This window comes from Bactrocera tryoni, chromosome 1, assembly GCF_016617805.1.
Source record: "Bactrocera tryoni isolate S06 chromosome 1, CSIRO_BtryS06_freeze2, whole genome shotgun sequence".
NCBI classification, from domain to species: Eukaryota; Metazoa; Arthropoda; class Insecta; order Diptera; family Tephritidae; genus Bactrocera; species Bactrocera tryoni.
The window spans coordinates 78,956,736-79,245,093 of NC_052499.1; the positions used below are offsets into that span (position 1 = coordinate 78,956,736).

At 36.7% G+C, this 288,358-nt stretch overlaps 21 protein-coding genes, 1 non-coding gene and 1 pseudogene across 38 annotated transcripts; 11 read left to right on the top strand and 12 right to left on the bottom strand.

Moving 5' to 3' along the window:
- Nucleotides 1-7,474: 7,474 nt before the first annotated feature.
- Nucleotides 7,475-8,389, top strand: LOC120777324 (von Willebrand factor D and EGF domain-containing protein-like). Its single transcript, XM_040108568.1, has one exon. The coding sequence runs from the start codon at nucleotides 7,541-7,543 to the stop codon at nucleotides 8,294-8,296; it is 756 nt and encodes a 251-aa protein (XP_039964502.1). The 5' UTR covers nucleotides 7,475-7,540; the 3' UTR covers nucleotides 8,297-8,389.
- A 5,290-nt stretch (nucleotides 8,390-13,679) lies between these two features.
- LOC120766592 (von Willebrand factor D and EGF domain-containing protein-like) lies at nucleotides 13,680-16,520 on the top strand. The gene has a single exon (XM_040092196.1). The coding sequence runs from the start codon at nucleotides 13,730-13,732 to the stop codon at nucleotides 15,545-15,547; it is 1,818 nt and encodes a 605-aa protein (XP_039948130.1). The 5' UTR covers nucleotides 13,680-13,729; the 3' UTR covers nucleotides 15,548-16,520.
- Nucleotides 16,521-50,342: 33,822 nt separating this feature from the next.
- LOC120777206 (nicotinamide/nicotinic acid mononucleotide adenylyltransferase 1-like) lies at nucleotides 50,343-51,434 on the bottom strand. The gene is made up of 5 exons (XM_040108420.1): nucleotides 51,300-51,434; nucleotides 51,051-51,208; nucleotides 50,743-50,982; nucleotides 50,572-50,673; nucleotides 50,343-50,498 (listed from the first exon to the last, which is right to left on the bottom strand). The coding sequence occupies exons 1-5, from the start codon at nucleotides 51,385-51,387 to the stop codon at nucleotides 50,343-50,345; spliced, it is 744 nt and encodes a 247-aa protein (XP_039964354.1). The 5' UTR covers nucleotides 51,388-51,434.
- Nucleotides 51,435-55,400: 3,966 nt separating this feature from the next.
- LOC120777291 lies at nucleotides 55,401-60,302 on the bottom strand (annotated as a pseudogene).
- An 8,515-nt stretch (nucleotides 60,303-68,817) lies between these two features.
- On the bottom strand, nucleotides 68,818-69,723 carry LOC120777360 (nicotinamide/nicotinic acid mononucleotide adenylyltransferase 2-like). The gene is given in 5 exon segments (XM_040108672.1): nucleotides 68,818-68,940; nucleotides 69,010-69,145; nucleotides 69,198-69,440; nucleotides 69,488-69,542; nucleotides 69,636-69,723. Coding segments are annotated over 5 exon segments (645 nt in total).
- A 4,658-nt stretch (nucleotides 69,724-74,381) lies between these two features.
- On the bottom strand, nucleotides 74,382-78,981 carry LOC120774052 (amino acid transporter AVT3C). The gene is made up of 6 exons (XM_040103359.1): nucleotides 78,465-78,981; nucleotides 76,675-76,920; nucleotides 76,418-76,527; nucleotides 76,201-76,341; nucleotides 74,989-75,195; nucleotides 74,382-74,925 (listed from the first exon to the last, which is right to left on the bottom strand). Exons 1-6 carry the CDS (start codon nucleotides 78,836-78,838, stop codon nucleotides 74,399-74,401), a joined length of 1,605 nt encoding a protein of 534 aa, XP_039959293.1. The 5' UTR covers nucleotides 78,839-78,981; the 3' UTR covers nucleotides 74,382-74,398.
- A 3,240-nt stretch (nucleotides 78,982-82,221) lies between these two features.
- Nucleotides 82,222-86,373, bottom strand: LOC120774062 (nicotinamide/nicotinic acid mononucleotide adenylyltransferase 3-like). 10 transcript variants are annotated; one of them, XM_040103390.1, is made up of 8 exons: nucleotides 86,335-86,373; nucleotides 86,035-86,173; nucleotides 85,786-85,943; nucleotides 85,478-85,717; nucleotides 85,307-85,408; nucleotides 85,083-85,234; nucleotides 82,625-83,009; nucleotides 82,222-82,551 (listed from the first exon to the last, which is right to left on the bottom strand). In XM_040103390.1, the coding sequence occupies exons 2-8, from the start codon at nucleotides 86,147-86,149 to the stop codon at nucleotides 82,510-82,512; spliced, it is 1,194 nt and encodes a 397-aa protein (XP_039959324.1). In that variant the 5' UTR covers nucleotides 86,150-86,173; nucleotides 86,335-86,373; the 3' UTR covers nucleotides 82,222-82,509. The 10 variants fall into 10 exon arrangements, 7 of the variants coding, with proteins under 7 accessions (XP_039959324.1, XP_039959314.1, XP_039959333.1 ...); XM_040103380.1 differs by having other exon boundaries at nucleotides 86,035-86,244; nucleotides 86,335-86,352; XM_040103399.1 differs by lacking the exon at nucleotides 86,335-86,373 and having other exon boundaries at nucleotides 82,625-82,814; nucleotides 86,035-86,251.
- A 564-nt stretch (nucleotides 86,374-86,937) lies between these two features.
- Nucleotides 86,938-94,963, top strand: LOC120771711 (protein phosphatase Slingshot). Its single transcript, XM_040099863.1, has 8 exons — nucleotides 86,938-87,047; nucleotides 88,988-89,031; nucleotides 89,098-89,290; nucleotides 89,357-89,832; nucleotides 89,898-89,963; nucleotides 90,035-90,229; nucleotides 90,299-90,568; nucleotides 90,647-94,963. The coding sequence occupies exons 1-8, from the start codon at nucleotides 86,979-86,981 to the stop codon at nucleotides 93,906-93,908; spliced, it is 4,575 nt and encodes a 1,524-aa protein (XP_039955797.1). The 5' UTR covers nucleotides 86,938-86,978; the 3' UTR covers nucleotides 93,909-94,963.
- An 876-nt stretch (nucleotides 94,964-95,839) lies between these two features.
- Nucleotides 95,840-100,124, top strand: LOC120767075 (oxysterol-binding protein 1). 2 transcript variants are annotated; one of them, XM_040092938.1, is made up of 3 exons: nucleotides 95,840-95,990; nucleotides 96,223-97,933; nucleotides 98,510-100,124. In XM_040092938.1, exons 2-3 carry the CDS (start codon nucleotides 96,290-96,292, stop codon nucleotides 99,257-99,259), a joined length of 2,394 nt encoding a protein of 797 aa, XP_039948872.1. In that variant the 5' UTR covers nucleotides 95,840-95,990; nucleotides 96,223-96,289; the 3' UTR covers nucleotides 99,260-100,124. The 2 variants fall into 2 exon arrangements, with proteins under 2 accessions (XP_039948872.1, XP_039948871.1); XM_040092937.1 differs by having other exon boundaries at nucleotides 95,840-97,933.
- A 1,059-nt stretch (nucleotides 100,125-101,183) lies between these two features.
- On the bottom strand, nucleotides 101,184-104,018 carry LOC120767076 (probable cytosolic oligopeptidase A). The gene is made up of 3 exons (XM_040092939.1): nucleotides 103,819-104,018; nucleotides 102,910-103,751; nucleotides 101,184-102,801 (listed from the first exon to the last, which is right to left on the bottom strand). The coding sequence occupies exons 1-3, from the start codon at nucleotides 103,905-103,907 to the stop codon at nucleotides 101,558-101,560; spliced, it is 2,175 nt and encodes a 724-aa protein (XP_039948873.1). The 5' UTR covers nucleotides 103,908-104,018; the 3' UTR covers nucleotides 101,184-101,557.
- A 292-nt stretch (nucleotides 104,019-104,310) lies between these two features.
- On the top strand, nucleotides 104,311-105,787 carry LOC120766409 (3-oxoacyl-[acyl-carrier-protein] synthase, mitochondrial). The gene has a single exon (XM_040091860.1). The coding sequence runs from the start codon at nucleotides 104,428-104,430 to the stop codon at nucleotides 105,784-105,786; it is 1,359 nt and encodes a 452-aa protein (XP_039947794.1). The 5' UTR covers nucleotides 104,311-104,427; the 3' UTR covers nucleotide 105,787.
- Nucleotides 105,788-110,168: 4,381 nt separating this feature from the next.
- On the bottom strand, nucleotides 110,169-120,104 carry LOC120774378 (metastasis-associated protein MTA1). Of its 2 annotated transcripts, XM_040103979.1 has the most exons (13): nucleotides 119,908-120,104; nucleotides 117,986-118,147; nucleotides 114,107-114,214; nucleotides 113,417-113,646; nucleotides 112,970-113,290; nucleotides 112,715-112,903; nucleotides 112,322-112,597; nucleotides 112,058-112,257; nucleotides 111,742-111,992; nucleotides 111,125-111,673; nucleotides 110,923-111,050; nucleotides 110,742-110,857; nucleotides 110,169-110,664 (listed from the first exon to the last, which is right to left on the bottom strand). In XM_040103979.1, exons 1-13 carry the CDS (start codon nucleotides 119,933-119,935, stop codon nucleotides 110,496-110,498), a joined length of 2,727 nt encoding a protein of 908 aa, XP_039959913.1. In that variant the 5' UTR covers nucleotides 119,936-120,104; the 3' UTR covers nucleotides 110,169-110,495. The 2 variants fall into 2 exon arrangements, with proteins under 2 accessions (XP_039959913.1, XP_039959922.1); XM_040103988.1 differs by lacking the exon at nucleotides 114,107-114,214.
- Nucleotides 120,105-120,688: 584 nt separating this feature from the next.
- LOC120766900 (protein transport protein Sec23A) lies at nucleotides 120,689-124,094 on the top strand. 2 transcript variants are annotated; one of them, XM_040092650.1, is made up of 6 exons: nucleotides 120,689-121,090; nucleotides 121,170-122,428; nucleotides 122,498-122,651; nucleotides 122,719-123,267; nucleotides 123,497-123,517; nucleotides 123,766-124,094. In XM_040092650.1, exons 1-6 carry the CDS (start codon nucleotides 120,812-120,814, stop codon nucleotides 123,853-123,855), a joined length of 2,352 nt encoding a protein of 783 aa, XP_039948584.1. In that variant the 5' UTR covers nucleotides 120,689-120,811; the 3' UTR covers nucleotides 123,856-124,094. The 2 variants fall into 2 exon arrangements, with proteins under 2 accessions (XP_039948584.1, XP_039948585.1); XM_040092651.1 differs by lacking the exon at nucleotides 123,497-123,517.
- Nucleotides 124,095-124,473: 379 nt separating this feature from the next.
- Nucleotides 124,474-126,189, bottom strand: LOC120766903 (calcineurin B homologous protein 1). Its single transcript, XM_040092654.1, has 3 exons — nucleotides 126,013-126,189; nucleotides 125,108-125,371; nucleotides 124,474-125,036 (listed from the first exon to the last, which is right to left on the bottom strand). Exons 1-3 carry the CDS (start codon nucleotides 126,077-126,079, stop codon nucleotides 124,798-124,800), a joined length of 570 nt encoding a protein of 189 aa, XP_039948588.1. The 5' UTR covers nucleotides 126,080-126,189; the 3' UTR covers nucleotides 124,474-124,797.
- A 288-nt stretch (nucleotides 126,190-126,477) lies between these two features.
- LOC120766902 (mediator of RNA polymerase II transcription subunit 27) lies at nucleotides 126,478-127,883 on the top strand. The gene is made up of 5 exons (XM_040092653.1): nucleotides 126,478-126,792; nucleotides 126,853-127,122; nucleotides 127,184-127,271; nucleotides 127,336-127,551; nucleotides 127,617-127,883. The coding sequence occupies exons 1-5, from the start codon at nucleotides 126,623-126,625 to the stop codon at nucleotides 127,752-127,754; spliced, it is 882 nt and encodes a 293-aa protein (XP_039948587.1). The 5' UTR covers nucleotides 126,478-126,622; the 3' UTR covers nucleotides 127,755-127,883.
- LOC120766901 (gametogenetin-binding protein 2-like) lies at nucleotides 127,801-132,120 on the bottom strand. Its single transcript, XM_040092652.1, is given in 6 exon segments — nucleotides 127,801-128,001; nucleotides 128,004-128,178; nucleotides 128,394-129,468; nucleotides 129,626-129,801; nucleotides 129,904-130,470; nucleotides 131,696-132,120. Coding segments are annotated over 6 exon segments (2,136 nt in total). The 5' UTR covers nucleotides 131,798-132,120; the 3' UTR covers nucleotides 127,801-127,960.
- Nucleotides 132,121-132,710: 590 nt separating this feature from the next.
- Nucleotides 132,711-137,379, top strand: LOC120777148 (DNA damage-binding protein 1). Its single transcript, XM_040108296.1, has 13 exons — nucleotides 132,711-132,908; nucleotides 133,189-133,337; nucleotides 133,398-133,660; nucleotides 133,729-133,934; nucleotides 134,000-134,082; nucleotides 134,139-134,292; nucleotides 134,355-134,610; nucleotides 134,667-134,898; nucleotides 134,961-135,312; nucleotides 135,377-136,381; nucleotides 136,447-136,636; nucleotides 136,696-137,092; nucleotides 137,149-137,379. The coding sequence occupies exons 1-13, from the start codon at nucleotides 132,848-132,850 to the stop codon at nucleotides 137,227-137,229; spliced, it is 3,429 nt and encodes a 1,142-aa protein (XP_039964230.1). The 5' UTR covers nucleotides 132,711-132,847; the 3' UTR covers nucleotides 137,230-137,379.
- Nucleotides 137,380-139,654: 2,275 nt separating this feature from the next.
- On the top strand, nucleotides 139,655-193,322 carry LOC120766388 (protein single-minded). 5 transcript variants are annotated; one of them, XR_005704595.1, is made up of 10 exons: nucleotides 179,010-179,097; nucleotides 179,252-179,446; nucleotides 184,234-184,400; nucleotides 185,525-185,626; nucleotides 185,752-185,949; nucleotides 186,034-186,233; nucleotides 189,154-189,260; nucleotides 189,516-189,663; nucleotides 191,604-193,097; nucleotides 193,158-193,322. XR_005704595.1 is itself a non-coding variant. In XM_040091828.1 (9 exons), the coding sequence occupies exons 2-9, from the start codon at nucleotides 179,272-179,274 to the stop codon at nucleotides 192,907-192,909; spliced, it is 2,403 nt and encodes an 800-aa protein (XP_039947762.1). In that variant the 5' UTR covers nucleotides 139,655-139,879; nucleotides 179,252-179,271; the 3' UTR covers nucleotides 192,910-193,322. The 5 variants fall into 5 exon arrangements, 4 of the variants coding, with proteins under 4 accessions (XP_039947762.1, XP_039947763.1, XP_039947760.1 ...); XM_040091828.1 differs by lacking the exon at nucleotides 179,010-179,097 and adding an exon at nucleotides 139,655-139,879 and having other exon boundaries at nucleotides 191,604-193,322; XM_040091829.1 differs by lacking the exon at nucleotides 179,010-179,097 and adding an exon at nucleotides 153,979-154,228 and having other exon boundaries at nucleotides 191,604-193,322.
- Nucleotides 193,323-196,150: 2,828 nt separating this feature from the next.
- On the top strand, nucleotides 196,151-197,065 carry LOC120773869. The gene is made up of 3 exons (XM_040103026.1): nucleotides 196,151-196,222; nucleotides 196,449-196,539; nucleotides 196,657-197,065. Exons 2-3 carry the CDS (start codon nucleotides 196,462-196,464, stop codon nucleotides 196,975-196,977), a joined length of 399 nt encoding a protein of 132 aa, XP_039958960.1. The 5' UTR covers nucleotides 196,151-196,222; nucleotides 196,449-196,461; the 3' UTR covers nucleotides 196,978-197,065.
- Nucleotides 197,066-197,079: 14 nt separating this feature from the next.
- Nucleotides 197,080-205,008, bottom strand: LOC120773861 (ionotropic receptor 93a). Its single transcript, XM_040103017.1, has 14 exons — nucleotides 204,451-205,008; nucleotides 204,225-204,377; nucleotides 201,339-201,475; nucleotides 201,168-201,276; nucleotides 200,553-201,094; nucleotides 200,378-200,486; nucleotides 200,136-200,281; nucleotides 198,696-198,878; nucleotides 198,573-198,641; nucleotides 198,360-198,515; nucleotides 198,140-198,290; nucleotides 197,850-198,070; nucleotides 197,371-197,791; nucleotides 197,080-197,312 (listed from the first exon to the last, which is right to left on the bottom strand). The coding sequence occupies exons 1-14, from the start codon at nucleotides 204,563-204,565 to the stop codon at nucleotides 197,224-197,226; spliced, it is 2,601 nt and encodes an 866-aa protein (XP_039958951.1). The 5' UTR covers nucleotides 204,566-205,008; the 3' UTR covers nucleotides 197,080-197,223.
- A 4,550-nt stretch (nucleotides 205,009-209,558) lies between these two features.
- On the bottom strand, nucleotides 209,559-218,852 carry LOC120777315 (glutamate receptor ionotropic, kainate 2). Its single transcript, XM_040108557.1, has 13 exons — nucleotides 218,735-218,852; nucleotides 218,033-218,188; nucleotides 215,793-215,887; nucleotides 215,521-215,610; nucleotides 215,220-215,377; nucleotides 212,711-213,386; nucleotides 212,471-212,640; nucleotides 212,145-212,405; nucleotides 211,956-212,087; nucleotides 211,696-211,894; nucleotides 210,157-210,268; nucleotides 209,965-210,084; nucleotides 209,559-209,854 (listed from the first exon to the last, which is right to left on the bottom strand). Exons 1-13 carry the CDS (start codon nucleotides 218,850-218,852, stop codon nucleotides 209,559-209,561), a joined length of 2,583 nt encoding a protein of 860 aa, XP_039964491.1.
- A 47,658-nt stretch (nucleotides 218,853-266,510) lies between these two features.
- Nucleotides 266,511-267,482, top strand: LOC120777442 (nicotinamide/nicotinic acid mononucleotide adenylyltransferase 1-like). The gene is made up of 5 exons (XM_040108794.1): nucleotides 266,511-266,580; nucleotides 266,642-266,799; nucleotides 266,874-267,113; nucleotides 267,171-267,269; nucleotides 267,333-267,482. Exons 1-5 carry the CDS (start codon nucleotides 266,511-266,513, stop codon nucleotides 267,480-267,482), a joined length of 717 nt encoding a protein of 238 aa, XP_039964728.1.
- An 18,866-nt stretch (nucleotides 267,483-286,348) lies between these two features.
- On the bottom strand, nucleotides 286,349-286,430 carry Trnal-aag. Its single transcript has one exon. It is a non-coding gene; the product is annotated as a tRNA-Leu (tRNA).
- Nucleotides 286,431-288,358: the final 1,928 nt, after the last annotated feature.

The window sequence follows — 288,358 nt, forward strand, 5'->3', positions numbered from 1 at the left end:
CGGAATCTACATCAGTTGGTTTCTTCTCCCAGCATATACATATGTACCTGTGAAATACACTCGCCATACCACTGTAAAAAATTCATTTTCAGCCAATTCACGAACATACGACTATTCCGGTGTTCAAACGGCTTCACTTCTTACGTTAATTTGATCTTGTAAAGATGTAGGCTAAGATCTTTTCGCAAAATTCGCCAAAACGACGTCACAGATATGCTCAACGGGAACATTATGTACTATACATAATACACATATACAATCGAAGTTAAGGTTTGTTTTTGATTTATCAACAATATTACACTATTTTTTTTAATATACGATCAAAGGATTCACAAGACTTAATCGATCTTTAAAAACCTCATTTAGAATCCAACTTCTTAATATGAACTTTTCTTTACCAAACACCCCGATGACGTTAGTCAAGGGTATCTTACGCACTATAGGATATAGCTGCCATACAAACTTACCGATCAATCAAGATAAAGTTGTTTTTATACCCTTTATGCCTATAGGAAATGCACCTGTGAAGGGTATTATAGCCTCGTTCCAATCAAAGTTAACGTTTTTTTCGTTTTTTTTTTAATGTAATTAGTAAAACATGCTTAAGATCTCTAAAATATTCTAAACAAAGAAACCCAATGGAATACAATTATGCAGTTAAATAACAACTCTTTATTAAGCCGATTCAATTCGAATAACTTTGACTCAAAAGCACTCTTATGTACCGATACCCGTAATATTATTAATAATAGACTGCAATTTGGATATTTTATTGCACTTTTTTCTCAATTTGCCATACATGACTGCCAGCGATAAATCAATTTGCAATTCCATATGAACCCTCATAAATTTAACGAAGGTCATAATACCTTTGCCTTGTCTCAATAATAAATTACCGCACAGCATCATTCTCCACATCAACGAGTTTCCTGCTGTTTTACGTTACAACATTTATATATTACTGTATAGCAGACATATTGTTTGCCAAGTCCACCCACACACTACTTAGCATAAGTCAAAATGCTTTTCTTCTAACGCTATTCGATTAGAAATAAAGCAGTAAATTGAATTGCTAATATTAAGCTCGTTTCGAATTCAACACGAACGCCGTGCTACATGTGCAGCTGAGTGTGCGCGAGCGTATAGCCATTAGCGCTTAATCATGCGATCACTATCAAAGCATTAGACATTGTGGCGCCACCGAAATTATATTGCCAACAAATTGTGCAGCAATAAAATATTCATTGCATACAAAAGAGAATTTATTAATAAAGTCATAAGCTCATGGGAATGCTTGACTATCCGGCAAGACACACACACACAAATACCCACACATTAAGCGCACAAAAAGTCAAAAAAAAATAAATAAAAAATTTATAAAGATATGTGACTTACCAGGCGCGCCAAATCCGCACAACTCTGCGCTCATGTGCGGCCTGCCGCCATAAGCCAAGCCGCGCATTCATTAGCTTAGAATGGTTAAACGCTTGCGCGCAGTTTGCTCGGCGTTGCTCACAGTGCGCCGGGCACGCGCCACAATCCGGTTCAACGGCTGAATGTCATGCCAACGGTTTCGCCGTCGTCTTGTCATTATAAATTGCCACCTCGGCGTTTGGCGGCGGCGCCAGCAGGTACCGGGAATCAAACGCCCACGCTGCACAACAAGCGGCACCAAAGCAATGCAATATTTTTTATTTCAGTTTTTTTCGAGCTGATGAGGCAGCCCGCCAGCTGTTGTGTTATAAATGATATTTATTTAGATTTTTTTTGTTGCGCTGGAATTCAATTTCGTTATAAGGTGCAACTTAATTGAGTTGCAAATCTGACGTGTACACAAGATTACAGCGCTCACTGTACGTACACATGTAAATTTATGGCGAGCTGATGAAGAGGCTGATGCTGTTGATAAGTGTTTGTCAACAACATTACACAGGTAAAAGGCGTTAATGGGCGGATTAAGTGTTGCTTGTCAATCTTGCGCAATGCTGGTTGCGATCTTTAACTATCTAGCAGCGCGTTTTCACAGTAAAGTGACATGGACGGAGCAAATGTCAACTCTATTTATGCAGAGTGAAGTAAAGTAGTGCAGAAGCGTTTTAAAATAAACAAAAAGAAATTTAAAGTTTGGTAATGTGAATTTTTCACTTTAATTTGAAGGTTATGTAAGCCAAGCCTTTATAGAAATTATTGGACTTTTCATTTACCTACAACGCTTTCATACAACTTTTTTTAAAGGACTCATAGTTTCGCCGGAAATCGAGTTAAACCATGCCTAACCCTTAAAAATTCAAACACGAACCTTTTTTCTCCCGATTACAGATCGCTGATCGCCCGTAAATTATTATACCCTGAACAGGGTAATCACCAAATTTGGTACAGATTATTTTCTAAGGCAACAATGTAATCTCCGAAGAAATTGGTCAGATCGGTTAACTATAGCATATAGCTACCATACAAACTGAACACATAGTTACTAAGAGAAATGCACCTGTGAAGGGTATTTAGCTTCTGTGCAACCGAAGCTAACGTCTTTTCTTGTTTTTCTTTTAATTTTTGTTATTTTTTCTTTCATTTCCGATGGTTTTTAATCTAATACGAATTTCTTTTATTTTCCAAATTTGTTATTTATTTATTATTTCACCCTGGTCTTAGTGTCTAGGTAGTTCTGTACAAATGTTTACTGTCCTACCATAATTTAATAAACTCTATTTTTAGCTAGAAATATTGATACCATTTTATTATTCCCTTTTTTCCCTTTCTTCTTGCTATTATAAGTTAGATTCAATGATTGATCTTCAAGACAGGAATCGGACTTCAACTACTACATCTACTGATAGCCCAGCCCTTGCTATTATCCGCTCTATGAAGGTTTATAGCATGATTTCTGACTTAGTCATAGCATTTATAGCAATTTATAGGCGTGTCCATGTACCGATTTTGATCCATTTTTGGTTAGTTTTGTAAAACATTTTAATGTACCATAGGGCATGTGCAGCATACAAATCTACTTAGTCGTGCCATGTTACAAAATCAGGCTGTTATAAAAAATAAAACTATAACACGTTATTTAATAAAGTTAACTTTTTTTAATAATGCCTATATGAAATGAGCGATTTACAAAACTGTTATTCGAAATGGTCATCTATGGTTTTCACAAAAGCCCTCAAACAAATCGACCATTGATCAATAGCAGCACGCACAGTAACTGATATCGACGACGCTGTTTAAACCAACGCTGTTTTGAGACTCTCCCAATTTCTGTTCGACCATGTTTTCCGACTCTGGTTACACACTGCGTTCCAATGGTTCCAAGTCTGAACTTCCAGAGCGCAATTATGGATCTAGGAATATTGATAAAAGTCACCGCTCGATATTTGTGCCTTGTAAGCTGGTGCAGAATCATGCTGGAAGGTCCAATACTCTTCATCATAGAAAGTATTGCTTAAGCTTTACCACGCATTCCAGAACATCCTTTTAGTATACTTTTGCCCCAGTTTTAACTCCTTTTTCATAGTATAGATGGGCTGTAACCCCTTTACAAGAGACTCTCTACCAAATCATTTTAACAAGACCTGTATGTATCGAAAATAATATATTACAGAGTAACCTCCTTATTTCACTCAGTTGCTACATAATACTTTTCTACTTTTTTAATTAAATGATTTGATAACAAATCTTCTTTTAAATGAATGGGTTTATCCTTTTGGCGTCGTAAATCTATAAAGATCTGGATTTTCTTATGTGAGGAAACAAAAATTAGAACGTGGGGTTCAAATGAGGTCTGCCAGAAGAGAAATAGTGGAAGATTTTGCACGTCCTACATGGATTACAGTTTTCCGAAGCCTTTCAGGGTTCAAACATGGATAAAATATTCATTCATATTTCACTGTAACCAATAAGCTCTCAACTCAAATTGCTTCGACCGAGTAAAATATTAATACATTTTCAATGGAAAAGAAACGTCAGATGACACTGTTATTTTCATAAGCTTATTCATATCAGTCAAGAGCAAACTATGTGTAGAACCTTAAAAACAAATTGCCCTTCGTAAATTAGATAGTTCCGTCAATGTTTTTGTTTTAACTTCAGCTACCCTCCTTTACTTTCTCCTTCGTAATCCATTGTATTTTAAATTTAGTACACTTGAAGTTTTACAGCAAAGAATACATAGTTTTATATACTCGCATAATATATATTTTTCAACAAAAAAGCTCTTATATGACCCTTTTCTTCAGTTTTTTCACGTTAACCCATTGTGAATATGCGTTGATGTGTTTTTTCGCAAATTGTTCTTATTTAATATCTGATTTCGATTACGTTCTACCCACTCATTAGTATTCCAAACTTAAAACGTTGCATTCTGATAAAATAACGGTGATATAGGTCAACACATTGGAGTCGAAGGCAGAATCGGCAATGGCACGATTGAAAATTTGCAAACATTTTGCAAAAATCTGAGCAAACATGTTTATGGCTCAAGCATTGTTTGACAAAAACTTTAGATAACACGTTACTGTTTGCGAATACGAAACTGGAAAAAACCAAGAAAGCTCCAGGCAAAGAGGTCAATTCGTAAGTAGGTCTCGTTAAAACACGCTCAGAGTAAACAAATACCTTTAATTGAAATAAGGTAATGCAATTGCTTCAACACAAAGGGCTGTATAAAGTCATGTGCTGGAGATATTACTGTTTCGAAGTTGGTACAGCAAAGTAGTGACGATGAATCCTTTTAGAGATTGGAAACGGAAAAGCAACTACAAAATGAAGACTATTATGTCGGTGACCTCATTTTTTTCTTCTGCTATAGCTGATATTAAGTTTTAATGATTACACTGGTCAACAAATTTGTAATTTTTTTTTTATCACATGAAAATTTATATAAAATTTTGAATATACTGGGCCACCAACTAATAATATATCAATGAAAAAAAAATGAACACATTATGTTTTTTTGTGACATCAAAACATATATTTTCGTACAAAATTCAGCCACACTTACAGAATTATTTCCTAATATCTAATAGATACTTATAATTTTCTTGAATATTTGGCTTCCGGTAGGTCCCTTTTAAGTCTCCAACAATAGTCTGCTAGCATTCCTGGACTCCATTGCCCTTGATAACGCTTCTCCATTAAGGAAATGTCTTGATGGAACCTCTCACCTTGTTCGTCACTCACAGCAGCCAAATTTGCCGGAAAGAAATCCAGATGAGAGTCCAGCATATGTATTTTCAAGGACATATTACACCCCAAAGCTTTAAATGATATCATAAGTTCATTTATTAAATCTTTGTAATTTTCTGCTTTATGGTTACCTAGAAAATTTTGAACAACATTCACAAAACATTTCCAGACGAGTTTTTCCTGATCATTCAGTTTTTCTTCAAACCTCTTTTCCTTCATCAATTGCTGTATTTGTGGGCCTACAAATATTCTCTCTTTGATTTTCGCCTTGCTGAGTTTAGGGAATTTCTCTTTTAGATATACATAAAGATCCATCTCCATCTTTCGGAATAGCTTTTACAAAATTTTTTATCAGGCCAAGCTTTATGTGCAACGGTGATAAAAGTATCTCACCAGGGTTCACTAGAGGATCATTTTTAACATTTTTATGGCCTGGAGTTAGTGATTCACGCTTGGGCCACACTTTCTTTGTATAGTGACTTTTTCTGTCTTTACTGTCACATTCACAAATAAAACCACAAAATTTCGTATAACCAAGCTGTCAAACACTTTCGTGGCATATTTACGATCTAACTAATGTAAATAAAATTTAATTTCGCAAACACAATAGTTACACAGTCGACTTAATGCAGTTATGTAAACAAAGAGACGTATATGAGGTCAGAAATGAATATGTAGCTGTCACAAGAAAACTTGGATGTGATAGAAACAAAACTGTTATATATTTTTAATGAGGGTACACCAACGTAAATAAAAATCATGACAAAGTTCATGTGACAAAAACAGTGTTTACCAGTGTTATTGTTATTATTTTTCATTATATTTTTTTCTATGATTAAATTCGAAAAAATTCAAGTAATAAAATTCCGCTTAAAATTCGCCTGCCTCTCTTATCACCATTTACATACGGTTTGGAGATATGCGAAACCTCGCCGCTCTGCTTATCGCTTTAACGAGCGATGAGTAGCTTTGGTATTAAAAAGGGTTGTTCTTATTATTCGAAATTTAATATTTAAGCGTTCTGATCACCTCTTTTAATATTGTAAAACCAAAAATACCTAGTTCTTCTGATTTTAGCTAAAAATGTATATTTATCCAATTTTTATGATGAGACTTTTTATATATTTATTTTTAAAACGCTTTTAACAGCTTCACCAGTACACTCGTACCCAATCCTAACATAACCATGTTTGAAGATGATTTATTTCACTTTTTCGAAGTTATTATTGTGGGGAAAAGCAAGTTTTCTACAGCAATCTTCCGATCTTCCCGTAATACTTTGCGTATCTCATATAGATAGAAGATAGAAACTAATTGAGGTTTTGCACTGTGACCCATGGTCTATTGTGCCCTCTCTTATATCACATATGGTCACAAAGGTACAGCACTCTTAATAAGTAATTCCAGGAGCTTGGTGGGTGTGACTGATGTGATCCCGTTCACGTAGATGGATCCAAGGGTCTTGAGCATGCTTCTACAAATTGCTAGGCAATCTAGAATCAGGTGTTCTGGAGTTTCCTGTTTCATGTCGCAAAATCGACAGGAAGAGACTATGCGCATGTTCGACAAGTGCTTCCTTAGGCTACAGTGCCTTGTATAGAGCACGATAAGGAAACGGAATTTACTTCAAGAAAGATTGATCGTATCTCTAAACCTTGCAAGGTTGTAACCTCCCAGTAGTAGCTTGGTAGCTTGGCGTAGTGCATTCCTGTTGCCTGCTACCAGTGCCGTTCTTAACCCACTGTCTCCTCTATGCGGAGCAACTCCTTTATGATATAGGGCCTCACCGCAATGCTTGGTTCTGGTCCCATCATCCTGGAAGCCGCCGCCTGCTCATTCTTGTATATCTCATATACTTTCATAATCCACTTAAAACCATTCCTGCAAGATTTTTAATGATTTTGTATCAATGTTTTCTTCCAAATATTGTCGTACAAACTATTTATGCTGCCATCAACAAAGAGCTAGCCAAATTCAAATATCTTAATGTAAACTGCGTTTGTAGGAGCTGACTTCGACTCAATTCAAGCGCACAGCTAAAATGGACCAGTTATGGTCTAATTATATTAGATTATATATTCACCCTGGTTTACTACAAGAAGACTATACCATACGTACATAATTTATAATCTGGAACATACGCTTATCTACAAAGGCACTAATACACATAAAGGAAACACACCCGGCTTGAGCTTGGCAAATACTTCCAACGCTCTGCGTAAGCTCTTATCAATAAATTTGTACAGAAACTCACAAAGCAAATTTCCACAATTTAGTTACTCAACAGCTTTCTGATCGTGATGAACACCAGCTAAATAAACAGCATTATTGTCAATTTATTAGTAATCAAAGTAAAATGCCACGCCTACGCCTACTACTCTTCTTGGGTCTAACGATCGCCGTTCCACTAACAATGGATGCCGCTGTATACACTTGCAATATTCAGCTGGTGGATGGTGTAGTGAAGAAGGTATGCCGTAAACTCCAGTGTCCCGTTAGTTGCTCGAATGGCATCTGTAATATGCAATTACAATCTTGTATGTGCAATAAAGGCTACGAATTCATCGGTGGATCATGTGTACCCATGTGCGAACCGTCATGCGGCGAAAGCCAGATTTGCACTGCGCCGAATGTGTGCGAATGTGCAGAAGGATACGCTTTATTGAACACTAAGTGTGAGCCATTTTGTAAAACACCTTGCGATGACACACAATATTGTGCTGCGCCGAATACTTGCGCATGTTTGGCGGGTTACAATAACGCCACGACTGGTGGCTGTGAACCGATCTGCATGAACGACTGCGGTGAACACGGACGCTGTAAGGCGCCAAATTTGTGTAAATGCGATGAAGGCTACAGTGTACAGGGGCAGAGCGGGTGTGCGCCCATTTGTGATGCAGAGCTTTGCGCCAACGCCGATTGTATTGGACCATATCAGTGCATTTGTCGTGAGGGCTATACACTTAACTTTGACACCAACAAATGTGAGCCTTTGACGGAAAGCGAGGAGGATCAGGTGACACAAAATATATTGCAGTTAATCGATGTGCGTTCTGGACTTGATTCGGAGCCTTTAAATATGACGAATGAAATTTCTGTCACAAATAAATGAATTATCAATAACTGAAAACTAACAATTTAAAAAATATATACATATATATTCTCACAAAACATATATAGCCAATTGCACACTCTTATTTATTTACATACATATATTTATGGTTGATTGGTACCGGACAGACTTATCTCGGAAAATGCGTTAAGTGGATACTATAAGGTGGTATATATCGAGTTAATTTCTTTTAGATATGCCTCGTATTGACCAAGATACTCATGTTAAATTTATATATGAACAGAAAATACATTCAGTAACCAGCAACTATGATTATTGAGCGCTTTATTCCACACTGTGTAGAAAGCAATCAGTATTTTATTCCATATACAAGGATGTATGATGTCAAGAGGAAAGTATGAACAGATTCAAGTTCCACTTTGAGTTTAAACTAAAAAAATACAAGTAAGGAAGGGCTAAGTTCGGGTGTCACCGAACATTTTATACTCTCGCATGATATTTTTTTTATTTTGCTGAAAAATTAATTAGATTAGAAGTTTCTGAGATATGGTTTTTGGTCCATAAGTGGGCGAGGCCACGCCCATTTTCAATTTTTCAAAAAAGTCTGGGTGCAGCTTCCTTCTGCAATTTCTTCCGTAAAATTTAGTGTTTCTGTCGTTTTTTGTTAGTCGGTTAACGCACTTTTAGTGATTTTCAACAAAACCTTTGTATGGGAGGTGGGCGTGGTTATTATCCGATTTCTTCCATTTTTGAACTGTATATGGAAATGCCTGAAGAAAACGACTCTGTAGAGTTTGGTTGACATAGCTATAGTAGTTTCCGAGATATATACAAAAAGCTTAGTAGGGGGCGGGGCCACGCCCACTTTTACAAAAAAATTACGTCCAAACATGCACCTCCCTAATGCAATCCTTTGTGCCAAATTTCACTTTAATATCTTTATTTATGGCTTAGTTATGACACTTTATAGGTTTTCGGTTTTCGCCATTTTGTGGGCGTGGCAGTAAGCCGATTTTGCCCATCTTCGAACTTAACCTTCTTATGGAGCCAAGAAACACGTGTACCAAGTTTCATCATGATATCTCACTTTTTACTCAAGTTACAGCTTGCACGGACGGACGGACAGACATCCGGATTTCAACTCTACTCGTCACCCTGATCACTTTGGTATATATAATCCTATATCTGACTCTTTTAGTTTTAGGACTTACAAACAACCGTTATGTGAACAAAAATATAATACTCTCCTTAGCAACTTTGTTGCAAGAATATAATTATATTGGTAATACTTTTTCGTATTTTCGTATTTTATTAATAGATGTCATTGCAGTCGTATATCTACAGTGCTATCAATCTTATTATGTCATACCATATAGTGTTGGAAAGGTAAGACTTTAAGCTTCATTAAGTTCGAGGAAGTTGAAGAAAAGTTATAGCTGTTCAAAAATCAGTGAAAATAATGAACAAAATATATTTTGAAATTTTTGTATAAAAAATGGAAGAATGCTAAACAAGCCACCAATGAAATTTGTGAAGTTTACGGAGGCGATGCTGTATCAGTTCGTGTAGCGCAATAATGGTTTGCTCATTTCCGTTCTAGAAATTTCGATTTACACTGATAAAAGTTTTACACTGATGGATTCATGTCTCTAGCGGAAAATGGTAAAAAATTGGTTGACAAAAATGGTACATATTTGTTTATTTACTTATTAGTACAAATATAAAAAAATAAGTTGAAGTTTGATTATAAATACGAAAAGACTTTTTCGACAACCCAATCAAATTTTCAAAGGCGCGATGATCCTTTTATTATTTTAAATAGAAGGTAGAAAGTTAGGATCGATATCTTCCATTTTTGCAAATTCACAATGGTCTCTGGCAAATATTCTCACTTGATTTGATTCAATTCACCTAATTGTGGACCGGAAAAAAATTAGCAATTCTTGTTAACTTCATTATATTCCGTACTTGAGAGCTACGGAAATATAGTTTGACCTGATTTCACAAAGTTTTACAAGACGCCTTTCAAAGTGTGTGATTAGTTTTTTCGATATCCTTATCGAGACTGCAATTACCTCTCGTGAAATCAAGAAACTGATGAAATTAAAAATGAGAAAAAGTCATATCTGCTTTAAAACTTTATTAAGCCCACATCATATTCGTGTTTTATACAGATTTTGATTGAATTTTGTCAGAGGGAATATAAAATATCAGTTGAATGTTGATGGCGGAACGAGCATGGTTCAGCTTTTGAACTGTTCTTTTGGAACTGAAAATCGTAAAAAAAAAACGAAAAAATCGTTTACTTCATTGGCAGTAAAACTATAATTCCCTTCATAAATCAATCAGTTCATATATGCAAACAGCGAAACTTTAATACTCTTCATAAAAATCAGTCAGTTCATATGAAAATTTTTTTCGGAGATTGCTCTCTTGCTTTGGAGAACAATCGATGCAAAGTTTGCTTAAGATATTTCGTCAAATAAAAATTTTCTCAATTTAATGACTTTATTTTTATCGATCAGATTGTATGACAGCTATATACTACATATACCTCCGATTTCAGAAAATAAGCATCTTCTTGAGTAGAAAATACAGAGCGCAAAATTTCAGATCGGGATATGAAAAACTGAGGAACTGAATCTACCAAAACGTCACGCTGATCGTTTATACATACATATACATATACTATATATGTATTTATATATATATACTGTGACAAAAAAGTACCCGGAAAATTTAAATAAAACGCAAAAAAGTTAATAATTCATCAATATTTATTCTGCCACCTTCAAAGTAATCCCCACCAGATGTAATATGTATTACAACGATTTGTCCAGTCCTCGAAACACTTTTAATAAGCCTCATGAGATGGCCTTCAGCTTCTTTAGCAAACGTTCGAATGAAAATGGGCTCTACAGAACGACAGTTTCAGTTTGGGGTACAAGAAAGAGATGGTTGATTGACTGAATTCATGGGGTTTCTGACTTCAAATTCGGTCACAATCGTGGCTCGATGCGGTAGTGCATTATCATCGTGTAAAATTCATGATTTGTTCTTCCACAATTCCGGCCATTTTCAACGGATGTCCTCAATACGGACAAATAAAACTTCCTAATGACCGTCTGTCACTCCGAAATAAGAAACTTCACCTGAATCTTTCTTGGTTTCGGCTCGTTGTTTTCCCTCCATTTCGATGATTGTTGACTTGTTTGCATATCAAACTCATGAACCCATGTCTCATTGACAGTTATGATGCCCTTCATTAATGTGGAATCGAAATTCGCACGATCAATCATGTCTAGACTGGTCTGTTTACGGTATTTTTTTTTTTGGAAAAAATTCAGCTTTATCGGGAAGCAAGCAAGTGGAGAAAGAACGCGTTGCATACCCAAAATATCCACCAAAATCATTCGAACGGACTCGCGAGAGATGTCGAGCTCTCTTGCCATCTCTCTAATTTTGCCTGACGATTTTCAAGCACCACATTCTTCACTTTTTTAATATTTCCATCAGTTGAAGACGTCGAAGGTCGGCCAGAACGAGGCATGTTTTTGACGGCTTTGTATCACTCGTAAGCTTGTATTTTTAATAAAACTGATTCACCGTAAGCCCTTTCCAACAGTCGTAATGATTCCACACGCGAAATTTGGTTAGAAATATAAAATTTGAGACAAATTATTTGTTCGATACTTTTACCCATTGTAAAGATCGCAACGCAGCACTGAGGTGTACCGACTTAAGCAGCTGTTGTAAACAAACTGGTTGACAGATCGCGGGGAATTTTATTACAATTTCCAAGTGTTTTCTTGTCACAAGGTATACTTCACAGGGTTCCCGACGTTTCCTCCTGGTTATAACCTTCTGGTAAAGTAGCATATTGCATACATTTGGAAAACGATGACGTCAGACGTCAAGGCGAATATACAAGAAACCACTAATAGAAAATTCTTTCAGGCTTATCAGTTTTGCATGCGGCGAAGGCACGCGAGTATAATTTCCTTCATTTACTTTTTATCGCCTTTGTGTACGAAAAAAACCACTCGACACACACATGTACTTGTAATATGACATTGTATGCGCAATTTATTTTACAAAATACATATATTTTTATTTTTTTCACATTTACTACTCTTATAAAACTCAAGACAAAGAACAATGGCAATTTCTTTAAGTTACAAGAGAACATATACACATCTTATGGATATATGTTTTATCCAACGTCTATTTAATATTTCCACTTATAGGGTTGCAAACTTGCTCTTATTCGACCTCAAAATCTATTGGTTTTGTTACTAGATATGATTTTTTAGTCTCCATAACAAATGTATTATTAGCTTGAAGTTTTAAAAAGTTGTAAGTTTTGGCATCATGGCCGCTAACAGAACGAGAGACCGCTTTCATCTTTAAAATAAATGCCAAGCGCTGCTTTTAAAGCATTGAAATTCTCTTTCCTATTGCTTCAGAGTAAAATGTTTATACTATTTATTATATAACTTTCTGCTGAAGTTGTTGAACTTTTTCTTTTTCCTGCCATTCTTGACTCATTTTGTTCTCGAAAAAGGCGCCAAAGCCTTTTCGTCTTTTGAAAACCAAGCTATGACACAGCTCTGTTTTTCTAGATTAAATTCCGAAACTAAATTTAAAATATTCATGAAAACTGTGCACAATACGTCAAACTTTAAAAAGTGGTGAATCGAATAACAAACTGGTATAAATGGAGTGGACTAATATTACTAAAAGCTGGTAAAAATAGCAAGAGGCTTATACTCTATGGAGTTCATCTTCATACCTAGTTTTTACAAGAGCAAATGTCGGAAAAATATGTTTTTCCAACAATTGGCATAAAAACAAGAGACTGATATTATCAAAAGCTACTTAAATAGCAAGAGACTTATACCAAAGCCTTATACAAACATTATCATCTATTGAATTTATTCTTATAACCGTTTATTTCATAAGAGAAAACTTCAAAAAAATATGTTATTCCAAAACTGGTATAAAAATAAGATACTGATATTATCAAAAGCTGCCTAAATAGTAAGAGACTTATACAAAAGGTTTATACAAATGTTATCATCTATTTTGTTTACCTTCATTATCATGTTTTCACAAGAGAAAATTTCAAAAAATTATGTCATTCCAAAAACTGGCATAAAAATAAAAGACTATTATGAAAAGCTGCCTCAATGGCAAAAAACTTATACAAAAGGCTTACACAAACGTTATCATCTATCGAATTTACCTTTACAACCGCGTTTTCACATGAGCAAATCTCCTAAACATATTTGCGCTTTAATTTCAAAATCCTTTAAGTATTGAAAACGTTATGCCATGGCAACACTGTTCAATTTCACAATTTATGCGTTCAATAAATCTTGAAACTGAATCACTTACTTCAATATACAGTGGATGAAACGCATTCAACACACATAGACATAGCATTAACGCGCTTGCAAAGCCGGAATCGAAATGTATAAATCCAAATTACGGTTATTACTAATTCAAATCGTTATCTACACCTTGGTTTTCATTGAACCCGGTCACGGTAAAGCAATGAACGGTAGAACTATATTAATTAAAGGTAAACCAATGCTCTGTACAACTTCGTTTACTAAAGGTAAACCACAGCAAATGTGTCAAGAGATATGTAATGAAAATTGCGTGGACGGCATTTGTGACTTTAAGAAGCGTTGCGTTTGTAAAAAGGGTTACCATCCGGAGAAGAACAAATGCCAACCAGATTGTGCCGCAGGATGTCCGACCAATTCCACTTGCATCGAAGGCAGTAATAATTGTCACTGCAATGAAGGTTATACTCGCGACGCTTTCGATCAATGCTCACCAGTCTGTAGTGTGGATTGTGGCGAAACAAGCTATTGTGCTAGTCCTGATGTGTGTGCGTGTAAAAGTGGGTATGTGGAGATAAGCAATGTTTGTGCGCCTATATGTTCGAAGGGATGCGAAGAACATGAGTATTGCGGCGCGCCTAACGAGTGTCTGTGTAGCGGTGGTTATGCGAGGAATACTAAAGGCAAATGTGAACCCCAGTGCGATGTGGATTGCGGCGAGACCGCTTTTTGCTCTTCGCCCAACAATTGTGCCTGTAAAATTGGTTTCATCGAAAGTAAGGAAGGCTGTCTACCGATATGCTCGCGAGGATGTGGCGCTAACGAGCATTGTGCAGCACCAAATACCTGCGACTGCAACGAGGGTTATACTAGGAACACCACCGGTCAATGTGCACCCCAGTGCCATACGGCATGTGGCGAGGCCAGCTACTGCGCCGCACCCGATAAATGTGCGTGTAAAGTCGGTTACGAGCAAACCGACATTGGTTGTGTGCCAAGTTGTCCACAAGGTTGTGCAGATCATCAGCATTGTGTGGCACCCAATAAGTGCGCTTGCAACACTGGCTACCAGAAAACGATTGATGGTGGCGCGCAATGTGAACCGATCTGCGATGCGGCGCTCTGCGGTAATGCGACTTGTCTGCGTCCAGGTATTTGTGAGTGTACCAAAGGTTATGCGCGACTCAACGACAGCAATAATTGCCTGCCCCATTGTACGGGCGGTTGTGGGCCGAATGGCCTTTGCACAGCACCCGATCGTTGTGAATGCATCGACGGTTATATGCGCAATGGTGCCGTATGTGTACCTCAGTGCAAATTTGGATGTGGCATAAATGCACATTGCACCGCACCAGATGTGTGTCAATGCATGGAAGGCTTTGAAAACAAACCGCTTCACACACTGGTACAACGCTGTCAGCCAATATGTGAGCCTGCGTGTTCTCTACACGCTTATTGCGCGTCGCCGAATCACTGCAGCTGCATCGCGGGCTACAGCGTGGTCGACGATCGGTGTGTGCCGCGATGCAAGGATAAGTGTGGCGCTAACAGCAAATGTATTGCGCCCGACAGATGTCACTGCGATAGCGGTTTTCTGGAGCAGGATGGTAAATGTGTGAGTTCGTCGGAATTGAAGTCGTGTATGAGGGAAATATTATTCATTCGTATGCATGTTTCCTGTGACACCGGTTCATTTCTGATATATTTGATTTATGGTGGACTGGTGGGTTTCGTGCTAATATGCACGTTTGTCACTTACAAAGGTGTACAGCGCTTGCGCAAAAGGAGTAAATACGCGGCGCCACCACAGAATTTCATAATCACGTATCAGCCGCGCGGTCGTGAAGACGACGATGAGTTCACGAATGCCGATGGCGATCTGGCAAGCCCTAGCTACAGCCAGCCGCCAGCCTATAATACGCTAACCACAAAATGTTGAAGATAAGAAAAACGACTGAATTATATTGCAAGTTATCGCGTATTGAATAAATCTATTTCCTGCATTTAATGTTTTGAAACTGTTCAATAGAATAATCAGCCTCATCGTGAACTTCGCGTAAATAAATAGTTCCCACGACTTTTTATTTTCGCGCGAATTTCGTGTGAAATGTCAATATCGATCGTCACATATGTTTTTCTTTTTTATTTAGTTTTCATTGAAAAAAACTTAGTCAATATAAAGCAAATTATGAGACTTTTTTGGCTTAAGCGCGTGTTTTTATTTCTGATTATATAACGTGGATATCTTTTTTGATCTAATCGGTTTTCTATAAGGAATGGCGTTTACCCGAAGTTCATGATACGACTTAATATGATTAAAGTACATATGGCACCCCATTAAGATTTACTATTCGATCAGAATTATAGCATATCGTCATCTAAAGTGCGGAATAACGTAACATAATTTGTCATAAGTTTACAGGCGAAGGAAAAACGATGTAATAGAAATCACTAATATTCAAACAAAATTTGAGTTTTCATTCTGAAATGGTGATATATTTGTTATCATACTTATACATTCATATTTAAACAAAATTCGAGTTTTGGCTATAAAACGGTTATTTATTGGCTATAAAACGTTTATATATTGGTTATAAAACGGTTATATATTGGCTATAAAACGGTTATATATTGGCTATAGAACGGTTATATATTGGCTATAAAGCGGTTATATATTGGCTATAGAACGGTTATATATTGGTTATCTGACAGCGATTTTCGCTTTGTTTTTTGTTTTTTGATATGTTGTTTTGCATTTTAAGTGACAATATACTGATAATTGGTTAAATAAATCAGTAATATTGTATTTAAATGCTTATGTACTCATACCCATAAAAAACTATTAATACTAAGGCCTTGTCACTATTAATCATACTAATTTTTCCGAAATAAATTTAGTTCTTAAACAAAAATTATTTTTTCGATTTTTCGTTACATTGGTTTTTGAATAGTTTGTATAGCATTTTTTCATACTTTTCTTAATTTTTAATCGACGAGATGTTGCAAAATAAAATAATATTATATATGGGAAATAAGCTGTGCTGTTATTGAATTTCAATGGAATCATAAGGGTTTTGGGGTGTCTACTTTATCCAAATCCAAATCCACTTCTGTCAATGACGATAACAACGAAAAAGTTAAAACAACGGTACTTGAGAATAGTCGTGTTCGCATCGGAGAGATAGCAGAGGATCTTAGTAGCTCTTATGGATTTTCTTAACACATTTCGGTCAATGGTTTGGGTATAAAGCGTGTCAATGCTAAACTCGTACCAAAAGACTTTAGTCTTTTATAAAAAAACTTTTAAAAGTTGCAAAATAAGCTACATAGTTGAGGAGTATAATTACATAGGCAAGACGTGGATATATGAATGTGGCATCGAAACTACGCAACAATTTAGCAAAAAAATTAGCCGGAACCGAAATGATCAAAATTTGCTAAAGGTCAACTCAGGCAAGGCTTGCTGTTCCCCTCTGGGAAATTCCCCTTGGCACCACCACAATTGTGCCAATGGTTTTTTTCAATCTTCGAAACTGTTGTTTAAGTCAATTCCCGGAATAACTTTCATTGCGCGTAGGAAATCACGTTTAATGAATCGAATCACAACGGTTTCCGAGAAGCTAAGTTTTTTGTACATATCTCGGAAACTACTATAGCTATGTCATCCAAACTCTATAGAGTCGTTTCCTTCAGGTATTTCCATATACAATTCGAAAATGGAAGAAATCGAATAATAACCAGGCCCACCTCTCATACAAAGGTTATGTTGAAAATCACTAAAAGTGTGTTAACCGACTAACAAAAACGTCAGAAACACTAAATTTTACGGGAGAAATTGCAGAAGGAAACTGCACCCAGGCTTTTTTTAAATTGAAAATGGGCGTGGCGTCGCCCACTGATGTACCAAAAACCATATCTCAGGAACTATTAGACCGATTTCAATGAAATTCGGTATATAATATTTTCTTAACACCCTAATGACATGTACGAAATATGGGTGAAATCGGTTCACAACCACGCCTTCTTCCAATATAACGCTATTTTGAATTCCATCTGATGCCTCCTCTGTATAATATATACATTAGGAACCAATGATGATAGCGGAATAAAACTTTACACAAATACGGTATTTGAAAAATATGTAAATGACGGATAATGAAATGACGGATAATGAAATCTCGATTATCACTTTATCATGCGAGAGTATAAAATGTTCGGTGACACCCGAACTTAGCCCTTCCTTACTTGTTACGAATAGCTTCGCGCAAACGACGCATAACACTGAAATAATATTCTATGTTGACAGTTTGGTCGGTCGGAAGGAATCCAGAGTGCACTACATCTCTATAATAAAAGAAAACTGTCAACATAACCTTGATTTTTGACCTCCTTTGACTTGTTTTTTTCGGCTTCGGCTCACCTTTGCCAAGATATTCAGCCGATTACTAGTCTGTTCCCAGGTCGGAAGCATAGATCCAAAACTTATCTCCAGTAAAAATACGGCAACAAATATATATGTACATACATTAAAGGAGATTTTTTTTTAAGCTTCAATGACAAAAAGCAACGAGCAACCATTGCGAATATTTTACACAAATTCTTAAAGAACCCTCACTCAATTTTGGGGTTCGCTGAACCCGAATATAGTACATTACATTATATTGTACAATTATACGAATATGCATGTACATAAGTACATACATATATATATACCAGTCATTATATGTGTTTATTTACTTAATATAAATAATAAAATATTTGGCGTTAAAATAATAGAATTCCGTTAAAATAACCAATCAAAACAAAAGTACACAATGCTGAAGTACCGTAAAATTGGAATATTGTACGCTGGAGCATCCTTAACGGCGACACACCGCTGTGCTAACCGTTCCACCAATGTAACGTTGTGTGTGTAAAAGATAAAGCCAGAGGCAGAGTTCGTGACAAATACACTTCAGCCATTGATCATAAGTATCCACTCTCATTCTTTTACAAACTTGATTTACTTGCAAATAGGCATACATATTTGCAAAAGCGCCAGCTATATAACGGTACACTTTGCTGCTTTGGAACGCAAAATAAATATTATGCAAATTATGAGTTCTACATCTCTTGAGTAGTGTCTAGGTGGTGTTTGCCACCGAAGCCCGCGGCCAAACATTTCTAAACTCGTAAAAATATGGAAAAATGTCAAGTACTTTCTTTAAACAACATCTGGCTAAATTTACACTCATCTACAAGCACTTTATATTTTACATATGTAGCAGTTTTGCACATCTTTGAAATTAAAAATAGGTTGTGTAAGCAACCTAAAAAATAAGAAATTTTTAAACAAAGTGGTTGCTTCGGAAGCGCCGGATCGACGAAACATTAAGTATATTTGATCTTCAACTCACTCGTAATGAAAGCGACATATGACAATGAACGAAACATAGCTCCATCATTTCGGCCCGGAGTCCAATCGATGATCCGAGTGGACTGCTTGCACCGAACCGAATTGAAAGCGAGGAAAGCAGCACCTGTTGGCAAGAGTTATTCTGCGCTGAATTTCGAGGCTAACGTTGTTGTTGGTGTTAATGCTAGTTCCAAGAAAAATGCAATTATCTACGACTTCGAGGATATGACTGTCAGTGACTTCTTATTTACTCAATTTATAGTTCCACTCCAAACCAGATTTCCAAAATTGTTAAAATTATATTTTAAATCCAACAAATTTATTAAAGCTTATTAACTTACTGTTGCTACTTTTATACCCTGAATAGGGTAGGTGAAGTTTGAAATGTAGGAAGAAGAAAACGGCGAAGACTCTATAATATACATATATGTATGTATACAAATATAAGGGATAAGCTCAGTCTACTATTCAATATACTTACATATGTATAGCTGTTATAGAAACTAATCGATGAAACTCAATTTCTTGTTCTGATCAACTAAATTACATAGCTGCCTTGCAAACTGACCGATCAAAATAAAGATACACATCGGTGGTCATGTTGTCCGAATGGATGAAAACACTGCAGCTCTGAAAGTATTCGACGCTGTACCTGCCGGGGGAAGCAGAGGAATAGGAAGACCTCCAGTCCGTTGGAAGGACCAGATGGAGACGAACCTGGCTTTGCTTGGAATCTCCAATTGTCGCCACGTAGCGAAAAGAAAAAACGACTGGCGCGCTGTTGTTAACTCGGCTATAATCGCGTAAGTGGTGTCTACGCCAGTAAAGAAGAAGAAGAATAATTTATGAAATATACCTGTGAAAGGTATTAACGCTTTGGTGCAGCTGAAGTTAACGTGCTTTCTTCTTATTATTATTATTCTGGCTAGACAATTGGAGACTTGCAAATAAATAAATAAAGACAAAAATATTTAGACAAGATAATTTGGCATTTAATATTATCAAACTCCATTTAACTACAATCAAATTATGAAATTATATTAATTTCTAAACTATAGCTAAATTTTAAATTCTCCACAAAACGCATAAGCTTCAAAAATAATACCGCTTATAGTTAATGCTCATGAAAACCTCGGCAGAAAACTTGAATATGCAGAATTTCGCAACAATTATCGAGCTGGCCAATGAACTATTCAATTCAGGCAGAGAGGTATTTGCACTTTAACAAGGTGATCAAATATGAGAATCGCATCAATGCGCATGCGCACAAGCAAACGCTAAATTTATCATTAACGCTATTTTATCCAACATAATTTTACTGATTTCTAATGAAACATCATTCAAATGCGCATTTTTAGTTAATTATACGCCGAATCAGCTGAAGAGTACTCATTATCGCACAAACACTTATGTATCTCTTATACCAGGTGGCAGGCTTGTAGTGAATTTCAGCCGCTTCCCTTCCATAATTTTACGCTTCTGCTTTTTACTTGCAACTGCTACTAGCAAAAGAACAAAGAAAAAACGCTGAAGAAATGCATATTAATTGAAGTAAAGGAGCCGAGTTCCACGTAAGCACTAAATCTTAGCTAGCACCATGCACTTTCCAAGATAAACCCAAAGCGCAGTCATAATTCAAATTCACTAAATAGAAATTCATATAAAAGAGCAAGGGCTCGCTAATAAAATACGAAAGAAACAGCAGCAAGAAATGTAGCCTAAGCGCACGATTCAGTGGAAGGCGGCAGGCATGAGGCCACGCTGACCACACGCACACACGTTCACACGCCGCCTCTGATCGTTATCAGCAACGGCTAGAGTTTTATTAGCGCTTTGGCTCGTTTACTTTTTTATTTTAATTATTATTATTATTTTTAGTGTTGTTGTTTTTGTTGTTTAATGCATAAGTATATATATTTGTGTGCTACTGTTGCCGTGGAAGGTGTAAAATTGCAATAAAATGAACTTGTGGTAGCAGCCGAAAGGCGCTGCGTGTAGCAACGCCTCCCAGCGCACTCCGTCTTAACACCAACACACACACAAACATGTTTATAAGCATATTCTTCGAGTTATTATTTAATAGCAGATTTAAGAATCCATCTTCACTTTTCCTTTTGTTGTCTGCTCTAAGTGTGCGGTTAAGGAAGTGTGAAATATATCTAAGTAAAGGCTTCAAATGCCGACAGTGCGCAACCGACGATTTTAAGAAGAGATTATAAATCGTTTGGGCTTCACTTTGGCGCGCGGCAAATAACAATAATTATATTGCGATAATAGAATATGCGCTTTTACGGCTTAAAGTGAATTAAATTATACAGCTAGAGAGATATTATGTGTGCATGTAAATAGCCAAGGGTTCTAAGTTAAGGTTATAGTTGAGAAGAATTAGCATAGCTGTGATAAAAGGTAATTTTAAGCAAATCTAATAGGCATGTGTTTAATTTTTATTTTTTGTTTTTGCTTCTTGCTTCTTACACCAGAGAGTTAGTCGTGGATCTGTAATACAAATAAAGCGTAAAAGAAGAGAAAATGTTAACTTCGGTTGGACCATGCAAGGACTTGATTTTGATCACACAGGTGATACAAACTTCAAGGCAAACTTTAGATACCCAGTTAGAGATATATTAAAAGGGTTCTCGTCTGAGTAGCCAAAGAACATCCGTTTGAGGGCAAGCTAATGTTCGGTTCCTTAATTGGGAAGGTGCCGCTGCCCAGCTAGTTGATATCCTTGTAAGAGTAAGGGCTAACGTCACCGCCGTTCAAGAAATGCGGTGGATGGGACAAGGCCTTTTGGCCGTGGCGTTATGGGAGAGAGACTCTGTCGCCGAGTTCTGGCATTCACCCCGGTGCATAAACAGCTAGCGCTGATTTTCGCCCAGGTCCCGTCTGAAGAGGAAGACAATGTGACCAGAGATGTCTTTTATAAGCGCTTGGAGCGCACCTATGAGAGCTGTATCTTTGGCACAACGGACGGTAAATTCAGCCTCCATGGTGAAACATAACCAAATAAGTCGAGGTTGATCGAAGTCGCCGGGGCCCGAAATATGGTTACCTGAAAGAAAATTCATCAAACTACCAGACTGTCTCCAGATCGAAAAGCACCAATCAGATCGATCATCTTGTGACACAAACAGCCGAACGATTTTCTACTCGACATGCACTCTTGCTCGCTGAGAGCACTCATCAGCAACTCGGGAAAAGGGGACTGTGGGACGGCATTTCAAGCTCCTAATGAACAGCTGCAAACGAAACTTTGGTATTCGGACAAAGCCAAAGTACAGCTGGCACGATGAGCAGTGCGGTGTCGCAGTGTAGAGAAAACAGACTGCCTAACGCGCAACATTACAATCGACCACAACAGGTGCGGGTATAGATACTAAGGGTTGAAGAGGGCAGCGAGACGCATTTGCAGACTGAAAAAGAGAGAGACCGAAATGTTTGAGTACCAAGAGTTTGACAATTTGGCGGACAGCGGTAACGCTTGAAAATTCTGCGAAAAGATGCGGCGACTAACAGAAGGTTTCAAGACCGGAGCATACTCTTGCAGAACCGCAAGAGGTGAAATTACTGAAATTATGGAGGGAACACTTCTCAGACCTGCTGAATGGCAGTGAAAGCATAACACCAGAAAATTTTGAACCCGATCGATGAAGATGAAGCGGACATTCCAATGCCCAACCATGAAGAAGTTCGAATATTTCCTTTCATGTCGTCCGTTAAGTCAGTGGCTTATTACTGTCAATCTAACTAAAAACTGCAGAGCCTAACAACAATGCGATATTAAAATGAAAGAAAACATTTAAATTTTGTCATAATTTATTATATTTTTTGTTGTTATTGTTGTTATTGTGCAGTTAATTCTATGGCATTTATGAATCGCCATCCGTTTACGCCAATTGCCGTTGACCCAATGCAGCATTTCGGAGGGAATTTCGGCTACACTGCGCTGGAAAGAATGGTGGTAAGAACGATAATCAAATTTGCTAAATTATAAATTCAAAATATCAACAATTTCTTTAAATTTCTGTGTTGTATTTGTAATTAAATTTCTATGCCTGCCAAAAACAACCAGTACTTAAACGCACACACCTTGAAATTATTGAAAACACATCATATGTTATTATTCTGGTTTGTATGTACTTATGACTAATATATTTTATATTTTTGTATGCCATCCTTTTTGGTGTACTTTTTCGTAACTTACGTCACAAAATAATTGTAAATTGAACATGGTAAATTCGGAATTCGGTATTCAAAGATTATAAACAAAGCAAATGAATCATTTTTCGGGAAACCACAGTGATGCTGTGAAAGAAACATTTTGAATGGACTTTTTTGTGATTAACACTTATCATCATTTTCAATATACTCGCATGCATATTTACACGTTTTATTAAAAAAATACACATACATATGTATATATATATACTATATATGTTTGCTCTCATGTAGTGAGATTTCGCTCTCCGCGAAAATGAACTAATTTGATAGAAATTTCAATAGCAAGGCAAAAAACTACGTGTTGATAAGCAAATCGCTCACAACAAAAAAAGCAAAATTCATTTCTAGGCATTCTTTAGTGAGCAAATGCTAACGGCAACGTGCACCAAATTGCCACACTTGTGAGATTTACTCAATTTCCATTTGTCAAATTGTTATAAATAGGTTGTGCTGTTTACCCAAAGCTATGCGCAGCTCTAATCGTTATCAAGCGTCTAAGCGCTTGTTAGTCATCCAAGCGTACAATAGCATACACAGCAAGCAACAACAAATGTTGCTTTGCGCAAAAATTTCGTATTCAATCATTTGTCGTTGCTGATGACTTCATAATTATTTTTACTACATTTTATTATTTATAATTAACAAATTTCATTGTATATGCAGGTAGTAGTAGTAATGCTTATTTTTTGTTGTTTTTCTCCACTAGCTATATACTTTTGTTTTTTGTTGTTTATTTTTGTTTTCTTGAAAAGAAGAAGACACTGCTTGAAGTTCCGCAGCGTTTCCGTGATGCTCGAGCAAACACAGTTTTGTTCAAAATATTAGAAACGCAATAGTTAAGATGTTTTGATATTATTATGAGCAAACTCTAAACAAGGCTATGATTGGCATATATTGGCAGAAAGACTTTACAAAATTTAATCAAGCTTAGAATAAATATTTTAATAAAATAAAATTTGAAAACGAAACAACAGCTTCGGATGAGCCAACCCCTTTTGGTGACGCCCACGGCACACGCATTAAGGAATATGATTTGAGGGCATGTACCTGGAATATCTGGTTCCTTAACTGGGAAGGTCCGGTTTGCCAGGTGGTTGATGTCCTCGTAAGAGTAAAGGCTGACATCACCGCCGTGCACGAAGTGCGATGATGAGTACTGTCTTTCACCCCGCTGTATAAAGGTCTAGCCACAATCCGCATCAAAGCGAAGTTCTTCAACATATCGCTGATTTGCGCCAACGCACCGACGGAAGAAAAGGACGATGTGACCAAAGATGTCTTCTATTAGTGCTTGGAGCACCATGAGAATTTCCCCCGCCACGATGTCGAAATCGTGCTTGGCGACTTTAACGCCAGGGTGGACAAAGAAGGTATTTTTGGCACAGCGGACGGTAAATTTGGCCTCAATCCCCAAATGGACTTCATCGGAGTCTGAAATATGGTTAGTAGGACTAGATTCCAGCACAGAAAATTTCATCAAGCTACCCAACTGTCTCCGGAACGGAAAGCCACCAACCAGATCGATCATGTTGTGTTAGACGGAAGACATGCCTCCATTGTTTTAGACGTACGTACGCTCCGAGGCCCTAAAATCGACTCGAACAACTATCTTGTTGCAGCCAAGATACGCACCCGCCTCACAACACACAGGTTCGAGGCCTAGCAGCTGCAATCGCAACAGACTACCGAACGATTTTCTACTCGACTTGCACTCCTGCTCTCTGAGAGCACTCATCAGCAACTCGGTATAAGAGAACTGTGTGACGGCATTTCAAGCTACTTACGTACAGCTGCATGCGAAAAAGAAAATCCAAAATGCCTACCTCGCAAAGTTACAGTAGACCACAACATTTCCTCGATGGGATAGACACTGATAGTTGAAGAGCGGACACTCTGTTTCCCAACCTTGAAGAATTTCGAATAACAATTATCCGTCTGAAGAACAACAAAGCGGCGGGGCCAATGGATTGCCGGCCGAACTAATCAAATACGGCGGCGAAGAACTGATAAGAAGAATGCGTCAGCTTCTTGTAGAATATAGTCGGACGAAAGTGTGCTCGATGATTGGAATTTAACTGTGCTCTAACTAATCCACAAACAGGAAGACCTCACAATCTGCACCAACTATCGTCGGATAACACTCCTCAATATCGCTTATTGAATTCTATCAAGCGTACTATGTGAAAGACCGCCAATAAACTGATTCGACCGTAACGTATAAACTGATTGGACCGTATCGTGACCATACGCCTGGAAAATCGACAACTGACCAGATATTCACCACGCGCTAAATCTCGGAAAAGACCCGTGAAAAGAGAATCGTTACACACCACCTCCTCTGCGGATTTTTTAAGGTCGATGAGCTACACGAGATATACCACGACATTGACATGGTTTAGCGAAATAAGACACAGCGGCTCCGCTGGCTAGGTCATGTCGTCGGAATGGATGAAAACACTTCGGTTCTGAAAATGTTCGCCGCTGAAGTTCAATTCAATGTGAGTAAATTTTCTTAAATGTAGCTGACGGATTGCTTTAACAAAAGTAGGAATTTCGCTAGCTGTTGGAAAAAAATTACATAAATATTATTAACAATAAGAAACACCTATAGTTTAAAGTATGTTTTTTAATCTTAATGCAAGCTAATTTTTTTTACAAAAAGGCTTAAGAATGGCTACATTTGAAAATATTTGTCTAAATTGCAAACACACTACACCCAGTACTTTTTATTGAATTTCTTATTTAACTATACCCGTCCCCATTTCATTGCCCATGACTGTATTTTTTTTGTTAGAAGCATTATGCTCACTTAGAACTTTTTTGTTTTAAACATACTTTTTTCTATAATTATTTGTTTCTAAATTAATTTAAACTGTGCGTTGCTCATTCATTCGTGATGATTCAAATGGAACTCCAAAGTCGAAGCTATTATTAATGTACACACATATGTATGTATACTACTAGGCTCAAGCCAAAAAATAAAAACAAAAAACAAAACAAAGTGCGAATGCTCAAAGCTTCTATGTTCTAAAATGTAATACTCTAACGATATGTTGTCCACAAGTATACATTAGGGGAAAGACGCACTCAACAGCTGCTATCATTAACATCGGCTGCTATATACATATATTTGCATATATGTACCTGCGCACATACTTAGGCACATACCAATTTCGATTAATTGTTTGTGTTTTCAAATCTTTTTGTACTCGCCTATATAAATTTGTTTATTGCCCTTAAAATATACATACAAATATTCTTGCTGAAAATATGATATACAAGTATATAACATTTAAAAGAAATTTTAAATACATTTCAATTCGTATATATAAGAAAACAACATTATTTATTCGAAGAAAGAACCGAGAACATGTCTCCATGCAATTATTATATATACATAGTATATGGGACATGGCCGACCTAGTATGGTTAGTTTCGCTTGATTTTTAAGCGCTTAACTATCTGCATGTCACCTTAGAGCTACTGTATGGTTCCATCTTTTTCGATATTCATCGCTCACTCGGACGGCCAAAAAGATCTTGCACAGTGTACACGAATGCTCCCAGTGCTTTCTCATATTGTTCCGATCGGATTACAATAGCATATAGCTTCCATATAAACTGAACACATAGTTACTAAAATTACTAAAAGAAATGCACCTGTGAAGGGTATATTAGCTTCGGTGCAATTTATACTGGTTCTAGGACATACAAAGTACTTAATTTTTTTTTTCAAATTTATAGTCAACAGTGACGTAGTTCCCAAGACGCCTCGGGTGTTTGGCCTCGGGTAATTTGTCTTGCTTTCGTTCACCACAAAACCAACCTCTTTGGTTTCTCTTTCTAGGCTAGAAAAGTCTGCGCTGACGACTCTGTTATTAAGGCCTACGATGTTAATACTTCTGTTCAGATTAGCGGACACGGAATTTTTTTAATTTAGTGTAGTTTTTAGTTATTAATCGCTTACGCGATTATAGCCGAGTTAACAACAGCGCGCCAGTCGTTTCTTCTTTTCGCAATGTAGCGTCAACTGGAGATTCCAAGCGAAGCCAGGTCCTTCTCCACCTGGTCTTTCCAACGAAGTAGTGGTCCTCCTTTTCCTCTGCTTCCCTCGGCGAATACTGCGTTAAATACTTTCAGACCTGGAGTGGTTTCGTCCATTCGAACGACATGACCTAGCCAGCGTAGCCGCTGTCTTTTAATTCGCTGAACTATTTCAATGTCGTCGTATATCTTATACAGGTCATCGTCCCAACGAATGCGATATTCTCCGTGGCACGCGCAAATAACATTAAATCTTTCGCAGAACCTTTCTCTCGAAAACTCGTAACGTCGACTCATCAGATGTTGTCATCGTCCATGCCTCTTCACCATGTAGCAGGACGGGAATAATGAGTGACATACAGAGTTTTGTGTTTGTTCGTCGAGAAAAGATTTTACTTCTCAATTGCCTACTCAGTCCGAAGTAGCACTTGTTGGCAAGAGATATTCTACGTTGGATTGCGAGGTTGACGTTGTTGTTGACATTAATACTGGTTCTAAGATAGACGAAATTATCTCCGTCTTCGAAGTTATGACTGTCAGCAGTGACGTGTGAGTCAAGTTGCGAGTACATCGATTGTTTGTTTGATGACAGGAGATATTTCGTCTTACCTTCGTTCACTACCAGACCCATTTGCTTCGCTTGCTTATCCAGTTTGGAGAAAACAGAACTAACGGAGCGGTTGTTGAGGTCAATGTACACTCTTACGGAAGATTGTACCTTCTCGATTCAAATTTGCAACTCTTATAGTGCGCTCCAAGCGCTCATAGAAGACATCTCTTTGAAGAACTACGCTTTGATGCGGATTGTGACTAGATGTTCACCCACCGGGGTGATTGCCAGAACTCGGTGGCGGAGTCCTTATTCCATCACGAATGCCACACCAAATTTTAGCGGATCCCAAACCCAATACACATAGTCCAGTCATTATAGTAAGTTCACATCGGAATTCGATATACCCATTTACATATATGTCCTACCATATGTAGGCTTTGAGAAAACTTTAGGGTGTCAATATACAAGTATTTACAGACATATAAATGGGTATATCGAATTCCGAGATTCTTACCTAATTTAAGCTAAATGACTGGACTAACAACCCTGAGGAGGTATGATTCGGCTTCTCACTTTAGCTCGCTTTTAAACGATTGTTTTTGGCTACTCAGAACATACTTGGTCTAAGACCGGAAGTTGTGAGCTGCGTGAGCCATGTGTAAAAGTTTCTGACCACTCCCAAGTGCATGGCGCTCAGAGAGCTTTTTTATATTTTATATAAATATCAGTTTGCCAAAAAGTTTCGTCAAGTATTCGTTATTTCTGAGTATTTCTTTGGCGGTAAGTTTTCAAAGCAAAGGAAACATAAATTTCAAATACATGTATTTACTTTGACAGCTGGTTTGACAGATGCTACGCCATTGATTAACATACTGAATACTTATTTGTTAATAAAGTGATGTATGTTGGCCGCTAAACAAAAACCTTTGCAATTAATTAAGCCTAAGTTTAGTTAAATTTAATAATTAATTTAAAGCCAGTAAAATATTTTATACCTGCATAATAAAGACATATGTACATATACTAACATAAATAGTATGAGTAACAAATTTTATATAATTAATAGTTTGCTGTTTCAGCAGACGAGCGTTCCGTTCATTCAATGCAAATATTTCACTTATTAACAGATTGAAGTTAAGTTAAATTATATACAAAACACAAAAAAATTAATCAGAAAAAACCTAAACAGTTAACAATGAAAAATATGATATAAGAAAGGCCTCAATTGGCACGATCCCAACAAACTGAGTCACGTTCTGTGGTTTCTCGCGCCTACCAGCAACGACAGCCCAAGCGCCCAAGCGCGTGAGTGATAATAAATGCCTTACCGCAGACAGTCTGAACAACTCGAGGCAACAGTTTACGAATACGCTTGTAATATTTACATTTACTTTTAGTTTTTTTAATATTATCAAGCTTGAGAATGTTAATTAATAGCCAATTACACACATATGCAAATACAAACACATACTTACATGTCTATGCATTAATTTGTGGAAGCCTCAACTCGTTTCAAATCCATTGAAGATTTCTTATTATAAAATTGTTTTTTTTTTTGTTGTACTTAATTGTTGTGGTGTAATTACTACAAAAGCCGCAGATTACAACACTGACTGACACCGGTAAGTAAGCGCCGTTTGAACGGTTCGTGCGAAGGCGCTACGTATTTTTTCTATAAATATATTTTTAGTTATATATATTCTAACATGTTGTATACATACGTAACTACTTGTTTAGAAGTAATAATCGCCAAGTTGTTTACATTAGCTTATTTTGTGTTAGCAATATCTCCTGCGGCAAATACTCGCCTGTCCGTGAATAAGAATTTTTTTATGGTCAAGGGTAAAAACTTTATGGGAAGCTTTAAGGGCTTTAAGAATATGTGATGGTGATGACAGCGGAAACAGACCGAAATTACTGTATTTAAAAATGATAAAAGTGTCAGACAGACTTGAGCTGCCGCTAATTGATATGTTGATATTGGATATATGCAGAGTAAACAAAAAATATAATTTGTTCGAATATTAGTATAAAAGAAAAAGCGTAAAACCATTAACGATTGCATTATTTTAGTGTTTTGTTAATGGGATCGAAATCGACTTCCTAAATACCATCAGATCATAAGATTAATTTAATATTAACGATATTCAGTTCACCATTTCTGTGCTCGCTAATAAGTTGCTCGCTCCGCAGCACCCATTAACATGGTAGAATCTGAACCCTCCATCGGGTCCTCATACCATAAAGGAGCTGCTCCGCAAGAAAGAAGGAGTAGGCAGGGAGAGGTATTGGCAACAACTCTAAGGCATGCGCCATTTCAAGTTGCTACAAGTAATAGATGGCTACTACCTCACCAGGTTTAAATATATAATAAACCTCATAGGCTAACAAACTCAGGCTACTTGTCGCATCCTACACTGGTCATAGTAAGGTCAAAAAGCGCTTATGTGGATAAAATGGGCCTATCTTCTCATGCAAATTGTCGATTCTGCGATAGGGAGCCTGAAACTCCAGAACATCTATTAATTGACTGCATAGCAGTCTGCAGGCGCAAGATAAAGGCCCTTGCAACCATGTTTCCAAGATCACATCGCCTAGCCGTATATTGAAACTTATCAATGTGCTGAGGCTAAGTAGGCTCTTGTGACTTAAGTCGCGGTGCAATCCTCATCTATTTACCTTATCTTATCTCAAATGTGTAAAAGTTTGTAAAAACTCAGCGTTACATTTCGTGCGGAAAGCCTATAAATCAGGCTTTTTCACCTGATTATATATGAGAATACTTTATGCAAATAGAGACTATATAATTTTATATCTTAAAGTAAAGCTCTTTTATTGCACTTCGAAAATATTTAAAGGAAGAAAAATTTATTTCGACACAGAGTCTTAAATATGCTACCAAATCCTTATATGTATATAGAGAACAAGACTATCAATTATACATACATATGTGTGTATAATAAAGTAAATACTAACCAGCAACCGATAAGTTTCTAAATCAAATTATTTTTGCCGTTTTTATTTTAAAATGTTTGTTCATTCGAACAAGCTTCTTTCATAAGCAATAAAAAACAATAAAAAACACAAATTAAAAATACGTAAGGAAGAGCTAAGTTCGGGTGCAACCGAACATTTTATGCTCGTGTAACTTGCAAGAAGCAAAGCCAGGGAAATACCTTTAGATGTAAAAAGTCAACCAGAGAATCGGAATCTAAGCAATTTTATATATGCATACATACATACATATACTATATGTATATAACTCGTTTTCCACCCTTTACGACATAAGTTTTGTTAGACGAAAATCATTATACTTGTACGTAGTGTATGGGAGTTGAAGTAGTATCGACCCGACTTTATCCATTTTTGCCAATACCTTATATTATTAAGATGGTTTCATTAAGATACCTCACTGCAATCACGAATCACATCAAGTAAAGTAATAGTTATATAGGGGCTAGGTCAACTTTTCGCTCAAATTTATTTATTGTGGACACAAAGATACACTGTTATTTGTAAAACACGCTGTTTTATTTTCATTAAGATAACTCACATATTGGCCGACATGTGCGGTATAAAATCATCCGCAAGTTCGGAAATCTTTATATTAGGTATATGGGGGCTCAGTGAATGATTGACCCGATTAACTCATTTTCGATACACAGAGTTACTATTTTCAGGAATGATTATCTCGAAATTTCTTTTGTATTTCCCATAGATTTACCAATATTTTTGGTCAAAAGTCAACTATAGATACAGGGGTCATATTCGATATCTAGGGACCTGAACAGTTTTATTTGGATTTGGATAATTTTTGGAATTTAAAATTGTAGTATATGGGAAGTAGGCGTGGCTATAGCACAATTTCGTCCATTTTTGCTCTGTGACATAAAAATATGAGAAGAATATCACTTAGTAAATTTAGTCGAAATTGGTTCGACAGGTCCTAAGATATGGGATTTCACCAAGAGGTGATCGGTGTCACTCCCATCGTCTAATTTTCACACCGGCCCCAACAGAGCTCTCCCATACCATCTCGGGTGTAATTTTTAATGTCTTTGGCAAATTTGGTTATTGATTTATTGCGCTCTTAGTAGTTTCTAACACTACCGTTTTATGGGGGTTATCTATCGATTTCATCCATCACACTGTCGGTAGGCGCTCTTTTAGTATTTGCGCTAGACGAAATAGGTTGTTGTAGCTGTAGTGGTTTGTGAATATGTACATTAAACGTATTAGAAGGCGAAGGTACGCCCACTTTTTTAATTTTTTTTCTAACAGCCCCTTCTTTCTACCCCTTGGTACTACGATCCCCTGAACCAAATTAAAGGTTTACATTTAATAAGTGCTTATGGTACTTTATTTGTTTTGCACTTTTTGGGCGCGGCAATTCTGCGATTACGCCCATCGACGAACTAGTAATTTTGTGCTAAGGAACCCGCGTACCAAGTTTCATCAAGACGGACGGACAAACAGACCGTCGACCGGATTTCAACTTTTCTCGTCATCCTGATCATTTAAATATACATATCCCTATATCTATCTCGATTAGTTTCAGGTAATACATACAACCTTTAGGTTAACAAAACTATTATACCCTGTAGCAACATAGTGCAAGGGCATAAAAAGAATGCTTTAACCACTTATGCAAAAGAAGTAAATACAAATGTAATTATCAGCCAAAAAAGTTTAATTCGATACACTAGCAATTAAAGAGCTTTTTAAGGATTTTTTTTTTGTTTACGTTAGCAGTTGAATACACACACCTGTTTACGTACATGCTTAGCCGACGTACATAATCAATTCATTCGAAAATCCTTTGTTTAAATGCGCACTCGTGTGCTTCAATGCTGATTAGCATACACGAGATTGCGAAATTAATAAAAATGATGTAATTAATTAATGGTGAGTCTATTGGTGGACAACATTGGCGAAAAACCAAAACAAAAAACTAACAAAGAACTCTGCAACATTTGATTTTTAACAATCAAACAAAGTAAAAAAGGCAAAAAGTATAAAAATTCTTTGCACACTTCGCCAAAAGTTAGAAATATTAATAATTATAATAATAATTGTCAGCTTCTTTATGTTGATTTTATGGTAGGCGTTGGTATAAAAGTCTTAAGAGTTTAGACTCTTAGTCGAAATAATAATATTCACAATGAAACAACGATGGAGCCATACTTATACCATAACTTGTAAAAGTAAATGTAAACTTATGATTCTAATCGAATTAATTTCCATTTCATAACGAGTAAAAGTTTTGACGTTCATTTTGAGGTTTCAAGTTCACAAAATTACGTTATTTTTAATACAAAACACAAAATTGGGTGATTAGGTCACATTCGGATGCAATACGTTGAGAAGCTGTGCTATGCTCTCTAATAGGTTTAATGCTAAGTAGAATCTTCTAAGCCCACTAACGCTTTACCAATAAAACTGAAACATTTTATTTCAGATGGGAGAAATCGAGTTGAACAATTTATAAATGTGAAAACAGTCTGACGAGTGACATCAGCAATCTCGAGCACATCTTTCACAAATTGGATAAGGATAATGAACCAAAAATAAAAAACCTTCCTCTTGAACCCATTCAGCATCCAAACAAAGTAAATCGATCTCAGCTTTCGGATGACTGCGTTAACCTATTCCGTCTTTTCGACCACCGCAAGAAAATCCGATGTTTTCATTCGCATAATACCAACTAAATTGAGCTGACTAGAACTATCAAAGAAATTCATATCTCTTAATGCTTGCATGACGAGAAAATATATTAGTAAGGCTTTGTTCATAATTTTAAAATTTTTATACCCTGAACAGGGTATATTAAGTTTGTCACGATGTTTGTAACACCCAGAACGAAGCGTCGGAGACCCGATAAAGTACATATATAAATGATCAGTATGTTGAGCTGAGTCGATTTAACCATGTCCGTCCGTCCGTCCGTCTTTATATATACGAACTAGTCCCTCAGTTTTTAAGATATCCTTTTGAAAATTTACAAACGTCATTTTCTCTTCAAGAAGCTGCTCATTTGTCGGAACGGCCGATATCGGACCATTATAACATATAGCTGCCATATAAACTGAATGATGGGAATCAAGTTCTTGTATGGAAAACTTTCACATTTGACAATGTATCTTCACCAAATTTGGTAAAGATTATTTCCCAAAGCAGCAATGTAATCTCCGAAGAAATTGGTCAGATCGGTTAACTATAGCATATAGCTACCATACAAACTGAACGATCGGAATCAAGTTCTTGTATGGAAAACTTTCACTTTTGACAATGTATCTTCACCAAATTTGGTATATATTGTTTCCTAAGGTTATTGTTATATAATCTCCGAAAAAATTGTTAAGATCGGATTACTATAGCATATAGCGTCCATACAAACTGAACACATAGTTACTAAAATAAATGCACCTGTGAAGGGTATATTAGCTTCGGTGCAGCCGAAGTTAATGTTTTTTCTTGTTTATTTATTTTTCAAAATCTATGTCATCCGCCTCAAAGATAACCCCCCGGACCCCAATACTCTTATGCCAACGTTTTCTCCAATCCTCAAACAGTTGTTAAAACGATTTTCCGGAATAGCCTTAAATGCGCGTGGCGATTCACGTTTAATGCCTTCAAGCGGTCATTTGCTGAATAGCGAGAAGCCACATGGACCTAAATCAGGCGAATACGGTGGTTGCGGCACGATATTGGTTGAAAATTTAACGAATAGATTCGTGCAAATAACGCATAACACTCATATAGTACTCCTTGTTGACACTTTGGTCTGTTTGAGGGAATTTAGAGTACACCACACTGCGATAATCAAAGAAAACTGTCAACATAACTTTGATTTTTGACCTGCTTTGAGGTTTTTTTCGGCTTCGATTCACCTTTGGCACGATATTTGGCCGATTGATCGTCCATTTCTAGGTCGTTAGCATAGTTATAAGATTCATCACCAGTAGTTATACATTTCATGACATCCTGATAGTGGGAAAGCATTGCTTCCCAGACTTTAACGCGGCCTTAAGACCCAATGATCCTTTAAAATGGTTTTTCAACAATGCCAGAAAGATCTCTGAGTATTAATTTTATTGACTTGTTGATCGTCACTTAATTTAATGATCAACCAGGACGTGATTCATCGTCAATGAGTTCTCAAGCATCTTTGAATAATGTTTACCAATCACTTGCTCTCGACAAACGGTTATCACTGAAAGCCTGCTTCGCCAATATGAACACTTTGGGAACATAAATTTGATTCCGCACACAAAATTTAATGGAGGTTCTTTGTTGAATAATTCCACTCATCGTAAAAATCGCCGAAAGTACTTTATTTACTTCAAAATATCACTGACAGTCACACCAACTCAGAAAAAAATATTTCGACGTATGGATTTTTGGGCAAAATTTAAATTAAAAAGTCATACTATTTTTTGCTTACACTAGTATTTCCATCACTTTTTCAAAGTTCTTATTGTTAACAAAGATCGCTGATTGTTGAAAGATTTTTCTGGTAGCTACTCTGCTTAAAACAAAAATTATCAAAGAAATTAATTTATTCCTCAATATCTGTTGACCAACTTTTTGTATCGTAAACATAAACCTAACTTGTATTAATTGCCATATTCTAGAGAGTTATGGGCGCAGGGTTAAAATGACCGGTCCGTGTTAATATTAAACTGATTGCTCCATTGCCGAAACATCAATGAACCTATGTGACTATTTAAATCCCACTACAATGTCTTTCTTTCATTTTTACTTAGAAAATGTTCACTTCATTAGGAAAGCGAAATTTATTCATATTAAATATATAATATTTAGCGCATAAATGACGGTATTAAGAATCCCTCTATTGATTTCTATTTGCACATTATCTTAATAGCTTCATTTTCCCTTTCATTACTTCCACTTTTAAAAATGAATTTATTACAACTGTGAGAAAAATCGCCAACATTTCTCGATAAGTAATAAATGTATCGAAAAATGCCAAATAATGAACGAAAATTGTGCGCAAATACACACTTCATTCATACCTGTAGTTTTTGATAGGAAATTTTCACTTTTCATTCTCCACTGACCCAATTGGTAGAGCTCAATGTATAAAGGTTTTGGGGCAAAATCGCATTAACTCCGCATGCTGGCTCATCACTAGAACAATAAACCAACGATTGGTGGGGAAAGAGATTAAAAAGGCACTTTTCGGCACTTTCTTACGTTATACAAATTTACAAAATTAAATCGGTATTTTATGTGTGCTGAAGAGGATTGTAGAAATAGATGATGAGTGATTTGTACACATACATGTAAACATGTGTATGGGCAAGTGTTGATACCCAGTTGGCACATATTCGCAATTCAATTGAATACTCATTAAGCACAGCACCGCAGCGCCAACGCCGCACCGTTTCCATTTAGTTCATTCAGTTCATTTAGTGCGCTGATATGTGAGTTGTGTCCCACTGCTTAGTCAGCGCAAAAATCTACAACGCCATGGAAATATATCTAAATATACTACAGATATGTATATGTATGTATGTATGTATGTGCATGTGCTATATTTGCTTCATTCAAGAAATCACATTTCTATTTCAATTTATTTTTATTTATTTTTTTTAATATTAATTCTTGTTTTGTGTAATCAGTGTGTGCGCGCTGCAGCCGCTCTCACAGCCATTACGCTTACTCTTGATGAGGCTGATGATTCTTTGATTTGATTATGTTTCATGGCACTTTCATGCCACCATCAACCACCATTCAACAATTCAAGTATCCCACTTAAGTCTTTCGTTTGCATTTTGCTTGCGCTCGTGGCTGTGGGCGGCTGATGGCTGGCTGGATCGCCAGTTTACGCGCCCGTTCACCAATTCTGCTTTGCCATGGACCATGGAGCATTGTTGTTTTGAACGCTTTGCTGTTGTTTTGCCAACGATCTGCAGGCTATTTGCTTACACTGATTTTACGCTTCATGCAGCATTATTTTAATACAGTTATTTGCCGGTATGTGTGTGTGTGTGTTTAGTGAATTTTATGCTCTTTTGTGTGGCTTGTTGGTCAAGCGTAATTTTATTCCATATTTCGCGGCTTTCTTCTGCAATTTTTGCGCGTATTTTTTACATGATCATTGAATTTTTTTATTAATAAATGTTTGTTGTTTTTTCTTTACTTTAGCACACATTTGCCATTTGATTTTCACAAGCGCGTTTGATTTTCCGCTGCGTAATGCTCGCTATTTGCAATTTGTGTGTGTGAATTCTACATTCACTTTTTTCATTCAGCAAATGCGGCCAGCAAAGCTTCTTCTTCTTCTTTACTGGTCAGTAAAGCAGCATCTATAAAAGTCGAAGAAAAGTAAGAAATCAATTGTGTATAAAGCGGAGTTAGTAAAAATAAAGCAGAGCGCGGAAAAAAACAAAAAAATGTTAAGGTGAACTCCATAAAATGTTGCACGTGTTACTTTCTGTTTGTGTTTTGATAGCGATTTTGATTTCAGCTTTGGTGTTGCAGAGCATAAGTTTTGTTTTTGTTTAAGATTTTCAATTTAACCTAATCTGTAATGAATTCATGCTTTTGGCGCTGTAATTTTTGCAAAACCTGTTCGCCACTTAACATCCATTATACGCTGCTCCTTCATGAGGTATTAATTCTCTTCTATAATTAGAGCTAAGCATTGGTGTTCGTAAGCCATTAAGTATTCAATAAGGGGCACACTGAGAGTGATTCGCTAAAATAAGTGATTTCTCATCATACTTCGCGCATGCTCTGCATTCCGCCGAATCCACTTTTCCCGTTTTCTGAAGGCGTTATCTTAAGGGTATGTGCCTTGTGATGACCCCTACACTTTCTTTTGTCTAGGAGTAGGAGAATTTGGTCTGCTCACCATCAACACCTCCCCCAAAGTAACTTTATGGCATGCCTTATGTACAAAGTCTGTCGCAAAAGAAACAGGATTGCTAAAAAAAACAACAAAAAATTAATATTTTTCAAAAGTTATATTTTTTTATTCAAAGTAGTTTCCTTGTGCTTCGATGCAGCGTTTAGCCCGGTCAATTAGCATTTCCAATGAGTGTTTAAGGTCATTTTTGTGAATGCTCTTGAGAATATCGGTCGTCGCCCGCCTCTTGGTTAATATGGAGTTTTTTTGTAAAAAATCAGTGACAAGCGTCGACCGATGACACGGCGCATTATCGTGCAACAGGCGCCAGGACCCTGCCTCACGGTATTGTGGTCGAGTACGACGAATGCGACGAATGCGTGACAAAAGACGCTTCATAACACCAAGTTAAAACACAGCATTAATACAATACCCTCGAAATCGTTAAAACAAATCAGCATTGTCTTTATTTTTGACTTCTGAAGACGACCGACTTCTGATCGTCACAGCGGTCCTCACGACCTTCTTGGAATCGCTTAAACCACTCATGCACATTACTGCGGGATAGGCACTGATCACCATAAACTTTTTTCATCATTTGAAATGTTTCAGTAAACGTTTTCCCAAGCTTAAAACAAAACTTAATATTTGCTCTTTGTACTTTACGACCGATGACCAAAAGCTGCTGTCACTTTCTGATCGATAACATCGATTGTAGTTATCCAATTGTCTTCAAATTTTTACGAAATGTCAACAAGAGATCAAACTTTTTATTTCATATACCAACCAATAGGTGGCGCCACCAAAAACAGTTATATTTAAAAATTTCTGTTTCTTTTGCCGCAGACCTTGAATATTGCTTGTATTCCAAGGCCTGAAGTGTTCCTCCAGAGTCCATTACTTCAAACAAACCATAAAGGCTCTGAATGGTCTGGGGCAGCTTAGGGGAATTATGTCTCCAACTGCACCAAGCGTGCCAGCTCATCTGCCTATTCATTTCTTTCTATTCCTATACAACCGGGTACAAAAATGATAATAACCAAATTACCTTCTAAAAGTCTGGTTGTTTCTGGCTTGTTTAAACTAACGCAATGAGACTTAGTATTGGCATTACGGATGACCACTTCGCTGTTACTAGAATTTTTATGGACTTGCTGGTTAGAACAGAAGCCCACTTCGCGCTGAATTGTAGTCAATTAGTTTGAAGTTGCCCTCTCTGTACACATTACTACAAAAAAACCCCGCTCCTATTCCTGTTTCACCCGTCTATCCATCAGTGAAAATGTAGATTTTGCCATTGGAACTATCGATTACAGAAACATTGATGCAATATTCTTTAGTGGGGAATGAAAACGATCTGTTTACTTCCTAGTGGGTTTCTTTTTGTTGCACGCATTGCCAGCTTAAACCCAGTTCATTAACAAGATCGAGTAGGATACCATGCCTGTAGTGAGACACAGCTTAGCTTCAATAGCCTAAAATCACATAAATAGAGTTAAAAACCTCTTTTATTTTATTAATTGTGCACAGAATAGGTTTTTCATATCATATATAGATTTCATATAGATAATGAAGTTCTTATTTTATTCCAAATATTTGCGCAAATAAAATCCCTTTTCGTTATAATATAGAGAACCACATAAAAATATTTATTTTAAGTCTCTGTATATTTTATAATGTCTATAAGTAGTTGTTTGAGGTAAGCAAATAGCGCAAATATTGATATTAAATCAAAAATAATTAAAGGCAAGATATATTTTTAAAACTAAGGATTTTATGTTCAAATAATAGCTATTATTCTCGATTAACGAACGCATTTCCCACTCTATTAACAAACAAACATAGTTATCATATTATAAACAAACATATATTTAGGTAGCATTACGGCTGTAATCCCTTTGGCAAATCTTTTCAAACACACACTTATGGGAGACCATTTATGGTCAGTTAAACGCCCATTTGTTTATATTCTAAAGTTTCGAAAACTCTGCTTAACATGTGAAGTGCTGGTTTATTTTGGAAAACAACTAAAACAACTCAGAAGTATATTTATGTAGTTATAGAGATGTGGAGTCTTATAATACCACGTTTAATTATTATTCTTAAAGTTTTTGTTTAAACAATAACTTCGTTACTTTTATGATGCTTTAATTATTTTAGGATTTCAAGTTAGCAGCAAACGAAACCATTTAGTTAATTGTATTAAGCCATGCCATTTACCGGTCTTTAATGCGTAAAGAAGCCAACGCAACCCAAAGAAGACAAGAAATGCGTGAGACGATTTTAAATATACATACATACATATTTGTCTATTCTTACTTGTGCATAACATGGCAAATATGTATTAATTTTATTAAAAAGGATTGCCAGAGTTAAAAAATATATATTTTATATATAAAATGAAATGATAAAATTTTGACATCATTCAAATTTATTTTTAAAGGATTTCGCAGAGGCCAAGAACTTATTTTATGTTTTGATGTAAACCTTCAACCTCTTCAACTGATAAAAAAAACAAGTTCCTTCACTTTTCCTTTTTTTTGAAAATCGTCAGGCAAGTGTTAGAGAAATGGCACAAGAGCTCAACATCTCACGCGAATCCATTCGAATGATTTTGGTGGACTTTTTGGGTAAGCTGAACTATTTTCAAAGAGGGAACCCCAAACAGGTCTCTTTGCACATGCTTGATCGTGCGAATTCCGAACCCACATTCGTGGAGAGCGTTATAATTGCCGATGAGACAGGGGTTTATGACTTTAACACGCAAAAAAGTCAACAATCACCCAAATGGAGGGAAAAAAACGGGCGAAAACCAAACAGACCACGCCAAAGCCGCTCAAAAATCAAGGTGATGCTCATTGTTTTTTCGATATTCGTGGTTTGATGCATCATGAATTTGTTCCGGAAGAACAAACGGTCAATAAGGAGTTCTATTTGGCCGTATTGAGCCGTTTGCGTGAGAACATCCGTCGAAAACGGCCGGTATTGCGGAAGAATAAGCCAAGATCGCATCGAGCCACGGTTATGGCCGAATTTAAAACGAAAAACGCAATAAATACCATATTCACCGTATTCATCAGATTTGGCCTATAGTAATTTTTTTTCTTCCCCCAAGTGAAATTGCTGCTCCGTGGAACCTGTTTTTAGTCGATTGAAGAGGTCAAACAAAATTCGCTAAAGAACCTGAAGCCCATCCCAGAAAATGCATATGAAAAGTGTTTCGGGGACTGGAAAAGTCGTTGGCATAAGTTCGGGGTATTCCTCGGCAACGAAAAATTTGTGCCGAAGACGTATATGTAGCTCTATATATCAATCTCAATATTTCAATATTGTGCTAACGATGGCAATACTACATACCACATATGTATGTCGTACCTAAATATACATACCAGCTAATACCCATGATGTATTAAGACACATATAAGCATACATATGTACATAAGTACGGTAAGTAGCGACGCAAATCAAACGCACGCAGCCTTCACAAACATTTACGACAAGAAGTTATGTCCCTCTATGCTTAATTGTTTCTTTTAGCCTACAGTTTAATCAACCGAAAGACCCCTTCCATTGCAAACATCGCTCTAAGGCACCACCAACTGACATCGGCACTAGAAGCCAAGCCAAAGAATACGTAGCAACATTACGAGTATACTAGTAGCAAAGGCAACGTCAAAGCAAAATAATGATAAAGACAAAAACTATGAAATGAAGAATATTCAAAAGCGAATACAGTTAAACGTAGCTGAGTGTCCTTGAGAAGTTCGCCTTTAGACACCGGACGCGCCAGATATGATTTGAACTTTGCATGCAGACTTTACAGCTTCTGCAGTAACAGCTGCTGCCATGCCACATCACCAACATCATTAGCAACACGCCGCGTCACTGAGCTGACCTGAACTCAGCACAGCCGCGCCGAACCGAGCCCACAGCGCACTGAGTGCTGTACACATGCGGGAATTGGGCAGCCATTGCATGGCACTTGTCCAATCGGCAGAATAGCTTAACCACCTTCATTAGCTGGATCCGTGGCCAGTGCCAGCCATTGGACGGTGGTGGGGCTGTGATGCTGTGCCTCCATTAAAAGTCATACTAGATACTAACCAGCACGTACACACCCATAATGGTTCCAAAAGCCACTTTTATGATCAGCATTACAGCCGATTGTAAAGCGAGGCAAAAACGACAAGCATTCAGAGTTTTGTCTTATAAAAATCGCATTATGGCATGCGATACATTGACTCTTTCTTGGAAATGACAGCGTGCAGCGAAAACGCCAAATGCGAAATGTTGAGGGGGGGAAAAAAGTCAGCAAGTAATCTCGACATTTGCTAACTTAATACCGAAAGAGAGTTGTTAAACTGCAGCAATCAAATTATGTGTGTGCGTATGTGTGGCATTCGTAATGAACGGAAAAACCTGCCTAAAGTCATTAACCGTTGGCAAAGCGTTTCCTGCCCGCAATTGCATAGAAACCGTAGAACTTTGTGTTGCACAATAAAATGCAATAAAATACGCAGAAATCAAATAAATCGGCAAGGCGCCCAACTTAATCTCAAAGGAGTTGCACGAACACACACACACACACACAGGCATTTGCAAGTGTTAGCTGGCCATTCAGCATGCTTTTAAGTCTTAATTTAATGACTCTAAACTCGATAGTGCCACTGTTATGAGCGCTGGCCGGCAGCCAATAACACTGACACCGGACACCGACATTAAAGGACCACTCTGTTGCCTCCTTTATGCTTACCACCATGTATGTGTGTGTCTGTGGGTGTGTGTGGAGTTCTGAACATTTTTACAACCACCTTTGGAATGTCAGCAGTGCATTGTAAATCATGCAGTCATCTAAGTGGCTACACTTCTGAGGAACTTGTGAACTTATGCAGCACTTAGGTTCTTAAGTTATTAGCGTGAATTAAATTCACTCATTTGGCATAATCACTAATAGCTATACCAACTGCATAAAGAATGCGAAAGTTAATAGCGTTATTTTAAAAATGGATGAAGTATTTGAAGACAATGATCTAGAAATACAAGATGCGTTCCAAAATAAACAGGCATTTTTGAATTTCACGCCCCCCTGGTAGCGCCATCTTTACGTCGACTGGTGCGTTAGAATCTACTATTTTTATCAATTGTCCAGTGAGACTTTCATGACATTTCATTGATTGGAAGTGAATTTTTTGCGTTTTAAGTGTCAAAGTGTATGTTTGTTTTATCGGTGCGAAAATGAGCTTCGAACAAAGAGCCAACATTAAATTTTGTTTTGAAATTGGTAAAACTTTTACCGAAACATTTCAATTGATGAAACAAGTTTATGGCGATGACTGCGTGTCTCGTAGTAGAGTGCACGAGTGGTTTCAACGTTTTCAATGTGGTCGTAAGGACATAAATGACGATCAACATGTGGGCCAATCAAAATCCGTCATCACCGGAAATTCCATCGAAACAGTGCGTGAATTCATCAAAAATCAGCCGATATCATCATTTAAATTCAAGGAAATGGAATTGAACATCTTCAAAATATCGATTTATCGTTTTTGACCGAACATTTATGCTTGCGAAAGGTGTGTACACGGTTTGTTCCGTACAAATTGACTCACCATCAAAAATTGCTCAGAATCCGTCTCATCGATCGACGCTTGTGACCGATTATTTGATCAAAAATCACATTTTAACCATTAACCACTCCCCGTATTAACCGTGAGACTTCCTTCTTACCGGAAAAATGGATTTTTTCATAAAAAGAAAGCGGTATGCAGACGTAGAGGCCATTCAAAAGGCTTGCACCAGCCTACTGGTGGTCATACCGGCCAACGAGCTAAAACACTTCTTAGACATGCTTTTGGATCAAGCAAAAAGCTGTATTGACGCAGGAGACTATTTTGAATAAAATAAATTGATTTTGTTGAAAAAACCATTTCTTCTGTTTTTTTTAAGTCCTGTTTACTTTGGAACACACCTTGTATCCACGAGATGGGAGGAGAAATCAGCAAATACTGTTTAAAATTTGGTTAAATAGAATAGCTTGGATTTTGTGTTTTTTTTCGGGTTCGGCTCATTTTTGGAGCACCATTCGCTATAGTATTGAACATTTTCGACGTCATATTCATGATCACACATCTTTTCACCATTAATAATGTGTTTGATGAATGTAGGGTTCTCAGTTGCGACACCAAGCATCTCTTTTACATCATCTACTCGACTGCTTCATACCCTAAACATTAAATAAAATGTGTTTAGTCTACTTTACTACTTCTGCTAGATTTAGCAGGAAATTATTTGTGATGAGCAGTTCTCCTAGAGCCTATCATCATCATAATCTTAATATCTTTATTCTAACCTCTACTGTATATCTTAATTCTTACGTCTTCCGTCAATAACTGGACCAACTGAAGGAGCCAATCGTGCAAAAACGACAAACTGTTACCAATAGGAGAGGAATAGTGTACCATTCGGAAAGCGCCAGTCCACACAGATTAAGCGCTCCGCAAGCTTGGTTCTGATATTCGCATGCATCTATGTTATTATTTGGAACTTGCATTGAGTGATTAACACCTACTCCTGTTTATGGTGAATGACTAAGCTGGTGAAAAATTGGCCTGAAGAGAAGCTTTTTGGCCAATAGCGACGAGGGGTTGAACTATGAGCGTGACATTATGGTTATTGGTTCGAATAACAAGTTTTATATGAAAATTTAAAAATTTAATTTATACTTAAGACGTTACACGGCTTTCCTCGGGTAAAATACATCGTTTTTTCAACATTTTTTCTCATATTAAAATGATATATTTCATTAGAATATTATATTTTTACAAACATACACTATAAGCAAAGACATTCTGAAATTTTTGGAAAACAATATTTTAAACTCGCCCATTGCGACGCCATTTCCGGTGACAGCATAACTCCTTAGAGGATCACATAATATGAAAAAATACGTGTTCTAGTTGAAACCTTAACTTGGAACTTGGAAGAAGGCAAAAAAAACCCAAAAATTGCTATTTTAACAAAAAAAATTAAAATTTCAGTGAAAATTTCACGATATTTGTTTTTAAATAATTCTAATCGAAAAAAAATCCTTCGTCCAAGTCTTTAAGAACTGTACTCCAAGGCGTATGTAAAATTTCATGAAGATCGGTTTAGTAGTACTCAAGAAATCTTACCAACCGAGTTCAAAAGCACAGTTTCGAGAAAAAAGCATTTAAAGACGGCGCACTTAGCCTAGCTAACCCCAAACGCACAAGTTCTCAACGAAACTATTACTCGGTTCAACTTAAACATTAAGGAAAATATTCTAGAGATGTGTAGAATTAATTAAGGTAAAAAATTTCGATTTTTGTAACCCCTTAATGTAATATATTTTACTAATATTTCCAGTTAGTCTTACCAAAAAATACCAGTTTAGCAAATTCCGTACGTTTTTATACTCTCGCAACAATGTTGCTAAGGAGAGTATTGTAGTTTTGTTCACATAACGCTTGTTTGTAAGTCTTAAAACTAAAAGAGTCAGATATAGGGTTATATATACCAAATTGATCAGGGTGACGAGTAGAGTTGAAATCCGGTCTGTCTGTCCGTCCGTCCGTCTGTCCGTGCAAGCTGTAACTTGAGTAAAAACTAAGATATCGTGATGAAACTTGGTACACGTATTTATTGGCTCCATAAGAAGGTTAAGTTCGAAGATGGGCGAAATCGGCCCACTGCCACGCCCACAAAATGGCGAAAACCGAAAACCTATAAAGTGTCATAACTAAGCCATAAATAAAGATATTAAAGTGAAATTTGGCACAAAGGATCGCATTAGGGAGGGGTAAATTTGAACGTAATTTTTTTGGAAAAGTGGGCTTGGCCCCGCCCCCTACTAAGTTTTTTGTACATATCTCGGAAACTACTATAGCTATGTCAACTAAACTCTATGGCGTTGTTTCCTTCAGGCATTTCCATATACAGTTCAAAAATGGAAGAAATCGGATAATAACCACGCTCACCTCCCATACTAAGGTTATGTTTAAAATCACTAAAAGTGCGTTAACCGACTAACAAAAACGTCAGAAACACTAAATTTTTTCAGAAGAAATGGCAGAAGGAAGCTGCACCCACGCTTTTTTTAAAAATTGAAAATGGGCGTGGCGTCGCCCACTTATGGACCAAAAACCATATCACAGGAACTACTCTACCGATTTCAAAGAAAATCGGTATATAATATTTTCTTAACACCCTGATGACATGTACGAAATATGGGTGAAATCGGTTCACAACCACGCCTTCTTCCAATATAACGTTATTTTGAATTCCATCTGATGCCTTCTCTGTATAATATATACATTAGGAACCAATGATGATAGCGGAATAAAACTTTACACAAATACGGTATTTGAAAAATATATAAATGACGGATAATGAAATCTCGATTATCACTTTATCATGCGAGAGTATAAAATGTTCGGTGACACCCGAACTTAGCCCTTCCTTACTTGTTTTAATGTAATATTTAGCAGTCTATTTGAAAATTAATTTTTATTGAAGGTTTTAGCAATGTTACCATTTCACTTTCAACAGCATTTACATTTTAGACACAGCAAAAAATTATTTTCTGAATGAAAGCAACAGTTCAATGTCAAGTTCGTTGCTTAAGTCTTTTGTATAATTTCAATATCTGCTGAGGTTCGCTTCTTAAGTCTTTTGTACTACTTAAATATCTGGGCAACTGTCGTCTAAAATATTTTATTTTATTCTTACCATTCTTTACCATAGTTTATTGTTAGAAAAAATATTTCTATTAAAAAAAAACTACTAAGTCTTATTAAAATTAAAAATATAATTAATAATAATTTTTTGCACAAAATCGAATATCGGCTTATCTGCTTCATCATTCATTTCCACGAATAGTAAACAATGCAATTATTACAAGTTATTTTTATATTGTCTCTGCATGCTTCCCCAATTTATATTGTGGTTTTATACCGAATTATATAACAGTATAATGCCTTTAATTATCACTTTTACTATTTTCTTATTTATTGGCTTTAGCACAACTTATTATCAGGCAATGAAACGACAAAGTGGACAATCATATTTGACACGCTTATACGAAGTTGTCACGCTCGTCTTCAGCTCGTGATTTATTTCGTGCGTCGCACACTGGAACCCGGAATTAGAAGCGAAAAAACCTTTGCGATTAGTCATATTATAAATAATAGTGGAAATAAAGCAAAATGACAAACCAACGGTGGAAAAGACATATTTAACAGTAAACCAAGCAAATTAATCAATGCCCAAATCGCCCAATACGCAGAGGGAGTATGTAATCTGGTTACTGTTTTCGTGAATTTACAGTTGTATTCTTCTTTTCCGATTTTACATTGCGTCTAAACTTAAACAACATCACACAATAGTTGATAAATTGAAGCATACATATCCTTCCAATGTCTGGTGACCGAGAAATTGGCAAAACAGCAAAGAATGCCAAATAAGTCAAATGCTTGCATACATTACATATACATATGTATATACTTGTACACTTACATATATAGCAAGTGTAATTTGTGCGAGCATGCGTGTAAATATATGTATGTAAACACATTTGTACCTAGGAAGTGTTGATGGCAGAGGGTAAAGGGCAGCAGCAACAACGCCTATAAACATTAGAATTTGGCCGCGCCAAAAAGTGTCTATATAATGTGTATGTATGTATGTATGTATTAATGTTCACATAAATAATATAGAAAACCAGCATTTTTTTATTAAACACATAATATACCAATATAACATGATAAATTAATACGTACAAAGAATAAGCTCCGAGGAATCTAAGTGAATTGTGTTGTTAAAGGTCAACGGCAGTGAACTCTGCAAAAGGCAATAGCAAGAGAAACATGCCATATTAATTCAGTGAAATTGAAAGGTAAACAAACCGTTGGGCAAATTTTCAATTCTAAAAACAATGATGGCCATGTTCAGTCTTCATATGGATTTTATTTATTCAAGAATGGACTGAACAGCTCATTTGATCGATGAGAAGATGTTCGACGACAGATTACTCAAGTTTCCCCACACCTTTTTCACAGTACGCTCACCACATTCAAAAATTATCAAAAATTTACAATTTAATCAGTGTCCGTGACTCCTCTATTTTACTTTCAAAGTATTTCGCTCCCAAGAATATTTTATTACTTTTTTTTTTTAATTTAATACTTTGCGAGCTGCATGCTAAATTTCGTGAAAGTTTACTTTTTAAATATTTCTTTCTCAAGAATTTTCAATTACACTTATTTTTGAGAAAAAAAATTTTTTCTTTGTTTTTTTTTGTATCCTTCCAAATTAAAAAGATCTTCGTTCTAAAAATAAACATATTTACTTCAATAGAAATTATGGTCCGTACCATGACCGGTGGAAAATAAAAAAATAGTAAAACTGCTGTGTTTTTAAAAGAAAATTTGACTTTAGCTCAAAATTTACAGTTTTTAGGCCGCCAAACGCAAAAAAAATTCTGCGAGAATTTCCAAGACAGGTGAGTCAAACCTTGCGAGTTTGATACCAAAACATCTAATTTCACCTAAGACACCAAACGACAAAACACGTGGTACGTCGAAGATAGTATTGAAAATAAAATATTTTCACCAAACTTAAATTATTTCGTTAAAAATAACTATTTAATAATTTTAATAATTTGTTTATATTATTTTCTTCCTTTTTAACTTTAAAATTCAAAAGTTGCAAGAGTTTATTTTTTGTCCACGTTCAAAGCACTGCGTGACAGCTTGAAAACTATTGAATCAATCAAGGAAAGACAGGCCATTCCGATGAACATTTAGCCTACAAAAGAAAAACGAGAATTTTGGAAAAATATCGGTTAATTGTAATAAAGAAGTTCTATTAAATTTTGTGTGCGGAATCAAATTTCTCTTACCGAAACATACAGAAAGTTGGAATAGGTCTTCGGTGGTAATGATTTGTCACGAACAAGAGTTTTTGATTTTTCTTGAGCATCAATAAAATAAACGAGCTTTTTTTTTTTTTTTTTTTTTTTTATAGTAGGAGGAAGCATCGAAAGCCGGAGTGCGGGACTTTAACCCGCTAAACCTAACCTACTCCCAACTCAAGACTCTCCCACGGAACCACCAGATAAGGTATTACTTCATGGGAGTGACAAGACATTTTACGTCTCCTCTATAGCACAGACGGACTGACGCCTATTCTGTTGTATCTGTCTTAATATTGTCATGATAAAAGTTGCCGCTTCGCGAACAGCTTTCCACTTCTCAGAGGACTGACACATAAGTGGAGTCAAACTTTCCACCGTTAAACTATCACCTAATGTTATTTCTAACTTTTCCCTTATGTTTAGTAACCGAGGACAATGGAAGAACACGTGCTCAGAGTCTTCTATTGACTCCGTACACATCGAGCAATACGGACTGTCGTCGTTTTGAAATTTATATAGATAGCCTCTGAAGCACCCATGCCCGCTTAATATTTGGGTCAGGTGGAAATCCAGGTCCCCATGTTTTCTACTTATCCACGTATGTATGTCAGGTATAAGTCTGTGGGTCCACCGTCCTTTAGTTGAGGTTTGCCACCGTTACTGCCATATAGTTATGCTCTTCTTTCTCTCTTCTCTCTTTTGGATTTCGGTAATTGGCGCTGATAGCTCATATAATCTCGTAAGCTCGTCACCCTGGATGTCTATGGGCGGCATACCAGCTACATAGTACTTCAGATGCTTCAAAGATCATATGGGGCTAAAAAAAGGAGAAAACAAGATTGGTTAGAAAATCGAAATTAAGTTTTTTCGGAAAAGATCGTCGCTTTAACGTCTGTGAAACAATGCTTCCCGACTACTAACACACCATGAAACGTATTATTACTGGCGATGTGTCTTGGATCTATGCTTACGACCCGGAAACGGTCGACCAATCGTCCGAATATCATAACAAAAGTGAACCGAACCCGAAAAAACCACGTCAAAAAAGGTCAAAAATCAAGGTTATTGAGGTGTGATGCACGCCGAATTCCTTCCGACCGGTCAAACTGTCAACAAAGAATAGAGTAAGTGTGGGTACTATGGTACACCTGTTTTTTGCAAATCTATTTAGTATAGGGTAATCATAATTATGCCAGCAGCTGTGAAATTTGAAAGAAAAGAAAATTAAAAATAACGGCACAGTTTTTTCTCAGTTGCTAAAAACGCGTAATTTTGCATGTCGGATATTTTTGCATAGTGAAAAAGAAGCTCTTTAGCATGGCGCAGTGAAAAATTGGTGAAGGAAATTTTTATTTAAATCTATAGATAATTCACCAAACTTCATTTACGAAAGGTTAGTTTGAAAGAATTTGATACTTTAAATAAAAATATTAATATTATTGAATAGCTGTTCACAATTCAAAGCTCTTTCAAATACTGACTTATTAATATTTTTTTAACTTTTACTATATTATGATGAAGTTTTCAAGGGCAAAAGGGATCAGAAAATATAATCGTGGAAATCGCGGAAACCGCGAAAGTTCAAACTTTTAGAATCGGACTTTCGTTAAAATTACATCTATGCTGAACTATATCCTAGAGCTTTTAAATATCATGAACTACTTGAGTATCCAAGTAAATATACATGCATAAAATATTTTATAAATGAGTGTAACTTACGTTTTACAATTAAATAGTCCATGCCTTTGAATATAGTCAATGACCCTGTCATCAAGCAAGTATTTCACAGACTGATCGCTCGAAATAAGACGTCGTATTAATGTTGAACTCATCTCGTTTAGTACCCAATTAGTTATTAACGTAATATGTTTCTTTGATAAGAAAAAAAATCAAAATAATTTTGTGACCACTACTAATCAAACCAAAACTGTTGATAAACCATACCTGATATTTCTTCAACATATCTGACTCGAAAATGAATTTTTCAGGATTAGAGCCATTACGTGAGATAACCACTAAACCATGATTGCCAACAATATCTTCAATCTTAAAAAAATTAACAAATGAATGAAATTGTATATCAAGTGTCTGCAATATATTTGCGCTAATGCATACATCCTTATCTGCCCATAATCCGGGCACCGCAAATGATTCTAATAAATCAGCTCCACACAGCAATTTCAATTGCACACCATCCTGCCGCTCACGCAAACCGAGAGGCATCCAACTAGGTAGGGTACCGTTCATGTCACTTTCTAGTGGTGAATTGATATAGTTATTTATATAGTTTTGATGGTACTGCAGAACGGAGATTGTGCGTGACCATTCCGTTTGCTGTATTTCCCAGTCTGAGGGCTTAAAATTAAAAATTTAAAGAGTTAATTAATAAATAAAAGTCTGAATAGATGGTATAACCAACTTACTTTAATCCATGTTGAGGATTGCAATGCTAATTTCAACATAGCAAATCGATGTGTACCAGCAACGAGTCCTTTTTTCTGGTATGAATCGTGTGTGGGTGAAACGACGCCACCAATGACGTGATGTGTTCCTTGTGTTTTGTAATAATCACGTGCAATTTCTATATTATAAAAGAAAAATATAATAAAAAATATATTTCATATACTCGCATATTTAATCTGTAAGCGCTTAATAGTATTTCACAATCTTACCAAACATTCGAAAGTGCATTGGCGTCGGTGGGTTGAAGGAACCACAGGCTATCAAAACTATCCGAGGCAACATGCGCTGATTATTCATACTTTCCTCTTCAATTACTGTTGTTTGTGTGTTGTTTATATAATTCTTTTCTGGAACAATAAAGAGAAAAATACACAGGTGTATTTTGCAAACACGGCAAGTTGACCTTCGAGAACGAGAAATTATAATACACGTTCTATGCTTCGAACCATGAAAAATATAAAATGACGAAATGGCGGTGTTTTTAAAATAAAATTTGAATTTTGCTCGAAATTTCTAGTTTTTAGTCTGCCAAATTCGATTTTTGATCAGAGTAACTGGCAGAGAACGTATAATATAATAACACATAAAGATACATATTATATCTACGCCGGTTAGTAGGCGAAGCTGTTACAGCGCCAAGGGAAGCGGTGACAAACGGCGGCCATTCGTTTAATTTTTTTGGCACAGCTTAGATTTTTTGTGCCACAAGGCAATAGTAAATCGGGCAGATAGCTAACATCATAAGATGTTCAGCTGGTCTACCCTTGAAAGCACAGTTGCGGCAATGTGGTGCATTGACGTAACCGGCAGCTTTATGGCCTTCCTGACAGTCAGCCACCCTATGATCAAAACCCATACGCCGGAAGTAGCTAGCAACGATGCTATCCGGTAGCATCTGGAAGGAAAACCACTTGATGTAGCACCTACCTGCCTCCAAGAGGACGGACATCATCTTGTCCGTACCCTCAAGGACGACATTGGTCCTACCATCAGCGGCCACCGTCCAGGGGCGACTGACCATCCTTACGTCAGACATCTGGGCCGCCGAGCTGAAGTCCCGGAAGTTCAACCGGAGTAGCTCCTTCATGAATTCCTCGTGAGAGATCTCCGTGTGAACCCCCTGGACCACAAGCCGAGGAACCAACTTCCGGTTTACAATGACGTCCAACCCCACCTCCTCAAATTTTTTGTTCTTCACCACTCTTTCCCTCTCTAAAGCAAAAGGAGTGCGAAGAACCGCTCCACCTCCCATGATTGGCCGGACATCATGGACCCTCACTCCAAGTGAGGGACCCACCTCCTTAACCACCTTCTTTATTACTTCCTTAGAGGAAGTTGCAGGCCCCTTGCTCCTAACTACAACCGCCCAGGTCTCTACAGGCTTCGACGTCACCGGTGCAATTGCCTCCAGCACCAGTGCTGCAGGCGCAGGCGAAAAGTGTCCCCCACAACTTCCTCTAAGGGCATCAACCTGGCCACGAAGATGGGCATTCTCGGTTATTACCGTCATCAGGAGTTCTTCATACTTTGAGACAAACTCCAGCAGCCCCTTCGCAACCTCCTTCTCAAAGTGTTTGCTACCAAAATTTTATTTAATTTTTTTACAGCCACAACATGGCTGATTGCCCCCTCCCAACTCAACACGCTTCTTCCTACCCTTGCTCCCTACACTACCATCCCGTCTTATGCCCTTATCCCCAGACTTAGCAGGGTGAGCAACCACTTTTTCAGTGGCGCCACCCCGACTACCTTTACCGCTCCCTTCCACATCACCACTCTCCACACCTGGAGACGCCATAACCTTCGGTGGCGACCTCAATGGAGGTCCCATCCCCTCGTCTTCGGATGACGTGTCCGCCATCACGGTTGCAGACCCTGACCCATCACTCCCAGCGAGGGATCCAATCCTCTTCTTCCGTGGCAGAGGCATCCCCACCTTAGGAATTCACCTACCAAGTAGGCTGATCCTCCGGGAAACAAAAACACTAAAAAAAAACTATCAAGCGCGCAAGAATGCTCAGTAGCAGTCGCCACCAGAGCGGTTGACTACAGCGAAAAAACGCGAGGACACACCCCACAACCTAAGCACAAAGCCCAGAAAGGCAACTCAAAACGGGTGCCGGACGGAACTTTGTCCCCGTACCACCACGAGTCGACCGATGTAGAAAATGAACCAAGTCACACTTTGGGTTCGAAAGCTCACCACTACGACCAAACAAGTCGCACAGCTAGCATTTCTCGTACAGGACAGGCACCTGCACCTGTCAAGCAAAAACTTCCCAAGTTCCCCTCGTAACACGGGCAACTGACCGTTAGACGCTTAGCACTACTCAACCCGACAGGCAATTCAGCCGACAGAGAACACCAACGATACGGTACAGCTCTGAAACTGTGTGACTGTTCAACAACTACAACCGTATGGCAGCCCACGTAACCGCAAAAACTACCTGTTGCAAAACCCACTTTGCCCCCACACTCAACAAAAAACCACCTGCTCTACCCGCCTAACGAATTCAAAAAACCAAAAAAAAAACAACTTGCTACAAAAAACACTTGCTACAAAATTCGGTGCGAGCACACACACCCAAACTAAACTACCTAGAAAAAACAAAAACCTACTTCAGCAGTTGAGAAAATTTGTGTATGAACAAACGAGTGTTCATACACACACACAAGCTTTTACTTGTTTTCTCCCAACGCCTACACTTCGATTTCAGAAAAAATTATTAAAAATTAATTCTGAAAACGTCGGAAAACAAAAAATTATGCTACCACGGCCTATGATAATGAAAAGCAAATGCCCCTAACACAAAACAACAACAAAGAAGCGTACTTACATATTTTCCTCAGCACGAAATTGTATCTTTATAGAATAAGTATTTGTTATTTTTTTAAAATATTTTCGAACAAAAATGCGAGCGCACGTCTTCAAACAATGAATCACAACTATAGAATGATCGTTTACATGCAATCAAAATTTATAGTACTATAAATTACAATTTTTTGGGGTTTTGGGTTTTGGGTTTCGTGTTTTTTATTTTTATTTGGTTTTATCTTAGCAAATTATTTTATTTTACATCTTTTATGTGTGTATTTTGTGATTTAATAGATATTTTTATACAGAGTTGCAAATAAAGTATTAACATAAATTAAAATAATTGTATTAACATTTAATGTTTTTTTTTTTAATCTTTAGTTAAGAAAGAAAATAGTTTTTTAATTCCAAATACCGGATTGAACGATGAAAATATTTTTAAATCAAAATATGCTAATTTTCCTTTATACGATCAAACGAATTATATTTCAACAATTTTTAATTCAGATTTTGCAACTGAAAAATTAATTTAAAAAACTATACACTGAAAATCTAATTACACCCAAAATTATTTTATAAAAAATTACGCAACCCTGCTCGTCTATACATACATTAATTTGGTAAAATTAATGAGAAAAATTCGGAATTATGATATGCTGTGCATTTAAAGATAGACTATTTTATGCCTAGGGAAATAATCGTTTTAAAATTCATGACTAATAAAATATCATTCTGCTTTAATCTAATATTATAGTTTGTTACTGCATGTAACTGCAAATTATTGACAAACATCACACATACACATATTATATTAGAAGTTTCATTTAAGTTAAGCGTAAGCAAGTATAAATTATTTGAATATTTTTTCACTTTCAGCAAGCACTCTCCATTTACAACATCCTTTTTATACCCTGAACAGGGTATATTAAATTTGTCAAGATGTTTGTAACACCCAGTCGGAGACCCTATAAAGTATATATATAAATGATCAGTATGTTGAGCTGAGTCGATTTAACCATGTCCGTCTGTCTGTCTGTCCGTCCGTCCGTCTGTATATGTACGAACTAGTCCCTCAGTTTTTAAGATATCCTTTTGAAAATTTACAAACGTCATTTTCTCTTCAAGAAGCTGCTCATTTGTCGGAACGGCCGATATCGGACCACTATAACATATAGCTGCCATATAAACTGAACGATCGGAATCAAGTTCTTGTATGGAAAACTTTCATATTTGACAATGTATCTTCACCAAATTTGGTATAGATTATTTTCTAAAGCAACAATGTAATCTACGAAGAAATTGGTCAGATCGGTTAACTATAGCATATAGCTACCATACAAACTGAACACATAGTTACTAAAAGAAATGCACCTGTGAAGGGTATATTAGCTTCGGTGCAGCCGAAGTTAACGTTTTTTCTTGTTACAGCCATTATTTGGTTGCAACATCATTCACATGTTTTCTAAGCGCTATCAGGAACATCACACCAATGACTTTAAACATTCACAGCATCTGTATTTTTCTTTTTGGCCTCAGACTGCAAAAAGAAGAAAGCGAATAACACAATTAATAAAAAAAAACATTGTTTTTTTTAATTTAAATTTTTTTATTCACCTCATCCCAACCACTGCCAGCGCGCTGGATCTCCGTTGCAACTTTCGTACCCTTCTCGGACGTCACCACCTGCACAACTTGTCCTGGCCCATTACGACTTGGTAGCAACTTCTTGGCTGCGGCGATATTCTCATTGTCACCACAACAAAACACGTTCATGCTTGACGGCTTACGGTTATCTAAATTGAAACTATTTAGAAAATTTTTAATAGAATAGTCGCTCTGATCAATATGCACAGCCTTCACCGGCTCATCGGCATCATCTTCGTCATCAGATGGCGAATTATTGACGGATGAGCTGGGATTAGTATTAACACGATTTAAATAAAAGTTGTTATATTTTTGTGGGTATGTTGTTAAACGGGTTAGCCCAATCATATACTTACTAACCGCATAAAGTTTAAAGTAGCATAAGTAAAAACAATAATAAACATTTTTTAGGTTATTATTAAAAGCTTGTGAGCATTTAAAAGCTGTTATTCACAAGAAATTTTAATGAAAAATGTAATTAAATATTTTTTAGACTATATAGAAGTAGGAAGGAACTATAGGAGAACTACCTATACTTGGGGTGGCTAATAAAACATAAAAAAATTATAGAATTAACATTTAAATTAAAAAAAATATTTATTATATAATACCGAAAATGTTAAACAAAAATAATTTTCAAATCTTAATTCCGAATTCAGGTTTGAAAAATGAAAAATATTTTTTTTCTTATTTCAAATACCAGATTGAACGCTGAAAAATATTTTTTTTTTAAATCCAAATGCCGGATTGAACGAGGAAAAATATTTTTTTATTCCAAATGCCGGATTGAACGAGAAAAAATATTTTTTTAATTCCAAATACCGAATTGAAAGCTGAAAAATATTTTTGTATTCTAAATACCGAATTGAACGGTGAAAAATATTTTTGTTAATTCCAAATACCAGATTGAAGGCTGAAATATATTTTTTTGATTCTAAATACCGGATTTAACGAGAAAAAATATTTTTTTTATTTCCAAATACTGGATTGGAAGATGAAAATTATTTTTGTTTTTTAATTCCAAATACCGGATTGAAGTTTAAAAAATATTTTTTTAATCCAAATACCAGATTGAACGATTAAAAATATTGCTTTGATTCTAAATACCGGTTTGAAAAAAAAATAATAATAATAATTCTAATCCCAACTTTATAATTAAATAAATATGTTATTGTCGAATTCACATAGTTCGCGTTTGCGTACTTCGTATTCCACCATTTTTGTCAACTTTTGAAAAGGAAAGCATATATTTAATAAAATTTTAACTAGTTCAAAATTTTTGTTGAAAATTAATTAATTTTAATTGTAGTGCTTCAGTAAGAAAATTTTTAAATATTCTTTTTCATCTCTTTTCATTTAAGTAATTGTTACAGCGGTTTTTAAAATAAAAAAAATATTTTAACATTTTTTTAATTTTATTTCGATTATGGGATGCAAAGGTAAGTTTCCTATTTTTAATTTCAATTTTCAAAAATTTTAATCTTTAAATCCAAATTTTCGAAAAATTAAACTTTTAATTCCTACTTTTGAAAATTCTAAAATGTTAGGTATTTAAAGTTACATGGAAATTTCTAAAGTGGTAATAAAACATTTAAATACTACTTTTAAAATAAATAACAAATAAAAAAATTAAACTTTCAAATTCTGATACTGATTTTTTGATTAAAAATTATTTTAATTAATTAAAATTATATTTTAATTTTTTAATTCCAATCAAAATTACGATAACAATTTAAAAGGGAATTAAATATTGAAATTATAATTTTTTATCCAAAAAACTTCCAGTAAAATATTCACACCTCTGCCTACACTACTATATATGTATATACTTATTTTTATATATTTCTCCTAAACATACATACATATGCACATATGTAGGTGCATATATATTAAATGATACATGTCTGTTTACATTTGGGTGCGCATAATGATTTTACAAATGCTAACGCAGATACATACATACATACATTTCTATGTGCTATTAAGACTCAAGGAAAGTAGTCATACATTAAATTTTTGAGAATATAAATCTGTCATAGAACAAACCGAAATCGACTTCTATGCCTCGTCTGCACATATAGTATGTATACATATGTATGTATCAAATGATATGGAAACACTCAACATTTAATTAGCATGCAGTTGATTAGTAAACTGAAATATTACAAATTAAAATACATACAAATTGTCAATCAGTTTAAAGGCAACTCACTCTCCATTAATGGTTTCCCCTTAATTGTGACAGGTTGTCGGTTTGTTTCTGCAATTTTTAATCGCATGACAAATCTCGACTGGTACCGAAAACATTGAATTTTTTGGGAAAAAGGCGTCGCGTTGAAGTGTGGCAAACGATGCTTTCCGACTACCAGGGTGTCATGAAATGCATTATAACTGGCGATGAGACTTGGATCTATGCTTACGACCCCGAAACAACCGATCAATCGAGCGAATATCGTGCCAAAAGAGAGCCGAGACCAAAAAAATCGCACCAAGGTCGCTCAAAAATCAAGGTCATGTTGACTGTTTTCTTCGATTATCGTGGTGTTGTGCATTATGAATTCCTTCCAACCGGTCAAACAGTCAACAAGGAATATTATTTGAACGTTATGCGTCGTTTTCGTAACGCTATCCGCCTAAAAAGGCCGGAATTGTAGAAAGACAAATCTTGGTTTTTACACCAACGATAATGCACCATCCCATACTGCCCTCGTAATTCGTGATCATTTTGCCAAAAACTCAACCCTGATCTGGCGCCGTGCGACTTCTGGCTGTTCACCAAGCTCAAAAGTCCGCTCCGGAGACACCGTTTTTATACGATAGAGGAGATTCAAGCCGCAGCGAAGACGGAACTGAAGGCCATCCCGGAAAGTGACTACAACCAGCGTTTCGAATATTGGAAAATCCGTTGGCATAAGTGCATTGCATCGGGAGGGGATTACTTTGAAGGGAATGAAATTGATTTGGAAGAATAAGTAAAGAGTTTTCAAAATAAATACAATGTCACCTTATTTTTTGGGCACAGTTGCGCTAATGCATACATCCTTATCTGCCCATAATCCCCGCACTGCAAATGATTCTAGTAAATCAGCTCCACACAGCAATTTCAATTGTACACCATCCTGCCGCTCACGCAAACCGGGAGGCATCCAACCAGGTAGAGTACCGTTTATATCACTTTCTAGTGAGTTGATGTAGTTATTCGTATAATTTTGATGGTACTGCAGAACGGAGATTGTGCGCGACCATTCCGATTGTTGTACTTCCCAGTCGGATGGCTAAAAGTAAAGAAGTAAAATAATTAATTAATAAATAAAAGCCTGTAGATATGTTATAACCAACTTACTTTGATCTATGTTGACGATTGCAAAGCTAATTGCAACATAGCATATCTATGTTTGCCAGCAAGGAGTTCTTCCTTCTGATATGCATCGTGTGTGGGTGAAACGATGCCACCAATGACGTCATGTGTTCCTTGTGTTTTGAAATAATCACGTGCAATTTCTATATTTTAAAGAAAAATATAATAAAAAATATATGCCATATATTCGCATATTTATGTAATCTGAAAGCGCTTAATAGTAATTCACAATCTTACCGAACATGCGAAAGTCCATTGGTGTCGGTGGGTTGAAACAGCCACGGGCTATTAGAACTATCCGAGGCACATTCGACATTCTGGTTGTTTATAATAATTCTTCTTGAACAATTCTTGTCTCGAACAATAAAGAGAAAAATATCCAAGTATATCTTGCAATTTTTGAACACAAAATTACATACATATGTGAATATGTGAACTTTATGCGTATGGTTTTTTAAAATCTGTTTACATATATACATATTTGTAGACATATGACATGGTCTTTTAATATGGTATATGGTTCTTGTATACCATATTAAGATGTTATCAAAACTTCTAATGCTCAAAGCAAATAAATACATATGTATATAAATATATAACTTAAAAAACCCTTATTATATATGTATATAATTATATTAATTAAATATTTAAGTAGTTTTACATATATGACTTTATTATATATTTCAACAGAATGAAATTCATCATTAAATGGGTCGAATTGCACATACATACATACTTATATACTTAAGTGCTTTGATATCAAATGTATGGAAAATACCTATAAATGAGGTGATGGGAGGATGGAGTCATGTGTAGAAGTTCACGCAAGCGAGGAAAGTGGCTCAAAGCAGCTCACGACTTCCGGTCTTAGACCAAGTATCCTCTGGGTAGCCTAAAAACTTCCGTTTGAAGGCGAGCTAAAGTGGGAAGGCGAAACATCCCTTACAAAGGGTTGTGTGCTGGGTTTGGGACCCGCTACGTAAAAAAAAACAGTACAAATGAAAACTAAACGACAGCATCGAATGAGAGACCCCCCTTTTGATGACGACCATGGCAAACGAAATAAGGACTATGATTTAAGGCATGCACCTGGAATGTCCGGTCCCTTAATTGGAAAGGTGCCGCTGCCCAGCTGGTTGATCTCAAAGTGTTCCTCACCACTCTTTCCCTCTCCAAAGCAGAGGGAGTGCGAAGAATCGCCCCACCTCTCTTGAGCGGCCGGACATCATGGACGCTCACTCCAAGTGAGGGACCCACCTCCTTCACCACCTTCTTAATAACTTCCCTAGATGAAGTTGCAGGCCCCTTGCTCTTAACAACAACCGCCCAGGTCTCTACAGGCTTCGGCATCACCGGCGCGATTGCCTCCAGCACCTGTGCTGCAGGCGCAGACATCGGTGTCGACGGAGCCGGCACAGACCTACCCGGCGGCGAAAAGTGCCCCCCATAACTTCCTCTAAGGGCATCAACCTGGCCACGAAGATGGGCATTCTCGGTTATTACCGTCATCAGGAGTTCCTCATACTTTGAGGCAAACTCCAGCAGCACCTTCGCAACCTCCTTTTCAAAGTGTTTGGCACCAAAAACCAACTCACTCCGTTCACCACTTAATTTTTTTGCAGCCACAACATGGCCGACATATCAAAACACCGACAAATCAGAACCACGAAAAATCAAAATACTGACAAACCAAAATGCCGAAATGTGAAAAATATTTTATCTTGTCTGCCCTTATTTCTATAGAAGCACAGAAAGAGAATTCTGCTGACTAAGGGTTATGATGCTGAGCGTGTTCGTGGCCGGAGGCCGAAGGCCGCAGGGCCTCGAACGAACAACGCCACCTTTTCTTGATCTGTCGGTATTTTGATTTGTCGGTATTTTGATTTTTCGGTGTTTCGAATTATCGGTGTTTTGATTTGTCGGTATTTTGACTGTCGGGGTTCTAAATTTCGGCATTTCGTTATACACCCACCCCCACTACCTCTACCGCTCCCTCCCACAACACCACGCTCCACACCTGGAGACGCCATACGCGCCTTACGCTTCGGTGGACCCCAATGGAGGTCCCAACCTCTCCTCCCCGGATGACGTGTCTGCCATCACGGTTGCAGACCCCGATCCATCACTCCCAGCGAGGGAATCAATTCTCTTCTTCCGTGGCAGAGGATCCCTACAAGAAACCACAAGTACAAGGAAAAACCCGGAACAGCTGCTCGCCGGGCGCGTATGACTGTACACACAGAAAAAACTATCAAACGCGCAAGAATGCTCAGTGGCAGTCGCCACCCAAGCGGTTGACTAACGCGAAAAACGCGAGGGCACACACAACCCAAGCACAAAGCCTGGAATGGCCACTCAAAACGGGTGCCGGACGGAGCTTTGACCGCGTACCACCCCGAGTCAACCGAGGCGGCAATGCACCAAGTCACACCGTGGGCACAAAAGCTCACTACCAAGACCAAACAAGTCGCAAAGTTAGCACTTCTCGAACAAGGACAGGCACCGGCACCTTTTAAGCAAAAACTGCCCAAGTCCACCTCGCAACACGGGCAACTGTACGCTAGACGTACAGCACAACTCAAACTCGACAGACAATTCAGCCCGAAAAACCACTCTGCCCCCACACTCAACAAAAAACCACCTGCTCTACCCACCTAACGAATTCAAAAAAACCAAAAAAAAATCAACTTGCTATAAAAAACACCTAACACGAAAAATCACCTACTCTAGTAAAAACACTTGCTACAAAATTCAGTGCGAGCACACACACCCAAACTAAACTACCTAGAAAAAACAAAAACCTACTTCAGCAGTCGAGAAAATTTGTGTATGAACACTCGTTTGCTCACACTCACAAGCTTTTACTTGTTTTCTCCCAACGCCTACACTTCGATTTCAGAAAAAATTATGAAAAATTAATTCTGAAAACGTCAGAAAACAAAAAATTATGCTACCACGGCCTATGATAATGAAAAGCAAATGCCCCTAACACAAAACAACAACAAAGAAGCGTACTTACACACAATTCCCAGCACGAAATTAAAGCACTTAAAAATTATATTTTTTTCAATATTTATTCAAATATTTCTCACAGCTATGCGAGCGCACGTGTTCACAAACTGAATCAAAACTGTAATATTCTGCGATATCACGATTTATTATAATTTACATATATAACTAACAATTATAATATTATATTAATAACTATCGGACTTTCCGTCCGGCACAGTCGGCGTCAAATATAAATCTAATCAAAGTTATGACTGTCAACAGTGATCATTCTATAGTTGTTGTGGAGATCTGTACCTGTTAAAGAAAGTGACAATACGCTTTCATAATTTAGCAACAAGACTTTGATGTAACGTGTCTGTGAATACGACATTTAATATTAGATTTATATTTGACGCCGACTGTGCCGGACGGAAAGTCCGATAGCTATTAATATAATATTATAATTGTTAGTTATATATGTAAATTATAATAAATCGTGATATCGCAGAATATTACATTGGCGACGAGGATAATTGGGAAGTATTATACATAAAATCAGAAAGGCCGTATAGGATTTTGAATTCAAACGGGAGTAGCGACGTTAAGCGCACACACACACGCACAGATTCAAACAGGTATTTTGGTTGAATATGCGTGTAGGGAAATGTAAGAAGAAAATTTTATTCAGCGTTACCTGAATAACGGAATTCATTCCAAATGGAATGAGATTGGAATAAATTGGAAATTTTAAGGTGAAAATAAAAATGTTTGAAATGAATTGAGAAATTGAAAAATTTGAAATTTGCAAATGGAGTGAGATATTCCAAAGGAAAAATTGAAATTTGATAATGATTGGAGAAATTTAAAAAATTGGAAAATAATTAGAAAAAATCGAAAAAGAAAAATAAGTAAAGAGTCTATTCCAAATGGAATGAGACAAATGCAAATGAATTGAGATATTTAAAAAATAGAAAATTTGAACATGATTCGAGAAATCTAGAAAAAACGAAAATAAAAATAAGTAAAGAGTCTATTCCAAATGGAATGAGACAAATGTAAGAGCGAAATGAATGATTGAGAATATGTGCATATTTGTATATTTCAAATGAAATAGAAAGGGGCGAAATGGTATTGTATTAAGAAACTATATTCCAAATTTAATAATGTTGGAAACAAGGGTAAAATGATTCATTTGTTTTCTTTATGTGTAACAAGAAGGTCATGAGGAAAAATTTAGCTGATGAGTTTTTTTCTCAATGAATGAAAGATAAGAAAACACAGTTTTCAAATGTAATCGAAATTAACTTATTTGATTTTTGTTGTTTTTTTATAAAATAAAATGTTGTTTTATGGTAATCGTTTCAGCGAGAAATAAATATGACGGAACTGAAACCATTTCTATGTCAGGGAATGGACAAGGCGTTATGGCGTACGGAGTGGGAGGCGTGGTTGCGTTCGTTTTATATATATATTGACGCAGAGGAGATAACCTCTATATATAAGAAGAGAAATAAACTTCTACATTTGGGAGGATCCCAGCTCCAGGCAGTGGTATATAGCATTCCTGGTGCTTTAGTACCATATGATGAGCAAGCGAGAAACGATGTGTTTACACCTTTGATATCAAAACTCAATGAGTATTTTTCGCCACAACGGAATTCCGCTTTTGAGAGGCACTTGTTTCATTCTATAACACCACTGGAAGGAGAATGTTTTACGGAGTTTTTGATGAGATTACGCCCCCAGATAGCAAAATGTTCGTTTGGTGAGACCAAAGAACAGATTGAAGAAATATGTTTAAAAGATAAAATCATCGATGTCTGGGCACCGTTAGGTTTAAAAAAACGGTTACTTGAAAACGAACTAACTTTGGATGAGGTCATCAAAACATGTAGTATTGATGAACAAGTTAACAAACAAACACAGTCTATGACATCCCAAGGTAATCCAAGCGGCATCAACAAAATTGTACAGCAAAGCATAGAAAGCGAGTGTGGAAGATGCGGTAAAAGGGGACATCGCGAAAATAGTATGGAGTGTCCTGCTAGAAATATGAAATGCAGGAAATGCGATAGAATTGGACATTTTTATCGGAAATGCCGCACACGGTTACGGAAGCCCAACTTCAAAATAGATGAACCGGATAGGAAACGCTGGAGACGAAGAGATACGGTGGTACAGTCTATAAGTAGCGAAATTGGAAATGTATTCGACGGTTCGAAGGGAACTGGGTTATTCAGAGTGGAGAATGAGTCGTCACAAGAGGGGGAGATCTCGTGTAAAATAGGAGGTTACATAATTTCTATGATCATCGATTCGGGCTCTAAATTGAACCTGATCAGCCATTCAGATTGGCAACGATTATGCGAGGAAAAGGCTGTTATGTTTAACTCACGTACTGAATCAGCGAATCATTTTCCGGCATATGCTTTAGATCGTCTACTCAAGGTTTTACAAGTTTTCGAGGCTCAAATTTCGGTACAAAACGATCCGGAACTGATTACTACATTTTACGTAATCGAAAATGGTAAACAATCGCTATTAGGACGGGACACGGCTATCGAACTCAACGTTTTAAGAGTAGGTTTGGACGTGCGTAGAGTTGAGGAAGGCGGAACCGTTTGCCAAATGGCGTGATGTTTCTGTCAAGCTGTCTATTGACGAATCTGTGGTTCCTGTGCAACAACCCATGAGACGTGTGCCGACGGCGTTGGAGGGCAAGATAACTGAGAAACTGGAAGAGGCTTTAAAGTTGGACATTATCGAACCAGTAACTGGCCCAAGTGCCTGGATATCGCCGGTGGTGATTGCCTTTAAAGATGATGGCGATATTCGGGTTTGTATAGATTTGCGCCGGGCAAATAAAGCAATACAGAGAGAAAATTACCCTTTACCGATTTTTGACAACTTTATGACCAAACTAAGGGGAGCCAAGTATTTCTCTCGACTTGATTTAAAAAATGCCTACCATCAGTTGGAGTTGGCTGAGTCCAGCAGAGAACATTACTACATTTATTACGCACCGGGGTTTGCTTCGTTATAAACGTTTAATGTTTGGAGTGAATTCGGCTCCAGAGATATTTCAGAGACTAATGGAGGAATTAATATCTCCTTGTCAAAATGCATTGAACTATATTGATGACGTAATCATTTTTGGAAGCGACCTTGAAGAACAAGATAAGGCACTGGAAATGGTTAAGACAATCTTTAAAACAAATAATGTCTTGCTGAATGAAAAGAAATGCATAATAAGAACTCAAAGGCTGAAATTTTTGGGACACATCCTGTCGAATGAGGGGATTGAAGTTGATCCCGAAAAAGTAAAAGTGATCACAGCATTCAGAGCGCTGAAAAATAAAGAAGAAGTACGTAGTTTTCTTGGTTTAGCCACATATGTGGGTAAGTTTGTAATTGACTCGGCGTCAAATATAAATCTAATATTAAATGTCGTATTCACAGACACGTTACATCAAAGCCTTCCTTGTTGCTAAATTATGAAAGCGTATTGTCACTTTCTTTAACAGGTACAGATCTCCACAACAACTATAGAATGATCACTGTTGACAGTCATAACTTTGAAGTCGTAGATAATTTCAACTGATGCCTTTTTTTGGTTCAGTTTGGCGAATTCTTCTTAAATTTCAGAAACAGTTATTTTACGAATTGGAAGACACATTTGACAAGATACATCCAGGAACTGTATTATTTCAGTATCTTCAGGTGCAAGGTTTGAATTTGGTTGAAACGTTGAGTATAAATGTTGTGCAAATGCTTCAACCTTATCTATGGCAGTTTTACACCAATCTCCGTTATAATTACGTATGGTAACATTTCGCTTTGTAGGTCGCTTTAAATATTTGCTCTCCAAAGGTTATATTCGTAGTCTTTCGCGTTAGGATCCAGACTTTTAAGAAACTCTGCAGTTGCTTCATTTTTTATTTCATGTAAGCGTTTTTTAAGTTGGTTTGATGCTGTATTGTACCTTGTTTTATCTAATGGACACCTACTGGTTTGCCAAATTTTCCGAAGCTTTCGCTTGTTACTTATAAGGTTCCTAAGCTCAGCTGATATAAAAACAGTATTCGCTACCATAGTTTTGGCTGGTGCAGTTCTCCTCATACCTCCTTCATGAATGATGTTTGTAAATGTTTCCACAGCCGTATCCACTTCTAAATCAGTTTTGAGAGAAATTTTTGTATTTAGTTTGGCATCTATCCAATCTTGAAATAGCAAAATATTTGTCCTAGGTGTGACAATTTTATATTTATTTGAGAGTGTTGGAAGAGCAGCGCCATAAGTAATTATAATAGGCGAATGGTTTGAGCTTAGGTCAAAGTTGTCAGAAATATCCAGATGATGTCGTGATACTCCAAAATAAACTGCAAAATCCAAAATATCTGGTATTTTACGGGGGTCTGATGGCCAATACGTTGGTTTCCCCGTAGATATTGTTGAAAAATTGTTTGTATTTATACATTTATACAGCTCTCTTCCCTTGGGATTTGCCAATCTTGATCCCCACCAAGGATGCTTGGCATTATAATCACCGCCAGCAATAAACTTACAGCCAAGTTTTCTAAAAAAATTGCAATAGTCTTGTTCTTTGAAACAAAATCGTGGTGGAAAATGCACTGAGCACACATTAAGATTAAATGACATGCATTTAACATTAATGCAAGCGGCCTGTATAGCGTTTTCATTTATTATTTCCACGATATTATATTTAAGCCCGCTTTTTATTAATATCGCAGAGCCAACATGAGCTCTATTATCTGGATGATTTGCAACAATTAGATCATATCCATGAATTTTAAAGTGTAACCTATTTGTAAAATGAGTTTCTGATATCAAAAATATATCAATGTATTTAGATTTGAGGAAAATTTTTACTTCTTCTGTGTGGTTGGAAAGCCCATTCGCATTCCATATAGCAATTCGAATATCTACTTGCATTTTTTTGATATTAACAGAGATATCATATTGAGGAGATTGTTTGTTAATTCAAATTGTTTTGCTAATAAAGCTTCGATTCTTTCGATTGGATCCTCGTTACTGAAGGGGGTGTAAGGTTTGTTTCGTCGAAAAAAGACCTTTTTTCGTGAATTTTTTTAGAAAAAATTATTGCTGTAGGTTTATTTTACTTATTATTATATGAAAGTACAACATTTGAAGGATACTTAAAAAAAGTTTTATCGAAAAATAACGAGGAATAACGGATTTATCGTCGATCTCTGTAGGCACCTCGAAAAAAAGTTGTTGTGCGGTGACCAGCCTACAGCATCACTGGATCATCGGAAACAAAAAAATTAAAATGCTTTCTTTAGTTTATGAGTTTAGCTTTCAATTGACGTCGAGTTTTTTTTAATTTTTAAATTTTTCAATTTTTGGTACCATTTTCAAGCCAAAATGACGATTTTGGACGAAAAAATCGACCTATTTGTTATTGTAAAAATCTAAGAAATTAAAATTTTTGGAAAAACTCGACGTCATTCGAGAGCTATATATATGTAGAGTATTTGTACAAAATTTCAAAACAATCGATGTAGTAGTTTTTTCTGTAGGCTGGTCGCCGACTTTAAAAATGACATATTTGGGAAAATCGATTCAAAGTTTTGTACACTCAGCGCAGGTAGTTAGAGGTACCGTTATTCAACCTGCTGTAACTTCGTTAGTTTTTCTCCGAATGACCTAAAACTTTAACACAATATTCTTGAGATGTTGATGGTTCAGAAAAAAAATAAAAAAAAAATGGAAATAAAAAAGTTGTCAAACCTTACCCCCCCCTTAAATTTCTATTTTCGCGTAGTATCTGTGCATAAGTAGGGCAGCTACTCCTATTGTTAAAATCATTTTTCCCGTAAGAAGTGGAAACATTATGCTCCTGAGGAGCTTTACTTGATTGCTGACTAAAGAAACGACTATTAGGCTTCTGCTTTGCAACTAATTCTTGATAAATTTTGCAGCCCTTATAGCTAGCAGCATGATCTTGTAAGCAATTAACACATTTGGCAGGTAAATCCTTGTCTTTCTGACACTCTGTGGTTGGATGGCACATAGAACATTTAACGCATCTAAATATCTTTGTACAATACATCTTGGTATGTCCATATTCCTGACATCGAAAGCATTGTACTATATCAGTTGCACAAATTTGTTTAAATTGCCATATACTGAAATAGTACTTATATGAAAATGATTAGTTGTATGACTTTATAAGATAGTACTGATATGAAAATTTTTTATAACAAGTCGTAGATAATTTCGTATATTTGGGAACCAGCATAAACACCACCAACAATGTCAGCCTGGAAATCCAATGCAGGATAACTTTTGCCAACAGGTACTACTTCGGACTGAGTAGGCAATTGAGAAGCAAAGTGCTCTTTCGACGAACAAAAACCAAACTCAATAAGTCACTCATATTCCCGTCCTGCTATATGGTGCAGAGGCATGGACGATGACAACAACTGATGAGTCGACGTTACGAGTTTTCGAGAGAAAAGTTCTGCGAAAGATTTATGGTTCTATACGCGTTGGCCACGGCGAATATCGCATTCGATGGAACGATGATCTGTACGAGATGTACGGCTATGCTGGCTAGGTCATGTTGTCCGGATGGACGAAAACACTCCAGCTCTGAAAGTATTCGACGCAGTACTTGCCGGGGTAAGCAGAGGAAGAGGAAGACCTCCACTCCGTTGGAATGGCCAAGTGGAGAAAAACCTGGCTTCGCTTGGAATATCCAATTGGCGCCACGTAGCGAAAAGAGGAGGCGACTGGCGCGCTGTTGTTAACTCGGCTATAATCGCGTAAGCGGTGTCTACGCCAATAAAGAAGAAGATAAGAAAAAAAAGACATCAAATTAATTTTGTGACCACTACTAATCAAAAACACTGTTGATAAACCATACCTGAAAAATTCATATTCGAGTCAGATATATTTCGTCAACTATCAACATATCTGACTCGAAAATGAATTTTTCAGGATTAGAGCCATAACGTGAGATAACCACTAAATCATGATTGCCACAAATATCTTCAATCTTAAAAAAATTAACAAATGAATGAAATTGTATATCAAGTGTCTGCAATATATTTGCGCTAATGCATACATCCTTATCTGCCCATAATCCCGGCACTGCAAATGATTCCAGTAAATCAGCTCCACACAGCAATTTCAATTGCACACCATCCTGCCGCTCACGCAAACCGGGAGGAACCCAACCAGGTAGAGTACCGTTTATATCACTTTCTAGAGTGGTTCTCCGTTCTGCAGTACCATCAAAATTATATGAATAACTATATCAAATTCATATAATTTTGATGGTACTGCAGAACGGAGATCGTGAGTGACCATTCTGATTGTTGTATTTCCCAGTCCGATGGTAAAGAAGTAAAGTAATTAATTAAAAGCCTGTAGATATGTTATAACCAACTTACTTTGATCCATGTTGAGGATTGCAATGCTAATTTCAACATAGCCAATCGATGTGTAGCAACAACGAGTCCTTTCTTCCGATATGAATCGTGTGTGGGTTGGCATCGTTTCACCCACACACGATTCATATCAGAAGAAAGGACTCGAGGTTAAGGTCACCAATGACGTGATGTGTTCCTTGTGTTTTGTAATAATCACGTGCAATTTCTCTATTATAAAAGAAAAATATAATAAATACATATATATGTATGTATGCGCATATTTTATGTAAAAGCGTTTAATAGTATTTCACAATCTTACCGAACATACGAAAATGCATTGGCGTCTGTGGGCTGAAGGAACCACAGGCTATCAAAACTATCCGAGGCAATATCCGCTGATTATTCATGTTTATATAATTATTGTCTTGAACAATAAAGAGAAAAATACACAAGTATGATTTGCAAACACGGCAAGTTGACCTTCGAACAAAGCTCGTAAAATTATAATACACGTTCTCTGCTTCGAGACAATGAAAAATATAAAAAATTTTAAAATAAAATTTGAATTTTGCTCGAAATTTCTAGTTTTTAGTTTGCCAAATCCGATTTTTGATCACAGTAAACTGGCAGGTCACAGGTATAAATGCGAAGAGTGTTGCTTTAAACAAAACACAAAAACAAAATCTTTATGAAATATTAAGTTTTTGGAAATATTTTTTGTTGATACGAAAATTTCCAAAGCAGTTGGGTCAAACTTTGGAATTTGGTAACAAAACATCTACTTTCACCTAAGACATTTTAATATTTTTTTATAATTATTTTCTTCCTTTTTTCTAGCTTTTTGCAGTTACAAAAGTATATTTTCTGTCTACGTTCAAAGCACTGGGCAACAGCTTAAAACTATTGAATCAATTACGGGAAGTCTGGTCGGTCCGATAGGAATTTAGTCTACAAAAGGAAAACGAAAATTTTAGAAAAAATTGTGACTAATTTTATAGCATAATAATGGCAAATATAATGAAGCTCCAACTTCTCTAAACCATCTCACAAATATGTTTTCTGAAGATTTTCCAAAATTAGTCTCTGTGGTGACACAATGTGGAGAATGCTGTAGCTGGAGCAACACTTCGTAACCAGAATCGAACAATTTGGACGAGTTAATGATAGAGGTGGTCTCACTGCTGCACTTATTATACGGACTGAGTAAACATGGCAGCCATCCCGCCCACAGCTTTCATATTCAATATTTAGTAGAGCATATGACGCACGTGGGGTTTTAAGGATGAAACACACGAAAAGTTAATTCTCTTACAACACCTTACAGTTCAGCGAAGTAAGATGATAAATGCTGGTACACCAACAACTCTGGAGTTAGTTTAAACCTTACATTTTGAAAGGTACATCTAGAAAAAATCTCAAAAAATAGAATTTTTATTTTTTATATTTAATTCGTTATAAAATTGTTAAATAAAATTAAATTTTAGTTTCCTGATACGTTTTGTCTACCTTCATTAATTAAGTATGAATATGTCCTCAAATACTTAAACATTTCATGCAGTAGGTAGGTAGGTAGGTAGAGAACCTCCTGTAACTGCTATTACGTTTCACCTTCTCTCTCAAACCATTTTGAGGTTTCGATGAAACTACTTATGTCCGATATGTTTTTAGAGGAAATCCATTCAAGGTTTGGTGCTTGATGGATTCCAAGTGTTTTGTGTCGGATCTGTGCTGGAGCTGGGCATTCGCAGAGAAAGTGGAAGATTGTTTCCTTGGTATTAGCTTCGCCTCGGATTCGTTGAGGAAAGCACCTGCCTTCGCCAACTCGTCTGCTTTTTCGTTCGCGAAAATGTTCCTGTGGCCGGGAACCCAGAACAAGTTTAGTTGGAGCTTGTCTTTTATTGACTTCATGCAGTAGTTTTCTTTAAAAAATTCTCAAACTCACCATTTTTTAGACGGTCAAACGAAAATCATTTATTTTGATCCGATTGAAACATTTTGTACTGAGACTTTTTTGTTCAAAATTTTAAATTGTAAAACTATAAAACCATTTGAGCAAACCCTTGAAATATTCATCGTTCGCACAATAATTGCACAACATATCAGCTGATGATCAACGGACTTAATATCTCCTCAATCACTAACGCATATCACAGGCAGGCGCGGCAGACGCGTTTGTGGAGAATTAGTCATCATTTCATTCAATGTTTTCATTTATGTCTGAAGATATCCATATGTCTGGGAACATAATCGCAACGCAGCGACCTTTAGTTCCTTATGAATTACAGCGATGACGTTATTTATTAAATGTGAATAGAATATAAGAATAAAAAAATATAAATAATATAAAAGAAATAACAATAAATTGTACGTAAACTTGAAAAGACAGAATAAAATTACAAAACTGCAGAAACGGCAAATCAAAATAAATTTAAATAATTTGTATTGAGCAAAAACGTGATGGCGTTGTAACAGATGACGCGAAAGAGCAAATGCAAAAACAAAAATATTATATACATACATATATACATATGTAAAAGGTAAAACACAATAAACGCAACCCTCGCCAAGTACATAAATAAAACAAATTGAAGCCAATAATAAAGTAGCGCTGGCAATTTTATAAAATCAACAACAACAATAGCAGCAGCAGTACGTTACAGACACAACAACACTGGCGGCATTTCACACCTGGCGCAATTTTTTCCATTTTTTTCCATGTTTTCTTTAAATACATACAGACAGATTTTTATATTTACTATGTATATACATATATAGTACACATATATACATATACATATACTTGCTTATAATATTGCTTATGTTTTTCGTCAGCAGCTGCAGCACACCACAACTTCAAATCCGCAACACACGACCTCAACGGTCCCAGCCATGCTTAACAACAATAACAACGGCGCGTCATCAGCACATCAACAGTCAAGGACGTTGAAGGCCATTCATCGACATTTTACATTTGTTATTGCGGCAGCGCAGCTATTGGCGTTGTGATGATGAGCTTGTGCGCTTGTTAGGTGTTATTATTTTTGTTGTAAAACTTTTGTGTTCCCGCTTTATAAAAAAACAACTGTTTTTTCTGCTGCCAATCACATTCGTTTTCATTATTTCCACATATTCGTCGGTGCGCAAGCGCTTATGTGCATGTATGTATGTACGTGTGTGTCGGGAGGTTTGTGCGGAAGTACACATCTAATTTTTCACACCTGACTTCGAAGGAGGCGTAACGGAGATTTCATGCTGATTCCACAGCTTAGCGGCAGCCACAAGCGCAAATGCTGAGCGGTGTACGCGTCTGCGAGTGGTTCAGTCATTAATTCTAAAGGAAGACTATTTTTCTTTTCTACGGATTATTTGCCAATCAACTGTGCAAGAAGTGGTAATTATTTTGCCTACAGTATTCTTTATTAATTATAAAGATGTTTTCACAAACAACTTATTGCTGAATCTTAGAATCTTACACTTAAACATAATTAGATTTTTAAACATTTAAAGGTTTTTAAAACATGCGGGTGATCCAAGGTAGGGCTCTAAGTCTTGTTGTGAAGACGATTGTCGTCGCAAGTTGGTGGAAGTTTATGCTGAGCATGGTCTAGCTGAGCTCACGAGCATTGAGCGCTCCAAAAAGAATTCAGTTTTGCAACGAATTGTGGTTGGTGATGAGAAATGGATTCTTTAGGACAACTCAAATCAACGGTAAAGCCAAATACCCATCACGCTAGAGCAATGCTTTGAATTTAGTGGTAATGCTCCATTATTTCCTTTATTTATAGCACCGCTTGCGCGGTTATAGCCGAGTTTACAACATCGCGTTAGTCGTTCTTCCTTCTCGGTGTTTGGCGCCAATTGGAGATTCCAAGCGAAACCAGGTCTTCCTTACCTGGTCTTTCAAACGAAGTGAAGGTCTTAATCTTCCTCTGCTTCCCCCGGCTGGTACTATGTCGAATACTCTCAGAGCTGGAATGAAGCTATCCAGCGTAGCCGCTGTCGCTTAATTCCCTGAACTACATATCTCAATGCCGTCGTATGTCTCGTACAGCTCAACATTCCCTCGACTGCGGTATTCACCATTGCCAATGCGAAAAGTACCATAAATCTTTCGCAGAACCTTTCTCTCGAAAACTCGTAACGTCGACTCACCAAATATTGTTATCGTCCATGGCTCTGCACTACATAGCAGGACGGGAGTAATGCGTGACTTATGGAGTTTGGTCTTTGTTCGTCGTGAGAGGACTTATCCAATCCACGGTAGTTGACGCAGATTGTGGGGTTTTCCCTTTTTGTGGATTGGACACAATTAAATTCCAATCATCATATTCTACACAGAAGCTGTTGGATGCTCCTTATCAGTCCTTCGCCGCCGTATTTGAATAGCTCAGCCAGCAATCCATCGGCCTCCGCCGCTTTGTTATTCTTCAGTCCGAAAATTCCCAATCGAACATCTTCATGGCCGGGCAAAGGATCGTCTATTTTATTACGAGCTTCTAAAATCCAGTGATGGCATTAATAAAGAGCACTACCGAAAACAACTCATCAAATTGAAACTGACGATTGCCGAAAAACGAGTTTGCGACCAGACATGAGGCAATAGTTTTCAATCATGACAACGCACGGCCTTAAGTTGGAAGACCGTTTAAAAACTATTTGGAGAGCAGCGACAGGAACTTGCACAACGCCCTCACTGGTAAACGATTTACATCAGAACACTTGGGTCGATTCATTATTGGCCGCCAAGCAATTATTATGTAATTTCACTTTCAGAACTTATCATCTTTTGACTTCAGCACTCTAAAAGTATATTTACCTAACACCGCATATTTTTAGATCGATATATATTATATGCACTTCTACTTCGTCCTCATGGAAACCCCTTCTACTATATAACTGGCATCCGCTAAGATTCTTAACCTTATCGCGAAATCACGTCTAGATCTCTTGGGATCCACTTTATGCCGCAACTTCTTCGAAATCGCGACTAGACTTTTGGTATATACAATACTTTGGGGTTATAAATCTCTTGCGATCATTGCTATAACAAAATCAAAACAAACAGTGGAGTTATACAAATCTTTAATGTTTCTGAAGTTTCGCTACATCTTTTGTCATATTAAAGAAACATGTTGCCTCGTATCGAAATAGATCATGAATACTAAATATATTCAAATAAGTGGAAATTATGGTGGCCGCCACACCGAAAAGCATCACCGACAGCGACATTGTCAGATCGCATTTCAGACGATGCCAGTATTTTAAAATGTGTAACCAGCATTTATGCAATCTTAAACGCCAAGAAAGCGCCACTCCACGACGCTGTTGCTGTTCCAGCATCAATAGTTGCTCTATATCCGTATGCACGGGCTCGAAATTCAAATCGAGTGGTATACTGCCATAAGAAGACTCCGTTGCAACGCGCTGATGTGTTCTTTCCATTTGGCTTATACGTCGATATAGTAACGGTGGTAGTATAAAGACCAATGGGGCAATAATCGTGCCGCCTACGATATCCATGAGTACATCAAAACTGGGTACGAATTCGGCTATGAGCACTTCAAGAGCGACAACGGTGGAACGTAGCACAATGCGTTTCCACGAGAAAGCTTTGAAAATATAAATATCGTTATTATTTAGTTAAAGATTTCCAATAGATGAGTTTCTATTACCTTCATTAATTCGCAGATAATTTTCAATCTGTAAAAACATGGCGGAACTACCAACAATAATTGAGAAACACAACTGCAATGCCATAAGTATAAGCAGAATATATAACGCCACACTCTTCGGCAATGTCTCCAATAGATTATCCGCGATCATGATACCGAATTTATATACCGCAATAATGGAACCGAAGATAGCTATGGTGCATGTTACTGAAATAAATAATAATAAATAAAGATTCATTTAATTTTAATGGTAATTATATTTCGACCGTAATTCACAAACGTCTACAGTTGATGGCAGATAGAAAAGTAATCGTTCAAAGAAAAACGAAAATTTTGGAAAATGTCGATTTTCCACATATGTAGTATCCATTTAGCTCGAAACATTTGGTCCAACGATGTTCCAACTCAACCCATCGAAATCTCTACATTGCAAGAGACCCTTAAAAAATTTGGAAATACAAATGCGTGTGACCAAATCTGAAAATTAGCGAGGATGGGGCAGTAGTTCGTAGCTTAATTCGACCAAATTATCTGTTGACGACAAAGATGTGTGCCGTTAGGTTATTAATAGGTGGAAGAGTACCTACGTTTTTCTTCACCGTATAGAGCCATTTTTTTCTACAATTCGACATCAAAGCGGCTAAATAATTCGGTACTGTACAGCCCTATGACTCAGCACATGTCATGCTTTCCGAACTTTTTAGATGCCTGCTGTTTCAGCTACCTCACACTTCTTCAATCGGCAATCTGCCAAATACAAGTTCGTAGGCTTGTGTCCACTTATCCTCAGTTTTCGAGACACCTCGTAACATCATTAAAACCCACGCAAAAACGTTGAAAGTCATTGAAGCAATTGTTTTGACAAAGCAGAAGAATATATAGTATTCAAACGCACTTTGAGTCAACCTATAAAGAATCCAAGCCCACTTTAATTTTTCTGCGCAATTTTCCTTTCAAAACCAAAAATTTAAAAACTTAACGGTTTTGATCTTTTTTCTAAAATACGTAGACATCCGCGATAAAAGCAGAACTACGAGTTCGATTTTGGCAGAGTCCGTCTGGAAAAGTGTACTAAACGATACTAAATCTCTCCTGCTATAATAGCGTGCCTGGGTGACAAAGCTTAATACTTAACGAACTGCCCTCATATATATGATTATGTACATACATACATATGTATATTAAATGTAAATGAATGTATATCAAACTCACTTGTGATGCCACTGAATGCGGCCCAGTAAACTTGAGATCTCTGCTGCATATCGATTTGCAAGGTGAGTAACATCGGATGAATGTCAAACTGGAAAGCCAAAATGCTGTAACCATTAAGCAGGGCCAATAAAGATGGCAATTCTACGAAGAAAAATATGCAAACAAACATAAAAAGTTATATATGGAGTCAAACATAGGTGTATAGATGTTAGCATACCTAAGCTGACACCTTCGAAGGGTTTGCCCAACGGTGCGGATGTGAAAAGGCAAAACCACAAAAGAATCACAATAACAACGAGTACAACGAGCGAGAAAATTGTCAGTCCCCTACAAACAAAAGAAATGACAAACACAGTTCATACATTTATATAAATGTAAAGCAAATAATACGAAGTTATTTATCAGAATCGAGTATGTGCGCCCAATGTTATGCCATCGAATATTGTTATTTGTTTATGCATTATTGCTTCTTACCGCATATGTTTGGGACTGCGTAGCCACATCAGCGGACAGCAAAATATTCCTATTATAATAACCCAGTAACAAAAGGAGAAAGAAAATTGATTATCCGTTATGCGCTCGCCGACAAGCTCGAGATTTTGTGCTGCTATCAGTAGACTTGGTATGGCGGTGGCAAAAATACTTATGTCGAGCAAGATACGCACAAACAAGCTCAGGCAGGGGCCATATGCCAAATGGGCTATTGCTGCATAGGGATATCTGTAAAAAATTATTTCCATTAAATAAAGGTATGACTATGAATTTTTAAAAAGTTCAACGATTTCCTCCAACATTCAAAATTGTAAAATATATTAGAACATAAACGAAGTTACTATCACCCTTTAGATCCATTTCGGGCTTCCCATCTTCTAATGGAGAATGTTTATTATCATTCGAAAGAACATTCTTTGGCATTTATTTTTTGATAATTATCTCTGATCGCGGCTATGTCTCAGATAGTCCATCCGTTGAGCCCAATTTTCGATGACTCGTTCGAGCATTTCGACTGGTAGCTGGCGGAAAAGTCTAACGGTGTGATATCGCACGATCTTGGTAGCCAATCGACCAGTCTAAAACGTAAAAGTATCTGCTCACTAATATGTTTTCTCAATAAGTCCATTGATTGTGATGTTTGGGAAGTATCGCCATCTTTTTGAAGCTACACATCACATCACGTGCTTCAATTTCAGGCATTAAATACTCGGTTATCATGGCGCGATAACGGTCGCCAATGAAGGTTACGTTCTCATCGGCATTTTTGAAAGAATATGGATCGATGATTCTACACCAAACCGCTGTTTTTTTTTTTTTAAATGGCGGCTCTTGAATCTCTTCAGCTTGCTCCTCGTCCTAAATGCGACAATTTTGCTTGTTTACGTACCTATTGACCTAGAAATGGGCTTCATCGTAGAACAAAATTTGGCTTGAATTTCGTAATAAAGTTGAACGATTATTCAGGCTTAACCGTCCGGACCATTCTAATCAGGTCTAATGTTATAATTGAACTAAAGTTCCAGTAATCTTTCTAGACTTTATTCACAGTTTCCCTTTTTTCAACGTTTGAAAATATTATTTTCTAGATATTTCAATTTTTTCTTTTCTTTTCGGCTTAAGGTTAAGTAGTTAGCCTTTAGGCTGAGATTTATATTACGATCAATATATAAAAAGATTTTCAAATGGCGGTTCACACATCAGATCATGTTAAAGAAGTTTCTTGTAAGATTCATTATTTGTAATGAAGGTCGAATCTGTAGTGAATGAATAACATCAATCAGTCACGGTCGCTTTTATGAACCCATTCCACTGCTCTATGACTATAAACCGCTCATTCACCGCCTTGTTATCACTTGGACAGAGAGATCAATTCATCGTTCTGATCACTTTGATATACATTATATATATATTTATATATATAGTATATATACAAATATCAATCACCAATATCAATATAAAATAATATATGTATATAGCATACATATGTACATTTACATACATATGTATATGTATGTATACATCTAACTTTCTCATTTATTTCTAGGCATTACAGCAATCGTTGTGAGCACAAAACTACGATTCTAATCTTGTGCAATACTCGTGAGTGTATGAAATTATCTCGAGCATCCTCATACGACCCTGTTGACCGCGACGGCTTCCGTCAATATAAAAAATTGGTGCTGTTTCCGCGTTTTCACAATTATGTTATCTTTCTATTACACCTCATTCTAAATCTTTATTATTATTATTACTCGTATTTTTGAACTCACCTGCTCTTTTGTGATATCGACGGATCGAAGGACTCAGCCATAATCCAGCACTGACTGAGTAAAAAGGAAGTATAGATTTGTAGCGCTATAACGGACAAGACCAAAGGTATGCCCAGCACACCTAATTGCACCAGCAGAGCCGGGAGCGTTATTAATGGCAGCACACCAAATAAATCGACGACGTAAAGGACTGCAATGAAGAGTGTCAAATTCTCCTTTTCCTCGATTTTGTGCAAATGTGGCAGCGCACTAAAGCGCGCACGCGACAAAAATGGCCGCTGATCATTGTGGGACTGAATGGAAGGCGGCTCATTGGAGTGGTAATATGCGCGCGATGGACGCAATGCAGGCTTCTGCCGACGCTTGAAAAACATGGTGCACGGCGGATGGTATGTGTGTGTGTGTGTACTTTAAAAGAAAATACCGTTTTGGGAATTTACATTTCGGCCAATAAAATTTGTCATCGCGAACAGCCGCTATGTGGCGATACGGAGCGATGCAACTGCACGGTTTAAGTTAAGGCGAGCAACTGATGCATAGTTTGTATTAGAAAATTTCGCTCTGTCTACAGACTATATGCAGCGCATTACCGTTAAACATAAATACATATCTATGTGCAGGTATGCCTACAAACAATTTGTTCATTTGTGGTGAATTCGCTCAACTCAGCGGCGAGTCGTTGCTTAGTGGGGTGTGCTTAAAACTGTTGCAAGTAATTTGATCCTCCAGCAGTGGTGAACGGTTCTTACTAGCCTGTCGGCTTTAAACCATGTTTTTATATACATACATACATATACGTATGTTCAGAATGTATATATGTATTTGTACTACCACAAGATTGCAAAAATAATAGTTTACATGGAACAGAACCAATGCAAAGGGCAATAACATTCATGGAATTGTTACACTGTGTATACATACATATGTATGAACCGGACTGACAAAAGAACTATATACATATATATTTTACTTACAACAAATCTTTATTACCGCCTTTAAAATAGGCTCTTGAACCAGTAAAAGCTGGCCAATTAATCCAATTTTCTATAAACCTGTTATAAGCTTCGGCTGACATGGCTTTCGGTGTTTTCAGCCAATCTTGATCTTTTCGGTTTCAGCTAATTTTTTATCGTCATAATGATAAACACACGTGTTGTCTCCGTTAGTGATGCGTTATTGGGTTCTTAAGCATCTCTTCGCAACCTCTACTTGACATTTTTTGCAAAATATTCAAGTAATTTGGTGCGAGTCTAGCAGTTAAAGTCCTCATACCCAAAATATTAAGCGAAATAAATGTGTTGAGTCGATCCATGAGGGGCCTTCTCTGACTTTGAGGATGTTATTGTCATAAATAGAGTAATTTATAGAGGTTAGTTTTTGTTCTTCGAGAAAGGACTTTATTTCCCAATTGCTTACTCAGTCCGAAGTAGCACCTGTTAGCAAGAGTTATTCTGCGTTTGATTTCGTTGACATTGCTGTTGATGTTATTACTAGTTCCAAGATAGACGACTTCGAAGTTATGAATGTCATCAATGAATCGGACTTAGAGCTTTACTTTGACCACGCGTAGAACCGGTTAAAAAATATCAATATCAGAGAGTAATTTCCCCGGTCGATTGGTTGCTATGTATATAAGAACACACTCTCCAACAAGAAAATGGACTTATTTATTCTGGAGAAAATATTGGGTAAGGGAAACCTGTTGCTGACCATGCCCATCGACAAAACATAGATCCACTCGTATACAAGAGAGACCAAAGGTGAGTCAGCTTTTACAAGGCTATCCTATCGTCCGTTAAAGTTATGAACACCGTTTTCTAGGACTCACAAGGACAGAGGGCTTCACAATGTCGAAATCTGGGGCTGATTCAAAGCCGAATCGCAATGGCTCTTCCGCCATGGCAATACGCCGGCACAGTCCTCTGTTCCCACGACAGTCGGCTCTATGTAAGCGGAACGGACCCGAATTTTTATCCGGCCAAAGACTGTCAACTCGGTAGAATTCAACCGGTACCGGTGCTCCGCCATCGACATGGTATAATTCGTACCAACTGCTACCCATCCACCGTAAGAAGTAGGAGCTTTGCTGGACCAAGGATTACCATTTACTTCAAGAGGAAAATTGTAATTTTACTGAAATTGTTCTTCCCTCCTTTATATCCATTTGTTCCATAAGTACACCACTACAAAAATAATTACTATGACTATTCCAATTTGTATAACTTTTACTATTCGATGCACATCTATAGACGACTGTATATTGAGCTAAATATTCACATCAATAACGGGAAGCCCTTTTAAACCAATTCTATTCAACTCTCCGTCATTTACCTTTCTTTTCGCATAAAGTTTGCAATGTCATTGCACTCTCACCCGATGACAGACGAGAAACACTCATAATCACATTACAGATTATTTTCTATTGTGGCATTTTACTTTTGGTGACAATTCATGGCGAATAAAACATTGAAATGTTCTACTTTGTTGACGACCTTCAGAAACTTTCGCCAACTTCTCTGCTACCAAAGCGGGGGCTCAACAAAGGTACACTTCGCAGAAGTTTACATTTTTCTTAAATCGCTTAAGAAACTGGGTTACCTTTTCAGTTTTGATTATTTGCGGTACGAGTATATGTATGTGTGTAAATATTTAGTAGATATATGTTTGTATTTTGCAAATCTCTTATCGGCGAATGCGAAAAGTACTCAGCAGCATTCATCTATTGATGCCAAGTGGAACAAATAGCCGAATGCAAAGTCGTCCAACATGAAGAGGAGCAGAAAATCAATTTGTCACCAAAGTGGCGGCGGTGCAAACGCTCCGCAGCCACAATAGCGCTTGAGAATCGCACGAAAGCGCCGAGCGCTGAGCTATCATTGCTAAAAAGCAATTAAACAGCAATTGTCTAATGATTTGTGCTGGCACTTTTCACTGTTCTTAGAGCGGCGTATCGAAGCAGCCACCGACAATAAGCTTTGCGCTAAATACCGGAGCGTAACACAATTTTTTGGGGTTTTGGGTTTCGTATGTTTTATTTATTCTTTGTTTTAGCTTAGCAAATTATTTTATTTTACATCTTTTATGTGTGTATTTTGTGATTTAATATTTTTATATTCCTATACAGGGTTGCAAATAATGCATTAAAAAATTATTTTATTAACATTTAAATATTTTTTTTTATTTTGGAATCCTGAAAATGTATAATTTAGATAGATAATAGTTTTCGAATTTCAAATACCAAATACCGGATCGAAAAAGTAAAAAAAAATGAATGCCAAAAAACGTAATGAAAAATAAAAAAAAATAATTTAATAACAAAATATGTGGATTGAAAGATTAAAATATATTTTTTTTTTCATTCCAAATACCGGATTGAAAGATTAAAAATATTTTTTAATTCCAAATACCGAATTGAACGATGAAAAATATTTTTTTAATTAAAAATATGCTAATCGTAAGTTGATGATTAAATTAAAAATTAAAAAAAATTAAATTATTATAATTTTGTAGCGCTTGCTCACTTTATACAATTAAACGAATTTTATTTCAAAAATTTTTAATTCCCGATTTTGCAACTGAAAAATTAATTTAAAAAACTAAGCTTTGAAAATCTAATACCCAAAATTATTTTATAAAAAATTACGCAACCCTGCTCGTCTATACATACCTTACTTTGGTGAATTTAGCGAGAAAAATTCGGAATTGTGATATGCTGTGCATTTAAAGATAGAATATTTTATATCTAGGAAAATAAGCGTTTTGAAATTCATGAAGTGCTAAAATAGCTTTCTGCTTTAATCTAATATTATAGTCTATAAGTTTCACCACATCAAACTGCATGTAACTGCAAATTATCGACAAACATCACACATACACATATTAGAAGTTTCATTTCAGTTAAGCGTAAGCAAGTATAAATTATTTGAATATTTTTTCACTTTTCGCAAGCACTCTCAATTTACAACATCCTTTTTACAGCCATTGTCTGGTTGCATCATCATTCACATGTTTTCTAAGCGCTATCAGGAACATTACACCAATAATTTTAGACATTCACAGCATCTGTCTTTTTCTTTTTGGCCTCAGACTGCAAGGAGAATAAAGCGAATAACACAATTAATAAAAAAATATTGTTTTTTAATTTAAATTTGTATATTCACCTCATCCCAACTACTGCCAGCGCGCTGGACCTCCGTTGCAACTTTCGTACCCTTCTCGGACGTCACCACCTGCACAACTTGTCCTGGCCCATTACGACTTGGTAGCAACTTCTTGGCTGCGGCGATATTCTCATTGTCACCACAACAAAACACGTTCATGCTTGACGGCTTACGGTTATCTAAATTGAAACTATTTAGAAAATTTTTAATAGAATAGTCGCTCTGATCCATATGCACAGCCTTCACCGGCTCATCTGCATCATCTTCGTCATCAGATGGCGAATTATTGACGGATGAGCTGGGATTAGTATTAACACGATTTAAATAAAAGTTGTTATATTTTTGTGGGTATGTTGTTAAACGGTTTAGTCCAATCATATACTTACTAACCGCACAAAGTTTAAAGTAGCATAAGTAAAAACAATAATAAACATTTTTTAGTTTATTTTAAAAAGCTTGTGAGCATTTAAAAACTGTTATTCACAAGAAATTTTAATGAAAAATGTAATTAAATATTTTTTAGACTATATAGAAGTAGGAAGGAACTATATGAGAACTACCTATACAGGGTTCCGAATACAGGTTTGAAGGATCAAAAATATATTTTTTTATTTCAAACGCCGGATTGAACGCTGAAAAATATTTTTTTAAATCCAAATGCCGGATTGAACCATGAAAAATATTTTTTTTAATTCCAAATACCGGATTGAACGAGGAAAAATGTTTTTTTTATTTCAAATACCGAATTAAAAATAAATATTTTTTTGATACCAAATACCGGTTTGAAAAAAAAAACAATATAATTTTAAACCCAACTTTATAATTAAAAAATAAAAAATATGTTATTTTCGAATTCACATAGTTCGCGATTGCGTACTTCGTATTCCACCATTTTTGTCATCTTTTGAAAAGGAAGGCATATACATATTTAATAAAATTTTAACTAGTTCAAAATTTTTGTTGAAAATTAATTAATTTTAATTATAGTGCTTCAGTAAGAAAATTTTTAAATATTCTTTTTCATCTCTTTTCATTTAAGTAATTGTTACAGCGGTTTTTAAAATAAAAAAATATTTTAACATTTTTTTAATTTTATTTCGATTATGGGATTCAAAAATAAGTTTCCAATTTTCAATTACAATTTTCAAAAATTTTAATTTTTAATTCCAAATTTTCGAAAAATTCAACTTTTAATTCCAATTTTTGAAAATTCCAAAATGTTAGGTATTAAAAGTTACATGGAAATTTCGAAAGTGGTAATAAAACATTTAAATACTACTTTTAAAATAAATTAAAATAAAAAATTAAATTTTCAAGTTCTGATACTGATTTTTTGCTTAAAAATTATATTTAAGAATTTTAATTAATTAAAATTATATTTTAATTTTTAATTCCAATCAACATTACGATAAAAATTTAAAAGGAGTTTAATATTGAAATTATAATTTTTTATCCAAAAAACTTCCAGTAAAATATTCGCAACTCTGCCTATACTGCTATATGAGTATATATACCTATTTTTATATATTTCTCCTAAACATACATACATATGCACATATGTATGTATGTACACACATACATATATATTAAATGATGCATGTTTGTTTACATTTGGATGCGCACAATGATTTTACAAATGCTAACGCAGATAAACATACATATGTATATATATACATACATACATTTCTATGTGCTATTAAGACACACGGAAAGTAGTCATACATTAATTTTATATTTTTAAGAATATAAATCTGTCATAGAATAATCCGAAATCGACTTCTATGCCTCGTCTGCACATAGAAATACACATACATATATGTACATATATATGTATCAAATGATATGGAAACACTGAACATTTCATTAGCATGCAGTTGGTTAGTAAACTGAATTATTACAAATTCAAATACAAACAAATTGTCAATCAGATTAAAGGCAACTCACTCTCCATTAATAGTTTCCACTTAAATGTGACAGGTTGTCGGTTTGTTTCTGCAATTTTTAATCGCATGAAACTGCTTTTTAAACTTGTAATTTTATAAGGCGGAGTGATGTTGTCGGAAAGAGCTTTATTTACGGTAGTATTATGTCACCTAAAGCTCAGTTGACCCAGGAAAAGTTAAAATAGACAAAACGCAAGGTTATGTATTGAGTAGCTGTTCACAAATCAAAGCTCTTTCAAGTACTGACTTATTAATATTTTTTTTATTTTGTTGATGTAATGATGTTGAACTTTTACTATATTATGATGAAATTCTCAAGGGCAAAAGGAATCTGATAATAAAATCGCCGAAACTGCGAAAGTTTCAAACTTTTGTAATCTGACTTTCGTCAAAATTAAAACTATACTGAACTATATCCTAGTGCTTTTGTGTATATAATAATAAATATCATGACCTACTTGAGTACCCAAGTAAATATACACGCAAAAAATATTTTATAAATGAGTGTAACTTACGTTTTACAATTAAATAATCCTTGCATTTGAATATAGTCAATGACCCTGTCATCAAGCAAGTATTTCACAGACTGATCGCGCGAAATAAGACGTCGTATTAATGTTGAACTCATCTCGTTTAGTACCCAATTCGTTATTAACGTAATATGTTTCTTTGATAAGAAAAAAGTCAAAATAATTTTGTGACCACTAGTAATCAAAACAAAACTGTTGATAAACCATACCTGATATTTTGTCAACATATCTGACTCGAAAATGAATTTTTCAGGATTAGAGCCATTACGTGAGATAACCACTAAACCATGATTGCCAACAATATCTTCAATCTTAAAAAAATTAACAAATGAATGAAATTGTATATCAAGTGTCTGTAATATATTTGCGCTAATGCATACATCCTTATCTGCCCATAACCCCGGCACTGCAAATGATTCTAGTAAATCAGCTCCACACAGCAATTTCAATTGTACACCATCCTGCCGCTCACGCAAACCGGGAGGCATCCAACTAGGTAGAGTACCGTTCATGTCACTTTCTAGTGGTGAATTGATATAGTTATTTATATAGTTTTGATGGTACTGCAGAACGGAGATTGTGCGTGACCATTCCGTTTGCTGTATTTCCCAGTCTGAGGGCTTAAAATTAAAAATTTAAAGAGTTAATTAATAAATAAAAGTCTGAATAGATGGTATAACCAACTTACTTTAATCCATGTTGAGGATTGCAATGCTAATTTTAACATAGCAAATCGATGTGTACCAGCAACGAGTCCTTTTTTCTGGTATGAATCGTGTGTGGGTGAAACGATGCCACCAATGACGTGATGTGTTCCTTGTGTTTTGTAATAATCACGGGCAATTTCTATATCATAAAGGAAAAATAAAATAAAAAATATATTTCATATATTCGCATATTTAATGTGAATGCGTTTAATAGTATTTCACAATCTTACCGAACATGCGAAAGTGCATTGGTGTCGGTGGGCTGAAGGAACCACAGGCTATCAGAACTATCCGAGGCAACACTCGCTGATTATTCATTTGTTCATCTTCAATTATTGTCGACATTATGGTTGTTTATATAATTCTTGTCTTGAACAATAAAGAGAAAAATACGAAAGTGTATTTTGCAATCACGGCAAGTTGACCTTCGAAACAATGAACTAATGAAACCGTAGAAACGAAGATAAGTCGTAGAATGAAGTTGTGCATTGATAAAAACACTTTATTATCTTATTCTAAATAATACTTACGTTTAATTAATCTCAGAAGTATTTTATAAATACAGTTAATATAAAAATCTATGAACTTGTGCAATATTTTACAATTTCTACAGAAAACTTTAAATCATATGTTTGTGCGTTTATATTATTCAATATTTACGAAACTTGTGCAAAGGGCAAAATAAAATAAAGTGAGCGCCATCTGCTGGCCTAATTGTATAAGAAAAAGAGAACGTAATATATGTTCAAGATGCCACCCCTTATATGTGCTTATTTCGTGTTACGAATAGATCATAATGGTATATTATTGTTAAACTAATTATAAAATTTAAATCAACTGTTCATAATTATTTATTCATAATTTCGTGTGTGAAATATTATAACCAATTTTTTTTATTATTTATGTAGCCGTAATTTATAACTGTTATACACATGTAATAAAGTTATGTTACTTTTTGGTTTCTTGTGAATCGATAACTTTAACAAGTACTACCAACCTGACAATGTTCACTCAAACTGACAGCAAACTGACAAGTAAATTTTTTTGTATATTTGTAGTCAGCCGTAATTATTGCAATTGTCGTGCGTTGTGCAAATAGTAATAGTGATCATAAGTATTTAAAAATGAATTTATGAAAAGTTCTACTGGCGAAAAACGTAGGAAATTCCGCCAAATGAGCATGGCATTGGTGACCGTGCAGCGTTCGCCGAGTGTTACTGGTTCGCCGCCACAATGTGGCTCGGTGAGTTTGTTTGTCCCACAAAGGGAGCGACTCTAAAAAGATGGAAAACATTTTTCCACTCCCTTTTATTTGTTAAAATTCAGTGAATTCCGTAAAGAGTTATTGTTTAGTGATATAATATGTACCTTATTCAATTTTTCTTAAATGTTTTCCACAAATATGTACAATACATAAGTGATGTGCAGTGACTAAAATAATTTTCTTCTGTATATATTGAAGGGGAGGAGACGTAATTTCACATCTACTCCCTATGCAGGAAAATGAAATTGTGACAATTCCACCTCCCTAAATCCAGCAGAAATGAAATTCGTCAAAATAATTATAGTAAGAGGCAAATATGTGTATTGAAGCAGAAAACTTAAATACCCTAGTGACTTTATATCTTACTCGATCGTAGGTTGGCCGTTTTTTTTGCATAGTGCCTATGTTAGTAGTTTGCTGATGTTTCTTTTCTTACATACATATTTCCTCGTTGCCATTTTATTGTCGCTACAATCATACCGAAATGTGCAAAAAAGGAAAAGTGCGTTGCGCAAATGCCAAATTATTCACTTTTTTCATATGTGGCCAATGGTGTTGTAGTTGGCGTTGACTTCGACGTCGCGATCATCCGTGCAAGCATTTATGTTCTTTCTTTAGTATATGTTTATATCGGCTTTTGTTTTGCTTTTATTTCTTTACATTTGTTTTGTATTTAGTATGTTCGAAAGGCTGATCTAAGTTTGATAATGCATGCAGTCCGTTGTAATAATTGTTATTTCTTGTTCTTTTTTCTAAAACTTGATTAATAAGCGAAAATAAAAATGAGTAATTTAGATGATGCTAGCACTTCCGGTGTTTAATTGAATGTCAATTAAGGCGCTAACTAAAACATGCATTTACAATAACAGTGTTAAATATAAATCTGTCGTAATCTCAATAGTGCACATACATATATTATTTGTATATATAGTATGTATATACATTTGTATATTTAATATATTTGAAGAAAATATATTTTCAGCCCACAATTTTCTTGACCTTGTTCTGAACAGACGCAGACGCGAACATCAATGCTATTACGAATATATATATGTATGTATGATATGAAGTTTATATGTAAAATATGAACGTATGTACATACATACTATATCTTTATATACATACATACATACATATAAGCACATTTTAGATCGACAACAATTATAATTATTAGCATTACCGTGAATATTTTGGTATATTCGCATATTCCATGAATGGTCTCTTTGTTTTGCCTCATATCAAATATTTTGTTTGTATGTATGTATATATACTTGTGTGAATGTTTACGCGTTGTTATTTTACATTGCTAAATAAGTTTCCTTGTTTGGTTGCAATTATTTGGTTGTTATGGCATCACTGATTGTTATCAATGATGGAGGTTTTAAGTCTTGCTTATCATAGGGGTTTATTATGACTCACACATTTTACTGCCCAACAATTATAAGAGGGTTATCTATTGATAGTGTTTTTAATTATACAAAAAGTTAGAGTATTAAAGTGTTTGAACGAAAAAAACTACGTTTTATATGTTTTTCAACTCTTATTTGTATATAATAAGAAATAATAAAATATTTGTAAATTATTTCATTTCACTTTATCCATTATTGATATGAAGGTCCTATCCTCCTTTCAGAGTCATTAACTAATAATTTGATATTTATAGCTAGTTAACATGTGTAGCTAGTATGTAGTGAATACAGTGTAGAATAGAGGGGGTATATCTGGAACAATTCCGCCCGGTGTTCTCAGGAAAGCCCGGTGCACTTCAACAATGTTTTGCAAATTTTGTTCCGGCAATAATACAATCGAACTCTGAATAAGAATTTATTAATATAGATGGGTCTTTGATTCATCCTATTTTTCACTCCTATCAAAAATTGTTCGCAACAATTATTTATAAATTGCTGTTTTATTTACAGGAAGGAGAAACTGAGGATGATGAAGGCAATAGATCTGAAAAGAGGTAATATAAATACAAACATTGCCCTGATGTATTCTTAAATTATATATTTTTTCACACTTCTTATAGCGAATGCTTCTTTGCCGTTAAGGACACTGTTTTGGGACTTGCTCTTAAAGATGTTCCAGCAAAAACTAATGAACGTCGCGCAAGTACAGATTCGGCGAAATCTACTAATAGCACACAAAGTAATAATTCTGATATTCAACAACACTTACAATCAATGATTGATCTACTTTACCCAGAAGAAACCTTGAAGATGGTAAAATATTCAACTGGTACATATTGTAGTATTATAAATAACTAAAATATTTTATTTTTCATATAGGCTGTTAAATTAGAGTCCCAACGACCGAATCGCACAAGGTATTTAGTGATTGTATCACGTTGTTGCTACCGCCCCACAACCACCGATCGAAAAAATAAAATTATGCGACATAATTCGACAAAAGCGAACAATGCCATAGCATCGGCAAATATCGTTACTATGCGTCAATCGTCAGCGGATAGTATTAAACGAACGCCACAACAGCAGCAGTCACAAACGGAGTCAAGTAGTGGCGGTGAGGAGTCAACGGATGCTCAAGACAAAAATTACACCAGCGGATCTCAATCTGCGAAAGCAACTCAACGGCAGACCATAAAAAGTGATACAGAGAAAATCAGTGCCTCAGGCGATAGTAAAATTTGCGAGGATGGTGTCGAAGAATCCTGTCTACTGGGCATTGACTGTAACGAACGTACCACAATTGGACTTGTATTGCCTATACTTGCCGATACGACAATACATCTTGATGGTGATGGGTAAGTCTACAAAATGTATGCCTACATATTATTTTATATTAATTAAATAAATTTTATTTGCTTAGTGGTTTTAGCGTTTCAGTTTATGGTAAAACCCATATTTTTAAGCCTGTTTCTGTGCAAGCCATGTGGTAAGTTTATGCTTATACATAATAATATACTAATGTAAAAATCAACTAATCTTTAATTATTTTTTTGTAAGGTCTGCATTACAAACATTACATAAAGTATCGCAAAAGGCTCGTGAGAATAATTTCTATCCGCGTGGACCATCGCACGATTGGACATCATTTTATGATAGCCATATCGAATCTGAACAGTCTTGCCTGAATGAGTGGAATGCTATGGACTCAATCGAAAGCCGACGTCCCCCTTCGCCAGATGCCATAAGAAACAAGTATATCAAGAAAAAATTTACAGTTATATAGCATACATTATTAATTCTATTCTTATGTATTTATTATAGACCAACAGCAAAGGAGGAAACGGAAAGTGTTATAAAAATGAAGTTGAAGGAAATAATGATGTCAGTGGATTTAGATGAGGTTACCTCAAAATATATACGTGGTCGACTTGAAGAACTACTTGATATGGACTTAGGCGAATTCAAGTCATTCATTGATGCGGAAATGTTAACCATCTTAGGTCAAATGGATGCGCCAACAGAAATTTTCGATCATGTCTATCTTGGTTCGGAATGGAATGCCAGCAACTTGGAGGAGTTGCAAAAAAATGGGTATTTTATTATTTTTATACTAATATTCCATTTCTATTGTTTACAAAAGTACCCCTTATTAATATGTATTTATTGCAGTATACGCCATATACTTAATGTAACTCGCGAGATCGACAATTTCTTCCCGGGTGTATTTGATTACTTTAATGTAAGAGTATATGATGATGAAAAAACGAATTTGTTGAAACACTGGGACAACACATTTCGTTACATAACTCGTGCCAAGTCGGAAGGCTCCAAAGTACTGGTACACTGTAAAATGGGTGTCAGCCGATCGGCATCAGTGGTAATCGCTTACGCCATGAAGGCATACAACTGGGAATTTAAACATGCACTGCAACACGTTAAAGAACGCCGTAGCTGCATAAAGCCGAATAAGAATTTCCTCAATCAATTGGAAACTTACCGCGGCATGTTGGATGCAATGAAGAATAAAGAAAAACTGCAGCGCAGTAAAAGTGAGACGAATTTGAAAAGCACAAAAGACGCGCGTCTTCTGCCTGGCAGTGAGCCCACACCACTCATACAGGCCCTAAATCAATCCAAATCGAAGTCAACCGGCGGTCATGATGATGTAAGCTGTGGTGATAACGTTGTGGCTTGTACCGATGGGAACATTTTGAGTGGCAAAAGTGTTGGACGATCAAAAGTTTCAGCCGCCATTAATAGTGGCGGCACAAATGAAGCCAAGCAACGTCGCCTGGTGCGTCGGTCCAGTAGCACATCACCGCAGGCGGTGCCACACGTGCCACATATGACAGTAGTAATTAAACAGCAGAGTCAATCGTTGGAAAATCTAACGCCGGAACGAAGTGTAGCAGAGGAGCCGAAGAATATGCGTTTTCCCGGAAGTAATGGCGAAAATTATAGTGTTACGCAAAATCAAGTACGCCACATACAAAAGAATGTACAACCGCCGCCACCTCCACCGCCGCCGCCTCCTTCAACCATTTCCCAACATCAGTTACAACAAAAGAAACAGAAACAACAAATAGCATCTGTACGTACTCGTGTACAGGATCTCGAAACACATACAAATACACGTAAGACGGCCGACGATCGTAGATCTCTTAACTTGCAATTCGGTCGCTCGGTTTCGCACGATACTGGCACAACAGTAACACGTATGGAAATGTTACCTTGTTATGGCGGCGACGGCACAGTGCAAACTGAGCACAGCCCCGTTTGGACATCGTCTGCAAAACTCATAACACAGACATCCAACCTGAAATCTGCTGCCGAAATTGGAGGTGGCGACGAGGCACTTGTTCAGAATAGATCAAGTATGTGTTCCGACACCACAAATGTAAGTGATGATATTGCAAATAATGTAATGGATGCATCTCCCACTGAGCCTACAAAAGAGGAGCAATTCAAATTGGACGGCAGACGTCATAGCCGCAAAACTCAGTCCTGGACTGCAATCAGTGGTACAAGTGACTTGAGTGGTGGCAGCAGAACCGGTGGTATTGTTTTAGATCGTCTCAACGTTCTGGGTGCAGGTACGAGTGCCAGCAGTTGTGCTAACAGCAAATTGGGCTCTAATAGCAGTATTGATTCGATCTCATCGAGCGTCGCATCTTCGACGACTACCACATTAGAGGAGCGAGTGATAACTCGAACCCATAGGCATCGGGATTTGCCCTCACGACATGCCTCTTGGGGTTCAGGAGATACGAGAAGCGCTGTACCAGTACGAAATAGTTCCTGGTCAGCATATGACAGCAATCGCAACTCCTGCCAATATGGCGGCGGGGCAATACTCGAAGGGCAAATACATGAACTTAACATCAATAAGAGCAATAAGACTGCCACACAAATTTACCAGAGTGGATCGATGCAATATCAGCATCAACACCATGTGGGAACGGTGAAGCGCACTAAACAGAAATTGGAACAATGCGGTAGCACTGGCAACAATCATACGCTAAAGAAATTGTGTTCAGAAAATGGTGAGCGTTCGTCTGATGAAACCACAGTAGCCAACAGTGCAAAGCGCATCGCCAAAGGTGCAATTAATTTGTTTCGAAGTGCTTCAGCTGCCGGTTCGACACGCACCCGTTGTCCTCCATATCGCTGCAACAGCGTCGAAATTGTACCCGGGGTTACAAGTACTTCAACTGGCGGTAGCAATGCCGGTGCGGACGTATTAGCATGCCAGATGGTTATGCGTCGAAGTGACGGCAGCCGGCCGCTCCACAATGACTTATTTTCAGCTTCCTCTGCTCCCGAATCGTACACAATATCCGATATAGAGAATAAAAATATGTTACCACCTGAATCTGACACAGTCACAACTCTAATATCCGGCGTAGACGAAGATGAGGAGATCGTATTAATGCGAGGAAATGTTGGCAGTGGTGCTAACATCACTGATCAACGTATCTCCGGTACTGTGCAAATACTCAAAAAAAGTTTTGAGGCCAAAGCGGGCAGTGGTAATAGTGGCAGCGGTGCCACTAGTGGAAATGTATTACAAATACAAACAGCAGTCTTGCCTGCGAAGAAAGGTCATCACTCATTGCCTTCTTCACCAGTGGCGCAGCATGCGGATCCACATCATTCCCGCCAACACAATCCGCAAATTGCATTGACTGCAGACGTTACAACAACAGCTTCTACAACGCACAGTCTCACCGCAGCACCACTCTGTGAGACTGAAACAGCTCCTGAAATGGTTGATACGACATCAAGCACTATAAACGCAATAACGCAGTCTATATTTACGCCCGTCTCTACTGCATCCACGACAATGTCAGTAGCATCGTCGTCTTCGTCTACATCGTCGACATCATCGAGCATGTCTGATCCATATGTTGACCGCAACGTTAAGGTGCTGGTGCATAAATACCAAACGCCAACTCCGATCATGCCCACAAGCAAACAAGATTGCGTTGTGGGCTCTAACCCAATATCTTCAAATATGTCCTTCTCATCTCCTTCATCCTCCTCCTCATGTTCAGTACCAACAACACTAGCGTCGATTGCTAGTTCCACCAGTCATTCGAAACCCCGCCGTCATTCCTATTATGAAAGTGGTGGTCATGCGTCGCACAAATCTATATCGATGGGTAGTAGTAGAACTGGCGGCGCTATTGGCGGTCGTTTGTCACACCACGAGTATAGTGATGGCAGGCCGCCTCCTGCACCAGCTAAGACCACTCAATCATCGCATGGCAACAATTCTCAGCCACCTTTGGGAGACAATGCCCAACAGCAACCACAACTACAGCAGCAACAACATCAGCGTCGTTTACAACAGCATGGCCGCACGCATCCACTCAGCCGGCTAACGTTACCAAAACAGAGCTTCAATACAGCCGCTTACAATACCATGTAAATTATATCAGCGATGTCGCACCGTCCCCTTAACCAAAATCTGTGTTTGGTGTACTCATTTGTATAATGTTGTAACAGCACTTCTTCACAACCACGCCCCGAAAAGCGAAAAACTCATACACACGCATCATTTCAGTGCACTGTTGAACCGCCCTGATATTTTTTTATAATGTTAGTGAGTGTTTAAGATCTGTGTAAAATTTATATGCTCAATTAACCACCAGTTATTCTTTATCAGCTTCGTTTCCCGCGCAACCGCTTCTTTGCATTTCTAAGCATTTTCTAACCAATCCCTAAACTATATAAGTATTTTTCTAAGGGGGAAAAAGTTTGTTGCTGCTTGCATTTCTAAAATATTTGTTTATTTTGATATTGTCCACTGCCAGCGCGACAAAAAATTGTCTTCCGACTACGCTTCATTAATCAGCTTTAATCGACATGCAAATAAACTCAATCACAAAAATGGAATTTAAGTTCAAGTGCACTTCAGTCGTCATAGCCAAGAAATATCAAAGATGATAATTTTAATAATTAGTATTCTAAATATTTTGCATTTCTTCGCCGCAACTTAATTTTTTTTTCAGTGAACTTTTTTTTTTACATAGCGTTTTCTACGTGTGTGTGTGTGAGTATTTCACGCTATTTTACATTATATTTCGCCCTCACAATATCACTAAGCACGCTAATTTCTTTCCGTAGTTCACAGCTTGTTCTTTAAACTTTTATTATAACTTAAAATTGTTAGCGATGCAATGTACTGATATACATAGTTATATATACATATATTCATTGCTAATTTCTATTTTTATTCATATCCAATCTCTCATGCCATTATCTTTTCCATGTACCGACTTATTTGTATTATTATTATATTCTGATTTTAACAAAATCATTATTATTTATAAACATAAAGATCGCATTAGAAAACGTAAGGAGCAGTTTTTATGTATGTACTACTACGTAGCGCTTTTTACCATTGCCGTACTGTATTTGTATTTTAATTATAAGCATTTGCAACAAATTCGGCACGACTCACCAATAAAACCATAAAATATATATTTATCCTACACATACACAGGAACAACTCCAACTACCACAATACCGCAATCATATTATATTTTGAAAACAGCACATTGCAAAAAAATGCATATTTAAATTTTTAACGAAACAAAATTCAGCATAAGGCATACAAAATATTTAAAAATAAAAAACAGTCGTCAAATCATAACATTAACTAATTAGCCAGCAACAAAAAAGCAAATATTTTGTAAATATTGTAAGATTTTTCTATTTTTATGTTTGTATGAACAAATGGTTTTTAAAATACCTATTAAAGCTCATATTAAATACGAAAAAACTTTGGATTTGTTATTTTTATATTGAAAGAGAGAATTTTGCCACAATATTAATAAGTATATGTATATTGATAAAAAATTCTGCGAAACATTTCATAGGATCGAATGCAACGTATTATAGTACCAATGGAAGTCGCGTCAAAAACGAATTTATATCCGGCTAAGGGTCTGACCCCAGGGACATTCGCCATCCTTTTTGGGAAACATTTCATCAAAGAATTCAAGAAATTTAAATTCAGTTTACTGTTGTTTTAATTTTTGTTTTATTATTGTAGCAACAGACTGTGTCGCCCCAATGTCTGCCAGGATAGGCACAAGATAATATTTTTAATAACATACCTTTTCTCACTAGTAATACATGACAAGGCCAAATGCCTTAAAATTACTTATAAATTTTATTTAATTAATATTTACCGGTACTCAGTACTATATATAGATATAAAAGTATTGTTTATAACTTTCACACATTTTATACGTTTTGCGTAATTTTTAAACCCACTATTGGTTATTTCGCTGGCAACACCAATATTCACCGAAAAAAGGCAGCACTGACTAACATCAATTCTACGTCAATATTTGTCAAATTCTCGTTTTCATCTGTTCCTTTGGTAAGGTTTTCCAATTTTTGCATAGAAAAGTCGAAAATTTGTGCAATTTTGTAGCGTATAAACGCTGATCGGGAAGTTGTAATGCAATAAGCAAGTAAATAAATTAACATCGGAAACGGGGTAATCTAAGTTCATTGTGTAAAAACATTGAAAAAGTTCTGTAATACGTGGCGTTAGATGATGTGCTAATTACTTTTTTTTTTTCTTTCTTACTGATGTTCTTAATTTTACACCGTGTGTACAATTGATTGTGCGACGAACTTTATACATTTGTTGTTTGTTGGTTGTGTTGTGGTGGTGGGGCTGGCGGCGCTGGCAACGGTATTTGTTCAATTAACAACTTGTCATATAGAAATAAAAATAAGGTTCGAGGAGCAGTAGTAAAACCGGGCAGGAGTAGGGGATCATCAATTGAAATTATGTCGGACATGCTTCTTAATAAACCGACTCCTGAACGGAGTGTCGCAGGAAGTAAAGACCCGGAAATGAAAGGTTGGCTTATGAAGTGGACCAACTATATTAAAGGTTATCAACGACGTTGGTTTGTCCTATCAAGAGGTGTTTTGAGTTATTATCGCAGCCAAGCTGAAATGAATCACACATGTCGCGGTACTATATCGCTTCACGGTGCTCTTATACACACAGTGGATTCGTGCACTTTTGTTATCTCAAATGGTGGTACACAAACGTTTCATATTAAAGCTGCCAATGAGGTAGAACGACAATCTTGGGTTACGGCTTTGGAATTAGCCAAAGCAAAAGCAATACGTACTATGGAAACCGAGGAAGAGGAGGAAGTTGAAACGTCACATGTGGTACCTAGCCAAGAAATCAACACAGTGATGGCAGAGCTAACAGGTCGTCTTGAGAGTTTGCGCACCTGTTACGATTTAATTACTAAACATGGCATTGCTTTACAGAGAGCACTAAGTGAGTTAGAGTCGAATGACGAAGAGTCACTTGCCAGTCGCACAAAGATTGTTAATGAGCGGGCTACGCTGTTTCGTATTACATGCAATGCAATGATTAATGCATGTAACGATTACCTACGCAGTGCTGAGTCGCAAGGCCATAAGTGGTCGAAAATGGTTGAGCACGAAAGAGAGCAACGACAACGGCTGGAAGAAATGGTTGAAATGTTAGCCAAACAGCAAACTCGCCTCGAACAGGCAGCACACACAGCCGCGCAACATAATAAACCGCTAGCAATAGCAAACGAAAGTGCAGCTTCACCAAATGCTGTTACATCTGACGACGAAAACGAATTTTTTGACGCAGAAGAGAACAACGGAGTATTCGGCGAAAATTCACCGAATGAAGCTAGTGGATTTGTAATGACATTGCCTTCAAAAAGTAGTACTCATAAAGGGGAGGATGTTGAAGATGGATCATTTGTTATGAAACTACAAAAAACACGCTCTAACTCAGAGGAACAAACACACCATAGCAGTTCTTCAGAAAATGAAGAACTTAAACTAACCGAATCCGAGCCTCAGCAAGTTGTTGTTATAAGCAAAAAAAGTAGCATTATATCTCAAAAAAGTATCTCCAAACACAATAATGGAAACCAGCAAAATCAAAAGGTCGCACAACTACCTAAGACAAATCGGCAACGACGTACGCGCGTACCAGATAAACCCAATCATCCACTTAATCTATGGTCGGTAATGAAAAATTGCATCGGTAAAGAACTTTCGAAAATTCCAATGCCAGTTAATTTTAATGAGCCTTTGTCAATGCTTCAACGACTTACGGAAGATTATGAATATGCCGATTTGTTGGACGCAGCTGCACGTTGTACAGATGAATGTGAACAGTTGGCATATGTGGCGGCCTTTACAATTACTAGCTATGCAACAACGACAAATCGGACTGGCAAACCTTTCAATCCACTTTTAGGTGAGACGTTTGAATGTGATCGCATGGATGACCTTGGATGGCGGGTCCTCGCTGAACAGGTTTCACATCATCCACCAATGGCTGCTTTACATTGCGAGGGGCGTGAATGGACCTGCTGGCAGGAATTCACAATGACAAGCAAATTTCGCGGAAAATATCTGCAGGTAAGTCAGTCCTAAAATTTAAACATTGAAGAAAATATTTCAATGTTTTCAATTTTCGCTTTATTACGATTCTGCAATAATTTCGCCAATTGCTTTTTTTATGATTCAATATGTACACACATTCAATCACCTACAGTTTACGAAATAGGTTTAATTAAATAACGATGTCATTTACGACACGCAATTTAAATAATATACATATGTATGTACATATGTTGAAATTGCATGTTTTATATTCATATTCGTTTACGTATATACATATGTATGTATGTGTAGACTCAATAATACCCTGTAGATAAATAGGGATTTTATAATTACCAAATGAATGACACTTAAATTTATTTTCAATGCTTTGAAAATGTAATATGTTTATTAAAATATAGCACTGTTTAACTTTAACATAATACCATAAACATGGCATTTTATCACAGTAAACTCAGTTTGTTCATATACATATATACATAAATGAATGCTTTATATAAGTGCATATGCATAAATTTGTGACCGTTGTGTTCAAGTTCAATTGGTTCCTAATAAAAATACAGAAAATTTAAATGATCTTTCAATCGCTTTCAGGTCATACCGCTTGGGAGCGCATACGTAAATTTCCCCGCAACTGGTCATAAATACACGTGGCGTAAAGTAACGACGACCATTAATAATATTATCGTTGGAAAATTATGGGTCGATCAACATGGCGACATGGAAATCAGAGGACTCAATGCAGCATCCGGTCTCACATGTCATCTTAAATACATTGCATATTCATACTTTTCACGCGAGCAACAGCGTCGCGTAAAGGGCGTGATCATGGATCGGAATAAAGAAGTCAAATGGGTGTTGCGTGGCACTTGGGATGCTTCTATCGAAATTGCGCCTGTACTTTCAACTTCCGGTTCCACTGATAGTCCAGTTTACCAAACCGGTGGTTACAAAACAGTGTGGACACGACGAATGCAGGCACCAGATAGTGACAAGTTCTACAACTTTACAACGTTGGCAGCCCAATTGAATGAACCCGAAGAGGGAGTTGCACCTACCGACTCACGTCTTCGTCCCGATCAACGTTTGATGGAAGATGGGAAATGGGATGAGAGTAATCGTGAAAAGCTGCGACTGGAGGAGAAGCAACGTAGAAAGCGGCGAGAACGCGAATCGGAAGCAGAAGCTGCAGCAAACGAGGGTCGTCCATATCAGCCATATGAACCGTTATGGTTTAGACGAGAAAAGGAAGAGGGTAGTGATAATTTGGTGCATGTTTTTAATGAATCCTATTGGAAGCACAAGCAAGATCAAGACTGGTCTCAATGTCCTGACATATTCTAAATGTAATAAAACGTTTTTACCAAAAGCTTAACAGCGAAACCCACTAACATAATACATGAAAATTTAAAAGTTTAAATGCGAAAGTTATATTATATAATATTAAACTAAAAGTGAAGTAAAACTTAACAAAATATACCTACATACACATACTTAGAAAATTATAGAAAGACGAAAATGCACTCAAACGAATAATTTTAGATGAAAAAAATAAAAACAAAATTTGGCAAAATGAAATACACTATAAATCCATTAGAAAAAGTGAAAGTAATGTTTTACAAAAAAAAATGTTAAAAAGTTAAGAAAATGTAATGAATATTAAAATAAAACCAAAAACAGAAAATGTTTCTTCATAATGAACATCAGCATTTTTGTATGAGTTGATATGAACAAAGCGTTTAAAAATATTGGCTGAAAGAAAATAAACTGCGAAGCGAATCCGAATGCATATACAGCAATCGAAGGCAAATAATTAAAGAATATCGTACAATAAACAATATCGCTATTTGTTAGTTTAAGGAAATATCTTCGAATTGCTGCTGGTATTTTGCAGTTTATTGCCGCGAACAAAACGCCATATATCGGCCACGCACCATTTGCCGTCATTAATACGAGCCAACAACCAACATACCTACATACTTATATAGTATGTAAATAGATATGAATGTACAGCAGAAAACAAAAGTATGCTTGGAATATGCATTATACTAAACATCAACGTTACACACTCTACTCTAATTAACTTCCTACTCGTATTATATTGCTTAGTTTGTAATGTAAATGTTTTCTTTCCTTTTTAATGTAAATAAATGCAAATTGCAAGCTAAGAAATACACATATGTTACATGTTAAAATCGAAAACAATTATTATTATTATTATTATTATTAAAAATTATAATGTAGTATTATTGAATTAAAAAAAAAAAATAGAAATTCATGGTTAAATAAACACAGACACACACAAACACAGGTTTTTCTTCAAGTGCATTTGCAAAGCGGGCGACAACTGCTTTTATGACACTATTTATTACTAATGCTACCTAGTACAGCGATTTAAGTGACCACAGAATGCTGATTAGTAAAATACATTTTTTTAAGAAAAATGTTTAAAAGCCAAATATTGCATATGTTCGTTCGGCATGTGAGTCATTGTCAGGTGCTTATATACATATGTATAGTATGTATATTATTTTTACGGCCTCCTTATTCAGTTAAGTGTTTGACCAGCAATTCTGTTATTAGAGTTGTAAACCGATAAGAGTTCAAAGCCAATACATAATAAACCTGTACTTGTCAATAGAGGTATACCCAGCAGACAAATCGACTAAATTGTGCATAATATGGTCTCTAGTGGTTATAGCAACAATTAGCGGCAATATCTACTAAGAATTGATAATGAGAAATTGTATTGCTGCAATAGGACTCTACACATAAATTCTTAAACGATTACGCAACCAAATTCAAGGGTGAGTCTATACAAGTCATTTAAATAATTTCAAATATTGCAATTTCTTTCATATTGACTCACTTGTCACGACTGCAGAATGTTAGCAAATTATTTCTGAGCTGTAGGTCGTGAAAAACTTTGTATTGAATTTCTAATTTGTTTTCAGTAAAATGTATTAAAAAATGTAATTCCTTAACAAAAAATATTTCTATTGCACATGTCTGTGTTTATATTGGAAAATGTGTAAAGAATTTCCCCTTAATACAGCCTAAGCTAGTCTTCTTAAGACAAACTATTGAAACTGAAATACAGTTTATGCATAATTAATTTTGATTTTAATTTAAGAATTCAATAGAAAAATGTATTGAGGTCACAAGTTTCTATTTGTGTTACAAACTAATTCTCTACAATATAAGTAAAATATAAAGCTTTTTCATTCACATTTTTTTTATCTACTTTTGATTTAAATTATCAACAACATTAAAGTGTTTCCTCCAGTTTTGTTTTTTTATTCGTATATTTTTTCATCACAGTGAACACAAACATAATTTTACCATCATTTCTTTTAAACATTATTACTTTATATGTAATGGGGAAAGTGCAACAAATGGTTTCTAAAGCTATTCAGCTGTTTTGGTGCAGAACATTTTTCACGGCTTACGCTTGTCTATCCAACAAATTATCTTGCTATGAATTGGCATTTTATGTTCATATGTGTGATTATTAATAAAAATTAACAACAATCCTATTGCGCAGACAATTAAAAAATAAGATATATACATAAAGGCATACATATGTATATAAACAAAGCAGAAGTGATTGTGTCACACTACTTATGCTGTACATAGTGTAACCTATAAATCGCCAGTAGTTTGTGTTTTATTCAGTATGTTTAAGGACTTGAGGAGCGCTTCCACTGACGGATCACGACCGCGAAAACGGCGAAATACTTCTGCTGTAGGCACGGAACCACCTAGCGCTAGGAAAGTCTCCTTGAAGCGTTGGCCCGTCGTCGTCATTTCAGCTGGTGACTTGTCTGCAAATTCGGAACTAATGTCAGCAGCTATCACTTTCGAATACAGGTGACTGAATTGTGCAGCGCCCCAGTCGCCAGAGAATATTTCCGTCAAAGAACAAGGGTGCGCGTCTTTTTTGTCTAGAGGCATGCACTGATAGACAGGCCACAGCTTTTTAACTACATCCAGCCAAAATGCGTCGGATTGGTGTAATTCAATATCCAAATCTGCGATGTAAAGCTCTTGACACAAATTGTATCCAGCTAGGCTAGTTTTTAATAAATGTATTTTTTGTAAGACGTCATCCGATATAGCCTCATTACTTGTGTAGTGTTTGGAAAGCTCCTTTAATATGGCTGGGTTATCAAGAAAATTGCACATCACATTCCCCGCCACTTGGGAAGCATCCCATTCGATGTTTGAAAGGCCGGCAAGGTCTGTGTATGGCGCTTTCGTAAGAAGGTGTTGTAAAGCTGAACCGAAGGTCTTGAAAACCATATTTAAATCGTCGAAATTTAGTAAATATGGTGTTCCTTGTAAAGGTTCCGTAAAGTTAAAGATTAATGCACATAAAGGCGTCAGCTCAGCTGAGGGGTTTCGATTTCGTATGCTCACCATCCAGCCATTATTTTTACCGAACTTATTCTCCTTAGAGTAGCAGTCTATGTAAAAGCCAGCGATCGGCGATACACCACCACCGGCGCTATTATCGAATACATCGTAGTACTTTACAGCCGGTTGCCAAACCTCAACATTTTGACGTTCAACAATACGAATATTGAACAAATTCTCACTTAATTTAAAAAGTCCGGTGAATACGTTTGGTAATGGGAAATATTCTCGTAGCTGTTCCTCATTTAATTGATGGTTAGCTATTAGATGTTTGCGTTGCCAGTATGCAACATCATATACATCCAATTTGTTCTGAAATCCGCTTTCAATTGCAAAGTTTTGCAACTGCTCAATTTCTGTTGACTGAGCAGGTCCAGCAAACTTCACAAGATTTGCGAATACCTGTTTTAAATTGTCTACACTTTTAATCATCTTGGTCTGCATCGACATCGCTGCGTAATTTGGATAACCTAAAATGAATATATTTTATAATTAATAATATAAATCATATCAATTCATGTAATTAGCTGTAAGCAATCATTTGTAAGATATCGTTAGATTTTTGTTTTGATACCAACCTAACAAGTTTGCCTGTCGTTTCCTAAGAGCTCGTATACCCTGCAAATGCGTACTATTCTCAAGACTCCGCTCTTGTTGACCAGACGCTTTACGCATATTCGCTTGCCACACGTTCCAACGTTGCATACGGTCTGGGCAGTATTTTAGAAATCCTTCCACAATTTGTGGTTGTAAAGTTATTTTCCAGGGACCTTCAGTTAATGAGGTTGAATCCTTACATATTGCTTCCAATAGCGTCACGGGGAAATCACGAACAAGGTTATAGTCCTTAATGGTATGTCCAAACGTATGTACAGCCATGTTAACTTTATTTTTAAAGCTGGCACGTTCTTTGCCTAATTGTACAAGAATATCTCTGAGGGTCTCCCTTTTATCCTCTGTGTGAGTGAGTCCATTTAATTTTCCCTCCAATAAGAAACGTTGTAACAATCGAGCCTCCACACCTTGCACATTGCCTTCTTGTTGGGAAAGTGCATCATATAATACTTTACTATTGTACTTGGAAGCGCGTGCAATACGTGCACGTTCATGGATATTCATATAGGATTTGGTAGGTATCAGAGTACTATTACCTAGATAAAGTGCTTTAGCTATACCCCACGTGGTGTCCAGAGGTCCAGCCACTTTATCCAATTCTTCGAAGATGCCTCTTAGATTGCTGACATTTACTTTGTTGTCCTGAATATCATTTTCAAAGTTTTTCACAGTTTTCTCCACCAAACCTGCCTGTTGTCCTATAGCTCCCAAGCAATTTTCAATAGTTATATCATTAAATGCTGGCAATCCATCTGGTTTCAATACACCTTCAGCAGCATGTGTATCTTCTCCGATCTCAGGAACTCTATTTTAAATTAAACAACACGTTAAAGTAATATTTAAACCACTAATTATATGAATATTTTGCTCACAAGACAATATAACCGGCATTTCGATTACTGATGTATTGACTTTGTTTCACACTATTTATTAGTCCACTTCGACGGAACACCGTATACATATTGGAAAAAACTCACTAAAGTTGTTAATTGTGAAATGCTTTCAATGAAATTCAAGAAAATGCAAATTGCAATTTATAAAAAATGCGTTTACACAATCAGCATTGAATAAAAGTAAAGTGTCAAACGAATGCAGAACAGCTGACAGAGAACATGTCAAATAAAAATATTCTCTGGCTTCAAAATAGTGGTAATGAAATTTTAATCAAATTAATGGCACGGTTAATTTTTACAAATTAAAAAATGTTATGATGTATTTTATTTCAAAGAACAAATTTGTTTGTAAACTAGTATGTATACATTACCTAAAAAGTGACGAAATAGTTAATGCTTCAACATTGAAAGTTACGAAAGCTTTGAAAGCCACTGGAGAAAACTGATTAGCACATTTACTGCCTTTGGGAACTCCTGACTTGTGCCCAGCTGTTTGACGATGTATGTTTACCGGCTATTATGGCGTAACGATATTTTTTGATAACTGATCGGGACGAAGCAATTAAAAAGTCATAGAATCTATAAAAAATGACCAGAACCAGTGGTGTCGCACAAAGAATAATCAACTTACGGTTTCCTAGAGAACATCGTTTTTACTCCACTGTGACCAATCAACCATCCCGTAGGCGAGTTGTGATAACCGGCACTGGCGCAGTTAGCCCTCTAGCGCATAATGTACCGGAAGCTTGGTCACGTATCGTAGCTGGCGAATCTGCCATCTCAAAGCTAAGTGATCAATTCAAAGGTTTACCATGTCAAGTAGCAGCCCAAGTTCTACGAGACCAGTTGCCGACCGAAAAATATTTTAGTAAAAGCGATTTAAAAATAATGAGCACGGCAACACAATTCGCAATAATTGCATCTGAAGAGGCGCTATCTAGTGCCAAACTACAACCTAATGAATTAACAGCAGAACAACGTGAACGATTTGGTGTCTGCGTTGGCATGGGTATGTTTGATCTGACAGAAGTATATGGAGCTTGGCAACAATTGCAACGAGGTTATAATCGTGTCAGTCCATTTTTTGTGCCTCGTCTTCTTCCCAATATGGCATGTGGGCATATAAGTATGCGATATGGTTTACGTGGTCCAAACCACTCGGTTTCGACGGCATGCGCAACAGGAGCTCATGCAATTGGTGATGCATTACGCTTCATACGCGACGGAGATGCTGATATAATTTTGGCTGGAAGTGGTGAAGCTTGCATAGATCCGCTTGCTATAGCTGGATTTTGTCGTTTACGTGCGCTCAGTACAACACATAATGATGCACCTACGGCATCATCGCGGCCATTTGATAAAAAACGTGATGGTTTTGTGATGGGTGAAGGTGCAGCTATACTCGTACTCGAAGAATTAGAACATGCACGTAAGCGTGGTGCACCAATATTAGCTGAACTACTGGGTTATGGCTTGTCCGGCGATGCTTACCATATTACATCACCTAGTGAAGATGGCACAGGTGCCACTTTAGCAATGCAACGTGCTATAACGGATGCAAGAATATTGCCTACAGATATAACCTATGTCAATGCACACGCCACATCCACACCAACAGGTGACCGCATTGAAGCACACGCTATAGAAAGAGTTTTCGGTGGACATGTATCGCAAGTGCGTGTGTCATCAACAAAAGGTGCACATGGTCATTTGCTTGGCGCTTCAGGAAATTTAGAGACTGTCTTTGTTGTGCAGGCATGTGTGGACAACAAACTGCCGCCTTCTATTAATATTGAGAACTTGGATGAAGACATCAAAGTGTCAATAGTGCAAAATAAATCGGAGCAATGGTGCAATAGTGCTGAGGTGTCGCGCATAGCCCTTAAGAATTCATTTGGTTTCGGTGGAACAAATGCGTCACTTTGTATTGGAGAATATCGTGAATAAATCGAATAATGCATTTTAAATTTTACTCACTTCTGTAAAATAAAAGCTACTTCTACATACAATATTTATAGGCATAAAATTTTCAAAAATAATAACTTAATTATTATTAATATTTGAAATAAGAATTAACTGTTATAAAAATTGTTTGAATCATGTTAATAAAGCTACAATATTTTTTTAGGAAAACTTTCACTTACAATTTATTTGGAAAACTTCAGTAAAAATATGTACATGTGTGTTTGTTTGCGGTGAAGTAAAATAATTAAAGATGTGTATATATTTCATATATATATATTATTTATTTTACGTCGTTCTGCAATTTTCTTCCTTTTACTTAAATTATAATAATTATTACTTTTAAACTTTTTTCTGGGTACTTCAATTGTTTGTGTTTACTCATTTTATCTTAGCTTAACTAGTTGAAGTAATCGATTCATGTGTGCCAATTTGAGAAAATGCTTTTATACTTATGCATAATAGGCTTTTCTTCTGCTTGTTTATGACTGTGTATTATATAGTTTGAGTTTTTCAGCGAAAGGAATAAAAACCTACCAAAAACATACATACATACATAGATTCCTATATTATTGTATTAAAATGTAATTATCTTGTATTTTTTAATCAACAGCGAGTGTTGTAGTTCTAAGTGGGATGTTTTCTGCAGTCTATTGTAACAATAGTGTGTAATTACAGATGCATGTTTGTATACTTATGTACATACATAATTATGTGTCGGCAATGTCGCACAGCTCATCAAATGTATAACAAATGCCAAAAATTATAAATTTACGTATTTTTTTAATATTGTCGAATGCTGTGGTACCTAAAAATTAGCAAAAGTAACGATCTAAAATAGATTTTTTGCATAACTAAATATATGTATGTACATATGTAGGTGTGGACATTCTTTTATGATTACTGCCATTGTGATCACTATATAACTTAAACTCAAAACTGCATAACTTTCATGTCTTGGCTAATATTATTATATCTTAATATGAATTCCCACTACAACAACATCACTTCATTGCGTTGGCTTATCTTTTACACAGGAATTTTCCAAGACCCATTATCAAAAAGATATAGATCTATTGAGCTATTGCACTACCCGTTATTGAAGTCGAAATGGTTCTAAAAATACTCGCAAAGTAATCAATATCAAGTCAAATAATCACGTTATTGACTTAGTAGTAAAAATAATATACATATATTGTAATATTATTTGCTAATAAAAGAGAGATAACTTCTTAATCTTATTTGATTGTACAAAACCAAACAGCAAAACCCAATATTTAACTCAAATGCACAAATTTTTCTTGCAATCGTGTAGTTTTGCACTCAAATAATTGAACGGCAGCTAGTAATAATAATTGGAGATTATTGACTTTTAAATGGATGTTCCTTTCAGTAATCATATTTTCATAACAAATTATTGTTTAGTACGCTAAAACAAAGTGTTCACTAATACACAAGTAGTGTTAAGGAATACTATTATTCCTAGACTGAATTAAACCGTTATCAATTTCGGCTATGAAAGCCCGACTGTTGCTTTTGATGTATGATGTTTTCTTTTCGTTTTTTGACATAAGATGGATGAATAAGTGCAAAGAAATTAAATTTCATTACATAAAATCTAAATCGAAAAGATTGTGCCTAGCTTTAATCCCAATGTATATTAGCCGTAATAGTACGCCATGCAAATAAAAACATTTTTATCAACGAAGTCTCTGATATAGGACGAAATATAAACATATTTGTATATACCGTTATTTTTGTTTGTTATATATATGTACATTAGAGCTCTTGGTATTCGACTAATCGACTAACCGGATAGGACATTATTCGAATAATAATATTCGATTTTCGACTATTCGAATAGAAGGGTTCAACTGCTACAAATTTTTTCCACGCACACAATGGCATTTTCACGAATTTAAAACTAGGAAAAATCAAAGGCTGCTTGGATTTCAAACAATTTTCATTTATTCAAATACTGGCAGAGGAGCAACTATTCGAATAGTCGCAACATTGCGAGTAATCGGCTATTACTCATACGAACGGTTACAAGCGGGATACTCGAATAATCGGTCTTCAGGTTATTCGAATAAGTTTAAGAGCCCTAATATACATACATACATGTACATATGAATTTGAAGAGGCGATTTCCCAGCACAATCTCAAATATATGTATGGCTATTGCTGCCTTCACTGCCCTATGATTACAATTTATTGGGGGTTTCTCTGCAATTTTCCAATAAATCAATTAAATCTTTTACACGCTTAATGACATAATATATATATATTATTACTTTTATTATTATTATAATAATTAAACCGTTAATTAATTCATTAAAAAATGCTTACACTTAGAAATATATATTACTTTAAGTTTCGAACTACACTAAAATTTTTTCGGCGTTTCTTCACATCATTCCTTAGCGCAACATTTGCGCTTAACTGTTCTTGTTAATTTTATTGTAAAGTAAATTTTTATAGTAAAATATATATGTTATATATATATATTTACATATATTATGCATATATGTATATGCAAACTACGAATTACAAATACGACTACATAAATATGTATATATATAATTTTATTTTTAGATTTTTAATTTTTTCATATTCATATTATTTTTGTTGTATAAAATTCTAAATGAAATTTGCAATGCCGCTCCTTGAAATGCTCTTTTCTACTTAAGCTTTTTGCAAATATGAAGTTCGTGTTGAAGCCTAAGCAAACAAAAACGTCTCAACTTTGTGAGATATCGTGGAAGAAAAAATATTTTACTTTTCCGAAACAGTGGTTTACTCTGCTTCGTATTTTAGTTTCATGTGTTTAGTTTGAGTTTTTTATGCGATTTGTTTTTATAATTTTTAACATTTTTAGTTATATTTAGATTTTTTTGTTTCCAAAAAGTGTAATTAACAATTTTGAGGCTTAAGGCATTTAACCGCCTCTGATTTAGCAGTATATTGAATTGGTTAAGTCGCCTTAAAGTACGTATTTTCGGTCAATCGCATTAAATAGTTAGGTTGTGTGATGGAGTGGCGTAAATATATTACTTTTAGTTATTTTTTCGTGTTTTGGCTCTGTGTATTACTGTATCGATGTAAATAAACTTCATTCAGTTCAGCGCTTTTTACAACACAAAAATCACATAAAAGCAAAAAGTCAAAATTTAATTAGAATGTCAAATACAACATGGCCAAAATAAAATCGAATTTAAAATAAGGATGTGTTTAAACATGTTTGCCTGCTACGTATGAAAATGTACACAACAATTAGAGCTTGAAAACTGTCTGTAACTAGATATTGCGAGCAGTTAAGCTTATACAGCACGATGTGTGATACGAAGACTACCGGACACATAAGCAAATTGTTGAGAATATTTAATTGACATACATTTTATGCGAATTATCGAAACTATGGTAATTTTTGACATATTTATGTATATGAGATAAAATTAAATTTTTTTGTTTTGTTTATGTTTTTATAATTACCGAATGGTACATATAATCTATGACATAAGTTTAAGCAGTGGAAAACAATTCACCATTTCCTATTATTTCTTTAAATTTTTTTTTTTTTAATTAAAAAATTAAAATTTTTCCGTGACACTTGTAGTTTCACAGTTCGCAGTTATACAGTAAGCTCTATAGCATAACATGAAATGAACATTGAACACTTATTGAACTAAGTAGAATGAGTGAAACAAAACTTGCGAAGGAGTTTTTACTTCATGCAAAACAAAGTACTTAAACTAAAAGCAGATGGAAATCAAAGGCATACGTTTGAGAATACAGACTATTTGAAGCAGCAACATATGAGAAGGCAAATGACAACATAGGCAATTAATATATTGACAAAAAATATTTGAAGTTGGAATCATCAAAATAAAGTTTTGAGTTTTATGGAAACATTTTTTTTTCCTAAATAATTTTATACCTACAATTGTAGTGTAGTTAAGGTTTTAATTTTTTACTGAGATTTAGCCACATTCTGTATACACATACATATGTAACGTATCAACACATATTCAATACATGCATGTCATGCATAAATATATATGTTCTGATGATTTAGCTTATGTGATAATTTTCTAAATATATTTTTTTGTTTTGCATTTTCATTTTATAGTTTTAATTACACACTATTAATGTTATAAATATGTATGTAACTGTATCGTTGTCCATAACTTTCTTGTCGACGTTGTCAACTACTTTCTCACCAATCAGACTATTTTCGCCGTATCATTAGTCGATCATTTCGATTGCTTTCTCCTTATATACACACACTATCACCAATACAACCTACGCAAGCGTACATTGGTGCATAAGCTACACGTTGGCCGTTCTGCTCTTCCTTTTCTCACGCGCACATAGATCTATATAGATATAGCATAGAGGGGTCCATGTATGATTAGAAGCTTAAATCACACAAATATTTAATTTAGCAACGCATCCATCGTGTATGGAAAAGGAGGTGGGGTACGTTGTGGTGGTGTTGTTTTGCTTTGTGGTTGTAGTTGTACCTGTTGCTTTTGTATTTGCTGCTGTTGCTGCTGCTGCTGCTGCAGATATTTCTCATTGCGGCTTAATGACGTTGTTGTTGCTGTTGTAGCTGTTTCAGTAGCTGTTACTGCGGTTATTGTTACTACTCCAGTTGTTGTTGTGCTTGTTTTTATTGCTGTCACTGACGACGGTCAGTCGAGTATTACAACTTGCGGTTCGATTTGTCTGCTCACCGTCACAGCTGGTGTCGCTACAACATGTGCCATCTGTGCAATTTGGTGTGCTTTGATTGGTAGTTCTCGCCAAGGTTTGCGTGCAACTCGTCGAAGATCGGCAGGTGAAAGTGTTTTGCGCCATTTTCTAAGAATTCGATAATTTTTATATTACAACCAATTGTCAACAAATCCTCAATGATTATCAAATTGTGCTATACTTACTTGCTGCTATCCGTGGCTCTAAAATAATAATCATCTGGTGCGTCTACCCAACTTATAACCTGTTTACGCCCATTGCCGGTGCGTCCCATTTGTGCTAGTTTCGGTTTGCCGTTGAGCTATAAAAGAAAAACAACAAAAAAACTTTAAAACCAACTCAGAAATAGAGATATAAATTATTTACATGATGTCTCGTTAGGGTATGACCCGCCGCAGCCATCATTGCTGCAAATTGCTCATTGCTTGGACGATGCGAAGGCATGGGATCTTTATTTGGGCGCTTAGTGGGCGGATATACTGGATAAAGCATACCTATAATAATGAAATTCAAAAATAGATTATTAACATTAATAATAATTTTCCGTTACACAAGCCACACTCATTACCATCCGCAGCTTCCTCGTTTCGATCACGACCACGCTTGCGCCAACAATCAGTACGTCGCGCTGCTGCTGATCCACCGCTACTATTCGATGCCGCAGCTGGGGGCAAATCTTTAACTGCTCTTGAACGCTCTGCTGCCACCTTGGGTGCTGGTGTCCCCGCATTGACTGTTGCCACCTTTGTAACTGGCACTGTCGCAGGCGAAATTGCAGGTACTGCCGCAGGTAATACTGCAGCAGCTATTGGAGCTGTAACTACCGGCGCTGGAGCGGGTATAATGGTTAAATCTTTGTCGAGCTCTAAAACCTTATTGGGCACGCGATCATACAATAAACTGCCATCGGCGGCCTTTGGCGGTTTGGGAAATGAGACCACATCCGGTTTTGGTATTTTATCCTTTGGTGTCAACACTAACCATTCATGCGGTCCAATGCCGGGGCAGCCCAAACGATTTGCAATTTTAGTAACACTGCCACGTTCTCGCTTTTTTCTCTTCATCAATAAAATTTTTTTTATATCGGCTGCGGTTTTGTCATTTATTCGATTTGTAACTATACGTAAATAAACAATTATGCATTAGCATATAATACACACTTTAAGCGATTTTAGGGAAACTCACATTCTTGCTTCACCAGCTGCGTGTTAATCGCAAACGACGTTTGACGCGCTGCCTTTTTGGGTTTTATGTAGTTTCGACAGAGAACGCGTGCCAGACGCGTCATTGCGTTCGTGTGCAGATAGAAGGCGGTGCGAGTTTTCATAATGGGGCGTGGTGAACCCGACATAAGAGCGATTCCATGCGCCTGATCGAAGTGACGCGCTAAATGAGTTTTTAATTTGAATTCTTTATCACAATTAACCATAGGGCATCTAAAAAGAAAAGTTAGAACAGTCATATTAAAAATGGCCTTTAAATAACAAATTTTAATGGTTACTTGTGCATTTGGCGATTAGACAAATCGCTCACTTTCTCGGTATCAATCACTTCCACAACGACTGGCGCTACTTTCTTTTTGGGCTCGTGATCGATTTCGTGTTTGCCGGCATTTTTCAAACCACCATACTTTTTCCAATAGTCAAAACAATTTTGACAAAGACGACTGTTACCGTGACCACTGCCAGTCCATGGATACCACTAATAATAAATTATGCTTATTTTACTTATATTTCAATTTAAATTGTAAATAGATATTTGTTACCTGTGAGGATTTAACAGTTGAGCAAGATTCACATGGTTTGCCATTGTTGGAAAGATCCGCACCACCATTTGTTGTACCGTTATATATATTGGCACCTCCTTTTATTGAGACACTGCCACTTCCGCTCTTATTCACTTGATTATATTGCGGAACGTAGACTTGTTTCAGTTTAAGCTCCGCCTCTACGGCCTTCACGCGTTTCTGTTGCACATAACGGTCGGTCGTCTTCCACATGTAATAGTATTCAATTATCTGTTTAAGAGTTTTCCAAGGAAGCTGAAAATAAATTTGTGTAGAGAAAATATATCAATATACATACATACATCGAATTATTATTAAAGAATTTTTGCTAAGCAAATACATACAAAAGATATTCATCTGCTGGATACTTACAAAGTCCTGTCGAATGTCATTAAAATCTTTGCCATATTTGTCCAAAGCCTCTTCGAATAAATTCGCCTCCGAGGCACTCCAATCTTCAATTTCGTCACGGCAGAGTACTGGCCCAGTGGAAGGAACTAACGAACACATTGCCTCTTCGATAGAGTATTTGTGCTTATGCAGCGTATCCATGGCATGAAACTGTTTAACAGAAAATTTCAATCAAACAAATAAATGTGAGCCACATAAAATATGGAAAATATGTACCAGTGTTATGTCACGACTGGCTGCTGCGGCCGACATATGCAATGACGGCTGCTTCACCGAACTGCTACAGTCTAGAGCGCGTGCGAATGTTCCTATCGAACGCGACACCACCAAAAACTGATCGATTTTACGATCGTTTAGGCTATGCTGTGGCGTCCACACCAATGTTTCGAGATCCTCTAACTTACGCTCATCACTCGTAACATCTTTAAGCTTCGCAGGAATTTCGCTTTGATAGCGACTACCTACACGAATTTCGCCTTTGTCGGCGAGTAGCGTCTTCTGGTTAGGATCGAAAACCAAGCAATAGAAGAATGTGTCCTATTTGCAAATGAATGAGGAAAATTAAATCATTTAAAGTCAGAATAAAATTTATTCAGAGGAAATGGTGAAGTAATGCCAAGTCTAAGAAAGTAGCTAGCGTACGATGCGAAATTTACGACTCACGTCTTTACTGAGATAGCTTTGCAGGGACTCCGTCTCGTTCAGCAGTGTAACCGAACATTTGCCACGTATCTGTGTGGCGGGCAGTGCCTCGACTTGGCGTGACAAGAACAATTCACGATGTTTGATCTGATAGCGTTGTTTGGCCGTAAGTGATTCACCTTTTTCCGAGTTAGCCCCACCACCACCAGGGCCATGATGTATAGGACTATTCAGTCCCTCATCCAACGCTGCTATAATGATAAAGTAAAAAAAAGAAAGGTTAGTTCAATGTGTTCAAATTACGTGTTTATCTATATAAGTCACATATGTACATACAAATGTATGTACAATCAAATCGTGTTTTCTAGATACACAAGAAAATAATGTTCAAAAAATATTAAATTCTATACATATTTGAAAATATAATGTACAATTATCCAATCAGTAGAAGAAATACATTCAAGCTTATCAAAATCAAGACTTAAACGAAAACATAGCACAACCACAGCATGTGGAAAAATACCAATTTGAGAGGATCTAATTTAATCTAAGATACAAAGAAAGAACCACAAACTTATCTACGAAACTTAAAAATATAATCCATACATACAAACATAATGTATTTCAGCATTTTTAATAGTAGGTTGATATTTTTATTACAAATTCTATAATGCGCTACAATGATGTTGAGTGATTGAATTTAATCGGTACCTATCGAAGGATCTAAAACGGCTTGTGCGGCTTGCTCTTCGCCTACTGGTGTTCTAAGCCATGTTTTCTTCAGCTTCGTAGCCAGTGGGGAGTCTTCAGCGGTCGCCACTATGTTCGATGAGGATAAGTATGTGGATTTAGTGAAAATTTCATAAAAGATTTTAAGTGCAAGGTAATAGAGTATATGTATATACATAGGTACTATTTTGTATATTATTTTAATTTCAAATGTCAACTACTTGTATACAATGAAAATCAAGAGAAGTATAAAAATAATAATAGTTGAATAAAAAAAAATTAATATCATAGATTTCAAGAGAGTTATTCACTTTAAAAAGTTGAAGGAATTTAAAATAGTTTCGATTGTTTTCCATGGCCAGCGAAATATTAATTAAATTTGGTGCTTTTATCTACATAACGGCGATGACAAAAGGAAGATTCTTATTATAATTGTAAATAATCTCATTTTTTCGGTACTTGGAATTAAAAAAAAAATTAAGATAAACTCTATATACCCTTTACAGACTATAGAGGTCAGATCTTAACAATATCTTTGGCTATTGCCTTAGATAATAATTCATACCATATTTCAAATATCAACCAAATATCTTGTCAAATGAAAAAGTTTTGCATACAAACACCTTATTCCGACCGTACAGTTTACTATATGACAGCTATATGCTACAGTAATCGGATCTGAAAAACTTCTTCGGAGAGTTTACAGTTGCCTTGAACAAATAAGTGCCCCACTTCCTCAAGATTAAATTAAAAAAATGTATACAATCACATGTACTTATATGAACGTTCATTTTGTATGGCAACTGTATGCTATAGTGGCCAGATCTAAAAAAAAATTGTGTAATATTGTTTTGTTGCCTTGGACAATGATCTGTGCCAAATGAAGGTATCTCGTCAAATAAAAAAATTTTCCTTACTTGGACATGTATTTGATCGTTTAGTATGCATGATGGTCCGATATCGACGATTACGAAAAATGAGCGCCTTCGTGGGTAGAAATGGGCGTGTGCAAATTTCCAGATAGTTATCTCGAAAACTGAGGGTCTAGTTCGCGACAGTCACAAACTTAGCGGCAAACTTACGACGTTCAAGGTACAAAAACTTTTTCTAGAAATCTTTATGAATATATGTACCTCACCACGAAAAATGGGAAAAATGGAAAACTCTAATCAACATAAGGAGTAGGCGAGCAATTATATAAAAGAAGGAAATTATATGACAGAAAATCGTATCGGATAGTAAAATTTAATTAATTATACAAGCTTTAAACAAGTTTATATCATACACATACTGTAAGCTATACTTATTAATCATATATAAATTCTTAAAGATTTACTCAATAAATATGTACATAAATATTTGTATATAGTATGTATATAGCTTTGAAAGCTGAATAAACAAACAAACAAATATGAAGATGTAGAACGGAAATGGATTACCACCAACAGAACCTACGAGTGTACGAACGATAGCCGAAAAAAGAGGAAGCGCAATATGATGCAATGGCTTTAAATTGAATGGGGTGGAAAGAAAATGTTATTATGGGCTGAGTTAGAGTAGCATTTCGTACTGCAAAGATGTCTGGAATTGTCGGTTATCACAGTGCGAATGGGTAATGGTGAGTTGAAAGAGGCACACACTTACAACCAAATGCGATGGAGCCGCCACATACAGTAGAACACTGTGCACTGTACCACTGAGTTGGCGGCCAAAACGCCTTTTGTGGTATTTGCCACCCCCTCACGCGGACGTTCGAGCAGGCCTGGTGTGACGCGTTTTTGCACTGGCAAACGATTGAAAAGAAAAATATATGCATGTGTGCATGTATTGCGGTCGTAATGTTAGGAAAACGCACGACATACATACATATGTACATAGGTATGTATGTGCGTCATTGCGAGTTGTTGTAAAGTTTGATTAGTTTTAAGTTAAAACTTCCGGCAAACTAATAAGAATACAGCACTATTAACAAATCCAAATAGTTGTGGTTATCAGCTTTAACAATTATGCTTTCTTGTAATTAGCTTATTAATATTTAATTTGGATATAATAATATACATTGGTTAAACGTGCTTATGATATGCAGTCAAAACGAAATTGTACTTTAGCGAAAATTTGACATGCGGATGCGGTGCGTACCAGGTGGATATATTAGATCCCGCGATTTTCTACATTCGGGACGTGCAATGGCAGGCTTTGAAACATTTAAATCCTAAATGTGTGTAGGTGTGTGAATATGGTGGTATGGTTAGCGCACACTCATATGATCTGGGGTGGTTGGAGTGGACAACGTGTAGTCGGTATTTTGTGTTCTCTGTTGTTATTGTTGCCAGAATTTAGTTACGCACACATTCGTAATATACATAGAAATGTACATATGTATGTTTGAACATATGCCTGCAACTTTAGTGAAGAGTGAAGGTGCTGATGCAGCCTTTAGCCTGATTTTCTCATACCCGCCCACCTACATTTGAAAATCGACCAACTGATAGCACACACCTAGACATTGACGCACGCATTTACCATAGGTATAGGTATATACCTATAAGTAGATAGTATATACAATATTTCGTACAAATGTTGGTATATTGTATATTTGCATGTAGCAGCATTCAATATACATTTGCACCCGCCCACCTTTGGCCAACAAACGCAGACCACCTCTTGCCCCTACTGATTCCCGAGCATTATTCTATTTAGTGCCTAACGGTATCTAGGTACCAGACCAGGAGCGGGTAGTTTAGACGGAGTTGCGCGAAGCAGCGCCACAGCAAATATATGTAAACATTTTTGAAGTTATGTAGGTATGTACATATGTGCATAAGTACGTATAAATGCAAGTGGTGAAGTGCTCTCAACCCTCGTTTTTAGCATTAGTTTCGGTCTCAGTCACAGCCTCTGCAGCTGTTATTGCTACTACTTGCTGTCGTTGTCGTTATTGCACTTGTTTTTGTATGTTACTCGCAGCTCTGCTGTACACTGTAGTTTCGGATGGTTGACTGGCTGACTGAGTGACTGTTTGGCTGGGCTGGTTAGCTGAGATCTCCTGTCTTGTGTATTAGGCATCGATACAGATGCGAATATTTAAAACACTGTTGCTGGCCTTATATATTCTGCTTGTTGTTTTTGTTGTTGTTAAAACTGTTGCCGGTTATTCGCTCTTGGTAATACTCTGGTTATCATAGACGATACCACTAGTTTCTAGTTTGCAAAACATTAATGCACATAACTGTGTGATGACGAATGACCGAACTTATATGGATATGCATTTATGCGTAATGATCTAAATTACCAGTCCATACCGGCAGGCATTATATTTATGTTTTCATTATTTTTTTATGAAATTAGTTTAAGGAAAATTTACAAATAATGGAAAGTTTATTAAAAAAAAATTTGACAATTTTTATTTGATTTACTAATTCAATAGTAATATCTAAATGTTTTATTAACATGTAATTCCATCTACATAGACAGGGATCACATCACCTTAGTGGCGCCCACCAGGCTCCTGGAATTATTCAGGTTGCTGGACATTGGTGAACATACATATGTGATATAGGAGAGGGCACAGTAGACCCTAGGACGCAGCGCAATACCTCAGTAACAAATATATATCTATCTATATCTATCTATAGAATAATAATGTAAAAATTTTAACTCGGTTAACATCGATATGAACCGTTGTTTTAAACCCCACCCCATTGGATCACCAATAAATACAGATCTCCGTAAAAATAAAGTATTAAACATATAGTGTAATAAGTAATTATTTTATACCAATGATTAAAAAAATAAAATTTGTGCACACAGGTGACAAAACAAAGAGAAAATAATAATGTGTTATAATGTGAATTGACTTACGCTGATGTTTATCGGCCAGTTGCACCAGTGGATTCGGCAGATCGCGCCTTCTGTAAAAGCACATAACTTTGGCTTCTACATTTCCGGATTGGTTTTTATTTAACTCTTCTATACGACGTATTAAAAATGGGCTATTCTGATTTGTCTCGACATAGACATAATCTGAAACACAAAACATATATCTAGATGTATATAAAGTTTTATCTCGCAATCCCTTAATATTATAATTTTTGAAAAGCCTAGAATTGTATAAATAAAACATAAGGTAGTAGAACGCATAACAAAGCATACGTCAGGCCGTAGCTGCTGCCGATAGCGTCGAAAAAATGGTAATGCATGTATGTACATATATGTATGTATGTATGTATATAAGAAGTCATATTTGTGAATAAACACGCTGAAAAGTCGCTCAGCTACAGCGATCGCCGTTTTATGCGCATAGTACTGAACCAATTTTTAACTATATCTATGCAATGTAGCGTCTGAAAGAAGTATGCCTATCCGCTAAATATTCTAATTAACCCACCAGCCAAACATAAACATATTCGATCTTCACCAATGCTCACCGTTGTATATAATTATTAATGCAGAGTTCACGTAAAAACAGAAACCCTAAGAGTATAACGAAAGCAGAAACTCACAATAGTTGCATAAACAGACTAGACACTAACCAAGTGGGAAAATATAAATTAGTCTTCCTGCTGTGCTTATTACTACACGTAACTCTAGTTGTATGTATGAGCAAATGTAGGAAAATCGTATACACATGCACAGATGCCACATGGCATAATGACATCAAGAGAAACGCGGCATTAACCAGCATACTAAGCAATCGACTAGTGTGATCAGAAATACAGATCTTCAGGAAAGCATTGTAACCACTTTAGAACAAAGTTCAGACATCTCAGAATAAAATGCAATTACCATACACATGCACACGAATTTTTAAATAATGTGTTTGCCATCGTTCATGTGGTGTATTTAAGTTTTTTGGAAGACTTCGTGTATGTTTAGAAATGGAAACCTGTTTCTTTTACTTTTTCTGTCGTATAAAACACATACCCATGTGTATACATACTTATATGTGTACAGGTTAAATCCTTCATTGCTTTAAACGGCTTATGAAGTTTAAAACTTCTTTTATATTCGTCTGTAACTAAATAATACCAAATTTACTCTTACAATTGTATGTATCTACATAAGTACGAATGTATGTATGTATATACCTAATAAACTTTCTCTATTTATCTATGTTGCAATACACGTAATGATAAGATCGGTAGCAATTGAACAAGCGACTCAAAGCACTTTTATGTATACTATACGAATAGAAAGATGATCTGCATTATTTTACTTCAGTAATTTATGCATTATAAAAATTTATAATATAAAGGAGTATCAAAATCTTTAAATGGAATAAGTAACGAATCGTCAATTTCAGATTCAGTAAATGAAATTTGATTCTAATCTGAAAAATATATTTCAAATTAATTGTCTAGTCATTTAGTACGTCTTATACAAAAATTATCGACAGTTAGTCGAAGCTTATACATGGACTCAGCTTGATTAAATTTTTATCACAGTTGACACAACTTTTAATATTCCATTTTCTTGCACTTTCTTATTTAATCTTATATACAGAATACAAGTGCAAGCCATAAGTGCAAAATGCAGTTTTGGACGACGCAGACGAAACATAAGCTGCGACGTGACAGCAATTGCAATAGCTTTGATAGCTGCGATACCACCATAGGCCATAGCACACGCAGTGCACCATAGCAGCAGCAACGACACCAGCAATTGCGACAGTAACGGCAGCAACAGCAGCAGCAAATACGGCAGCGACGACAGCGGCAAAAGCGCCAGCGCCGAAAGACACGAATATGGTACAAAACGCAGAAGAGAAAATGGAAAATTTTTACCTCCAACCCGATACATATTTGTGGCCATTTTCACTTAATTTTTGCACACTATTTCACACACAAAGTGTTTAGCACTTTTTTAATTATGGTTTTTCACTATTTTCATGCAATTTTTTTCACATTTAATCGCGTTAATTTTAATTTGTTGTGATTACATTCACAAAAGACGCGTTTTTTTCGTCGCCATCTTAGAAAACACAAAACGTCAAATGTCAAAAAAGTTTCGTGGTGGAATTTTACCACTTCGTCCCCTTCTGGACAATTCAACAAGCATCAGAGAATGTATAAATTATGGCGACATCTAAGGCGAATTAAAGTTTTTGGGGATCGTGAATTGGCTACAGGTATTGCCAGAAAACATTTCGATTGAATGCAAATGTTCATCTATTATCTGTTTTTAGCTTTACAAAATCAAATTTTATACACAAAATATATTTTTTTTATTATAAAATATACCAAATAAAATTTAAAATCAATGTATCAATATTTAAAATTGATACCTAGTACTTTTGAATAATTCAATATATATTACTAACGTAATTATTAGATATAATACATCTCTTATTACATTTTAAGGGTCATTTTCTCAATGTCCGGTTTGCAGCCATCTGTCAGTAAAGTTCTAGTTAATTTAACAAGACTCCTTCTCTCAGAAAAGAATCTTTTTAACCGAACATTGTTCCAGACATTAAGAAAGCGACCCTAAAAGTTTTTGACAGAAGATTTCCCCCAAATACAGACTACAAGTAAAACGTTATGAATTGACAACATTGCTATTTGTCAAAGTGTTAGGTGGCATCTCGTTTACTGTGACGTGGACGTGGAAAAAAATTTAGAAAATAATTCTAATTTGATCGCAAGGTGTTTTATAAAAGGATATTGGAATAAACCACACCCTACCGAGATGACGACCTACGAAGAATTCATTCAACAGAATGAAGATCGTGACGGAGTCCGTTTAACTTGGAATGTCTGGCCATCAAGCCGCATAGACGCAGGTCGTCTAGTTGTGCCACTTGCCTGTCTTTACCAACCATTGAAAGAACGTCCTGACTTGCCGCCTATACAATATGAGCCAGTTTTGTGTACCCGTGCCAACTGTCGTGCAATACTCAATCCCCTATGTCAAGTAGATTATCGTGCTAAGTTATGGGTGTGCAATTTTTGTTTCCAACGTAATCCCGTAAGTAGAAAATACCTACAAATAAAAGCATTTCTTTTACTCGGTGGCATTAAAAAATCTCACTATATATTTTCTTAAGTTCCCACCTCAATATGCAGCTATTTCGGAACAACATCAGCCTGCCGAATTGATTCCTGGCTTCAGTACAATTGAATATACAATTACCCGTGCCCCTTGCATGCCACCAGTTTTCATATTTCTTGTTGATACCTGTATGGATGAAGAAGAGTTGGATGCTTTAAAAGATTCTTTGCAAATGTCTCTAAGCTTGTTACCTCCAAATGCTCTGGTCGGCCTTATTACCTTCGGAAAGATGATACAGGTACATGAATTGGGAGCAGAGGGATGTTCGAAGAGCTATGTCTTTCGTGGCACCAAAGACCTTACTGCAAAGCAAGTTCAAGATATGTTGGGTATTGGTAGATCGACAAGTGCGGTTCCTGGGCAACCTGGCCAACAAATGCCAGGTCCTGGTCAACAACGTCCCGCTGCAGCAGCTGCGCCTCCAGCCAATCGTTTCCTTCAGCCCATAAGTAAATGTGACAGTGCATTGGGTGACTTGTTGAGTGAATTACAGCGCGACCCTTGGCCGGTACCTCAGGGCAAGCGGTATTTACGTTCAACGGGCGCTGCATTGTCTATTGCAGTTGGCCTACTTGAGTGTACTTATCCAAATACTGGTGCTCGTATTATGAGCTTTGTTGGTGGACCTTGTTCCCAAGGTCCCGGCCAAGTGGTTGACGATGAACTCAAACATCCTATTCGTTCACATCATGACATACAGAAAGATAATGCACGCTACATGAAAAAAGCTATCAAACATTATGATGCGTTAGCTTTAAGGGCCGCTACCAATGGACATTGTATCGATATTTATTCTTGTGCACTTGATCAGTGCGGTCTAATGGAAATGAAACAATGTTGTAATTCAACAGGCGGACATATGGTTTTAGGAGATTCATTCAATTCATCGCTTTTTAAACAAACATTCCAACGGGTGTTTGCTCGTGATGCACGTGGTGATTTGAAAATGGCATTCAATGGCACACTGGAGGTGAAGTGCTCGCGCGAGCTGAAAATCTCGGGCGGCATCGGTTCGTGTGTGTCGCTGAATGTGAAGAACTCGTCGGTGTCTGATGTGGAGATCGGCATGGGTAACACGGTGCAATGGAAGATGTGTACAGTGAATCCCAGCTCAACAATGGCATTTTTCTTCGAAGTGGTCAACCAACATGCGGCGCCAATGCCGCAAGGAGGACGTGGCTGTATTCAGTTTATAACTCAATATCAGCATGCAAATGGACAACGTCGTATACGTGTAACCACGTTGGCCAGAAAGTAATACAATTGTAGTTTAGTATTGAAATCTTTATATATGCCTTAATCTATTTGTAATTTTTAATTTAGCTGGGCAGATGCATCCACCAATTTACCATATATAAGTGCTGGCTTTGATCAAGAAGCTGCAGCAGTCATTATGGCACGCATGGTTGTGTATCGCGCTGAAACAGATGAAGGTCCCGATATATTGCGTTGGGTTGATCGGCAACTTATTCGCTTGGTAAATATTATATATACGAAGTTCCTCAATGCTTAGCGTTAACTTATTATGATTATTTTTCGTATAGTGTCAGAAATTCGGTGAGTACAGCAAGGATGATCCAAACAGCTTCCGTTTAGCCCAGAATTTCAGCCTTTTCCCGCAATTCATGTACCATCTTCGCCGTTCACAATTCCTGCAAGTCTTCAACAACTCACCAGACGAGACCACATTCTACCGGCACATGCTGATGCGCGAGGACCTTACACAGTCGCTAATTATGATACAGCCAATTCTTTACAGCTATTCGTTTAATGGTCCTCCAGAACCAGTCCTCCTCGATACATCGTCTATTCAACCCGATCGTATTTTATTAATGGACACATTTTTCCAAATTCTCATATACCACGGTGAAACCATTGCACAATGGCGTGCGCTCAAATACCAAGATATGCCCGAGTATGAGAATTTTAAACAGCTACTGCAAGCGCCTGTAGACGATGCTCAGGAGATTTTACAGACACGTTTTCCAATGCCGCGTTACATCGACACCGAGCATGGCGGCTCACAAGCACGTTTCTTGTTGTCTAAAGTAAATCCTTCCCAAACGCATAACAATATGTACGCGTATGGACAGGTGAGTCTTGTGAATTGATTAAGCATTTTATATTTAGGAACATTTTGTGATGCGTTTCTTTTATGTTACACGAAAGTTTATACGCATTGTTTTTGTTTTTTGTTGCTGTTTTAATATATTATTTAACTTTTGTTTTTTAATTCTTTTTTTGCGTTTGCTCGTTCGCGTCTGTTAAATAATTGTCATTGTTCAATGGATTGTGTGATTTGCAAAACTGCAAAAAACGTAGCCACCAATTGGCCAGTCTACGGTATTTATAACTTTTCTATAGTATTGACATATTTGGTTCATTAATAACCAAAAATATAAAAATAGAGAAATTTTATTTTATGGTGCGCGGTGTGGTGCGATGCTTAATGGTGCTTTTATTTATGTGGTTCTAAAACGCTTTGCTTTGCTTCCTTACCCTGTAGCTTCTATTTAACTATAATTTTAATTTTCTTATTTACAATATCATTATCATATAATATTTGTTTATTAAAATACAATTTCATACAGGATGGTGGAGCACCGGTTTTGACAGATGATGTATCGCTACAACTATTCATGGAGCATCTAAAAAAATTGGCAGTTTCATCAACAACATGAATTGAAGAATGTTGGATGCGTATTAAGTTATGGTACTGCAGATTTAAGACGCTCTGGTGGAGGTGCTGGAGAACTGTTATATGTATAATTAAGTGATTCTACCAGCATTTTTCGATACAATTGATAAAATTTAATTACGATTATAGTTATTAGAACTCTAAAATAACGAAATGTCAAATTCAATTATATGCATATATAAATAAATATCAAATTAAATAAAAAATAATTTAATTCAAAAACTTGGGCCAAAAAATATTGAGTAGGGTGTATCAAGTTTGGCACGAATTTCGAAATAACCAGAAGGAAATAGGGGGACCGATTTAGCCATGGCCGTCTGTCTGTTGTACATAAGCGAATTGGATATCGATCTGATTTGCGTACATGATTTAAGAATAGTGTATTAAGGTCGCAATTGGTTCTATCTTTCTAAGCACCTAAATATTTTACAGAAATTTAGGGCTGCAGTAGAGTAGTTGTTAACAGAATATTACGTTAAACAATAATTTTCACTCAGTTGATCTTTTTAGGCAAAGTAAAATCAAATACCGGTGTAGAGTAGAAAGAAACTCTCCATGACATTAGCTATTTTCCAGTATGAAAAGACATATGTATTACATATCCTATTATAAACAATACTATTTTATTGGTTGAACATAATTTTAATGTTAGTAATTGATTGCTTTTATGTACATACAAGAAATAAATGCTAACTTCATATTTTTTATGGTAATTTCCTAATAAACCTTTTCTAATTAGCAAATGTGAATCACTCAATTAAATTAATTACTTTATAGGAAATCATATGTAAAAGTCAATATGTATGAAAATATATGTGTAAGACATTTTAACTTAACGATTCCACACTAAAGGGAACAAACATTGCGTGACATATTTTTTCATAGTGCCAGACAATGTTTTAATACCAACTGAGGAATCGCCCATTCAATTGAGAAATCGAATTGACATTTTCTGTTCCACATCAGTGCGCTCCAGAGCTTTACAAAAGTCCTCAAAGGAAATTTTTCCTTGACAACATAAATCAGCTTCTAAAATAGTACGTTCGGCTATACTTATTAACTGGTCTTGGCTTATATTTGCACCAACCATCATGTGAAGAATGCTCAATAGCTCATCTCGGCTTATAACACCGTCATCATCTAAGTCATACATTTTGAATGCAACTAAAAGTAAATAAAATTGGTATTAATTTTTACATAGTCATAACAATTGATGTTTGTTAGCTTATAATTACACTTTAGCTTTTCTTCGCGACTGTTTAAGCCATTTTCTTTTTTGGAGTTAATTGGTCGAAAATGAGCCAGAACATTCATAAATTGCCGGAAATTTACACGGTCATCAGTACTATCTTCGAAGAAAGCATGTACGATGCGCTCACAGAGGGGGTTAATTGCTAGTTCAGGAATTCGAAGGAAGTCTTCACGAGATAACGTGCCGCAATCTCCGCGATCCAATGAAGTAAAGCGGGAGTATAGTCGTTCAATTTGGTTAGGTGTGACTGTAAACAAGAAGTATTTTTTAAATTAGTATGAATTGAGATAGGTTGATTAATTTTTAAACGTTATAAATTGTCATAATTTCTATAATTTGCGTTATGGTCAATTAGTTTTATCTAATCTTGATTTATCGAATTGGTCAATTCAAACTTTGATCCAACGCTATTCAACTCAGTTTGTACGAGTATATGTACCATTGTGTGTATTTTCGATATTAGTGCTAAGAAAGTGTGTTGTTTATCACCCAGTTGTGATAATTGCCACCACTTATCAGTTATAATTGATTCGCATTACTTCGTAAATTTCTTAAGAAAATATGGCGAAAATTATATCGTATTAGTAATTCAACAATACTATACAACACGGCGTGACGTCAACCTTTTTTTTTGTAAATTGTAAATTATATACAAAATTGTTTACATCACATGATATGAAAAGTGTAGGAGGAAGATTCCCAAAAGTTTTAGAGTCTACCAAATATAAACATATACTTTGATACATAATGCGACCAAAACCAACTATAAATTATACATTTTATAACGTAATATTTTATTTCTACACATTAATGAACATAAAACAAAAGTACACATATAATTTACAAGGTCTTGGACTTTTACATATTGTTTGTATGTTAAATACTTACATCCCGTCTCTTCTTGAATTTGACCAATTTCCTCCGGACGAAGTAACAATGAAGATTTATTACCCATTTTGAAAAAGTTCCAAAACTAATTCGAATATATTGAAAATACCTTCACTTTAAGTTGCAATGAGATAATAATATAAATTGACAGCAACTTTACAAATACTGTCGTTCATACGTCGGTTTTTTTATTAGTGGTAGCGACATCTTACGGAAAGTTCATGATAACTTTTATATCGTGCCACTTTTATAAAATTGTATTTATTTTATAAAACAAACAATTTATAACTTTTTTAAACACTACCTCTGTTACATAAGAATTGTTTGTAAAATAACGTCTTTTCCTACATTTTTATAAAATAATATTCTTATGAAATATTTTTTATTAAAAGTTTTTAGATGATTACTATTGGGAGAGAAGTTTTATTTCGGAGTACAACGCCACCCTGCTTGTCTGTTTTTTCCGACATCATTTGTGATTTGACAGACCCGACATTATTTATTTATAAAAACATTCAGGGCATAATAATATGAAATTGAGTTCAAAAAAGTGAAAGAACATAAACTAAATAGAAACAATTAGTGTATATTAAGCCTAAACCTGGATAGAATGGACAAACTTAATTCCACGCTGGGCGCAGTGAGATCACTGCGTTCAAGCGTACGCCAATGCTTTGAGCAGTTGGCTGATGGTACGAACGCCGAATTGGCTGAAGACAGCCGAACAAAGTTTCTTCTGAAGTTTCAGGAGAATTTTAATAACATGAATGCTCAGCTGAGGTAAAAATCCTATTGAGTGAGTTGCCCATTCTTAAATAAAATTGATGCATATTTGAACAGGGAAGTTGAAAGCTTAATTAATGGTTTACAAGCTCCACAAACACCATACTGCCTTGGTCAAACAACTTACCTTGCGCAAGAGACAGCGCCTGAGCGGCAGGCATTATATTCACAACTGGTCAACAGTTACAAATGGATCGACAAAGTACATGACCATAGTTTTTTGGCTTTTAACAATTTGAATCAAAACAATCTTAGACGGTCATACGTATATTGTTCTCAAAAACGTGTACGTATACCATTTACATCGTGTAATAATTTCGATCCGGAGTAAGTATGTACAATATTATTATAATTATGAAAATACTGAGGAAAATAAACTTTTTTGCAGTCACACAGACAAGTTACTAAGCGAAATAAACCTACCACTTACAAGCTATCAAGTGTGTCGACCTTTTGGTTCTAATGTTGTTGTCATTGTGAGTAATTTCTGTAAGTTTCTGGGAATGGAAACTATATTCGAAATATCATTTTATAACACAGGTTACAATTAGTCGGGTGCTCAAAGCTGCGATCGTGTGCAAGGGTGTGCTTATTGAATGGGTTACAGTTAAGGGTTTTGACGAAACACTTGACCCAGACGATTTATGGGCTGAATCGCGTTATGAAGTCTTCCGAAAAGTTCAAGAGCATACCCATATTGCAATGTTGCACTTCTTCTCGCCTACACTACCCGACTTGGCCATAAAGAGCTATATGGTAATTTATTTCAATTTACTAATTTCTAAGACGTATATTTATAAAACGATGTAATAAATTTTCAGACTTGGCTACACAGTTACAGTAAGTTGTTTTTGGAGGCTTGCAAAAGATGTGGAAAATTCGTCTCGAATGGGCTGCCACCAACTTGGCGTGATTTGCGTACACTTGAACCATTTCACGAGGAGTGCCGCAACTGCTGATATTTTTAGAAACAAAGTCCATGAATGAATGAAAAATTAATATATCTTTATAGGTTTAAATAATTTCAATATATATTTGCAGAAACAATAATAATTATGCAAAACATGTACGTAGTCACTCAAGAGCTACAATACACTATGCATTATTAAGGACTGCTATGCAGTTATAGGACTGTTTTAGGTTCCATAACTAATCATCGCGCTAATTAGATGCAAGCTGGTCCTGATGTCCTTCTCGGGGCAGCAGGTTCCGTTTCTTGCTATTTTTATGTTTTTTACATAAACGCGCAAAATTTTCCTTTAACGTTTCGCGCAACTCCCTGCGTTGCTGTTCCACTTTTTCTCGCTGACATTGATACTCCAGAACCACTTCTTGAGGAATGTAACAGTTCTCTTCGTCATCATCATATTCATCGAAGTTATCCTGTAGGGATAAAATATTTCAGATTAAATATAACTACAATTATAGAAAATATAGGCGTTAAATTGTCGGTAATGTAAAGTGGTCTCATTGATTTTGGAGGAAAAAAAATTAACTTGAAAAATAATACAAGTATATAAAGTTAAGAGCATTTCTTCCAAAAGTTATTCATATGTGTATTTCTTTCAAAGTATTTTGTAAATTGTAATGATACGTACCAGCATTTGCTGCAAGCTAAGCCAGTTCGAAGAACCGTATTTTTGGTTCAAGGAACTGTCTCCCCACATATAGCTATTTCCCAAATCGTACATGTGGTGGTCATGTTCCTCTTCCAAAGTCATGTCCTGTCCATTTTCATGGTTACAAAAACCGTCGGAGCAAGATACTTCCGAACCCTCGGGGGTGCTGGACGCACTATTAATTGGCGAGTTATCAGGTGTTAATAACTCACTGCCATAACCCGAGTCTCGTACGTCGTTCTCGCATGGACAGTGGTCCTGTGGAGTTAAGCAAACATCACATTTGGCCATAGATTCATTGGCATCGATGTCGCAGCAGCTGCCGAAGTGACTGCCATTCGCTGAAAGCGATTGTTCTACCGTAGGCACTCTTTGCTGTTGTTGATGTTGCGGTATTTCTTTCTTTTTGCTGCCATTCGATTGCTGTTTGTGCTTTTTTTGTTTCTTTTGCTTACGTTTCTTTTGAGCGGGTGACTTAGATACCGAAGCCGTTACAAGATGAGGTTTGTCAGATATAGTAGGTTCCTCTTTTTCTTCGGTGCGCAAAGATTTATCCATAATATCTACTAATTTATTCAATTCTTCGTCTAATTCGTCGGATAAATCCACCGCCTCATCCACCATATCCAAGTCTACTTCATCTTTGTCTTCTCCTTCTTCTTCTCCATCTGCTTCCGCTGCATCAGAATCACCATTATCAGCAGCAGTTTTGAGAGATTTTCGACATAACTTTTCCTTCTTTTCAATTTTCTTCAACTTCTTTTTCAGTTTTTTCTGTTCCCGTCTCAATTCTTTTGCTTTTTCAGCGCGACTCATTTCTTGATAGAGCAATTCTAAATTACTGATACCTTGTTTACGTTCCACCGCCATGTCAAAACTGCGGCTTAACGCATGAACGGCAACTGCCGCCAGCACTTGACAGGCCCGCTCTTCTTCGCGTAGACTAACATAAATACGACGAAGCCTCTCATACATTATCATACCCACGCAGGTTAACACTTCCTCTTGAGCAATTTCAAGTGTTTTCGCATGACGTTCCCGCTGCTTTGAATAACTGCATGAAAAGAAAGGTAATTAATTGCCAGATTTTCAGTATTATTTGCATGAATTCATGCCAATACACTGATGATCTTATGTATACTGTAACCATTATGGTTGCATGTCTCTATTTTAGATGAGAATAATTTTGAAAAGTTGTAATCTTAATTTACCTGCCATTAACTTCAGGTTCGGCGCGCCTTATAAGAGCGTCGAGGAAATCAACTTTTTTCGTAATAATTTTAATGTGCTTCTCGGATTGGGGTTTCCTAATATTCGCATATAAAGCCGCGTCGAATCCTTCTTTACAAGTCGTTTCGTTTACGAGTATTTGGTATGCCTTTTCGATCTGTACAATCAAGAATAATATGTTTTAAATTATATAAGAAGTTGTGATTGCAAAAAACAAAACCATAAATAATAAATTAAAATTAAAAACCCTGTTACATACCTTATTACGACAACCCTGACAAAATTTGTGTTTTTTCAAATAGTTCTCGAGTACTTCGTGTAGTTCCGTGGTTTCGATGGTAGACAATCTGTCTCGACAATTATACTTCATTGAGAACCACATTTCCCGCCAAACTTCCGAAAAGGGTCTGGTGCGAAATGCATCCAATGAATGTAGGGCACAACGAGTTTTATTCCGCAATTTATTATCCAGCAGATCACTAAGAACCTCATGATGCCGATAGAGTAATGTCCCTAAAGCTTGCGGTGACCACATAAGTTCTTCACGCACTGTAAGAACGCACGTATCCCTTAGTATCAATGGATCTAGAGTGGGATATCCTGAAAGCGTTAGTTGATAGAATAAACGTTCAACGCGACGCCGACAACCCACACATGGCACACATTGATTTAATAAGGACACGAATGTGACACTATCTATTTCAAGCGACAATTTTAGTTCATCAGCCGATAAAAGTTTAAACTTTCGCGTGAATATTTCAAGCTCTCTCCCACGAATTTGCGGACTATCTATGCAGAGGCCTTTGTTACTCAAATCCATTAACATCTAAAAACATTGACGTAGATAAATTATATATTTCAGTTATTATTGTTTGATAGAAGCATTTACAAAATTTTTACTTGTAGATAACTCCTAATTTATAGTGCAGTTAATGTTGAATAATTAAGAATATTATACCATAGGTACATATATATGCTTCAAATAGATTGGAAAAAATCTTTTAATCAATTTGAATTTATAGGCTTGTAGTTTCGGATGCAGCTACCGACCTAAATTCACAAATATCAAATATGTGGAGCTCTTTTCATATCTCATTTAAGCTTTTATATATTGATAAGAGCAGAACACATTAAAAAAGATAAATAAACAGTTATGCTTATGCACGCCTTTTTGAGAACTAGGTTAGAAATTTGGCACTTATTCTACCATAAAAAAATATGAAGATGCATTGCATTTGATGTTATAATAAACATTTAAACTTATAATTATAATACCAATAAAAGAGAAAACTATACGTATGTATGTATATATACATCAAATATCTCGATAACTCTACGGGGTGGTGAGTGTGGAATGCGTCCAAAGCTACCATTCATTAGGCAAGTTATGCATAGTAAACTAATCGATCCCCTGTCGTGTTGTTAGCAGCTAGTACGACTGCATCGAGATGTTGATAAAATACTTACATATACATATATATTTGGCGTTGAACCTGTTTTCAGTCCAACTACCGCTCATTCAAACCTACGTACATATGCATGTATATGTATTTATAAAAATAAAAGAATGGTAGGTATCGTACTAAAGAATCCAAATTTTTCCATAATATGGAGATATTGCTGCTGTGAAGTTAATACGGGTGAAAAGAGTTTGAATTTAATAAAATTCTTAAAAGTTATCATTGGCCGATTCCTAAAAGTATTTAAAAGCATATCACTATATAATTCCAAAATACACTCTGTCAATCAACATTTTTCCATTTATCACTAATCAACTTCGGATGTATCAACAGGTTCAATGGTTAGCAATCAGCTGGTTAATGTGTGTACACACTTTTACTATACATACACTTTCTCCACAGCTCTTGCTACATGGTCATGTAAGCTACATACATTATAGAAATGTAGTCAATGTTTTCCTTTGGAGAAGTATATAAAAAATGTATTTAGCTAAATATCTAGCTCTAATTATAACCCAAACCTACTTTACATCAAATATTTGTGATTGTATGGAGCGCAATTTAACAACGTTGACGATTGTTATAACTCACCATTAAGGAGGAATCATCGGCCGAGCCTGTAACTACTGGGATTTGTCTGTAACCAACGTCGATCACATCCTCAGCACGGTATACATCCGTCAGCTTAGCCATATTTCTAGCCTTCAGACAACCAAGCTACACGCAAAATAAGCCTCAATAATACCAATTCGCCCAAGCACAAACGCTTACAATATTTTTATTGCTTAATTGTTGTACAATTATCAGCACTTTGGAATAAAATATAAGGATTTATTTAATAACTATGATGAACAATAATAAATTCTTCGTAACGACGAGACAACGAGAAATTATATGAGAAATTGTCAAACACGTAGTACCACACTGGAATCGTTCCATCAGCACTGTTGCACAACTTAGTAGCTTTGACAAGTGAGCCCTATTCCCATACTAATGCAGAACTGAAATATATTCTTTTTTATATTAGTTTCACCTTGTTTAACAATTTATTAAGGCACAATAAAGTGTAAATTTATTTAAAATTAATAAGTTTTTGGATTTATTTAAACAATTCTATTAAAAACTTTTTGAAAGTAGTATGTGATATCAGTACAATATTTAAGCAGAGTTGAATTTAGAAGTAGCTGAGTTCTAAGATAATAAGATTGGTTACAACACTGATGACTATTGTGAACTTTGGAACATATTAGAATCGAAACAAATAAAATTTTATTTATAATAATATAATTAATTAGCTTTACCAATTTATAATTTTTATTATAATAATTAATTTATATAAATTATCGCTATGTATTTGGTTACCCAATGTACATGTTATGAAACATATTTTTGGTATGCCATGCATTTAAATATTTAAATCACATGCTCATAACTTTTACAATGAAAAAACAAACCTTTGGCTCTTAAAATATATTAAATAAAAGTTATTATTTTAAAAAGCAGTCTCAACTATTTGTCCCTTTAAGTCATTCCTGATTTTAATTGACTTATGTATATACGTGAACTTGGTAACACTGCTGTTGCTGAATCTTTCGAAGACAGAGTTGTAATTAGCATATCCAAAAAAAGGCGAAAAGTGAGATTTGAGGGTTTGTTCGGGTAAAATTGTCCTTTATAGAGGAAAATTATAATTTTTTAGTTTTTGGAACGAATCGAAGAAATCGGTATTATATAGCAGTGGAAATGTCACACCATTATGTGGTTACGGCACAGAAGCCGACAGCAGTAGTAAGCTGTGTGACCGGTAAGTTCTATTCTGGGCAAATTTTATGACCATCGGCGAGGTATTTGCCGCGTCGCGTCTCCGGGAATTTAACTAAAAATTATTACCACACTTTTATTTACTGCTGTGAACCATTGATTACCAATTAAAGAAAGTTAATTAGTTGCTTACAAATTATATTTTGTTGCTCCCGCCTATCTTGCCATGCTTTTTGGGCAGTGATGGTTAACCGGCGTGTTTTAAAACAACAACACATTTATTTTTTGTCTAAGGTTATTTATAAATATTTTTGATGTTTCAGGTAACTTTACATCGCCAACTGATTTAAATTTAATCATTGCCCGAAACAGCCAGTTAGAAATTGATTTAGTTACGCCGGAAGGATTACGACCATTAAAAGAAGTAAATATTAATGGCCAAATATGTGTCATGCGTCACTTCCGTCCTCAGGTTTGTTATAATAATTGAACATTAACTTAAATTGTATACATAAATCCATCAATGTTATAGGATAGTAAGAAGGATCTACTTTTTATACTTACTTTTCGTTACAATGTTATGATACTGGAATGCCGAATGGTCGGTGACCAAATTAGTGTGGTAACAAAGGCTCATGGTAATGTATCCGATCAAGTAAGCATACCCACTGAAGGCGGTGTCATCGCTGTTATTGATCCAAAGGCGCGAGTTATTGGAATGTGCCTTTACATGGGTCTGTTCACTATTATACCCTTGGATAAAGAGACAAGCGAATTGAAGGCGACTAATTTAAGGTGTGTATTTAAGAAAACTTAATGTATTCTCTAACAAACTATTTTATACTATTTGAAATATATTTTAGAATGGACGAGTTAAATGTTTATGATGTCGAGTTTCTATACGGTTGCATTAATCCCACAATTATTGTTATACATAAAGATGTAGATGGACGGCATGTGAAGACACATGAGATTAATTTACGTGACAAAGAGTTTATGAAAATTGCCTGGAAACAAGACAATGTCGAGACAGAAGCCACAATGTTGATACCAGTACCAACACCATTGGGTGAGGTTTTGACTTTGAATTAATTTGCAGATTTATTAATAATAATATACGCACAAAATTTGTAGGTGGAGCTATCGTTATTGGCCGTGAATCGATCGTATACCATGATGGAAATAGTTACCATGCTGTAGCACCTTCAACATTTAAGGTAAGCTATATGTATACTTAATGTCAACTGCTTATGAATCAAATTTTATTCGCTAGCAAAGCACCATTAACTGCTATGCGCGCGTGGATAGCAAAGGTCAACGGTATTTGCTGGGAAACATGTATGGACAGTTGTTTATGCTTTTCTTAGAGACCATCGACAATGGTAAAGGTGGAGTATCAGTCAAAGAAATAAAAGTGGAATTGCTAGGTAACTAAAATGAAAGAGCACAACTTAAGGATAATTATTTTATAATAATATATTGATTTCAGGTGAAATTTCCATACCTGAATGCATAACGTATTTGGATAACGGCTTTCTCTTCATTGGTTCCAAACATGGCGACTCTCAACTTGTCCGTTTAAGTACAACGCCCAACGAGAATGGCTCCTACGTTATACCCATGGAGAACTTTACCAGTTTGGCACCTATACTTGATTTAGGTGTTGTAGATTTGGACCGACAAGGTCAAGGACAAATAATAACATGCTCCGGCAGCTTTAAAGATGGCTCACTACGTATTATACGGTTAGAACTTTGCAGTCATAGTAATTGATAAATAATACAAAATTGTTTTTCTGTAGGATTGGTATTGGTATTCAAGAGCATGCCTGCATTGATTTGCCTGGAATAAAAGGTATGTGGTCACTTAAAGTGGGTATAGACGAAAGTGTCTTTGAAAACACATTAGTACTGGCATTTGTGGGTCATACTCGAATTTTGACTCTAACTGGGGAAGAGGTTGAAGAAACTGATATACCAGGCTTTATTAGTGATCAACAAACTTTCCATTGCTCAAATGTTGATTATGATCAGGTAAGAAAGAAAACCAAATAAATAATAAAACAAATGATTGCAAGATAATTTTTCCTTTAAAGATTATACAAGTGACTCCACTTACTGTTCGTCTAGTTAAGAGTAGCACCAAATCTTTAGTAGGTGAATGGCAACCGCCAGATGGTAAACGTATTGGAGTAGTGTCGTGTAATACATCACAAATTGTTGTTGCTTCAGCATGCAATGTATACTACATAGAAATTGAGAATTGCTTCTTGGCAGAAAAATCACACAGAGCTCTAGAATATGAAGTCGCTTGTTTAGATATTACCCCATTGGAAGAGGGTAAAAATAAAGCAGACCTTGTCTCAATAGGATTGTGGACAGATATATCAGTTGTGATTCTATCACTGCCAAAACTGGAAACTATGTACACTGAGAAATTATTTGGTGGTAAATATTCATTATAAATTAATAAATTTTCAGCTTGTATATACCAATATCTTCACACATCTAGAAATTATACCACGTTCCATTCTGATGACTACATTTGAGGGCATACATTATTTGCTCTGTGCGCTTGGTGATGGTTCGATGTTCTATTTCATACTGAATCGGTTGGATGGGCGTCTAAGTGAGAAAAAGAAAGTTACTTTGGGTACACAACCAACTACTTTGCGAACTTTTAAATCATTTGCCACAACTAATGTCTTTGCCTGCTCGGATCGTCCCACTGTTATTTATTCGTCAAATCATAAATTGGTATTTTCAAATGTCAATTTAAAGGAAGTAAATCATATGTGCTCACTGAATGCGCAGTCATACCCAGACAGTTTGGCTTTGGCCACAAAGAATTCGGTGATTTTAGGCACCATCGACGAGATACAAAAGCTGCATATTCGCACTGTGCCACTGGGCGAGGGTCCACGACGCATTGCGTATCAAGAAAGTTCACAAACATTTGGCGTGGCAACGCTACGTGTTGATGTTCAAGGTCGTGGTGGTCCCAAACCCACAAGGCCGAGTGCCTCTACTCAAGCACAGAATATAACCTACGCTTCGAACATTATACCTAAACCGGGAGGCGGCAGTGCTGCAACTACAAATGCTGAAGTTGGTCAAGAATTGGAAATAAACAATTTGCTAATAATCGACCAGAATACTTTCGAAGTTTTACATGCGCATCAATTTATGCCATCGGAAAGCATAATTTCACTGATGTCCGCTAAACTTGGTGATGATCCGAATACGTATTATGTTGTATCAACCGCCCTAATCTATGCAGATGATCCAGAACCTAAAATTGGTCGCATAATTATCTTCCACTACAACGAAAACAAGCTAACTCAAGTGGCCGAAACGAAAATCGATGGTTCATGTAACTCCCTGGTGGAGTTTAACGGCAAAGTGTTGGCGGGCATAAACAGTTTTGTGCGGCTTTATGAATGGACCAATGAAAAGGAGTTGCGTATGGAATGTAATATTCAAAATAACATTTCTGTATTGTACCTAAAGGCCAAAGGTGAGAGAAACTAGCTTGACAGATATGGACCAAATAGATTTCAATTTTATCACACATTCGCACAGGTGACTTTATTTTGGTTGGTGATCTAATGCGTTCGATGACGTTGTTGCAGCATAAGCAGATGGAAGGTATTTTCGTTGAGATTTCACGTGATTGCGACCCTAAGTGGATGAGGGCTGTCGAAATCTTGGATGATGACACATTTTTGGGTTCGGAGACCTATGGCAATCTTTTCGTTTGTCAAAAAGATAGGTAATTTTCTTAACAAAACATTTATGAGCAGCCTGTAATATTTTGCAACTATGTTCTAGTGCCGCCACGACGGATGAAGAACGACAGCTATTGCCAGAAGTTGCGCGCTTTCATTTGGGCGATGTTGTAAATGTGTTCCGTCACGGTTCCTTGGTAATGCAAAACGTTGGTGAACGTACAACACCCAATATGGGTTGTGTGCTCTATGGTTCCGTGAATGGTGCCATTGGTATTGTTACGCAAATACCGCAAGATTTCTATGATTTCTTGCATAGCCTTGAGGAACGTTTAACAAATACGATTAAATCGGTAGGAAAAATAGATCACTCTTATTATAGAAGTTATCAAACGACACAGAAGACGGAGCCGTGTGAGAATTTCATTGATGGTGATTTAATTGAAAGTTTCCTCGATTTGGGTAGGGATAAAATGAAGGAAACTGTTATGGGCTTAGAGGTAATGTAAAACTGAATTATTAATGTATCAAATAATTTATTTTATTTGTTTAACAGCTTACACTAAACGGGGAAAAGAAGGAGGCTGACGTCGATGATGTCATTAAAATTGTCGAGGACCTCACCAGAATGCACTGAAGTGCGCCTTTTAATTTTAGTTTGATTTTTCTGCTATGCAATGTCCTAATATCCTTATCGATGCAAATAGATTTCGAGAAATGATTGATTGATTAATTGTTTAACCAATGTTAAGGAAAAATAAATATTGCTTGTACACGATCGTTAAAATTAATACTTAAATTATTAGATTTAATTTATTTGCCTACCGTTATATAATATTTTTGTATCTAAATTGCAAACATTTGGTAGAGTAGAGTGAAAGTAAATAAAAATACAAAAAACACAATTATATTCAGAAAGAATTATTTTGAATAATATGGTGAAACAAAGATATCCATTTTGTTAGACCAGAGATTAGGTCAGTCTAGAGCCGTCGAAAATGGCCTAACTGTGAGTTAGGGGAGTCAAAAATATATATTGAATGCCCCCTTCAGGTTATATTTAAACAAGACAACCGACAATGGGTCAAAATTCGGAATCATCTTTCAAGAGGACCTCGCCGGAAGTCTCAAAATCACTAAAATCGCGGTCTTTCATTGGAATTGTTGCAAAAAGCCGAACCAAAACTTGATTTTGAACAGTCAGTTGTATGGCAGCTATGTGCTATAGTAGTCCGATCTGAGCAATAGCTTCGGACATTATTACAGTGTTCCTTGGGAAAATAATACATGTTAGATTTCGTGAAGTTAACTTTTCAATTAAAAAAAAATACCTCCATACAAGGATTTGACTTTGATCGATCATTGTGTATGACAGCTACATACATATGTATGTACATATATGTATGTTTTAGTGATACGAAATCGGCTGTTCCGCCAAATGAGCAGCTTCTTGAGGAGAAAATGTCATGTACAAATTTTGAAATCGATATCCCAGAAACTGAGAGACTAGTTCGCGATTCTGATACAGACGGACATGGTCAACTCTACTCAGCTACTCACTCAATTCATAAATGTATATATGTAAGTATTTTATATAGTTTCCGAGATTGCCTTCTGTGTGTTGCAAACTTCGTGGCAAACTTAATATACATACATAAGTACATACATATGTAAGTATGTATACTATTCTAGTCTAATTGTAACTAGTACATAACTACATCACTTAAAACTGTCTTGTAATAACAACAACTCAATAACAACGCACTACATTCTTGAAGGGTCTTTACAACAAACGCGCACAAATATTCGTGACGTGTGAAGTGCGCTAACAACCCCCACCGCCAGCGTCAACGCAAACAGCAAAGCGTTCATCGCCAGCACTTCCAACGCGATATTTCCCTCTGATTTCGTTCCAAACATCCAACAGCTGCGGCAGCATTCGCAGCAGAGGGGCAGCGTCACTGTTCGCCACCCTCAATCAATGCTGTAGGTGTGTGCTCTCACACACACCAATGCGACTATGCACACGTATACTCCCATGCAATTGTTTGCTTGTTGGTGTGTGTTTTATGGGTCGACGCTTCGCCCGGCCGCCATTGTGCGCACGCACCAATCCCACCGCGCTGCTTCGTCTACTTCGTGGGCCCGTTTCGTGCTTGATCTTCCTGCATGCTATTGGAATACTCACATACTTATGTACATTTGTACATACATATGTATGCATGTATTGCTATTGTTATCACTGCTCATTGTTTTTGCAGTTGCTCTGCTAGCGTTTGCTTTGTTGCTGTTATCCAATTTGGTTGCTTTGCTGTAACTCTCTGCTGCGCATTGCCAACACTTCGACACGTTTCCGCCGCCTGTCTGAGCGTATAGGCTGTGCTGCCTGCTTCTTGCTGCCTGCGGCCTGCTGTGGGCTCTGATTATTTGGATGAGGTCCATTTGTGGTGAAGTTCAGTCTCAGCTTTCATTTATTCCGATTCCAGCATCCAAGCGTGTTTCGTCCAGTCGCACACTCACTAACCGTTAAGCTTTTCTTATCTTCTGTCCGTCTTGTGAATTTTTTCTTCTTGTTGTGCAAGTGTAGTAGTAGCTTATGAAACGCGTTTGCCGATCAACAAAATAAACGTGCGATTAGATTTATTAACGAAAAGTGGCGCTTATTAAACAAATACATATGCACACATATATTACAATAAAAAGCATACACAAAACCAAAGTGTCGTCTGCAACCCAGCAATTGCAAATTTTCAAAGTTTGCCTAACAATTAATAATAGTGTAAAAATGCAAATTTAATAAATTTTTTGCTATACTCAAATATCTACACATACATAAATACATAAGCCCATATGCACTATGTGTATTAATGTGTATATTGGCAGCCAATCAAATGCCCGGTAGCTATTTTGACGTTTTGATTAGTTAACTTGCTATACAATTGTGTTTTTGTACTCTTTCTCATTATTATTGGGAAAAAAAATTTCTTAAAAAAAATTATTCTTAATTTTACAACTTTTACTCTTGAACCTATCAAACAGCTTATTTGCAACTGTGCTTCATTGTGTTTGTGAAAGTTTTGAAAATAAAATAAATAAATAAATTTTCTAAGTGTATACGTGTTCGCGCGTTATGTGCGGCTATATCCACCGATTTGTTGTTAACTGATTCAGTTATTTGATTTTTTTGGACCACGTTCGGGAATATACTTCTACATTGCAAAGGACCACGAACAATTTCTGAAAGAAAACTGTGTAGTTAACGGCGACAAAACGGATATTTCACGAAGGTGAGTACTGAGTGTGTCGGTTGCGTGGGCGTTTTCATGCACTCTACTAGCCGACGGGATTTGTGATACCAGACATTTGTTTAGTATTTATTGTAAACTAGAGGACCCGTCCCCGTTTTGCTGTGGCTGATACATAGTTAGTACTACTAATACCATCTATATGATTTCTATTATTAAGATTATAACTATTAGTTAAGAATATATAGCATTTTTGGTGAACCAATCATTTTCAAATGATTCTTTAATGAATTTTGAACAAATGCCTGTGATTTAAAACATAATTTTTGTGTTTATGAATTGTATTGAATTTTAACATAAAGAGATATAAAGTAGCCTATGTCCTTACCCTGGGTCTAAGCTACCTCCCCACCAATTTTCAGCCAAATCGGTTCATCCGTTCTTGAGTTATAATGGTGTAACTAACACGACTTTCTTTTATATATGTACATACATACAAATGTATGTATATACATATATATATTATTTTCGAAAAAAACACAGAAAATTAATAGGTGTGTTCTTGCCTTATTGCTCGAATTATATATCGGAATACTTTAATATGTTACATACTTTTAAACTATTTTTGTTATAAATTTGTCGAGGTGTTTTAAATTATAAGTTATTACTTCCGTTTATTTCCGTTGCCGCTGGAATCTTTAAGCCATGAGAACAAGACATGATATGATAAGAATAATATTATAAAACTATAGATAAAACTCGACAGGAGTAACGAAGGAAATGAGGAGCAAGATAAAGGATTAAAACCCTATCATTCGATTCGGTTGGCCCTGTATGATCTTCGAAGATGTAGCTGATAATGCACTAGGCGCTAGAGAACAGTTGAGCTTTAAGATAGACAAAGGGCTTCAGTTGTCCAATTGCTGAAAGAACGTAAATCTTTCTAAAAGTTCAAACATACCGTTATTATCAGAATGTTGAAAAATTGGTACGATAAATCAGAGCCAAATGCAATTATTACGGCGTTTTATCCCTTCCAGATCAGAAAAACGTTTTCAACTCCCGCCTTTGAAAATAGAGTTTCGAGAAAAACACGTTTAAAGTTAGAGTCGATTTCACCGAGTTAAAAAGTTAAAAAAAAACAAGAAAAAACGTTAACTTCGGCTGCACGCTAATATACCCTTCACAGGTGTATTTCTTTTAGTAACTATGTGTTCAGTTTGTATGGTAGCTATATGCTATAGTTAACCGATCTGACCAATTTCTTCGGAGATTACATTGTTGCCTTGGAAAATAATCTATACCAAATTTGGTGAAGATACTACATTGTCAAATGTGAAAGTTTTCAATACAAGAACTTGATTCCGATCGTTCATTTTATATGGCAGCTATATGTTATAGGGGTCCGATATCGGCGGTTCAGACAAATGAGCAGCTTCTTGAAGAGAAAATGACGTTTGCAAAATTTCAAAAGGATATCTTAAAAACTGAGGGACTAGTTCGTATATATACAGACGGACGGACGGACGGACGGACGGACGGACAGACGGACATGGTTAAATTGACTCAGCTCAACATACTGATCATCTATGTATATATGTATATATGTACTTTATAGGGTCTCCGACCCTTCTTTCTGGGTGTTACAAACATCGTGACAAACTTAATACACCCTGTTCAGGGTAGTAGTTAAAACGTTAACTTCGGTTGCACCGAAACTATTATATATGTATAGCAGATGAAATTTGTATAAAATGTGTTTCGCGCGCTTCGCTCAACTTATTGTCTAAATAATAGGTCTACTGAGCGTACTATTCGCAAAACCATCACCCATCTTGAGACTCAGCATACATTATTGTAAAATATTCGACTGAATAGAGTACGACCAGCAAACAGTGAAAAAAATAACAGCAGTAGTTGAGAGGGTACACGAAGACAGCGTAGAGTCGATACGGCGCCGTTAGCAGCAACTCGGACTGACGTATTGACGACTTGGCGCATTTTAAGTCAAGAACTTAACTTGAGAGCGTACAAAATACAGTTTGTGGAAGAACTGAAACCGTTCGACCTTCCCAAGCGACATCGCTTCGTTCTATGGGCTTTCGAAAAGTTCCAAGAATATCCGACGTTTTCGATCTAAATTTTTTTCAACGATGAGGCCCACTTCTGGCTCAATGGGTATGTAAACACCAAAACAGCCGTATTTGAGACGAACAGCAACCTCAACAGATTCAAGAGTTGCCATTTTATCCAGAAAAAATAATGGATTGGTGTGGTTTCTGGTGGAATCATCGGTTCATATTTCTTCAAACATGATAACCGACCATTTGATGGCTGAAATTGAAACTCTTGATCTGATCGTGATCAATCAATGGATTTATTGAGAGTTCACTTCGATGAGCAGATAATTTCACGTTTTTTGCCGGTCAATTGGTCACGAAGATTGTGTGATATCACACCGTTCGACTTTTCCCTATGTGGATATGTCAAGTGCAAAGCCTATGCGGGCAATCCCGCTTCGATTGAGGCCTTGGGGCAAAGCAGCACACGTGTCATTCGCCAGTTATCAGTCGAAATGCTCGAACAGGACATCGAAATTTGGACTCAATGGTTGGATCATTTGAAACGTAGCCACGATCAATATTTGAAAGAGATATTTTGATAGAGATATATTCAAAAAATAGATGCTAAGAATGTTATTTCGAAAGATAATAAACAAAAAAGTTTCTGTGCTTCTTTAAAAAGTTGAGAACCTCGAAATGGATCACCCTTTATATGCTTTAGTGAACCGATCTAAACAGTTTCTTCGAAGATTATATCGTTGCCTTACAAGACAATAAGGCATGCCAAATTTCTTGAAGATAACTCTTGAAAATGAAAAAGTTTTCCATAGAAGAATTTGATTCCGATCGCTCAGTTTGTATAGCAGCTAAACGTTATTGTGGTCCGATATAGGTGAATTCGGCAAAAAAATTAGTGGAAAATTTCAGGTCGATATATATTTTATAGAGTCTTACAAATATCGTAGTAAACTTAATATACCCACATATTTTCGAAACTGTTTGCCGGCCTACATTTGAGATATGTATATACATATGTGCAAAACGGTTAATTTATTTAATACACAAGTGAGTAAGTAAAATCTAACAGCCGATTTCCGAAGATAAGCAATATGAAACTTTCTTTATCAAATCAGACTAGAATGATCTTAACATAAAAACCGAAAATCACCTCATAAGCGATGATCTCCGTATTTTTTGATTGAAATTTTCAATGGTATACATACAAATATTCTAATTATAAAATATGTTCGATTGGATATCTTGTGTGTAGAATAAATAACCTTGGTAACTAAACTGAGAATCGATCGATCGAGGATTGTACAGAAAACAAGTCTCCGAAATGTGAAAAATAAAAAAAAGATTGTCAAATAAGTATAAACATCTTCTTTATACGACATTTTTATATAGTGATCATATCAGTTTATTTTATCATTTAATATAGTCCTGTAACATATCACTTATACATATGTATGTATGTATATATTAACTCATATATTAAAAAACATACATGCAAGTCTGCACACAAATCAAATTTCCCATACATGCTATCTTATAATCAACGAATTTCTTTCTTCGCATCTTGATCCGTGTATCTTATGCGGCCGGTTTAGGAATAATTCACATGTCAAAATTCTTGGCGATCACTTGGCTACCCCCTTTTCTTCAGATTGTTGCAAATAAAGGCGGCTTTAAGCGCTAACATCCACTAGCTTGTAATATAAAAAATCTGATACACGCACAAGACAGTGAAAAGGACATGCGAGCATAGCAACAACAATTTACAAAACCTTTGAACAATATCAGAATGCGGGTCAGTTGATGTGTGTGCTGATATGTGATTGTTAATAGTTTGTTTGCGCTGTGCCGCGATTGAGGGAAGTGCAGCGCGTGCTTATACATATGTACATACATACATATGCGTGTGTGTGCATTCTTAGATCGCACAGAACAGCATCAAATAGCAACTACGCAGCAACTGATGCTTGAATATTTGAGTTATTTCTTATAGTTGCTTACAACTTCACCAACGAATTGCCGCCACATGTACATACATATGCATGTGTGTGAGTGTGTTGCAGTTTTGTTGCTGTTTTTATTTATCCTGAAGCAGTGAAATGTCCTTGCTACTGACGTACGTGCCACACAGTTGCTGGCAAGTTTCGACCCTGTTGATCGAAGTGATTCGATACTGTCGTTGCACGTGATCCAGACAAAGAATGCCACAGCGATTTGTTGTTTGAAATTATTCTACTGATTTCGGTGCGAATATAAAATAATTCTGTGGTGTGAACCGACACAAGTGATGTGGCTGTACGCGTTTTAGGCAAATAGTTGCGAGTTAAAGAGCTACAAATACATACAGACAGCAATGCATGCATAGAAGCGCCTAAATTTTAGTATAGCACGTTCGATTCGCCACAGGATAAATATTTTTTCCCCTTTTAGAGAATTCACATATCTCTTCTTAATTTTTGTTGGCGATCGAAACTTACTGATACCGAATTTTCTTCTGCAAGTATTTTTCAATTTTGTATTTTAAAATTTCCTTTTGGCTTGTTGACGATTCGACGAGACCGCTGAGTACTATTTGAGAGGCGTGAAGTAGTGTAAAAAGGCTAAAAAAATATGAAAAAAGTGCATTTAACGCGTAGAACGCGCCTGCGCATAAATTAAATGTCACTGACACGAATGATGAGCCTAAGTATTGATGGGCGGCAGTAAAAAAAGCTGGAGAGGCAAGCGGCACAGTTTGAGGGCGCAGTGGTAGTGTTAAGACAGCCTGCGTTGCTATACATATAGACATTTGTATGTAGTTATTAAGGTGCTTTAGGTGTGAATAATTTCAATAGAGGCATCAAATTAGTACACTTTTGAGTATACAGAGGGGGGCGTTTGAAATACATCTATGTACATATAACTGCATAAAATAAATATAGACAAATGTACATACGCTATGACACAGCAGTTTTATTGACAGCAGCAGTGGCGACACTTAAAGAATTTATCAGTACATAAATATATGTACATTTCCCCAATAAGAATACAAATTCATACAAACACACATACATACACTAACATATATGTATGTACATATGTACATACTTATATTAAAATCTGCAGCAGCACTTCCCTTTCGCGTAAGTTTTATCTGAAAAGGAGTTTTCCTCTATTCCTGACTTAATGCTTGACTGCCCACTAAATATATTATAAAACGGAAGTTTGACTTTTGAATTCTACATACATATGTATGTATGTATGTTTGTAAATATGTTTGCCATTCACACTACATACATTTTCGTTTCGTCCTGTTTAGCGTAAGCTGCGACAACGTTTGCCTTTGCGGCTCAATTACGTCTCTGATTGAGCGTGAAATTTCTGATGTACCAAAGCGCGTGTAACCTTTAAACACAATATCATGCGAGTATAACTTCAGCAAGCTGTATTAGCACCTACAAAAATATATCAAACTACATATATATACACTATATGCATGTTTGCAAGTGTGTATGTCTGCATGATGTACGGTCCGGCGCGATCACACATGCGTTACAACAACTGGAACAATATCCTGTTGTCGCACAGTGGGTTTGTTCCCGCCGCGGCTATTTTTAGAAATCATTGAACGTTGTATTGGATACAAATATATCCTGTGTGATATCCTTTACTCATGTCTACAACTTTTTGATAAATCTTAGTTTAGGATAAGAGAGCGGCTTACAGAAAAATTTGTCTTTTCATATAGTCTCTTTAAATCATAAAGATTTATATCCCTTATTGAATTTAAAAAAATCGATTTTGAGCATATTCTTTGAATATTTGAAGTTGATCCGGAATAGTTCCACGTAAAGGGTGATCCATTACAAGGTTCCGTGGTGGCGTCGTCTTGTTGAAACCAAATGTCGCGAGATCACTTTAATCAATTTTAGGCATCAAATAGTCGGTTATCATGGTGCTATAATGGTCGCCGTAGACGGTTATGCTTTCATCAGCATCATTTTTGAAGAAATATGGATCGATGATTCAACCAGTCCGCAAATCACACCAAACCGATGTTTTTCTTGGATGAAATGGCAGCTCTTGTATCTCTCCCGGTTGCTCTTCGTCCCAAATGCGGCAATTTTGCTTGTTTACTTATCCATTGAGCCAGAAAGAGACCTTATCGCTGAACAAAATTTGGCTCGAAAATGTCGGATCTTATTGGAACTTTTCAAGAACCCACAGAGCAAGACGATGTCGCTTGGGATGTATTTGTATGCTTTAAATTCAAGATCTCGATGAAAAATGCGCCAAGTTTGAGTCGCACGTTATAGGGGTATCAGACAGTTAAAGGAGTTTCCTCGGTTAAAAAGCAGTTTTCTTTCAACAATTTTTTTTCACATATAAAAAACGAAATATTTTATTAGAATTTTTATTGTTACAAACATACACTATTAACAAAGAATTTCTGCAATTTTTGGAAAAAAAATTTAGACTTGGCCATTTCCGGTGACCTCTCGGAAAAAAGTTGCGCCCGCATTGGCAGGATAACTCCTTACAGGATCATCAAAAGTAAAAAAATACGTGTTTTAATTACAATCTTAACTTACTTGTAAATAAATATTTAATTTACCAAATCACTGTAGCACACCGTCGAAGCACACTTACACTTACCTACACAACTTCTTCGTCGACAGCTGTCAAGTTTTAATTTGACTTTCCTCCTTGCATTAATGCTGCTTTTCGCTGCAGTTGTATGGCTCGTTAATCGCGCTTGTTGTTGTACTTGTTGTCGCTAGTTACCAATCAATTTGTCATACATGCTAATTTTGCGCTAGTTTTCGGAAGAACTAAACGAATAGCCGAACTCGAAAGGCACTTCCAGGCAGCGGGAATCATGATGATGACCGCAAGCGGCAACGCGTTCGCCGTGGACTAAGTTTATTGGTAGTCGACGCTGATGCGTCAGTCGGTTTGTGAAACAGTTGGCTGACCAGTTGATCCATTTGGTTAACATTTTCTTGGAGCGCTGGAGTCTGCAAGCAGCATTCGTTGCGCTAATAAGCGAACATATGCGGATAATTTCACGAAAGTATGGGCTTTGCTGGCATTATACATACGTATCTATGTATGTGGTTATGTGTGCGTTGTAAGTTGTCGTAAGTTGCAGAAGTGTTTTTGTTTTCGGTTGAAATGTGAATTTGATGAGTTTCACCGATGTCACAGTTGTTGTTATTGTTATTACAGTTGTCGCCTCTCTATATCGTCATTTAGCAGCGCGACCAGTCGTACTAAATACCTCATCTGGCATGTAAACTCTATGCTGTTTGTAGGTGTGTGTGTGTATGTAGGTGCTGGAGCTGCTTCGCTCCATTGCCCACAATAGTTCTTGGAAGCATAATAGTAAATAATCGCTTGTGCCCTTGGACTCGTGGAGCTGCTCCTATGTACATACATACATATGTATGTTTGCAGGAAATCTCTGTAGACTTTATAGCATTTTTACATGCATATCAATGTATGTATGTATGTATATGTATATTGCATACGTATTAACTGCAATATATATACATACAGATGTATGTGTGCGCGTGTAGGCTCTTGCTTCAGTTTGTTTGGCGAAAATTATTTACAGATACTTAATTTTATTATGTACGAGAGTAGTATAATATTTTCCCTCTTTCTACATAAATTTAAAATATGCAAATTAGGTACGGGCAATTTGCATTTTGAAAAACGTCAGCTACAGCCCATTAACGCCCCTAGTGACAATTACCCAAATCCACACATTCACACAAACAACCGCATCTGCATATTTTCCCTACGCATGCGGAGGCGTGTGTGTTTGTGCGCCAATATGTGTATTTACTTAGATTTAAAAAAAACCTATTAGCTGCATTTAACTGATTTGCTTGTGCGTATAATAGTTTCTTATTGCTCCGCGCACTCGTACCTCGGCGCAGTTCGTCTGCAATTTTGTTGCAGTAGCTTTTTTCTTTTCTTTGTGCTTGTGTTTCTTTGAAAATCTGGCTTGCATCTTCGCGACTGCGCACTTGCGCCGTTGACAAGCTTCGTATTTCAATTTCGAACGCGCTGCAGTTTTTATTTTTATTTTCATTTTTTATTTTAGTTTTTTCTTCTTCTTCTTTTTGTTTAATGTGTCAGCTATTGTTATGTTGCTTGTTTTTTCATGCCACATTGTCGAAGCTTCAATAGAATTTGCCATGACATATCGCCCACTGGATTTGGGACTCGCGCATAGAATTTCACACATTCTCCCCGCAAAACAAGTTGTTATCAACATGACAATGATGCAGTCTCTGCGCTGTTAATGAATACAAATAACTAAATAAGCAGAGCTACACCGAAGAGGAACAAGTGTATGTATGTATGTGCACAGATATGTTTCATCAATGGTATCGGTTGCAGGAGTTTCTCTTCTTGAAAATTCGAAACCTTTGTGTTGGCTTATTTGTAATTGTGTTGTTATTCTCTATTATCTCATCGTGATGCAAGTTGATATTTTAATTTAAAATCTTTAATATTTTGTATGCTTATTTACATATATACATATGTATATGTACTTATATAGCGTAGTCGCTGTGATATTATTGAGCCTGGTGATCAGTAGGCACTCTTTGGAAAATAATATTGCATGCATGATTTACCTTAGATAGTGTCTGTAATTGATATTGAAAACCAAAAAGATTCTCACAAAAGTTGCCTCAAATAGAGCTAACGAGTGATCCAAGTAGAGGTATTTTTTTGAAAGATAACGCGTGAGTCATGTCAAGCTGTCATATTATTTTAGTTCAGTATAAATAATACATTTCATCATGGAAAGACTTACGCCTGAACAACGTTTAAAAATCGTTCAACTTTATTACGAAAATTCACGTTCAGTAAAGAATGTGTTTCGCGCGCTCACGCAACTTATGGCCATCATAATCGGCCTATTAAGCGTATTATTCGAAACACCATCACCTTTATTGAGACCATTATCCATTATTGGATAATATACGACCGGATAGACCACGCCCAGTACGCAGTGCAGAAAAAAAAACAGCAGCCGTAGCTGACAGTGCACAGGAAATCCGTGGAGAGTTGGTTCGGCGCTGTTCGCAGCAACTCGGAACAACTTGGCGCATTTTACGTCGAGATCTTAAATTGAAAGCGTACAAAATATAGCTTTTGCAACAACTGAAGTCGCTTGACCTTCCCAAGTGACGTCGCTTCGCTCTATAGGCTTTTGAAAAGTTCCAAGAAGATTCAACGTTTTCGAGCCTAATTTTGTTCAGCGATGAGGCCCATTTCTGGCTCAATGGGTATGTAAAGAAGCAAAATGACCGCATTTGTGACAAAGAGCAACCTGAAGAGATTCCAGAGCTGTCATTTCATCCAGAAAAAACAACGGTTTGGTGTGGTTTGAGGGCCGGGGGAGACATCGGTGCATATTTCTTCGAAAATGATACCAGTGAGAATGTAGCCGTCAATAGCAACCGTTATCGCGCCATGATAACCGACTATTTGATGAAATTGAAACTCGTCATCTCAGCGACATTTCGTTTCAACAAGATGGCGCCATTTCACACAAATCGCATAAATCAATGGATTTATAGGGAGAATACTTTGGTGAGCATGTAATTTCATATTTTGGGCCGATCGATTGGCCACCAAGATCGTGCGATATCCTACCGTCCTGTGGGGATATGTAAAATATAAAATTTATGTAGACAATGCCGCTTCGATTCAGGCCTTGGGGCAAAATATCGCCCATGACATTTCCAGTTACCAAACAAAATGTCGGAACGACGCATCGAAAATCGGACTCAAAGGATGGAGCATCTGTACTGTATCCAAGGTGAAAAATCTTTAAGATATAAATGCCAAAGCGATAATAAACATCTGCCACTAAATTTGAAGTTTCTGTGTTTTTCTTTAAAAAAGTAGAAAACCTCGGGGGATCATCCTTTGCTATGAAGAGAAATAATAATAACTATTTACGGAAATTGGTAGAGAAACGTCTAGAAAAAATGTAGACTGCAAAAGTGATAACGTTACTATTATTTTACCGTTAAACAAGAAAAGCAACAGCTGTCAGGACCTACTTTACACAATATTGTATACTTAAATTTACGCCTACATGGACTAATTTATTCCTTAGAAAATTGTAAATTAATTACTATTATGTATAGTTTCGTCGAAAGACTTTTGTAAAAACCTTTTCTGCCTGAAAACAAAAGTAATACATTAATCAGAGTACTCACAACTTGTCATAAAGCATCGTGAAATCATAAAATTTTTACACTTGTTTAAAAAAAATGCTGTTCGATTGCATACAAAAATGAGTTTACGCAATTATACTTTTCAACGCTATGTTTTCGATTCGTTATAACCTTATGAGGCTATATGGAACACCTAAATAAAAAAAAAATATAGTAAATTTCCTTACTAACTCTCTTTATATACCTTTGATTTACCATTTTGCGATGACTAATGCCTAAATGACTGTAAGAGTTTTAAATTTAATTTAAAGGAACACATACTTAGTAATTGAGCAAAGTTCAAATGAAACTTAAAGTACGAAAAATTGTATTTTTGTGAGTAAAAGGCAAAGCTCGGGCCAAATTACGCAACGAACTAGTCACGTGATTCTCATACTCCATTAAATGTCATATTTTATAATTTTTAATATCAAAAGTAAGCAAATATCCACTTGAATACATATTTATATGTAGTGTATGTATTGTTCGTTTTCAAAAGAAAGCATAAATAACCGTATTTCAATTTTATATATGGTATAACTATGTATGTATGTATGTATATACATATAACTCGGAGTACACAGTATGAAATAAAATAACGTGAAAACTGTGTAAGCTAAATTCGTTTGTGCTATGTAGAGTAAAAGAAAAACATTAAATGTGAGTGTCAGTTGAACATTTTCTAATCTAGCTATATTCTGAATTTTCAAATATCTGTATATACGTATCTACGCAGTACATATGTATAAATTTATATAATATATATTATTATGAATGAGAAATAATTCACAGAACTTTAACAATGCCATAAGGCCGAAGGGAAATATACAGATGTACATACATAGATATATACATATATTGGTAGGCGAAAGAGTCTTTTTGTATTTCTAATCAAACTTCAATTTATCTTTTTTATATTTACGCTAATAAATAAATAAACAAATATGTATGTGCCACTTTGGTCAAACACTTTTTGCCATTTTTCCGCTGGAGACATTATTCCATCAGTCTAAATCTAAATTTCGAAAGTTCCAGAACGGAAGCGAGCGAACCATTGTTGTGCTACACGAACTGATCCAGCATCGTCTCCGTAAACTTCACAAATTTCATTGGTGGCTTCCGTGGCATTCTTCCCTTTTTTATACAAAAATTTAACGATTTTTTTCATTATTTTCACTCCTTTTTGAACAGCTGTAACTTTTTTCAACTTCCTCGAGTTTAATTTTTTTTGGTTAAATGAAGCTCCAACATTATATGGTACGACACAATGTGATTGGTAGCACTGCAACGACATCTATTGAAAAAATACGAAAAGACTTTTTCGACTATCCAATACATCTTCATTTTTGGCCGTACGCTACGTCAGCCCTGATTTCATCTTAGAAGCAATTTTTCGAACTTAGCTCCCATGAAGTAGAAATGCATAAATATGTATAACCATTAGACACTGGTTGTCGCAAAGGTTGATATAATTTTATACTTGTGACGAGTCGTTGAGCAATCAGAAATTAACGTTTTGTCTTAAAGAACCTTAATAAGACGTCTAAATTTCTCATTATGTCCGCCTTAATATATAAGTGAAAACATGAAGAAGAAAAAGAAGAATTCCAGGAAAAATTGAAAATTTAATTTTTATTTTAAATTAGAAAATTTGCAAATCCTGGTTGGTTAGCGCTGTAGCTAGATCTTTCGCAATCGCTTTGACGGTTGAAGAGGAAAAATATAATAAAGAAGAAAGAATAAATATTTACGGGTCATTCCATCTAAAATTTACTGTCGACTTTTTTTAGTGCGAAATACTTCTTTTTTGAGTTCTTCCTGGCAAAGTATTGGACGCGCATTGTTTTTATTTCGACTCAATGTAAAACATTTTGGAGTTATTGGAAAATAATGCCCACTGCGTTAGTAGCAAACGCTAGAGAAAAAGTTCGAAAATTTGTCAAAATCACAGTTTTGTACGGCACACTCCGAAATTTCTAAATTAGTAACTAAAGTGCCTTATGTTCACTTTGTATGGCAGTTATATTTTTGTCGAGAAAAAGACGATATTTTAAAACCTGAAGGAACTAGTTCTGCATGCTGACAGAAAGTGGACTTGGTAAATCGACTCAGCTCACGTACATATACCATATATTGTATATATTTTATATGGTCTCCGACATTCCCTTCTGGGTGTTACAAACTTCGTGGCAAACTTAATATCCTGGTTAAGGTATAATTACTGAAAATTCATAATAAGAGTATTTTAATATACATATATTACTCGAAAAGTGGCAACACTATATAGTTGGGAAACAGTAGAGATCGTTTGCGCTCGGTTATTGCAATTCAATACCTCGCAATGTCATATTTACTTGCATTTTCAGTGCCCACATTCATTATCCCCTTGGCATTGAAGCATTTATACTGCTATAAGTGAAAAGCTAGCAACAACTAAAGCAATAAAAAATAAAAAAGATAACAATAAGACAATGTAAATTTAAATATTAATAATAACAATAAAGCAACAGCAACAATGAGCAACACACACATACATAGCAACATGCATACATACAAGTACATACCTGTTATGTAATATGAATATCCATGAATATTGGCTAAGGTCTGGACAGTTTCAAAGGCTAACCATTGACAGGTTGTAAACATATGAGAATGACCACATAAATATAGTTCTGCATCAGCATAATTCGGGAGTGTTACAAAGAAAGTGAACAGCGGTACATACATACATACTCGTATATGTGTGTGTTTGTGTATGTGCATGCACTTGTACTTGAAATAAGAACTTTAGTAAGCGTTAAATTAAAACGCTGATGAAAGTCATGTGAAAAGCCAACTTTTGGCGGGGGACATTAAGCACAAAAAAAAAACAAAAAACACAAACAATAACAATAACGAGAAAATAAAATGCAAAGAAAGATCAAGTGAACCCATGCAGCGGAAAGTCGAACAATTAAATAGTGGTCGCGCTGAGTAAAAGTGCAGCGGGCAAAGTGAAATTTTCATATGAAATGCAAACTTTTGCAACGTCAACATAACTGGTGGAGTGCAAAATGTGAATATTATTTATTTTGATTTCGTTGACATTGGGGAAGTGCTGTCGACGTTGGTCACACCGTGCGCGCTTACAAACATATACATATGTAAGTATGCATGAGCGTGTATGTGTGTAGGTAGATTTTAGTACACTAAGAAAGTATGGTAAGACTCGAAGACCGCTGGCGATAAAGCTCGATTTGCGCATGGAACGTCAGCTGGCCGGTGTTGCGCTCGAGTTTAAAGCAGCAAGAGTAGTCAGCGGCGTTGTCGGCGGCGTCGCTAACGATATGGCGCCCGTTCGAGCTTAATGATCGCTACATACATACATATATTCGACTATGCGATCAGCACAGCACTTGGGGCGTTCGCTCCAATTGCGGCTTGGCGACATTTCACCGTTTAGTTGCATCGCGTCCATTGCCCGTGAGTTTAGGGTTGTTGCCGTTAGCAGCGCCAAGAAGAAATCAAGAAATACTAAAACTCGATTCGAACGCGCTGTTTTTGAAAACACACATATATTTTTGAATTTTTGTTAAACGCTTGTTGTTTTTGTTGCAATTTTTGTGGCATTGCTAAACGCAAATTTCGTAGCGCTCCTTTTTTGGCGTTCGTTGCGCGCCTCATACTGATCGTCGCGGTTTGTTTATGGTGCAGAATTTACGATTTTTAATTCACATTTACCTCAAGTGAACGTTTGTGTTTGTTGCTTTTGTTGTTGTCAGTGTCGCCTCCGTCTGTCGCGCGCCTCTAACATTTTCGAGTTTTGAATTACCGAGACAGCTGAGAATTTTGTACAAAGCATAATTGCAACTGTGTGTGCCGGGCATACAGCTTGACGTCCATATTCGTGTGGCTGGCATATTTCGAGCGCCTGGCTGTTGCAGTGCGCGCACACGTTATACACCCGCGCTGCCGCCACATTACCGTTAACATCATCGGCGTTTATTTGCCAACCAGAACCGCCGCACACCATTCCCTCCAAAAGTTAGTATGTCGGTCGGCGACAGCGCTCCTTCAATTCCAGCAGCACTTTGAGATGGATCCAAAGAGTAATAATTGTGCACATTAGTTTAACATTTCATTTTTTCTTCCTGTTTTTTTTTGTCCATAATATTTATGGAGAAGTGAAAAAAGCAGATTTGTTTGTTTTTAATTTCGATGTTTTTTATTGCCGTACAAGCATGCCATGTGCATACATGTGTATGTATGTATGTATGTAAATTATATATGCTCCGTTATGTGTGTGTTGTGTGCATTTATGAATTGTGCGCTTTTGCATGGCAGAAGCGAGCTTTCAGCATTAAATTCCTCCTCTGTCCATGCACGTTGTTCGGTAGCTTGTAATTTGTTTCGTCTGGAGCATGCAAATGGCTGGGCATGGTGTTGTTGCACCCCATCCTTGCCTGTAGTGGACTTGTTGTTGTAGCTGCAAATGCATTTTGCCATTAGCTACGAAGCACTGCTCGCTGCAGCTGGACATTGGCGTATCGTATGACGCAGCTATTGTTGCAGCTTCAGTGAATTTAATGACAGCAAAGCAAAGAAACCCGAAAAAAGCAACGAGCACATCCAGAAAGCGCTTAAAATAATACCAATCAGAAAAAATTAAGTCAACAGAAATTTTTTAAAGAGCAAGACAAATGGCAATGCGTCACAGTATTTTAACTTTTATGTGCTTTGCCCCAATGAATTAATATATGAATATGCTTGTACTTAAACATAACTACAAAAATATAATATTTATTAGCTAAAATGTATGCATATACAATTTAAAAGATAGTTAAAAATTCGTAAGCTCAAATTAGTTTGTTTTTTTGTTTTAACTCATATTACAAAGAACAATATAGATATGTGACCTGGTCTACGGAAAGGGGGCTTAGGTGTCAAAAAATCATTAACAACAATTAATGAGATAACGAGAAACTGACGATTTTTAACAGCTGTTTCCCAGAAAACTAGATTCGCAAGTTAGCTCCCTTTTCGTAGACCAGGTCACATATTTACGTTCATACATATGAAAAATTTGCAAAAGAAATAAAACAAAAACAAGAAAAAATTTAAACTTGTTAACCAAAACTAAGATTTCCTAGGTGCATTTTTGATAGCATAAAGGAGTAAATTATCAAGCATTAATGAGTGGTGATCAGCAAGGATTTTTATTTCATTAGCTCTATACAAACTTAACTTGTCCTTAAATTGCCCTCGATATCTTAATTATGGGTGTATAAAGAGAAAAAAGATTTTTATACTGAGTTCGTCAGTTTAAATAGCAGTTTTCGTGATGAAAGTCTGTCTGTCCATCTGTCCGCCAATATGTACGCGAACTTGTTCCTCAGTTTTTGAGATATCTTCGTGTAAATTCGCAAACATCCTTTTCTCTCCAAGAAGTCAGTCATTCATCATTTTATAGCATATAGTTGCCATACAAACTGTCTGATCAAATTCAAGACCTTGTATGATAGACTTTTTATTAAATAAAGTTATGCACTATATCTTCAAAGCGTCGCTATAATCTTTTATTGTATTGTTCAGTTGGGACAACTTTTTTGTTTTTTTTTAAACAGTCCTTTCAATTCCGGTAACGTAGAACCAACTGTGGTGGGAATTAAGATCGGACCACTATAAAATATCGTTGCCACTCATACTGATCGATCAAAATCAAGATAAAGAACTTTTCATATACTTTTATGCTATAAAAAAATGCGCCTGTGAAGGGTATTACAGCTTCGGTGCAGCCAAGATTTCCAGATTTTTGTAAAAAAAACTTCCGGCAGCGGAGGTTGTGGGTAAATTTTTCGGAAATAAGTTTTATTGAAGGGTTATATCGACTTGCAAGCCAGAAATAAGGTTTTTTTGTGAACTTTTGTTTGAAGAGACATTTTAGTTAATAAGTAAATGAAAATAATGCATATTAATAGAAGAGAATGTACTTTATTAATTGGCGATTCATTTTGAAAAGTATTGGATTCCCTCCATTCCACAACCGATTTTCAGGAGAACATACGAAAAAAGGTGTCTTGCGATGATAGAGATTTTTTTATTAAAATTTTTTCCAAAAAAAAAAATAATAAAAACCAAAAAAAAATTTGACTTTTGATAAAATCATGTCTTTAGTAAGAAAGTCGGTTTTTGTGAAAAACTGTACCCTTAGAATAACTTAAGAAATCGATTTTATGATCAAAAACCACATATATTCGATTATTAAGTGACTAATACATATGTAAGTATGTTTATCTAACAAGTTCATGGAAAATTTTCAATCGATCGATTTTCAAGTTTCGGAAAAATTTTCCGCACCGAAAAAAAAATTCCCCTGAAAACAGCATTTCGAAAAAACGTATTTAAAATTCTGAAAATTAATGACACTAAGTTAAATTTTCTTACAAACACGCTTATATCATCGTAATTATTTGCCGGATAAAGTTTAAATATTCAGAGAATATTCTCAAATTCCACATGTGTAAATACATATGTATGTATGTACCTAAAATGTAAAACCACGTATATTCAAGAAACTGAAATTGAGATTCACCATATTCATATAATTAAGTAACACCACTCATAGTATGAAAGTTTCTTCCAAGCAACTTTTTGAGTACAGAAACAAAATTTAATTTTACAAAAAATATAAGATATTTTAATTCACTTCAAAACAGAATGCGTATATTTGATCTAACTTTTAGTATATGTAGCATAAAATTTTCAGCTTCCGCTGCCAGATATAACCGTTATATAGCCATTTTAGAACCAAAACTCACATTTTGTTTTAAAAAACAAAAAATCGATTTTTTGAAATTCACATGTGGATAATCTTAATACTGTAAGTTAATCTTTATTACTCGCAGACATATAAGGTATAAACCTAGCAAAGCTCAGGTTAAAAACATATCCATATGTATGTACATGTACATATGTATATAGAAGATTGCAAAGGTTGTAAATCAATATTTCTAGCTTTCTAAATGAAAGGTAGGATATCTACGAGTAGTATTTTTATAATATAACATTCGAAATAATTAATAAGATTTATCAAACACCCATGAAAGTGTCTCTGATTTCACGTGAAGTCCTGGGCAAACCCTTTTTTTCACGAAAACGTTAGATCAAAGAATATAAAAAAAAAGAATCTTCTTCTTCTTAATTAAAAAAATGCGTTTTTTAACATGTTTTTCCCTTATTTGGTGTCTGTTTCTGGTGGAAACCATAGCTAAGGAGGTGTAGCTTGGTCGAGTTATTTGAGAGTGGGAATTTGAGTAGAAATTGGCATCTGAAAGCAGATGTGGCAACGACCACGCTTCTTGGGCGGATATATAGCATGTATGTATATCAGACACTCTGCTGGTTTAAGGGGAATATATCTGTATCACCTTTAAGTGGAAATTATGTATATACTATATACCTCCTTTCACTATATGGATCCTAAAAAAAAATTAATAAATTATAAAGTAGTAACTTATTAATTCCTTATTTTTTTTATTTGAAGAATTACATACACATATATAGGAATCAGTAGACCGTTGACATTGTTTTCATCTCTTTCCAGTACTAACCTTTTCTGAGCGCCAAGTAATAGGTGTGCTGTGTTGCATTCACACAATCATTGCGAAGGTTTTCTTCTACGCGATGAGATTACGGAAATAAATTTTGAATATAAAAACGATTGTCCAAAACAAAAAAAAAAACAAAATTAGTACAATATATGTACTTATTTATACTTCAGTAAAAATCTACGAACTATTAATATTGATACACAAAATATGCCTAAAAAGTGCTTACACATATTGTTTTAATTATAGATTGCCTATATTTTATTATTTGCAGAAAAGTATTGATTTTTTCTGTTTTATAAATATTTATATATGTACATACATACATAAGGACAAACATACTAACGCACCAGAAATATATCTAACAATAAACAAAGTATTAAAGAATTAAAATTTTTTCATAGTTAAATAAAATTTTCCAAATACCTAAACCATTTGATAGACGAAAGTGTTATTTGCTGCTCTGCATACAGTTTAATAAGCTTGAACGCCCTAAAGTATGCGTCAAATGCTTAATAAAACATAATTTATGTAGATGTGTTTGCATTTGTTGTTTGTGTGTGTGCAGTAAATTTTCAATAAAGTGATGAGATTGACATTGAATTTTGACAGGCGCATTCAGCTGCTGCAGACATGACTTATGCTGTTTGTGCACCTTTCCAGCCACATATTCAAATATATACGGCTACAAGAACTCCAAAGTTTATTTTTAAACAAATTTATATGCATGTGTGTATGTAGTTATATATGTATACATATAAATTCACTGAATTAAAGTTACAACGCTGTGAGAATTAGAGACGAATTGAAATGACAGTAAAACGGATATGTTACGAGACATTGTGTGGCACATGCCGCATGTGGCATGCCACAGGCATGATGCTGGCATGAAAGAGAAAGCAAATACAAAATACAATACGGAATTGCAATGAGGGGTGAAATGAACACACCGATACACAGTCGAACAGCCAAATACGCACACACACATTCAAACATAATTCAAATAACAATAGAAAAGGCGTTGCCAGACGAGCACACATATTAACGCGTACACACACCCGCACACACACACAGGCAGGCGCAATGACAGCGTCAGCGGCAGGCGTTGACAAGCGCACGTCCAGACCCGACATGCTGTACAAATACTAGCATACCAACAGCAACAACGCCAACAATGGCAAAAACAAAAACACTAACACAGAGCAACGTTAATACAAATGTCAAATGCATGCGAATGTGAAAGTGAAACGAAACAAAATATTCCAAACAATTCCAGTTTGACTTTCCAGCTAGCAGCTGCGCGGCTGCTATGCCTTTGTGGTGCTTACGCTGAGCTGTGTGTGCGTTTGCTTGTGACTGTGTGCGTGTGTGTGTGTAACGCAGCGCGCGACAGCCAATGAGAGGTTCGTTGCTGTTGGTATTCATGGTGGAATTGTGGAATGGTGGTGCGGTAGTGGTCGATTGTGTTATAATTGTTGGTGTTGTTGTAATGCCGCCGCAACGCGACTGTGTTGTTTATTCGCTGCCCTGTTATTTTCAGCGCACATGCACCAGCAGCCAGCACACTCCGCTTGGAAACCAGTTTTTTCCATAAGTGGCCGGTGAATGAACCGGCCGTTTGACGAGCAGACTGCGCATACATACGAACATTCAGACAAACATTGTATTAACATACTCACTTCACTACGCAATGGACTACTTTAGGTTTTGTACAATGTATTTTGTTGTTCTTGTTTGTTTTGTGTGTTGTGGCCAAAATGGAGGCAGCAACCGAGCGTCCTTCTCAAATGCAATCGACTTTCAGTCATTTCTATTCTAACTGGTTGCTCAAGCACTACTTCCGCACTAAAGCTTAATGCTGCTCATATAAATCTGTATTTATGTACGCATGTAAGTGTGCAGCGAAATGGCATTATCGACGTATTCACAGTCTTTTTATTCAGTGTTGTGGCACTTTCACTTAAAAAAATATAAAAATAAATGTTATAATTTATAAAACAAAATACGATTTCTGGAAATCTGCTCAGTATAACCAAGAAAAACTCACACCGTGCCTAATCTGGATAATACGGGGTTTAGCGTAATCATTCGTAGTCTAACTTCAAAAATTTGGCCGTAGTGATGGCACAGGTGTGAGGCGGTGCATTGCCCTCATGAAGAAATTATTTTCCGTCGCCGAATATGGGCGCAATTTGGCGTTTCTAGGTCGATAGATCATAGATTTATAAATCTGGAAAACGGTGGATACCATCTTCATGGTCGTTGGGACAGACTTCGTCCCCTCGGAGCAGGTTAGTCGGATAGAAACCACAACTACGACTGTTCCCTGGTATCTGGTATGTACCAGTAGATTAATGTTTCATCGACGGTCTCGAAACGATGTAGAAACTTTTTCGGATTGTGCGTAAGCCGCACAGCTGCGCTTATTGTTTAGAGTGCGCAAATGTGGCAACCAACGCGCTTTCTAATATCCAATATTTCATACAGGATTTGACCCACGAACCTTTTCTTCTTTACTGTCTTTGCTATCTTGCACAACGCAACTCCAATCGGTGGCCTGCCATTATGAGGTCGTGGGACCGCCGCTAATAGAAAAAAACACGATTTTATTTGTATATGAATTTTATACAAATTTTGTCGTCGAGGGGTAGACAATTGGAAAATTTTACCATTTATTATCTTTTTCAAATTCAGGGTAAGGGTATGCTCACGAAGTGAAAAAAGTCGATATTAAGCGAAAACCTATAAAGGTCCATAACTAAGTACTAAATTAATATAAAGAACTGTAATTTAGCACAGGGGATCGCAAAGAGCACCTGTGGGCTAAAAATTTTGAAAAAGTGGGCGTGGTCGTGTAAATAACTCCTAAACCACTAAAACTACAAAAATCAAATTCGTTCAGGACAAATCCCTTACGTACCCATACCGACAGTACAAAAATGTATGAAATCGGAAAATAGCTCTGTCCACTCCTCATATAACGGCTCTTTTAGAAATTACTAAAAGTGTGATAAATCAATAACTAAATACGACAGAGACATAAAATTGTACACCCGAAATGCTATGAGAAGGCTTAATAGGAGCCGGAGTAAAAATTGGACGGTGGTCGTGCCCACTATTAGGTGAAATTACATATCTCGGGACTCGCTCTATCGATTTCGACTAAATTTAGTACGTGGCATTCTCCTCATACTCCTATATCACAGTGTGAAAATGGGCGAAATCGGACTACAAACACGTCTACTTCCTACATAATTAGTTTTCAATTCAATTTGATTCTCCACTTTTCAGTGTAAAAATCACGAGGAAATTAATATAACGGGATAAAACTTTACATAAATAATGCCTTTAGATTATGACACTACCTTATGACTAAACATTTTTCAAATCCAGCAAAATCCTTTGAGAAACTAGATACCGAATATTTTGGACCCCAATACCTATGTATAGTTGACTTTACCGGTTAATGTGTGAGATATGTATATTTATTTGACAATTCAGGGACAAGGATTGGCAATGGTATGTCTGTATAACGAAACTGGGTTCAATCGGGTCAATACTTCCCTTAGCTCTCATATATCTAATACGACGATTTTCGAACTTCCAGGTGACTTTATATCACATATATCGGCCAACATGTGAGTTATCTCAATTAAAAGGATATAGTGTATTTAACTGATAACAGTGTATCTTTTTGTCTATATATAATACATAAAATTGGGCGAAAACTTGACCCAGGCTCCATATAACATCCGGGTGACTTTACTCTATATTATTGGTGATGGTATATGAGGCATCTTAATGAATCTCAGAGAACATTTAAAAAATAGATAAAATTAGACCGAAACACGTTGCTTGAAGAAGTCTCGAAAGATAAAGTTGTGGGTATATTTGTACTCATTGATCCACAAATTATATGGCGGATCTTCTGATTCTTGGATTTTCAAAGAGGAAAAATATTCCTACATTTTGAAATAAGCGATAGTTTAATTTTAAATATTTATAATTTTAGTCATTATGCTTTAGTAGTCCGACCAGATCGACCAGAGATTGTACCTTGAAGAAAAAGCCATCTCAAATTTCGTGAAGACATCTAGTAAAATAAAAAAGTTTTCCAAACATGGTCTGATATCGGTGAATTCGACAGATGAACAGCTCCATGAAGAGAAAACGACGTTTGTAAAATTTCAGATCGATATCTCATAAACTAAGGGTCTAATAGCTTATGTACACACAGACGGACATGCCTAAATCGATTTTGCTCATTATATTTAGATTCAATATATGTACATACACATATATATTATAGCGCCTCCGACGTTTCCTTCTTTGTATTTATGTATATCGCGGCAAATTTTATATACTCAGGTGAGAGCATAAAAATATTTCAAGGTGATGGCAAGCTAATTAAATAGTTAGTTATTCCTTAGAAATTTCATACTTGACCTCAATTCTGAAACTGAAAATATATATGTGTGTATGTAAATATATTTATTTACTTTTGAATCATTAGGGGTTTCATATACACATACGTACATACATATGTACATATGTCGCTAAGGTATTATTTTAAATGCTTCTATAATTCTTGTAATTGTTGTGAAATGTTTTTTTAAATATTCGTATAATTCTTGTAATTGTTTTTGTTTTCATTGACTTGTTATTTGGCACTGTTGCAATGCCATATTGAGCCTCAGAAAATATCTGTGGAACGTGATGTTTCGAAAAACGTGACTTTTATTGATTTTTTTCTTCCAACATTCTGCTAGAGCAAACGACAGCGACAATCGTTGTGGCTGGCTCCGGCTTTAGACTCGGCTTTCGTATGGCGGCAATTAAATAGCACAGCAACTTTGTATGCGATGATTACAAGACCTGTACATAGTATACTTACATATATAACACATATGTAGATATGTATGTATGAATATATCAATAACATGGATGTAAGTACATATATGTATATTTAGGTGATCAAATGAAATTGACACCCAGAAATACATATGTACATATGTGCATGCAATAGTTCTTCTGCCACCTAAATGTTTGAAGTGTAATTTGCAATTGTAAATGAAATACTCTAAGATCAACTATTAGTAAATAAATAAATTATTCTAAAACCTGATTTTGTCGTAATTGAAACCGAAACTATTTACCTTTAAATGTGCTTTGATTTACACTGAAGTAACGCTCTCCCAATGAAATAATAATATCTTTGTTATTGTTGTTATACTAAGCTGCAGATTTTGTTGTTCTTGTTGTTGTTTGCATTCTAATTGTGTAAATAATTTTACTTTAACCTAATACATTTCATTTTCCTTCCATTTCATCATTCTCTCTCTCATTGTTCTTATAGTCACCGTATATGAATTTGTTGTTGCTCTTCATTTGTGTTCAAATACAACAACGAATTGAAATTTATGTAAACATCACGTAGAAATCATTGGTTCACGGTAGCAACTAAAACAACAACGCCAACAAAGCTTAAAATAACAAATAGTCGTAAATGTCCACACACACGCACACACACACATCTATATATGCATTCTCACTAATAGAAGCTCTAAGCAAATAATAAAAAATATCGATGCATTAGGGACTTTGTAATGCTGCAAGTATTTAGCCATTTCTTTTTGTTTGAGTTGGGCTGCGCTATTTGCATTGGTTGGGGGTGAACTGTGAAGAGTTCGGAGTATATGAGAGTGTGAGTGGGTGAAGAAATAGCTCTACCGTTGCTGTTCATTTTATCGCTGGCTTGCTTTGGTATGTGTGTGTTTGAATGCTAATTTGAGTTATACGCTGCATAGCCAGCAGGAAAAATTTTAAAGTTCCGGTTTATTATAAATATTATATGTATGTTCGAAAATTGAGTAATTCCAACGTAAAACGAAAACAATAAGTGCACAAGTCAAGGTAGTAAAATGCGGCTGACTTTGCAGATGAAAAGGAGCATGAGTTGGTGCACTTGAGAATTGGTTTAAATTTTAATATATCGTTAACTAAAATGCAATGCTTATTATTCACTACAATATACTTGTATTACATATGCATATAAAATTTTAAGCTTCCGCTTTCAGATATAACCAATATATGGGTAGTCGAAAAAGTCTTTTCGCATTTCCAGTGCTTCCAATCACATTGCGTCATACCATATAGCGTTGGAAAGGTAAAGTTTTAAGCTTCATTAAACTAAAAAAATATTAAATTCGGGGAAGTTGAAAAATAGTTAAGGCTGAACAAAGACGAGTGAAAATAAGGAAGAAATTCGCTATACACCCAACTCTTTTTTTACACGGTTTCTTTTTACACGGATTTGAAGTTACACGGTTGAAAAAATTTTTTTCTTGTAAAATTTTTTTAATCTAGTACGGTTTAAAAATCACTGTCTTGTAATTATGTTTATTTTTACCACACTTAGCATTGTTGAAATGAACATACATAGAAGTAATTGGGAAATCCCCTTATTCGATAACTCTTACCTACACATTTTGTGTGTGGGAAGAAATGAAATGAAATTTGTGCAGTTTACGGAGACGATGCTTTGTCAGTTCGTCGGACACAACAATGGTTCGCTCGCTTCTGTTCTGGATATTTCGATGTGAAAGATGCACCTCGCTCTGGTCGACCTATCGTTGAAAAAGTCGATGAAATTATGGCAAAAATTGACCAGGATCGTTACATAAGCATCCATGACATCGCTAAGGAACATGCATCATCTCACGGTTTTGAACCATTTAAAAGAGGCTGGCTACAAAACGAAGTTCAATGTTTGGGTACCACATGAATTGTCTGTGAAAAATTTAATGGACTGAATTAACATCCGCGATTCTTTGCTGAAACGAAATGAAATCGAGCCATTTCTGAAGCGAATGGTAAGACGCGAAAGGAGACGAAAAGTTAATCAAATACGACAATAATGTGCGAAAAAGATCATGGTCCAAGCGTGGTGAAGCCAGGATTGACGCCTCGAAAGGTTATGGTGAGTATTTGGTGAGATTAGAAAGGAATCATCCACTATGAGCTGTTCCAGCCTGGTAAAACGATTGATTATACATTTTACTGTCAACAACTGTTGAGATTGAAGCAAGCAATCGAAAAAACGGCCAGAACCGATCAACAGCAAGGACTTCGTCTTCCATCAGAACAACGCTAGACCATACATATCTTTGTTGACTCGGCAAAAACTGGGAGAGCTTGGCTGGGAAGTTTTGATGCATCCATCCAAAAGTCAGGGCAATAAGACTTTTCACCATTTTTTTGGTCAATGCAGAACTACTTTAATGGAGTAAAGTTGGTTTCAAGAGAAGCCTGTGAGAATTACTTGTCGCAGTTTTTCCCTGAGAAAAGTTTTACATTGATGGAATAATGTGTCTAGCGGAAAAATTACAAAAAGTTGTCGACCAAAGTGGTCATTAAAGTTCATTATAAATATAAAAAAATAAGTTAATACGAAAATACTTTTTCGACTATCCAATATAAACATTTTATAACCAAAACTCAAATTTTGTTCCAATCCGTTTTTCCTTCGTCTGTAAGCTTATGAAAAGTTATGTTACGTTATTTTGCATTTTAGGTGAGTATATGTTGTTTATATAGAGAAATATACATCAAGAAACTATGTTTATTGTTCGATACTGTCATAACAGATTTCATTTGATTTCGCCTTATTTTTTGAAATCGCTTAACTAGCTTAGTTCTGTTTTATATAACGGAGGATGTATCTTCCTATGTTTTGTGCACATCAATATCAGTTAACTGTAAACGTGTATAAAATGATCTGTATATTGATTTTCATAAGTTAGTTTGCAGCTATATGCTATAGTCCACCGATCTGCAAAACTTCTGCGGAGAATGTAGCGTAAACTTGGACAATAATCAAATTTCGTGAAGGTATTTTGTCAAATAAAAAATGTTTGAGACAAGCTCTTACTTTTAATCGATCAGTTGGTATGACAGCTGCTTATATCCTATACTGGTCCGATATCGACAATCCTGCTAATACGCATCTTCTTGAGGAGAAAATATCTAAACATTGCAATAAAATATGTTTGTTGTTGTTAGATTTTTCTGTTAAGCGCTAAGTAAGACTCGCTACTCGGATCGTAAAGTCTCCAGGTGTTGATAACCGTCATTACTTTGTAAATTAAAGGCATTCTGGAAAATGCTTACTTGTATATACAGATGTACATAATCTGTATGCAAGTATAAACCTACACAAACACACATGTTTGTACATATGTATAGTATATCCATCAGGATTTTTCCCTCACTCGTTCACAAGCCTTATGCAACATCATTACCACTTCCATTTTTCATTTTTTCTCGTTGCTATTCCGCTGTTACTACTTTCCGTTGTTCTTGTTGTTAAAGGCATTACTGCATTTTGTTGTTGCTACTGCTGTTGTTGTTTTTGTTGTTACTAAACAAATTGTAGCTACATTGTTGAACAATTCGGTTTTTGTTGCTGATCGATTTTACGTGATATTTTCGAGATTTTTGGTATTTATGATGCATATTTGTCGATGCCGTTTGCACTTACACACACACTTACCTACAAATAATGACGCACCCATACACATACATGCGCACACCCTCTCAGTTTCGAATAGCTTTGAATATTTCAAGGCATGGCCGTTTCCCTCTGTGTATTTATATGTTCGTATGTGTTTTTGACTGTGGGTGTGTATGTGTGCTCGTACATTACACATTAAAGTTTGCATTTGCATTGTTGACGAATTATTGTTAGTGGAAATTTCATAAACAGTAGTTTGTATTTATTTGGCAAACGCAAATACGGCAAGCATAATTATTTTGGAAAATACTCTTGCATTGCTTGCCAAGTGTAGCTTGGCTAACAGCCTTAAATTATACACACACGCATACATACAAGCATATGCCTCATAGAGCAGCATAAATATGCTCTTTCGGCCATTGTGGGATAGCCAAGAGAGAGAGAGGAATATGATTTTGCGTGAGTGGCCATGCGGACGGAACTGTTGTTTTGTTTACAGTTTTAATTTGGTTGGAAATTAGTTTGCATTGCTTTGCAGTTGCTGGAAGTTTTTGAGAAGCAAACATTTTTAAAATTGAGAATTTCAATTTTGATTTTGAGGCATTATTTACAAAAAAAATTAAATATTATTTACTACGATTTAAGGTTGTTTATTTTTTGGTTAAAGCTAAAAAAATTTTGAACGAGTCGATTTAGCGAACAAATTTTTTGGAGTCTTTTTGTATATCATTTTCATTGCAATAATTTTTTAAAATGCATTATGCATCTAAAAAATGAATATTCTTGTCTTATTTAAAAGGGGAAATCACAAATCGTCACTATTTAATATTAAAAATATTTTCGTCATTCGAAAGTTATCTTTATGTTATCTAAGGAAAAAAAATATACTCTTTTTGGCCCACCCTAATAAGTATAAGTAAATGCCAAAACTATGTATTTCTGAAATCATATTTTCACTATTTTTTCAAAACGAGTTATGAGCTTCAATAAATAATCAATTTAGAAGCTTTAAAAATTAATGTTAGGGCACTGTTGTTAACTTTAATGAATAAGTTTTCAGTTTCTGATGTCTGGTGGAACTGTTCACCAAGAATGGTTAAAGTCTCCCCTGAAGGCAGTGTTTTATTATAGTCAGCGGTGCGATGTCACGTAAACGACAGCTTTAATAAAAATGGTTCCATTCATATGACGACCACCGTAAACAAACTGTGGACTACGGTTCAAGACCACAAACATGGAACGTCAAACTCTTTATTAGGGACTGTAGTATTCATTTATAAGATCATTCGTTAAGGTTGGTATTTGCCAACAAGGATAGGTTTTCACTGACGCTCTTTCCAGGAATTCCTTCTTTAAGTGTTTGTTTGTTCTCAGACTAAACGATTTTGTTGGAATCTGGTTATCTTCAGATCTACATATATTAGGAAAAAACAAATTTACATGTTTGTTCCGTATGGTGAAATAATACCATTATGCTAAACCAAACTTTCGGTGTCTTAAACTTTCGGCTTTCTGTGCACCACTGCCCAAGAAATTATTATATTTTAAGAAAACTTCATCGAAGACTAATGTGAACGTTTTAATGACGAAGAAACATAATAATTAAATTGCTCTAAGAAAACACCACCAAAACTGAAAGCCAATAGATAGCTTGAAATTATCGAAAATATATCGGAAAAAATGTTAACTTCAGTTGCACCATAGCTATAAAGAACTTGATTTTGATCGACCAGTTTGGATGGCAGCTACATATGTACATATATGCTATAGTGACTTCATCTAAATTTCTCCGGAGATTCTACTGTTACCTCGGACAGCAACACATGCCAAATTTCTTGAAGATATATTATCAAAGGAAAAAGCTTTCCATACAAGCACTTTATTGCGATTGTTCAGTTTGTATGGTCGATAAGATTTATAGTGGTCCGAGATCAACCGTTCCGACAAATGGACAGCTTCTTGTTGAGAAAAGCATGGTTGTACAATTTCAGTTGGCTATATATAAAGAGTGGCTCATTTCGAGGTTCCCTACTTTTTTAAGAAAAAACACAGAAACTTCAAACTCAAAGGGGAGAGCGTCATTAGCTCCATTCGTTGAGTATAATTGTCGATGACTCGTTCGAGCATTTCTACTGGTAATTGGAGAATGGAGGATAACAAGCGTGATGGTTTGCTCCAAGGCTTGAATGGAAGCGGGATTGTCCGCATAGACTTTAGACTTTACATATCCTCACAGGAAAAGGTGTGATATCACACGATCTTGGTTTTTAATCGACCGGCCTAAAACGTGAAGTTATCTGCTCACCGAAGGGTTCGCTTAATAAATCCATTGATTGATGTAATGTGTGGGAAGTGGCGCCGTCTTGTTGAAACCAAATGTTGTCGAGATCACGTGCTTCAATTTCACGCATCAAATAGTCGGTTATCATGGCGGGATAATGGTCGCAATTGACTGTTATACTTGTATACTCACCGGCATCATTTTTGAAGAAATATGGACTAATAATTCCACCGGCCCACAAATCACACTAAACTATTTTTTCTGGATGAAATGGCAGCTCTTGAATCTCTTCAGGCTGCTTTTGTCTCCGGCAAGTTTGTTTGTTTACATACCCATTGAGTAAAAAAAATAGCCTCATCGCTGAACAAAATTTGACTAGAAAACGTCAGTACTTTTTGGATCTTTTCATGAGCGCTTAGAGCAAAGTGATGCCACTTGGGAAGGTGGAGCGGTATCAGTTCTTGCGCAAGCTGTAATATATACGCTTTTAATTTACATGGATAACCCGTTATACATATACATTATAAGGTCTGCGACATTTCCTTCCGGGCGTTACAAACGTCGTGACAAATTTGATATACCCTGTCCAGGGTGCAAAATGAAGATTTCGCAAACAAACATACATATTAATAGATATTAATAATTTCTCCACAATGCCTCTAGCTCCACTTACATATTTGTTTGAAACTCTTTAATTGCTCCTTTTATATTTGCTTTGATTGTTAATCTTATTGCTCGCTTAAGCGCAAATATCCACAATTAATTCGTAGCACAAAAACTTGACTTTAATACCATTTTAGTGTTCTTACAACAATAAAAATAAAGAAACAGCTAATACCATTGAATATCGCACATTAGCATTGTAATTGGGTTAATGAATGGGAAGCGAACTCAGCAAACGCATCAAGGGATATTCATTAACCATTTTACCCACAAAAGTTAATTTGGCGGGCCGTCACCATATCCGATTTCGCTGATGTTTACTTTAAGGGCTTTAATCCGACAAATTAACCACCAGTGGGTGGAGGCAGCTCAAGCGTGCAACGGCCGATAAAAGGAAGCAGAAGCGATAAGCCGCTAGGGGGTGCGCAAGAGCCGGGTGGTGGCAATAAGGATATCAAACACTTCTGCAGTTATGTTGTTTATTTTTTCACTTGCAAAAACGCACAGAAGTTTCTACAAACCGTGCGATCGCAAGGAAGGTGCATGAGGCAGGTTGCGCACATTTTCGCTCGCCACATATGTTACGCACATTTGAGAATGCTTACGCACATATTTACATATGCTCGTATGTTCTCGTGTGTGCATATGTCAGCAATCAGCGCCTTACCGTAATTTCTTCACTTGTTTGCACATACTGTGTGTGGCGAAAGGACAGTGGGAGCGCCCTAATCTTAGATAGTGCGCATGGGTGCCTCGGTGCTGCTCAGTCTTGAAGATACTCACTCGTATGGCGTGGGAATTTGACTTTTGCATTCGAGCAGGCAGTGCTTACAGGTAAATGTGTGTGTGAGTGTTCACACTTTAATGCTTCCGCATAGCGTTGAGGAAGGACATTCCCACACTAGCGCGCTGGAACGCTAGCGGTACTAACTAATTGCATATATGTGTTTGTGTGTGTGTTTTTGTGCATGTCCTTCCGTGTTTTGCGACGTTGTGTGTATGAAAATTTCCAAAAAGTGACGAGCACTTCTCGTCCACACGTGAATTTCGCACAATATGTGCGCCATTTTCGGAAAATCCCCATTTGACTGCCATGCCAGGAACCAGGAAAGTTGCTTTGCCGTGAGAAAATTTTCAAAATTTTCAAAAAAATCAACAAATTTTCTAGTTAGTCATTTAGTTAGTCAGTCGTTTGCACTAAGCGCACATGTAATGTAAACAGTTATGATTTTTGTTAGGCGGCTAGGTAGTGCCGTGCCTTCGCCGGGAACATTCTTATTTGATTAAAAATGGCTCCTGCGGTGTGCGCTTTGTTCGCATCATTGAACGCGGTCGATTCGCTTCTTCAGTCATTTGTTGGCACTTAGTAGCAATCTTGCTGTAGTCTCGGCACAACTGATTGGCAAGTGCTCACAGCAAAGTGTTTGACCTCAATCGAGGATCATTTGCAAGTGTTGACTTTGCTGCTGGCGTGGGAAAGTCGAAGCGTGAATTTAACTATTAACTATACATATGTACATACATACTAGCGAAGACTAGGTGTTTGTATGTGTGTTTTTGTTGGTTCATAGTTGCCCGTACATGAAAGACTTCCCAGGGCGACAAGCGTAATTTAGCCGCTAGTCATTGCTCATTTTTCTTCTTTTTCTTTTTCTTTTATTTGGTGATTGCTCTATTAATTTCTGCTGTCTCATGGTCGCGGAATACTTACATATGTACATATATACACACTCTGATTGGGTTTAAATTGTAATTTTATTAGTATTTGTTTGTTATGATTTAGAGTTATTAAGAATTTTCGAAATCAATTTATCGCTGCTAAGATGCTATAAAATCATCGTTAGCAAAAGTAATAACTTTCTCTTTCACAATGTATTTCTGCATTCTATATATACTAGGGTAGTTCAAACTTTTTTTCTACTATTATCTTCTCAAATGTTGATCCGTTAGATCGGACCAATAGCGCTGATGTTTGTTGAAGATTTTTGTACCCTGAACAGGTCGTTATTCCCTTTCGCTTTTTGGCGCCTATTGGATATTCCCAGTGTAGCCAGGTCCTTCTCTACCTTGTCTTTCCAATGGAGTGGGCGTCTTGCTCTTTCTCTGCTTACCCCCGTGATTACTACGTCGAATACTCTCAGAGCTGGAGTGTTTTCATCCATCTTAATTCTTAATTCTCTGAACTACATATGCCAATATCTAGTATAGTTCCTCGTTCCATCGACTGCTGTATTTGCCGTTGCCAATGCGCAAAGGACCATACATCTTCCATAGAACATTTCTCACGAAAACTCGTAACGCCGACCCATCAGATGATGTCATCGTCCATGCTTTTGCGCCATATGGCAGAACGGGGATGATGAGTGACTTGTAGTATTTGATCCTTGTGTGCCGAGGGAGGACTTTACTTCTCAATCATTAGTTTTGCGGAGATACCAAATTCAGACAGCAGCTCCTTTTCGTGCTGTCAAAAGCAGCTTTAGAAACGATAAAGAAGTGGTCGCTATGATTTGGCCCAGTTTGCTGACGGTGGGCTTTAATCTTTCACACAATATGCTCGATAGAACCTCATATGCAATGTTGAAGATGCTTTTCCCACGGTAGTTAGCGCAGATTGTGGGGTATCCCTTTTTTTTGGATTGGGCATGGCATACTTAAATTCCAATAGTCGGGAATGTTTTCGTCCCACCATATTCAACAAAAAAGCTGATGCATGCTCCTTATCAGTTCGTCGCCGCCGTATTTGTATAGCTCGGCCGGTCAGTTTGTTGTTCTTCAGACTGGTGATTGCTATTCGAACTTCTTCATGGTCGGGTATTCGGGTGTCTGCTTCATCGGCATGGGGAGTCGGATTCACCATCTTCTGGTATGCTTGATTGAAATAATCTCGAAATATGTATTTGTCTTCCTTGAATTAGTTAGATCGGAATTTCTCTCTCCGTTGACCTAAACCCGGTTATATTTTCTTTTCTCGAAATTTCGTTTTCATAGAGTTCTTCGATTTAAAAAAATATACACTGTCTTATCTATTATGTTTAAAATGTAGATTATTGTTTAAAGAATTCCATTATGCACGACTTGGTACTTCCTTAAAAGAGAAAAAGTGCCCAAAGTATCGAAATATTTGGAATCCAAACAAATTGTGTTAGACAAAGTTCTTGAATTTTTTCAAAGATTTACAATGAAAGGAAGGAATGAATCTATTTTCGGATCATATCTCTTCGAGTTTCAAAGTTCTAGGCTTACGCTCGTGCTGTCCACACGATTAGGCGTCGATTTCTTTTTTGGTTCAGTAGATTAAGTAAAGCTCCTTTGAATACCAGATTTTCATTTTTAATCGTTTGCCGTTACGCTTCTGTCAAATAAATGAAGGAAACAGAGAATCGACGACTTAAAGTTTGATAACTCTGTATAAATATTAGACTAAAGACCATTACTACAAGTTTTAAAGCCTATTCAGGAGCACGATCGTTTTTGAACACCTCAAAAAATATTTAATCGATAGAATAGATTTTACCTTATTATTAACTTCTTGGGATCTAAAATCTGAAAAACCTGATTGCTGTTGTTGACAGTCCTTGGCTGGATAAAAGATCCGGGTCTGTTCTGGTTACGTAGATCCGACTGTCGTGGGAACGGTGAAAAGCCTGACATGAAGTTGCACTCCATCTTTGATCTGGCCTTACCATTTCTTTAAGGGAGCTTTGAAAACTTTCGAACACAAGAGACTTCTTCCTCCGTTTAGTAATTGCGATTAACTAAAAACTCAAACTCCTTTATATCCAATAGCCAATCAGTAGTGAAGAGAGTCGTTCCGGTTCATTCAATGATCAAACGCCAAATGAATTGCTCGTAAAATTTGTGAGTCGCACACCGCCGGCAAGTCTGGCATGTCAACAGCTAATGATGATGGAAGAAGCGCCGAAAAAGCCGCTGCGGCAAAAGCAACGCGTTGAACGATGAGTATTATTAAAAGACTGCGGAAACCATACTGATATACATATATGTACTAGAGCCAGTGTTGCTGCCGCTAGGCTTGCTGCCTTCTGTCGCCTGATTGTGGTGGCGGTGATATCGGCGTGGCCGCGCACATGTCGGCGCATACGAGTGGCGGATTAGCGCGACGGCTCTTTAGGATTAAAACCATTGAGGAAATCTGTTGCTCCTGATACCCGCAAGAGCACAATATGCTTCTTCCGGTAACACTCAATTACTGTTGTTGTTTTTGTGCATTTGGCTACTGTTGTTGTTCGTAGTAAAAGTGCGCCGCTTACTGGATTTCATGCCGCACTTTATGTATGTTTATTTAATCGCTTTAAGGTTATGTACCAACATGTGTGTGTATGTGTGTGTGTGCGAGTGCGGAATTCATACATTAACTTTTGCCAACTGGCCTATTTTTGCCGTTTCATAGACATTTATTTATTTGTTAAAGCTTGATGCGATTTGTGATGCCCTTCCCTAAGGTCGTTTGGCTGGTACTTTGATTCCATTATTGAGTGCCACACATACATACATACCTACATACACTTACATATGTTGTGTGTTATAAAAAAGGAACTCGGAAAAAGTGGCAGCGACATTAAGGCTAACAAATTGCCAGACTAGTACAAATCGTATGAAAATGCAAATGCCATTCCGGTACAGCGCAGCCATAATGCAGTGTTCAATAACTTAGCGAATTAGTATTATTTTTATGGCAAGTTATGGACAATAACGCAACGTACATATGCGAGTTAGATTGGAGTTTTTTGTAATATTTGTAGGTACATCACACGTATATGTATGTGTTTACATTTATTATTTTCATAATAATTTTATAGATTTGTTGGTGGTATTCATTAATTCTCTTATTTCAGCTTACATGTATTAATTTTTATGCATATAATCCATATCTATTGAATTAAGTTAATATCATTCTTTATGATATTTAATTCCAATATCTAGAGAGTATAGTATATTTTAGAATACGTCGTTGCCGGCTGACTATTTACCAAAATAAAAATCTTAAAAATGTAATTATTATTGTTATTCTGAAGCAGATTTTAGTGACCAACAACCAGAACTTGAGCGATTGCGATCATTATGGTTTAGAGTGAACCGTAAGAAGCCTTTCGAACTACTGGCTCACCTATTGACGTTCTGACAAGACATGTTTTACACGAGGTAAGGTTAAATATTCTGTCTGATGCTCTTTGCAGAAGCTGTATGCAGGAATGCAGGGGAATCATCATGCCACTTTCTCCTCTATAGTCCAGCTTTTCTAAAATTGAGATTGAACCTAACCTTTCCCAAAGTACATTAATTAAATTAAGAAAGATAAAAAGCAATAATATTTGTCTTACATACATATGTGTGTATGTAAGTGAACAGAGAGATGCCTTGTTGTGCCCTGAGTATAGTATTTATCAAACATCTCTAGGCGAATATTCACCTCCCAAACTCGGAACAGTCCAGAAGAAAGTGTTGAGTTGTTTCCACGTCACCTACTTCCATACAGCTTCTGTAAATGGCGTCTGGTAGGATTCCCAACTTTGCAGCATGGACGCGAATAGGGCAATGGCCTGCTAAAAGCCCCAAACTTAGGGAGAGGCCAGCCTTACTGAGGGCAAAGATATCAATAGAACTCTTGTGATCGATCTTAGATCAAAAGCCTTTTGCGACAATTTATGTACCGGTGCTGGCTCAGCGCTGGCCAAGCTTCCACGAATCCCAGCGATCTAGTAGTAGAAAACAAGAGGATACGGGAGTACCGACCTACTCACATTCTACCGATAGCGGCACTAGGGTGCCTTTTCTCGCTGGCTCATCAGCTATGCAATTTCCTACGAATCCGCTTTGGCCTGGCACTTATATTAGTCTCATCCCAAAGACACTCGATGCTATTGATAGCAAAGTTAGGCAAACCTCGACTGTTAATGAATTCAAAGCTGGTATCGCCGCTCTGCTATCTGAGTGAATGGTCACTTCTCCGAAGGAGGCCGCACTCCGGAGCAGTAGCTCTACTGCTACCTTAATAGCTGCAACCTCGGATTTCCTTTTCTGCAATAGTTAAGAAGCTCCTGATAGTAAATCCTTCCACTAACCTTCCACCAAGCTTTGACCCATCCGTGGAGAAGCTCACTGCGCTTGTCCAAGGACTTCTTCCATCGTCGGTATGTGGGCAGAGAAGAAGCCGCCAGAGTTCGGTTTGGCGACTAATCCAAGTGATCCGGAAAAGTGTCAAAGTCTGTGAGGATATTCGAGTGTTCCGATATATATTCCTAAATCATATTTTTTGGTTATATATCGTATAATACAAATCTTTTTTGTGGAGTTCTACAATAAAAAAATTTTAACTTCGGGTCCGAAGCTATAATACCCTTCACAACTGCCTTTTTACAGCTTAAAAGGGTATAAAAAGTTTGGTATTTTGATTTTTATCGGTTGTTGCTGTTGTAACGGCAGAAAACAGTTGGATAAAAATCCGGGTCCATTCCGGTTACTTAGATCCGACTGTCATGGGAACGGTTGATGTTTATTAGTCAGTGTGTGTTGTATTTATATGCTATCGTAAATACGACAAATTAACAAAGAAAAGAGTTTTCCATACAAAGATCGGTCACTTGTGTGGAAGCTATATGTTAGAGTAATTCGATATCAGCGGCAAATGACCAACTTTTATGTAAGACAAGAAAAAACGTTAACTTCGGCTGCACCGAAGCTAATATACCCTTCACAGGTGCATTTCTATTAGTAACTAAGTGTTCAGTTTGTATGGAAGCTATATGCTATAGTAATCCGATCTGAACAATTTTTTCGGAGATTACATTGTTGCCTTAGAAAATAATCTATACCAAATTTGGTGAAGATACATTGTCAAATGTGAAAGTTTTCCATACAAGAACTTGATTCCGATCGTTCAGTTTGTATGGGAGCTATATGCTATAGTTAACCGATCTGAACAATTTCTTCGGAGATTACATTATTGCCTAAGAAAATAATCTATACCAAATTTGGTGAAGACATATTGTCAAATGTGAAAGTTTTCCATACAAGAATTTGATTCTGATCGTTCAGTTTATATGGCAGCTATATGTTATAGTGGTCCGATATCGGCCGTTCCGACAAATGAGCAGCTTCTTGAAGAGGAAATGACGTTTGCAAAATTTCAAAAGGATATCTTAAAAACTGAGGGACTAGTTCGTATATATACAGACGGACGGACGGATGGACGGACGGACGGACGGACAGACAGACGGACATGGTTAAATCGACTCAGCTCAACATACTGATCATTTATATATATACTTTATAGGGTCTCCGACGCTTCTTTCTGGGTGTTACAAACATCGTGATAAACTTAATATATCCTGTTCAGGGTATAAAAATGACGTGCGCGCAGTTTCAGATCGATATATAAAAAACTGAGAGACTAGTTTGCGTAAGGACAGACGAACATGTCGAAATGGCAACATGACAGGGTATAACAACTGTTCTTTGATCATAATGCAAGAGTGACATGCTTACAGAAAAGGCTTACGAAAAAATAGAGTTTGTAAATGTAAATATAAATGGAAATATATAGGAATTACAGACTCAAAATCATAGAACTTTATTGGTTCAGCATTACTAAATTCCAATGGTTTAAATCCACGATTCGGTTTTCACTAGGTTGGAACAATATGTTACGCCTCTAGCGTTGTACCTATTCGGTAATATTGGATAGTCGAACAAGTATCTACGATATGATTGATCAAAAATCCATATCAAGGAGATGAAGTTCACTATACCAAACTTATCTGCAATGAAGTCTTTTTATTTTGTTTTGGAAAACTCCACCAGCAAAGTATATAGTATACACATTGGAAAAATTGGAGTTTTCAAAATCAACCCTGAGGCAACTGAGAAATTGCAATTTGGTTGAAATTGCTCGAGCCGCAGCAAAAAATTTTATATACAGAGTCGCAATATTTTATATAAAAAATATTTTAATTCGAATTTAAATTTCTTACTAAAGAAAATAAGGGCCCAAAGGTGGAATATATTAGCACAAGTCTGAAAAAAAAACAACTATAGTGAGTTGGTGAAAATATTTGAAGAATGCGAGTAAAATAAGAATTTCAAGCTAATTGCTTGCTTTTTAGGTTTTTATGGAAAAAGTCTGCAATCCACAGTAAATATGCTCGAATGATTTTAAAATAACTTTTGATACTAGACTCTTTTTAATAACGACCTTTGTTTGTGTATTAAAACATTGTGTGAATATAATTTTAATATAATTACTTTCTACATTGCTTATAATGAACCCTTCAACTTGTCAGGTTATATTTAAATTCAGCTATGATCCAACTATTTACAAAGAAAAAAACGATTCATCAACCAAATTCCTTTAAAAACTCCTATATACAAGTATATTAGAATAAATATGACTTTAACAGAAATTCTTGGAAATTTATTTGCATTACGGCCCACATTATTAATCATACCTAAAAAATATGTATATATGTATATGCACCGTAAACCCTAAGCCCAGCGCACATTGCACATCTGCTCCTTTAAGAAAAATAGAAATCGGAGGCGTATGAAGAATTTCGCAAATTTTACTAAAATCACGTACGGCAAGTGAAGTCAATCAATAAAACAGATGCATACAAATCCAGCAACAATGTTACGCTATGTAATTATATTGGGAAATTTCTGGGAAATTCACATATTTATGCCAAACGTTCGAAGTTAGTTGTCAATACTCATTGGTGGTCTTACGGAAAAAATAGAAAAAAATATATACTAAGTATACAAAAATGTATATAAATAGTATATACTTATATGTATATAGTATATATGCTCGACTGCAATTGTATGTAGGGAAATGAGAGTCGCAGGAGCTCTAAAATACATTTGTATTACTCATTGTGCGATGAATTTGAATGCATAACAAAAAACCTACAGGAAAAGTCAATTATCTACACCTAGATGCTATTGTTACACGCCTAAGCATAAACTGCCCAAATATAACAAAAACAAATATTTACATATATTTGCCAAATCATATAGTTTCTATACTCTACATATGTATATACATACATATGTACACGCTTACATATAGCGAACAACCTGTTGGCCACAAGCAATTTGCTTGAGGTAGAAAAATTTTGCAGACAGCAAGACGCCCACAAAAGCAGCAAAAGCCATGCAAGCGCAACGGAGACACGCGCACCTTTCACGCCATGCAAGACAAGACATATATCTGTATCTAATATCTATGCTTGCATGAGTGTGTGTGTATTGTGTGCAGAATTCATTCATAAAATGTTACGTTCGACTTGCAATCGCTGCTGCTGCTAATGCCAATCAATAACGGGCGCAGGTAAAAACGTTGCGGCGAGTGCAGATCCATGAATGGGCTAATGTCGGCTCGGATTTGTTGGATTGCTTAGGGATTGGACATAATGCGCACCATTATGTTGCACAGAAGTCAATTGGCTTGACTTTGAGAATGAAAGAAAATTACATACATATGTACGAATCGGAGTATAAAACTGAGCATTGTTGGCTGGCAAAAACAATTTCACTTGCTGGCGTGTGAACTATGTTGTTGTAATCTATAGTATATACAGGTAGTTGTTGCATGACGACCAATAGCCGCTGCAGTGTCGGGCGGGTAAATGCACTTGTTTTGGGTATTTCACTCAAAAACTCAAAAGTGCAAGTGTGCGACTTCTTAAAAGTCTGGCACATTTTCTAATCCCAAACAGTTACAAATTAGTTTTAAGACAGTCAAGAACGTTCCGCAGAATAGAGTAGAGTGGCAGACAATAAATTTGCTAATTGGAATAAGTGATATATAGTAATAAGTGTAATATAGGAGTGTGTTTGCGAAAATGATATTTCAGCGAAAGACTTTAAGCGAGCGCAATCGGCCCAGTTTTACAAGTGCGTGTTGCTCTTCGTTTACAATAACAAAACTAAATATATATGAATATATGGTTTATGGAAATTTTCATATTTAATAATAAATTTTCATATTTAATAATAAAAAAATTGATAAACTCTTAATAACATTGCTTTCTATCGCTTCGATTTGCAGGCTTAGCTAAATCCTGTGCCATGAAGGAGAAGAGTAAAAATGCCGCTCGCACTAGACGTGAAAAGGAAAATGCGGAATTCTTCGAACTGGCCAAATTACTACCACTACCAAGTGCAATTACATCACAGTTGGACAAGGCGTCCATCATAAGATTAACAACATCGTATCTGAAAATGCGTCAAGTCTTTCCCGATGGTGAGTAGTAAAACTATTAACAAAGTACTTAAAAGCATTATTTGTGATATAAGAAAGATATGAAAGCACAAAACAAAACAAAAGTTGGTAGTTATAAGCTATAGTACTCCGATCTGAAGAATTTCGGAAAGATAACTTGTCAAATAAAGTTGGTTTCCATATAAAGACTTGATTTTCAGCGGTCAACTTGTATGATCCGATATCAGCGGTTCCAACAAATGAGCAGCTTTCTTTGGAGAAAAGACGCATGCAAAAATTCAGATATCTAAAAAACTGAAGAACTAGAAACAGCTAAATCGATTCAGCTCGTTACGCTGATCCCTTATGTATACATATGTATACTTTATAAGGTCTCCGACTTTTCCTTCTGGGTGATACAAACTTCGTAGCAAGGGTAGGTGGTCTTTCAAGGAATAAATATACATCTAATTGTGATATTTACATGATTTCTTAATAAGCTAGAACCGAGTAACCAATTAATGAGTTATCGGTTAGGCATCGGTTTAAAATCTAAACTTTTGATGACCTAAATTGCAGTACCTAAAACATAAGTCAAAAAGAGTTTAGGCTGTATTTCGCTCGATATGTCCTACAATTCAAACTATGTGTTCGAACCAAAGCTTAACCGAAAATCCCAAATAGGGAGTTGTTTTGTAGAGGGAATGTGTTTTCAATTAAAGGCACTCAGTTTAGGTTAGGGTAAATTGGATGGCTGTTGGAGGATCACACTTAGTCTGCTATGATAGTTGGAAATCAGCTTTCGAAAAAGCGATTTGAACCTAACACAAATCTGCTTAGGTACTTGTGTCTAAAAGTAAGAGATCTGAGAAGTTTTAGTCTTGATCTGGCAATCTGGGGGTACATTAGAGAAGGAACTTTTGAGATGATACTATCTCATGTACTTTCAAGCAGTTCATTCAGCTGACAAAAAATTTTTGATCTTACCGCATGAATCGCGATCACAGAGTGTCCTTTTTAGAACTCCTACAACTATTAAAAAGTGAACTTTCTGAGTGGGAAGAGCTTACAAGAAACTAGGGATTAATAAAAAATTATTATTTTCATCCTGACATGAAATTCGATTATTTTGGGCATTCGGGTTTTGTCATCGATATTGGTAGGGTTTTGTTATGGATATTGGTAGGTCCTTGCACGTTCAGTCTTCAATAAATAAGAACACTACTTTAGTCTTAATAATGTCACTGACTTAGTTTTGTAACTATGATTTTGCATTGACTGGAAGCTTCCAGCATGCTGAACAGACTTATCGCTTTTAAATCTTCAACGCGAGTGCTTAGCACTCTTCGGAACAATCTATTAAGGAATCAAAAAATGATTATATTTTCGATTAATAGACCGCTTCGGCTCATCTTTGCCGCGATATTCGGCCGATTGATCGTCTGTTTCCGGGTGGTAAGCATAGATACCAAGACACCCTGGTAATCGGAAGTGTTTGCCTATACTTAAGTCAGAGATGAAAAGCTTTTAAAAATACGCCGAACCCATTGATCTACTCCGTCGTCTACTGCTTTGACATAGTTAGACGCTTACAAAGTGTGCAAAACTTTGTTTTGAACCCTCAATTAAGTTCGCACAAAGAAAGTTTGGCCTCTTTTATGTACCAATCACGATTATCAATTATTTTTACGAGTATTTTGTTTTGCGTCTAACAACAATTGGAAGTATGTTGTTGTTTTCATTAAACTATAATTGGAACAATTGGCGCGCGACTACTTTGCGGCATTGTACTACCTTATAACAACAAAAAATCTGTCAAAGCTCAATGACGTCCCGCTTTGTGTCCGCTTTCGCTGACCGTTTGACAGCGACACACGTCAGGATCATAGGTGGTGGGCGACGACGCGTACTCGAGCACGGTGCACCACGAGCCGCCACCAACGAACAAATTCCTGCCGGCTATGCCAAATGATGTGTTAATGCGATGGTTGGAGTGTGTATGTTAAACATATGTTTGTATGTATGTACATACATGCGCTGCGAAGTTAATATGCTCGTAATTGTTACAAAGCGCAGCAGGACATCTCATGCTTGGGAGTGTAAAAGTCGCATAGTGGATTTTTTACGACAGGAAATTGAGCGGAAGGCTTGGTTGATTAAAGTAATGCTTGAGTATGTTCTTTGTAGATTTATAATTATGGGAGGATTGATTTCACAAGCGCAAGCTTAATGTGAAAGGAGTCAATGAAGTGTAAGCCGCTGCATTTTCCTGTTTGCTAACATTCATTGAATTGAGTCGCAGAGACTCTCGGTAGTATGATCGTAAATAACTATAAGGGGTCACATCATAGCCAAAACATCTTGATACCGGTAAATAGGAAAAGTCTGGAATTATATTTGAATAAGGATTACCAACGCGGCTGTTTTCTTCTATTCATGGGTATGGTTTTTACGTGGCGGGTCCCAAACCCAGCGCACAACCCTGGGAAGGGATGGTTCGGCTTCTCACTTTAGCTCGCCTTCAAACGGATGTGTTTTGGCTACCAAGAGCATACTTAGTCTAATACCGGAAGTCGTGAGCTGCTTGAGTCATATGTAAAAGAATCTGGCCACTTTCCTCACTTGCCTGGACTTCTACACATTACTCTATTCTCTAAGTAAATGGGTCTGGTAGTGAACGAGGGCAAAACGAAATATCTCCTGTCATCATACAAACAGTCGTCACACTTACGACAGTCACACTCACTAACAGTCACAACTTAAAAAATATTAACACCAACAACAATGTCAGCCTCGAAATCCTCTTGCCAACAGGGGCTACTTCGAACCGAGTAGGCAATTGAGAAGTAAAGTGCTTTCTCGACGAGCAAAGATCAAACTCTATAAGTCACCCATGGACGATGACAATATCTGACGAGTCGGCGTTACGAGTTTTCGAGAAAAAGGTTTGGCGGAAAATTTATGGTCCTTTGCGCATTGGCAATGGCGAGTATCGCTTTCGATGGAACGATGAGCGGTATGAGTTATACGCCGACATGGTCATAGCTCAGCGAATTAAGAGACAGCGGCTACGTTGGCTAGATCATGTCGTCCGAATCGATGAAAACACTCCAACTCTGAGAGTATCCGTCGCTGTACCGGTCGGGGTAAGCAGAGGAAGAAGACCTCCACTCTGTTGGAAAGACCAGGTGGAGAAGGACCTGGCTTCGCTTGGAGTCTCCAATTGGTACCAAACAGCGAAAAGGAAGAACGACTGGCGCGCTGTTGTTAACTCGGCTATAATCGCGTAAGCGGTGTCTAATCCAATATAGAAGAAGAAGAAGTGTGTTGATATCAGAACAATTCTGGCGCGTTCGAATTCGACTAAAAAATAATCGATCGTTAAGCAAATTTTTGGGTGCCTTGAAACTTAGTCAAGCCCACCGGCAAAAAATACTAAGAAACTCTAACAAAACTCTATTTTCAAGACATGAAAAACAAAATTTTATAAATTTAACGAAATTAGCTTTTAGAAAATTATATTTCTTTTTAAAAATATAAATATGTCTATTTTAGTACAAACGGAAGGAAAGCGGTTAGCATATGCCCTCAATCATATAATACACGCCCACCTAATCGCACACTTGGAAATCACAAACACACCAACACAGTGTTTCATAATGCAATGCTAGTGCACAAACACACACGCATAAACTTACCGAATGTGGGGAAGAATTCTGCTGAGCTAAAGTCTACGCGCTAACAAAGCGCAAGATTTTCAAACATACATGTGTAACACATTTGCAACACTTGCTTCCACTTCTTTCTTCCTTTTCGTAAGCTTCCACAAGTATATGTGTATGTTTGTATATGTGTGTATATAACACAAGGGCGGAAGCTAAAGCCAAGTGGGGGTGGATATGCAACTTGAAGACATTTTTTTGTCTTACTTTTTGCTTCGTCCTCCTTTGTGCCTTTTTATTGTAATAATTATTTCCATAATGCTTGAGAGGCAATGCTCGTCGTGGAAATAAAAGAAACACACAGCAACAAAAATAACATAGCGGAAAATGACTCAAATCAAGCGAAACAAGCAAATAGTCGTAAGGAGCAGCAGCTTTAACTATAACAATGCGGTACACGCTACAACAGCTATAAAAAGCCAGTTTGCGCAACAACAACAACAAAAGCTTCGTCGTAAAAAACAGGGCATAACACTTTTGTTTTTCCACCTTCCTCGTTTTTTTTTGCGTCCTTCTTCATTTTTTTCCACATTCCCACTTGGTACGGGCTCGTATCTGCTGCTGCTGCTGCTCAGCCCCTTCTCCTCCCATAACAAAGTTCTGTTTGTCCTGTGAGAACTTGTCTACCTTTGAGTCTCAGCTCACATCCTGGCGGTAGCTGGTTGCTGTGCTGTGATTTTGCGCCTCTCCCGCTGTCGGTGGCTGTCACCGCAATGTCGCGTGTACGCTGAGAACACCCGTTGAATTGTGACACAAAAGCCTGCCGCTGCATCCCACTGTGCTGATGACTTTAATTGGGAATAATATTTATACGTCATCATGGGTTGTTAAATTGTAAGTGCAAAGTTTCGCAGAATCTCATTTGTGTGTGTGTGGTAGAGACGTGAGAAGTGTGCTGCTGGTGGGAGGCAGGCGCATATGGGTTGGTGCTTGTGGCATACGTTTTACGTCGCACCTTTTTGTACTCATTAAAAGTGACTTTTTTCGCCTTGTTGTCGTTGTTATATGAATGTATGTATTGTACCTTATTTTTGTAGTCTTCTCTTTTGCCATTATCAGTATTATAGGAAATTTTTTCTTTTCTGTTTTATCATTTTTTTCACTTAGGTCTGGGCGAGGCGTGGGGCACTTCACCGGCAATGCAACGCGGCGCTATCAAAGAGCTTGGCTCACATTTGCTGCAAACATTGGACGGTTTCATATTTGTTGTGGCACCGGATGGCAAAATTATGTACATCTCCGAAACGGCATCCGTACAGCTGGGACTCAGTCAGGTGAGTTTGAATTGACTAATATGAAAACCTCCCGCTTTGGAGAAGACTTAGAAAAACTAACTTGAAGTTGGAAATAAGGTATAAGCTTTAGAAAGACTTATTTAGAATTGGCAACAAGATTTTTAAACGAAGTCATTGATACTAAAAATAACTTAGCATATATTTGGTCCAAAGCTCAGCAAAGCAAGACAAAAAATTTAATTAATTTAAAAATTTGAGATAACGAATAAATTTATATTATTATTTCCTCGCTTGTAGACAATAATTTAACCAGCAGATGTTAATTGTTCGTCACACTGTTCAAGGAATAGGTAAAATAAATCGTTGAGAAGCTTTATTTATGCGCATAATTTTATTTCATAGCCTCTTCTTTGCTCCAAGTATGCAAATTTTGTGTTCTGAAGATGCTCCTTTACAGTTTCCGCAAATTTGCATTTCTGAGCAACGCAAAATAAGCAAAAAATTATATTAGTAACAGCATTAATAGCAAAAGTTAAATTTTATAGCACCAACTTTAGAAGTTTTGGCATAATTACTTTATTGTACAAAAAAATAAAAAATAAAATAAAAACAAGAGAAAAAGTAAACTTCGGCTTTACCGCAGCTATAATACCCTTCAGAGGTACATTTACCATAAGAAATAAGGGTATAAAAAAGTTCTTTACCCTCATTTCGATCGGTCGGTCTGTATGGCAGCTATACGCCATAGTGGTCCGATCGAAACAATTTGTTCGGAAAATGTAGCTTTGCTTTAAATAATAAACTGTGTCGAATTTTGTTAAGATATCTCCTCAAATAAAGAAGTTTTCCATACAAAGATTTTATTTTTATCGAACAGATTGAAAGCAGCTATATACTACTTTTATAGTGCTTCGACACAGTCGGTTCCAACAAATAAGTAGCTTTTTGAGGAGATAAGCACGTGTGTAAAATTTCAGATTGATATCTCAAAAACTGAGGTACCAGTTCCCATATAGACAGGCGAACCTGGCTAAAAATCAACTCAGCTCTTCACGCTGTTCATTTATATATCTGTATTCTATCTTAAAGCTTCTCCGACGTTTTCTACTAAATCTTTATTAACGCATTAAAATAATTCTCTCCCCCGCTTACTCATTCTTCAGGTTGAACTCACCGGCAATTCCATATTTGAATATATACACAACCACGATCACGATGAGATGAACGCTATACTCTCACTGCATCCTTATATGTACCAAAATCCGGTAAGTTATTCTTTTGTCGCCATTTTTCAGTATATATATATACATAAATCTATGTACATATATATGCTTGAGTACTGATCCACGGCTTCTCTTCTTTCCATTTTGTTTGCCGTTTGGTATTTTAGGATGCATTTATTAATTCATTACATCTACCACAGAGCGGCAATCCACCCACCGGCCATGCGAACGTCATCGGCAGTCCGAATGGCAGCTATGGCAATGATCGTGGTTCGCATACGATCGAATTGCAAAAATCCTTCTTCCTGCGCATGAAGTGTGTGCTGGCGAAACGGAACGCTGGACTCACCACATCTGGTTATAAGGTATGTAGCGGCTTTGTAGTGTTGTTTTTTGTTTTTGTATTGTTTTTGTATTGTATTTTCATTAAACAATTTTTTATTTTTTAGGTTATTCACTGCTCTGGCTACTTGAAAGCGCGCATATTTCCTGACTATGGCGACGGTCATGGCGGTTACATACAAAATTTGGGCCTTGTAGCTGTCGGTCACTCTCTGCCTTCGTCTGCGATAACGGAAATTAAATTACACACAAACATGTTTATGTTTCGGGCGTGTATGGATCTGAAATTAATATTTTTAGATGCGAGGTGAGTGCCATTTTTTTTAGACTGATAGTTATGGGCGAAAATGTAGCGACGATGAAGGTGTAGTGTTTCAAGGCTCGAATATAGTTTTAGGATGCTCAATGAATTATATAAAAACTTGAACTAGGAGATTTTTATATTAAATATGATTAACGTAGGCACTGATACAAACGGATAATCAAAATTTTAGGGGAAAAAAATTTTTAGGTTAGGTCGAAAAGTGAAATATTAACTCTAATTACTTGTATTTAATATTTTTTTAATTTAAAACATTTTAGTTTAAAATTTTTTTTAATATTTTGTATAAAAAGAAATACTTCAATATTTTCAATTAAAAATTTGATAAATAAAAATAATATTTTAAATTAAAAAAAATTATTAAACAAAAATATTAATAATAACTCACTTTTCGACTTAACCTAAAAAATTATTAACAATATTTTTGTCTAATATTTTTTTTAATTCAAAATATTTTTATTTAATAACTGTTATTATCTCGCTTCTCGGTTTTTTCTCCGTCGCTTGTAGTCTTTTGTTTAAAAAAAATACTATAAATATTTCCCCTGAGGTGAGGTAGCACCACAAGAAAAATCAGCGCAAGTAATTTCAAAATAAATAATAAAAACATTTTTTGATTTCAAAAAAAAATAAATATTTAACCTAACCTAGAAAAATATTTTAGTTCGAAATCTGTCAGAAGTTTAGATTTTATAAATATTTTTAACGGTACATGTAACAAAAAAAATATTTATTTGAAAATGTCGCAGCTGTTGCTTCTCAAGAACATTTCTTGTGAAACCAATAATGTTTTCTAATTTTTATCAAACAAAAAAATGTTTAGTGAATAATATATTAAATTACAGGCAATTAGGCATATTATTTCGAAAATTTCTCTGCACATTTTATTAAAGCTCAAACTGGAAATATGAAACTGAACAAATATTAAACAGCGACACTTTCCATTGTCATTGTGACAATAGATGGAAAATCAAAGATAAAAAATAAATATATATACTTTCGTATATACATATGTATCTATAATGAAAGACAATGTCTATAAAAAAAGCCCTGCCTTCCAATCAACCGCTTGCCACTCATCCACCCACTTTGACTGAGCAAACAAAACGGCAAAACAAACCATTTCCCTCTTAACTAAGTGCTGCAATATTGTTATGCTCAGCAGTATCAGAAGTAACGGTAGTCGAGTGGTTGTAGCTGTTGGGAATTGTGATTTTGTTTCTTCGACGGCAACCAGATGATAAAAATGTAGAAAATTCCGGTGGCATGGGTAAGCTTGGGGGAGTTTTTGGCAGCTACCAGTCGTCGTTTGCCGACGTCTGGTTATTACCGACACTCAATTACCCTCATGATGATGTTTTTGCTATTGTCTGTCAAAAAATGACAATGGAGTTTTCGTTCAACTCATACAAGTACATACATACATACATAAATATATGCATATGTAGTAGTTAGTAGCTCGAAATTATATGCTTGTAGGAAATGTTACAAACTGCTTGAATGCTGTAGGAATTTGTTATCGTCATGATGTTGTATACCCTTCATCTGTACATTTTTAGTAGCATGAAAGGGTATAAAAAGACTTTTTTCTTGATTTTGAACGGTCATCTTATATGGCTACAGTGGACTGATCTGATTAATTTACTAGAAGATTGTGGCGATGTTTTGATCAATAGTCTAAGTCAACTTTCGTGAAGATATCTTGCCAAATAAAAAGTGTTTTTACAAGAACAAGAGTAATTGGTTTGTTTGTATGAGAGCTGTGTGCTATGGTGATCCGATATCGACAAATGAATGAAGCTTCGAGGTGAGAAAAGAATGTGTACAACATTTCAGATCGATATTACACAAACTCAGGGGCATAGCTAAACCGACGCAATTTGGATACAAGCGCTGGACATAAAATCACATGCAAGAGCAATAAAAACAGTGTATAGACTTTCTGCAATCCGAGTAATAAGTCCGAACGATACCAAGCGATGCTTCTGAAGTGAAGTGAAGCCAGCATGCCGCCTATTGACATTAAAAGGGGACGAAGTCGTGCTACTATACCAGCTATCAGAGTTGTCTAAAAAGTAGAAAAAAACAGAGAGATCCAAGAGCCTTATAATGTGTCAGCAACGATGGCAAACCCCATCCAAAGGTTGGACGATGGACGCACAGACTGATCCCAGACATTCATTCGTGGATAGATAGACGACTTGGGGACCTGAATTTCCACCTATTGCAGTGTTTAAGTGGTCAAGGATGCTTTAGAAAGTATTTGTTACAAATTAATCATGACGTTAGTCTGTATTGTCCGACGTGTACAGATTGCATAGCAGACGCTGAACACGTATTTTTGCAGTGCCCCCGTTTTTTAAACATAAGGGAAAAGCTAAAATCTACACTCAAGTTGGAAAATTTGGCAACACATACATATGTATCAGTTCTCCGAAAAATGGAAAGCTGTCAGCGAACTGTCAGCTCTAATTATGACAAAATTAAGAAACTTACAATAGATTAGAAGTCAGTAATACCTAATCCGGTGGTTCCGGGGAAGAGAGATGAGTTAGAAGCAGGTTAGGTTTAGCGATTTAAGTTCCACATTTCGGCTTTTGATTTTACGGTCTCCGACGATACCTTCTATATCTTTTTCGGGGTACAATAACTCTAGCTCATAGCTTCTTTGAGCACCATCATTAGTATAATTAAAGGTTAGAATTCGAAGTTAGTTATAGTTTTTAATTCAGTTATACTATTATATGTTTCTAAACAAAAAAGAGAAAGCTTCTAATTCAGCTCTCTTCTCTCTCTCTCTCTCAAAGTTTTATGGCCCGAAATTTAATGTTTTTAATAATTATTTTCCTCTAATTTACAAGTGAATTGTTGAACTAATAAAAATCTGTTAATTTAAATTTTTCAGGGTATCCCAACTCACCGGCTATGAACCGCAAGACCTCATAGAGAAAACCCTCTATCAGTACATACACGTTGCGGACATTGGAGCCATGAGCTGCGCCCACCAAACACGTAAGTATTATATAGTATTTGGCCGGCGTGTGTCATGGACTGCCACGCAATGTTTTTATTTAAAACAATAAATGCAAATAAAATGAAAAAAGCGAATCACACCAGGCACAATCGTTTAATTCCCAGCAAATTATAGTGAAATCCTTTCAATTCATTTTCAACGCATTTACAATATTTATTTATTTATTTTTCTACAATACGCTTTTGTTTTTCCAACTAATTTGCATTGTATTTTACATGTTGTCGTTATTGCAGTGGTATACAAAGGACAAGTCACCACCAAATACTATCGCTTCCTGACGAAGGGCGGCGGCTGGGTCTGGGTGCAGTCGTACGCGACCGTCGTGCACAACACACGCTCCTCGCGCACTCACTGCATCGTCAGCGTAAATTATGTCCTTAGGTGAGTGCAAAGCTGGTATATAGTATATACATGTGTGTGTGTGTGTGTGTACGTGTATTACGGAAATAGTGTTGAGTAAAACGAGCAAGTCCAGCCAATAACGGGTGGATTACGAAACGTTGGCGCTGAAAAAATATTGGCCATGCTGAAGTGTTTTAATAGGATTGTTTTGTTATGAAGGGATTTTGTGATTGCGCCGAGTAGATTTGCAGCAGGAAAATATTTCTCATTTGATGCGACATATTGCTATTGTCATATGTATGTATAAAAAGCTTTATTATCAGGCTTTATTTTTACTAGTAAATGGTCTAGGGCTTTAAGCGTGGGATATAACCCCATTAGTAACTGTATACATATATATAGTATATACCATAAATAATGACATACAGTATATAGACACATGCCTAAGTACTAATATGTACTAATATGTATTTATGTATGTATGTTCATACGAGGTGTGTTAAAACAATAACGGAAATTTTCGTTTTTTTTGGTAAAATTATTTCAAAATAATCCCCACTGGGTGTTAAGTACTTATGCCGCCAGCGTTTCTTCCAAATATCGAAACACTTATTCTTCTTTGGCACTACAACCGTGGGTCAGTCTGACTTAAGAACACGAAGCTTCATTAGTTGCCTCTATCTATTGCGAGATTCCGCCAGTTGAACATTCCAAGTGCAGACAGGTCGCTTTCATTTGGTTCTTCTATTGGATGCGTGGGTCTCGAGACGAAATAGCTTTTCGCTGGAGCATCACCTGCCATGCGAACGACATGGTCAACCCGCGCATTCATGGAAGTTTTATACGCTTAACTATTATACTATATATCCATGTCACCTTATAGCTTATATATGGTAGTTTGTGGTTCCGTCGTCTTCGTATACTCATCGTTCACGTGGACGGCTCCAAAGATATTGCGAATAACAGTTCTCTCGATGGCTCCAAGTGCTTTCTCATTTCGCTTAGTCATCTTCCATGTTTTTGCCCCCTATAAAATGAATAGAGACTTAGAGAGCGTAATATTTGTTCGTCGAGAGAGGGATCAGCTTCTCAATTGCCTACCAACCCAAAGTAGCACGTGTTGGCAGGAATTATTCTAAGCATAATCTCTAGACTCTGGGCTTACATTATTGATGGAATTTATGCTGGAGAGATTTAGTTCCGAAGACGCGAGGAATCTTTGTATGTGAACTCGAGGAACTTGGTCTTGTCATCGATCAACAAGACCAACGTCGTTTGCTTTTTCTTATAGACCTAAAAAGGCTGCTCTGTTGTTGAGGCCTACGATGTCTATTTAAAGTCTATGATCGCAATAAATGTGTAAATGGGGTGTGGTAGGGTATCCAGTCACAATTGAGCTACCATATTCAATCCCTACTCCTGCGTCCGTCGCGAACACTCCGGGCAACGTGAACAGCTTTGAGTGAGAAGTGGTAACCAATTCGTGTAAACCTGAGGCTAAGAAGGAAGGACCCTTGATGAGGCCACTCCGAGGTAATCGGCTAGAGGGCTCAACAAGGTTGCAACGTCAGTCCACCAGGAGCTGCAGCTGCAAGAGGATCTGTTTTGGAGCAAGTGGTTCGCTATATAAACGTGATCAACGAAGCATTTTGTCCCATTTTTCATCTTTCTTGTAAAACAAGGTTCTTTAAAGTTCTAAAAGTTCGATAATTGGACTCTCCAAACTTCCAAAATATAATTTAAAAGTTTCCGGTATCTTTTGAACACACCTCGCTGTAAACAATACTATAAAATACAATGTGAAACGAGCACTACTGATATAGTAATAATCGAATATTTTTAATTTTTTCTGTGAAGATTCAGGCATCTACTGAATTTTATAATACTTACAAGAATACTTTTTTTAAATTGCAACCCTTCAAAATTTTCCAACTATTCCTTTATTAATTCTTGCTTTTTGTTTTCAACCACCTTTGCAGTGAACAAGAGGCCAAAGACTTGATTCTCAATGAAATACAAACGGGTGTGGTTAAGAGCGAGCCAATCACCGCTTCGGCTGCGTTGACGCCATCTTTGCATGCGGCACACGCAGCTGCCGTCGCCACACACCCGGCGCTAAGCAATGGCATTGCCGTTGGCAGTACGGCGAGTTGCGCGGCGCTCAGCGTGAGTCCCAAACTGGACGCGTGTTTTGAGAGTGCTGGCGTACATCTACCACCAAACGTGCTTACACCGGTGTTGACTGGCGGCAGCAGCAGCAGTGGTGGCGGCGGCGCCGGCAACGGCGTAGCGCATAACAATAACAACAATAATGCCTATATGACGGGACATATAATGCACACGCAACTGCCGCATCATCAGCACGCGCATCTGCATGCACATCCGAATGCGCATGTGCACACACAGCACGCGCATCATCTGCATCACGTGCATCCGCATGCGCATGCTCACGAAGTGCCGCTACCACCGCAAACACAACACGAAAACCTCAACTATACAACGCTCTTCCCGCCGATCAACGATCTCGTGGTCACTTCATCGACGCTCGGTCACGAAATGCAATACCCGGACACAACCACCGGCCCCGGCTACTACGGCGGCAGTGTCGGCACGAACAATAGCAATAACAACTCGGGCAGTGAACACTACTACTATGAGGCGACGCCATCAGCCACGTCACTCAATCGACCGTACTCGGCGAATTCCAATAGCTGTTCCAGCAGCGCGGAAAGCGAGCGCCAAATGTCCACCGGAAATGCATCGATAATAACGGGTAATTCGCCGCAGACGACGTACAGCGAGTTGAGTCACACATTTGAATTGCATTACTTGTCGGATAGCAGTTCGCATCAACAGGCCGCTATGGCGGGACCACCGACTACACAACAACAACAGCAGCAACCACAACAACATCACCTACAATCTATGGAACATCATCAACACGCGCATCATCACCAAACACATCAGCTGCAGCAACAAAACTTGGCGTCCAGTCACATTGCCACGCTGCAACAGCCAGCGACGCCACAGTCTCAGTCACAACAACAACAACAAATGGAGCACCAGCAAATGCATCAGCATCATCAAACAACGCTGGTTGCACATCAACTACAACAACACGAGCATGAACAACTACAACAGCAGCAGCAACAACAACAACAGCATGAGCATATTGCGCGCTCATTCGCCGTGGCCGTGGAGAAGGGCGTCAGCGTGCCGCCACAATACACCAGCGTCATTGTTGACCCCCATCATCATTATATACCCAACGATTTTGTACATTAGCATTTGCTAGCTGGTACGATCCACAGGATCGGTAGCAGTCAAGCACGTATTGTGCTCTTATTGGGGGCGCCTTGGGTGTCGTCATGTTGCTATGACCTTATAACGGGTCGCAGCGCAATGTTGTTGTTAATTTTAATAGTTCTAATTACTGCTAATTAAATTGGACTGAGTCACAAAAATACATATATGTATATACATACATAACTATATATAATTTTCGATTTAATTTTATTGCCAATTTTATTTAGTCGAATATGGTCTGCAATAGCTGTGGAAAAGGCCGCATATGCAGTTTTACACCAGAAGAGCTATGAGAACCCAGCAGGCATTTTAATGCGAATAAATTGCCAAAATTGTTTTATTTAAGGCAAGTTTAATCAAATTAATTAAATTTTTTTTTCCAAAAAGTTAGTGCTCTCACTTTTACTGTTTAATAAGTTAAAAAGTTATTAAATATACATAAAATGTTAAAAAAATTTAAACTTATTAATTTAAAATAATTTGTTTTGAAAATAAATTTTGCCGTGTAACATATGCAAATTTTCAACTAAAAATAAATTTTTTTAATATCAAAAAAGGTTCACAAACCTACAGATTATCCTGTTAAAATAGTAAGTGCCGTTTTCTCAATATCTGAATAGCAATCATCTGCTTCTTCTTCTTTTTACTACCTTTTATAAGGTGTTAAATACAGTTAGAAGGCCGGGAAAGCGATTTTTCCAGAAGTTTTTATGCGGAAACTTTTTAAATTATTGATCCAAAAATTTGAACACATATTATGGTATCTTTTTACTGTATTTTAAGACTTAGCATATGTAAAAATATTTATTTGGAAAAGAGCTACAGCTGATCTCCGGAAGCTCCTCTCAAAAAGACGTTTTGGGGTGACCAATATGAACTAGATCCTCTGAAATTAAAAAACCAAACAGAATTCGTTAAAGTAATTTTAAATCTAGTCATTAATCGAAATTATATGCAATATAAACATTTTTGACAAAATTGCGGTTTTCCAAAAAAAAAAATCGATTTTTGACCAAAATGTCGGCCCCAAAATTGTTTATAAAAAAATATTTATCGGTGAGAAAAAATTGAGTGTAACTTCGAAAATATTCACTACGAAAAATAAAAATTTTTTGAAAATTCTTAATTTCAAAATAAAATTTATCGGCATTAAATATTGAAAATTTTATTTATAAATGGTTCGAAAGAACAAGTGTGCCGATCATAGATCTAGAGTACTAAAGATGATGGCTCTACAAGCTTTATTTCAAAAACGTAGAATACGAATATTCAAGCGCGAAAACAGTAAATTTAAAAACAATTTTTTTGTCTCAATTGTAGTATAAACTTAGGATTAAAATTTGTAAAATTTATTTTTTATCTTTCGATTCGTTTCTCAAGTTAACAATTTATTTTTAACTTCCTTTGTTCCGGCATTTGGTATGAAAATTTTTTAAAATTAAAATTCTCGGTATTAAAAAATTAAAAAAAAAAATAATAATTTACATCAGTTGTGTTTGTAATGCAATCCTCATTAAATGTATGTACATGCATACATACATATGTATATACTTTAGGAGGTTTGCGTAAAAATTCACTTTACCTAACAAAATCGTATCTTTTCCAAAAATTCTTTAAAGTTCTTTAAATATTATACTTAGTATATATGTTATATACATTTTTGTTAATTATAACTGCGTAAGCTGTGTCTACGCCAATACAGAAGATATTTTATAAATATATTATATTAGATCTCATAACACTTGTGCGATGTTTTCAAGGGCTAGTGTGACCATATTCACTTATTTACTTTTATATTAATTGAATAAAAAAATATGAAAATATGTATGTCAACTTGGAATGCCTTCACTTAGTTTTTATTAATTTATTTAGTATTTTTTTTCTTTTCTGGGCTATTTAATTTTACTTATGTGCTTAAAAGAATATTTTATTTATTACCCAAAGTTAAGCAATTGACAAGCCAAATTGTTTGTGTATTTTCTTTAATATTAAGTAATAACAATATGTAAATAAATTTATTGCTAAAATAAAAAAAAAACAAGCGAGTAAAATTAACTGTACAAAAATTGTGAGTACTCCAATTATTCGCTTAATACCGTTATGGTTTATCCATGGCGTATGTAAATGTTGTATGTTGAGAATACCTAAAGTATAAAAAATTTATTTAAAAAGTGTACGTAAAATCAAAATTATATATAGAACTAAATAATAGTGAGCATTAATGATCTTCGTAAGCTGTATTTATGTACAATAAACAAGGAATTCTAAGCCATTTCATGCTTGGCGAAAATCGCTCAGACGATTAAGCAGCTGATGATACTTTGATTTTTCTAAATATTGACATTAAAGTCGGTTGACAGACTAATATAAGATATAACTAAAGAAACATATAAATAAAGTGATAATTATTTATACAAAATGTGTTTAATTTAATAAATAACATTTTAATGAAAAGCAAATATTTTATTAAGTTGCTTACATAGTTCTTATTTTAAATTTTCTTCCTTTTTATTGGAGTAGACACTGCTTATGTGGTTATAGCCGAAAGGACAACAATTTATTTTGATTTTTACAGATTTTTAAAATGAAATTCCAAATAACAAAAATTTATTCCATTGTTTATTATTTTATGAATATTTTGTTATCCAAAAAATAGTCTTCAAGAGATTCCACAACAAAAATGAAGGAAGTCGAAGTTGGGATTCGAAAATTCGAAAATAAGCGTTAACGGACATAGAGCAAAACTTTTCGTCTTATATATTCAAAAAATTATATCCAAGTTTGTTTAGTCAAATACTTAAAAGTTGTAGTAATATTTTTTATTTATGCACATTAAAATATATTTCCTATAATTTAAACTAGAACTTTTGAAACTAATGTAATTTTTTTGTGTTCCTAAATAAATATCAACTTCTGGCAGCACCGCTTGAATTGTTCGAAAATATGCGGAAGTAGAACGCGCACTGAACACACCGAAATTCGTGCATACAAGGTTGCATTAGAAGAGACTTCTTGTAAAAGCTACGTGATATGAATTCTATGTATATAATTTCTTTAGAATCATGAGGGAAATGTTAACGAAGCATAATAATTTGAAAAAAGTACATATATTTTTAACACATTTCTTAGTGATCACTCTTGTTAATAATGAAAAATTTCTTTTGTGTAAATACGCATTACCAATACAACTCTGATTGCATTTAATAATTTGACGTTTAAACTTCGAAATTGATTTGACATGTTCGAAAAACAGCCATCTTTCTTTTTTCGCGAATCCCTCGCTAGTGTGAAGGTGAGAAATTTGTTTTAATAAAAATTTCTATTTAAATACGTTAAAATATACATAATATTATTCGAAACTATGTAAATAATGTGAAACAATTAAGTTATTTTGGGTTTTAACAAAATTGTGTTTCTAATTATTCCATAATGGTCATAATTTTTAACACGTGTTTCTTGTGCTGTCAATTCATTTTGAAGTGGTGAAATTTAATATCGATTCTTTGTTCTATTTGCAGTTAAAAACACAAAATGCAATTGTTCGTACGTGGTTTTGATGCCGTAGAGCCCGTTGAGGTGCTCCCCACTGCTACTATTGCCGAAGTTAAGGTGTGTAATGAAATACTTTCATCGATGGTGACAGGTCAACAAAGTCAACTGCCATCATTTCTAACCCTACTTTTACTGTTTTGTGCGTATACGCTAATTTTGTATATTTTCTTTTAGGCACAACTCGCTCAAACCTATGGTTTGAACACTGAAGAAATCACATTGAATTGTGAAGGCAATGCCTTGTGCAATGATGCCGCGGTGACATCCTTGGCTTCCTTCGAGTTGGATATCACTGTACCAATGTTGGGTGGTAAAGTGCACGGTTCTTTAGCGCGTGCCGGTAAGGTCAAGGGACAGACACCCAAGGTGGAGAAGCAAGAAAAGAAGAAGAAGAAGACTGGCCGTGCAAAGAGGAGAATCCAATACAACCGTCGTTTCGTCAACATTGTACAAGGTTTCGGTCGTCGTCGTGGCCCCAACGCCAACTCAAACTAAGCTTATCAATAGTTGATATGTTCTTGTGGGTTTGGTTTTTTACGTGTAAAATGAAATTGATTTTCACCAACAAATTATATTAAAGTAATATAAATAAGTATGTGAATTTCGGTGATTTTATTATTAAAAATTCCATTGGAATGTTAAAACAAATGATAGTTTGCGTATATTTCAAGTATTTTGTAAAATATTTGTTAAGAGAAATTTTGTTTCCTGTATACATTCGTCATACACCAGTTTGTCAATTCAAGTTGCAAAGACGCCTCGCTTTTTCTCAACAAAGTACCACCTATACCAATATTCGACGAATAGTATGAACAAAGCAATAATAAAACCTGCAATAAGTTAAATTATAGATTAATGAAAAGTAACGAGTTATTGCACATGTCATACCAAACAGAAGTACCATAAAGCAGCCCTGCATGTCATCCAAATTCACTTTATGGTTCATAATTTGCCGCATACCACCATGACCGCTGCACTTGTCCATCGAAGGTAAATTTATTTGATGCCAACGTTCTATGAAACCCATTTGGAACATACGCATTATTTTATCATTAATTAATTTTAGATATGGACTATCCCTCGGTACAATCAAACCAATCTGTTCGGCTACGAAATTGTCACGTCCCAATGAGAACTTACACTCCTTGTCCTTTTCGAATTGCTTTTGTATAATCAGCTGCAGATTGATGCGCCAATCGACATTAATGCGTTTGCCATCCTGCACGGCGCCAATATCCTCACCTTGAACATTATTGTAAATGGTGGCGCGTTGCACATAATCACGAAAATCATCGCGAGTTGTTATTTGCTATTTGAAAATTTTTTATTGTTTATAAAACATCATAGACCGTATACGATACACTTACCGTTGCATACTTTTCAAAGTAAGAGCCATTTCGCAAGCCAAATTGTTGCACTGCGTTGGATGAAAATATTTGAAAAAAGTAATCTATGCCAGGTTGAAATTGCGGAAACGTAAGAAATGCAACCAAGTTGCCACTATAGGTAGTCACAAGCACAATTACAACAATCCACCAAACGCCGATCACTAGACGACCACTATCCGCTTTGGGTAAGTACATGCCGCCTGATAAAATAAAGAGGATCAGTTATCAGCTATTTCTTGTATTTTTCTTGTATTTATGGTATTTATTACCTTGTTGCAGTAGTGCACCATAGATATACCAAAAACAACTGTTGAGTGTGCTGAGGCCGGTTATGCGCAAATGGTCCATAGGCACCAAACGATTTATGAAGTATAGCACCGGTGCAGTGATTATAATTATGGCCACCAAGCAGCCCCATATCTGTTCGGGGTGTATATTAATTGGATATTGTCTATTTACATACATACACACCTATTTTGTCTTGCTTACCTCGGTTGTAAAAGGAGCAGCAAACAGATAAATTCGACTTACTTCATCCGGCTGGCGTGAAATGAAGGTATACATCTGTACGCTTATTGGCACGGTGTAGTTAAATGACTTCTTGTCAGGTTCGTCAATGGTGGCAGCTAGCGCAGCCATAAAGTACTGTTAAAAGTGTGATCTTAGTTTTATCATATTCACAATCAAGGCATTTGCACTTACGCGACTCGCCTGCATCGTTTCTATGACTTGGTATGGTATATTAAATGTAAGCGAACCGAAGAGGTCGTCCTACAGATTAAAACATTAGACGAAAATAATACGATCAGCATTTGTAAACTTTACCGTTACATTGTTCGTGAGTTGCATGTCCTCTGCAGCCGAATCTGCTGCGCTTACTTTGACTTCATGAAGAATATAGGAGAAATTTAACATGCGGCTCATTTCTTTGAGGATCTCCATAGAAATACCGCTGTGGCGAACTATGTCGCCGCGGCTATTGCGTTCCAAAATTTGCCAAGGAGGGCTCTTTGCAAAAATTCATAAGGAATAAATTTTATATAATTGAAAAATATAGAGAAAAAAAGAAAGTCGTTAGTTTCGGCTGCACTGATACCCTTCACAAGTGTATTTATGGTATGTGGTATAACTAAATCGAAAAACAGGAATTCTGAATATATGTAAGTATGTATCTTGTCAAATAGAAAAGGTCTCCATACAGGAACATGATTTTGTCAGTCATCTATAAGTACCTCTTTGGGGAGAAAAAGGAAATTTCAGATCGATACTTCAAAAACTGAAGGATTATGGCTGAATCGACTCAGCTCGTCACGTTGATCATATTTATATATACACTATAGTATTCCTCTTCAGATATGCCGGCAAGCTGTTCGAATTTGCTCTGGGCCCGTCAGGAATTAAAACGAGGGAACTAATACCTCGGCCGGGCGAGTTGTGGATAGCAAAGTTGAGGATTCTGGATGGAGGCTGAATCTATGTATGTATGGACGACGAGTCCTATGAACTCATTCGGAAGGAGGGCTTTTGATCTAAAGGTTCGGTAGTCATGAGGCACTTCGGGCCCAAGGCTACTAAAGAGAGCGGAAAGGACGAGAAAATGCAGGTAGACGAGGGTGCTACTCGCGCCACCGCCAGTATTTCTAAGCCGGCTGCAATTGCTGAGGCCACGCAAGAGCTCCTAGAAGGAGCTTTAGGAGTCTTTAGGACCTGCATGGCAACACGAAGGACGGCGCAGATGTTTACTAGTTCTCCATAAAACCGATCTTATAGTGGTCGAAGATGTGGAAGTTGCCCAAGAGAACCTGCATCACAAGGTTCACATCGTATAGGAGCCATGGGTCCACAAAGAAGAGGTCAGGGGCCTCAAAACGGACTCGAATAAGGTAATCTGGAATCTCTATTGCATGATGCCGAGAACTTGTATAGTAGTTTGGAGCAATATTGCTTTCTTTTGTATTTCAGAGTTCCTAACACACGACCTAGTCGCTGGGCGGGGCAAGGATAACGAAGATGCAGGTCTCGTCCTGTCCTGATCTCGTGACTGCCCCTGATTCTGGGTTGCGATGCAAACGCACATTAAACAGAATGGGGAGAGGCCATAGTAGACCTTTAGTCGCACTGCAATCCTCATTTATTTATTTAATCTAATCTACATAATAGGGTCCGACGGTATTTTCTGGCTGTTTAAGGCAAACTTAATGTACCCTTTTCAGGTTATCATGATACAAATATAGATAATGTATGTATGTCTTAGCCATAACTTACGTGCACCGTTAGAATGTCCAAGGTGATATTGCGAAAGAAATGCGTGATATGTGGAAACATAACTTCGTGTGTATTAAAACCCAGAGTGGGTGTCCAATACCCAACATCGATGAATTCGAAATTTTTATTGCGTGTATCACGAAGTTCTGGGAGAGAGTTTTTATGAGAAAGGCGAAATGAGGAAAAAAATGAGAGAGGGCGATATTTAACAGCTAAGTTCAAAAACGATTTCAACAACTCACCTGAATTTGATTGATATCTACGATGCTCCTCGCTTTTGCCCCACGTTAAAGCTGTCTCAATTTTCCAATGCGAACAACTCGTGCATTTACTGTACTCCCTAAGATATTCCTATAATAATTTTATATACATATATCTATGAATATCTTTATACGCTTTGCCTTCATTAAGATATACCTTCATGTAACCCAACATTTCGTCCTGCTTTTCCTGTTTGGTATATCGGATGGCTTCCCATTCCTCGTCGGAAATTTCGCCATAGATCGATTGCTCCTCAACGATCATGCGTGAAATGGACGTAACGAGCGCCAATGACAATTCTGTTATTGTGCAGTTAATGGAGCTGCTGCAAGTGGGTTCCGTTGTGTTCAACGCGAACGCAATATTCGCACCCTCATCCAAATTCTGTGTCACCGAGATGGGGTCGTGATTGCGCAGCTCCTCGTTCAACACAAAGAAAACCCATTGATTGTAAACGTGAAATAGTTTCATGCTCGCAGCGATTTCCACTATGTCCTCATAAAATTGTGACAACACAATAAATTGTCGCGGGGTTTGTCCTCCGTCCTGAAAGGCCCCCAGCATTTGGCGTATGGCGGTGCGTTTCTTTTGACTGCGCAGCGTGTCATCGATCTGGTACAGCAGCAGGGAGAACGGTGTTATGTGATTTTTGGCGCTCTCATGTACCACCGACTCCACCAATGTGGGATTGTCGTGCACTTGTTGGAAAAGAAGTGTGTGGATAATTTGTAGGTATATTAGGTTAAAGTTTATACTCGTACGGAGACTCACATATAGTTTGATCGAGTAGCACAGCGGCCGTCTTCCAACGCAATAAACGCTGTACCTTTATGTCCAAAATGATCTGTGACAATTCCTGACCCTCATCGACTATGGGTATCTGGAAGCATATTTTAAGAATTTATTATACATTTTTGGTATGGGAAGCCATTGAGTCTATACCATAATAGCACGATTTAAGGGCAGCCGCGGACAATTGGCGTCTGTTATGGCAATCAGTAGTATGGAGTTTTGCTGTGTTGAGTCAAACAGTTGCCAAGTACTCTTGCAGTCCGCCACTGTCATGGCAGCGAGAAAATCTACAAATATCCGTTCAATAAGCTCATACAAAATAAAATGTAAGATGTTGAAAGAAAAGCGTTTTACAGAAATATTTCGAATGTCGTATGAAACCAAATCTGGAGAAAACGGAATGGAACAGCAGTTGGAAACATATTTTGTCCAATTTAACCATAGTTTTGGCGGAGGTAAATGAAAAACGATTTGTGTTTTTCCAATAGAGCCTTTTTTGCTGGAGTTCGGCGTCGAATCAGGCGAATAACTCTGCATAGTACAGCCCTGTGACTGTTTTCCATTCTCCAGGAAGTCTATATACTTATCGATGAGACTTTGTTAATCTTAGAAGATGAGCTTCTTTCTTTGGAGAAGTTTCTCGGCTAAAGTCACGGTTCCCTTGATCTCTGGTGTATACACATGCATCCATGCTTCGTCAACAGTTACGAAACGAGCGAGTAAACGCACATACACAATATTTCAAGCAAGAGGTACTTGCAGTCCAGATACCTCCCATTCGTTCGGTGTCCTTCAATAGGAAATCATGGAGTTTGGTCATGTTATTCTCCGTGGTAACCGTTTTGGTGTCGATAAAACTTATTAAACAGTCGCTATCGAAAGAGGCAAGTCACCATATACAGCATTCGAACGTTCATTGAATTTACTGCGCGGTATTCCTTTCAATAATAGAAATCGAATCAACGACTCATATTGTTCTTTTTTAATCATTCCAAAATTCGCGGATACGAGCTGTTTTATACGCAGTCGAAACAAAACTATTGCTCTGGTTGGACTACGTATATTAACAATGGTAACTACGAGAGAATCTACTTCATGTATAACAATTTTTTCGAGCTGAGCGAAAGTATACTGGAATTTTACTTAATTCAGCATTACTACACAAATCACCAATTTAAGTAAAAAATTTAGAAAAAAGTTATTTATAGGGGTACAAGCATTCCTCTTAAGGGCTTATATGGGTATTATGGGTGGGAATTTTCGCGAAACTGTTTTCAAAGTCGGTTGACAAGATTTCTCGTGAATTACTTAAGCGATTCCAATGAAATTTTATACAGGTCATCGAGATATAATTTTCAAGTCTTGAACGAAGAACTTTTTTGTTTTTTTTTTATCAGCCTTTTCAAGCAAGGAAACGAAAAAATCTTGGGATCATACCGAAATTCAAAATTTGGGGGTTACTTTCATACATGTTCAAATTTTCTTGGCACACTTCCACTCGCCGCAATTTCTGGTCGTCAGTGAGCACTTTTGGGACCATCTACGCGCACACCTTGCGCATGTTCAAGGGCTCCGTCAAAATGTCATGAACCACAGATTTTTATAAATTTAACATCTGGGCAATTAAACGAATACTTAGTCGACTGTCTGAGTTCAAAACTTTGAGCACACGAGTCACATTGTCAGTGTATGTCGAAGTCGTAGGTCTCCCAGCACAGTCTTCATCAGCGACCTCTTCCCGGCCCTCCAAAAAGGCCTCGTGCCACCGAAACACACCATTTATTGTTAAAGCAACATCTGAGCAAGCCTGCTTGATCATATCAAATGTCTCTGTCGCAGATTTACCGAGTTTCACACAGAATTTAATCGCGTACCTCTGCTCTAACGAACGCGGCATTTTCAGCTTGCACCAGTCACAGAAACACATCGCGCGAAAATATTTGTCCTGACTCTCCAGCTGCTCCCAAACAACTGACCAGCCGCTCGTTCGTTAGCTAGGAACGCCCTCTACCTAATCCAGTCGGTGCGCGCACACTCCGAATTATAGTCGTCGCGGAAGAAAATCAGCCCTATTACTTTCCGGACAAATCATGTATATGGTTGTATAGATATTCGGGTGCCTGTCCGTCTGTTCATTCATGCGTGCAAGCTGTAACTTGAGTAAAAATTTATGTATCTTGATGAAACTTCGTACGCGCGTACCTTGGTGCGGAATTCGTAGATGGGCGTAATCGGACCACTGTCACGCCCAGAAAACACCATTTGCCAAAAACATATAAACTGCCATAACTAAGCACTTAATTAAGGTATAGAAGTGTAAGGACCACAGTAGCAAGAAGCATATGTGGGCAAAATTTTGACAAAGCGCGATAAATCAATAACTAAATACGCCAGAGACATTAAACTTTACCTCCAAGATGGTGTGTTTGGGGGTGGCGCCGCCCACTTTTCGGTCAATTCACATATCTCGGGTCTCGCTCGACCGATTCTGACTAAATTTAGTGTGTGGCATTCTTCTCATATGCCTATGTCACAGTGCAAAATCGGACCACAACTACGCCCAACCTCCTATGTAGCAGATTTTTAAGTTCCATTGATTCTTTCACTTTCCAGGGCGCAAATCAAGAAGCAATTAATATAAAGAAATAAAATTTGCACGAATAATCAGTTTAGAATATGCCACCTTATGATTGAAAATTGTCCACCAAAAACTGATCAAGCCTTTGGGTACCGAACATTTGGACCTCAGTACCTATAATTGACTTTTTACCGAAAATATTGGTCAAAGTGTCGGATTTATAATCGTATTTCAGAGAGAATCCTTTTCTGTTCATAGTAGTATGTCTGTGTGTTACAAATGTGTTGAATCGGGTCAATACTTCCTTTAACACCGAAATAATTATTTGATTTTTTAAGATACTGTAATAAAATAATCGACAACGTTATATTCGCAGTTCATAGGGAGAAATGTGCTCCACTTCTTTCTCGTAACACTAAAGATAAGGTTAGTATATATGAAAAAACTGAATTGCCCACCTTTTTTCAAGCGAATTTGACTCCATGAGTAGTACTTCACTTCGATGCCGCCGTTCTTTAAATTCTCACGTATCACGTCACTTAGAATTTTTTGGAAACTCGCTAGAACATTTTCACCACGCCTTTGCATATACTCTTGATCCACAACAACGGCTGGAATTCGTGAAAGAAAAAAATTAAATATTACAACAAAAACACATGCAAATAAAAGCTACACTTTCCTCACCTAAAGATGCGTTTGCAGTTAAAAACGAAGAGAAGTCATTGGCTGCGGCGTTTTGCGGCAGCAGCGCGAGGCACAGAGGCAGCCACAGCGACCATAGAAAAGTGTGAAAGCGCATCGCTCACATTCGTTGAAAAAGTAAAACCTAACTGAACAATTCAGTGCCTGAGCAATGCATTTTAAATCGAAAAACCATTCACAAAAGAATTGAATATTATAACGGAATTGGCAGTCATAAAAAGGATAGCACAAAAATATTTATTAATTTCTGATTGCATTTGGCTTGCGCCTAACAAACACTTCAAATTAACCGTCACGGATAGTGCTGCACGCACACATATTTACATATGTATATGTTGTACCGCGCTGGTCGAGAGCAAAGGCCAGATTGGTATGGTTAATATTTAACGAGTGAAATCGAAAGCACGGCCATTGCACTGCAGCGGTTTTCATGCTTTAAAATAACCCTCTTGGGATACATGCGGATCCAATTAAGTGGTGTTCTAAAGAATTTAGAAACGAAGCTAACTTTAAAATTAATTTTTATTTTGATAAAAAAATGGTTGGACAAGCGTGTCTAAAATATTAAATTGAACTTTTGGACAAACAAAATTGATTTTTATTGCTACAATAATTTTCAAAATAATTTTGAAATTCCACTGAACTATAAAATTATAATATTTTAATAACGAAAAAATAATTTTTTCACTCTTCTATAGAAATGTCTGAAAAAAATATATTAAATATTTTGCATTTAAAATAAGTTTTGTTTCAATATTCTTTTTTACTTACCTCCTCATCCCTTCATTAAAATTTCTGTGCTAGTTTTGTGCGTTAGCATGTCTTTTGATTGGCATATTCTCGCCACCGCGTCTTCGCCTCACCTCGCACGCATTATACGTACACATTTATGTGTATGTACGTTAGTTTGTATACTCATCACATACTTACTTTTGGTGGGCACGCCACAGCAGGTGTTCGCAGCCAGTGGGCGTACGAATTGTGGGCGTGTAACTGTTTATTGCCGATTGTCATAAAAACAAAGTGGCTGTGAAATTGTGTGTTTATATGTGTATATAGTATGTAAACACATACTTATGTATGTGTAGATGTGTGCGCTTGCATGCCCAGGAGGAAATTGAAGAGTTCAAAATAATATTAAGGGATAAATGTACAGAGAAAATAACTCAAAAATAAAATGAGTAGAAACTCCTTAGATTGGATACAAACTCTTTAGAAGAAGTCCTCAGGAATGTGGAACTTTCATGAGGGCGGATGGGTTTGCAGCACTATTTTCATATTTTTGTCTATAAAAGTACCAACTAAAATACTTGCGAAACTTATAATTTGCCAATATTTTTTCCTCAAACTTACAACAAATTTCGAGTGGTAATATTTCAGTTAGTGGTTTCAATCAGCTTTCTCTTGGCTTATAAGTTCTCCCAGCCAATATTTTTCCAGCAAAAACTATCAGTTTCACGTCAAAATGATATATAAAAATAGCTTTTTTACTTCACAGGAGGCGCCAATATAAATGAATTTACATATTTTCAAATTAGCCCTATTCTTCTAAATGTAGAAGCATTATGATAATTGATTCATAAATTAAAGCATTTCAGGTCCAAAACATACTGTTACCGATAAAACAATAAAAAAAATCTATAAACTGTTTGGATGACCATAAAAGATATCAAAGGAACCTGTTCACATAACAGTCATGAATATTAGAGTATGAATGCTTCGTGCAAAATGTGCGTTAAGACAACCTTAATTTACAAGAAAGGAAAATGTATCTAAGCCAACAAACCTAAACGAACAATATATGATATGTAATCAAACTATCAATTAGTAAAAAGTAAAAACACTAGTTAGTATAAATAGCAGTTAGATGCATGTAAAAAGTTAGTTTTAAGAGCATTGATAAAGAAGCAGCTCAAAAACATATACTATGATCTCACTTTTACTCTATGTAAAAGTTTACTGGGGGCCCAACCAACATAAAAAATTATTTGCTTTCCAAAAATCCAGATTATCCACAAGAAGTAGTACTCGCAGCACTAAATTCTTGAGAAAAGTGTGGAAATAAATGACAGTGGATAGAAGCATAAATCCTGCGGACAATACTACCCCACCTCCATGCACAAATAATTGCATTGATGGAAGCTTTAAATAAGCAGCAATTCATACAAAGATTATCATTAGTGGAACAGCGAAAATTTCCACAAGCAACACCAATTACCCATCATGAACACACATCCCCACCGAGAGAAGAGATATCAACATCACTGCATACTAAATTTAAGGATGCAGAGAAACGATTATCAATCAAAAAACAAAATATCAAAAAAACAAAAAACTTTTCTTGTCAAGAAAAAAATTGAGCAATTGTTTAAAGACCGAATAATATATTCAATCATCCAAAAAAAGCTGCGAAAACAAGAAAATTAACGCATATATAGCTTACAGACAAATCCTACCTACGAGCAAACTTCAATAGTATGTACACTGGTATGAAATTTTGAGACAATAAAGAGGTATGCCTCCCGAATGTGGAAAAAATTTAAATGTTTATAATAAATTTCTTTTTAGTATAAACGATTAAGCTTATGTGTTAAGCATACCACAAATATATCCAAAGGATTCGTCTAAGCGGTGAAAAATCCATGAAATTGTGAAGCGGAATAACTAAAAATTAAACTCTGGCTTATAAAGGTAAATACAATATTAGGCCTACAGGAAATTAAAGCAAATAATGTGGTCAAGCAATAGGGAATATTTTAGCGTCTAATCAAAGTACACTCATATACTTGCATTTAATATTTTTTTATTATTATTTTCATCTCGTTGAATTTGTAACTATGTTAAAGCGACGTCTGAAGCATTTAAAACATAGAACAAGCAAAACCTTTAACTACGACTGCACCGTAATTATAACACCTCTCTTAGGTGCATATAAAGGGTGCGACAAAATTAACGCAAGATTTAAATTTGCCGCCATTGATGTAGTAAAGTGTTGAGAACACTGAAAAAAACCAGTCATAGACTTGTAAAAAAACAAGTTATAGAAACGAGCTATGTTTAGGGTTAGTAAAAATGGAGCAATACACGATAGAACAATGCGTTTTCATGATTGAGTTTTTCGAACAAAATCATCCGAAGCGATGGAGTTTTACCTTTATGTGTTTGTTAATTGTTAAAATTGCAGTTCCGAGAATCCACATGTGATTGTAGAAAAACAAATGCTTCACAACGTGTCACTGCTTGCCGGTAAGGCATTATTGGACCAAACTTTTTTTTGAAATTGAGCAGTAACTGTTACTGGTGCTCGATATCGAAATTGATGTTACCAATATGTGATTCCATATTGCTCGGGAAGCACTTTAATTACTGCTGAGATATTTCCTGGTCATGTTCATCTCGTTTAGGTTATCAGAACTGTTGGAATATGGGGTCAAAGGCCCCCTAGAACGTGTGATTTAACTGATTAGATTTCTTTTTATGGGGTTATTTAAAATCTGCGGTCTATTGCAACTAGCCCACAATAATGCGTGTTTTAAAGGAGCAGATTCAACTTTCGAGCAATGAAATTCAGCAACATTTATGCAGAATAGTCATGGAAAATGTTGACAAATCAGTGCGTATGTGTATGAAAAGTTGCGGAGGACCGAAAGGCTGAAAATTTGGTTTTCTATTTAACTCCAATTTTCCAAATGAGCAGCTTCATGGTGTAGAATTACATATTGATAACTCAAAAATTTAAGCACGACAGTTTCTCCTGCCGGGCCTTGCAATTTTTCTACAAATAGCTTTCGGTGCGCTCATAGATATTATATGTATGAGGAAGTAGAATGTATATTGATATATGGGAAACACTGCTAAGTTAAAAATGAGAATTTAATTGAATTTTCCTCCGACTCTTGTACAGTTAAATTCGTGAACGGGCGCAATATAATAATTGTAATATATTTTTAAAAATGTGATTTTATTTTACTGAATTATATTTTTTTGTGTTGGGTTCTTTATTTTGTGTTTAGAAAATACATACATATGTATTATGGGTGTATGCATACACTTATGCATTTGTGCAGTCGTTGAGCTTTGTCTTTCGTTCCAATATGTTTATGTATAGTATACATATAACGGTATGAATGTACGATTATGTGGTCTGTATGCATGTCTGTAAGTTTTTCTCATTTCGTTTATTATTTATTACTAATTTCTATGTGGTTACATTGTTATAATTAAATCGCTTACGACTAAGACTTTCGTTTATAATTCACTAAATTGGCTCGATGGAGGATAAACGTACATTGGTATAAACTATATATGTGTATGTATGTATGTAGTCATGCGTCTATGCATATATTTATACATATAGGGTTTATTACAGTTGTAAGCATAGTTTTTCAGTGTTTAGGAAGTTATCAAGCATTGTTAGTGTAGATGTATGATGCTTATTCGAACTATATACGAGGATTATAAGCAGATTTTGGGTCAAGGAGAACTTTGTGCGTATTTAATAGAGTGTTTTGATGCGCTTTGGCTAGTTACAGCTAATTAATGTAATAGATAACTGTATTTTAATTGAAGTAATCAAATTAGCATAAGCTAAGTGTACAAGTTTAGCAATTTGCTTATGATACAGCACAATTCCAATATGATTATTTTTTGTTAGTGTTAAATGCATATTAACTTATCGCTATGAATATTATCTAAACGTAAATATATTATGCGCTGTGTTTGTATGTATACAGCATATATGTGTGTGTGTATTACGATAACTCTAGCACTAATCTAGATACTCATATGGTATGCGCTTATAAAATATTTGATACTATTTTAAATTTTATATATCTAAATGTATGTCTATCTGTTATGTATTTATGTTTTGCTAAATTATAACTAACCTCAATTAAATTAACGCTAATATGTTCGAAGAAGACTTAATGCTCAAATTATATAAACCTTCGACACGCTTCAAACATCGTTTCTGATTAATTCCTTCATTCTAGATCGCTAGATTTATGCTATCTCAAACCTTTCTAATGCCACGATAATTTTCGCTGATCCTTTCAATGGTTAGCCTAAACCCACACATCCTGCTTTTAGTCTCATTCGTGCAAAATCGCACTTAACCGCTCTTCGACGGCAACCTTTCGCGATTTCCACACAAATTCACAGACGGCAATAACACATGCCACACCCATACCGCCCATTAGCACGACGAACACACCGCCCACATTCGCCAGACCCAACTCATTTGCGGCCGATGAGGATTTCGATGTCTCAACGCGACAACTGCCACCGCCACGCTTCTCCTTCCACCATTTGGTTTTCAGTATGTGCAGTTTGCCCTCCTCCTGCAGCTTAAGTATGACGCCATTGATGGCGGTGCGATAAGGTGAATCTGTAAAGCAGCGAAAATTGCATTATTTACCGCTATACTCTGCACTTTTGTTGCATATAATTGCAGCAATGAGTTTTTTGTAAAGAAATGGATAAATTTTGTCTACTTACTCGGTGGCGCTGCTATGCCATAACCCTTGGTGTCCAACATACCGCCGACTTGTGTCAGCTCACAGTTACGTTCGGTCACATATTCGATGGATGTGGATTCCATGAGGAAAGCATATGAGCCTGCAAGACGATATATTTTCTGAATAATAATACCAAAATTTATGGTTCCTTTTTTTAACATCTTTAACATACCTTTGCCCTTGGCTACGCGCTCCACGCCCTCGGCGTTAGTCGAGGTAAATACAGATGGTCGTGCGGACTCCATGAATGACCACATGCGCTGATAGGTTGATATTTTCGATTCCTGTTGTGAAAAGAATTAATAATTGGGTATCAGAAAACTAAATTTCATTGAGATTTTGGTGACATTAAGGGCGCAAACTATATAGTACGTTCACATTAAGTCGCAAACTCGAGTTTACTCGCAGTTTTGTTGTTGAGCATTTTAAATACTACTCATAAAACCGAGTCTTCCATGAAACAAATTGAGTTTAACTTCTTGGTGTTTATGATTCGAAGTTAAGCTCAAAGTGTCTTAAACTTTCATTAAATACAAATCTTTAAACTTGAGGCGAATAGCAAATGTACTATAACTCGGAGTCACTCAACGAACCGTCAGCAAATTTATCATTTTTGGAAGTGTTAGGAAGTAAGCTCTATGGAAAATTTAGGAGTGTTAGGCAGAAAACTTCTTTGTTAATTTACTTTACTAATCCCTCATATGGATCACGATATCCGGTCTTTGACAAAGTAACCTCTGGGTAGCCAAAAAAGATCCGCTTGATGGCGAGCCTGGATTGTGCGCTGAGTTTGGGACTCGCCACGTAAAAAACACTACCAATGAAAAGAAGAAAACAGCCTCGGATATGATATTTCTTCAAAACTAATACGGCTGTGTAAACTGACGTTAGGCTGTACCAAAAACTCCATCAGTATCGGGAAGGACCCCTCCCAGCCGTTCGATAGCAAACGAGTTTTCTGACAACGCAACTCCCTATGGTGAGATTTCTTCAATCTGCTGCTGGAGGAAATAATATGAGCTGAACCCAGAAGATAATTTTTATATAAGAGTGTACAGCTGAGCAAACTCCATAAGTCACTTATTATTCCCGTCCTTCTGCATGGTACAGAGCCATGGACGATGACAGTATCGGATGAGTCGGCGTTTCGAGTTTTCGAGAGAAAGGTTCTGCGGAAGATTTATGGTTCTTTGCGCATTGGCAACGGTGAATATCGCATTCGATGGCACGATGAGCTGTATGAGATATACGAGGACATTGACATAGTTCAGCGAATTAAGAGACATCGGCTTCGCCGGCTAGGTAATGCCGTCCAATTGGAGGAAAACGCCGGCAAAGCAGAGGAATAAGATTATGAGATCATCACACCGTTGGAAAGACCAGGTGGAAAAGGACCTGGCTACACTTGGAATCTCCAATTGGCCCCAAACAGCAAAAACGAAGAACCGCGCTGTTGTAAAATCGGCTATAACCGCGTAAGAGTTGTCTAATAAAGAAGACGAATCCCACTTGTATAGTAAAAACTTTGGTGCGATGCTTCACGTACCAGTAAAGCGCTTTGCGACTATCACATTAAGCAAGCTAATGCACATACTACCATCCAATAAATCGTTATTTATATGTTCAATAGTAAGAAAAACTTGCGAACATAGCTCGAAACTTAACATATTTCTCTCTTAGCTTCATTATGTTACCGCTTCGATCTACTCACTCTGAAAAACGCTGCCGTACTGCCACCCTTTAAAGCGCCATATTTTATACGCGTCTGCTTTGCCAGATCCTCAGCGCTTTCAATAGGCGAATCCATGCGTTCGACAGTGAGAAAAGCCGCCAAGTTAGCTGTGTACGAGGAGATCATGATCAAAGTAAAAAACCACCATATGCCAGCCACCATTCGCGTTGATAAAGCTCTATGTTAAAGAAAAGTATTTCAGAAAACTTCGAAGAAGAATATGCAATTATTTAACTTACTTGGGCAAGAAGTCGCAACCTTGCTGCATTAATGAACCGATTGCGAACCACATACAATTCATTAGTGTGAATTGACTTTCTATTTTCTCGCCATGAGCATCAGAATATGCGGGCCATTCGTAAGGTGTGAAGCTGTAAACAGAAAATTATTTGAATTGTGGACTTCTATATTATCCATCTAATAATTACCGTGCTAAAATGAAGAGCAGCACAGAAACGCCCAAATATGCTGTGGCCATGTAGATCCAAACGTCGAGCGAAAGTGGTGAGAGAAATGAAAATAAGTTAGGCGGTTGCTTAACGGGTTTGCGATAAAGCACCGAAACACCCAAGTTCATGAAGGGCATGGTGAAGTCTACTGCTTGTTCGCGCTCAAAGGTGATGGTGAGATCAGCCACCGCAAGATCGGCGCGTTGCTCCAACAGCTCGCGTATCATGCCGTTCCATTCGCTAAAGCAAGAAATATGCAGATTTGTTTGAGGGTCTAAACTCTTCGTGCTTAAAGGTTAACTTACAGAGTTTGTTTGTTGAAACTGCCATAGCTGCCATCAGGCACTAACTGTATTTTGTAATGGAAACCCAGAGCCTTCGAGATTTCATGTATGAGATCAACAACGTAACCTTCAAACTGATCGTTGCCTGTGAGTGGAACTGCTGACTCTTTGCGCATGCAGTACGGATTGCTCTGTAAAGTTTAAAAATGTCTAAAATTCCATACAGAGTCCATTCCTCGCATTAATTTTCGTTGTACTCACCAATAATGTTGTGACCGTCAGCGTTTTGTTCTTCAAGTTCGCTTCAATTTCGCGCTGTTTTTGGCTGTAGGTACGCGTAAAGTTGATACCGTCCGGCAGTGTTGAATTCCATGTGCCAATTTTGCGTATACCCATCGGCCCCAATTCGATAATGTCCAACACGAAATCGGTGCGAAAGCCTTGATGATCAAATTTTATCACATTGGTTAGACCCTTCATTTCGACGATCTTCATATAATTGATCAAACTAAAACCATGCTGCCACGTATTTTGACCATCACAACTAATGGGATGTATATCGATTTGTTGCGATGTATCCAAATCATGTAATGCTTTTGCGAAAAGATGTACCGCATCGTACATTAGCGCAGTCTCCGCCCTCACCGTACTCAAATTGGCAGAGCGTTGTAAGCCCTTGTCGTCGAAACTCCACTGACGCACCACATCCGAGACGACTTTTTCGTTAATCAGACGAAAGCCGGTTATATTCGTGCCACCATAACGGAATTCGTCTAGGTTGATGGTATGCAAATCCAGTGAGGTAATCAAGTAACTGTGATAGTCGCTCATCATGCCAATTTGTTGTGCCTGCTTGAGTACTTCGTAAATTTTATCGCTGGAACAGTCGAGTACGATGTGCGCTTCGGCGGAGTTTTTGATTTGTTTCAGCAGTGGTCTAGCGTGTGAGAAAGAGTATTGTTAATAGAAATGTGCAAATATTTTTATGCTTGAATTTAATAAAATAATATCATAAAGTATCTTCTTCTTCTTTACTGGCGTAGACATCGCTTACGCGGTTATCTGAGGCTGTTGTTATTTTTTCTTTGGGAGCGGTTTCTACGTGGCGGGTCCTAAACCCACCACATAACCTCGCTAAGAGAGTAGTATACAATTACATATTTATATATCGGGCCTCTTGGTTTAATACCGACGGCCGATCGCAGCCGCTCTCTGGCTCTGGTGAACAAACGCTGCAATCAGACCTCAGCGAATCCTTAAAGCGAGTATGTCGGAGTGGGTCCGCTGAAGCTTCCCCTTTTTTAGCCCCTATGCAGTAAGAAAAAATCTTTTCAGAAACCTAGGAGAGGGAAATGTAATTGCTCAAGTATGGTCAGCCGAGTGCGAATCAGCCTAGTAACCTATCCAGACGGAAAGAAACTAGGAGACAACTTCATTAGATCTTTTAACCTATCTTCTCCTGAGTTTTAAATCCATCAATGATTTTGTACCGTTCATAGGTAAATTTGGCTCGCCGACGGAGGGGCCAACATTACTAGGAATGAAGTCGAATTTTCTGAATGAATTTAAATGCATGTTTACTTAATCGGTATGAGCATCCAGCTATCATTATAGCTGAACTCCAGAAATCGCCGGAATATGGCGAGGTTGTGATATGCGTCTTTATTGACATCGAAGGTTCTTTTGATAATGCGTCCTACGCAAGCGTCATCAAGACACTGAAGAAAACGAATGTTCGGCTGAAGCCACTATGGGGAGAGTAAGATTGTTCTTGGTACTATAATGGGCTGCCCACAGGGTAGAGTTCTATCTCTTCTACTATGAAGCCTAGTAGTATATAAACTCCTTGAGTTGCTCACAAACTATGAGATTCCGTCCGAGCCTAATTTAAGAATACACTCTGCGTTATAATTCAAAGAATATTAACTCTAGCAAAGAGATGTTGCAATACGGTAGGGTTAAATATCAACCCGCCAAAAACAACTGTCGTCTTTTTTACAAAGCGCAGATCTCTTCCGGGATTGAGGCACCTAACACTTGGGGGCAAGGAGTTGGAGATGTTAAAAAGATTAATTTCCTAAGTCTCAACTTAGACTCAAACTGACGGTTGAATAGGCAAGTGGAATTAAGCCTGTTCAGAGCCCCCAAGGCACTCATGATATGCATACGCCTAGCCGGTAGATCCTGGGCCTGACGAGAGAACGGTACTGGCAGAAAACGACAGGAATGTGCCACGCCCAGTTACTACTGGAAGGTTACAACCTAGCAAGGTTTAGAGATATGATCAACCTCTGCCGAGACAAACTCCGTCTCCTTGCCGTCTCCTTATACTAGGTACTGCAGGCTCAAGAAACACTTGTTCCACATGGGCATAGTCTGCCGGTTTTATGACATGGAACAGGAATCTCCAGAACACCTGCTTTTAGATTGTCCAGCAGTTTGTAGAAGCAGGATTAAGGCCCTAGGAGCCATCTACGTGGACAGGGATCACATCACCTATCTATCTCATTCTATCTATTAATTATTTTCGATCTATCGATGCAGCTATCATGAGCCAAATAGAAAGCTCATAAAATTTGCATCGCTTCTGCATTGGAAATTTTAGTTTCAAAATGTCTTGTGACCTTAGATAGTTCAGGAAAAAATCCAAATAAGACTTTAAACTTTTTGTTATTTAAAATTTAAAATATAGTACTTTATGTAAGAAGAAACAAAATCCTAACGAATCAACATTGTTACTGGGCGTTCAATGCAAAATGCGGTCGCTTACCTATAATCCCCCGATAAACTCAATTGTCGCACTGTAATCGGATACGGTGAGTTATCATGCGCCTTGATTAACTCCTGTAGCCGTACAATGCCGTCATTGTTCTCATAGATAATGGTGAAAGTCTTCCATTCCCATTGCTTCACGATATCCACATAAGCCTGAAGAGCAAACAACGAGATAATATGCATAAGTATAGCGCTGAAGCCGATTAACGGCAAGTTAAGCTCTCATAATTATTTTAAGTGGCTGAAATGTGTGTGTGTTCGTGTGAGTGAGTGTGTGTGTAAATCTGCAGACATACCTTGGCCAGTGTGTTTGGATGTGGATACAAGTTCACCAGGCAGCTTTCACGTCGCAAACGGTAATCCCAACGGTTCTCCAAGTGAGGAATCTACAGCGACAAAAAAAAAAAAAAAACGATTTGGTTTAAAAACTAACGGAAGTGCTGCAATGATGTAAGCAAATCTATAGTCGGTATTTGCTTTGGATTTGTTAGTACATAAGCTCTGACTTGCTTGCCTTTAGCATTAGCAATTGCGATAACTGTTAATCCTTACGTGGGTACATACATACCTCCATATTGTCGCAGATGCTTTGCACATGGCTCGCGGTGTTCGAGGATTGTGGCCCGAATATGGCTGCCACGCCAATGTTCAACAAGCCGCAAACTGTAAATAGTAGCAAGCAAAACAAAAGAGAAAAAATTTAAATGTTGAAGCAAACACAAAAAAACAACGAAACACAAACCAAATCAGTATGCTCAGTGCACAAACAACAAATTTATTTAAAATTCCACGGACACACATGCGAACACGAGCGCATTTGCACGACGGAGCAATGAAAACAAAAACTACACCGGCCAAACTGGTGATAATAACCGTTATTCGTTCGCTTTTATAGCTGGCTTTACGAGTTTGAACAACTCCCCAGCGTCGTTGGTCCCGCCGGTCCTTAACTATTTCACTGCTTGTCTTACGTTTTGTTGTCGTCGCTGTCGCAAATGCGCTACGTAAACATTAATAAACGAGCATGCCTCGGCATTTCCCAGGCGTGCTGTGGTTCTACATTGTTGCCAGTACTGATTTCGTCCGCACTACACCACCGTCTTTAGCATTCTACCAAGGATTACCAACTATTGTGCCGTATTCTCATTCTTATTTTCAATTATTCGTTTACTGTTGTCTTTATGTGTTTGCGGATAAAAAGCGGAAGTCATATGTATGCGAGTAGCATTTGTTGGCCGAGCTTTATCGCGACCTAACCAACTCGCGTTGCGATTGTGGGAGCGACGTTTCCTAAACCGATTATCCACTATGCGTGTAAACATAGGGAAGATAATATAAAATTTCAGCTAAGCGAGAGCGTGTGTTAATAATTTTAGAAAATTGAGGAATTGACTAAACTGGCCAATATAACGCGTTTTTTATAAATATATTTTTGAAAACTGAGTATGTTTAGCAAGTCTTTTATTATGAGCACAGTGAAAGTAAAAAGACTGAAAATGCGGCAAGTTCAGGATGAGTTCGTCTTTAGTCGCAAAAGAACATGTGTCTACACTTTTGATTTTTTTATATGGAACGAGCTCTTCTCTTTTTTTTTTGAGCATGTCCGATGAAGAGGCTAATTTTACCGTTATGTATCCGAAAGTCTGCAAAAAGAGACTAATCGTATAAAATCGTAATATAGTATAATACATAATTTTATGTGTATGATTGCCTTGAAGTAAGATCTTTCTGATCTACATAATTAATAAAAGCTACGCCACAGATGGTGCATCCGTTGCCTCCAATCTTCGATGACTGGTTCGAGCATTTCAACTGGTAACTGGAGAATGACCGCGGTGATGTTTGGTCCAAGGTCTGAATCGAAACGGGTTTGTCCACTTAGACTTTAGACTTTACATATCCCCACTGGAAAGAGTCTAACAGTGGGATATCACACGACCTTGGTGGCCAATCGACTGGACCACAACATGAAATTATCTGCTCACAGAAGTGTTCTGTCCATAAATCCATTGATTGATGCGATGTGTGGAAAGTGGCGCTGTCTTGTTGAAACCAAATGTCGTCGACATCTCGAGCTTCAATTTCAGGCATCAAATAGTCGGTGACAAGATAACGGTCTCCATTTACTGTTACATTCACACAGCGTGTTGGGCGTGGTCAATTGGGGCTAAAATCATCCAATAATGAACGCTGGGTCTCAAGTTGGGTGATGGCATTGCGAATAGTACGATTAGTAGGCCGATTATGTTGACCATAAGTTGAGCGAAGCGTTGGGAACAGATTCTTTACAAAGCGTAAATTTTCGTAATAAAGTTGAAGGATTTGTAAATGTTGCTCGGGAGTAAAACTTTTCCTGATAAAATGCCATTAATACTGAACAAAAATAACATGACTGCTTGACATGACACACGCGTGATCTGTCAAAAAAATCTTATTGAAAAAAGTACTTCTACTTGGATCACACGATATTTATAGGGTGTACGATTTTTACGGATACTTATAAGTTTCTAAGGACTACTGCAAGTCTACCTACTAAAACTGCGCGGTCTACGAATAAGAATGATATTTCGGCAGTGCATAACTTATTTTTAAGTTTCAAGCGTTTAGATAAGCCTTTGCTTATTCTCATTAAAAGACAGGAATCATGCTTCCATTCTACGCCAGCGAATCTCCCTACAATTACGTCAGCCAAGAAATTCAATCAACTTGTTGTCGGAAACTATAAATAACTACGACATTACGATAAGAGCACGCCAACCACTTGGCAAATGTTTATAAATAAACCAGTGTAATCTGCAGAGTACTCACCCCTTTTGCCCGCATGGAAGCTATCAAACGGCGAGATGCGCTCAATTTGTGCCACCAACTTGGAGCGCGGCAATATTAATCGATCCGAGTTGATGTGCTCGACAGCTTGACGAAAGGCCAACTCCTGTGTGTCGTCGGTCGGATGAAATAGGCCACCTGAGGGGCGAATGCGAAAATAAATAAATGCACATGCATTAAAAGCGGCAACGGCAAGCGGGATAATGTGGTGCGCGCAAACAGCAGCTCATTAAGCGGGGTTATGAATGAAATAGGGGAACGCAAGAGACCATTAGAGCGTGAGCGGTGAGAACAGGAAACAAAAGCAAAAGCGGAATGGCGAAAATGAAAGGTAAACAAAAGTGCCTTATGTGTATTTTTAATTTCGTTTAATTGCGTTAATGTGAATGCAAAGAAGTTCGTAATTTCCGCTCATCCGTACACTCGAGCTCATTAGCCCTTCATAAGCTGCTCAAGTGTACGCTCACTGTTGCTGGCCCCACTACGCTCGTATATACATGCATAATCTTAAAGTAATAAATTTAATGCAATCAAAAAATCAATAAATCAAAGTGGAAGCAGGCGCAAATAGTCTGCATGAGGCTGATGGAGGCTGATAGTTAATCGAGCGTTGGCGTGGCCGAGTGCGTCTGATAAGCCCACTTGGCAATGTAACTATTTATAAATTCTTCTTCTATTTTTTACCGATTTTGATGACATCGGGCAGCGCCAGCGTGTGCTGTAGCAGTGCGCTGAGCACGGCGAGGTAACAACTCAGACGCAGATAGCGCCAACACCAACGCGGGGACGCCGCAGATTGCATCTTAACACTTTAGCTGGCGCTTTGCACTAAACTACTCGCGGCTGTATCTTGTTTTAATATTTTTTCAACTTTTAGTATATACTTTGCAGCAAGTTTTTGATATTTTGTTTATTTTCTAGACTTCTTCACTTGCTGCTACTACTCTTCACATACACATACACACACACGCGTATCCGCGCCTCACACTTGCAGATACATTTTTCTTGGCCCGAATGTTTCGCTTGCTTTGACAGTTGGAATGCTACTGAACGCAGTTTGACGCATGGAAAAACGTTTGACTGGATGCTGCGCTGTTACAAATTTTGTCATTTGCTGTTGTTGTTTCTTGTAATCATCTTCTTTGTTGCTGCGAGTTGGTGGTTGCAATGTGACAGTGTTTACGATTACAAATGACAGTTGCGGCAACTGCGCAGTGGATGCTGCGGCGCGCGTGGTGTGGAACCAAGCTTGAGCAGGTGTTTATGAGAGCTTTTTAGGAGAAAAGCTAGTAGGCAGTTTGTGCAGAAAATTCCCATTACGAAATGTTTTTAAAAACTGCTATGCCAACTGTTTACAGTTAGTTAGGGCAACAACCACTTTTTTAAGTTCTTCAGCTAAATTTACTCTGGTTTAACTTTCATTTAGTAGCGAATTCGGCCCCGACTAGTCCATTACTCGCACAAACCGTTCATAAACCATAGACCATAAGTTGAGCCGATTTAGATATGGACAAGGAAGCAAAGCAGATGGGTCTGGCAGTGAACGAGGCCAAGACGAAATATCTCCTGTCATCAAACAAACAGTCGTCGCACTCGCGACTTGGCACTCACGTCACTGTTGACAGTCATCACTTTGAAGTTGTAGATAATTTCGTCTATCTTGGAACCAGCGTAAACATCACCAACAATGTCAGCCTAGAAATCCAACGCAGAATAACTCTTGCCAACAGGTGCTACTTCGGACTGAGTAGGCAATTGAGAAGCAAAGTCCTCTCTCGACAAACAAAAACCAAACTCTATAAGTCACTCATAATTCCCGTCCTGCTATATGGTGCAGAGTCTTGGACGATGTCAACAACGGATGAGTCGACGTTGCGAGTTTTCGAGAGAAAAATTCTGCGAAAGATTTATGGTCCTTGCGCGTTAGCCACGACGAATACCGCATTCGATGGAACGATGAGCTGTACGAGATATACGACGACATCGACATAGTTCAGCGAATTAAAGACAGCGGCTACGCTGGCTAGGTCATGTTGTCCGGATGGACGAAAACACTCCAGCTCTGAAAATATTCGACGCAGTACCCGCCGGGGGAAGCAGAGGAAGAGGAAGACCTCCACTCCGTTGGAAGGACCAAGTGGAGAAGGACTTGGCTTCGCTTGGAATATCCAATTGGCGCCACGTAGCGAAAAGAAGAAACGACTGGTGCGCGGTTGTTAACTCGGCTATAATCGCGTAAGCGGTGTCTACGCCAGTTAAGAAGAAGAAGAAATGCCTTATTAAAAATGATGGAAAATAAAGGCTGCGTGCGTTCCAGCCGGCGAATGTAATGAGATCGATTGTATTATATGCGGCTCTAATAGGGATTCAGGCGTTAGGCATTAAAGGAAATGCCAGATAAATGAGCACAGTGCACAGGCGGTCGGTATTAAGATATCAGTGTTTTCTGAACAATATCAAGCAATGCTGCGGAAGAAAAAGGCAGTATGGTGCCTATTGACATCTCGGGCGACGTATAGGAGCGGGTATACAAGTTATCAGAGCAGTCTATAGGAGCCAAAAGAGAAGAAAGAGAGTCAAAAGCTTAACAATGTGGAAGTAACGATAACAAATCTGACTCAAAGGAGGGTGGACCAACAGACTGATACCGAACACCTAGCCCAAATATTAAGTGGACATGGGTGCTTTAAAAACTACCTGTATAGATTCCAGCATGACAATAGTCCGAATAGTCCGAATTTTCCCACGCCTTCAGAGTGCTTTGAATACTCCGTGGATGTCTTCTTTTATTGCCTTCGCTTTTTAAGCACAAGGAAAAAACTTAAAACTACACTTGGTCATAGAACTGGAAAGTTGTAAGTGAAGCGGCAGCGTTAATTATGACAAAACTGAGACATATAGAGCAGATTAGGCGTCCGTAGAGGAGACTTAAACGTATTATCATGCCTACGAAATAATACTTAATCGGGTGGTTCCGTGGGAGAATCTGCAGTTGGAAGTTAGTTAGGTTTAGCTGATTGAAATTCCGCACTCCGGCTTCGCTAGTTAAAAAAGGCATTCCTACAATCACAGAAAAAACTATACAGATCGGATATCTATGTACAATCTTTTTTCTATGGTAGATTCGCATTCTTGCGAGTGTAATCAGACATGGTAATCTACCTACGTCTGTTAAGCGCCTTTACATTACACTGTGAAGGAAAATGTGTTGGTACAGCGTCTATCAGCGTGATATGTCGACGAAGTGAATGATTCTTGAAAATGTTGGTGCTCTAATTAATTGAAAAATGATTTCTCAATAAGTAAAAGAAAATGTTAAAAGAATTGAGTGTTCATTTCATGATATTCATGACTTGTTTTTAAATTATTTTCCGGACATATGTATGTGTGCAGTCACCTTTAATCCAGCGATAAGTAATTTAAAAATGGATAACATTTTTTGCTACTTTCCAAAGTAGATCGTTTTTGCAACGCATTATTGTAGCTTATACACTTTGAGCCAGCTGAGCAAATTTTAAGTAAATGTGAAATTTGTGTATGTAAGTGTATGCGTAAATATTTGAGTGAAGTAAACAGCTCATGGAAACCGCAACTGACAGCCGGAACGACCCGAAAACCAACAGGAAACCACAAAAACTACAAAGGAGCAAATGTGGTCTAGCAGCGTTTAAATCGTCTCATATTTGTGTTTGCACGCTTAAGGCATATGTGTGTGTGTTCGGGTATGTGATGTGAGTGTGTTTGTGTATGTGAAATTGAAAGCGCAAGTAACTGCCTGTGAATTGGAGTGGTGATGAAATCGAGAAAGGATGGCGGAAAGTAGAAATGAAGAGAAATCGGGGAATGTAATGTATTGCTGGCAGGAAGCAGTGTTTTCGAATGCATGATATGTATGTATGAGTGTATGAAATGTTATGATTCCAAGAAAACGGGTATAAACTGGTAAATGAAGTACGGATAATTTGCAATGAAATCGGTTGTTAAAGCGATCAAGGATTTATTTACTTTCTTCGGAATGTCAGATAATGATTGTTCTTTAATTTTCGTTGAAATTTTTTTTTTTTGAATTTTTTTTTGATAAGTAATCTTATAGAGAGCTTTAAAGATTTTGCTAAAAATTTAGAAAAAAGATCTATAATATTTCAGAGGTAACGTTGTTAGAGCAACTTAAATTTTTTGCCAAAAACTAATTAATAAAAAATTCTGGAAAGTCAGTTCAAAAATATTTAATGGAATTAGAAAATAAAATTTAAATTTTTAAATTCGGAAATTTGCGCTTTCTAGCTATTTGAAGTGTTCATAAATAATTTTAATTTATCCAATTTAATTACATATTAAGTTCAGGGAACACACTCTGCTCTTAGCCTTAAACCAAAAGTTCACTAAATGTTACGTATACGCACCGCAGCCTCACAAACAGTTCCAAAAACATGCTACTTCTTCTTTATAAATTGTAATATTTCGTAATAATTGCATACTTCCATTTTCTACTGAAGCTGGTAGTACCACAAGGCATTCTCTCTTCTTCTTCTGATTGCGTCTACAATTATAAATTCTGGCATCTCAGTAATGTGTTTTTGCTATAATCGCTCACGGCCTAAGATGCCCGGTTTTATTTTAAAAATTCTCACTTCGCACACATAGCAGCGTGTTATAATTTGTTGGGCATGAAGTTGTTGCTAATACACGCGCATTCTGCTTACGCGCTAGAAAGTATGCTACGCATTATTGGCACCTGTGCACAAATATTTGCCTTTTTCGCTGGCAGGCGGCCAATGGTGAGCGGCGGCGAGTAAAAGCGCGCACAACACACACACATACACAATCACATATACATTTTTGTCAAGCCGTTTGTTCGTATTTGCCGGGCATAACAGTTGATGAAAATTCAACAACACATACCGAAGATTCACCGAGAAACGTGGAAGAGCACAAAGGCCTTCAAAAGTCAAAGAAAGGCGAACGCTTAAGCGCTTTAAGCATTCTTATGAGGTTTGCTCAAGTATAAGCGCATATTTGCTGGAAATGCAAGACAAAATATTGAATAAAATGGAAAGAGAGAAAAAAGCGGTTGGAGTCTCACATTTTGCTGGTTGAACGCGCCAGCACCGCACATTTTAGCTTTGTACATAAAGTAGCAGCCAACAAGTGACCAACGCCAATGAGTGTATCTAGAACGACAGCAAAGGGGCCTGTAAAAATTACTAGCAGTAGCAAGAGCTTGCATATTTTTCTGCTCACATCAACTTGCGCGCCCCGTGCCTTGCCGTGTCGCATGCCTGCAGGCATACAATAACCGTCGTAATAATATAAACATCATCACAACAAGGTTAAATTAGGTCAATGGCAGCGAAGACACTGAGTGGGTGTACGAAATCAACAGTTATGCTATATTCTTCAGTGCTAGACTTAAAGCACTTCTTCGCTGTCTTCGAAAGTATTGTCTTCATTTTAATTTCGTAGTTATAGAATTCGGAGCCTTTAATATTAATGAAATTTGAGCGAAACCAAAACAGTTCTGATATCATTTCAAATTATTACTTAATAGTGAACATAAGTGAAGGTATGAACTTTTTCAAAAGTTGAAATAACTGTAGTTAACAGAAAATCTTGAAAATTGGAAGAAACAGGTGTTTCTCTTAAAAATTCAACTCTTCTCTATTTATAATTTAATGTTTAAGTATCGTTGTATTCTGAGAAGTCTCCAAATATGTGTGAGTCTGATCGAAAGTAAGTTTATCGACCTCTTTTATAGGGTTCCTACTTTTTTAAAGAAAAAGCACAGAAACTTCAAATTTAATGGAAAATGCTTATTATCTTTCAAATGTTGGCCGATGTCACGTCTCACGTTGAGTTCAATTTTTGTACTAGCATTTTGATAGACTTTAGACTAGAATATACTTGTATTTAAGATCTCAATGTAAAATGCGCCAAGTCGTTCCATACGTCAGTCCGTGTTACTGCGAACGGCGCCAAATCGAATCTCTACGGTCTTCGTGTACACTCTCAGTTACCGCTGCTACATTTTCTTCACTGCGCATTGGACGTGGTCATATATTATCCTACAATGACTGATGGCTCTCGAAATATGTGATGGTGTTGTAGGTCGGTTATGTTGACCATAAGTTCAGTCAGACTATGTTGCGAGAAATCGTAGAAAAAGTGATTTGCCTCTGGATATCCGAGAAAAATATGGATGCGTTTAAGTAAATTAAAGCGATCATAAATCTCATGCATTCCAAAACTTCAACCGTATTGTAATAATTTTAGAGTAAAGGAAACTATAAACAAGCAGAATGCTACATTTTCTACTTCTTCAATACTGTTTATCGAAAATTAAACTAATGAGTTTCAACATGGTCACACTTCGGGTTGTTATGAGCTACAGCCTTGAGCTGCGAAAACTGCTATAAGGAAGAACAATGTGACGAAGATTCAATATCTCTCTGAAATCTTCCGTAATAATAGTAATTGTGCCAAAACACAAAGCTAAAAACAGTCACTATAGAACGGTGCTCTCATCATTTTCAGGGCTTCGCAAGATCGACCCATATTAATTATATGAAACAGATGCTGAACTGAAAATTGAGTTGAGTGCGGTCATCGCCTTCATGGAGTCCAACTTTGCAGATCTCCAAACAACGTATTTTTCCAAAATTTCCTTTTTTTTGTTGTCGGTTAAGTATTTTTCGTAAGTATGAAACTTCGAGTTTCTAATAACACCAGTTTCACACAGCAGACTCTACCGTTTATTATTTATCCTCAACTGATATGATCATGACGTGGCGAGTTGAATTGATTTAGGCGTGCCCGTCTGTTGGTTCGTTTGCATAGTGGAATATCGATCTGAAATTTTGCGCAGGTCCTTTTCTACGGACTACTATCAAACTCAAAACAAATATATTTTTCAAACTCATCCCATATAAAAAGTACCTCTGAAAGGTATTATAGCTTCGGTTCATCCGAAGTAAATTAGTATACCCTGAACAGGCTATATTCAGTTTGCGATGACGCTTGTAATGCTCTGAGAGAACCTTCGAAGGCCCCTTACAATATCTATAAATATATAATTCATCAGCATGACGAGCTGAGTCAATTTGGTTATGTCCGCCGGTCTATTTGTTTGTCTGTATAAATATATGCGAACTACTCCGATAACGGACCATTTTAACATACTGTATAGATAGCTGCCATACAAACCGAACGTTCGGAATGAAAGCCAGAGCACACGACGTCGATTTTCAAGTGATTTAAAGTGTAACAGCAATAAACATGATCTATAAGAGGCTATGGGGTCAGAAAATTAAATTAAAAAAAAAGTTTTGAACGCGTTCAATCTTATTAATTGAGGATAGACAATATGATGTCTAAATGAACATAGCATACTCCAATATACAACGAACTAAATATGTACGAGTAAACAGTACTTTTAACGTTGAGGGGTTGGAAAATTTGGAAGCATTTTGACGTACAAAGTCAAGGACAGAATACGACTTTGAAGTGATTTCATTGGTGTGATTATGTGATTATTGAAAGAAAATCTATTCTCAAAGATTACTCCAATGTTTTTGATTTCGGTTACACATTTTAGGACGACGCAATTTGAAATATTTCAACTAGAAGGTAAGATGCTACGTTCCCACGCATACGAGATTTAAGAACATCTAGCAAGTTTAGCCAAAGCTGTGATTTCAGGCACTAATCATAAGAACTATCAATATCACACTGAAGTTTAATTACATCTTTGATTATTATATAGAAAATTATCATATAGCAAAAATTTAGCAAAAGAGAAACAGCAGGAAATGTCATTGAGAAATAGTTCAAAGAGAAGAATACCTAAAACGCTTCCTTGTGGCACTCCCGAAGACATAATGCAAAAATCAAATGACATCGAAGACAGAGTGAAAAGCTAAAGAGAATAACTTTTTAATTAGAATATTGTGTGAAACACTATCAAAGGCTTTAGAGAAATCTGTATATACACAATCTACTTGAAATCCAGCGGAGAAGGCAGAAATCATTAAAAATAGTTAAATTTGACACAGGAGAGCGACCAGAGACAAATCCATTCTAATTAACGTTAACGATTGATTTTATTGCAAAAAATATCTTAATTTTAACAGAACACTCAAAAGGTTTGGAAATGGTAGGAAGTTCAGAAATAGGCCTGTAATTGGAGAATATATCATTTCTACCGCCTTTATGGATAGGGGTAAAGAATGTCAAGTTCCATTCTGAAATAACGTTACAAGAAGACAGATACTTATTGAATAGAAGCTTGAGAGGATAAACAAAAGCAAGACGATTTTGTATAAGTACAGGCGGCAGCCCAACAAGAACAATTTTGAAAGAAGGCTCGATATCACAAATAACCTTGACAATATCATCTTGCGAAAGACACAGTGTGCCAAAATTTTCAGATGAAAAATTATTAGCAAGAAAATTAGAAGTAGTTTCAAGCTCATCATGAACATAATTTTCTTTGAAGAATTCGTCAAACAAGTTGGAAATTTCAACCCAAAGTAAATCGGAAGGCATGACCTAGATTTTACAAAGTTCCAAAAAGACTTAAGGTTCGACTTGAATTCTAATTAATGTTGGACTCCGTGACTTTACTTAATTAAGTTAACAAAAAAAGATATATGTATATATATAAATATACGAATAGAACTGCAATTTAAAAAATAAATTTCGGAAATTAAATTTTTAACCATTTAAAAGCAAGCACACAAAAATGTGCATTACAACAAGTTATGAGCTGTTAATTTTATTAAAAAAATCTAAGCGCACTACTTCGTATGGCCACAGTGTTTGGTGGAAGGAATTTTAATTAAATTTACTGGCAAAGTAAACCTAACGCGGCGAATGCCCACCAAACTTTCAAATACACACATCAAAGCACACAACCAAACAACCTCACACCCAAACACACTTACATGATGTTCGTTAACCAGAATGCGGGCGCTTTGACATACCAACACACTTATATATAAGCACAGACACACTCGCACACATGCTTATTGACACAATTTTGAAGGCTTCCATCGCCTTCAACTGCCGAAATTTCATAGGGGCTAGTGAATGGGCTTCGGACAGGCTCTCAACGCCGCTACATACTCATATACATACATACGTGTGGGAGTCTGTAAGTGTGTGTGTAAATGTAAGTACAGAAACAAAAGACTGGCAGCTCCTCGGCGGTTGTGCACGTACTGCCAACTTCTGATGCTTGTTGAATGATGGCATTAGCATTGGCTTCGGCGTCCGAAACTGAATGAATTTGCATCTCATTAGTGGATGCGACGTGCTCGACGCCCGTTTAGCGGTGTTATTTTCGTTTTCGTCTGTGCTTCTTGTTATTGTTGCCGTCTTTCATGCCCAATTTTCGCAATTTCCGCACAAGCATTCTTGAACGATTTGTTCGACGGCGCGACAGTGTGAGCAGCCACACACTTACACTACTACAACCATTACACACCCACCTACACATATGCACACACACACATGCGCATATATTTGCGTTTCATTCATTCCATTTCCATTACGAACCAATATCACTGCCATCACTGTCATTGTGTGGATGCAGGCCTTTTACGCTCGTATATACTCCAAACCTACATACACATACGTATGTTAGTTGTTTTTGTTGCCGTTGAAAGGTATTATTTTTGGTGCTCATAAAAAGGCAGCGAGACAAAATCGTAAAAATTGAATTTGGAATCTTTGAGCGTGGCAAAAAGCTAGCTATCACTGGATCCAAGGTGGCTGCTGAGTGCTTTTGTGATATGCATTTCATATGGCGCCGCCGATGGCGGCTGGGCGGTACGTAAATGGCGTGACGCGGTCGTAGCACGTGAATATTGCATGCCCAGACCTAAGTGGTCGATAATATTGGCAACTAAAAGTTGAGTGCTTGTCGAACAGTGAACGGTTGTTCTATAGGTGACACGAACGGCAGACGGTAGGAGTTGACAACGGCTTTCATTGTGCCTTAAGTGTCTTTGGCGGCTTTCGTTAGTGCGCGGTGTGTTACAGTGGTCGTCTTCAGACGTAAGTACTCGTACAAAAAATTGTTTCTAAAATGTGTGACTTTGATTTCTTGGATTTTTTTAATCAAATACACGGTGACTGAACTAATTTTTAATTTCACTTTGATGACTGTTGGATCTTCGAAATCGGAGCAGAGCAGAAGTGGAGTTTTGTCCGACTAACGAACAAGAATAAATCACACGCAGTCAAGTCCGGTAAATACGGTGGTTGATGGATGGTATTTGTTGCGTTTTTGGCTTTAAATGCGATCATAATCGAGGCTCGATTTGATGGTGGATTATCATCGGATAAAATTCATGAATTGTTCTTCTGAAATTCCATCCGTTTTTGATAGAAGTTCCCACGCAAACCCCTTAATAAGCCCAAATAGAACTCTTTATCCACCGCCTCTTCTTCTAGAACAAATTCATGATGCATCAAACCACGTGCATCGGAAAAACAATCAGCATCAGCTTGATTTTTGAGCGGCTTTATCGTTTCTTGGTTTCGGCTCGTTTTTTCTTCCATTCCGATGGTTGTTGACTTGTTTGCATGTAAAACAAACTCATAACCCATGTCCCATCGACATGTAATGCTTTCCATGAATATGGGATCGGAACTCGCTTAATCAAGCATGTCCCAAGAGACCTGTTTACGGTTTTATTTTTGAAAAATATTCAGCTTTGCCGCGACGAGTTGAGCAAGAACGCGTTTCTTACCCAAAATATCCACCAAATCATTCGAGCGGAGTTACGAAAGATGTCAAGCTCTCCGTAACACTTGTTTGACGATTTTCAAGCGCTGTAGCCTTCATTTTTTTAATATTTTCATCAGCAGAAGAGGTCGAAGATCGTCCAGAACGAGGTTTTTGAAGGCTTTGTACCACTCGAAGGCTTGTGCTTTTGATAAAACTAAACCGTATCCTAAAATTTTGAAAAAATTATTAAAAGCTTGAAACAAAATATTTAAAGATTTTCCTGTTATATGTACTTATGTACATTTCCTGTATCTGGTATATATAGAAACATAGAGTCTAGGGAGATCGTTCGAAAATCGAAAAGTTTGCAGGAATTCGGTACACAAAGAAAAGTGACAAAGAGCACTCGTATACACTCGAAAATACAAAGGACGAGAATGAAATGCTTTGCAAGTTGATATGAATGACTTCGAGTGACTAGCTGTGAATATACATATGTATGTATATATATGAGTTGAATTGAAGCAAGGAAATATATTGAATAGCAAAAAAAAAAACAAATATATAAAAATATGTTGTCCTTAGCGCCAAAGTATTTATTGGTGATTATTATTATGTTTTCATTGAACAAATATATTAGCGCAAGTAGTTCTCTCTTTTTAAAGAGCTTGGACAGTTAAGATCTCGCTCTAAAAGGGGTTAAGACAGTCATAACTGTTACATTGTTTTTTGAAAATTATATTTAATGGGTACTGAATTGGAATCTACAAGAAAATATTGAGTGTGCTCCAGTGGTGAATGGATGTCTACACGCTTGATGTGAGACCTCAATTTTTCTTATGGTTAGACTGATTTGGGTGCCTGGCTTCAGCGGTATTGGAGGCAACTGTAAGACTGATGAGCTTACTGAGATAGGTATTTTAGTCTCAATAACTGCGGTATGGGAAATGGTAGGAACTCCGATGTCTTCTTGTCGCATGCTACAGGACTGTTGTGTCTCAGATCACTTTAGCTTGCTTTGGTCAACTACCAGCCCCTGTGCACTCGCAAAGTCCTTCTAGCCCAGGGTAAATTGAAAGAGGTCTTAGGAGCTTTTCGCTCTCAATATTTTTCATTGGTCACCAAGGTCCACTTTTCAATAGTTGTAAGAGTTCTAACTGGGCAATGTTCGATCGGCATTCATGCAGTAAGATTGAACATCTTACCGAATGCCAGCTACATATGCTGTCTAGAAGAAGATGAGATAGAAGCATTGTTGTTGTTGCTGTAACAGGTACCTTAACCCCGTTAGTATGGTAAGAATTAGATAATTAGTCATCAGGTTATCCAACGGTAGGCCCAGGCGATGTGCTGTTTCGACGGGGTCGAACCATATGGCGAGCGATGTCAGATGTGTGGGGTAAGCAGAGCATGCAAAAAGGTGGTTAGTGTCATGCGGGGACTCGTTGTACGCTGGACATATGTTTGATACGTCAGGGTCGATTCTGGATAAGTAGTACTTTAAGCCACTACAGTATCCAGGCCGAAGCTGCGCAAGGGTCACTCTCGATTCTCGCGGCAACTCAAGCTCTTCGTTTGCAATAAGTTGTGGTTTGACTCCAAGTACGCCATTCACTGAGAGGGAAGACGGTGAAAGCGGCATTCCCACAACAGCCGGTTCTACGTTACCGGAATTGACCCAAATTTTATCCGGACAAGGGCTGTATTTTCGGAGATCTAACCTTTTTTGAATCGTTAAGTTTTAGAACATTTTCTTCTCGAATGTCTCGCTTTTGGCAGATCTGGGCAAAAACCCTACTGAGCTCATATTTTCAGACAACCAGCTGAATTAGCGAAAGTGGAAATAAAACACCGAAGCACGTTTGTGATAGGTTCAAGGCATTTTCTCAAAGCTGATATCCATTATTACAAGAATTCTCCGTCTGGTTTCACAAAGCATTGTACATAACAGTCTAAGTGTGATCCCCTTGCCATGCTGAGGGATTTAATCTAATACTCTTCTTTCAATAATATTTGTTATAAATCGCCTTTAATTTATTTCCAAACAGCTCCCACTTGATTTATAAATATTAAATAAGCCAAAGATTACTTCACAAGCCACATTATTTGTTGTTTATTTTTGTAACCGTAAATATTTCCTTTTTTGTTTTTTTCTCACGGCATTCCGCTTTTTCGTCTGCTTCTCCTCATTTGCATTGAAAAGTTGTACATAAAAAATGCAATGAAATACGCACGACTAAGCAAAAGTTGGGCGTTAAGAGCGGCGCACAGACGCGTCTATCGATGAGCGCCTCTTTTGGTTTAGTGAGTGGTTAAATGGCGCCGAAATGCTGTGTTTCTGTTAACTTCTTTGTTTTTACGCGCTTTGCATTCAGAGCATTTGAAATTTAAGGCACAACCTTTTCAACTGCTTGCACCCAACTTTTTGATTAATGCGAAATTTTCTCTGTTCTTTTTTCTCACACCGAGATTGCATTGATGTTGCTGTTGGAACCGTTTTCTTTTTGCATTTATTTTTATTCACTTTCGGATGAATACTTAATGAAAATATACATTTTTTACCTGAGATTCCGAAGGCCTGCACTTGGCCTTTGCGTGTTTTGTGTATTCGGCTGGGTGACCTTCGATGGGCTCCCTTTGTTTGCTGGTGTCCTTTTTAAAAAAAAATAGAATGGAAAATCAAGATAAATTGTTGTATTGATTTTTTCCATGCTTGTGTAATTTTCTTAATGGTTTATAAGGGTGCCAGATTCATTTGGGGGAGATTTTTAAATTATTAAATGCTGAAATTATGAATTATTCATTCAGTTGGATTTAGTATTACAGAATTGCAATGCAACTGATTGGTCTAACTACGTAATAAATATTAAATTAAATAAAGGGAAATACAAAACCTAAAAGATTTATTCAAATTTAAAGTTTTACAAGTAAGTACACAACCATTATTTCGTATGACGAAGAAATATCAGAGGACCTAACTGGTTTATTTTAGTCAATGATCGAGATGAGGCATCTACCTACATACATAGGACCCACTTGCAGAAAAGTTCTAGACATAACATTATATACAAGTAGAGAGCATGAGTAGGCAAGTGGAGAGTGCTAAGCACACCGTCGTTCTCTGACCATAGATCAAAGTTATCAGAAATCTCAGGAATACAAACTGGGATCTTTAAAGACAGATACTATTAGGCAAAAAGCTTAGACTTTAAGTGTACAACTCACAAGAAGAGCTTGAAAAGAACGTTACTGAATTTATTAATGCCCTAAATACAGCTTTTCACTATGCATGTCCTACTCTGCGACTCAAGTTCAAAACGAAGCCCCCTTGCTGGAACAAGCAGCTTGGGTCTTGCAGAAGCAAAGTTTGGGAATGCTTCCACTGTGCCAAGCTAGCAGAAAGCGAGGACTGTTGGAACGAATATAAAGATCTTATAATGGACTACAAGAAGTTGGTGGGCAGGACAAAGCGAGAATCTTGAAAAAATTTTGTAGTGGATTTGAAAATACCCAGGAGGCATTTCGCAAAAGTAGCGACGAGTGGACGGACAACTGCCAGGATCTAGTCAGTATGCACTTTTCAGGCTGTAAGGACGCGGTACGTTCTAGCTATGAATGGAGTCTTGCAGTAAACGTTTCCGAACATATCCTTACGAAGAAAATAATAGTATGGCCAACTCGCTCGGATATTTAGAGGACTTCAGCTATGTGTCACACTCATGGAGAGAGGTAAGGGTAGTTTCCATACCGAAGGTAGGTAGGAACAATCCAATCTACTCAAAAGACTTTAGTTCTACAAGCTTAACTTTTTTCCTGCGGAAAACGCTTGAGAAAATTTTGGACGCACAGCACGCATATTCGAAGGGCAGATCAGTAGAGATTGCACCCAATACATTAGTATTTAATATCGAAAGGGCTCTTGGAAAGATGCTCTTGGAGAATTCTTGGACATTTTCGGAGCGTCTCTCCGGAATCTATTCTGAACAGTATCTAGTCAATAGGTGTTGATCGTGCTATACAATGCTAGATCAAAAGCCTTTTGACCTCTAGACGGATAAAAGCAGAATGGAATGACGCTAAAATGACCTAGGAAGTCTGTAGAGGTACTACCAAAGGTGGAGTGCTATCTCCGCTTCTATGGACATTAGTGGTGAATAAACTGTAAGGAAATTGGAAGGCAAGCCGTTAAGATAGTGGCTTATGCGGACGGCATTGCCATCTTAATAACGGGTAGGTGTCTACACATCATTAGCAGGTTCAGAGGTTCGCTGCGCTGTGCATAACGGGTGCTTTAAGAATAGCTCCAACGGTGGCCTTTGAACTGCCACCGTTAGATCTCTTCGTAGCAAAATCGGCGCGACGACTATTGGCCGCAAAAGAACTTACATATAGAACCTTCGGGTATAGCTCTATGGGTAATGGAGGTTGGGCAAACACCGACTACATGACCCCACTTTTTAACAAAGAAAGAACGTCCAAAGTAAAGAAAGAGCACTACGCGCAACACACTAAACATCTACTTATACGGATAGCTCGAAAATGGACGATGGAGTTGGTGCGGGAATACACTGTCCAGAGTTAGGCATAAAGCAGCCTTTTAAGTTGCCTAGCCACTGCAGTATATTTTAAGCTGAGTTCTTTGCTATTGCGAAAGCCAGCGCGCTGGCCTCTAATGCACCTGCAGGAAAATCCAGAGTCACCATCTATAGACAGCCAAGCAGCAATCAAGGCATATCATCCAGAAGTGTCTACGAAAGCACAATTTTCTTATATGCCATTTATCATGATTTATTTTTAAATATTGTTAGTGAAATACTTGTATTATTAATTTCAAGTTCTTCAATCTATCTACATATTATTTTATTATATCTGGAAAATATATAAGAGAAAGCAATTTTCATCTCATAACTCAATTCTTGAAATATACGTGTACACATACATACATATATACCTACACATACATATGTATATTTATATTGAAGTGAATTCATATGGCGTTGTAAAGAAGCCATCGGTAGAGCGAAATACAAATCATGCCGATTATGACTACATAATGTCCGTATGAATGAGATGCCATAAACAAAAATTTCTGCGCATAACTTATTTAAGTGCCGTGTGGAATTCAAAGAATTAAATTGAACCTTTGCTGCTTACACGTGCATTAATGCTGTGCAATTTTACAACATTAAAAGTTTTAAATTTCTTGTGCTCTGTTTGATTGAATGAATATCTGAATTTTAGATGAAATTGAGATTACACATGAGTTCGTGTAATTTGGCAGTTTTCTCGTCAATTCGTTCAAAAAACTTTCACTTTAGCACTAATAATGGTTCGACAAATCGTTATCGAGGGAAAAGAACTTATAAAAATAATTAAAGAAAAAATAATGCTATAAAAAATTAATAAAATAAGTTAAGTTTAAACGTATTTTTTCTATATATTTTAGTCAATTACATTATTTCATACGATTTATAAGCAACTTTTCTCATTGAAATTATACTTTGATAATGCTTTTTAGTAAAAAAATCTTTCATGAAGCTTAAAAAGTTTCTTCATTAATGATTGTAGTAAATAATTTATAGTCACACAAGCGAAAGAATTTCAACCCTGTTCGCTTTGTTACCCACAATGACTGAAAGTGAGGTTAATTTTTTCCAAGTACTTGCATTATGCATCAATTATTTGTTTGCCAGTCTTGCTTAACTTTACTGCAAATTCATCCACATCCGAGCGAAGGCAAGCACAAAAAATGAGAAGCCCCACCAATAATTTGCTTTCGTTCCTACCTCAATCCTTTCGCCGAAGTTACTCAGAAGTGCTGCTGTTTAATATAATGCTAATAATGGTAGTGACTTTGCAAAATAGTTAAAACTTTGCGTGTGGTTTTGCTGCATCCTTGTAGAAAATTACACTGACGCAGAATATTCATTACATTTTATCATCGCTCGCTCGATCTGGAAATAAGATCGTATTTAATACCCTGAGTGTTTGTTTGGCAATATACATCTTGGTATCGATTTCAGTTTTATGTAAGTTTAGTTTTTAAAAAAACTAAATACCGAACTAGTCCGAGAACTAATTCATTTTCGACTTCTTTAAACCTCTGACTTTTTTCTACTTCGAAAGAGGATACTTGTTTTCCTGCTTGGCAATATTCATCTTGGTATCGATTAAATAATTATGGACCAAGGCAGTCATGTCATTTTTGATCCCTTTTAAGACCCTGAGATTTTTATACTTCAAAAGGGGATCCTTTTATTCCGCCTTGGCAATATTCATCTTGGTATCGATGTCATTTTTCGTAAGTCAGCCGAAGGCCCTTGTTGCTAGCGCTGCTAAATATTTATTTGTTAAATAATTTATTATTGTACAAATTTCTTAAAAAAAAAAATAAAAAAAAAAAAATTTCGTAAGTTTAGTTTTTAAAAAATATATACCGAACTAGTTCGTGAACTAGTTCCCTTTCGATCCTCATTAAGACCATGAGTTGTTTTATACTTCAAACGGGGATACTTATTTTCCTGCTTAGCAATATTCAGCTTGGTATCAATATCAGTTTTGCGTAAATTTAGTGTCTAAAAAAATAAAGACCGAACTAGTCTGCGAACTAGTTCACTTTCGATCAAAAATATACCAATTATCAAATAACATTACATTTTGTTTAACAAAGAGTATTCGGTTAAGCACACATTTATGTCTATTTGTATGTATAATATATTTGTTTTTGCTTTATACTTTCAAGCTTCCGTTTGCGGTACCACGTCACTTTATTCTCTCTCATTACCGGCGTACTCTTGCTGCTACCTGCCGCCGCTTCGGCTGCAATTCCCATTGGCATCGAGTACTTTTACAGGTTTTTCGGAACTTTTTATTGTTCATAAAGCAGTGCTTCATATTGTGAGAATAAGCTTACACATTCTTAAGGCTTCAGCTTACCCTGGTATAAATATGTAGCATACAGCGTAAGATTTCTCTTCTTTTTAGATATCAGCCACTTCCGTTGTTTCTGGTTTTGTTTCACTTAGCATTCATCTGCTTACCACACATACTACATACATATGTACTTTCAATTTTGCCGCTTCATTTAAAGTTGCCAAACAATTCGCGAATTATTTTAATACCTGAGGGGACTCTCGATTGAGCTATTTAAAAAATGTTTAAAGCAACAAGTTTTGAGAGCATATTAAAATTGTGGTGGAAGTTAAACAAAAATTAAAAATGTTTTTCACCATTAGCTAGGTATTACTGGATCAAAACAATATTTTTGAGGTTTCAGTTATTATTTGAAATAAATAATGCATATTCCATATAGCATTGTCAGAGGATTTTATGTCCGTAGTTAACGTACAACAAGTATATGGTTATACAAGTTGTGTCGGTATGTAAACATTGAATAATTTAGGTAATATTTCTAATATTATAGCCTTATAGGTAATAAGATTATTTTTTATAGCCTGTATAGGGTATATTAAATTTGCCACGAGAATTGTAACATCCTGAATGGAACGTCGGATATCCTATAAAGTATATATAGTACCTATATAATTGCTCGTACAAGAGCAGGCCATGCCTGTCTTTCTGTTTTTACACACATTTTTTCTTTTTTCATTTTTTCAGTTTAGATGAGTATAGCTATCATTCAAGCTATATACTTCTTCTTTATTGGTATGCATTGAAAAAAAAAACGAAAAAACGAAAAAAGAAGGAAAAGAATAAGTTCTTGCAGTGTTTGAGTTTTGTGAACGAAGTGAAAGAAATAAAAAGGTGAGAGCATCCGTACAACTGAAAGCGCGATTCAGAAAATATTATTACAAATTTGATTTTTGAACTGTGAATGCATCTGAGAAAATTTCGAAATTTCCCAAGAATGCATGTGTCAACACTCGAATATTTGCTGTCTTCAATAAAACATTTAATTTTTAAGCATAATACAATCTACCGCAAAAGCATAACTTCTGCGGAAAGATTAGTTATAACATTTTGTCTATGAAAAACAACGAAACGGTGTTTTCTGTCTTGTCTATTTCATTCGGTGTGGGTTGCGCTGAAGCTCAGTGTGTATTTATTGACAATAAAGACGGTTTTGTGCGTTGGCTGTATGAGAATTCATAAGAAGTTCGACAATGGCTCTTCAAACAAGTCAAAGCTCGAATATGCGTTTTCGTTTCGTCTTGTTCGGTCTGTGTTGTCACATATGCAGCTATGGGCAGTTGTATGAGACAAGAAGAACTGGTTTGACCAACTCGGTGTGGGTTCAGCCTTAGTTAAAGCATTTTCTTGTTTAATCTCACAATTATTCAAATAGCCTCTGTTTTTGCTTCTAATTACTTTTTCAAGCATTTTTGTCGATGTAACGATGATTCGGATGCGAGTATTTATTGCGTCTATGGTTCAGTAGATGCACAAAAGAAATCATTTTGATACATCTTGGACTGTTTGATTATATTTTAAGCGACGTGGTGAGGTGGTCTACAATATTGACTGTGCGAAATGCTTCTTCCCTTGTTAGGAAGCTGAAGCATCTATTTTGAACCAATGTAGTTTGTGAGAATGATAAGCATCTTTTATTTGACAAAATTAGCGTTGCATATAAAATTTACTTTCAAAACCAAAAGTGTGTATGAAATATTCAAACGGAGACGTTTTATTTAACTACTTTTCAAGACTAAAGCAATAACGCTGGGTATTGCAATTATTAAGGTTTTAGATCTGGTCCTCCAAAATGATAACTCTTTAAAGAGTTGCTTATCAAAATGTGAATTCTTTGAAAATATCGATCTCACTCATTATCGAAAATCTGATATTTGTTCTATATGCTTTTCATTTTACGCTAGTTTTCACATTTCTTATTTCATTGCTACTATTTATAAGCTATTAAGTGTTGTTAAGTTTGGCAAAAGAAATAAGTAGTAATGCCGGAATTCGGATAAACATCTGATAGAGTGTCTCTTTATATACTTGTGAGGTAGTATTCAGCTTTTTAACTTTTAACTTTTAAATCTCTATATCTCCAACTAATATGTCTAACTTTTAAATATCTTTCGAATGGCTGATGAAGGCTGATTGTAGGAGAAGCTTTATAATAATAGAAATGCATTTAGAGGTGAATCATTAGAGGGCTCAAAAGTTTAGATTAAAATCATAATTGTCTGCTATCATGGCTTAAAATTCATATCCAGTCCTTTGCAGCGATGTTTCTATGAACAAAGCCGTCTCACCAGCGTTCCCCATCATTAACGCACGAATATTGATATATTATGTGTACGCCGACGCATTAATACAACAAAAAAGTACAACATTACATAAATGTATAATAAGCTTAATTGAAATGACGTGCATTAGCGTTTTAGTTTTATTGTGTGTTAAAAGTCAGGAGAATAAATACGCCGGTAAATAGCTGTTGAAAGCTTAACAAATAAATATTGACTGCCGCACAAACATTGCCAGCTGCGACTAACAACAACCATAGTACAAAATGATTGCTGTTTTGAACACACAATAAAACGTCATACACACATGCCACACGCAAATATAAAATAACGCCAATGCCATAAAACAACGACAAAACAATTGGCGACGGCACAGCGATGCTACGGCCAGCGCAAATATTTTCATTTGCCTCTTTTTTGTTTGCTGCCTGCCGTAATGCCTCAATTGCCGCTTTAGTATTGCCATTAATGTTGGCAATGCAGTCGTTATCATTGTTTGCCACGCCTAAGCGCCACACATGGCGTATACGCAACATCAATAGCTAAACAGTGTGCACCCACACACAAATCCTTAGTACTTGCAGCTGCCACAGGAGCGCTCGTGTGCGGCGAAATTGCGAATGGTGGAAGCGAAACGGCATGGCGTTCAGCATTCAAAGCGTGGCCATGCAATCAGCTGCATTTAATTGTTATGCGCCGACTTTGGAAATTAATATTGCCTGCGGCTGTTTTGAAATCAAGCCGCGGTGGCACGTGTGCAAGTATGCATTTGTGACAAATATTTGTTTCTGGTTCAGTTGGCGTGCAGTAAAGCTCGTGGACACAAGAATAATGCTGTATATACAACAATACATTCGGCGTTTTGCTAGCGATTAGCGAAGGAATTACATTTTTTCTGCTTCTGTGAGAAAAATACGCATGTGGTGCATTAAAAAAGGTGTGAGAACAGCGCTGCGACAATGAATGCAAAGATTATTGTTGGCTGTTGTTGCTAAATAGTTCAGTTGTTCGTCTTCATTGCGATTTTTTTCGCATAATGGATTGGATGCTTCATTGCCATTGCATCAGAGAACCTATTCGAGATCTATGATAAGCTATGTGCTGCCTAAAATTGACTATTTGGGCCGAAGTTTCCAACAAAACTTTCAATGAGTTTTTAAAAAATAATGAAATATTTCATATAAATCGATAGTAATGTATAAGTATTTTGGCCCTTTATGAATGCCTGTCAAGCGCCATTGCTTTGACTGGCTATCCTATCTTCAGATTTGACTTCTACGGACTTCTTCTTAATAGACGATTTGGAAAGAAAAGCAGCATTGACGATGTAGAGACCACCATTCTTCACATAATTAATGTTAGACCGCCTGAGATATTCAAAACGAAATGCAAATTCCAACAAAAAGAGCTCATTTAGTTGTGGCGAGTAAAGGTTGCCACTTGATTGATGTTGCTAAAACGAAGTGTAAAGAGTTAACTCAAATAAAAATATCTCAATTAAAAAGAATGTACATGAAGTTTGGCAGAAGAGAAGCTGCATAACAACAAGAACTTACGCGGAGTAGGAAGGAAGCTGTACCTGGAGTACGGCAGCCCAGTCTGCAGCAAGAGGAGAGGTTCGCATAGTGCGTCCACCAGGTGACTCAAAAGCTTCAGATGATCTATTGGGTACTAGGTGCTTCCATGCTTAGCTTATTTCTTTCAATGTTTTTTATTTCAACATAAAAATAACATGGCATGCATGATCTAGTATATTAATTTAAAGTGCCTTGTGTGTGATTTGGAGTATTCTCAGATAAAAATAACTCCTCCCCAGCAATTTTTACAGGATATAACTCCTTCATACAGGTTTCAAAACTCACCCCAAGTTCCAAACCATTGTCGTTCGTACACGCTGCTTTATGTCCATTTTGAAATAATCGAACCACAGGCACGTCCACTTCACAGCATCATCTTCATCATTTGTTTTTGCTCAAAATCATCAAAATATCAGATGTATTAATATATGGAACTTACATATATTGTTATATTGTATTTGGTACATTCTATTAACAAATTATGAAATCCGTTAATCCAACCCTCATAAAATGCTAGGGCTCATCCTGGGTAGGAAGCTTTGATGGAAGTCGAATATCGAAGAGAGAGTAAAACTTGCACCGACTGCCTTATATTGCTGTAGAGGAATCATTGGCAAAAGGTGGGGTTTCTCACCGAAAGTAGCCTTCTGGCTCTACGACACCATATTCAAGGCCATTATGCTCTATGTAGTCTTTATGTGGCGGAGAGCTCTAGAAAAGACCACACTTGCCAAGAAACTCGAGAGCGTTCAAGGGGCGGCGTTCATCAGAATGTGTGGAGCACTAAGGTTCACTCCAACCTTAACGCCAATGGCATTTAACGCCAATTTACAGATAGTGCCCGTAGACATCGTCGGAAAGTGTATGGCTGTGAAAGTTGCTGTCAAACTCAGGGAATCTGGGTTCTTATAAGAACACGTATCTGAACACTCGGATATCCTCACACATACCTGATCACTTGAATCATGGAGTTGAAAATCCTAGCTCTGGCGACTCCTCTCGCCTATATACCGGCACTATGGGTTGGCAGAAGCCGTTGGAGGATGAGGGCAATGGGTGGAGGGGTTTGCTGTCTGGAGCTCTCTATCAACTCCAGCTTCAGACTTCCTGACTATTGCAGTGTCTTTCAAGCCGAGGTTGCTGCCATTAAGGTAGCAGTATATTAACTGCTCCGTAGTGCAGCCTCCTTCAGAGAAGTGACCATCCACTCAGATAGCAGAGCGTCGATACTAGCCTTGAACCCATTAATAATGCTTTTAGTGTTGGTCATGTTGTGTCTAACCTCACTATCAATAGCATCGAGTGTCTTTGTGATAAGATTGGTATGGGTGCCAGGCCACGGCGGAATTGCAGGAAATTGTAAATTTGATGAGCTAGCAAGGAAAGGCACCCTAGAACCGTTATCGATAGATTGGAAGCGGGTCGGTGCTCCCGTATCCTTTTGTGTTATACTACTAAATACCTCAGTAAGGCCAGCCTCTTCCTAGTTGTCAGGCTTGTAACAGACCATTGTCCTATGGCGTCCATAGGAGCCCAAGTGCGATCTCTTTATATCAGCTATCTATCTTAACCATTGCGTGCTTTGTATAAAATATTCCCACAAATTGCAAAAATAACTTAAATAATATATATGTATGTATATGCTTATACATACTTACAACACAATTACCAAAAATGCCATTGCTTTCCATAATAAATGCTGTTCTTTTTATTCCAATGCATCGGAGGGTCTACTCGACTTAAAAGTATAAATATTTTTTCCAAAAATATCCCCAAAAAGATTACAGCGGGCAGCACTTCGTGCTTGACTTGCAGCCGCTAACCACTTCAACTGGCAACACTCGCCTGTGTATTTATATCCGCTTCGACAACAAATATTTGCTTGCTCAGAAATTTTAATGCATAGCTATACATAACAAATAACAGGAAATTGCTTGACTATTTCTGACTACACACATACTCATATACCCATAGAGTGAGCACATGTTTCTATATAAATTTGTATTAAGATTGGCACGAGCGCTGAGCTGAGTCGAGGAGAAAAATGCTTTTGAATAGAACATGCCCGCCAGGCTCACCGAAATTTCCATTTTCACATCCCAATTTAAGGCGGTCACAGCTGTTGAAAATAGCAGACGAAGACCGGTGCTCGGCTCGTATTTGTGTATTTGTGGCAATACAAAAACACTTCAATTTCAAAACGACTTAATAGCTTAAGTATAAACTCAAGTATTATTGAGATATTAAGGCAAATCGTATTGGGTGTGCGGTAAACACACATTTTCTATGCATCTAAATTACACCCATTACTTGTATGTGTGAGTGAGTATGTGTGTGTGTGTGTTGTTGAGGACATTATTTTTAAGTTGTTTTGTTCGTAAGTAAGTGTTCGCTATTTTGTGCTGGGAATTTTCAAATTGCTAGAGCGTCCTATGAGATTGGTTGCAATTAATTTTAAATTAAAACGTTTAGCTTTGGATATATGAAAGTATTGTCAGCAGGAAACTAAAGGTGCGATCCCAATTAATTTTGGTGATTTCGCCGTGCAATTTCGAAAGGTAGACTCAGTAATATCTTCTCACATAACCGTTATGAGAACGTAATGACAGTGTTTGTGGAATATGAATATTTTTGAGAATTTGTGTGTGCATATCATTACAAAATATACAACAATTGTGGTGGAAACCTTACAACTTTGGGATCTGCGCTTCTGTGAATTTCATAGAAAGTTTTGTCGATCGAAACGTGACCGGTGTAACCAAAAACTTAAACTATGTGGTTTGAAGGAAATTTGCTGTACAAAATCGAATCACATTGACAACGGATAGCCAAATTTTTTACTACCTAAATGATCATTGAAAGGTGAATTTTGTCCATTTCATCTCCTTCAAAGTCCCCTCCCGCTGCAATACACTTATGCCAACGAAGTTTCCAGTCATCATAGCACTTGGAAAAATCCTCCGTCGGGATGGCCATCAGAGCCTTCTTCGATTCAGCTTTTATATCCTCAATTGAATCAAAACGGTGTCCTCGGAGTGGTCATGTGAATTTGCTGAATAGCCAGAAGTTACACGAAGATAAATCAGGCGAATGCGGTGATTGCGGCACGATATTAATTGAAAATGTGGCAGTATGAGCCTGTCGATCAAAACATTTTTGGCATTCCGACCAAATTCGATGACTTTCCGCTGAGAATTTCTCATATTAAAGTAATCAAGAAAAATTAAACAAAAACATTAGTTTCTCAATGCATCTTCAGAATATTGGAACAATGGAGTACTAATCAAGCTATGTACGACATCTCCAGGATATAGTAATCTTATGTATGTAGTAAACATTTTCCTTATTATGAAAATCGGTTTCGATCTGTCTAAAGGTTGAACTCTCTTTAAGTATGCAAAAAGCTTTAATGGTAGGCTCATATTGAAGACATGATGACGCGTGAGTTGTGTCAAGCTGTCGAGCTGAGAGTGTACACGAAGACCGTGGAGAGTCGATTCGGCGCCGTTCGCAGCAACTTACACTGCCGTATGGAACGACTTGGAGCATTTTACTTCGATATCTTAAGTTTAAAGGGTACAAAACATAACTTGTAAAAGAACTGAAGCCACTCGACCTTCCCAAGCGACTCCGCTTCGCTCTATGGGCTCTTGAAAAGTTCCAAGAAGATCCGAAGTTTTCGAGCCAAAATTTGTTCAGCGATAAGGCCCATTTCTGGCTCAATGGGTATGTAAACAAGCAAAATTAGCACAATTGGAACGAAAAGGAACCTGAAAAGATTCAAAAGCTACCATTTCATCCAGTAAAAATAACGGTTTGGTATGGTTTGTGGGCTATTGGAATCAACCGTCCATATTTTTTCAAAAATGAAGCCGGTGAGAACGTAGCTGTTAATGGCGACTGTTATTGTGTCATGATAACCGACTATTTGATGCCTGAAAGCTCGTGATCTCGGCGACATTTTGTTTCAGCAAGACGGCGCCACTTCCCACACATCGTATTAATCAATACATTTATTGAGAGAACAATTCAGTGAACAGGTAATTTTACGTTTTGAGCCGATCGATAGGTAATATAGATCTTGTAATATCACACCGTTAGACTTTTTCCTGTGTGGATATGTAAAGACTAAAGACTATGCTAAATATCTTGCATCGATTCAGGCTTTGGAGAATGTTTTGCTCCAAACGCATGTCATACGCCAGTTACCAGTGGAAATGGTCGAACGAGTAATCGAAGATTGCATTCAACGGATGCACCATCTAAGACGTACCCCCGCCGGCTAACAATTGAAAAAGAAAAATAATAATAAAGTCTCCCCATTAAATTTGAAGTTTCTGTGTTTTTCTTTAAAAAAATTAGGGAACCTCGTAATAGATCAGCCTAAATAACATATGTATATGTATATATGACATTGTTTTTAAATTTAGCACTTTATATTTAATATTCCACACAAACATTATTTCTTTTTAATTTATTACTTACTTATTTATGTTTCATATTTTATTTATAAGCAACTTTTATTAATTTTAATAGCAATATAATTTTTCAAAAATTTTTAACTAAAAATTATATTTAAAGAGCAATAATTTATTAACATACTACATAAATGAATGGCCACAAAGTCGGCAAAGCACATTATTTCAACTGAAGTTCTTAATAACACGCTATTTTACCTTGCATCGCACTTCCATATTCAATTGGCTGCAATTGCACTTGCAACTTGCGTGGCAAACACTTTTCCATCGCAATCCACATGCAATTTTCCAATCGAAGAGCTTTGAAGAGGTCACTTAAAGAAATTTTCCAACTCGTAAATTCATTTAACTTCTCCACAAAGTAACAGCGCAACACTTGCCACATTCAATGTGCCCCACGCCACCTGCAACAAGTGCTGCTAATGTGGCCTGCAGTCTTTGCGCTAATTAATTTTATACCACTGTCGCATATGACACATCGACAGCAGGTCACGTGCTCAAAGTTAAAACAGTTTGACGCTTAAAAGTTGCACATTCATAAAATTTCACTTGAGTGTGTGCGTGCGGTAGTGTGTCTGCACTGTTGCTTAGTGGAAGTGGTACATGAATGGTGGATACAAGTTGACTGCAACACCTGGATACAGTGAACATGTTTGTGCTTGAGTGTGCATGTGAGTGTGTGCATACTTGTACTTCAATGGCAAATTATTGAGTGTTTGAGTAATGACGCTAAGTCCCGGTGACAGCTGTGCGACGATTTATCATTTCTAATCGCTTTAGAAATGTGTGAATGTGTGGGTAAATTATATAATATGTGGTTCTATTAAACCTGCACTCGTTGTGCATTGTACAGATATTATGAATAGTATTCAGAAGCTAATTGTAATACATACATACATATGTATATGTTATTAATGATGGTTAGTGAAGGATTATATTTAAGCCATTTCATTTTCATAAAATCAATATCAATAGATTATTGATTTTTAACTGCGATGTGTGTATGTTTTGCTGACAATTAACTCTTTTACGGCCCACGACGAATATAAAATATCCACTAAAGTGAATTGAGTTTATCTATAAAGAGGTTCAGATCATCCATTTCTTTATTATGAGTACACTTAGTTGTTCTTTAGATATCACAAGGCGTGAAGTTTCTACGATCTCATGACTCTCACTAAATGTTTCCAAAAACCCAAAGGATACACCTAGTAAGAAACGGGTGATGCAAGTAGATATACAATTTTCAATTGCCTTGTTTTGACAGGTTCGCAACATCATCACCCATCTTGAGACGCAGCACTCATTATTGGATAATATTCGAGAGCGTACGCGAAGGCCGTGGAGAGACGATTCGGCGCCGTTCGCAGCAACTCGGACTGATGTATGAAACGACTTGGAGCATTTTACGTCGAGATCTTAAATTGAAAGCATACAAAATCAAGCTTGTGTCAGAACTGAAGCCAATTGACCTTACCAAGCGACATCGCTTTATGGGCTTTTGAAAAGTTCCAAGAAGATCTGACGTTTTCAAGCCAAATTATGTTTTGCAATGAGTCGTATTTCTGGCTCAATGGCTAAGTAAACAAGAAAAATTGCCGCATTTGGGACGAAGAGCAATCAGAAGATATTCAAGAGCTGCCATTTTATGCAGAATAACCAACGGTTTGGTGTGGTTTGTGGGCCCGTGGAATCATAGGTCCATATTTCTTCAAAAAAAATGCCGGTGAGAACGTAACCGTCAAAGGCTACCGTTAACGCACCATGATAACCGCTTATTTGATGTCTGAAATTGAAGCTCGTGATCTTGGCGGTGCCACTTCCCATCAATCAACGGATTTATTGAGAGAACACTTCGATGAGCAGATAATTTCACATTTCGGGCCGGTGGATTGGTCACCAAAATCGTGTGTGGGGATATGTACAGTCTAAAGTCTATGCGAACAATATCGCTTCCATTTAGGCCTTGAAGCAAAAAACATCTCTTGTGTCATTCGCCAGTTACTAGTCGAAATGCTCCAACGAGTCATCGAAAATTGCACTCAGCGGTTGGACTATCTGAGGGGTAGCCGCGGACAATATTTGAGAAAGATAATCCTCAAAAAATAAATGCGAAGACATGTTCTTTCGAATGATAATAAACATTCCACATTTAATTTGAGGTTTCTGTGATTTTTCCTTAAAAAAGTGGGGAACCTCGAAATGGATCACACTTTACATATAATTTCGCACTTCAGTCCAATATATTCTTTTTGGATTTCAATATTAAATACTCCCAGTACTAAGAAAAGTTTATGTTAGATTTGATCGCAAATGTAATGCAGGATCTTACTTGGATAGTTCTGAATAGATCTGAATCTCGAGTGCTGTGAACACTCATCTTTGTCGTCTGAAAGCCAATAGATCCAATACAAGAGCGCAAGAGGACAGCAGAGTACAAACTCGTTCCGAATCTGATGGAATTGGAGTAAGGAGGTCCTCTTGACAAGTTCAACGGCTTTGCAGTTTCCAGCGATTCCGCTGTGACTAGGCGTCTAAAAAAGTCGAATAACAAAGTAGACTGCCTTGGAATAAGACTGATTGAAGCAACATAATTTTTGATAAAGTAAAAACGCAAATCGTTTACGCAATCTACCATCTTCCAGGAAAATGCACTTCGCTTAAAGAACAAAATCGTCTTATGTGTTTTCGTGGAGCATAAAAAGTGTCTACCTAAATCACCACAAAGAGTTTCCGCCATAACAACACTTATGGTTCGGTTAAGCACGTGAAAGATTTGCGACATTTACCTTTTTCCAAAACGAAACACAAAAGCAGAAGCAAAACAAAGAACTCAAAGTGACATCGCCGACCATAATTGCCGCCAAGTGGCTTTCTCTTGCCGCAACTAACCTTTGGGCTGACTAACTAACACACATGTTTCTTCATTATAAAGTAGAACAAGAAGACAAACATAACCTACATATATATAGTATGTGCTCACACAGAGGAAATCTGCGAAAGCTGCTTTACGCACGCCGAGGGAGTGAGAAATGTTTGGATTAAGTGTGGGGGCTGCGGAGGCCATACGGTTGACACGTTCTTTTTCACGCAGGCAATGAATTTCAATTACTCTCTTTTGGGAAGTCGCAGGAAAATGTTGGTGTGACAGCGGTGGACGAAATACGCTTAAGATATTGTGTGTACATATTACATATGTATGGGTATATAGAAGTGTGGTTAGGTAGTTATAAATTGCTATAAAATTACAAATATCAATTTTGCAGTGTGTCTTCATTTCTGTGTGTGCACTTTATGTGTATGTGTGTATGTGAGAGAAAATTGAAAATTGATTTTCTTTAAACCCCTTTAACCCGTTATACACATGGCAAATCCAAGCTGATAACGACGAAACAATGCGAACACACTTGTCGACGGACCGAGATTGGGGCTGCGAAACACTGAAGTGACATCACTGAATAAGCAATCGAAAAAAAGTTGTTTACTGACATTGAAAGTTTGTGAGCGAGGAAAATCGTAGAAATAGTATCACCAAAAGGCTCATTGTCAGCCTTAGGAAGTAGCCTGAAGGGATTTACGTTTTAGTCATTTGCACTTTGTTTAGCACTTTTTGGTGAGTTGTTGTTGTTACTCTAATATCTTGTAACCCTTTGTCACCTTTATTATTCTGTAGTTATTTTTTCATTTTAATAGGTTTAGTTTCTGCGTTTGGTAAAATTGGTTGATTAAACAAAAAATAGAATAGTAACTCATATGGACCTATGTGGAGTGTTACGTTAAAAAATTACAACTAAGGATTGGTTAGAAGTTGTAATTTAATTTATTTGCGAAAATTAATTCCAAAAACCTGTAGTTTTCTAAATTGGTAAGACTATCTATAATTACTGTGCCAAATATGAGCGCCATCTGTTAACCATTTTGTTTACAGCAGCTGCTTAAGTCGGTACACCTCAGTAGCGCGTTGCGATTTTTACATTGGATAAAAACATCGACGAAAGAATTTATCTAAAATTCTGTATTTCTAACCACAATTCGTGTGCAGAATCACTGCAAGTGTTGGAAAAGGCTTACTGTGATTTATTTTTTATTAAAAACACAATCATACGAGTGGTACAAAGCTTTCAAAGACGGTCGAGAGATCTGAACGACCTTCGACCTCTTCAACTGATGAAAATATTAAAAAAGTGACGGATATTGTGGTTGAAAATCGTCAGGCAAGTGTTAGAGAGATGACAAGAGCTCGACATCTCCTGAGTCCGTTCGAATGAATGATTTTGGTAGATATTTTAGGTATGAAACGCGTCTTGCTCTACTCGTCCCTATAAAGCTGAATTTGCTTCAAAAATAGTATCGTAAACAGATGTCTTTGGACATTGGTGCAAATTCCGATTCCATTGTTTGAAATTGTTCAAATAATTACTGAAACACGATTACGGACCAGCTAAATGCTATGGTAGTCCGGACTGCGAAATTTTTTCGAAGATTTTAGCGGTGTCTTCGACAATAATCAGAGCCGAAGTTTGTGGAGACATCTTGTCAAATAAAAGAAGTTTTCCATACAAGAACTTGAGATTGATCGGTCAGTTTGTATGACATCAATATGCTATGGCCGTCCGATATCGGCGATTCCGCCAAATGAGCAGCTCTTTGTTGAGAAAAGAACATGTTATATTTATTGGTTATGCAGAGTTTGCCCGGAAAGAAATAGAACGAGCGGCTGGTCAGTTATCACTGAGCACCTGGAGGGTCAGAACAAACATTTTCGCGCTACGTTTTTTCTGTGAGTGGTGCAAGCCGAAAATGCCGCGTTCGTTAGAGCAGAGGCGATTAAATTCTGTGTGAAACTCGGTAAATCTGCGACAGAGACGTCTGATATGATCAAGCAGGCTTAACCAGATGTTGCTTTAGCAAAAAGTGGTGTGTTTCGGTGGCACCAGGCTTTTTAGAGGGCCGGGACGAGGTCGCTGATAAAGACCGAGCTGGGAGACTTGCGACTTCAACAAACACCGACAATATAAATCATATGCGCAAAGTTTTGAACTCAGCCTGCCAACTAAGTATTCGTTTAATTGCCCATATGTTAAATTTATCAAAGTTTTACATGGAAGTCCTCAAGAGACTAAAACGAAGGGTCAATCGGGTCCGACAAGACATCGCAGCCGATTGGAAGTTGCACCACGACAATGCTCCGGCTCACACCGCCTTTCTTGTGAACAGCTATCTAACCAAGGCTGGCATCCCAACGCTTCCGCAGCCGCCCTACAGTCCAGAAGTGCTCCCCCCGTACTGTTTTTTGTTCCCTAGTCTGAAAAGGCCGATGAAAGGCAAACATTTTAAGTCTACAGAGGGGATCCAACAGGCACCTCGGCTATGAAAGCTATTCCGGAGAATGCCTTCCTAACGCCTTCAATGCTTGAAAATCGGATTGGCAGCGCTGCATCAACCCAGGTGAAGCTTATTTTGAAAGTTTTTAAAGAATTGTTACCATTGGTTCAATAATTTTTTTAAATCGACTCAGTCTTTTTACTTTCCTGACAAACCCTGTATCACGTTGGGTGTTGTAAAACTCGTGGAAACTTAATATGCCTTGATCTGGGTACATATTAATTTTTAAATTTAATTATTGAATAATTGTAAAATATTAAAAATATGATTTTCGTTCTCAAACAGAAGCTGCTAATACGAGTTATGCCACTCTTCAGTTAATCGCAGTTGTAAGTGTGTCCAGAAGCCTCCTTGTTCAACTTAATGCTCTTAGCAAACCGTTTTATTCTTATAGAAGGTGAGCGTGTTCCTGTGTGCATGAGTGTGTGTGCATGAATGCGTGTGCGCGCTCCCGTAATACTACTGCGCGTGCAAAATTGTATGGCTGATTTCTGGACACTTGCGCTGCAATCGGCGGCATCCGCTTGTCACGTGTCCTTTTGCCTGGGATTGTGCGTGTTGGCGCCAACTTATAATGACACTTTTGTTGTTTGCAAAAAGTTTTTTTCACTCAACTCCTTTTGTTTTCTTTACTTGCAGACTTTTCTACTTAATACGCACTACTTACTCTTTTTGCACTTTCGTTGCTCTTTCTTTTCCAGTAAAACGCTTTGCCGCGCCAGTCTTCGATCTCCTCGCCACTTTGTATTTGTTTGGCTTGTGCGCAATAACTCCTTGGCATTAGTTGCTTTTAGCCGTTTTTATAAGAATTTATTGGCTCCTGCCACGTGTTGTGTGGTTGTTGCTGGTGTTGTCTTCGGTCGCTATGAATTTTTGCACAAATTTTAGTTAGAAAAGTTGGCCGCCTTGGCAAACACACTTAGTATATTAGAGACATACATGTATGTGTGTGTTTCCATGTAAATGTATGTGTAACTAAGCAAGCTTGTCATTTAGTGACGTCTGTCACTTTTTATGTGGTTTACTTGTGGTGTGTATGCATGTGTGTGCAACTTTTTGCCCATTTTTTAGTTATTGTCCACGTACTTAGACATTTTCTTTGTCACACACATATATTTTAATGTACTCAAACTTTTGAAGATTAAATACTTGAGGAGACGTTAGTTACTCTTTGAATTTTTAAGAAGAAGTTTTATAGATTTTTATGAGAAAATCTGTAAATTCTCTTGGTTGGAAATGTAGTTAGTATTGGGGGATAATTAGAGAAGAGCGATGTAATCAAAACAAATTGAAAAATTAGTTAGTTTTAGTGTAATATCTATAAAACCCGATGAACCAAAAAAAAAAAAAATGGATTGTAACAAAAGTATAAGTGTTTCTTCTATTTCCATAATATGACAGTCATTTCATTACGAAAAGACTTACGCATTAACAGCGATTACAAATCGTTAAATTTTATTACGAAAATTCAAGTTCTGTAAAGAGCTTATGGTCAACGTAATCGGAATACTGAGTGAGTCTAGATTGAGACCCAGTATTGAATAAGTGAAGTAAATATAGCAGCCGTAACTGATAGTGGACATGAAGATCGTAGAGAGTCGATTCGGCGCCGTTCGCAGCAACTCGGACTGATGTATGGATCGACTAAAAGCATTTTAGTTCGAGATATTAAAGTGAAAGCGTACAAAAGCTTATGCAGGAACTGAAGCCAATTGACCTTCCCAAGCGACAACGCTTCGCTCTAAGAGATCTTGAAAAGTTCCAAGAAGGCCCGATATTTTCGAGCCAAACTTTGTTCAGCGATAAGGCAAAATAGATATGTAAATAAGCCAAATTGCGTCATTTGCGACATAGAGCAACCTGAAGAGATTCAAGAGCTATTATTTCATCCAGAAAAAAACAACGGTTTGGTGTGGTTTGTAGGCCGGCGGAACTATCCGTCCATATTTATGCAAAACAAGTAAGGAAGGGCTAAGTTCGGGTGTCACCGAACATTTTACACTCTCGCATTATAAAGTGATAATCGAGATTTCTTTATCCGTCATTTACATATTTTTCAAATACCGTATTTGTGTAAAGTTTTTTCCGCTATCATCATTGGTTCCTAATGTACATATATATTATACAGAGAAGGCATCAGATGGAATTGAAAATAGCGTTATGTTGGAAGAAGGCGTGGTTGTGAACCGATTTCACCCATATTTCGTACATGTCATCAGGGTGTTAAGAAAATATTATATACCGAATTTCATTAAAATCGGTGTAGTAGTTCCTGAGATATGGTTTTTGGTCCATAAGTGAGCGTCGCCACACCCATTTTCAATTTTTAAAAAAGCCTGGGTGCAGCTTCCCTCTGCCTCTGTTTCTGAAGTTTTTTGTTAGTCGGTTAACGCACTTTTAGCGATTTTCAACATAACCTTTTTATGGGAGGTGGACGTGGTTATTATCCGATTTCTTCCATTTTTGAACTGTATATGGAAATGCCTGAAGAAAACGACTCTATAGAGTTTGGTTGACATAGCTGTAGTATTTTCCGAGATATGTACAAAAAACTTAGTAGGGGCGGGGCCACGCCCACTTTTCCAAAAAAATTACGTCCAAATATGCCCCTCCCTAATGCGATCCTTTGTGCCAAATTTCACTTTAATATCTTTACTTATGGCTTAGTTATGACACTTTATAGGTTTTCGGCTTTCGCCATTTTGTGGGCGCGGCAGTGGGCCGATTTTGCCCATCTTCGAACCTAACCTTCTTATGGAGCCAAGAAATACGTGTACCACGTTTCATCATGATATCTCAATTTTTACTCAAGTTACAGCGTGCACGGACGGACGGACAGACAGACATCCGCATTTCAACTCTACTCGTCACGCTGATCACTTTGATATATAACCCTATATCTGACTCTTTTAGTTTTAGGACTTACAAACAACCGTTATGTGAACAAAACTATAATACTCTCCTTAGCAACTTTGTTGCGACAGTATAAAAAAATGATGTCGGGGAGAACGTAACCGTCAATGCAATGGAATTCGTTGTCGCGCTATGATAACCGACTATTTTATGCCTGAAATTGAAACTCGTGAGCGGAGCTCTTTTAACTATGCCCATGTGTTTGTCTGACTGCATTTGTACTCATCTGTGAGAAATAGTACTTCATTTTATGAGATTTTGACCTGAAATTATGCTTACGTCCTTTTTCCCCTCTATTAATTTTTTGGAACCACTGAGGTCGGACCACTACAGTATACCTGTAAAGCTGCCATACTACAAAAGCTGATTGATTAAAATCAAGTTTTTGCATGGAAAAGACAAGAAAAATTCACAAAATTCAAAATGAAACATTTTCTGAGGCAACGCTACTATCTCTTACCACACCATATGTATCAGATCGGGTCACTACGGTATATAGATTTCATAGAAACTAACTGATAAAAATAAGATAAAGATCTTAATATTTCTTATTATTCTCTAAGAAAATTATCTGTAAAGGGTATTATAGCATCCGAAATTAACATTTTTGTTTTTTTTTTTCAAAATTATAGCGAAATGCTATAAAATTTCCTATACACACACAACCAGCTAAGAAAGGCGGAAACCCATCTTTTGTTATACGAAAAAGTTCTATATGATATTTTCTCGAAAAAAATATGTATTTTTATGTGTTGTAGCTTTAGAGCAGTAGACAGAGGTGTGCTCTATCACCACAAAGTATACTGACTCGAGTTTTAAACTAAAAAAGTCAAAAAACTTTTTACTCAAATGGTGGTCTCAACCAGATTACAACTGAAAAGTTTGATGATTATTTCGTAACCTAAAATGCAAAATAACGTAACATCACTTTTTATAAGTTTACAGGCGAAGGAAAAACGATGTAACAGAAACCACTCATATTGAAAAAAAAATTGAGTTTTGGATATAAAATAGTTATATATTGGTTATATTTGATATAATGATATAATATCATTAGTTTGCAAATTTAAATTTAATGTTTGAATAAGTTTTCTGGCATAGAGCCTTTTTCTTATGAAGGTAAACCCGCAAGCTAAATTTTACGAATTTTTTAAAGCGTATTTCATCTATCTTGCCAATAGCTGGAATTATATATTTTTTTCAACCAGTCAATCGTAGTTAGTTCATTGTCATTGACCATTGACTTGACGCAACCCTTTAACAGCCAGACTGGTGAATTTAAACGATCTAAATGAGTATAGTTTAATTCAAAGTATCGAACAAAAAGTTCAGAATTTTTCGCCTCATTAAGTACAACAACATTAGTTCCGATTTGGGGTTGAAAAATTACAAATTAATGATTTTTTTGACATGGAAGCCACACTTGATCGTGACTTTTCCTGGATACAAGGCACAATGAGAAGTTCCTTCTATATTGGTACTCAAAATATGACAGATTTATGCACTGGACGAGTATTTCGTTAATTCAGAATCGCATCTCACTAATCAAGATAAACTGGCAGTTAAAGTGTATCGATTTTGAAATGTTTATCCGTTGTCTAGAAGTGCAAAAGACTCATGACAACTTTAACAACTGGTTTGACAGTTATACTTCCAGGAAATTTTATGACTCTAAAAACTGTTTATAATGACTATTTGAGAATAAACTCATTGATCATTTTACTACACAGACCCCGCGTGTTATTTGAAAAAAAAAATATAATTATTTTAATTTTAAATTTACAGTAATTATTATAGTCAGTTCTCAAAATTAACTTCAAATTTTTTGTTTCATATTTTGGCTTGTTTTAATTACTTTTAGTAGTCACCCTTGAAGCTCAAAAAAGCATGTGCTGTACAGGCCGAAGCCGGAGTTGATGAAATTGTAGGCAAAGCTGGTGGTTAATGCAAAAGTCCAGGTGAAAAATTAAAATTCATTGATGCTTGCTGGCAAAAGTTTTTGACATTATTATTTTGAGGTTTATACACACACACCGCAACAAATTGGCTACCCATGTCGAATGAATTGAGCCATATTTTAATGTTTTACCACGAACCAAACTAATAATGACTAAACCGAAATTTTTAAAAATATGTTAATCCGCAACCCTTTTTTATTTGTGGAATCAAAGTTACCACAACAAAGTTTCGTTTTAATAATTTTGGGTTTACGAGCTTCAGTTACCGACTTCAAACACCTTTAACAGCTGTTTTGACTTTTTATAAAAAATATTGTTGTAATTATGAATAATTTTGTGAAAGTTTGATAAGCTGGTGTAGATGACAGCAGCATATTTCTAAGTATATGTGTGTATACGACTTCGACATTTATTGACCAAAAGTGAGGTGGCATTGCTGTACATTAATAAACACACATACAATGACACTTATGTATATACTTGTATAACCCTACCCATGCCCTGTTTGAACGCCGTTTGCTACTTTGACCCTGATTGATGTGTTGATGAACATGTCACATGCTATTTCGCATTTATCCAGTCAATATGCGCACATAACGGTATGTTAAATTAGTAGCTTAGCCGCAGAAACTCATGAATTTCAATTTGTCTCGTGGTTATGTCAATTATGACAAAGTGATTGACTTCTATTTATGGTAATGGCGTTGCTGAAAAATATACCGTTATTTATTGTTTTTAAGTATGTATATAAAAAAGCTAAAATAAAGTTTGACAATAAAAATTATGGAAATTCGGGGAAATTGTATGTGTAGTGAAAGTGTTTAAAATGTTAAGTTTGGAGTTATTAGTATCTTTATTATAATAATAATACATACTTTTATAATAAAAGCGGAACAGACGAAAAATACACTCAACTCATTAAGAATAGATATTAATTTTTAATACTACCGCAACAACTTCTGCTTCTTGATCATATTTTTTACGGAATGTGTGCCACAGTTTCTTTGTAGTATATGAAAAGAGTTGGTTGTAGTCAAAAGCGTGAAGCAGATGTTATACAGGACGTATGATGAACATGACTCTATGTAGCCTGTGATTGTAATGTACTACAATAGGGGCAAGAATTACTGAATTTTAATGCCAATGCTTTTGTTGTAAGATCCAGATATTATTGAAGTTTCCGAAGTTTGGCTATTTTGCTGCTGAAAAATGTATGGCTCACTTGCATTTTGGGCAATAATTGATAATCTTAGGTGAGTTGTGCTGTTATATAGTTTGCTACTGTAAAAAAACAACAAAAAAACAATAAATTTGTCTAGGATACCCTTCAAAAATAAAAAAAGTACCACACAAGAGTTTGTCTTTAGTCGGTCGGTTTGTATGGCAGCCGTATACTATTGTTCTCCGATCTAAAAATATTTTTTAGATATTATAGTATTATTTTAGACAATAATCCATGCCGAATTCGTGAAGATATCTTGTCAAACAAAAAAGTTTTATATAAGAACTTAATTTTTACCGATCAGTTTGTATTTGCAGCTATATGATATAGCAGTCTGATCTGACAAATATTCTTCAAATGTTGTGGCGTTATCGTGACTAAGATATTTTGTCAAATAACAAAGTTGTTCATACAAAAGCTTAAGTCTAATCGCTCAGTTTGTACCATATATAGCATTAGTAGTGCGATAACGACGCTTCCGACAAATGAGAAGCTGCTTCGAGAGGAAAGGACGTAAGCAAATTTTCAGACCTATATTTCCATAATTGAGAGACCCGTTCGCAAATATACTAACCGACAGAAGAACGGTCATGTCTCAATCAAATCAGCTCGTCACGCAGATCATTTATACATACGAGTATAACATTAGGTTGTCAAATATCTCCCTTCCGCTGTTTTGCGCTTTATTCAATGCTTTATAAAAAGTGTTACTGTGATCGGATTTAGTTCAAATATGCGCCGTTTCGTTCAATAATCTATTTCCATCTTGCCGGCAACTTCATTATACCCCTCTCGCAGAAACTTCCCTCCATATTTGCGAAGAACTCGGGCAGCCACTTTTCACGAGCCTCTTTTGAGTTCGACTTTACACCAACAAGGGCGTTCGCCATGGACAGGAACAGGTGGTAATCACTTGGCGCTCTGTCCGGGCTATATGGTGGATGCGATAAAACCTCCGATCCGAACTCCCGTCGTTTCTAACGAGTCATCAACGAAGTGTGTGGTCTAGCGTTGTCTTGGTGGAACACTACACCCTTCCTGTTGGTCAATTCGCCAGCTTCAAGCGGTCCAGTTGTTTGCAGTAGATCGTAGAATTAAGCGTCTGGCCATATGGGAGCAGCTCATAGTAAATAATTCCCTTCCAATCTCACCAAACACACAGCAAAACCTTTCTGGCCGTCAATCCCGGCTTGGCCACTGTTTGGGACGATTCACCGGCCTTCGACCACCACCGTTTTCACTTGATATTGTCGTATGTGATCCATTTCTTGTCGCCAGTCCCCATCTGATTCAAAAATGGGTCGAGTTCGTTCCGTTTCAGCTGCATATCGCAAGCGTTGATTTGGTTCAGAAGGTTTTTTTGCGTCAATTCATGCGGCACCCAAACATCTAGCTTTTTTTGTGTATCCAGCCTTCTGCAGATGGTTTAAAATGGTTTGGTGACTAACTTCCATCTTCTGGGCGATGTCACGAGATGTCACGACATGCTGGTCTAACACGATGATTTGATCGGTATTCGTCGTCACAGGTCTTCCGCCGGGTGGCTTATCAATGGTGTCGTTTCCACCCGCTCTGAATCGTCGAAACCATTCGTCCGCAGTTCGAAGTGGTAGAGTACCATCCCCCAAAACAACATTAATCTCACGGAACGTTTCTCTAGCGGATTTGCCTTTAAAGAAGGAAAACTTTAAAATACCGCGAATTGCATGTTTACACGTCTATAACTGTTGAACGCAATATCCAAACTAATCACGCATAGCGTCGTTTTGTAGGTTATGTCAAGATCTTTCAAAGATGTATAGTATTGCCAGATACGAGCTCTGTAGCGCTTTATACATAGCCGCGAAATTCAAAAGACAAAAAGGCGGGAGATATTTGACAACCTAATATAATATACTTGTATATATTTTAGAGGTCCTCAGATGTTTTCTGCTGTGTGTTACAAACTTCGCCGCAATCTTACTAGACTCTGCGTGTAATAATTCTAATAAACCCCAATAATGAGAAAGGCTTCAAGTTGTTTTCCAAAAATGTTTAATAAATATGTTATAGGAATCTTTCTTTAACAAAAAAATCGATAATCCTGTTTGATCTCTAAGCAAAAGCTTCCAAAGACCCAAAGGATTGCGTGTTTTTATTGAAATGTATAATAATTTATATAATAAACAATCCTAAGCCATTCATACAAAAGACATATTAAACATTTCTACACTCATATCTTCGCATTACGTTTTGTCTAGCGAATCCCTGGCCTCCATTTCACTGGTAATTCTTAATTAAAAAAGTTAAAATTTTTGCTAATGACACATAGTTCACAATCACATTGATATAACAACAGCAAAAGCAAATACTCGCAGTCTAACTTGATAAAAAGTTGTAGGGGAAAATTTAATGCCGCTTTTTCACTGCTTTGCACTCGCTTTTGACTACACTTTTTATGGCACGCAGTCCAAAGTTATGTGGCAAGCAGGGAAAATTAAAATTGTTATGAAATTTAGTTTACTTCGGAAGCACTTCAGCAAAAAAAAAAATAATAATATTAATAAATGTGTTTAAACGGGGGCAATAATAAATACTCTTATATTCTTTAACATAATTTAATTTATTAAAAAGGATTAATTTTGACACTTAACAAAGTATAATTTTTGCAAAATAATCTATTGAGGTTCACTGTTGGATCGCTGTAGGTCAGCGCGGGATGTCGATCGAAGGAACGGGCGAAAGGTGTCGACGAGGCGCAGGGTGCAAAAGGATGTGTTGTAGACGAATGTTAAGATGCGAAAAGTGTATATGGCGAAAGTTTCGAACGAATTGTGTCTGCTTTCCCGCTGTTCATCCTTTTTGATGAGTAGGTGCATCGGTATGGTGAGTTGTGTTGGTGTCATCAGCTGTGGTGAAGTAAGTGTACGGTGCCATTGGATGTGGTATACTATGCTGTCTTGCTAGGGTGCGCCAGTTTTTCCGAGGTAGAGTGGGGGGGATGCTTAACTCATTTAAACAAAATGTATATTAAAGCAAGCGAAAAAGTCAAATCAAATAGGAGTAAATTATGAAGAAGTAAGTAGAGGTCGCCAAGAGATATAACATATTATTTAAAGAAAAAGTAATTATCTCTCATGTCTTCACTAGAGTCTCAAAATATTTTTTATTTTTTCATTTATAGAAACTAAGAAAAATATACAAGTATATCACGAAGCGAACAAACCCAAAGCGGAGTCTTTAGGAACAATGAATAAGACTTGACGTTTTGAAACAGTTTGCTGCATTAGTTCATACTTGAAATTGTCTATAAGTGCTGGCATTTAAGCTACTTCTGATACAATTGAAAATGTTTCTTCTAAAATTATCGCACAAAGCCACTCTCGTTTGAAGGTTGAAAGCCAATGCTTTCTCCAATTAATATAACTAATGCTGTAGAACATTTGCATATCTTAATGTAATTGACTATTTCACATCATTTGGTATAGTACGTGTGTCGCTGTATGGCTAAATGTGGCATTTTGTAATTAAAATTCAACAAAAGCACAATACTTTCGCATCTCCTACCACAAATAAGTCGCTCCGTATGTGTTCGTGTGGGTCGCTGACTCCGTCGCCCAGAGTGAAATTCCCTTATTTAAATAACATCACTTTTTGTTTCGTCACGTGCATTTAGCTTTCGACAAGTCAAAGCTAATTGGATGCCAACACTTATTAAGCAGGCAAGCGAGCGTGGCCGCTAGCAAATTAGGTTTGGCGAGAGCAGCGAAAATGGCAGGAAAGGATTGCGTGCTGCGCTTTTGGAGGAAAAATATGTAGATGTTAGTGTACTCCAACATGTTTTTCTAATATGATTACGTAGTATACTTTTTCATTTCAATTATTTTGGAAAAAATATGTGAGCATTTTGTGAAAATATGTTAAAACAGCTTAAGTCGATATGAGTTGAGGAAAGAATTTTTATTTCTAAAAATTTTCGTATATTATCTATCTCCATTTTAACGGTATTTGACGCTTTCAATACATATGTATTGTTTAAAGGCAAATATCACGTTGAAGTTGTGCAATGTAACAAGAACTATCTTCGTTCACTTAAGTCAAGTTAAGCTATTTCAACTAAAGGTAATCACTAAAAAAGAGAGAATAAGAAAAAACGTTAACTTCGGCTATTCTGAAGCATTGAAAGGAAATTTACCTTTCATGGCATCAAAGGAAATCAAAAGATATTTATCTTGACATTGATCAAATAGTTCGAATACCAGCTATCTTCTTATTTATTGGCGTAGACTCCGCTTACGCGGTTATAGCCGAGTTTACAGCAGCGCGCTGGTCTTTCCAACGTAGTGGAAATTTTTCTCTGCTTCTCCCGGCCGGTACTGCGACGAATACTCCTAGAGCTGGATTGTTTTCATTCATTCGGACAACATGATCTGGCTAGCGTGGCCGCTGTCTCTTGATTCGCTGAATTATGTCAATGTCGTTGTATATCTCGTACAACTCGTCGTTCCATCGACTTCGGTATTCGTCGTTGCTAATGCGCAAAGGTCCATAAATCTTCCTCAGAACCCTTCTCTGAATCAATATCATCGGCATACGCCAGCAGTTGTCACTCTTGTAGACGATTGTACCTTTTCTATTCAGCTCTGCAGCTCTAATTTTTTCTCCAACAGCAGATTGAAGAAGTCGCATGATAGCGAGTCACCTTGTCTGAAACCTTGTTTGGTATCGAACGGCTCGGAGAGGTTCTTTCCGATTCTGAATGAGCTTTTGGTATTACTCAACGTCAGTTTACACAGCCGTATTAGATTTGCCGGGATACTAAATTCAGACATAGCGGCATAAAGGCAGCTCCTTTTCGTGGCGACTTTAAAATTGACGATAGTGTGTGTCGATTTTTCTTTTACGGGTCTTTTTCAAGATTTGACGCATTGTGAATATCTGGTTGATAACAGTTTTTCCAGGTCTAAAACCACACCTAAGAGGTCCAATAATTTTTTTGACAGAAAACTTCAGTATTTCACACAGAACGCTCGATAAAACCTTTTATGTGACATTAAGGAGGCTTATCCCAGATTGTGAGGTCTCTCGTTTTGAGGATTGGAGGATGGAGCCAAGGGCGAAAAGTTCTCTGAGCGCCATTGACTTGGGAGTGGCCAGAAATGATTATTTTACTTTTGGCTCAAGCGGCTCATCACTTCCGGTCTTAGACCAAGTACTCTGTCGGTAGCCAGAAAACATCCGTTTGAAGGCGAGCTAAAGTGAAAAGGCAAAACCTCCTTCCTCAGGGTTATGCGCTGGGTTTGGGACCCGCCACGTAAAAAAACACCCGCAATGAAAGGAACAAAATGAGCTCAGACGAATATCAGCTATATGTTATAGTAATCCTATCAATTTGTCCAATAGGTTGTAACGTTGCCTTGAATAATAATCTAAGCAAAATTTGATGAAGGTAAGAAGTCAAATAAAAAATTTTCCGTACAAGGACTTGAGTTTGTTCGATTAGTATGTATGATAGCTATGTCTTATGGCAGTCGGATATCGGTGGTGTCGATGCATGTATAGCTTCTTGGGGAGAGATGTGGTCAATATTTCAGATCGATATCTCAAAAACCGGGAGACTAGTTCGCGTATATACAGACGGTCATGGTTTAATCGACTCATCTCTTCAGATTCATCATTTATATACAGTATGCATATACGTTTTTGGGTCCCCGACGCTTCCTTCTAGGTATGACAAATTTAATATACCCTATTCAGGGTTTAAATATTGTAAAAGTCAGAAATTCAGAATCCTATTCTTAAATTTAAAGTTTGAGATTTCGTGTTTCTACAATAACAATTATTTCAACTTGTTGCTATATGCTATACAAGATATACATAAATACATTTTTGACTGTCAATCGCAGCTTCACTTGCCATTCACAGTCTATTAGACGAAAAGACAATAGAAATAACCTGCAGCTCTGAAGTGTTACGAAGCAGCAGTTGCCTTCTTCCACTTGCTGCTTCTACAGGATACCAACACTCGTTGTTCGGTAATAAGCAATAATGTTGCTGTTTTTGACATGGAATTTGTTATTATTGTCATTGTTGCTGTTGCTGCTATTATTATGCTCCGCTCTTGTCATGCTCATACTCGCTGCTTATGCGTTATGTAGCAGTGCAGTGGCTTTGTTTGCAGTCGCTTTATTGCGTCTTGCCTTACCGTCATTTCCTTGTTGTCAGCGTTGTTGCTGATATCTCGTCAACTTCAATATCATTAATAATATTTCGCTTTCTTTGTATAATATGTTACATTGTGACATTATTGACAACAAGCGAAGCGAAAGAAAATCCTTCGTTTCTTGGGAGTAAGTGCTGGGTAGGAGAGTGTGTGCGTAACTGTTGCTCACACCCGGTAGGAAATTAAAGACTTAAACGAGAATTTGTTGAATTTTGTTTATCTCTTGAAATTTTTTACAAATTGTGTTAGAAATTTAGAGTTATTTTTAAACATGTTTCGAGAGAAATCCCAATTCTACTAATTTCATTTTTGGGATAATACTCCGGAACGGCAAATGAAAGTATGTTCTAGAGAAAAAACATACCGAAAATACTCTGCTAGTTGGCAAAATGTGCAGTTATGACAAATCGATATCTATGGTGATGGAAGCAGATGATCGGTGAAAAAATATTGCGATCAGCAAAAGTAAAAAAAAACATTTCACACTAATAAAAGAGTCCTTTAAAATTAAATGTTTGTAATATTTATTTTTTTTTTAAATGACAACTGCATATTCTCAAAATAGCTATAAAAACTCCTATTAAAACTTTGAACTATTCCCGAAAATAGCTAGTTTTTAGGCTGTCATACTAGGTGTGGACTTTGATTACCATAATCGAGTAGCCGACTAATCGACAGATAATAGTTTGTAATATTTTGTGAACTAACTAACTGTTTCTGTCATTTAAGTAGTACGAAACGTCCCCACTTATTTTTTATGTCAATTTGTTCGTTTCATTTAGGATACTCGTCTTTTGTCCATAACGATCCATATTTCGATTGGAAAACGATGATAAATAAAACATATTGATCATTACTTCAACTGAAAATCATTGTCCATTTCCAATTTTAATATCTTTAGAAAGGTACATTAGAATTAGATCTAAAGGTTTATTCATTTCGAGGTTCCCTAATTTTTTAAAGAAAAAACACGGAAACTTCAAATTTAATGGAGATTCATTTGAAAGAATATTATTTGGCTTTTGTTTTTGATGATTATCTCTTTCAAATGTTGGCCGCTGCTAAGTCTCAGATGATCCATCCCTTGAGTCCAAATATCGATGACTCGATCGAGCATTTCGACTGGTATTTGGCGAATGACACCTGCCTGCATAGACTGTCGTCTTATTGACACCAAATGTTGACGAGATCACGAGCTTCGATTTCATTATTGCATTGCATTAATTATGCTGGTTTACATACCCAAAGAGCCAGAACTGGCGAAGCGCGCGAAGCACATTCTTTACAGAACCTGAATTTAAACAAAAATGTTCATAGTTTTGTAGGAAATTTACTGCTCTATAAAAATGGTATGTTAGGATTTTTCGATTAAGTTAAGCGTTTACGAGATATTCATCGTCAAACATCAATGCATATTAAGGTGGATCAAAAAAACAATTTTTTTTTTTCGTTTGGTACTCTGAAAAATAGGTTCCTAGACACCTCTAAGAAAGCCTATAAGTTTCATCATTCATAATAATTTTTTTCATTGAGTTATAAAATTCATACAAAATAAAAAAATTTCACAAAAATAATCAAACTTTAACTGTTAATATCTTTTAAACGTTTGGGTTTCCGAAGAAATCATATTAGACCTTTTTTGTAGAGAATTCAATTTCCTAAAAATCTAAGGAACAAGATATTTTTTCAAGTAGTTGGAAGCGAGATATAAATGTTTCTATCTGATAATAAGAAAAAATAGAAAACTGTATATAGGAGGACCTTCCCATTACAATTAAAAACTCATGTTTGGAGAGGCTTTCTTAGAGGTGTCTATTTTTCCGAGTACCAAACGAAAAAAAAAATAATTTTTTTTTTTTGAATCACTCTAATGTCATATATACAATAGAGTGATTCAAAGAAAAAATTATTTTTTTACATATATAAAGTTTGACCCTAATGCAGTTATGGTTAAACTAATTAATTTATGAAAAACTGAAAAAGATTTAAAACAAATTTTGCCGAGCCACATCAAAAATGTAACATAAAAGAGAAAACGGATTTTAACTTCCGTTTATGAAAAATGAAAAATCGTTACAGTTTTTTTGTGTTTCTTTTACATCCCCTTTATCGCTTCCTTATCGCATTTGAAGGTTTAAAATTTTTTTTACATGCTTCCTATCCGTTTTCTATTTGAATGCTTTCAAGCAGAAACTTATTCATAAGCGATGAAACTCGCCATTGCCGACTCGCTGAGCTAACTTAGCAAGCGCTTTCTTTGTTGTTTTCTTTATTTTTGTGGCTTTTTTCCTAGTACAAAAAGTACTGAGATTGAATTTATTTATTGTTTGCATTGCATTGTTTTTTATTGTTTTACATTATTTTAGCTGTTACACTCACGCCCCAGCAATTGCGCGCTCGTTGACCGGAAACTCCACCGACAATTTCGCAGTTGAATTGATAAGCGTATTAAAGCTTCAGCCGGAAGTGTGCTGAGAGTAGTGTGAGTTGCGCCGAGATGTTGTGATTACATGCAACAATATTTAACTATAAGCCTCAAACGTTATGTGTGGCTTATATACCGTTATTTCTGTATAAAATTAATTAATTTATAGTCCCTTATTGATTTTCTGTCTTTTCATTTGCCTTTGATTGAAGTGAAGCTTATTACAAGCCTTACTTAAATTTAAGCTTTAATTATAGCCAAATGTAAAACACAATGATAACATACATACATATGTACTTATATACATATATACATTATTACCCGGAAACAATACACGGCATAAAGCAGCGCACGATTGTAATTAAAGGGAAGAAGCCACAAAGTCACTAACAGTAAAACTTGTCAATGAGATAGGTCTTGCAAAGTTAATTTCAATTAAAATATGTTGTAGTTGTTTTAGTACTAGGAAATGGATTTTATTTTAACTTTAACGTAGATATTATATCAAAACAGCTTAAGGCTATTAACGAAACTTTGAGTATTTTGATTTTTAGTAAAAGTAAAGTCTAGTCTAGAACAGACTACGAAGAGGATTGTCGTGTCACAATTGAGTGAAAACGAACAGCCTATCTCGTAATCTTGCGATCGATCACAATACGAGCGGCGTGGGATAGATACCGAGATTTGAAGAGGAAAGCGAGACGCAAATGCAGACAAAAAATAAAGGCCTTAATGCGTGAGTATGGAGAACTTGAAAAGATGACTGAAAGGGGTAATGTTCGAAAGAACCTACGATAAGGTTCGAATAGAAATTACCCAAAGAAGAATAACAAAGCAGCATGTGCCGATGGTTTATCGACCGAACTATTCAAAGACGGCCTCGAAGAACGGACAAGGTGCATATACTTATATCTGCTTCTTTGCAATATATGGTCGTATGAAAGCAAGTAAGATGATTGGAATCTAAGTGTGATCTGTCCAATCTAAAAAAAGGGTGAGATAAGCTTCCTTAATATCGCACATAAAGTCCTATCGAGCGTAGTGTGTGAAGAACAAAAGGGCTACCTTCAAAAAACTGCTTCGACCTTCAGTCTGATTGTCTTCAGACTTGGAAAATCTATGATCGACCAGATTTCCACTATGCGCCAAATCTTGAAAAATACCCGTTAAAGGATGATCGTCGCACACCACCTCTTCGATTTTAAAGCTGTCTTTTACAGCACGAAAAGGAATTGCTTCTATGCCGCTAATTCTGAACTTGGTATCCCCGCAAAACTAATGCGGTTGTGTAAGCTGCCGTTGAGCAACACTGAAAGTTCCGTCAGGATCAAGAAGGACCTCTCCGTGCCGTTCGATACCAAGCGATTTTTCTAACATATGATATGGATATTATTGGCCTCAAAAACCGCGGCGATAGTTCTGCTTTCACCAAACTGTATAAGAAATCTGGTTGTGAACGAGGACAAGACGAAATATCTCCTGCCATCAAACAAACAGTCAACGCACTCGTGTCTTGTCTCGCACGTCACTGTTGGCAGTCATAATTTCGAAGTCATAGATAATTTCGTCTATCTTGGAACCAGTATTAACATCAAGAACAACTCTGCAAGTCACTCATGGACTCTTTCCTGCTATATGGTGCAGATGAATGGACGATAACAACATCTGATGAGTCGGCCTTAGGATTGTTCGAGAGAAAAGATATTAGTTTTTTTTTTTCTTCTCTCAGACCTCCAGAGAATAGTCGCCAATCGTATTTCAAAAGAGCATCAAATGTTAGAAGAACGCTATTTTACATGTAGCCATGCTCGAACTCCTGAGAGTATACTTGCCATAATCTTCAACTCAGATAACCATTCTCTATATTGTTGGATCATTCTGACCGCATATTCACAAACCCATATCTTGTTAGAAGTAGCGATACGTTTGATGAATATTTGGTTTAAGGACAACGTAACCTGAAAATCATCTCTTTTGGGACGTTTACTCTTTTTTTGATAGTAGTCTGGCATTGACACGCTTCATACCCAAAACATTAACCAAAATGTGCTGAGTCAACCATAGGAGATGTTATGTTAAGGTTAAACTTCACACGATATGCATATTAGAATACCCAGTGCCTTACTGAGGTCTTCAAATAGTGTGTCTTAGAAGTTTTATGCCGCCTACCAGTAGCAATTGCCTTTACAGTTTGCCGAACCTTTCCGGAAAAACCTTTCTCAATAACTCAAAGTCAATGATGTAAAAATTATGGATGTACATATATATTTAAATTTTACTTCAAGCTAAAAGATATTTTTTACTAAATTATATTTTTTGTTAAAAAAATATTTCAGAAATACAACAAAATTCCAAAGCAAAAATGAAAGGTTTAATACTGATTGCATGCGGTGCATTCAGTCCACCGACTTTGATGCACAGGCGTATGTTTGGTGAGCCAACTTGAGTGCATTATCGTAAAAAAGATTCGATAACATTTTATTTATCCAATAGAGATTGCGAGAAATCACCTAATGGGGCGTGGTGCCTTTGAGGTGATCGGTGGCATAATGTCACCAGTACATGATGCGCTACGGAAGCCAGGATTAGTGGCAGGCACACACAGATTGGCCATGCTGAGATTGGCGCTGCGCACTTCTAATTGGATACGAGTGAGTTGATTTCGGACAGACACGTGTGTTAATGGCAGTGTTGTAATGCAATTCAATTTCTAATGCAAATTTAGGTCTCTGACTGGGAGTTGCAACAGCCGCAATGGACGCCGACGGTGGACGTGTTGAAACATCACAAGGACTGCATAAGTAATGTGATGAAAGATAAAGTGGAAGGCAGGAGAGATTTAGTACTGCCAGAATGGCTGTCGCCAGAAGTGACGGAGCACACGGAGGAAGTTCATTTGAAATTTTTGGCAGGTGCGGATTTGTTGGAGACATTTGCCGATCCGCAGTTGTGGACGAAAGAAGAGGTGCATAAAAGTTTTTATTTTTTTTGTTTTTTTTTTCTTATTTATCAATTTAAACAGGTTGAAACAATGTGCAGTTATGGTTTGGTGGTAATTTCCCGCTATGGTTCAAAGCCCGAAAAGCTTATTTCTGAATCAGACGTTATCTCAAAGTATTCTGTAAGCACTTTTACTTATATTTTTCTAAATTTTTTCTTAAGTTTTATTGATTGTCTTTTTTAGCGTAATATTGAGGTGATAACAAATTGGTCAACAAATAATATGAGCTCCACTCTGGTGCGTCGTTTACTGAAACGTGGTCAGTCTGTGAAATACCTAATTGATGACGACGTTATTGACCACATAAAGAAATATAATTTGTACAACTGGTAAATTAGATTGGTGCTGTTATCTTTCTTCTCTTAGTCTCTTTTTCAATCTGTGAAATAAACTTTTGATCAAGTAGAGGAAGGTTGACTGCTGACTGCACCGAAGCAGTTTTGAAATGAGCCACAATAGAGGTATAAGAGAGACGTAAAGATATTACTTCCATGGCGACCTTTTCTTCCTGAGCAGTGTAGAGAGTTTGCCGAAAGTGGAAAAAACAAGTATAATCTGTTCTGGGTAGGTACTTAAAGTTAGAAGGTTATGCCTAATACCTGCTCTTGCGTCCACGTTATTTTATCCTGGAGTTCTTCAAAAAAGACGTGCGAATCTTTGATTACAAAGGCAGAAAGGTATTTTCCATTGATATTTCAACATTTGTCTATCAAGAGAGAAACTCATTAGAGAAAAACACTCAATAAATAATATAAACATTTATAAATGCCCGAAATTTAGTTAAGACCTTAATTCATTCCGCTGTTTTTTTTTTTCTTCATAGGGGATGATTTTTACGTAGCGGATCCCAAACCCACGGCACAACCCAGAGGACAGATGTTTCGCCTTCAGACGGAAGTTTTTTGGCTACCCAGAGGATACTTGGTCTAAGACCGGAAATTGTGAGGTGCTTGAGCCATATGTAAAAGAACCATTTCTGACCACTCCCAAGTGAATGGCTCTCAGAAAACTTTCCTCACTTGCGTGCACTTCTAAACATGGCTCCATCCTCTATAACAGTGCTGCCCAAACTTAGTTTTGCCATGACCCGGTAATTTTCACATTGTGCTTTCGTGACCCACGCAATAATACTATTAAACTCAAGACGGTAACATGAGATTAAATAATAAACGTTTAATAATGGTAAGATAAATGTTTTTTTAATATTAAATTATAATATTTTGGTACTCACTTTTTGGTGCGAAGTATGTAGCTGTTGCTTATTTTTAATTACAGAGTTCAAGTTTGCTGAAATTTGCTGAAAGTTTTATTCTGAGATCGGGTTCCACTTCCAGTCTGTTTCGATATTTATTTGTAAGGTAAACTAGTGTTGAAAATCCAGCTTCACATTTGTAAGTGGTCACAAAAGGCATTAAAAAAATCATTGCTTGATGGGCTAGTATTGTGCATTCTTGACGACAAGATAACCAAAACTCAATCAATGGTCTTGTGTCAAATGTATCCTTGAGTGCTGTATCAGTTGACACTTCAATCAACGAATCGAAATCTGAATCTGGCAAATTTGTTTCGCAATCTAACTTGAATGTAAATGGGTTTTTTGTCCAAGCTTTGTTGCCATCGATTGGAGGAAAATATTCTTGAAGATTCCTCTCCAGCTCTAATAAATGTTCTTTAAATTCAGTTAAGATGTCTTGTGGTAATGCAGATGTAATATTGTACTCATTTTGTATTTCACATAAAGTACTAAATGCTTTAAATTTCCCTGTCTCCGCGCATTGTAACCGCACTATAAGTTTTTTTCTTGTAGCTTCCACTTTGTCTTGCACTTAAAATATTGTTACATTGTTACCTTGCAATGCCATGTTTAGATTATTTAAAAATTAAAAATATCAGATATGTAAACCACTTACAAGTATACCAACCAGTTAACATCATGAAATCTGTTCTTGAATTCAAATATTACATCTCTAGCTGTTGGGGGATGTTGCTCCAAAAAACTACTTAATCCCACACACTTCTTCAATTCAATGTTATTTTTGTTGATATAATCATTAATCAAGTTAAATATTTCTTCGGAGGTCGTTCGTGTTGGCTAAGATTTACAGAACAAAAACTCTTCATAAATAGTATTATCATAATCATATCGTAAAAAACATATCAGATTGGCATTATCGGAAATGCCTGTACTTTCATCGACTTGTAAGGCAAAATAATGACATAATTTCAGATGTCTTACGACTGTATTTTCGCTGTCATCTGCTATATCCAAAATCCTACGCTTTACCGTGTTATTTGATAACGCTAATTGACTTACTTGGCTCTGCTGTTTTTTTTTTCGAACAATCGAGATGCTACAGTTTTTAGCGACGGAAGTATTAAGTTCTCACCAACAACTTGTGGATAGCTGGACTTTGCAATTAATTGTGAAATTTCATAAGAAGCCAGGACAAGATTATGAGTTTGAGTTTCTTATGAAAAAGTAGACTCCATATTTTTTTCCTATTGTTTAACTTCTCTGCCGCTACAACTTTGAAGGTTTCATTGATTCGTTCGATAGTGCGACACTGCAAATGACACATAGTGGTTTGTGATCTGTACCCTCCATAAAGCCGAATTTAATGTAATCTTCAAGATATTGTCGGATCCATGACTCCTGTTTCCTTTTGGAAGATTAATTTATTTCATTATCGTGGACCCGTTTGTTGGAATCAATATCAGAACTTGTACGTAGCCGTACTAACTCACTATCACTCAAATTTTTACTTGTGCTGCTCCCGGAACTGGTACTTTGTTTTACTATCCATTTATCCATTGGTATTGTTGTTAATAATCGTTTTGATATGTAAAATACGTAGGAAATTTAACACTGCACAAACCTGTTTATACTGCCCGAGCGGAATGTCAGTGATTGGCGGAGTTGCGCGGTGCTAGGTGAGGGAGGAAAGGGGAGGAAGTGCTGAGCCAGAGAACTTAAAGATCTTTAAGTTCTCGGGCTGAGCTTTCGCCTCGCTCTTTTGTTTCAACTTCAGGTCAGTCATCAGAGGTGAGTGGCACGTGCGGGCGCGCGGGCGCTGATCTCCGCTTACGAATATTACGATGCATCGATCGATCGATAGTGGGTATTATTTTGAAAACAAGGCGGGAATGTTGCGGCCCGGGATTTTATTTTGATGACCCGGTACCGCGTCGCGAGCCGGCATTTGGGAAACGCTGCTTTATAACTTCGAAGTCGTAGATAATTTTGTTTATCTTGGAAACAGCATTAATACCAACAACAACGTCAGTTTCGAAATCCAACGCAGAATAACTATTGCTAGCAGGCGCTACTTCAGACTTTGTAGGCAATTGAGAAGTAAAGTTCTCTGTCGACGAATTTTAATTCTTCGAAAATTCTATAAGTCATTCATTATTCCCGTCCTGCTATTGCACCATGCAAAGCCATGCACGATGACAACAACTGACGAATCGGGGCAGAATTTTCGAGAGGACGGCTTTACGGAAGATTTATGGCCTTTTGCGCCGACTACCGAAGTAGTCGCTATTTGGCATCAATTTGAAATTCCCAGTATAGACAGGTCCTTCTCCATCTTGTCTTTCCAACGGAATGAATAGTTTCCTTTGCTTCTCTTGACGGGTACTGCGCCGAATACTCTTACAGCTTGAGTGTCACTTAATTCGCTAAACTATGTCAGTGTCGTCGAAGATCTCGTACAGCGCGCGTTGCCACGTTGAATAGTCCAGTTCAAATACTCTTCCTTATTTATAAGTCCAGCGCTGTGCGCTGCCGTTGTATGTTTATCCTTGACTCGTAAAGCCTTGTAGTCAAGGGCGGCCAGCAGTAAATACCTACATGCGAGTGTATTGCTGTTATGGGACTGTCTGTTGCTGGTGTTGATATTTATGTGCTTAACTGCAGCTCGGAAGTGGACGCTGTTCATTTATTTTACACATACACACACATAAATATAAACTGATCTGGTGTAAATGGCCGCCAGTGCAGTTATGTGCCTTTGACTACTCCCGCTACAAAGCGCATCCGCATGCGAGGATTTTGCATAAGTCATAAATATTTACTCTCTCGCATGCATATGCAAATGAAAAAGGTAAATTACAGACACGTGAATGCAAAAAAACGTGTGAATATTTATTAACTGCATGCAGAATTATAGTGACGGCAACAATTTTTTAATCAGGCGACAGCTGCAAGCTGTTTTCATTTAACCATTATTCAATGTCGCTTCATTTAAATAACAGGGTGACGCACTTCGTACACCGCTTTTACGGTTATGTTCGTGGAATTGGCACTTTAATTGACGTGTCTTTCAAAGAAGTTATTGCGCGGCGCAAAAAACGGACTTTTCATTACATTAATATATGCGCGCCCACTTGAAAAGCAATGAAGTCGCCAACGTTGTTGTTGGCCGTTCTTTTACCTACATACTATACACTTATGTAAATAAAAAATGCATGTGAAAAAGGCTGTTATGTGTGGCCTTTATACATCAGCTTTGACGTCAGCAGCAGCAGCATAATAGCGCTGGCAGTTGCAACATCCGTCATTCGCAATTTGCATACCGTTATAGCAGTGTGCATAAATTCAATGAAACTCTGTTGGCGACTCAACGCGACTCAGCGGGATGTCTTAATTAATTAACGAACGAGTGCGCATTCTACTCGACATCTGATTTGACAAACTTGCAACATGTTCTTGCTGCACGTACAAAAGCCTGCATATATGGCTTTTTCATTTGGTATATACCATTTGTATCAGAAGAGTACATACAATACGTATGTGTTAATGTCAGCTTCTTTTATTGTGTTGTATGATATTGACAGCGAAAAGGATGAAGCCTTCAAGATATTTTGATAAAGTTGTGAAACTCAGTTTCCGCAATTGATAGGGTTTTTTGTTTTTTGTGTAGTAGGGAAAAGCAACAAAAGCCGGAGCATGGTATTTTAATTTCGCTAAACCTAACCTACTCCCAACTCATGCCTCTCCCAAGGAACCACCGAATTAAGTATTACTTCATGGAAGAGAAAAAGACATTTATGTAAGTATCTCCTATTGGACAGACTGACTGACTCCTAATCTATTGTAAGTTTCTCAGTTTTGTCATAATTAGAGTTGGCGCTTCGTTGACAGGTTTTCATTCATCAGAGGACTGATACATAAGTATGTGTTGTAAAATTTTCCACCGTTACACTACGGCTGAGTGTAGATTTTAGCTTTTTCCTTATGTTTAAAAAAGTTTTCTATGGACTCTGTATCTCAATTTGGGTTAGGTGGTTCGTGGTTCTCTCTGTTTTTTTCTGCCTTGTAGACGGCTCTGATAGCTAGTATATTCGCGCGATGTCAATAGGCGACAGCAGCGTGGTTTCATTGGTCGGTCAATTTGTATGGCAGCTACATAAAATATATGTTATAATGACTCAATGAGGAAATACTTCTTCGGAGTTGGTCTTTCTGACAACTATTACTCGGCTTACGTTCAGTTTGATTTGCCATTTCATAACAAACAGACTTATTCCGGTACAGTGTTTGCAAATTGTGTAACTTTATTATCAAAATAAGTAATGGTTTCCAATATTCGGTCGACATAATCGCCTGACAGATTCGGTAATTCGAGCAACCATGGATTGATTTCGAGCCGCATTTACCCTAGGGGATAAGCTAGAATAAGATAGATAAGAAATGCCGTTCAGTGCGTACCGAAGACGCTATTGCTGCTGTGGAGCAGATTATCGAAGAAGACCCGAATGGGTTCATCTAACTCTTGAGTATGAAACCAAACTTGTACGAGAATTAAAGCCCAACGACGATCAAGTGCGTAGCACATGCGGTGAATGGGCCCAATTTCCACAAAAAAAAAAAAAAAATATTCCGCAATGAAGCTCACTTTTGGTTTGAATCGGACGGAAATAAAAAAAAAAACTCGTATTTGTTGAGACGTAGTTTCATTCTCAAAAGGTCATTGTTTACTGTGCTCTATGAACATATGAAATATTCTTATTCTTATTTCTACCAAAACAAAGCCGGTCATAATGTTACAGTCGCACTTGAATTGGAGTTGTTTTAGGAGGAGGAGTCACCAAAGATTAAATTAATATATTGAAAAAAACTTTTGGTAAGCGTTATTTCGCGTCTTCAGTCTATGGCGTGGCATCCCAGTTGGTGCGATTTAACATCACTTGATTTTCTGTGTAAAGTCGCTTGCCTTCGAAGATAAGTTCGAGACGATTGTCGATTTAGAAGAGAATACTCGTCTCGCATGGAAAAAAGTGGTTTAAAGTTGGGTCTTCCGGCGGTTACTTGCCCGAAATCATTTTTCAGATATAATGGCGAACCCTTATCCCTTTAATAAAGTTAAATTCCTGGCCTTAACATTTAATTATACCTGTTCTATTTTTTTCTTGAAATTCTTATGTCTAAAGCAAACACCCTTTATTTCCTTGGAAAGAATACAAAATCCAGAAAAGTTATAATGCAGACATCGTCTACCTTTTCTTGTCATTGGTAAAATTTTTCGGTCAAGCTTATGCGGATATGACAGATCTTAAAAGGTTTTAAAGTCGGAATTGATTCCAAACACACTTAATTTATTTGGTTTTGTTCCAAAAACAGCGTCGCGTTTACGTCTGTGAAACAATGCTTTTCGACTGCCAAGAAGTCATGTAGCTTATTGTTACTGACGATGAGTCTTGGATCTATGCTTACGTTGCGGAAACAAGCGATCAATCGACCGAATATCGTAACAAAAGGGAGCCGAAGCCGAAAAATCATATCAAGGTAGGTCAAAAATAGGTTATGTTTATAGTTTCCTTCGATTTTTGAGGTGTGGCACAAGTGTATTGTGACCAAGGGAGATTACTTTGCGTGGGAAGTTATAGATGTTGAAGATTAAATTCAGAATTTTGAAATTGTGAAAAAATCTTACTATTTTTTGCTCGTAGTAGTATGGTAGTCTTTAGTGGAACTTAAAATTAATGCTCTTCTATCGGATTTAGTTTATTGCAAAGGCACAGAGTTATTTAGTTTTAGAGAATTTATGTTTTTTCTGCGTGTGTGTGTAAGTATGCGGGGCACTAAGCGTTTTGTGCTAATGAAATCTCTCCAGCTTTCTAATTAATGATCATTCCGAGTATTTTAAATTCTGTAAACATTAAGATAATAAGCAAAAGCGAAAGATACATAAAACTTTTACTGCGAGTTTACGCATTTCATGAGATAAACACGCATACACACAGGCACAAATACACACAAATAGGCACAAATACAATCACACAAATAGATATATTTTCAGCATTTGCACATCTCTAATTTGACCGATGTTTTATGTCTGGTGGTAAAGTTTACAAGCGCAGTGCCGAAGGCGAGCGGTTACACACACACACATATACATGTACACATACAAGCATTATGTGCATATTCGTATATGGCAGAGCTGTGGTCAATTAAAACTAAATGAAAATTGTTTGTGCTCTGGATAAAAATGTGCAAATCCATGACAGTTTGTCTATATCTCTGCCAAAGTTGTTGTGCTCACTGCCACACAAACATGTGTGCGGGTGAATTAGTATGCGTGCGCGTTTAGCTTAGTGTCGCTAATGCTAGGACATATCATTAAAAACTGCCACACGCTGCTACTGACAGATGTCAGCACAGTTGGACCAACTAAATTATGGCATAAAGTGCGGATAATTACGGGCAGCGATGATTCGGTCAAAAGCGGATGAACATTTCTTGTTAATTATATGCGAGTGCATGGGTACCCAGTAAATATTTTGGCATCTAGCGGTTATTTTGAGATAATGAACCATAAACTTGATTTATAAATTACAATTAAGGTAAAGATATTATATAATCGCTGATATATAGTGATTTTTTATTGAGATTCTCTCATAATGAAATAAAAACAAATACTTGTTGTTATTATAGCGCCATAAAGTATACTTCAAAGAGATAACGGCGTTTCTACCGAGTTTGAAGTCCTTGGTCGCTTACAATTTAGGCGTCCTCCGATTGTGTATAGTACGTCGATCCGTTTGTCGTGGATTTGCCATTTTGTCTCTCTGCAGTTTTGCTATGTAGAAGTTTAAGAAGACTAAAAAAGGAAAAGGAAGACATTTTAAAGTGGCAACCTCTTTTTTGAAAAAATTTAAGTTACCTCAATTGTCAAACTTATAGTAAAATTATCAAAAAAAAGAGGTATATAATTTCTTTCAGCGAAATTTTTGAGCAGAGTTGCCACCTGTAAAATTTTTGTATTAAATTAAACAAAAATTATAAAATATGCATGAAGAAGTTTAAGAAGACTAAAAAAGGAAAAGGAAGACATTTTAAGGTGGTAACCTTTTTTTGAAAAAATTTAAGTTAACTCAATTGTCAAACTTATAGTAAAATTATCAAAAAAAATTGGTATATAATTTCTTTCTGCGAAATTTTTGAGCAGAGTTGCCACCTGTTCGAGCAGCGTTGCCACCAGTTAATTTTTTTTTATTAAATTAAACTTTTAAATAAACTAAAATCATAAAATATGCATGAAGAAGTTTAAGAAGACTAAAAAAGGAAACAGAAGACATTTTAAGGTGGCAACCTTTTTTTGAAAAAATTTGAGTTACCTCAATTGTCAAACTTATAGTAAAATTATCAAAAAAAATTGGTATATAATTTCTTTCTGCGAAATTTTTGAGCAGAGTTGCCACCTGTTCCCGCAGCGTTGCCACCAGTTAATTTTTTTTTATTAAATTAAACTTTTAAATAAACCAAAATTATAAAATGTGCATGAAGAAGTTTAAGTAGACCAAAAAAGCATTACAATTATTATTTTAAGGATTATTGCCACTTTTTTTAAAAATTTTAGTTACTTCAATTGCCAAACTTATAGTAAAATTTTCAAAATAATTTGTATATAATTGCTTGTGCAATATTTTTGAGAAAAGTTCCCACTTGTTTTAAAAATTGGGTGAAACTTATTTATATAATAAATTAAGTATAAACAGTGATATCAAATGAACGGTATTTTTTGAAATTACTTGAGTACAAGTAAAAACATTTCATCATATTTCATGTCATACTTAGCCTTCTCAATAGAAATGAAGATTAGTTTCACTTCCCTCATGATTAGGTTTTTCTACTTCTACTTCTACTTCTATATACATATAATATATTATATATCCTTTGAAGAGAGAGACCGAAATCTGTGAGTACAAAGACAAACTGGGCGACAAGGATAATGTTCGATAATTCTACGAAAATGTGCGACGACTAAAAGAAGGTTTCAAGACCGGAGCATACTCTTGCAGAACCTATAGAGGTGATCTGGTGACTGATGCCCAGAGAATATTAAAATTGTGGGAGGGAAAGTTCTTCATGATGTTGAATGACATTGCAAGCTTAACACTAGGAGATGGTGAACCCGATTCCCCAATCGATGACCCGTGGATGTTCCATTGTCCAACCAAGAAGAAGTTCGAAAGCAATTACCCATCTAAAGAATAACAAAGCGGCGGGGGCCGATGAATTGTCGGCCTAGCTATTCAAATACGGTGGCGAATAATTGATAAGGAGCATTTTTGTAAAATATGGTCCGACGAAAGCATGCCTGACGATTGGAATTTAAGTGTGCTCTGCCCGATCCACAAAAAGTGAGACCCTACAATCTGTGCCAACTACCGTGGGATAAGCCTTCTCAACATCGCATATAACGTTCTATCGAACATATTTTGTGAAAGTTTGAAGCCTACCCTCAACAATCTGATTGTCTTTAGGCCTTAAAAGTCAACAACTGACAAGAGACCAGCGTCGTGGATCGACACACACCACCTCTTCGTCGATTACAAAGCTTCGAAATAAATAGAGAAGGTACCACCTTCTATAAGAGTGTACAGCTCTGAGTGGGGTATATTCAGTTTGCCACGAAGTTCGTAACATCCACAAGGAAATGCCGGGGATCCTTAAAGATAATCACCGCGACAGGCTGAGTCGATTTAGCCTTGTCCGTTTGTATATCCATATACGTCAACTTGTCCTTCAGTTTTTGAGATATCGATATGAAATTCTGTGCGTGTCTGTTTTTTCTTCGAGAAACTTTTGATATGTAAGTATATTGTATATTGTATTGAACCACTATAGCTTATGGCTGTCATACAAACTGTTCGGTAAAAATAAGTGTTTGTATGAAAACATTTTTATTTGGCAACATATCTTCACGATATTTCGGTTAGATTTATGTCGAAGGAACCTAGTTGCCAACATGCGATCTAATTTAACTCAAATGCTGGATGGGATGTGCTAATAAATACTCACACTCATACAACTACAAGTAAATGCGAATGTGCCAAATTGCGTATGGCATACCAAACAGCGGTTTTTTCTATGCTATCAAATCGTTTTTGTTACAAAATGTATGTAATATATACCGAAACTCTATTAAAGCGAATGAGTGAAGAAAAAACGTTAACGAACATATAATTTTACAGCCACATGGTTTTAATGGGTAACCACAAAACGACCAACAGCGTTAATGATTATGAAAATAAATTATTTGCGTCAATTTGAAACTACCAACTAATGGCCTTAGGGCGCTTGCCATTAAGTATTTTCCATTAAAAATCGCATTAAATAATTTAAGTCGACAAAGAAATTATATGTTCATGGTAAAGTGCGAGTTTTTACAACATGCAATATAAAGGAAGCGGTAATTTTGAAGCAAAAGATTTAAGTCAACGAAAAAGTTTTGAAAAAATTCAATTTAAAAACTCTTCAGAAATTCGGAAAGAAGCTCGGATAAATACTTTTAAGGTGCAAGTTAATTCTGTTGTTGCAGAAATATATTTAAAACGTCCAAAACGACTATTTTTTAGTATAAAATTTAACATTTTTGAGTGAAATTTGGTTGTAAATGTGTAAACTCATTTTTGTAAGAAATCCAACAACAATTTTTTTAAACAAGTGTAAAAATTTATAATTTTACCATTTTACGATGCTTTACGACGGATTGTGAGTACTCCAATTATTTAGCAACCTTAAAAATATGTGAAAAATTTCTTAAAAATTCCATAAAAATCATATACATATATTATTGCCTTCAGCAATCACCAAGTTTAATGAAAATTCTCTGTTTTAGCAACACATCTTTAAATACAGTTACAGCGAAACAAAGTTTTCTTCTCGCACGCTCACTTCAATTCAGTGTCAAGGGCAGTACGGCAATAATTCCCTGGCGTTGTCCAGACAACCTTATAACCTGGCAAATGAAGACAAGTAAGGGCGTTTGAAGTTTCCGCTCTTCGTGTAGGCCTCGTCTTACATACATACATACTACATACATACATACATACATATATATATACATATACACATATATATATATATTATATATAAGATATGTACATACCGCGCCTTGTGTGCTGGCAATACTTTGCCTAAACATCGAATAATTCGACGGCTAAGTCGCTTAAGGATGCCTGGCAGCAGCTTGTCCTGAGACAGCTTAGTTGTAAATATGCCATCATCAGAGTAACGATTGCCGCACGCACGTTGCCTCGTCTGCCTGCTTTGCGCGTTAAGTATAAAAGTTTTAATGGCTGTTGTGCCGCGTATTGTCATGCTAACATACAAAGACACACCACTCACCTACACACACACACACCCCTACACTTGGGTGGCGTACATAAAGCGATGAATCGCTGCTGGCCCAATCCCTGTTGGCACAGGCGGACGCAGTTGCTGTAATTGTTCAGAGGTTTAGGTGGAAGGCAGATATGTATATATGTGTGTGTTTGGGCACAGTATTGACTCTGGATGAGATTATTGTGTGAAACTTTTTAATTTGTTCATCAGTCTTACAAAATGAATTATCAGTGCCTCAAGTTGGTAGAATTTGTGCTGAAGGCAATGCTGTTGCACAGTGTGTTGAGTTTATGGAAATGGTGAATTTTTCAAGCAAGCAAATGGTATAAGTTTTATAAATTTTGTTTTTTATAAGTAAAATCATGTTTTTGTGTTAAAAAACTTTTAATCCATGAAAATAAGTGAAAATAAATAAAATAAAAATATATAGTTTTGCTATGATTAAAAAAAAATATTAATTTTGAGTTGCTGCACAGTGAGCTGATTTTTTTGGAAATTGTGAAATTTTAATACATAAAATATTAGGAAATAGTATAAAAGCATTTTTCTGTATTATGGAAAAAAATTTATTATAATTTTTGTAAATAAAATTTTAGAAAAAAATATTTAGTTTGAGTTCCTGCAGAGTGGGTTGAGAGTATGAAAAAAATAATTTGAAAAATATAATTTTACTGTTATTAAAAAAAAAAATATTTTGAGTTATTGCACAGTGGGTCGAGTGCATGAATATTGCGAAATTTTTCATACACAAAATATTTGGAAATACTATAAAAATAATTATTTCTGTATTATGAAAAAAAGTTTACTATAATTTTTATAAATAAAAGTGTGTAAAAAAAATAATTTTTATAAAAAAAAAATGATTTAAAAAAGTATTTATTTTAATTTTTTGCACAGTGGGTTGAGTATATGAAAATTATGAAATTTTTATAATATAAAACATGAGGAAAAAATATTTTTTCTGTTAAATTTTAAATATTTTAAATTAAAAAATAATTAAAATCTTATAAAAAATAATTAAAATAAAAAGAATAGAAAACTATAATTTTGCTATAATTTAAAATAATATGCATACATATGTATATGTAGTTTGAGTTGTTGCACAGTGATGAAAAATATAATTTTTTTATAATAAAAATAAATATTTATTTTTAGTTGTTGCACAGTGTGTAAAATTGTGTGAAAAAATAATTAAAAAAAAGTATTTATTTTGAGTTTTTGCACAGCGGGTTGAGAGTAGGAAACTTTAAAAAAAATAAGAAAATATAATTTTGCAATTATTGAAAAAAAAAATATTTTGAGTTGTTGCACAGTGGGTCGGGTGCATGAATATTACGAAATTTTTTATACATAAAATATTAGCAAATTGTATAAAAATATTTTTTTTTCGTATAATGAGTAAAAATATTTTATATTATAAACTTCATAAATAAAAATTTATAAAAAAAAATGATTTTTATAAAAAAATTTAAAAAAATAATTTGAGTTGTTGTGTTTATTAAAACTGCGAAATTTGAGGAAATAGTATAAAGATAATGTTTTCTGTATTATGAATAAAACAATATTATATAATAATTTTTATAATATATTTTTTAAAGTTAAATTAAATATTAATAAAAACACTAAAAAACTGTACGATACTACAAATAGAGGATAGTTTTTGCATTGAAAATTTTAGAACATGACATACATAGCAATTAATTATAAATATTTTGCCTGTGTTGTGATGAATACTGAACTCAACGCACTATAATCCCAAAATAAACATATTCACTAAAGACTTCTTCTAAAATCCATGAAGTTTTAATCAAAACCCCTTCTTGTTAATAATAAAATTTAGGCTATTTTTTTAACATTTCGTTGCACTGTGCACCGCAACTTAGTTGACCTTGTTGCCGAAAGTGTTGCTACAGTTGACAGACATTCACACTTAGCAGCTGAAATCAGCCATTTTAACGTGTTGCATGCAATGTGTGCGCCAACGCGTTATTGCCTCGCTTCCGAAAGCTCATTAAATTGTCTTTAAATTCAATTTAAACTTTCTACCAAGAGCAATAGATTAGAGCGGAGCATAACTGCCGCTCCGTCAGCGACTACAGCAGCAACACAACACAGCTGCGCACGTTGTCAAGAAATCGCAAGACAAATGTCGCGCAAAACATTATACAAGTCAATGATTTTCTAAAAAACTTACAATTAAACGGATTTCACGCTTGAACTCATCGCATGAATTACGACAAGCAAATGCTTTTGCTCTCTGTCACTCACGACTAAGCGCAGTTTGTTGCTTTAGCTGTTTTCTTCGCAGCACTCATTATACCACTTCATATGTATCAAGTGCGTCGTTGTGTGCCACATAAAAGAAAATTGGTCATATATTTTAAAGCCGCCCGTAAATCTTAGTGCGACTGAAGCGTACGGTTCAACCCATAAAGTCGCCAAGTCACCAAGTCGCTGAGTCGCCAAGTCGTTGTCGTGGTTTGCGTGAGAGCGGCGTATTCGTGTGGGGCGTGGCTAGAGGCGGCAATTGAGGTGTCGAGCTAAGCACTGATAATCCTCAAGCACTTGACAGTAAAATGACTAACTCATTAACGCAAATACCAGGTAATAGTCCCCCGTTGTGGTGGGGCATGTGCAATTGGATATAAGCGGGTTAATTAATGTCTTCGTAAACAATATTTGATATGAAGAGCGTAGTGTTTAGTTGTTTAGTTGAATTGTTAGTTATAATCTATGTATGTATGTACTATTTGAAAGAGAGGGTTTGAAGGAATTATACAGTCGAATTGTTGGTGCGTTAGTCCTTGTTATCTTATATCTTCTGGAATACTATTCTTGTCTTTTTTTTGTATGAAGTTAAACGTATTGATAATCTATAAGACAAGTCATTGATCTTCTTCTTCTTCATTGGCGTAGATGACGCGTACGCGGTTATAGCCAAGTTTACAAACAGCACCCCAGTCGTTTTTCCCCTTGTCTTTCCAAAACAGTGGATCATCCTCCTCTGTCTACCTCGGCGGGTACTGCGTCGAACACTTTCGGAGCCGGAGTGTTTTTATCCATTCAAAAGACATGACCTAGCCAGCGCAGCCACTGTCTCTTAATTTGCTGAACTATGTCAATGTCGCCGTATATCTCGTAAAGCTCATCGTTCCATCGAAAGCGATAGTCGCCATTACCAAAGCGCAAAAGACCATAAATATTCCGCATAACCTTTTCCGTAACGTCGACTCATCAGATATTGTCATCGTCCATGTTTCTGCACCATATAGTACGACGGTTCCGATGCTGAGTGACTTGTATGGTTTGGTCTTTTTTTGTCAATAGAGGACTTTAATTCTCATCAAAGAAGGAGACCCTCATCCGAGGCTGTTGTTTCTTTTTCATTGAGGACTTTTTTTTACGTCGCGGATTCCAAACCCAGCGCACAACCCTTCTCACTTTTGCTCGACTTCAAACAGATGTTCCGTGCCCATCCAGAGGATTCTTGATCTAAGACCGAAAGTCGTAAGCTGCTTGAGCCATATGTAAAAGAATACATGCCGAAAATGGCTTGCATTGATAATAACATAATAAAGTCCAATATCTGGAATTGAGAGAATAAATATCTGAAAATACTGTGATATTTTCTTTATGAAATACTGGACAGAAGAAAGTTGTCGGCGCAATGGTTGCTGTGTTTGTTCATTCCCGGAAAGAAGGATAATTGTTGTTGTTGCGGTAACGGGTACCTAATCACCGTTAGGGTGGTAAGAATTAGATAAGCCGTCAACGAAGTCATCCAACGGTATGCCCAGAAAACGTTCTATTTCGACGCGGTCGAACCATAGGTAGAGGGGTGTCAAATGTGTAGTTAGCAGGGCATGCAAAGAGGTGGCTAGTGGCACGCGGAGACTCGTGGCACGCTGGACATACCTTTGATATATCAAGGTCGATTCTGGTTAGGTAGGAGTTTAACCTGCAGCAGTTTTCAGAACGAAGCTGCGCAACTCGAGCGTTTCGTGTGCAAATGCTGGTGGTTTGACTCCAAGTAAGCCATTCACTGAGAGGGAGTCGGTAAAGGTGTTAACAGCTCCATTGTGAATGGAGGGCCAGTCCTTGTCTGAAGTTTGTTGCGTCTGAAGTTTAGACGGCGTATTATTTTATTTTAAAAACTCTTGATGCTCCTAGCAGGCTAAGATCTAACATCGTTTGGATCAGCAAATTTTAGAAGGGCAGTATTGTATAACGCTTAGCCTCAATCGGACGGATTTGCGTCTGTTTGGGATCATAGGCCAATAATAGGTCCAATAGTACAAACCAAAGGACTGTTCTATCTTAGTTGAGGTGTCCGCTCTGGAATTCACAACTTGAGACAGGAGAAGAGAAAAAATGGTCGAGCGACACTACTATTGTGAATTATTGAAATCAATCTTAGTATTGCTTGTTTATACTGAAAGGGGCACTTAATTACCTTGAATCTTTCTTCCACCTACTTGGTTGCTGTGCACTTGAAAGAAATTTTTGGCACTGCCATTGTGTATTATCTAAAAACTGAAATTTGTGTAATTTCTCTAAATGATTACCTTTAACTAAAGTCTTGTCAATAGATTGACATCCCACTTAAAGCACTAATCCGCACTTGGACTTCGTCTTGGCACTTTCACTAAAGAATTTCAATAAAATGAAGTCAATTGAATGAACGCTTTTCAATTGAATTACATTTTTAGTTTTCTACATAAATTCAAAGCAACAATTTTCTAGGGCCTCCTAAGTATGACTGTGAGTTCGCCCCCAAGCTAAATAGACAATTTCTTATTACGGACCAATACTTAGACCTACTTTAAAGGCGCTTGCTGGCGTTGCGATAATTAACACCCACTCAATGACACACATCTACTCCGCAAACATTTCAGATGCCTCTGCGGAAACTTTTGCAACTAATTCATTTTGGTGGCACTTCTTTTGGCTGCCGAAAATTCTTCATTAAAATTTTGGCAATTTTATTTGTCAACAGAAATGCGAAATGAATTTATAAATTCTAATTAAAACTTTCCTAGGCGAGAATTGTAACGCCATGGCGTATACTTAACGGCGAATGCAATTACTAGAAGACCAAGTTTCACACCTGTCAACTGCAGGCGGTTAGCACTTGTCTATTTTAGTTAGTTTGGCAGCACTTTTTTGTGTTTTTCTATTGGAAGTGCCTACTGCTTAAACAGTTTATTTACTTGCAGCTTTGCGGCGGATAATAAATAGTTCATAGCGGAGAGCGTGGCTATGGATATTTGAGAAGCAAGTTTATTAACGAAATTTCTAACGCGTATAATTATTGGATTAAGAACTAATTAGACAATTTTTAGTAATTTTATATCCTTGTTTTGTTCACCTAACGGTTGCATGTATTACCTAAGACTAATCGAGATATATATAGGGTTATATATATATTGGGTAGACAAAAAAGTTCTTTCGTATTATTTGGTTGTATATCTCCAGTGCTACCAATCACATTCTATAATACCATATAGTGTTGAAAGGTGAGACTTTAAGCTTCATTTAACCAAAAAAATTAAATTTTCGGGAAAGTTGAAAAAAGGTTACAGCTGTTCAAAAATGAGTGAAAATAATGAAGAGATTCGCTATATTTGAAATTTTTGAATAAGAAACGGAGAAAGAATGCCACGCAAGCCACCATGAAATTTGTGAAGTTTACGTAGACGATGCTTTGTCAGTTCGTGCAGCACAACAAAGGTTCGTTCGCTTCCGTTCTGGAAATTTCGATGTGAAAGATGCACCTCGCTCTGGTCCACCCATCGTTGAAAAAGTTGATGAAATTATGCAAGAGATTGACCAGGACCGTCACATTAGCAGTCACGACATCGCTAAGAAACTTACACACATTATCAAACGGTTTTGAACCATTTATAAAAGGATGGCTATAAAAAGGAGCTTGATGTTTGTGTATCACATAAATTGTCTGTGAAAACTTTAGTGGACCGAACATTATTAACATCTGCTGCTCTTTGCTGAAACCAAATGAAATCGAACCATTTCGGAATCGAATTGTAACAGGAGATGAAAACTAGTTCAAATGTGCAAAAAAGATCATGGTCCAAGCGTAGTGAATCCCAATAAATGGTCGCAAAGCCAGGATTGACACCTCGAAAGGTTATGCTGAGTGTTTTGTGGGATTGGAAAGTAGTCATCCACTATGGGCTGCTCCAGCCTGGTCGAATGATTGCTTCTACATTTTACTGTCAACAACTGATGAGATTGAAACAAGCAATCTAAAAAAACGGCCTGAACTGATCAACAGCAAGAGCTTCGTCTTCCATTAGAACAACGCTAGACAACACACATCTTTGATGGCTCGGCAAAAATTGGGGGAGCTTAGCTGGGATGTTTTGAAGCATCCACCATATAGCCCTGACTTTTTCGACTACCTAATATTAGTGTTTATCAATATTACAAATAATTTGTAACACTTCAAATGAACATGTTGCGTAAACCGTTAAAATTATTCCACAGACCATATGCTGAGCGTGCCCAATTCAATCAATTTAAACTTTAACTTGCAACTTCAACCTGTTCAGCCATAAAATGTTCAAGTTGAGTTGCTTTTATATGCTTGTAAATATTCGCATATCTAGCGCTTCGCATGGTTGACAGCGCACATGGCCGTTGCACATTTGAGATTAAAAAAGCAGGGAAAGCCACTCTACCTTGACGTTGGCGAAAGGCGGTGCAGCTGCAGCTACTTGGAAATTTTAAGCTCATGTTCGGGCTATAAAGAGAAGAAGTTTATGCGTTCCGGCAGCGTTATAACTGCAGCACAGCACAGGTTTCGCCTTTTGCAAGGTTGCATTGCTGATTGCCTGTCGCTGTGACCTGCACTTTCTTCGGCTTCTCCTTTCGCTCTACTAGCCGGCTGACCTGGGCGCATATTGCTGGGCGAAATAATGCACTTTGCTTGTGAGCTTCCTTCCGACAATGTTTGCAATCATTTTCTAGCCTTATTTCTATTAGGCTCATTGTGCGGTTGAGAGTGCTCAGAGCAAGGAGTTGCTTTGCTTTCCTTTCAAAACTATGTAACGCTTACCGTTTTGCTTGCTTTGCTTATTTGAAGGTGGCTAGTTGAGCCATTTCATCCGTTATTTTTGCAGTTTATGCGTTTTGAGGGTGAGGTTGGCAACGCGTGAGATTTCAGATAAGTGAAGTAAGCTGCTGAAGTGATTTAACTAATAAGAAATAAAATATTTTGGCAAATAATCAGCATTTTATTGCGTGAAAATTGTATTAAAGTTTAATTTGTATTAATTTGTGGATCTAATATAATATATTTAATATAATATAAAAATTTGATATAAAAATGTAAAATAAAGGGAGTACTACGGTATCTTTTGCTAAATTAAAGTTGCAAAGTTCTATTATTATTTTAGATAAGAAAAGCATTATGTTCACCACAGTGCGTCAGCGTTGATATTAATAAAATCAAGGATTTTCTGAATGCGTATGTTTCTATTTATAAATATATATATAGTGAAAAATAAACCACTATAAAATTAATAAAATATACAAAAAGTCCATTTGGCAGCGGTGGGATTCGAACCCACGCCCCCGAAGAGACTGGTGCCTTAAACCAGCGCCTTAGACCGCTCGGCCACGCTACCCACATCACTCAGCGCTGTCCAAGCACCAAGCGGTGCGATTACGAGTTTTTTGTCGTTGGTTATAAATATGCATTTGTTTAACGATTTAATTTACTTATACAAAAGCACTCATATCTTGAAGAATTAAGCGATTATAGATTGCATATGTAAATATTTATATGTATGTACAAAAGAATGTACGTAAAGACATATTTCGCTTTAAACTGTTGGGAGGTAAGTTTTAAAAAGTTTTTGTAATTTCTATTTAATTACGAGAGGACCCGTCCACGCTTCACTGTGGCTGATACATAGATAATACTACTACCTATCTATATGATTTCTATTAGTTGGATTATAACTATTAGTTATTGAGATATAATATTTTGTGAAGCAACTTGTGTTAGTTTACAAAAAAATGGATCATAAAGCATTTAGTGTGTTTATAAAGTATTTGGCTTTTTGGGGAAAATACTGTTGAATTTGGGCTCAGGGAAATCCACCGTTGAAAAAAAATTTGCGAAGCTGGAAACAGGCGAAATGAGTAAAGTACATGGTGCCTCGCAAGTTCATAATCCAACAAAAACAACGAATAACTGATTATGTGAAGTGTTTAAAAGCCGAAAATTTTTCGTCAGTGATAGAAACATATGTAGCTCCATCATTTCCCACTGGAGTCCAATCGACAGTCATTGTAGTGGACTGCACATGATGAACCTGATGAACCGGTTGTCAGGCGTGGAAAAACGAAAAAGGCGGTGGAAAAGGTTATGACATCAGTCTTTTGGAATGCACGTGGTATAATACATACTCAACGATCGTGACAACGGAAAACGGGTTTCATTTTTATATATATAGATAAAGATTTATTACAGTTTTTAATAAAAATGAATGCAATTTTTTTATAAGCGAATTTTACATGGGAATTGGTGAAGTGGAAGGTCCGGAAATTGAAGCCGCAATAACAAAAATCTAATGACTGGCTCGGCCTAACTGGTTTAAGAGGAGACGGATGGTAGAACCATCGAAGGTTAGTAGAATATTAATATTGCAAATTTGTTGTAGATAATTTTCTTTAATAATTCATGTTTTATTGCTTACCAACAGTGGCGTATTTACAGCTTCGGGCGCCCGGTGCCAAGGATGTTCTGCCGCCCCCCTTTATCTACCTACCTAAATATTTTCGATATTAAGTATATAAAATTTAGGAAGGCCATGCAAATTCTGAAGTTCCAAAATTCTCACAATACGGTTTTTGAGGAAACTGATAGTAAATTTACAACACATCTTATTAAAAGCCATAAAAAAGCCCATTTTCGCCCTAAATATATCTTGTACACTTTTGACACAATTTTCAGGAATTTTGCCCGAATTGGAGTTATAAAAAAAAGCGAAGATCGTTTTGCCGCCCCCAAGACGTAGCGCCCGGGGACCCGTGGCGCCAATTGGATATTCCAAGCGTAGCCAAGTCCTTCTCCACCTGGTCCTTCCAATGGAGTGGAGGTCTTCCTCTTCCTCTGCTTACCCCGGCGGGTACAGCGTCGAATACTTTACGAGCTGGAGTATTTTCGTCCATTCGGACATTTCATTATCTACTATTCCCAATAGAGAGCTACTTTCCGAATCGCCGCATTTTCATCCGATGAACCCAAACGGAATAAGGTCATAACTAGCTGTAGATCTACCGAAAATTGCCTGATGGATTGCGCGTTGTTAAACCATACTCTATCTATGATCAAGGACAATAGCAACGTAAATTCATTTCTTGAGACTCGGAGCATTTGCTGTAAACGTCCTTCATCTAACTGGCCAAGAACATTAGACCTCCATTCCAAACACACAGACATATTTATAATGATTTACAATATATTATTATACTTATAAATAGACCGAGTGCGTTTCGAACGAACTAACGTTCGTGTTAATTTGCTGACGATGGGAGGAACCTGTGA

What these genes read in the sequence shown, in the direction of transcription:
- LOC120767075 (XM_040092937.1), top strand. Translation starts at nt 96,290, where the DNA reads ATGTCGGACATGCTTCTTAATAAACCGACTCCTGAACGGAGTGTCGCA. An exon ending in TTCGCGGAAAATATCTGCAG is followed by an intron (nt 97,934 to 98,509) that starts GTAAGTCAGTCC and finishes AATCGCTTTCAG; the next exon opens with GTCATACCGCTTGGGAGCGC.
- LOC120774052 (XM_040103359.1), bottom strand. Translation starts at nt 78,838, where the DNA reads ATGTTTTTCAAGCGTCGGCAGAAGCCTGCATTGCGTCCATCGCGCGCA. An exon ending in CTTCGAAGGTGTCAGCTTAG is followed by an intron (nt 76,342 to 76,417) that starts GTATGCTAACAT and finishes TTTTCTTCGTAG; the next exon opens with AATTGCCATCTTTATTGGCC. An exon ending in CGCATTCAGTGGCATCACAA is followed by an intron (nt 75,196 to 76,200) that starts GTGAGTTTGATA and finishes TATTTATTTCAG; the next exon opens with TAACATGCACCATAGCTATC.
- LOC120774378 (XM_040103979.1), bottom strand. Translation starts at nt 119,935, where the DNA reads ATGGCCACAAATATGTATCGGGTTGGAG. An exon ending in CGTTTTAGATCCTTCGATAG is followed by an intron (nt 113,647 to 114,106) that starts GTACCGATTAAA and finishes TTATCATTATAG; the next exon opens with CAGCGTTGGATGAGGGACTG. An exon ending in AAAGCTATCTCAGTAAAGAC is followed by an intron (nt 113,291 to 113,416) that starts GTGAGTCGTAAA and finishes ATTTGCAAATAG; the next exon opens with GACACATTCTTCTATTGCTT.
- LOC120777206 (XM_040108420.1), bottom strand. Translation starts at nt 51,387, where the DNA reads ATGAATAATCAGCGCATGTTGCCTCGGATAGTTTTGATAGCCTGTGGT. An exon ending in AATGCACTTTCGAATGTTTG is followed by an intron (nt 51,209 to 51,299) that starts GTAAGATTGTGA and finishes TTTATAATATAG; the next exon opens with AAATTGCACGTGATTATTAC. An exon ending in GATTATGGGCAGATAAGGAT is followed by an intron (nt 50,674 to 50,742) that starts GTATGCATTAGC and finishes AATTTTTTTAAG; the next exon opens with ATTGAAGATATTGTTGGCAA.
- LOC120766902 (XM_040092653.1), top strand. Translation starts at nt 126,623, where the DNA reads ATGGACAAACTTAATTCCACGCTGGGCGCAGTGAGATCACTGCGTTCA. An exon ending in AACATGAATGCTCAGCTGAG is followed by an intron (nt 126,793 to 126,852) that starts GTAAAAATCCTA and finishes ATATTTGAACAG; the next exon opens with GGAAGTTGAAAGCTTAATTA. An exon ending in GTTCTAATGTTGTTGTCATT is followed by an intron (nt 127,272 to 127,335) that starts GTGAGTAATTTC and finishes TTTATAACACAG; the next exon opens with GTTACAATTAGTCGGGTGCT.
- LOC120777315 (XM_040108557.1), bottom strand. Translation starts at nt 218,852, where the DNA reads ATGCAATCTGCGGCGTCCCCGCGTTGGTGTTGGCGCTATCTGCGTCTG. An exon ending in TGACGGTCACAACATTATTG is followed by an intron (nt 212,641 to 212,710) that starts GTGAGTACAACG and finishes TAAACTTTACAG; the next exon opens with AGCAATCCGTACTGCATGCG. An exon ending in CTGCTCTTCATTTTAGCACG is followed by an intron (nt 212,088 to 212,144) that starts GTAATTATTAGA and finishes TTCTGTTTACAG; the next exon opens with CTTCACACCTTACGAATGGC.
- LOC120766592 (XM_040092196.1), top strand. Translation starts at nt 13,730, where the DNA reads ATGTATAAATCCAAATTACGGTTATTACTAATTCAAATCGTTATCTAC.
- LOC120771711 (XM_040099863.1), top strand. Translation starts at nt 86,979, where the DNA reads ATGAGCATGGCATTGGTGACCGTGCAGCGTTCGCCGAGTGTTACTGGT. An exon ending in CAGAAGAAACCTTGAAGATG is followed by an intron (nt 89,291 to 89,356) that starts GTAAAATATTCA and finishes TTTTTCATATAG; the next exon opens with GCTGTTAAATTAGAGTCCCA. An exon ending in GAGGAGTTGCAAAAAAATGG is followed by an intron (nt 90,569 to 90,646) that starts GTATTTTATTAT and finishes TATTTATTGCAG; the next exon opens with TATACGCCATATACTTAATG.
- LOC120777148 (XM_040108296.1), top strand. Translation starts at nt 132,848, where the DNA reads ATGTCACACCATTATGTGGTTACGGCACAGAAGCCGACAGCAGTAGTA. An exon ending in TAGCACCTTCAACATTTAAG is followed by an intron (nt 134,083 to 134,138) that starts GTAAGCTATATG and finishes TTTATTCGCTAG; the next exon opens with CAAAGCACCATTAACTGCTA. An exon ending in CAAATGTTGATTATGATCAG is followed by an intron (nt 134,899 to 134,960) that starts GTAAGAAAGAAA and finishes TTTCCTTTAAAG; the next exon opens with ATTATACAAGTGACTCCACT.
- LOC120766388 (XM_040091826.1), top strand. Translation starts at nt 179,046, where the DNA reads ATGATATTTCAGCGAAAGACTTTAAGCGAGCGCAATCGGCCCAGTTTT. An exon ending in CTTATATGTACCAAAATCCG is followed by an intron (nt 185,627 to 185,751) that starts GTAAGTTATTCT and finishes TTGGTATTTTAG; the next exon opens with GATGCATTTATTAATTCATT. An exon ending in TCACCACATCTGGTTATAAG is followed by an intron (nt 185,950 to 186,033) that starts GTATGTAGCGGC and finishes TTTATTTTTTAG; the next exon opens with GTTATTCACTGCTCTGGCTA.
- LOC120766900 (XM_040092650.1), top strand. Translation starts at nt 120,812, where the DNA reads ATGACGACCTACGAAGAATTCATTCAACAGAATGAAGATCGTGACGGA. An exon ending in TTTGTTTCCAACGTAATCCC is followed by an intron (nt 121,091 to 121,169) that starts GTAAGTAGAAAA and finishes TATTTTCTTAAG; the next exon opens with TTCCCACCTCAATATGCAGC. An exon ending in GTAACCACGTTGGCCAGAAA is followed by an intron (nt 122,429 to 122,497) that starts GTAATACAATTG and finishes TTTTTAATTTAG; the next exon opens with CTGGGCAGATGCATCCACCA.
- LOC120774062 (XM_040103390.1), bottom strand. Translation starts at nt 86,149, where the DNA reads ATGTCGACAATAATTGAAGATGAACAAATGAATAATCAGCGAGTGTTG. An exon ending in GGTTATGGGCAGATAAGGAT is followed by an intron (nt 85,409 to 85,477) that starts GTATGCATTAGC and finishes AATTTTTTTAAG; the next exon opens with ATTGAAGATATTGTTGGCAA. An exon ending in ATATGTTGACAAAATATCAG is followed by an intron (nt 85,235 to 85,306) that starts GTATGGTTTATC and finishes TTCTTATCAAAG; the next exon opens with AAACATATTACGTTAATAAC.
- LOC120773869 (XM_040103026.1), top strand. Translation starts at nt 196,462, where the DNA reads ATGCAATTGTTCGTACGTGGTTTTGATGCCGTAGAGCCCGTTGAGGTG. An exon ending in CTACTATTGCCGAAGTTAAG is followed by an intron (nt 196,540 to 196,656) that starts GTGTGTAATGAA and finishes ATTTTCTTTTAG; the next exon opens with GCACAACTCGCTCAAACCTA.
- LOC120767076 (XM_040092939.1), bottom strand. Translation starts at nt 103,907, where the DNA reads ATGTATACGGTGTTCCGTCGAAGTGGACTAATAAATAGTGTGAAACAA. An exon ending in AATGCCGGTTATATTGTCTT is followed by an intron (nt 103,752 to 103,818) that starts GTGAGCAAAATA and finishes AATTTAAAATAG; the next exon opens with AGTTCCTGAGATCGGAGAAG. An exon ending in ACGACAGGCAAACTTGTTAG is followed by an intron (nt 102,802 to 102,909) that starts GTTGGTATCAAA and finishes TATTCATTTTAG; the next exon opens with GTTATCCAAATTACGCAGCG.
- LOC120766409 (XM_040091860.1), top strand. Translation starts at nt 104,428, where the DNA reads ATGACCAGAACCAGTGGTGTCGCACAAAGAATAATCAACTTACGGTTT.
- LOC120777324 (XM_040108568.1), top strand. Translation starts at nt 7,541, where the DNA reads ATGCCACGCCTACGCCTACTACTCTTCTTGGGTCTAACGATCGCCGTT.
- LOC120766903 (XM_040092654.1), bottom strand. Translation starts at nt 126,079, where the DNA reads ATGGGTAATAAATCTTCATTGTTACTTCGTCCGGAGGAAATTGGTCAA. An exon ending in AATTCAAGAAGAGACGGGAT is followed by an intron (nt 125,372 to 126,012) that starts GTAAGTATTTAA and finishes TCTTGTTTACAG; the next exon opens with TCACACCTAACCAAATTGAA. An exon ending in TCGCGAAGAAAAGCTAAAGT is followed by an intron (nt 125,037 to 125,107) that starts GTAATTATAAGC and finishes ATTTACTTTTAG; the next exon opens with TTGCATTCAAAATGTATGAC.
- LOC120773861 (XM_040103017.1), bottom strand. Translation starts at nt 204,565, where the DNA reads ATGCGCTTTCACACTTTTCTATGGTCGCTGTGGCTGCCTCTGTGCCTC. An exon ending in GCTACTCGATCAAACTATAT is followed by an intron (nt 201,095 to 201,167) that starts GTGAGTCTCCGT and finishes TTTTCCAACAAG; the next exon opens with TGCACGACAATCCCACATTG. An exon ending in AACTCACGAACAATGTAACG is followed by an intron (nt 198,642 to 198,695) that starts GTAAAGTTTACA and finishes TTTAATCTGTAG; the next exon opens with GACGACCTCTTCGGTTCGCT.
- LOC120777442 (XM_040108794.1), top strand. Translation starts at nt 266,511, where the DNA reads ATGAAAGGTTTAATACTGATTGCATGCGGTGCATTCAGTCCACCGACT. An exon ending in GCACTTCTAATTGGATACGA is followed by an intron (nt 266,800 to 266,873) that starts GTGAGTTGATTT and finishes ATGCAAATTTAG; the next exon opens with GTCTCTGACTGGGAGTTGCA. An exon ending in AGTTGTGGACGAAAGAAGAG is followed by an intron (nt 267,114 to 267,170) that starts GTGCATAAAAGT and finishes CAATTTAAACAG; the next exon opens with GTTGAAACAATGTGCAGTTA.